Source organism: Rana temporaria, chromosome 12 (assembly GCF_905171775.1).
Source record: "Rana temporaria chromosome 12, aRanTem1.1, whole genome shotgun sequence".
Lineage (NCBI taxonomy): Eukaryota > Metazoa > Chordata > Amphibia > Anura > Ranidae > Rana > Rana temporaria.
This window is the reverse complement of record NC_053500.1, coordinates 105,631,584-105,871,836: the sequence shown is the minus strand read 5'-3', so window position 1 is coordinate 105,871,836 and position 240,253 is coordinate 105,631,584. Positions and strand designations below refer to the sequence as shown.

The following is a 240,253-nucleotide window of genomic DNA, read 5'->3' as shown; positions in this document are numbered from 1 at the left end:
GGCGTTGCTAGGGGGGTGCGGTCCGCACCCGGGTGACACCCGCTAAAGGGGTGACACCATCCCGACCTTAAGGATTTTTAAGAAAAAAAAAATTTTTTTTGATTTTTTTTTTTGCCGACATGCCCAGCGCGTGTGTGTCTTCCTCCACTCCCGTACAGAGCCAATCACCTGCGAGCGGCGAGCCTCAGCAGAGCTCAGCCTGTGCCTGTCACACTGCACTGTGTGATGATGTGACGTCAGTCATATCATCACACAGTACTTTCAGTTTCTCCGCGCGGGCAGCGCGGCTCAACTTCTGCACGTGTGACCTGCTGCCTTGATGCCCACATCAGTCCTCGCTCTGTCTCCAGAATCGGGCGCAGCATAGAAACAGGTACGTGTCCACCGCCGACCGCGGCATAATAACAACCGGTGCGGGGGTGTCCATCGCCGGCCGCGGCAGGCATAATAGGAACAGGTGCGGGGGTGGGGGGTCGCGCGTGGGTATCCACTGTGTGCCACCAGTGAGAAGAATGTCTCACCCCCCATCCCCTCTCTCTCTGTCTCACCCCCTCCCTCTCTGTCACCTCCCTCCTTCTCTGTCACCCCCCCTTCTGTCACACCCCCTCCATCTCTGTCTCACCCCCTTCCTCTGTCACCCCCTCTCTGTCACACCCCACCCCCTCCCTTTCTGTCACACCCCCACCCCTCCATCTCTGTCTTACCCCCACCCCCTCCATCTCTGTCTTACCCCCACCCCCTCCCTTTCTGTCACCCCCCTCTCTGTCTCACCCAACCCCCTCCATCTCTGTCAGACCCCCACCCCCTCCATCTCTGTCTTACCCCCCCTCCCTCTCTGTCACCCCCCTCTCTGTCTCACCCCACCCCCTCCATCTCTGTCACACCCCCACCATCTCTGTCTTACCCCCCCTCCATCTCTGTCACACCCCCACCATCTCTGTCTTACCTCCACCCCCTCCATCTCTGTCTTACCCCCACCCCCTCCCTGTCACCCCACCCCCTCCATCTCTGTCTCACCCCACCCCCTCCATCTCTGTCTCACCCCACCTCCTCCATCTTTGTCTCACCCCACCCCCTCCATCTTTGTCTCACCCCACCCCCTCCATCTCTGTCTCACCCCCACCTCCTCCATCTTTGTCTCACCCCACCCCCTCCATCTCTGTCTCACCCCACCCCCTCACCTGCACTCTGTACCCACCTACAATCTGTACCCACCTGCACCCCCCTGCATCTACCACCCACCTGCACTGTGCACCCATCCCTCTGTACCCCCCTGCATCCCCTTCACCCACCACCCACCTGCATCTTCCACCCACCTGCACTGTGCACCCATCCCTCTGTACCCTCTGCACCCACCATTCACCTGCATCTACCACCCACCTGCACTGTGCACCCATCCCTCTGTACCCCCCTGCACCCTCCTGCACCCACCTGCATTCTTCACCCTGCACTCACTTGCACCCTGAACCCACCACCCACCTGCACTCTTCACCCACCTGCACTCTGTACCCACCTGCACTCTGTACCCACCTACACTCTGTATTCACCTGCACCCACCACCCACCTGCATCTACCACCCACCTGCACTGTGCACCCATCCCTCTGTACCCCCTGCACCCACCTGCATTCTGCACCCTGTACCCACCTGCACCCTGAACCCACCTGAACCCTTCACTCTGTACCCACCTGAACCCACCTGCACTCTGTACCCACCTGCACCCACCTGCACCCTGAACCCACCTGCACTCTGTACCCACCTGCACCCACCACCCACCTGCATCTACCACCCACCTGCACTGTGCACCCATCCCTCTGTACCCCCCTGCACCCACCTGCATTCTTCACCCTGCACCCTCTACCCACCTGCACCCACCCACCTGCACTCTGTACCCATCTGCACTCTGTACCCACCTGCACCCACCACCCACCTGCATCTACCACCCACCTGCACTGTGCACCCAACCCTCTGTACCCCCCTGCACCCACCTGCATTCTTCACCCTGCACCCTGAACCCACCTGCACTCTGTACCCACCTGCACCCACTTGCACCCTGAACCCACCACCCACCTGCACTCTGTACCCACCTGCACTCTGTACCCACCTGCACCCACCACCCACCTGCATCTACCACCCACCTGCACTGTGCACCCATCCCTCTGTACCCCCTGCACCCACCTGCATTCTTCACCCTGCACCCTCTACCCACCTGCACCCTGAACCCACCTGCACCCTGCACTCTGTACCCACCTGCACCCACCTGCACTCTGTACCCACCTGCACCCACCACCCACCTGCATCTACCACCCACCTGCACTGTGCACCTATCCCTCTGTACCCCCCTGCACCCACCACCCACCTGCATCTACCACCCACTTGCACTGTGCACCCATCCCTCTGTACCCCCCTGCACATTCTTCACCCTGTACCCACCTGCACCCTGAACCCACCACCCACCTGCACTCTGTACCTACCTGAACTCTGTACCCACCTGCACTCTGTACCCACCTACACTCTGTACCCACCTGCACCCCCCTGCACCCACCACCCACCTGCATCTACCACCCACCTGCACTGTGCACCCTTCCCTCTGTACCCGCCTCCACCCACCTACATCAACCACCCACCTGCAATGTGCACCCATCCCTCTGTACCCTCATGCACCCACCTGCACCCACCACCCACCTGAATCTACCACCCACCTGCACTGTGCACCCATCCCTCTGCACCCACCTGCATTCTTCACCCTGCACCCTGTACCCACCTGCACCCTGCACTCTCTACCCACTTGCACCCTCTACCCACCACCTACCTGCACTCTGTACCCACCTGCAATCTGCACCCTGCACTCACCTGAACCCTGCCCTCTGTACCACACCTGCAACCTGCACCCTGCCCTCTGTACCCCCCTGCACCCGGCACTCTGTACCCACCTGCACCCTGCACTCTGTACCCTGCACCCACCTGAACTCTGCACTCTGTATGTAGCACCCTCATGGCATTTAATGACCCTTTAGGACCCTCCCACACCCAGTTGCTGTGGCACGCCCCCCCCCCCCCCCACCCCCTACTTTGGGGGAAGGTGTGGTGCAAGGTTGAATTCCTGCACCTTTTCCCTGAGAAGAATGCCCTGGGTGAGACTATCAATTAGCACTGCGGCAGGCTGGGGGACGACGGCATGAGAGGCGCATAATGCCCTACTGCCTATCCTGCTGGGGGGGGGGGGGGTGACACCATGTTTCACCGCACCGGGTGACACCAACCCTAGTGACGCCACTGGGCCAGGACACAACCCCAACTGCCCGGGCTGCGACCATCCCAATGCTACCTTTTACCATCTCCTCTGGACATGCCCTTGCGTGCAGGGATTCTAGACTGGTGGTCCAGTTCCTCCATGACCGCATGGGATCCCCACTGTCTCTGTGCCCCCGTCAATGTTTGCTGGGACTCCTTTCACTGTCTGAGGCCGAAAAGTACCTGAATATATTTTTACAAGAAACACTATTCCTTGCCAGGCTTCAGATAGCTAAGACGTGGATGAGGCCCCCCCCCCCCCCCCACGTTGCAGCAATGGATTAGAGCTGTCAATATTACTCTGCCCTTCAAAAAGCTACTCTATGTACACAGGGGATGCCCCGACAAATACCACAAGGTTTGGGACAGATGGCTGGGGGAGGCCTCCTCCTGTGATGCTCCTGATTAGTTGCGCTCCCCCGTGCACACCCCGGGTGTTCCTCTTTGCTGACCCGTACTACCCTGCCTTTTTCCATGCCATTTTTTGTATGCACATGTAATGTTTCTTTTTGTCATGTCTGTATGTACGACAATGTGATGTATCCGAAATTGTAGTGCCTGTTGCACTAGCTATCCGATTGTCTGTAATCCTTCTCCTTATGCTCAATAAATGTTGTTTTGATTTAAAAAAAAAAAAATCAGCAGCTACAAAAAGTGTAGTTGCTGACTTTTAATAAACAGACACTTACCTGCTCCACGGTCCAGCGACGTGGCTGCTCCTCTCCCCCCCCTCTCTGGCCGGCGCCTCCATTCATAGTGTGGGCACTGGACAGGCGATCTCCTAAGACCTGTGACGTGTCCCTGGAGATCGCCTAAAGGGAGTGGTGGTCCCTGGGAGGAAGTGGGACAGAAAGTCCCACTTCTACCGAAGCCCCCACTCCCCCCCCCAAAAAAAATGAAATGCCAAATGTGGCATGTAAGGGGGTGAGGAGTGCTTAATGCGGAGTGCTTAATGCAGTAGCTCCGTAATTTGCGCGGGCGCTTCGTAAAACTGGCCGGCGTAAGCGCGCGTAATTTAAATGATCCTGTAGGGGGCGTGGATCATTTAAATTAGGCGCGTTTCGGTGCCGAACGTAGTGTGCATGCTCCGTCGGGAAACTTTCCCGACGTGCATTGCGGTAAATGACGTCGCAAGGACGTAATTTGCTTCAACGTGAACGTAAATGGCGTCCAGTGCCATTCACGATTCACTTACGCAAACTACGTCATTTTCAAAAATCGCGACGCGGGAACGATGGGTATACTTAGCATTGGCTGCGCCTGCTAATAGCAGGAGCAGCCTTACGCAGAAACCGACGAACACAAACGACGTAAAATTCGAACGCCGGGCGCGTGTACGGTTGTGAATCGGCGTGAGTATGCAATTTGCATACTCTACGCTGACCACTACGGGAACGCCACCTAGCGGCCAGCGTAAGAATGCAGCCTACGATACGACGGCATAAGAGCCTTATGCCAGTCATATCTTAGGCTACAGTTGGCGTATCGGCGCAAATGAGCAATTACGCTGCGTATCTATGGATACGCAGGCGTAATTGCTACCTGAATCTACCCCATTGTTTTCAAGTTGAAATACACTAAGGATATCTTACAATCTCTAGCCTGCATACAACATAGTGTGATATATTGCAATGTGCAGTGTGTATATATGGAAATCTATCCCCTCCCCCAGTGATCATAGGATACTCTCATACTTTGTATTATTTTCTAGTAAAGTGAAGTTTGTAGATCCATTTACCGGAGTGTGATGTGTGAGGTGTCATGATGAGGGGAGGATGATGGGTGGATGGGGTTGGGGTCTTCTCATTACTACACTGGGCTAGATTCAGGTAGATGTGCGCATCCTTATTCCTGCGTAGCGTATCTCATATGCGCTACGCCGGCGTAATAGTGTGAGGTTATCACAGTATTCAGCAGGCATTTTTGCGTAACTTTGCGCCGGCGTACCGGAAATTTGAAGGCGCAAGCCGGCACAAGTGAAAGTGGGTGTGCCCCTATGCAAATGATGGGCTGACCGTTCAGCAGTGGCTTACGCCCGGCGTATCCTCGACGGAGCATGCGCAGACCGATCGCTTCCATGTGCGCATGCGCACAACTATGCCCGTCCTACTTCCTGGGATACGCCGGCCCACCTGCTTGCGCTGAGCACATAAATAGGGGCAGACATGCGCCCGTCCTGCGCAAAATTACATCCGGCTTTTTTCACCCCCCTGAGCAAGGTAATTTTGTTCAAAAATTGTCATGGCACCTCCTCAGAAGGAGAAAAAGCGGAAACGCAACTTTAATGGAGCGGAGATGGAGGTCATGTTGGCGGCACTGACCAAATATGACGCCACCTTGCATGGTGCCCAGCGAAAGAACACAAGCACGGCACAGAGGAGGGCAATATATGAGACCATCACCCTGGATATCAATGCCATTGGCAATGAACAGCGGACCTCCAAAAGAAACTTAATGTTATGCGGCGTCGGGTCCAGGACAAATTGGTCCTTATCAGAAAACATGCCAGGGGCACGGGAGAAGGACCAGCCTGCCCATTGCGCTTAACTCCGGAGGAGGAGATAATTGCGCAGTGTTTGTCGCTGGAGCAGGTGGAGGGCGTCCCAGGATACGACTCCACTGTTGGGGACTTGGGGACAGGTAAGTGTGTTTTATCTCCTATTTGGTGTGTATCATGGGAGGGGGTAGAAGGGAACATGTGACAAGTGTGGGGCTCCACCAACATGTGTTTTTTTGTGTCATCCACAGATGTTGAGGATGAAGCTGGGCCGTCGTTGGCTGCAGGGCGACCCACGCCACCCCCACAACATCATGTGGTCCGGTCGGCCCCCATGGAAATACTGGGCATGTTGGTGGAGGAGAGCGCCCATAGGACATCTATGGAGCTTGTTGTGGAGGAGTCCATTGACCTCCACCATGAGGACTCAATCTATCTTGAGGAGGATCCCACCATCCCTGAACTCCCCACCACCTCCCCGACCATCACATCAACCCCCTCCAGGGCAGGCTCCTCCAGTGTCGCCCCCTCCAGTCTCGCCCCCTCCAGGGCAGCCCCCTCCCTGTCTTCTCCATCAGTACAGGCCCCAGCCTCTCCTCCCAGGAAGGCTCTTTCTAAGACGAGGGGTGTACCTGGAGGCCTCCAAGAAGGGCTGCAGGAGGAGCAGGGCCGGCAGACCCGCTATATCGGGGCTATGGTGGGAGACTTGAGGCGGGTGGCGGACAGCCTGGCCTCCTCTGCCAAGTCACAGGCTGCATGCGCAGCGTCAGTGCAGCAGGCCCTCACCCTGCATGCGGAGCTGGGCACCAAAAATACTGCGAGCCTGCAGGAAGTCAGCTCCAATACTGTGGCGATGGTCACCTGCATGTTGGAGCAGCAGGCCACCACAGCAGTGCTCACAGCAGAGGTGAGCAGGTTGGCAGGGGTGGTAGAGGCCAACACTGCTGCTGTGCGTGAGGAGGAGAGACAAACCCAGCGGCACCAGCAGCAGAACACCACCCGGCAGCTTCGGATGCTGGCGCAGACGAACTCTGTGCTCACCCGCCTGGCCAACGCAATGGAGGGCAGGCAGGCACCACCTGCCAGGAGTGAGCAAGTAGGGGATGATGCTCCCCCCCCTCCATCCCCACCCCAGGCTCCATCACGCCAACTGAGGAGCCAGAGCCGGGGCACCCGTGGCACCAGCCTGGGCAAAAGAAAAAGATGATGATTTTTTTTTGCTCAGAATATGATTTTTTTGGTTATATATATGCTCTAAATATGAGCTTTTTTTTTGGTTATATTTATGCTCTGGATATGATTTTTTTTTTTTTTTTTATATATATTTATGCTCTGAATATGAGCCTTTTTTTTTATATTTATGCTCTGAATATGAGCTTTATTTTTTTATATTTATGCTCTGAATATGAGCTTTATTTTTTTATATTTATGCTCTGAATATGAGTTTTTTTTTTTTAGATTGATGCTCAAAGTTTGAGTTTTCTGGTTTATTTTGTAGTCCCTACACACGGTGAGGAGTGTAAACTACAGTGTGACTGGTGTGTGAATGGGGGGGGGTGTCACTCCTGCTGGCAAAGGGGTGTCACCCTCTGCCGTGTGAAAGGTGTATGAATGTACAGCGACATAATTGGAGCCTTGGCGTGGCGTTGCTGCTCCCTAGTACCGCGCGGTGTACTTAGGTCTAATCCAATTTGATGAGGATGTGCTGTGTGTGTGCTAGGGACCACAGTGGTGTGCATGCATGCATTCTCCTTGTGACATGATGAATGTGTGTGTTTAACGTGCAAAGAGGCGTTCCACGAGACAACTCCTTACTGCTCTTCCCTCAGTAGACCGGGTAGAGTTGGTTAGGGGGGGATTGCGTGGTTCGGGGGTCAGGTCATCACGTATGTCAATCTCCAGGCCCTTTCTCATGGCAAAGTTGTGCAGAATGCAACATGCCCCGATGATCTGGCACACAAAGTTTGGGGAATGCAACAGTACAACAGGGTACCCCCAGACTTATCCAGGCATCGGAAACGGGACTTAAGGAGGCCAAAGGTGCGTTTCACCACTGCACGGGTACGTGCGTGTGCTTCATTGTATCTTTCCTCTCCTGGGGTTTGGGGATTCCGGAATGGAGTCATGAGATGGGGTCCAAGTGCATATGCCGCGTCACCTGAAAGGGAAAAGACAGGAGGATGTTAGTCATGCATGTGCCCCTCGTGATGTCTGCATCATGGGGGGGGCAGTCATGCATGACACCCATGTCACTCACCAACCAGCCAGCTGTCCCCATACACGTTCTGTTCAAATTCTGTGGAGATGGGGCTTTGACGGTATATGAAGCTGTCGTGGCTGGACCCTGGGTGCTTGGCACGGACGTGCCATATGAGGCCTTGGGCATCGACTATCACCTGTACATTGATTAAATGCCAGTGCTTCCAATTGCAGTATATGTGCTCCATGTCACGGGGGGGGGTCGTAGTGCCACATGTGTGCAATCAATGGCCCCCACAGTGCGTGGGAATCTGGCAATTTGATAAAAATCTGTCACTGCCTTCTGCCGCAGATGCTCCTGGGTGGGTTTGATGAAGTGGTGGGAGATGCGTCTGAGGATTGCGGGGACAACCTGGTGCACACATCTGCTAATGGAGGATTGTGACATCCCAGCCACAGTTCCACTTGTTCTTTGAAAAGATCCACTTGCAAGGAAATGCAGTGTTGCCAGTACCTTGACCAGTGGCTCCACTGCATGTCCACGATGTGTCTTGCTGGTGATGTCATCATGCAGGATTGTGGCGATTTCCTGGATGACTTCAGGGCTGAATCTGAAGATGGGAAACACCTCCGAATCTCCTATGCCAAAGATGTTCATGCGCGCTCGGTATATCCTCTCCCGTGCCCTCCTACGAGTCGGTTCACTCAGTAGTATTGCTAGAACCATGGCTGCCCCTGGCATGTTGGCACACAGATGTGTTGTCCTGCAAGTGTGGGTGCTCTGCTTGCTCACCTCGTCCGTATTGGTGCTGCTGTAGCTGCTCTCCAGCTGACCTGTGGACGTCTGTTGCTAAGTTGCCCCTGCTTTTATGAGGAGCAAGTTTGCGCTGGCCGTACAACCTGCGCGCTCTGCGCGCAGACTGCGGCTGACAAGCGCATGTTTGTGAATCACCGTATCTCCCTCATTTGCATATTTGCAGAGGAAAACAATGGGAGCGCAAGATGCGCACAGCGTAAAAATGCGCATTTAATACGCCGGCGGAGAGAAATTGCGTCCGTAGGAAGAAGCCTAATTTCAGGCGTAGCTCTTTTTCTGGGTCATCCGCATAGTTGCGGGGGCGCTAATTCTTACGCGGCGCATATCGAGATACGTCGGCGCAAGTCCTACCTGAATCTAGCCCAATGTGTTTAGGCTTCTCATGCACTGATTGCACATAGACAGCCAGTTGTGTATAATAAAGTCCTCCTGGCGCTCAGCCTTATGCCGCATACACACCATCACTTTATGTGATGAAAAAAAACGACGTTTTTAAAAACGTCAATTAAAATGACCGTGTGGGGAAAACGTTGTTTTATGTCTTGTGAATAACGACAAAAAAAAAATTAAAGCATGCTTCAATTTTTTGTGTCGTTTTTCAAAACGTCGTTTTTGTTTCACAAAAATTTACCGTGTGTAGCAAAAACGACGTTTAAGGCCCCGTACACACGGACGGATAATCCGCTGAAAACGGTCCGCCGGACCGTTTTCAGCGGACATGTCCGCCCGGAGATTTCTGTCTGATGGTTGTACACACCATCAGACAGAAATCCGCGCGTAAACAATAAGCGGGGCATGGCCGCGCCGTCGCAGCGACAATGACGCGGCGACGTGGGCGGCCTTGAAGTTCAAAGCTTCCACGCATGCGTCGAATCAGTACGACGCATGCGAGGGATGGCGGTCGGTCGGACGTGTCCGGTGAGTCTGTACAGATGACCGAACACGTCCGACGGACAGGTTTCCAGCGGATAGATTTCTTAGCATGCTAAGAAATTTTGATCCGCTGGAAACTGGCCGATCCGCCGGACGGGCCTACACACGACCAGACCAGTTTCAGCGGATCGATCCGGTCGTGTGTACGGGGCCTAAAACGACGTTTTTAAACCTGCGCATGCCCAGAAGCTAGTTATGAAGCGAGCTTCAATGGAAAAAAGTGCTGAACGTAACCTCCCTTTGCTAGAGCATTGTGAAAAAACGATGGTGTGTAGGCAACGTCGTTTTTGAAAATTGAAGTTTCAAAAACGTTTTTTACTTCACAAAAAATTTCGTTTTTTTTTCATCACATAAAGTGATGGTGTGTACGCGGCATAAGTTGGCTTCTCTCCTCTACTCAGCAGCACTTTAGTGGAGGAGGAAGTATGAACGTGTATGGGTAGCACTCCTCTCCATACCATCCAGGATACCTCTACCCCGCACAAGACACTCTACAATGATAACTTCAACCTGTATCCTCCGCAGAGCCTCTACCAGCCTCACAAGCCTGAATTCCACACGCCGGCATATGATGGCGTCCGCACGGCAGGAGATTCAGTTTGCTGTTCCTGGCCGGACTGAAAGGAAGTGAGCACTCAGTGTGTGCACTTCCTGTCAGTCCGGCCGGGAACAGGAAACTGAATCTCCTGTACCACACGGTTACGGTACCAGGCCGGCCGGACTGCAGGAGGAAGCGGCGGCACATTAAGGGCCCACCCTGCTGGGGCCCCAGGCCAGCTCGGTGGGCCCCAAGCAGTTGTTTGTTTTGCCTCTCTTGTTCCGACGGGCCTGGATGCACCTATACTCCCATGGCAAATGTTTGTGAGTGGTCTGCCGACACGGTTCTCTTATTACATTTAGGCTGGGTTCACACCTATGCGAATTGAATGCGCGTTTCCCCGCATTGAATTCGCATAGCAGGAGAATGCAACTGGCTCTCTGTGGAGCCTGTTCACATATCTCCGCAGTGGGTCCAGTGCGGAGTGCCAGAAAAACATGTGCCTTTTTTTGGTGTGTTTCAGGTTCGATTTTAGCCCAAAATTCGGGCTGAAATCGGACCTGAAACAGTGAACCAGCACGCACCGGACCCATGCTGTGAGCCGCATGCAGCGACGGTGTGAACCGAGCCTCAATATAGCCACAACGTGATTTCAGACTGTTGTACGTGAAACTTTGAATGTTGCTGTAAGTACAGACAGTTCCTATGAAAGTTATAAGATACAAATTTATAAACAATAGGTAGAGTCTTCAATCACTTTAACGTCAGGTTCCACCTATATTAACATAAGATATGGGGGGTGCATTGTATTCAGCTGACTCATTGACTTGCTTTTTAAAAGTAAAGCAAACAATTGAAACAATTGATTGAGATCATAAAGGAGGAAACAGCCTGCACTATTAGCTAGATTCACATAGGGTGTCCTAACTTTGCGGCGGCGTAGCTTAGCGTGTTTAGGCTACGCCGCCGTAAGTTAGCGAGGCAAGTACTTGATTCTCAAAGTACTTGCCTGCTAAGTTACGGCGGGGTAGCCTAAAGCGGGCGGGGGTAAGGGCGCCTAATTCAAATTTGACCAACAGGCACAAAGATCAGGCATGGATGGCAATCCAAGGGGGATTGCTGCTCAGGACATTCTTGCATGCCAGACACCTGGGCAGATACACGCACTGCCCCTTTTGCATCATCCAGGAGGAAACATCTCATCATGTTTTCTGGGAGTGCCCCTTTGCACAGGGCCTGTTGACGGCCTTGGAACCTGAACTTAAAGACTTTGTACCACAGACTGCTATAACACATTGGTGTGTTAAACGGACTCTTCTGTGGAACTCATTCACAGGAGGACATTGACAGTGCCTGGCGGGTGCTGTGTTGCTTTAAAGACGCTTTATGGTACGCCAGGAACCGCCGCGTACACCACCGGCAGAGGATGTCCATTGAGGACTGTCGCAGACTGACCCTCAGTCTGCTGAGAGACTATACCTTGAGGGACTTTAAGGAGGAAGAGGACATCTGAAGATTTCCCCTTCCCCCTGACATTGACATTTCTTGACACGCTTTTTTGAACTACTGTTTTCAGGGTAATGCGGCGTCATGCACGATGTGATGTTTCGGGGTTTTCACAACTCTGCGCAACACATCAGGCATCATACCGCAGAATGGGTTGAATGAATGTAATTTAATTGTATGCTTGCAACTGTATTGATATGTAGTGTATTTATGCGCTGCATCGCAGTACAGAGAATGTACCCTGTCAAAAGTATTTGATTTTTGTATATTTGCTTTGCAAAATAAACTTAAATATTGCCTAATTCAAATTTGTCTGAGGGGGCGTGTTTTATGATAATGAGGCTTGACCCGACGTGATTGACGTTTTTTTTTAACTGCGCATGCGCCGGGCGCCTACATTTCCCAGTGTGCATTGCGGCTAAGTCCGTTGCACGGGCCTATTGATTTCGATGTGGACGTAAACGACGTAAATCCCTATTCACGGACGACTTACGCAAACAACGTCAAATTTTTGAATTTCGAAGCGGGAACGGCGGCCATACTTTAACATTACTATTCCATCTATAACATGGAATAACTTTAGGCCTGATAAAGCGTTACGTAAACGGCGTATCTGTACTGCGTCGGCCGGGCGTACGTTCGTGAATAGGCGTATCTAGTGATTTACATATTCTACGCCGACTGCAATGGAAGCGCCACCTAGCGGCCAGCCTAAATATTGCACCCTAATATAGGACGGCGCAAGCCGTCGTATCTTAGATAGGTTTAAGTGTATCTCTGTTTGAGAATACACTTAAACTTAGGTCGGCGCAGATTCAGAGTTAGGTCGGCGTATCTACTGATACGCAGACCTAACTCTACCTGAATCTAGCTATATGTGTGAAATATGAGCAATATGGCCGCCACCATTTACATACAAAGGGCTAGATTCACATAGATTAGCAGATCTTTAGATCCGCGTAATCTATGTGATTTACGATCCGCCAGTGCAATTTAGCGAGGCTAGTGCAGTATTCACAAAGCACTTATCTCGAAAATTGCACCGTCGTATCGTAACTCCCCCGGCGGAATTCAAATTCCGCAGCTAGGGGGAGTGTACAATTTAAATCAGGCGTGTTCCCGCGCCGATTTAACTGCGCATGCGGCGCCGGCGAAATTTCCCAGTGCGCATGCTCCAAATGACGTCGCTAGGACGTCATTGTTTTCGGCGGCAACGTCAATTGCAGCCATCCGTATTCCAGACCGACTTACGCAAACGACGTAAAAATTTGAAACTCGGCGCGGGAACGACGGCCATACTTAACATTAGCTACCCCTCATATAGCAGGGGTAACTATCCGCCGGAAAAAGCCGAACGCAAACGACGTAAAAAAAAAGCGACGGGCGGGCGTTTCTGAATCGGTGGTTCTCCTCATTTGCATATCCGACGCGTAAAAGACCGAGGCGACACCTAGCGGCCGGCGGGAGATTGCAGCCTAAGATCCGACGGTGTAAGTCACTTACACCAGTCGGATCTAAGGGAGATCTATGCGGAACTGATTCTTATGAATCAGTCGCATAGATCCGACCGACGGAACTCAGAGATACCACGGCGGATCAGGAGATCCGCCGTCGTATCTCTTTGTGAATCTGGCCCACTATTGCAAAATATATGTAGCGAAGTTAAAACAAAGGGTTTCTTTTTTTTCTACATCAATGTAATCTGCTTTACGGGTATAGTATATCTAAATGAATGAATATACTACATTGTCCCTTTAATCGGTTCGCTTCACCAATGTGTATTTGTATCTGTTTGTTGAGACCCCACACTCACTCACTGCAGAATGCAGATGTAAATAGTTGGGCTTCCAGGATGTGTTGACATGGCATTGAGGATCACAACAGACACTGGGGCTTAGGTTTGAAGAACAGTTGGAGATGTCACTCAGAGACACTGACAACCCTTCCAGAAAATATACAGCAGAGTGTGAAAACACAGTAAACACACCACGAGTCCGCTTCATCCAAAACTCATATTTCAGTTTACAATGGTTCCTAGCAAGCTAAATCAAATGCAAGGGTGTTCCCGTGGTGAACTCTTCCCAGAACTCTTGCCATTACAATAATGTAGAATAAACATTGCAATTTGGGAGTCCCCATATAACGTATATATAAACCCCAATAAAGTAACACAATGCAGCTTACCAGTTCTTAGATGAGGTGGTTGCTGAAAGCGGTACTAAAACCAAAAAGGTAATAAACATTATTTCAGTTTAGCAATCAACAGATGTAGTGGCTGCCTTCGTTTTCTTTTTTCATGCTTTGATTCATACTTGTTTCACCTCTTGATCTGGCCATTAATACACCTCTTAAATTAAGCTGGGTTCACAATGCAGCACGGAGCAGCTCTTACAGCAGGGGTCCGGTGCATCCCCAATTCAAGTCTGATTTTGGTCTGAATTCAGATCTGAAACGGACCAGAAGATGCACAGGATTCCTCTGCCATTCGCTCCGGAAGTTGTGTGAACCGGCTCCATTGAGAGCCGGTCACAATCTTCTGACCTGCAAATTGGATGCGGAGAAAAGTACATCCAATTCACAATAGTGTGAACCCAGCCTTACAGTGACCCCACTCTGGATGAAGAAGCACAGGGGAACCTTTCGGATAGTAACATTGTCAGTTTGTCAGTCTGGGGGAGGGAATGTTAGATGTACTAGCAAATTTAAATACACTAAAAAATTTAAGCCAAACTCCAGCTAATACTTTACGGGCCAGATTCACGTACGACTTACGCCGACGTATCTTCTGATACGCCGCGTAAGTTTTAGGATGCGCCGTCGTATCTATGCGCCTTATTCTTGAAGACGCCTGAATTTTGGCTTGATCCGACCGACGTAAGTCTCCTACGCCGTTGTATCTTGGGTGCATATTTACGCTGGCCACTAGGGGCGATTCCATTGATTTACGCGTGGAATATGTAAATGACCTAGATACGCCGATTCACGAACATACTTGCACCCATCGCAGTAAGCTACGCCGTTTACGTAAGGTGTACGTCCGGCGTTAAGTTATCCCACCTAAAGCAGGGGTAAGTCATGTTAGGGTATGGACGTCGGAACAGCCGTCGTATTTTATGTTGTTTACGTAAGTCGTACGTGAATGGGGCTGGGTGTAGGTTACGTTCACGCCGTACGCATTGAGCCGTCGTATCTTAGGGAGTATATGCAACGTGATTCTGAGCATGCGCGCGCATGCGCTGTTCGTTCGGCCATTCATTTACATGGGGTCACGGTTAATTTTAATACAACACGCCCACTACCTTCCTAATTTGAATTAGGCGGGCTTACGCCGGCCCATTTACGCTACACCGCCGTAACTTAGGGAGCAAGTGCTTTGTGAATACTGGTCTTGCCTCTCTATGTTACGTCGGCGTAGCGCATATGAGATGCGCTACGCCCGCTCAAAGATACGCCGCTCTATGTGAATCTGGCCCTACAAGTGTAGCCATGCCCCTGTAAGGGTTGCTGAATGTTGTGGTTCACCTATCACCCTGCCCAGCCTGGTATCCATCTCTTTGGCACTCAGAGGCAGAGACCAGTCCATAAGCTTTGTTTTTGTTTTTTATTGAGGGGATTGAATTTGGATGGGAATGGGAAATTATGGGATGATCAGAAAGGTTCTGTGCAACTTGCTTGGAATTACTATATACACTCCTGTATATACACTCCAGTCTTCTCATCACGAATCACGGTAAATGGCTGCTGGTAGCGGGCGTTTACCATGTGATCACTCAAATGACGGATCGATCACTTGTAAACAAACCGGCATAATGCCGCCGGTTCCTCTCTCCCCTCTCTGTACCGATGGGTACAGTGTGAGAGGAGAGGGGGAGAGATCGGTGGCAGCAGCAATGTGGGCTGGATCTGTAGTGCCCACAGCACTGCTCTGTGAGAACCGCAGCCTCAGCCATCCCTCCATGCTCAGCCATACTCTGCAATACCCAGTCATACTCTGCAATACCCAGCCATACTCTGCAATACCCTGCCATACTCTGCAATACCCTGCCATACTCGGCGATACCCAGCCGTACCCAGCCATACTCTGGGATACCCAGACGTACCCAGCCATACTCGGCCATTCTCGGCCATGCTCTATCATGTTCTGCCATGCTCAGTCAGCCATATTCGGCTGTACAAGGCCTCTGTATGTTGCCAGCCTGTGGAAGTCTCACACATGTGGTATCGCCATACTCAAGAGGAGTAGGAGAATCAATTTTGGGTTGTTATTTTTGGTATGTACATGCTATGTGTTAGAAATATTGTAGAAATGGATAACTTTGTGTTAAAGAAAAAAGTTTTAACCACTTCCTGCCTGCCGGCCGTCATATCCGCTTTTTCAGCGATTCCCTACACCATAAGAACGATCATAGCGGCTATTCTGCCGCTTGATCGTTCTTACGAGAGGCGCCCCTCACTCCGCCCTCCAGTGCTTCTACCGACTCACCGCTACGATCGAAGCCAGGAACGTTTTTTTTGTTTGTTTTTTTATTTCAGACTTCCCAGCGTAGAGATGAGATGTGGGGTCTTATTGACCCCAGATCTCACTGTAAAGAAGACCTGTCATTCCATATCCCTATTACAAGGGATGTTTACATTCATTGTAATAGGAATAAAAGTAATCAAAAAAAATTTTTGGGGGGAAAAAAGTGTCAAACTAAAATAAATAAAGTAAAATGAACATTAAAAAAAAATATATTTTTCTAAAGAGCCCCTGTCCCCGTGTGTTCGCATGCAGAAGCGAACGCATACATAAGTCCCACCCACATAGGAAAATGGTGTTCAAACCACACATATGAGGTATCGCTGCGAACGTTAGAGCGAGAGCAATCATTTTGGCCCTAGACCTCCTCTGTAACGCAAAATTTTTTAAAGCGTCGCCTATGGGATTTTTAAGTTGCGAAGTTTGGCGCTAATCCGCGAGTGTATGCAATTTTGAAGGGTGACATGTTAGGTATCTATTTACTCAGTGTACCCTCATCTTTCACATTATGCAAATATTTTGGGCTAACTTTACTGTTTTGTTTTTTTAAAGCACAAAACATTTTTTTCCCCAAAAAAACATATTAGAAAAATTCATACGCAAATACTGTGCGAGATAAAAAGACCACCATTGCAACGACCGCCATTGTATTCTCTAGGGTCTTTGCTAAAAAAGCATATATAACGTTTTGGGGTTCTATGTAATTTTCTAGCAAATAAATGATGATTTTTACATGTAGGAGAGAAATGTCAGAATTGGCCTGGGTGCTCCAGAACTCCTGAAGGTGCTCCCTGCATGTTGGGTCGTTGTATGAGACCACGCTGTGTAAAAGTCTCACACATGTGGTATCGTCATACTCAGGAGTAATAGCAGAATGTGTTTTGGGGTGTAATTTGTGGTATGCATATGCTGTGTGTGAGCAAAGGTGGCTCTAGGCTTTGTGAGGCCTTAGGCAAAACTTGACATGGGGCCCTACTCTTCCCCACAACCCTGGCCAGTGGTTGTGGGACTGCGGCCAGGGGGCTTATCGGAATATGGAAGCCCCCCATATCCTGCTCTTTAATAACTAAGGGGCGGGGGCCACCCGTGATGTCACCTGGTGAACCCACCCCCTTGTGATATCATTGACTGAGGGTATGCTGGGTCATTGACGTCACAAGGGGTGGTGTCACCGATATTCACTGGTTTTCAGGGGCGCTTGTTGCCCCCGCTCCTGAGTCAGAGCTCTTAAAGGGGTTGTAAAGGTAAATGTTTTTTCACCTTAATGCATCCTATGCATTAAGGTGAAAAAACATCAGACGGTACTGCCCCCCCCCCCCCGAACCCCCATTTTACTAACCTCACCCCTCGAAAGTCCCACGCGCGTCCACGTGATCTTCTTCGGTTCCCAGCCTGGCCGTTGATTGGCTAGGCTGGACGGATTGATAGCAGCGCAGCCATTGGCTGGCGCTGCTGTCAATCACAGCGGACGACGCGGCGCGCCGGGGGGCGGAGCCGAGTGATACAGTCGGCGGCTATGCCCGGCGCTGTGTCACGGGAGCGCTAGACAGCCGCTGAGGGACCCCAGAAGACAGGGTTGGGGGACACTCTGTGCAAAACGAGCTGCACAGCGGAGGTAAGTAAAACATGTTTGTTATTAAAAAAAAAATTTTTTGCCTTTAGTGTTCCTTTAAAGCTGCCTGAGCACAGCAGCATTAAGGTCCCCTGTTCCTCAAAACTGGGGTACTACATTGGGTAAGTTAGGTGGCTGTGAGGCCCCTGTGAGTGCGAGGCCTTGGCGACCGCCTAATTGGCCTAATTAAAGAGCCGCCTCTGTGTGTGAGAAATAGCCTGCTGAAATGACAATTTTGTGGGGAAAAAAATCTTGATTTTGCAAAGCATTGTGGGAAAAAATTACAACTTCAAAAACTCACCATGCCTCTTTGTAAATACCTTGGAATGTCTTCTTTCCAAAAAGGGGTCATTGGGGGGTATTTGTACTTTTCTGGCATGTTGGGGTCTCAAGAAATTAGATAGGCCGTCAGTACTTCAGGTGTGATCAATTTTCAGAGATTGGCACTATAGCTTGTGGACTCTATAACTTTCACAAAGACCAAATAATATACACCAATTTGTACTTATTTTTACCAAAGATATGTAGCAGTATAAATTTTGGCCAAAATTTATGAAGAAAAATTACTAATTTGCTAAATTTTATAACAAAAACGAAGAAAAATTCATTTTTTTACAGAATTTTCAGTCTTTTTTCTTTTATAGTGCAAAAAATAAAAAACCCAATGGTGATTAAATACCACCAAAATAAAGCTCTATATGTGTGAAAAAAAAGGACCAACATTTGGGTACAGTGTTGTATGACTGAGTAATTGTCATTCAAAATGTGAGAGCACCGAAAGCTGAAAATTGGTCTGGTTAGGAAGGGGGTTTAAGTGCCCTTTGGTCAAGTGGTTAAGACCTCTTTGCTTTTACTCCACCAGCACTTCACTTGCTGCAGACTGTTACTCCTCCAGCACTTCACTTGCTGCAGACTGTTACTCCTTAAAGGAAAATATGGGGAAAAAAATATTCCCATAATCATACTTACCTAGGTGGATGCAGCATCGGTCCGATGCTCCATCTTTCCCCCGCCACCTCTGCACTAAAAACTGAGTGATCCAACACCGCCAATGGATCAGTTTTCACAGCTCACCGAGCCGAGAGCTGCTGACTGTCAGTCAGCAGCTCTCCTCCTCTGCTCCTCCATGCTCATTGAAGCGCTGAGCTGTGGAGAGACGGGGACGGCCATCTCAGCGGCTCAATGAGACTGCCATCAGTCTAGGCACCTGGCGGATCCAGACTCTCAGAGTCAGGATGACACAGTGCCTGGACTGATCTGTGTGAAGTCAGCAGAGAGCAGACTTCAGACCGCTCTCTCTCTCTCGGGTCACAGGGTCTCCCTTGTGACCCTTAGGAGAATCTCAGCCAAACAAGCTCAGGCTGAACTTTTCCTTTAAGCATACACCCATGCAGGAGCCATGTTTGCCCATGCAGGGATGCACAAGTATTTTGTGCATCTGTGTGCAGGCAGTTCATTTGATGTCAATTGAGATGCAGTGGCTGCACATACACAGCCGCTACTGCCAACTTGACAGCAGTATGCGTGCGGGTCCTTGAACACAGACAGCATGCCTTTGGGGACATGTACGACTGTCGATTTGGGACCAGCGACTGTCTCCATGCAACTACTGCGTGCCAATTGACACGAATGGAGCTGCCTGCATGGAGAGCGCCTGTGCTTCCCGTGTGGGCAAAGATGGCCCTTCGCACTGGTGTACGAATAGGTACGCCCATGTGAATGAGGCATAAATGTACTTGTGTTTACATATGGTTAGACATATTTGGAGTATCCAGCCTGTGGATGCACAGGATATACGCAGCCAAACTTAACGCACCCGAAGGCAGGTAAATGCCTGATTATACCATTTTAAATAATTATACGTATTTACATGTGTTTAGAAAGGTCCTATACATGTATGTACAGGTGAAATAAAAAAAAATTTAATATCGTGCCAAAGTTCATTTATTTCACGAAACTTAAAAGGTGAAACTAAGGCCTTGTACACACGACCGAACATGTCTGCTGAAACTGGTCCGCAGACCAGTTTCAGCGGAAAGATCCGATCCGACCTAGCAGACAGGTTTCCTGCAGACAAAAGTTTTAAAGCATGCTTTAAAACTTGTCTGCTGGAAACCCGTCCGTCCGACATGTCCGCTGGTTAGTACACCTAACCAGCGGACAGAAATCTCCCGCATGCGTCGAATGGATTTGACGCATGCGTGGAAGTATTTTACTTCCTGGTTTGGTGACGTAGCGGCGTCAACGTCACCGCCACGTCACCGCGCTGTCTGTCCGCGGGGATTTCGGTTCGATGATGTGTACAGCCATCAGACCAAAATCTCCCAGCGGACATGTTCTATCGTGTGTACAGGGCCTAATATATGAGATAAACTCATTACATGCAAAGCAAGACAGTTCAAGCCGTGATTTGTCATAATTGTGATGATTATGGCTTACAGCTAATGAAAACCCCAAATCCACAATCTCAGAAAATTTGAATATTGTGAAAAGGTGCAATATTCTAGGCTTAAAATGTCCCACTCTAATCAGCTAATTAAGCCATACTACCTTCAAAGGGTTCCTAAGCCTTTAAATGGTCTCTCAGTCTGGTTCAGTAGGAATCACAATTATAGGAAAGACTGCTGACCTGACAGTTGTGCAGAAAACCCTCATTGACACCCTCCATAAAGGAGGGAAAGCCTCAAAAGGCAATTGCAAATGAAGTTGGATGTTCCCAAAGGGCTGTATCAAAGCACATTAATAGAAAGTTATGTGGAAGGGAAAAGTGTGGAGGAAAAAGGTGCACAAGCAGCAGGGATGACCGCAGCCTGGAGAGGATTGTCAGGAAAAGGCAATTCACAAGGAGTCAGTGCATCAAGAGCCACCACACACAGACGGATCCTGGACATGGGCTTCAAATGTCGTATTCCTCTTGTCAAGCCACTCCTGAAAAACAAACAACACAAAACAGATCTGGTCTGTTCCTCAGTGGTCCAAAGTCCTATTTTCTGACGAGAGCAAATTTTGCATCTCATTTGGAAACCAAGGAGCCGGAGTATAGGGGAAGAATGGAGAGGCACACACTGCAAGATGCTTGAAGTCCAGTGTGAAGTTTCCACAGTCTATGTTGATTTGGGGAGCCACGTCATCTGCTGGTGTTGATCCACTGTGCTTCATTAAGTCCAGGGTCAGGTCCGGATCCCGTCCGCTGTTACCGAGGGCACCGGAGCACGGCGGGAGGGGGGGGCCCTCTCCCGCCACCGATAAAAGTGATCTTGCAGTGAATCCGCCTCAGAGACCACTTTTATATGATTGAGAACCGCCGGCTCTTGAAGAGGATACTGGGATTATGGGGCTGCTACAATAACAAGGATCTTCAAAGACAGGACGTATATAGTCATCCTGCGGGAACGAAGCAGTTAATTAAAATGAATTTATTATTTGTCATCTCCCTGCTTGGCCCCTTTCACACGGGCTGTCTGATCAGGTTCGCCTGTCAGTTTTTCAGGCGGACCTGATCGGACCCTTAGCGGGGATATGGCGGTCTTGTGTCCCTGCAAGGCAGGAAATAAAAGCAGTCACATTCGTTCTAGTTGTCTTTCTGTGTAAATTTAAGATTGGTTAATTTTTATATTGAAAAAAAAGCTTTATCGGTCATTAAAATAAAAAACTGACTCCTAACTTTTTTAGCTGGCTCTTAGATTCCAAGCAAATTTGTCAAACCCTGGATTAATGTCTTACCCTTCCAACATGTCATCATTGTTGACTTTTTGTCAGAGCCATTTTGTACTCTTTTGTATTACATTATAATGTTTTACTGTAATTCAGAAAATTGAATAAAAAGATTGAAACAGAGAAAGACAATGAGGAGCCTCCATGTTTTTTTACCCTTCCACTGTCAGGAGGTGCCTCAGGGCCTGTGTCCTTGGACTTTTGTTTTCCTTAGAACTTCTTTAATTTCATACGGGTTTATGGGGATGCAAAAGCAGCTGAAGCAGGTCAACTGCTGTTTAGAAGGAGGGCAAGTGTGGTGGGTCACATGGAGGGCAGCTACAGGTCAGCAGGGCAAGTGTGGGTCACATGATGGGCAACCATGGGTCACATAAAGGGCAGCTATGGTCAGGAGTATAGCTACGGGTCTGGATGGTAGCTACAGGTCAGGAGGGCAAGTGCGAGTCACATGGAGGGCAGATACGGGTCAGGAGGGCAAGTGCGGGTCACATGAAGGGCAACTATGGGTCAGGCGGGAAAGTGTGGGTCACATGAAGGGCAGCTATGGTCAGGAGTATAGCTACGGGTCTGGAGGGTAGCTACAGGTCAGGGGGGCAAGTGCAAGTCACATGGAGGGCAGATATGGGTCAGGAGGGCAAGTGCGGGTCACATGAAGGGCAACTACGGGTCAGGCAGGTAAGTGTGGGTCACATGAAGGGCAGCTACGGGTCAGGAGGGAAAGTGTGAGTGACACGGAGGGCAGCTATGGGTCAGGAGGGCAAGTGCGGGTCTCATGAAGGGCAGCTACGGGTCAGGAGGGCAAGTGCGGGTCACATGAAGGGCAACTACGGGTCAGGCGGGCAAGTGTGGGTCACATGAAGGGCAGCTACGGGTCAGGAGGGAAAGTGTGAGTGACACGGAGGGCAGCTATGGGTCAGGAGGGCAAGTGCGGGTCGCATGAAGGGCAGCTACGGGTCAGGAGGGCAAGTGCAGGTCACATGAAGGGCAACTACGGGTCAGGCGGGCAAGTGTGGGTCACATGAAGGGCAGCTACGGGTCAGGAGGGAAAGTGTGAGTGACACGGAGGGCAGCTATGGGTCAGGAGGGCAAGTGCGGGTCACATGAAGGGCAGCTACTAGTCAGGAGGGAAAGTGCGAGGTCACACAGGGGGAAGCTATGGGTCAGGAGGGCAAGTGCAGGTCGCATGAAGGGAAGCTACGGGTCAGGAGGGCAAGTGCGAGGTCACACAGGGGGAAGCTATGGGTCAGGAGGGCAAGTGCAGGTCGCATGAAGGGAAGCTACGGGTCAGGAGGGCAAGTGTGGGTCACACAGGGGGAAGTAAAGGGTCAGAATTGCTGCAGGTCACATGGAGGGCAGGGGTCAACTGCATTTCAATGCACTGTGCAGGATTTCACGACTCCCCGCCATGGCATACCTTTGCTCTGTCATGAAATATTTTGTTTTGTGAGGTAAATGTTTTCATTTATACCATTGTCTTTTATATTTCAGACTGTAGAGAAGCAGCACAAACTCTAATAGGTCATGTTCCTGGAATTAGCATACCTCCATGACTGTGTCTATTCACAGGAAGCTCAGCTGGCACCACAGCACTAGCCATGTTTATCAGCACAGCACAGCACGGCTGCTTTCTTTAGAATTTTAATTAGAGGATGAGGCGCTGAACTGGCAGTGCTGTTATTACGACGCTGCCCCTGTCACCGATTGCGTATGCGCAGTCCAGGCCGGGCGCTATCTGATAGGGGACTCATAATGATAGGAGACCTGTGACCCCCGAGGCACGGCCACGCCTCCCTGACTGTCTAGCGACAAGGTCCCTCCCCTATCTCTCTGGCTGCTCTGAGGGAGGTCACGTGTCTTTCTTGCCCGGTGTTCCATCAGTTGTCGTCCATGTGTGAAGGTCCTGTTCCCCCCTCAGAGATGGCCGCTTGAGCTTCGGCGTCAACCACGGCGCATGCGTCGGAGCAGCTGAGTCACGCGCGTAACTCCCCTCACGTGAGCGCGCTGCAGGGCTGAGAGAAGTTTGCAGGGCTCGAGACGTTCAGGATAAACAAGGCGGACTCGCGCTCCAGACTCCGGTAGGTAGAAAGCTTCGCTCCCGCTGTCCCGCCCCCCTGGGACCTCAGAGGAGTCCCCCTGTCACCCACTGCCTTCCCAGCATTGTCCTCCTACCCGGATATTACCACAGGGCTCCCTTCTGCCCGTTCTTCCCCTGACTGGGTGACTCACTGCTCCTATCCTGGCTCCTCATTGGACGTCTTCTCCTGGGGCCCCTGTGTGGTGGTGTTCAGTCACTGACATTCTCTTTTGTTTGTATACACATATCTATGTCTGCATGTATCTGTTTTCATGTCGTTAACTCACCTCTCCTCCTCGTAGCATCTCGTATACAGTATGATTTTATCCTATTGCTATCGACAGCACTTCCTTTAGGAGGGTGACAACACTTGCAGCCCTGATTGCAATGCAGTAGCGGCGTTGTCACCTTTTGTGTAAGCGCTCTCCAATCAGGACTACAGGCACAACCTGTAATTCTACACAGCCAGGGCATGCCATCTGATAGACTAGGAGAGAGCTTTACCATCAGTCTCTGCACGCAGACGTTTCCACCAATCGTAGCCTCCGTGCACGCAGACGTTTCCACCAATCGTAGCCTCCGTGCACGCAGACGTTTCCACCAATCGTAGCCTCCGTGCACGCAGACGTTTCCACCAATCGTAGCCTCCGTGCACGCAGACGTTTCCACCAATCGTAGCCTCCGTGCACGCAGACGTTTCCACCAATCGTAGCCTCCGTGCACGCAGACGTTTCCACCAATCGTAGCCTCCGTGCACGCAGGCGTATGGTGATACGTCCCCATCCATCCACGGCGGAGATCTGATGAAAACGGACATCTCTCCAAAGGAAAACAATATTCCAAAAACAAACATATATGAAATAACAATGAAATCGAAACAAAATAATAAACTATTTAAATGCATAAATAAGTGAACGTGGTAAACCACTGTAAATAATAAAAAAGTCCCAATAATCCACAACTGAATGTGCATAAGCCAAGGGAATTCTTCCTATATCTGAACTGTGTGGTAAAGCCAAAAAATACACACTCCTTCCACCAGGGGGGGGACACCAAAGTGCTGTTGTTGCAGTCTCCTTACCAGAAGCTGTGACCACAATCACAGTAATCAGTATGTGCCTGGGGTGTTTAACGTCTCCCTGAAGACTCGTGGTTAAAACTGGACGTATGCAGACGATCGGATCAATAGTATCTCAGAGAAATAAGTAAAAGAAGATCCATAGTGTATACTGCGCTAAAATGGGTTTAATGAAAAAAGATCGTATTGCACTTACAAGTAGGGAATGCGCGGTGTATATGGGTACAAATACAACGTTTCTCGGCGTCTCCTCCGCTAAGTTCATCGGCCATTTCACAGGATCTCCGTGTGGAGAGGCGTAATGTCGCCGGGGATGCAGCCGACCCTACGCGTTTCGTCACAAGCGGACGTCGTCTGGGATTGGCTGCCAATCCCAGACGACGTCCGCTTGTGACGAAACGCGGAGATCCTGTGAAACGGCCGGCGAACTAAGCGGAGGAGACGCCGAGAAACGTTGTATTTGTACCCATATACACCGCGCATTCCCTACTTGCTCTTGTAAGTGCAATACGATCTTTTTCATTAAACCCATTTTATCGCAGTATACACTATGGATCTTCTTTTTCTTATTTCTCTGAGATGCTATTGATCCGATCGTCTGCATACGTCCAGTTTTAACCACGAGTCTTCAGGGAGACGTTAAACACCCCAGGCACATACTGACCACTGTGATTGTGGTCACAGCTTCTGGTAAGGAGACTGCAACAACAGCACTTTGGTGTCCCCCCCTGGTGGAAGGAGTGTGTATTTTTTGGCTTTACCACACAGTTCATTTATAGGAAGAATTCCCTTGGCTTTTGCACATTTAGTTGTGGATTATTGGGATTGTTTACAGTGGTTTACCACGTTCACTTACTGTATTTATCTGCGTATACCGCGCACTATTTTGCCCTGAAAATCAGGGCAAAATCGTGGGTGCGCGATATATGCCGATACCCGCTTTCCCGCCACGAGTTTGAATACTGCGCCGGGCAGTCTCGGAGCCTCTCACGCTGACGTCCTGAGTGTACAGGACGTCATTGCGAGTGTTGCGGAGCCTGCCCAACGATACACGAGTGTACTGCGCTCGGTATATGTCGGCGCAGTATTCAAACTCGGCGCGGGAAACGAGCGGGGAGGTCACCAGACCCGACGAAGAGGACACCCGAAGCCGCAGACGGACCCCGCACTCGACGAAGAGGACACCCGAAGCCGCAGACGGACCCGACGAGGCCGCCGCGCAATACACCAAAACTGTAGGTACAAAAAAAAAAATTACACAGGATTCACGGCAACTTTAGGGGTGCGCGGTATACGCAGGAGCACGTTATACAGCGATAAATACGGTATTTATGCATTTAAATGGTTCATTATTTAGTTTCGATTTCATTGTTGTTTCATATATGTTTGTTTTTGGAATATTGTTTTTCATTCACGTATTTTGCACATAAATGTTGTACATTTTCCCAATTTTTTTCATAAGAAATTTTGGGTATCATCAATATAAATCTTTTAGCGCTGTACCTCATATTTAAACACTTTTCCAATTTTGTATCCACAATTTTTTGGTACCGGCAGCATTTTTCTCAATCACTTGATTTAGTTCAGCGCAGTATTTTTTCTAATTCTTTGGTTTGTTTTTCTATCTCTCCAAAGGAGACAGCGGCGCTGCACAAGCCCCTCCCCGCTCAGTGAGCAGAGAGGGACTTGTCATCCGCCAGCTCTGCGGAGAGATCTCCCGCTGAGCTGGCAGGCTCTGCTGAGACGGAGTACGCCTAGTGTGAAAGGAGCCTAACTTGTAGGTACAAGTTCAAAATTAGAATTTATTACCACGTTAACAGAATTGATCAGTGTTTTTCCACACTGGAAAAACATATGGACACAAAAAAATAACCATTTTCTATGTGTGCTGTTCACACTGCAGTGCAGGCCTGAGCTGCAATAAAATGCAGACATGCTGCATTTTATCGCAGCGTACAGGACAGAATCGCATGTCACTGTGCAGTGACATGAATGAATTGTTGCTTTGTACCCTTCAAATAAAGTTGAGTCCAAAATAATAAAAGAAGAGAGAAGGTGGTGTGATGTGCTGAAATGCACATTACACTGCCCCCTGCTGGCAGAACAGACTGCTGCTGTACACTAAACCGCTGTGCCCTTAGGGTTCATTCATACCGTAACATGTGCGTTGAGCGCATGTTAATGCACTGGCTTGCTGCATTGTATTTTAGCATGCGCCTTTCTCCTTACATCTTGGAAAATGCAAATGGTCTGAAGTATGACAGCGGAGCCAAACTTGTGCTGGCCTGCCGTTTTGCCTGTGCGTTGCGCTGAAATCAATGCAAAGTGCCTGTGTGGACTTCTCCCATTCCCTTTTTTTTTTCACAGATCCAAGTGTTGGCATTCTATGAAAAAAAAAAAGTGGCAATGCCTTTGGTGCGGGTAGACCCTTAGTGGAATGTAGTTTTAGTACAGTTCTCTGCATCACAGCAGTGTTGTGATGTAGTGGTTAGCATCACAACCCGTCACGCTGCAAAAAAAATTGTGCATACAGTACTTTTTTTTAATTATTATATATTTATCATGTGAACTGACACAATAGAAATGAAGGGTTTTTGCCTTGTCAATGTGTTGGGGTTGCGCTAGAAATAGCTGCCAGAGCATCTGGTGTGAACGGACCCTTGAATCCTAACTGAGCAACTAAAAAAAATGACTCTTGACAATGGGGATGTGCGCGCACTGCCAGAGTCAATTGCATGTCCTTATCTAGGGGTACGAAAAAAAAAATATTAACTAACCCGATCCATAACTCCTCCCCTCCCTTGCAGTTTGTTCCCCCCCTGGTCTAGGGTCCTAATGTCATCAAGACAGAAGCAGGGTCCATAGCCCCGCACTGGACGTGATGACAGCGAGGGACAGTCCACCACTAGAGTGTGGGGTAGCAGAAGATTAGGTAAGTGAAACGGTTTCTTCCTTGCAGTGAAGAGGCAGCACCGCCGTCAATGGATCATTTTACATTTGCCCAGAGCTGGGTTTGCACTGCATAGATTTGCATGTTGCTGTAACTGCTTTACCTGTAGGCCAGGGATATGCAATTAGCGGACCTCCAGCTGTTGCCAAACTACAAGTCCCATGAGGCATAGCGAGACTCTGACAGCATCAAGCTTGACACCCAGAGGCAGAGGCATGATGGGATTTGTAGTTTGGCAACAGCTGGAGGTCCGCTAATTGCATATCCCTGCTGTAGGCTGTTTGGGACTCCTATAAAGCCTGGCTGAAAAACTCTCATATTGTTAGCATTGCTTATCCTGCCTAATTGCAGTACGCCGAGGGCTGGCATCACAGAAGAGGGCGCTCTTCCTGTTTCAGAAGTTGTGCATGTGTGCTGTCTCGCCACCTGCCGCACCAATCGCATGAGGGGGGAAAGAGAGCACTGTGTGACTTTTGAATAAGGATGAGCTCAGGCATGTTCGCGCAACTCCTTGTGCCTGCCAGGAAGCTAACACTCCACAGCGCTAATTGCAGGCATTATAACTGTAATTATCAGCGCTGTCGTCAGGGAAGATGATGATCAAGCCCAGTCTGTGCTTGATGAGCTTCAGTGGGTCACCTGCACTATGCTATCATGTAGGGGACTTATCACCCCTTGATAAACTTTTGTCACTTAATTTTATTGTTATCAAATGAAATGTACACTAAATACCGGTAATCATTTTTATTTTTTAAAGCCCCCCCATGTACGAACTGCTTGCAGAAAGCATCAGCTATAGACAATTTTAGGTACTTTAGGTACGCATACAGTTTTTAAGATTGACATATTTGGTATCTATTTACTATTGACATATTTGGTATCTATTTACTATTCACAATCTCATCTCTTTTATATCGGGTCATTTTGTGCACTAAAATTTTGTTTAGTGTATTTTTTTACTGGAAATATAGGTTTGATGAGCTGTTGTGCTAATATTGCATGACATAAAAAGTTGCAGCATCCACAATTTTTGTCTCCTGTATCTCTGCTCTCAGAAAATATATAATGCTTAGCGGGCTTTACAAAATTTCAGGCTTAAAATGTGTACTTTAACTTGAGAGCAAAGAATGCAAAAAACAGCCATGGCATCGACATGGTTAAAAGGCAATTAGTAAGGTCCCTTTTCACACCGGGGCGGGAGGTGCGGTGGCAGTAAAAATAGCGGCGCTATACCGTCGAAATTGGGGCAGTATTCGGCCGCTAGCGGTGCGGATTTAACCCCCCCCCCTTGCTAGTGGCCGAAAAAGGGCTAATACCGCGGTTTCCCATTGCTTTCAATGGGGAGGAGCGGTAAAGACACCGCTCCAAAGATGCGGCTAGCAGGACTTTTGGAGCGGTCCTGCTGGCGCCACCACTCCTGTGTGAAAGCCCTTGGGCTTTCACACTGAGACTGCAGGGCAGGAGTTTTTCAGGTGGTATTTAGGCACTATTTTTAGCGCTAAAACGCCTGAAAAACTCCTCGGTGTGAAAGGGGTCTAAGGTTTGGTGTACATCCAAGTTTTGTGACAATGTGCATGTTACTGTAATACACACTACATGCATTGTGGTGCCATTCGTTTTGAATACCACCCTAACACATGCACTGCAAAACACCTTAGAGCGCTGCAGGAAAAAAATTGTGACATGTCTGATTTTTTTGTTGCACTGTTCTAATGCAGTGTATATTACTGCATGACTTGGCACATGGGCGTTAACAAACGTGCTACGCAAATGTACTTTAAAAAAAGTTTTAGTTTTATGTCAATTTTCTTTAGGCTGCATTTATGCTTGAACTGAGCGACCTTGGTTGTTTGTCCAGATGTGTTTGAGAGTTTTTGTGGGTGTCTGAGGTTTGAGTTTTTTTTTTTTTTTTTTAAAGCGGGGGTTCACCCTAAAAAAAAAAATTCAAACATTACAATGAGCTGACCTGTGACACGGACAATATGCTGGTCGTCTTTTTTTTTTTTCATACATACCGTTTTATCTGTATTTTCTCCCCGGATTCCCCGCGGGAGTGGACATTCCTATTCACAGGGTAAGTGATTGACTTTCTTCCGACAGGCGCATACAGCGCGTCATGAGTTGCCGAATGTCGGTGCGCAGGCACCGTATAGAGCCGACCCGACGTTCGGTTTCTTTCGGCAACTTGTGATGCGCTGTATGCGCCGGTCGGAAGAACGTCAATAACTTACCCCGTCTGGGGGATCGGATGAAAACACAGGCGGTCTGTTTTCACTTGATTTCCCCATAGAGAAGGGCAGGTCCGTGTCTGCACAGCAAAGCAGAAAGGACCTGTCATCCGCATGCTCTGCAGGGATTAGCGTATTGATCCCTCACTGAGCAAGCGAAATCCACAAGACGGAGGCGCCTGTGTGAAGAGGCCTTGGGCTCTTTTATAGTAGTCTATTGCCGCCTATCGGAGCTCAAAAGATTTGTTCCCCCTAAAGTGATTGTAAAGTCTTGTTTAACCACTTTAATACCGGTCCTTCTCACCCCCTTCCTGCCCAGGCCAATATTCAGCTTTCAGCGCTGTCACTCTTTGAATGACAATTGCTTGCTGATTGGCTGACTATGACAGCAGCAGGAGCTAATGGCACCGTTGTTGTGTCTCAGCCAATCAGGAGGCAGAGTCCTGAACAGCCGAGGAACTCGTGGACATCGCTGGATAGAGATGAGGCTCAGGTAAGTATTAGGGGGGGCTGAAGGATGCTGCTGCACACAGAAGACTTTTTATTTGAATGCAGAGAATGCATTGATAAAAACCCTTCTGACTTTACAACCCCTTTAAATCTGTGCATCCATAATATTGTCTGATTGTACAGTGTTTTTTTTTTTTTCCTAAGATTTATTTGGAAAGGCTCAGGGACTTTATATGCAAAATGGTGCTTTTTTTTTGTTGGTTTAATTGACTTCTGTGGAGATGCTGCAGAAAAGCATTTATTGCATTTTTGCTGTGATTTTGCTGCAATTTTTTAACTATTGTAACTGCCCAACAACAAATTGGCCAAAAAAAGCATTAAATCTGCAAAACCCAACAAAAATGCACCGCAAAAAAACACTGCAGAAACATATCAAAAGCAAACTGCAGAGTTCTTGTTAAATCTGCAGTAGAACATGCAATCAGATTATAATGCACATGGTCAGCTTTAGATAAGGTAGCAGCTTAACTAGTTGCCGCCCGCCAACCGTCAAATGGTTCTCTATCTGGGACGCCGTCATATGATCTCTGGGACGTGGCTGTTTAACCATGTGATCGGCTGTATCCAATCACAGCCTGTCACATGTAAACACGGAGATTATGGTAATCGGCTCTCCTTGCCTCAAGCTGACAGTGTGTGGCGAGGAGAGCGATCAGCGGCATCTCCACGCAGGGGGACATCTAGGAATGTAATCGGGGCACTGATCATCAGTGCTTTAATTACAGTATAGCAATATAGTGCCACCAATCAGTGCCCATTAGCGATGCCAGTCAGTGCTAGTTATCAGTGCCTATCACTGCTGTCGATCAATGCCCACCAGGGCCGCCTATCAGTGCCCAAAAGTGCGGCATATTAGTGCCTCCTCATCAGTGCCACCTCATCAATGCCCACAAGGGCTGCCTATCAGTGCCCAAAAGTGCGGCATATTAGTGCCACCTCATCAATGCCCACCAGGGCCGCCTATCGGTGCCGCCTCATCAGCGAAGGCAAAAAATTACTTGGTTACAAAATTTACTGACAGAAACTAGGTAAACTTTTTTTTTTTTTTGGTCCTTATTTAAAAATAAAAATAAAACGGCACTGATTAAATACCACCAAAAGAAAGCTCTATTTGTGTGAAGAAAATGATAAAAAATTTGGTCGGGTACGGTGTAGTACAACTGCGCAATTGTCATTCAAAGTGCGACAGCGCCGAAAGCTGAAAAATGGCTTGGGCAGGAAGTGGTTGTAAGTGCCCTGTAGGCAAGTGGTTAATGATGGTGGTTCCATATGTTTCTCTCATGAAGAATGATTGTACCCCAATTGTTATGTAATGACTTTAGGCAGAATAAAGAGGACCAAGTATGAGATGTAGTCTTTTCAGCCTCATGCACACTGGGTGCTTTGGCCATCTCTCCTAGACACCTTATCACCTGGCAGCAGCATTTTGTCAGAAAAAAAAAGCTTGATACTTTTAAACGAGTGAACCGCGTTTAGATGCGTCAATTAATAATTTATTATAGACATTGAAATTAATTAATGCTCAAGCGTTAAATGAATCTAGCGCTCATACATGTTTAGATGCATTTACGCGTGCCAATCTTTTTTTTTTTTTTTTTCAAAACACTGCTGCTCCTGAATATGCTGGCATTGTTTCTTTTTTTTTGGTTGGTGTTTTCTCTCTGCCTCTTAAAAAAACAAAAACAAAGAGCAGTGTTAAGTTGTGTGTGTTTGGCCTTCATGTTAAAGTAGAGCACGCTGAGTAATGTGTAGGTGTAACACAGGTATTTATTACCTCTCAGATATCACAGTGCTTCCGCTGACAACACCTTCATCTACAAAAGGTCACAGCTAACTTGGTTTCATGCATCATCCAGGGTCGGCAACCACGTTTTGTACTGAAATGCTTGCTCTGATGTAGTGTAGTGTGATCCTGATGTCTGTGCAGGCCTTGGCTGTGTTCACAAACTTCTGAACAGACCAGCACCTGCTGACTTATTAAAAAGTTGCAACCTAAATGTCTCTGTGGGAGGGAAGACGGAGGAAAAGAATCCTCCAGCTGCAGACTGGACATCAGCTCAATCTAGGCCAGTGGTTCTCAACCTGGGGGTCGAATGATGATTTTTGCCAGTAGTCACCAAATCCTGGGCTGTTCCTGAAGCCCAGCCTTTGTGGTTGCCCAGCTGGGCTGTTCCTGGAGGCCGCCCACTCAGGCTCTTCACAACCACCCATTCAGTTCACAGCATGGCTGGGGGGCAGAGACTAGAGGTCAGCTGACTGGTGGGGCTAATGTGAAGTAGCAAGGGCTGAAGGAGACCCTATCTCCTGATTTCGGCATAGGTGTCACTGCTGCAAGACGCCACACAGCTGAAGACACAGTGAGTAACACTACCTGTGATTATAGTTGCCATTAAAAGTTCCCGTTGCAGTTCTCAGATTAGCAGATGAACTTGATCAAGAGCACCTAAGTTGGGACACCAATTTGAAAACGCGGGGGACGAGAGGATGACGTGGTGCACGTGAAGCACGCACGTCTGAGGGAGGGCTTCCCCATGCTACGGGCCTGAGCCGAGAGGAGGAGACGGAAGGAGGAAGATCCGACGGCGTCTCAGCGGCAGCAGCTACGATGCAGAGCGGGAGCCTGCGGAGCTGCTAGAGACTGAGTACGCCGGTCACCTGACACGCTGCTCCACGCTGCTCTCCAGGAACCCAGCCTCCCCCAATCCACTGCCCCCCCCGAGGAGAAGGTAGGCACGGTACAGTGCAGAGGAAGGCATGGACGCCTCCATCGGCTGGTTAACATAGCAGCCGCCCTCCACCCCCTCTGCCTGCCGTGATATCTACTATTTTAAATCTCCAAGTTGTGTAAGGGGAAAAAAAAAAAAAATCGCCTTCCAGGTAATGTCAGCCCTCTGTTTGTTCCTTCCCTATGGAGATGATGTGGGACTGGGGAGGTAGATCTGTGTGTTCGACCCAGGATTGTACCTGGACAGAAGAGTGATGTGGTAGGATGGTCAAACATACCACTGCACTGTAGGCTCATTCCATATGCAATACATGCTATTTTGCCAGAGAAATTAGCCATGGTAATTGTTTGAATCAACCTGCGCAATACTGTTTTAAGCACCATATGACACCTAGCTGTTTAGTCTCCATTAAGATACATTAAGACATAACCCGTAACCATCATACAGTCTGTCTCTGAATGCTTTGAATGAAGTAAATATTCACGGGCGATCAATTTGTATCTCAAAAATACCCCATAAATACTGAGGTCATTGGTAAGGGGGTGCGGTTGAAAGGGCCCCGGCTGCCGAGAGACATTGTATCCCCCTCGGCTCCAAATACCGTCAAACCACAGCGGGTAGGACCTAAAAGCACGGGCGGAAATATTGGAGCCATTTATTCACCTATTCATTTTTGTCAGCTTTCTGTTTCTCCTTCCCATCCCCACCATTTGACCGTGGGTCCACTGTATGAGTATGGTCTGGTTTGTCATATTGGCTTAGTGGGGGGTAAAACATCCCCAAAATAGTGCGTGGGGGACCTCCCTTGCCCATAGCTCGAGCAACGGGAGACGACCCTGTGATCCCCTAGAACACCAGTGCAAAATCCTCAGAAAGTGAGGTTAAGGCTGTTCGGATTACCCTCCCTTCCCAAACAAATAAAAACCACTGCCTAATAAAAAAAAAAAAAAAAAAGGGGGAGGCAACCATCTGCTGTCCAAACTGGGGAAACGTATTAGAGGGACAAAGAAATATAACATGAATAAATCTACAAGGGGGGCCGCCCCTAAAATCCCCAAAGATAACCCCCCCACCAGTACGATCAGACACTACATGACATCTGAGGGGAGTTCTAAGAGCCCAGGCCTGTCAAAAAAAACAGAAAAAACTAGCACAACTAAAAAGGGTGTAGGGGGGGCAGCTACCCCAATCACGGACACCTCAATAGAAAGTGAACATGAGGTTAGTCAAAAGGTCGACTCCAGACTGGACACTCATATCCCCACAAGGGGGGAAATGGATGGGATGTTAAGGAGAGTGGAAACTGCGATAAGAGAAGAAATTAGCGCATTAAGAAAGGATTTATACCATATGTTGGAACGGGTTGAGGAAGCGGAAAAAAAAATGGAAAAACAGGACTTAGAATTAACCGAACTAAAAATTCAACATCAGACGATGAAACAAAACCAGAGGTGGTTACAATACCGACTTGAGGACCAAGAGAACCGTAACAGAAGACAAAATTTAAGGGTGCGATCTATAAAGGAGGAGAAAGGGGAAGACCTGAGAAAAATTCTTAATGACCTATTCCTCCCCCTCTTAGACAATGGCGCGGAGGGCCCCCTCAAAATGGAACGTGTACATCGTGTAGGAAAGATGAGAGAGGGAGAAGGTAGTTGGCCCAGGGACATTATTGTGAGGTTCAGATATTTTGAGGACAAAGATGAGATCTGGACAAAACTCAGGAGAAAGGCCCCCCTACGCTATGACGGGACTGATATTCAGATTTTCACGGACTTGGCCTGGGAGACTCTGGCCAGGAGAAGGTCCCTCAAACCACTCCTGGAACAAATGCGCCAGCTTAATATTAAGTATCAATGGGGTTTTCCGGCATGTCTGATTGGCCGCAAAGAGGGGATCTCGGCAAAGTTGATATTCCCCGAGGACCTGGTAGGGTTCTGTCGCAAACTGGACATGCCGGTTTTGGAGATCCCAGGTTGGGATGAATAGTTCATTTTGATACAGATAGCCTCCTCAAGCGGTTTAACGAGGGTTGAGCTAGGATGATCAAGGGGGACGGGGGGGGTAAGGGGGAGGGAGGGGGGGGATCGAGAAGGGGAGCAAGGAGGCTAGGTCCGTACCCTACCCATGTAAGATCAACCCCCAGGAGAATATCTCGGGGGGGAAAATGGGAGGGCGGGACGGTTGGAGGCCTACCTCATCCATGAGAACCGACGGGTAGGGGAGATCGAGGATCCCTACGGTTCAGAGGCGATGGATAGGCCTAGGTGGGGGGGGGGACGTGGGTGTTTTTGGGGGGGGAGACGCGGGAGGGGGGGGGAGGGATGGAGGAGGGTGGGGGATGGGGAAGGGAAAAGGGAACTTGGCTCCCATGGAATCTCATGGACAGTTCATTAAGAAATGATCCAGCCATAGAATAATGACTGAAGTAAAATTTCTATCATACAATGTTAAGGGTTTGAATTCAGCCGTTAAAAGACTCAAGGTCCTCGCAGAGATCGAACAACTTAAAGCGGAAGTCGTGTTTATTCAGGAATCTCACTTAACCATAGAGGCGAATATTAAACTTTTTTCACCAGCATATCCCACTTGGTTTTATGGGGATTCTATCTCGAAACGCGCTAGGGGCGTGGCAATTGGGTTCTCAAGGGGGTTTGGATTTACCCTAGAAGCAAGGAAGACAGACCCAGAAGGGAGATTTATATTCCTTAGGGTAAGGATTGACAACATTGTCTATACCTTAGCAAATATCTACGCCCCAAATGTACATCAAACCCAATATTTAGGGAAAATTCTGGGAAAGTTAAAAGACTTCGCCGAGGGATATACGATCCTGATGGGGGACTTTAATTTTGTCCTGGACCCGAAAGAGGATAGTACGTTCCGTGGGAGGGTGACAAAAAATGGGCTTCTACAAAGAATTAAACAAAAGATTCATGACCACCAATTAGTCGATGCCTGGCGGATTTTTCATCCCAAGGAACATGACTACACGTTTTACTCCCCCCCCCCACGGAACGTACTCCAGAATCGACTACATCTTGGCGGACCACAGGCTTCTGGACTCTATAACGGAAACGGACATAGGAATAATGACGGTGTCAGATCACGCTCCAATTTCTATGAAAATTAAACTGTCCATACAAAAGAGACAGAGGCCGGTGTGGCGCCTGGATGATAGCCTGATACGCAATGAAGGCGGGGCAAGCAGGGTGGAGGAGGAATTAAAACAATTCTTCCTCATCAACGATACAGAAGGGATAACCAGCGCAACCCTTTGGGAGACACATAAAGCCTACATCAGAGGAATTTTAATTGCGGAGGGCGTAAAAAAAAAAAAAAAGTTGAAAAGTAAAGCAAACACCCTGATTAAAGAGATAGAGACCTTAGAACGCGAACATAAAGCGCAGGGATCAAAAGAAACATATCTTAACCTAACAATAAAGAGAGACGCCCTCAAGGAGACCATGGAACAGGAAGCGAGAAATAAACTTAACTATCTCTAAAGAGAGATACGTATGGGGTAATAAACCAAGCAAGCAACTAGCTAAAATGGCTCAAAAAAAGAAAGCTAGAAACTATATCGATAAAATAAAAAGGAAAGACGGGAACATGGTTTACGCAAATAGAGAAATAGCGGATACTTTTAAAAATTACTACGAGGAACTTTATACTCTAAAAAATCCAGGGTGGCAGGCAGGGGAAAGGGAGGTGAAGATCCGAGAATTTCTAGACAGGGCAGGACTTCCTAGTTTAGAGGAGATGGAAAGTTTAAATATGGACCGCCCCATAACTGAAGAAGAAATAAAAGAAGCTCTAAATTCCACCGCGGGGGGTAAAAGCCCGGGGCCAGATGGGTTTACCCCCCAGTACTATAAGAGATTCAGCAACATTTTGATCCCAAAGATGTGCAAATACTTCAACGGGCTAGGGTCTGAATTTGAAATCAGCAGGGAAGCTACTGAGGCCACGGTGGCAATAATTTTAAAGGAAGGGAAAGATAGCTCTCTCTGTTCGGCGTACAGACCCATCTCTCTGTTAAATACAGACACTAAGCTCTTTGCCAAGATTTTGGCGGGGCGATTAAAAGGGGCTATACACGTTTTGATTCACCCCGACCAGGTAGGATTTGTGCCCAACAGAGAGGGCAAAGACAACAGCCTCAGGGCCATCCTCCTGCTTCAGACCATAAGGCAGAATGGGCCCCCAGGTCTATTCCTGTCAGTTGATGCTGAAAAAGCTTTTGACAGGGTAGACTGGGGGCTCATGATGGAGACTCTCAATGCTATGGGAATAGGAAAAAGGATGTTTCGCTGGATTAAAACACTCTACCATCACCCTTCAGCAAAAATAAAAATCAATGGGATACTATCGGACCCCTTCGAGATGAAAAATGGGACAAGGCAGGGATGCCCCCTGTCCCCCCTTCTTTTTATTCTTTCTTTAGAGCCTCTGTTATCTACCATTCGTAACGACCCCGACATTAATGGAGTCAGAGTAGAAGGGGAGGAACATAAATTATCGGCGTTTGCCGATGATATTTTGTTCTATCTAACCAATCCGGCCAAATCTATCCCAAAGCTCTCCAAAGTGTTGCAACAATATGGTGCCATTTCTAATTTTAAAATTAACGAAACTAAATCTGAAATTCTGAACATTAATTTAAACAAAAAGGAGGTGGGTCGGGTCAAGGAGATCTGTGTGTTCCCCTGGACTAAAGAATTAAAGTATCTAGGAGTTAAACTGGCCAATACAACCCAGAAGATGTATAAAATAAATTATATTCCCTTATTAAACGAGATCAAGAGTGAATTAAAAAGAACGATTAATAAACCCATTTCATGGATCGGACGCATTAATATGCTAAAGATGGTTGTAGTCCCGAAAATTCTTTATAAATTTTTACTACTCCCAATAGCACTCCCTCAGCAATTTTTGAGAATTCTTAATTCCTTGTTACTAAACTATGTTTGGAAAAATAAGAAGCATAGAATATCCCTCTCTATCCTAAAACAGGGTAAGCCATTCGGCGGTCTGGCAGTTCCGGATATTAAAAGTTATTATAAGGCGGCGGTTTTAGCACGTGCGGTAGAATGGGCACGGGATAGGAAGGACAAAAGGTGGGTGCAAATTGAGAAAGCACTAACTAGTAAACATTTGAATAATATTATTTGGATTCCTGCACAACACAGAGTACTAGATCACAAAACACATGATTTAACACGGGACACTTTAAGAATGTGGGACAAGACCCTGACACAAATAGAGGGTAAATTTAATTCCCCATTAATGAACCTCAAAGAAAATCCTTATTTTGCACCAGGGGAAAATAAAATTGGAGGGAATTGGATTAAGGTAGACACGGTATATTTAGGGGATATTATTAAAGAGGGAGAGATAATGACCTATGAAGATCTGAGATCCAAAACGGATTTTTGGAACTTGGATAGGTGGCATTACTCCCAATTGCATCACTTTGTGAGGCACCTCCCCCGTCCATTACGGACAGAGGCGGAGCTAACTCCACTCGAGAAGATTTGTAAATTTAAGAATACAAAGGGCACTATCACAAAATTATATGGATTATTGGTAAAGATAGGTTCACGGAACGAAGCACCCTTCATAGGTAAATGGGAAAGAGAATTAGGAACCACAAGAGGGACAAACAGTCATAAGAGGATTATGCATCTTACCCATTCATCCGCAATTGACGTACGAACCGCCGAAACAAACTACAAGTGTATCTCAGGGTGGTATATTACACCAGATAAAGCAAATAAATATAAAGCAGATCAGACCGCAGAGTGTTGGCGGGGCTGCTCTGAAAGAGGCACGATGGCCCACCTTTGGTGGTCATGCCCAAAAATACAAACTTACTGGGACATAATTTTGAGTCAAATTAAAGTTATTACGGGCAAAGACTTAAAGAAAGACCCCTGGGTCGTGCTCTTTCATTGTAGCCAAGAGGGGAAAAAAAAATATAAGCAGTCTTTGATTCCTCATCTCCTAAACGCCGCAAAGAAACTTATACCCAAAAAGTGGCAGGAGATGGAAAGTCCACACGTTTGGAATTGGATAGATGAAGTGGAGGAAACGTACAGGCTGGAAGAGTTAAAGGATAGGCACCTGGAGACGAGCGGCGGACACGGGGAAAAATGGGAAAAATGGCGGGAATATAAAAAAACATGGAGTTATGCAGAAAGAGTTAGGGTATGCTACTAACATGCCATATGTCATAAACATTTCCTAGGCTAGAGTCCTTCCCTAGAGTGAGTCACATATGATTCATGATCAATGAACGTTGGAGATTGTTTTAGCTTGCGAAGGAAAAGTTAGGAGATTCCGGGGAGCCAAGAGGGGGGGGCGGGGGGGTGTAAATCAATATAGAGCCATAATGGTAAGCTATTGTTACAATCCATTACCATCATTATTATAGTGTTGGCCTATATTTACTGAAAAAAAAAAAAAAAAAAAAAACAAGGAGCATAGTAAATATACCACACATGATGCAAACCACAAAACGAGACGTAAGACGCATCAAACCATGAGCCGGTCTCAAAGATTTGGTAAAAGCTGAGGTGGTAGTAAAAAAAAAAAAAAAAAAAAGAGCACCTAAGTTGGCTGATCAGAACCTCCTCCAGCACTGCCACTGATCCCAACTCCCCGCCAGTACTGCCACTCCCCCCACCCCCCTACCAAGGTACTAGAGAAGGAAAATAGAGAATACATGGAAGGGAGAGGAAAAAAGGGGAAGCAACAAAGAAAAATGGAGAGAAAGAACAAGAAAAGATGGCTAGAGAGAGGGATGGGGGGAAAAAATAAGAACTTAGGATAAAAAGGGAAAGAAAGGAGAACAAAGAGAAAGTGTGGTAAATGTACCATAAGGGGTTTTAATATTGTATGCGTGGAAGGGACTCAGGAAGCGCTAAATGTCCATAGGTTAGGGGCGCAAATAACTTGTCTTGCCTTGGGTGCTGACAACCCATGGTACGGAAATAATTTTACTGTTGGGGGTCCCCACAATTTGTGAAATTTTATCAAGGGGTCGCTGCACTAGAGGATGAGAACCACTGGCCTAGGCAGATGCACTTCACTTGAGCTCAAGGACTTATTTTATTTTATTTTTTATATATATATAATTGGTGTGTACTGTGAAATGTCAGGAATATAATGGTAGGGACACTATAAAAGTCGTACGCACGAACGTCTGGTTTTTCTTGATGTTTTACAGCAGGTAGGACCCGTGGAAGGAAATAATGAATGAAAATTCTCATATGAGGAAGGCTTTTTATTTTGTTTTCTGATCATGCACATGCCTTTCGCATCTGATTTTTCGCGTACGAAAACAGTACACATTAAACAAAAATCGTTGGTTCTGCTCACGTATGAGGATTTGTTCCTTGAGAAATTTTTGTTTGGAATGTCTGAATCAGATGTCGAATACTTGTGTACACACTATACATTTTCTTCTGATCTTTATCGGTGTACCCAGGTTTACTGAGAAGTTGGCAACTCATTATAAGCTAGTCAGCAGCTCCACGCCCTATAATTCTATACCTTGAGGAATAAATAATTATTCACCTACCTCTTTGCTGGTTTGGAAATCCTGTTTTTGCATCTACGTTGAAATTTATAAAATTTTACTGGAAGAATAGACTTTGGTAGTACTGCATCACAGTGATTTGAATAGCGAATTAGAATTCCAACTTCCACTAGGGCGTGCACTGGTGCTATATATTAAAAGGGGTTGTAAAGGTTAAAAAAAAATTCCCTAAACAGCTTCCTTTACCTCAGTGCAGTCCTCCTTCACTTACCTCATCCTTCGATTTTGCTTTTAAATGTCCTTATTTCTTCTGAGAAATCCTCACTTCCTGTTCTTCTGTCTGTAACTCCACACCGTAATGCGAGGCTTTCTCCCTGGTGTGGAGAAAGCCTCTTCAGAACCGGTTCACACTGGGGCGACTCGTCGGGCGACTCAGCCGCCTGACAAGTCGCGTCCCATTCTATTCAATAGAACCGTACTAATAGGAACGACGCAAGTCGCTCCGACTTAGAAAAAGGTTCTTGTACGACTTCGGGGGCGACTTGCATTGACTTCTATACAGAAGTCATTTTGCAAGTCTCCTCTGAAGTCGTCTTCAGGACGCTTTGCGCAGTCTCCCCCGAAGTCGTGCCGCCCCAGTGTGAACTGGCTCTGAGGGGGAGGGGGGCTAGCAGGAGGGTCAGGACGCTCTCTACTTTACAGATAAAAGAGTTGTGTGTTAGTGGGCGTCCTGACACTCCTGCTCGCCCCCTCCCCCCTCAAGAGGCTTTCTCCACAACAGGGGAAAAGCCTTGCATTACTGTGTGTTGCAGACAGAAGAACAGGAAGTGAGGATTTCTCAGAAGAAATAAGGACATTTAAAAGCAAAATCTAAGGATGAGGTAAGTGAAGGAGGACTGCACTAAGGTAAAGGAAGCTATTTAGGGATTTTTTTTTTTACCTTTTACAACCCCTTTAAGGAATACATTTTGGAGGGGTGCAGAGTTGTGCGCATTGTTGGAAGTAAATTGCACACCCCTGCCATAGCAAGTTTCTCCTCGCTGACAAATTGGAGCTCCACAGTCAAAATGAGGACATGGTTTTTGAGATCAATGCATCTTCTGAGTTTCATTGACTGGTCATGGAGACCGGAGATATCCAGCTCCTGCCCTTTGTTGTTTGGTGTCTTGTTATCTCAGAGTTTACCATCTGTCCCACCGTGTAACCACTACAGTGCAGGCCAATTCCATCCCTGCCAGGCCCCCCTCATGGTTCATTGGTGATCGGCTCATGCAAGTGAGTATCAGCCTTCCATGCCTATTTTTCACACTTGCATTGATGTTCTATTCCATGCAATAGGTTGATCAATGTTAAAATTGTACTATTAGACTAATGTTTAAATATGTTCACTTTATAGACGTATGTATGCTTTAGATGACATTCAGCCTCTAAAGACGACCTAGGGGTCTGAAACATGTCAGGTGTCCTCTACAGCTACGTGCCACCTTCACACCAGAGGGCATTTATTTTCATGCCTGTATTTTTGTACTGCTTTAAAAAAAAATTCTACTGTATAGATTATCAAATGTTTCTAATAAACAATACTTTTTAAATACTCACCTGTTTTTTTCCTGAGGGGTTATGCTGTGCCTATGAGCACTTGGTTTGTCCTTTGAAATGCATGAACCGCAAGATTTGCTCGTATCTAGTCCTGGCTATGACAGCAGAGAAAAAAAGAACACAAACGTTTTATGTGTATATCACACGCTCACATTATTTCAATTAGCATTCATCACTTGTAATTGCTTGGGAATTGCGCACCTATTCTTTGTATGTATGACAGCAGAGAACATGGACATATGGTGAATTGGGTCAGTGGACCAAATATGACTGCAACCTTTTTTTTTTTGTATTCCCCATTAGGAGGGATAGACCCAGAAAGGTCTTAAATTCGGGAACCGTTCTAGGTTTCCAGCCAAATTCTTTGAGAATGGTCAAATTTGTATTTGCGGTGGGAAATTTACCAGCGTATAATTTGCTTTGGTCCACAATTGATCTGTACAGATCTTCCATTAAAAATGGCTTATAATGGGGAAGTAACATTTGCTGTTTCCACCCGAGTTCCTGGGTTGGCCAGTGAATGGGGAAAGTATGGGCACTGCAGAAGTGGTGGGCTAACAATCGGGCTTTGCAAGCACATCAGGAAGGGCACTATGGGCTCTACGTGCCTGTCTTTAAATTCTTGGTGGCTGCGGGACACTACTTGTGCTAGCCACCACACCAGCTTGAACTACACTTATGGGACTCGCCACGTCACCAAATGATACTGCAGTGCTGGTTTGTCTAAGCCTACGACCAGGATGTACTAGGCCGCTGGTGCTTGCCAGTTCACCATAAGGTTGAACAGCACTAGTACTGTCTCTCTGCTGCATACGAGAACCATGCGGTTGTTGCACCTCAGCAACAGAAGAACTGCGTCGGGTACGCCTGACCTTAGCAGGGACCACTACTTCATCGGTGCCATCTTTCGGGGTGCAGCTTCTCTCTACGTGACAGTGAGGCTTCCCCTTCGCTCTCATCTGTCATGCTCAGCATTGTGTAGGCTTCTTTACTAGTGTACCTCTGTTTGGACATTTTGGCCCCTAAATGTATAGGTACCTAGTGTGAAAGCACCTGGTTGTCGGACTGATTGAATCACAAACAAAAATAAACGGTTAGTGCTAGCGGGAATCAGTTGTGACTCTAACGCTGCAAATTTGTGTACTGTGTTTTGGAAGTGACAGTGATCCTGCTGCACTTGGGTGGGCTGGGCGGAGGGGCTCAATGCAGGTGTCTTGGCTGATCCTGCTAACACCGCATTTTTGGGAACACTGTACTCTTGGACGCTAGTATAGTTCTGATCAGATCAAAGATATTGATCCGTTCAAACTCTATTCTAGTAAGGGAGGTGTATGGTGTGTTCGTTGGTGCTATTGGCAAACAAAGGGTTAAAATCTGACACTGTCTGCGATAACTTTCTCTCACTGACGTGAACTAGCATCACCTGTGATACTAATACAGTGATCAGAAAAATATCTGTACACTATACTAATGCCACTGTGACAGGGAGTGAAGGGGTTAACTGGGGGTGATCAAGGCGTTAAACCTTTTATAGGGGACTATATGGTGAGTACCCTAAACCTATCTGGGACCAACGCTAACTGCCCTAATGCTGTTTAGTGACCCCAATACAGTGATCAGTAAAATAGAAAAAATGCACTTGGTGACAGGGCGTCGAAGGGTAACTGGCAGGGCACGATCAGGGGGCTAAGCGTGCCTACATGTACTGGTGTCAGTGTAGTGTTGGTGTACTCACTGTAGATGTCGTCTCCTCTCTCTCTGGAACTGAAAAGGGCTCCACGAGGGGAGATGACATCACTTCCTCTGCCTGTGTTCACATTGCACAGGCAGAGAAGGTGCTGTCATTCGCCAGAACCGATCAGCAAGTCCAGGCCAGAAATCATTGGCCTGGACCTGTAGACTGATCGGTTCTGAAACGAATCCAATCGCCGCGAATGACTTACTCCTACGTCAATTTGCGCAGACGAGCACGTGGCCACCTTGCCACAGTATAACTAAAAGGCAAAGCTTTTTATTTTATTTTCGATAGTGGAGATGGGTTAGAACTAGGGATCGGCCGATCCGATATTAATATTTAGGCCACCTCTCAGGCCAATAGCCGATATTGTGTGCCGATATTCTGTACATTTTAATGTTTTTACACCCAAACCCCTCCTCTACACTTGAAAGTATTCAAAACCTCAAGATCGGCGTTTTTGAATACTTTATATTTTTAAAACTGTGGCCTTTTAAGATGTCAGTAATGGAGGAAGTTATGTCATTGAGGGAACCGAACGAAGCATCGCCTTTTTTCGGGTCTTCACCCAGACGGCAGAAGTGGCGGCTGATCGCTCAGGCCTCCCGGTCGGACAGGTGGGGGGAGGGACTACCCCCTCCCACTGCTTGTAATAACAGCCGAGCGGCTCATATTGCTTCTACTTGGCTTGAGCGGGAGACTTTTTAAGGTTGAGCGCGTATTAAACACCTCAATAATAGCATGTTTCTTATTTCTACAAAAAGTTGTGGCAAAGGTGAGATCCTTTTGGAGTGCCTACTCCCCCTTTTCTTTTCTTCACACAAAATTAATGAAGGCATTAACATGGACGCACAAATCGCCATTAAAAACCTTGGGCTTTTAGAAGCCGTTTTAAACCAGCATCCGAGGTTTATACTTTGTACTTTATTGCCCATCTCCAGAAGCTAAACACAGACCTGAATTCTGCTGGTTTGTGGCTGTACATTCTTCTGCCCTTTAGTCTATACATTGATTGCAAAAAATGTTTAACAATGATTGCTAATCAAATTGTCACCAACAGCTTGCATAGCGCTTTACAATGTACAATCCTAATACAAGAGAAATGGATAAGCCCTGCTTGTTAGAGTTTACAATCTAAAAGGGAGAGGCCTGTGACACCTAAGATAACTGAGATGTGAGCTAATGACAAAAGTAGAAGTGCAGTTTATAGGTTGGAGGCATGATTGACTGCCATTGAGAGTCATCAGGGATTGGGTCTTACCTTGTCTCGGTGTTACTTCTCCTCTTTTCCTTCCTCATGTTTTTATCTTTTTGTGTTCCACCTTCGTGTGTGTGTGTGTGTGTGTGTGTGTGTGTGATATATCATTTTTTAATTTTTTCTGAGTTTAGATGTTTTATTATATTATTGTTAAGATTTATTTTTTAAGGTTAGGGGTAAATTGTTTTGTATTACACATTTGATTTAAAAACAAATGTGCAAATAGTCCAGAACTTTTTTGCACTTCAGACGTTTTGCCTTCAGGTGGTTTGGAGTGTAGATGTGAACCATCTCTATCTATATGAGAATAAACTTTTTTTATTTTTTTTCCTCCTCCATCGTTTTGGCGGTTCAAGCTACACATACCGTTGGATTTGCCGCGGGATTCGGCCGATAGCGGTGCGGTATTAACCCCCTGCTAGCGGCCGATAAAGGGTTAATACCGCCCGCAATGCGCCTCTGCATATGTGAAGGAGCGGTATACACGCCGCTCCTCTCACCGCTCCAAAGATGCTGCTGGCAGGAGATTTTTTTTTCTCCCACCAGCGCATCGCCTCAGTGTGAAAGCCCTCGTGCAGGAGTTTTTCAGGCGGTATAGCAGCGCTATCTTTAGCGCTGTACCGCCTGAAAAACTCTTCAGTGTGAAAGGGGTCTTAGTGTTTTAGATAAAGTGAAGAGGGATTACAACACCTGTCAGGTTTTTATTGCAAGTTCCAAAAACCCTCACCACTCCACCAGTCCTATGCCATTTTACCGCTGCTCCTGCCAGTTGCTGTAATGAGCCACATACTCTTGAAACTTTACTACCCAGCCCCGGTGGCTGTGTAGCATTAAAATGCAGGCAGTGGTGATGGCCAGTACAGCCATATGACCATGCTGACCAGTGGGAATCTTCATTAAGCCTTATTTTTAAGGGGTGGTGAGAAATATATGGGAGCCTAGAAGTTGTAAAGCTATTGTCGTCGGAACAGTTTTTCATGAAAGATTTTATTCAAGGCTTTCCATTATTTGCTGACACTGATGGTGGCCACCAGGAGAGGGCGAGTCTCCAGGCAAAGACATCAATAACAAACCTGCCAGGGACTCGACTACCTGCATCGGCTGGTGTTTGTTCTGTATATCCGTGTTTTATGTTTATTTGTTTAAATTGGACCTGAAACCCATTTCTTGAAACTTTTTATTTTATTTATTTTTTTATGTCACATGGACATTTATATGCTTCTGAATCATGACGTGTGACATGTCTGGTGATGTTCTGCCTCTGGGGTGCAGCTCCTAATGCATGTGAATAGCTGTATTCAGCAGATCCGGAAAAATGTGTATATCCAGGGCGCTCCAAGCATTTGAATCCTGACAGATAAAGCCGGTGTTGGAGAGGGTAGCAAATCTTCACACACTTTAGGCAGCACTCAGGGAGACAAGCAATCTCTAATGGAAACAGAAAAACAAGGCGCCTCTAAGTGCAGAACAATAGTACTGGAACACTCACAGCACAAGTCGCTGTTATCTTGTGGACTTCCCTGGAAGCTTTATCATCAGACTGGGACTGCCCTGCCACTGGAACATCTTCTGGACACACTTGCCTGATACATGCCTGTTTCATCCACCATCTTGTGTATCAGGGGATATTAAAAGTTTTATACTTCTGCACTTAGAGGCGCCTTGTTTGTTTAGCTGTATTCAACAGGCTGCTTATAAGGCTTCTGCTTCATCTTCATCTTTTATCCACATATGTCATGTTCTTCTTGCCACTTTGTTGTATTTTCAGGAATGCAGCAAAAGTACATGCGCAGGTAGAAGCCATCGATATTGACAAGCAGCCGGCATACATACGTTCACATTTATTGGCGGATGTACATGGTACCGTGGCTCCCCAGGCAAGCATATAAATGTCTGTCAGGGTTTGACAAATTTGCTTGGAATCTAGGAGCCAGCTCAAAAAGTTAGGAGCCAGAAAACGCACCCCGTCGCGACGAGCTTGCGCGCAGAAGCGAACACATACATGAGCAGCGCCCGCATATGTAAACGGTGTTCAAACCACACATGTGAGGTATCGCCGCGATTGGTAGAGCGAGAGCAATAATTCTAGCCCTAGACCTCCTCTGTAACTCAAAACATGCAACCTGTAGATTTTTTTTAAACGTCGCCTATGGAGATTTTAAAGGGTAAAAGTTTGTCGGCATTCCACGAGTGGACGTAATTTTGAAGCGTGACATGTTGGGTATGAGTTTACTTGGCGTAACATTATCTTTCACAATATTAAAAAAAAAATGGGGATAACTTTACTGTTTTATTTTTTAATTAAAAAAAGTGTTATTTTTTTCCCCAAAAAAGTGCGCTTGTAAGACCGCTGCGCAAATACGGCGTGACAGAAAGTATTGCAACGATCGCCATTTTATTCTCTAGGGTGTTAGGATAAAAAATATATATGTTTGGGGGTTCTAATTAGAGGGAAGAAGATGGCAGTGAAAATAGTGAAAAATTACATTAGAATTGCTGTTTAACTTGTAATGCTTAACTTGTAATACCAACGGCCACCACCAGATGGTGCCAGCTCACACGAGGAAGAGCTGGGGACTTCACAAGGCCGCAAAGCCGCGGCCTCAATTACCGGACATCACGGGCCCCCCACGATCGAGCTGCGGGGGAGGTGGCGGCCTTTTCCCAGGATCGCGGCGGGGAGGATGTTTTAGGTGAGGCCGCGGCTTCGGCCTAGTCCGCGGAGCGCCGGTCCTATGGAACAAATTTTTTGCCCACCTTCCAAGCCAATACCCCACTCCACAGGATGCTATTTCTAGTCGCCATGACGACCTGGCGACCAGGATTTGTCGAGCCCTGGTCTATGTGCATGAGAACGAAGGGAAACCATTGGCAGTTCTATTTGTCAAAAAGATATATAATGCAAGCAGTTTGATGCAGCGAAACACCAGGTTAAACGCACATTAGTGCATAAAAATGCGCGAAGCCATAATGTGCTTTAAACCACACAAAAGTTCATGCGTTTTTACAGTTCAGAGTTGAGATTCTATGGCATTTACCGGTAACTTGCTGGCTTTTACACTTTAGATTATCTGCCTTCTACTTGTGTGTCCAATCCATCTCCATGAATGTCAGTAAACAGTATTTGATGTCATTTGTTTTTTCTTTTATCTCTTTTGGACCTTAGCTCTGTCCTTTTTGTGTACCTAGCTCAGACGGCTTCAATTCTACATTGTTGGCTTTGTACTCTGAAAACACTACACTGCATTTTCAAATATTAGAGGTGCTTACTAGTCCATGGTCAGGACATCTTTAACTGAGGGAATAACAAAAACAGAGGTCAGCTGTACCACAGAAAGATGTCAATGTAAATTGCAAAACAAACATTTGTAAAGCTTTCTGTTGCCTCTCCCAACACCTGATACCTGAAAATGTAGGCCTCTTGGATCAGATGTGTACCTTCAGCAACTTGCAGGCAGATGCTTTGGATTTGTTTACAATGGCAGTACTGCGCCTGCCTGCTGTGTCTGCGCACTGTCAGTATGTTAGTCCCTGACCTAAGTTGCATGTCTGATAAGTTTTGTGTGTTTGGTTATTGTAGTTACTGGGGCTCCACAGACTTTAGAAATTCCTTTTTTTTTTTTTTTTACTGTGCTATGTAAAATTTCCATTTGACGGTGCTGCAGCCAATAGGCTGTGTATTCTGACAGCGGGGAGGCAGGAGAGCCTGCCCGCTGTTGAATACAATGACACAGTGGGGAGGATTCCCACATCCAGACTGAATGTATGGATGGCGGAATTTGTTGATGGGCAACTTTTTATTTCCTCAGATGTGCTCAAAATGGCCTCCCAGAGATCTAACAACACACCCCCCCTCCCCCCACCCCCAAATTGATCTTCTGCAGCAGGCACTGTCTTTTTGTATTCATTTCATGTACACTGTGATTATCTGTTTGTTTGTTTGTTTGTTTTAATCACAGATATCAGTTCTTTTTATTTACGCATAACTCTTTGAATGAAACATTTAAAGTGAACCAGAGCTTGCCATGCAGGAAAAAGTAAGTGTTTCGACCCCCCCTGACTGCCTATATTTACCTTTTTACTGTAAACTGTTATCAATTTTAACTTCTGCTGGGAAGAAAAGGCCCATATGAGAAACGCAGCCTGACGCCATGAGCCTAGGTTCACGATGATGCGGGAACTAGTGCGATTAAAGTGCTGGTTCCCGCATGTGTTCTTACATAATGATAATAATTTGTCATTATACAAGCCAAGTGTTAAATTACGTGTTCGCACATAAGTCTGTGATCTGCGTTTTACCACACTGGATGAACACGGGTCACCGCTAGGAGACGCAGGAATAAAACATTTTTTTATGTGTCTTATGTTCACTAATATGCACCCCGGTGGTGGTTCATTTTATTGCAGGACACCTCATGGGATTACATGTCACAGCAGGGCAACACACCACGCAGCTGTATAGTGACCTCAATGATGTGTCACTTTTGTGCACTTCAAATAAGTTTGTTTTAAAAAAAAAAAAAAAATGTGTTACACCACCACCTAACGCAAGCTTGGTCTGTTTGGGTTGCCTTTCAATTTACCCATTTCCCAAAATGATTACATTCAAGGCATGCCATAAATGAAGACCGTTAAAGTTGCTTGTGCTCTCAACTGAACTGTCAAGACATTTAAAGTGATTGTAAAAGTTTTTTTTTTTAAATAACAAACATGTCATACTTGCCTGCTTTGTGCAATGTTTTTTGCACAGAGTGGCCCGATCCTCCTTTTTTCTGGGGTCCCCCAACAACGCTCCTGGCCCCTCTTCGGCGAGTGCCCCCACGGAGAGCCGGTTTCCATAGGGGCACCCCTCCCAATTCCCGCTGCTGTTCATTTGACACAGACAGCAGGACTTGGCCCCACCCCCCCATGTCTCTGGATTTGACAGCAGCGGGAGCCAATGGCGGCTGCCGGCCCTTTAGCCGAGGATCCCTGTTGCGCATGCGCCGCCGCAGTCAGCGGCGCATTGCGGGGGGAATATCTCCTAAACCTGTAAGGTTTAGGAGATATTCTTTATAGAGGTATGCCTCTGTAGTTACAGAGTTTACTACCACTTTAAGGTAAAACAAATGCAGTCAGCACAGCTACAATTTGGTATTACATTTTTTGTATTGGGATATACTTTTTTTTTTTTTTATAATGGTAGTACATGTATTACACCTAAGCTCTGTCTTACAAAGATGGCCATAGACATCTTGGGCTTGTTTGGTCTTCTGATTGTATTGCTTTTGAGAATCTCTTTTTGTTCAACTTTTTTTTTTTTCTCCAGCTATTTTTCTGATGGCATGTAGCGATCATAAGTCTAGGTGGGACAGAAAGTTTGGGGTTGTGACACTTTATATGGGAGCATTTCACAGAATCTGCAGGTGACTACAATTGGGCTTCATTTAGACATGCAGGTGGCAGAAATGCGTGGTTGAGCCACATTATTTGCCGTAAGCTGCAGGCAGTGTACAGGGGTGTTAACTAGGGCCGAAACAACTAATCGATTAATCGACAACTAATCGATTATGAAATTAATCGATTACAATTTTCATAATCGATTAATCGGCCAGTAACATAATGGGGTTAAAAAAACAAAAATTAGCCCTTTATAGTACAAAAAAGCAAATCGCTACTGTAAATATTACTTTCACTGTCCCACAGTTAAAAAATGAACCCCTTACAGTAGCGATTATTTGCTCTTTTTGTACTTATTTTAGTTTTTTTTTTTAACTCCATTATGTTAATAAACATCTCAGGCCTGGGTCACACCTCTGTTTTTTGGTGCTTTTTGCAGAAACACACTACAGTTCAGTTACATGTTTTCCTATGGGACACGATCACATCCATGATTTTTTTCAGCTGCTGCGTATCTGGAAAGGGCAAGGAGTTTTTAACGCAAAACGGTGCTATTTTGTTTTTTTTGGTTCAATATACAAAAATGGAGAAGCTGCAGAAAATCATGTAATGTGTTTTTGCGGCAATTTGTTTTTTGTAATATGCCCAACAACAAATTGGCCCAAAAAAATAAAAAAATGCCAATTTTTTTTTATTTTTTTTTTAGGCTATTATCGGATTAATCAAAACAATAATCGGCCAACTAATCGATTATGAAAATAATCGTTAGTTGCAGCCCTAGTGTTAACATGCCGCTGGCGTGATGCTTTGCATCCATGACATAGTTTACCTGACATGCAGTAGTTGTCAAATGCTACACACTGAAACAAATAGGGAAGCGGTGCAAACCCCTTTCAACAGTGTGCAGTGCATGCAGTTGTGGTGCGTCTTTTGGGAAAAAATGGTGTTAAAGGCGGTGAGGAGACGTTTCCTCGCTTCCTTGCCGCCTGTTGGTAGCGTCTGGAGCGTGATTCAGGCTTTGGAGATGAGAGAGATGGACGCATGTCTAAATCTACTCTTGGAGTTTGGTGCATGATAAGAAGCCAAACAGAAGGGTTAAAGCAAAATTGTTTGTTTTACTTGGTGTAAGTTCACCTTTATAGAAAATCTGTAAGGTGACCTCACACTGCACACCCCCTTGTCCCATCCCACTGTACCAGATGGCCACAATCCCCCGCTGTCAGACACCAAAAAGCCACTTCACCTGTCTGGGAATTTGAAACACCTACAGCCTAATTTTCTGTCCTTACTGCTTAGCCGTTATGGACTACAGCGAGTCTAATTGGTCAGCACCGTCACATGACTGGCGCTGACCAATCGGAAGCCATCTAGCCCGTACAATTAGCACTGTGAGGAGAGAAAGCTGCTAGGATTTTAAGTCTCTGGACCACTAAAACAGCTTTTCAGTGTCTGCCACGATCCCTCGCTGTCAATCTGGTACAGTGGGACGGGTCCAGTGTAAGGTCACTTTACAGATTTTCCCGTAAAGGTGAACTTGCACTTTAAGGATTCTTATAAACCTAAAAGTATTTAGAGAACTACTTAAACCGGAGATGAATAGTTTGTGTGATATTCCTTTTTGTGTGTGTGTGTTGTTGTTTTTTTTTTTTTGTGTGTTAAGTGTGTGTTTTCACTGATATTCATGCTATCCAGAAACTGAGTGATTTTTTTTTTTTTTTTTTTAATATATGGTGCAAACCCCGCCGTCCCCCCCCCCCCCCCCGTCACTCGGCGGTCATAACATTGACACATACTCAATGTAGGTAAATTGCAACTAAACTGTAAAATACTGTGTGCCTAGAATGCACATGTGCTCAAGACTGTAAGCAGGCAAGTAAGTGCGGTGAAGAGACATAGCATGTTTCTTCTGCAATAAAGTGCAGGTTTTGAATTCTAGATTTAGTTTGGCTAATACAGCAGAAGTGATTATTGATTGGTCCCCAATGTGGCAACTGACGTTTCTCACACACAAGCAGTAAAATATCTCATAATGCACCCAGGACTTGCTGTAGTGTAGTAGGTACATCTCCTCCATATTACAGTGTGTTTGTATGTTTTTGTGCTGTGTTTTTTGTTGATCAAGCAGCTGTCTTAGTGTATTTCAGGTGTCCCCATTATGCCAAGACGGATGTTAGTGCCTCACAAGTCTGTTTTCTCTTACTCCCGGGCTCCAAAGTGGCTGAATGTTACCTGTACGATGAACTCAGCCGGAAGTGGTTACCGCGTGTTCTCCGCGAATTCCAGTGCTGCCTGCATTGAACTTGCCAAGAGGATTACAGAGTGAGTGGAGAACTTTTATGTAAAAACTCTAACCAATATATAGCTGTGTGATACGATCAAAAGGATTGGTAATTGAATAGGGGTAACTTCCTTTGCAATTGAGAGAGACTCAATATAGATGAGAATTGATCAAACTTGAGTTGATCAGCTAGGATGGAAAATATTTCATTTAAAAATGTAGATACAATTGATTACCTGTCATATCTTCCAACTATTAATCAAAACATCCCTATATGTGTTGCGTCAATTCAGCAGGTTGACAATTAAATATTGATTCTTATTGGGGGATATCTCCTAAAGCGTGCCATAGATTACCTGTATAGTAAAATTCCATGGCCTTAACCACTTCCTTACCGGGCCTATTTTGGCACTTCTCTCCTACATGCATAAATCATAATTTTTTGGTAAGAAAATTACTCAGAACCCCCAAACACTATATATGTTTTTTTTTAGCAGACACCCTAGGGAATAAAATGCCGGCCATTGCAACTTTTTATCTCGCACAGTATTTGCGCAATCATTTTTCAAACGCCTTTTTTTTGGGGAAAAAAGCGGTTTTGTGAATTAAAAAATAACAAAACAGTAAAGTTAGCCCAATTTTTTTGTATAATGTGAAATATGAAGTTACGCCGAGTAAATAGATACCTAATATGTTAAGCTTTAAAATTGCGCACACTCATGGAATGGCGCCAAACGTCAGTACTTAAAAATCTCCATAGGCGTCGCTTATTTTTTTTTTTTTTACAAGTTACAAATTTAGAGTTACAGAGGAGGTCTAGTGCTAGAATTGTTGCTGGCGCTCTAACGCACGCGGCATAACCTCACATGTGTGGTTTGAACGGCGTTTACATATGTGGGCGGGACTTACATGTGTGTTCGCTTCTGAGCGCAAGCTACCGGGATAGGGGCGTTTAAATATTTTTTTTTTTATTATTATTTTTTTTTTTACTCAATTTCTTTTATTTTTACCCTTCTTCTTTTTTTTTTTTTTTTATCACTTTTATTCCTTTTACAAGTAATGTAAACAACCCTTGTAATAGGAATGGTTCGTGACGGGTACTCTTTATGGAGAGATGCAGGGTCAATAAGACCCCACATCTCTCCTCCAGGCTGGAAAGCATTAGATCGTGAAAAAAAAATTCACCGATCTAATGCTTTCAGCCGCGATTGCAGCTGTGTTTACATTCCAGGACCCGGGCGTGACGTCATAACATCGCGCCCGGGCCTCCGACGATCATAGAGATGACTGGTGACCATCTACTCTACTGGTCACCAGTCTACTCTATAGTTTCCATCGGATGCCGGCGGATCGTTTCTCCGGGTCTCTGATGGCAAAGGAGAGCCCGGAGAAGCACCGGATGCCGCCTATAAGAACGATCAATCAGTGGAACCGCCGCTATGATTGTTCTTATGGTGCAGGGATTCGCCGGCTGAAGAGATGGATATCTGAATGATGCCTGTGGCTGCAGGCATCATTCAGATATCCCCACTGAAAGTCCAGGACGTCATATGATGTCCTTGGGCTGGGAGTGGTTAAAGTTTTAGATAGGCCTCCTACATCTGCTCCTAGGAGGGTGTGGTATTTTTTCCCCCTGCCTTCCTGCACGTCAGCCTATGTATGTATCCATGCGCACAAACTTTTAGGCCTCTTTCACACGGGCGGACCGTATGTCCGCTTTTTCATCCATCCGTTTACAGATTAAAAAGGGACAGCGCTTTGTGTGTGGAGTAGTTTTAGAAATTTTAAATTAATTTTGTTACACTGGGAACATGAAATGCAGAGTAGATAAAAGTATTATGCTTGAAATAAAAGTACGGCTTATTCTTTAAAAATGTAATTTTCTAATACAAATGGAATAGCAAAGACTGTATTGTGTATTTTTGGGAGGCCGTGGTTTGTAACGCCTTCTTACTTGAACATGCTGCTGGTGAAGAAACACTTTAATGATCCAGAAGCAGCAGAAAAAGTTTCTGGAATGAAAACTCGGGAGGGAAATGCTCCTTGCACTTTCATTATGGTCATCGTGATTTCATTCAATAAAGTATTTTATATTATATTGTGTTTAGTATTAGTATTTACTGACCAGACTATAGGTAAACATTATGTTGTGATGGTGGAGAACATTAATAGGAATCCGTTTAACCGCTTGCCGACTGCCTAACGCAGATATACATTGGCAGAATGGCATGGGCAGGCAAAGCAACGTGTGTGTGTGTGTATATATATATATATATATGTATGTGTATATATATATATATATATATATATATATATATATATATATATATATATATATATATATATATATATATTTATATATATATATATATATATTGCTTTGAATCCTGCCCACTGTGGTCTCCATGGGGCGGGAACCCACGGACCATGTCCACCAGTGTGCCGTGATCGGGTCGCAGAACGGGGTGGATGCCTTTGAAAACAAGGCATCTCCCTGTTCTGCCTAGTGACATGTCATTGATCGTCTGCTTCCTCTCATTGGAAGCAGCGATCAGTGATGTGTCACATGTAGCCACGCCCCTCAACAGTTAGAATCCCTCCCTAGGACACACTTGACCCCTTCCTGCCACCTAGTGGTTAACCCCTTCACTGCCAGTCACATTTATACAGTAATTGGTGCATTATTTCCTGATCGCTGTATAAATGTGAATGGTCCCAAAATAGTGTCAAGTGTCCGATGTGTCTGCCATATTGTCAGTCATGAAAAAAATCGCAGATCACCGCCATAAGTAAAAAAAAAAAATGCCATAAAACTACCCCCTATTTTGTAGACGATATAACTTTTGCGCAAACCAATCGATATACGTTTTATTGCGAGATTTTTTTTTTTCTTTTTTTACCAAAAATATGTAGAAGAATGCGTATAGGCCTAAACTGAGAAATGTGCTTTTTAAAAATAAAAAAAATTAATTAGGGAGATTTATTATAGCAAAAAGTACAAAATATATATATTTTTTTCAAATTTGTCGCTTTGTCTGATTTGCAAATTCACAAATTCCTATTGGTAACAGCTTGCCGAAGGCAATATTACATTTATTTTTTTCTTTTTCTTTTTGTGTTGAGATCACAGTACATCCAAACTAACTGGATGACATTTATTTTAACCTGTGCACTGTGAATCGCAGACAATTGCCGCCATCTTTCCCCCATAAAATATTGTTTTTGTACTTTTTGTTTCATCCTTTGTACCTCTTGGTGCTACTGATCTCCACATCTTCTTTTCAGCTGCTTCTTGTCTACATGTGAGCTCTAGCATCAGCTTCATATCATTGCTCTTGACTGGCTTCCTGAGGTTGATAACGGTGGTCTGTGTCTGTGCATTTATTAAGATGACAGTGTAGGAGCACAATTGGGAAACAGTTGTCACACTATAACCAGAACAAGAATCCTCTTGGCAGGATCACACGGTATTTGATTAAACCTGCAGGTTTATACAGTTTGAAAACATTTAAAGCGGTGGTTCCCCCTTAAAAACAACTTTTTTTTATTCCACTGCCCCCCCACATTCCATCACGATTAAGGCACATTTTTTTTTTTTTCCTGCTGTACATACCTTACTACAGCATATTCACCCGTGCATCCGGGTTGCGAGTCCCGCGGGAGTGGGCGTTCCTCACATGCTGTTGATTGACGTTTTGCCCAAAAACGAGCTCTCCCCCCCGTCGCGTAAGCCGCGTCACGGTTGGCGAAAGGAGCCGAACGGCGAGTCGGCGCTATACTGCGCATGCGCATTGCCGTTCGGCTCCTTTCGCCAACCGTGACGCGGCTTACGCGACGGGGGGAGAGCTCGTTTTTGGGCAAAACGTCAATCAACAGCATGTGAGGAACGCCCACTCCCGCGGGACTCGCAACCCGGATGCACGGGTGAATATGCTGTAGTAAGGTATGTACAGCAGGAAAAAAAAAATATGTGCCTTAATCGTGATGGAATGTGGGGGGGCAGTGGAATAAAAAAAAGTTGTTTTTAAGGGGGAACCACCGCTTTAAGTGCATGTTAACCTCTTGACCGCCCCATGTCCAAAAGACGTCCTGTTTTTAAAGATGGATATCTCGGTAACGGCAGCAGCTGCTGCCACAACCGAGGTATCCATCTTTTCAGTGGGCGGTGGTGTACACGATAACGGCGGTCTCCGGCGGATTCGCCGCAAGATCGCCGTTATCAGTGGTGGGAGAGGGCGCCCTCCACCACTTACCGGAGCCGTCGGTAGCGGCGGATGCGATCGGGACTGTTCGGCAAGTGACTGGGGATGCGAGTGAAGGAAAAATTTCCTTCACCCGTCCCCATAGCTCTGCTGGGCGGAAGTGACGACAAAACGTCAGTCCCGCCCAGCGTAAAGCAACATTTATTTTTTTTGTCATTTGAAAAAATGACAGTTTCAATTTATTTTTTATTTTTTTGCATTTAAGTCTAAATATAAGATCTGAGGTCTTTTTGACCCCAGATGTTATATTTAAGAGGACCTGTCATGCTTTTTTCTATTACAAGGGATGTTTACATTCCTTGTAATAGGAATAAAAGGGATCAATTTTTTTATTTTTCCCAAAAAAAGTGCGCTTGTAAGACCGCTGTGCAAATACGGTGTGACAAAAAGTATTGCAATGACTGCCATTTTATTCTCTAGGGTGTTAGAAAAAAATATATAATGTTTGGGGGTTTTAAGTAATTTTCTAGCAAAAAAAACTGTTTTAGTCTCGTAAACACCGAATCTGAAAAATAAGCCCGGTGGTAAAGAGGTTAAAACTTATGTAGCATTTTAGTGATTGGTATAAGTTCGCTTTATAAATAACAAAATGTTAGATTAGAGTACTTGTTCAGTTATTTAAATATATTCATAGACTTCTTTTGTCTTTCAGGCGATTGGGGGTAGAATTGGGCAAGGCAGTGGTCTACCAAGAAACCAATGGAGGTAAGAGTTGTCTGTTCAGCATGTTATGTTCGTGTTATAATCATCAGACCTTTTTAGCTAACTGTGCTTCTGTGTCTGCAGAAACCAGAGTGGAAATCCAGGAATCTGTCCGTGGACAGGATGTATTTATTATACAGACCATCCCAAGGTGAAAATCTCATGTATATCCATGTTGGAACAGAATAGTAACTTTGTCATGTAATTTCAAGGGCGCCTGACATGTTTAAGTAAACCTGTAGTAAAAGATTATAAAGACTGGACCGTCCACATGCAGCAGTCTGACTTTACAATTCTGCTTGCATGCTTTGAGTGAGTGTTTCAGTGTACTAAAGCAGGACATTTCCAGTCATCTATTAGGCTTCATGTACACTAGCGGCTCCGAAACTTGAGTTTAGGAGCTTTTGCCTTTTTTTTTTTGTCAATGTATACATAGGCCTTTAGCAGATCTTAGGAGCTGCTGTGGTAAGGTGTGAGGTTCAACCTCCCTCTTCTGAACGAGAAAGAATCCCATTCAGGATAGGAAATTTTGACCAATAGCTTGGGGAAAATGACGTCCAAGTGTACAATGAAACCTTAGGTTAAAAAAAAAATCAAAAACCTGAGTGCAGCTTGCTATGGTGGGCATTTGGTGAAGGGGAGAAGCCAGGAGCGCCAGGGAGGACCCAAGAATTGGGGGATCAGGGCTGCTCTGTTCAGAACTATTGCACAGATCAAGAAAGTATGGCATGTTTTTGTTAGAAAAAAAAGTGTACAATTGCTTTTAAGGACCTTTTCAAGCCTGTCACAATGGCCTGTTTTTTGCCTGAATGTGCAGGCTTTTTAAAGCTTGTGTTCCAGTTTTTATGTAACACAAGTTATGGCACCTAGTGCATCCGTGAGCTTTTTTTGACTCTTCTGACTAAGGCTGGGTTCACACTACGGTTTTCCCGTCCGTCAGCCGCATACGATTTATATGAAAAACCGTATGCGGCTGAAACGGACGGGAACGTATGGAACCGCACATATGTGCGTTTTCCATTGACATTAATGTTAAAGGAAAACGTATGCGGTTGCCATACTGTTTTAAAAACGACCGCAAAACCGTGGTTGAACACGGTTTTGCGTACGTTTAAAAAACGTTTTGCCAGCAAATCGTACGCACCCGGATGCATCTGAGTGCATACGATTTGCAATGCATTGTCTATCTATACGCTTTCCCGTCCGTGCCCGTCCGTTTTCAATACTGAAATCGTATGCGGCTGACGGACGGGAAAACCGTAGTGTGAACCCAGCCTAACCATGTGCAGTGCATGTCCTTGGCAGTCCACAGATTAAAGCTCAACTCCAAATAAAACTTTAGAATACCTGAACATTGGCTGCATCTTATAGCCAACAGATTTCTGTCCAGCTCCCTGATTTTTCAGTTGAACGATGTTTAGGGAGGGGGGTTGGTGTATGAACTTGCTGAAATGTTATTCTGTCCATGTCTTTCTGTCCCAGGAGAGGACCTGGTCTTTTTATTTAAAAATTAAAAAAAAAATTCCCAGCAGGTTCCTGCATCGTACCCGACTCTCAGGCAGTTCACACTGCCATATGCAAACCGCTGGGAGTGTCCATACAAAGTTAATGACCACCAGATTGGTTCACATATCACAGTGCGAACTGTCAATTTTGACAGGAAATGGATCACATGGGTGTGAACACCCATGCAGTGCAATTCTGGTGCGGACTAAAAAAAAGGGTCCAGTGTGACTTTGGTTCGAATGCAGTGAAAATTCAGCCATACAATCTGTATGGCTGAATTTGCATCGCACAAACATCGCATGTGATTTGCACACATTTTTCTCCGCTGAATTCAAAACGATCTGAGAATTGTCTTGAGTTGTTATGTAACTGGATGTTTTTCTGTTGAGCCAATGGCCGTTTACCAATGAGCTATTGAACAACTGCTTAGTGGTATTCCAGAAATGTAAAGTCAATTGTCTATAGGAAGGAATATATTGAAAACACATGACACTCCAACCTAAGCCTGATTTCTTTCCCTTCTACAGCTGTTGGTGAACAGGGATTAGAGCTAGCTTCTTATTATCTCGGCTCAGTGCATGCTTCATATAATTTAGCGTTCAAGGTCACAGTATTTTTGTAGCAGGTGTGCAGCTATCATACATTCCACTATTAGAGATTATTGGAGTGTCTGTGTTGGGGGATGTGTGTGTGTGTATAAAATATATATGAGTACTTTTCAACTTCTAAATAAAGTATATTTTAACTGTCCTTCTAGAGATGTGAACACAGCAGTCATGGAGCTATTGATCATGACTTACGCACTGAAGACATCATGCGCCAAGAACATCATTGGGGTTATTCCCTATTTTCCATACAGCAAACAGTGCAAAATGCGCAAGAGGGGGTCCATTGTTTGCAAACTACTGGCTTCCATGCTGTCCAATGCTGGTATGATGCTATGGGTCATGTATGAAATATAGTTTACACTCAGTTGTATATATTAATTTTTAGTTCTGTTTCCTGTCTGAACAAATCCAGAGATTGTCTCCCTAGCACAATGTCTACATAGCACTCTTTGGGAAAATATCTGAGTGACAGCTGGTTGTACCTCCAATTGTACGTCTAAAATTCTCAGTCATCAAGGTTTCAGTGATTGACATTTTTGTTTTTGCTGGTTGCTTCTGTATTAAAAACCTGCACAGTTATCGCCTACTAGCTGCAAGCGAGACGTGCATACAAAAGATGGGCACAGATAAGAACATGAACAAGTACTAAACCTGTGTGACTGGACATGGTGATAGTTTCTCATTAAAGCGGGGGTTCACCCTGTTAAAAAAAAAAAAAATGTTTTTTTTTATTAGACCATTACATTCAGCATCGTAGCGCGAGCTACGGTATGCCGGTCTTACATTTTTTATCCCCGTACTCGCTGTGCTATGGCTCATTGAAGATTCCGGGGAATGGGCGTTCCTATGGTGAGAGAAGGTGATTGACGGCCGGCCCTGGCACGTCACGCTTCTCCGGAAATAGCAGAAATAGGCTTGGCTATTCACGGCGCCTGCACATAGCCTGTGCGCAGGCGCCGTGAAGAGCCGAGACCTACTCCGGCTGTCTTCGGGGAGCGTGACGTGCCAGAGCCGGCCGTCAATCATCCTCCCTCTCCATAGGCACGCCCATTCCCCGCGGGAGTCGGATTCTTCAATCATCGATAGCACAGTGAGTACGGGGATTAAAAATTTAAGACCGGCATACCGTAGCTCGCGCTACGATGCCGAATGTAATGGTCTAATGATGTGAAGGAGGGTGAACCACCGCTTTAAAGAAGTATTGGCTCCCGAAGCTGCAAAGGGATCATAGAGATTTCGCAAACTGTCACTCTATATCATTATTCAAGTGGATATAACAATTTTGACTTTTCACACATGCATGCAAGCCTCAAATAAAACTTGGCCCATTATTGCTATTATTTCACCTGTCCACTAAAAATATATATGTTTGGGGGTTTCAAATAATTTTCTAGCAACAAATACTGATTTGAACTTGTAAGCAACAACTGTCGAAATAGGCTTGGCCTTGAAGTGGCAAGTTACAAAGTTAGTATGGTTGGAAAAAGGCACATCCAACCAATAAAAAAAAAAAATGCAATCCCATAAAATTAATTCCTGATTTTACCCCCCCAAAGATGCAATCGGATATTTCCTGGATCAACTATATCTTTAAATATCGGTACCCTATTATATTTTATACATTCAGGAAAGAAGTGTGGAGACTGACATCTTGTTAGAGATCATTTTGTTTCCTCATGTCAGAACCTCCTAGGTGGAAAGCAAGCAGGTTTTTATTATTTTTTTCCTTGAGCCGAGGCAGTGGTGCCTTAAATCTCACACTAGATCTATAGGTATGAATTTTAGGTACACACATACCAGCAAATATACTAATTTGTGTCAGACATTCCTCAGGGTAACACCGAGGCACACCTAACCTTTCTAAATTGTCTCTAACACAACAAATCAAAACAGTTTGTGTTCAGTTACACTTTATTAGTTTGTGTATAACTATGTTAACATTAACACATTTTGGAGAATTTATAGACTAAGTATTTGTTTTTTTGTTTTTTTTTAGTTTGTGGAGTATGTCATTCGGTTTTTATTCTTTTACTGTCCAGGGTTGACTCACATCATCACAATGGACCTGCATCAAAAAGAGATCCAAGGGTTCTTTAATTTTCCTGTGGACAACCTCCGAGCTTCTCCGTTTCTGCTACAATACATACAAGAAGAGGTGGGCAACCACAACAATCCAGTCACTTTTAAATTGTCCTCTATAATCCTGCTAGTGTTGATAACATTTTCAGTCATGCAACCACTTACTCATTTCTACTGTTCTATTACTTTTTCAGATTCCGGATTACAGAAATGCAGTAATAGTTGCAAAGTCTCCTGATGCAGCAAAGAGGTAAATTATTTACACAAATAAATACTAGCACTGCATACTAGAACATTATGACACTTATCTGTAAAAGTTATCCCTCCAGTTGTGCAGTGACAGGGCTTCCATATTCAACCGGTCTTCCTTTGTGGTTTGTGGGCTCCCACCATTTGAGTGGCTGAGCCGTGATGTCATTACCATGTATGTGCACGGGAGTCACAATCGCAGCACTCTGGATTGACTGCACACTCGGTGTGCACTCACCAGAGCGTTTGCGCTGATAATGTCACCAGCTAATGAAATTGTGAATATCTCCTAAACGGTGCTTGTTAAAGAGTTATTCATTGTACGTACAGGTAAGCTTTATTTTAAGCTTAGCTGTAGTGACCAAGCCTTGTTTACAACCCCTAAGGATGCACTAAATGCAAATATAACAGAGGTATGAATTGACATGCTATATAGGCTGTAAACATTGTTTTTAATAAATGCTGTCTCATGTGCAGTGGTGCTAAAGGACCTGTGTTTTTCCAGAAGGATAAATTTAAAAAAATGGGCATTTTTTTTCCCCACTCTGCAATCTGTAAGGTTTTGCACCTGCGATCCTGGATACTGCAGACTGAATGACAGGGAGGACTAATGGGCTATGAGAGCACTCACCAGCGCCCTCACAGTTCATTGAGAACTGCAAGCCGTCATCCACGGTTGCCGACGGTAGATGTAGTTCATTCGCAGAGCTCTGTGAATAAGTAATGCAACCAATTGCGCAGTCGTGAGACGCTGTACCCAATTTGATGTGTCCCCTCCCTGCAAATAGAGCTTTCTTTTGGTGGCATTTCATAACCTCTGCGGTTTTTATTTTTTGCGCTGTAAACACAAAGACTGACTGTTTTGAAAAAAATATATATTTTTTGCTTTCTGCTATAAAACATACCAAACAAAACATTTTTAAATCAAATTTCTTCATCAATTTAGGTCAATATGTATTCTGCTACATATTTTTGGTAAAACCCCAAAAAACGTATATTGATTGGTTTACGCAAAAGTGTTAGCGTCTACAAACTATGGAAAATTTTTAAGTAATTTTTTTACTAGTAATGCTGACGATGAGCAATTTTTTGCGTGATTGCGGTGGACAAATCCGACACCTAACTGACACTTTTTGGGGACCTGTGACATTATTACAGAAACCAGTGCTAAAAACCATGCACTGTTACTGTACTAATGACACTGGCAGGGAAGGGGTTAACATCAGGGGCGATCAAAATCTTAAGTGTCTCCCTAGGGGGTGCTTTCTAACTGGCGGATGTGCTTTCACTAAAGGAAAACCGAGATCTGTGTTTCTGCTTGGTAGAAACAAAATATCTAAATTTTCCCCTCTCGCAGAGCGGCGACCTGCCTTGTTTACATATGCAGACCGCCGTTCTGTCTCTTCTCAGAATGATCGGCGGTACTCGCTGATTGGCTCCTGCTGTGTCCAATCACAGAGGGCGCAGGGCTTCAGCGGCGTGAGCCCTGGGCCCGAAAGAAAAAAAAAAACACATAGAGGTATGTGATTTTGTGCTGAAGGGCCGCTCTGCTGCATTATAATGTATGTGGGGCCATCCTTAAGCGGTTAAGAAAGTCACTTGGCGCTTTCATTAAGTAGGTCTGGGTCTCCCTCTTTGCATACCTTTTTAAGGCAGAGGCCTCCCTTGGTATTTTTAGCCTGGCAGAGATCTAGTACCAGGCTGCCTGCATCCATGAAATGTCCCATCTAATTGAATAGCATGTTGCTGCTGCGATATGGTTTTTGTCCCATTTAAGTTTATGGGCTGTTGCCTAAACTAGAGGCTGCAACATGTAAGATAAGCAAGTGTGTTTTTCTGCTGGGTGACTTTCTTGGAACCTATCCATGTACTACCAGCATAAGGGGAGGGGAGCGGGGGGAGTAGGTTTATATGAGACTTGAAAATTAGTCGGTTGACTGAAAATTAATGATTCTTATCCTTGTTTAACCACTTCCTGCCCGGCCTATAGGCAAAATGGCCAGGCGGCGGTTTCGTTATCCTGACTGGACATCATATGACGTCTTTCAGGATAACAGCCGGCCGGGGGGCATGGTGATCGGTGGTGCGGCGTGTCAGTCTGACACACCAATCTCAGTAAAGGGTCTCTGATGGAGACTCTTTTCCACATGATCAGCTGTGTTTAATCACAGCCGATTGCAGTGTAAACGGGAAGAACCGTGTATCGGCTTTTATTCACACACATCTGACAAAGGAGAGCCAATCGGCTGCTCTCCTGACGCGGGGTCTATGCTGATTATAATCAGTGCAGCCCCCCACCCAGGACCACCGGGGATGCCACCACTGATGATCACCAGGTATGCCAATCTGTGCCAAAAAAGGCAATCAGTGCCCATCAGTAATGCCTGCCAATGCCTCCTTTACAGTTGTGCCAATTGGTGAAGGAGAAAACATACTCGTTTACAAAATCTTATAACGGAAACAAAGAACATTTTATTTTTTATTTTAGCAAAAAATAAAGACCCCAGAAGTGCTTGAATACCACCAAAATAAAGTTCTATTTATGGGAACAAAATTATAAAAATGTAGTTTGGGTACAGTATTGCATGACTACATTGTCATTTAAAAAGCGTTGGCGCTGAAAATTGACTTGGGCAGGAAAGGGGAAAGTGCCTGGTATTTGAAGTGGTTAAAAGCTTAAAGCAGAGCTTCCCCCAAAAGGGGAAGTTTCACTCCCATACACCCCCCCAAGACATATTGTGTTGTGTTGTGTTGTGTTGTGTTGTGTTGTGTGTGTGTGTGTGTGTGTGTGTGTGTGTGTGTTTGTTTGTTTGTTTTTTTTTCCTTTTAATTAACCACTTGGGATCCGCGCTATGGACGAAAGACGTCTACAGCGTGGCTCTCAAGTGCCGAGTGGACGTCCTCTTGTTGACATTCCCCGTGCGCGCCGCTGGGGGCGTGCAGCGGGGAAACAACGTCCCCTGCGCAACGCTGGGAAGCCGATGCGTGTGCCTGGCGGCCGCGATGTCCGCCAGGTACCCGCGATCGGCGGTGACAGCAGGGACGTGGAGCTCTGTGTGTAAACACAGAGCTCCACGTCCTGTCAGGGAGAGAGGAGACCGATCTGTGTCCCTTGTACATAGAGACACAGCATCGGTCACCTCCCCCAGTCAGTCCCCTCCCCTCACACAGTTAGAACACACCCAGGATACACATTTAACCCCTTCCTCACCCCCTAGTGTTAACCCCTTCACTGCCAGTCACATTTATACAGTAATTGGTGCATTTTTATAGCACTGATCGCTGTATAAATGTGAATGGTCCCAAAATTGTGTCAAAAGTGTTCGATACGTCCGCTGCAATATTGCAGGTCTGACAAAAAAATCACAGATCGCCGCCATAACTAGTAAAAAAAAAACATAAAACTATCCCCTATTTTATAGGCGCTATAACTTTTGCGCAAACCAATCAATATACGCTTATTGCGATTTTGTTTTTTAACAAAAATATGTAGAAGAATACGTATCGGCCTAAACCGAGGGAAATTTTTATAATTTTTTTTTTTTTTAAAAATGGGATATTATTATAACAAAAAGTAAAAAATATATTGTGTTTTTTTTCAAAATGTTCTGTCTTTTTATGTTTATAGCGCAAAAAATAAAAATCGCAGAGATGATCAAATACCACCAAAAAGAAAGCTCTCTTTGTGGGGGAAAAAATGATAAAAATATCATTTGGGTACAGTGTTGTATGACCGCGCAATTGTCATTCAAAATGCGTCACAGCTGAAAATTGGGCTGGGCACGAAGGGGGTTTAAGTGCCCAGTAATGAAGTGGTTAAGAGTCGACCGCTGTAGTATTTGACCTTTTTACAAACTGAAGCTCCTTTTTAATAAATATAAGCATATTGCATGAAATGTTCTCTATTCTTTGACACCTTCTTTCTTTCAATTGCTTTGTTTACTATGGCAGGGCACAGTCTTATGCAGAACGGCTGCGTCTTGGACTTGCAGTGATACACGGTGAGGCGCAGTTTGCAGAAGTTGACATGGCAGATGGACGTCACTCTCCACCCACTGTAAAGAACTCTCCTCTCCACCTAGGACTAGAGATCCCTTGTAAGTTCTCCCAGTTTTCTCAAGCTATAATAAAGCCAAGTGCCTTACTTTTAGTACTGTCTGGAACCCTGGCTGTGAGATCTACCACACCTCTGCCATGTCTGTGAGGGAAGAAGCGTGACTTTTTAGCATACGTTTAGGCTGGGTTCACATATATGCAACTGTGGTTTCAGAGCGAAAATCCTGGTGCGGTTTTGTTCACTGGTTCAGGTGCGAATGTTTACCTGAAAAACGCTCAGGACTCATATTCCCATAACAGGCTGTAGATATTGGAAATGGTTATGGATATGGTTTGAAGTCGTTCAGGAGGAGGGCAACTGCAGTTCACTTGAACATGTCCGTTAATTCTGATCTCTCAGGCATTTTAAACTGATGTCATCAACACAAGCCCAAAGTCTATCACACTTACTGTGTGCTTGAGTTAGGCCCCTTTCACATTGGGACGTTTTTCATGCGGTACAGCGCTAAAAATAGCGCTGCTATACCGCATGAAAAATCATGCCCTGTACTCTTCAATGTGAAAGCCCGAAGGCTTTCACATTGAAGCGATGCGCTAGCAGGAACGCTATAATATATATATATATATTATAATCTCTATATCTATATCTCTCGCTAATATTCAAGAAAATGTGTGAACCATTTGAAATTGTTTTCTCCCATAAAATATGATCTGATCCTCCTCGCAACAAAAAAGACACACGAAATTATAATTGTGTGTGATCGGCTTAACCACTTAAGGACCGCCTTCTGCACATTTCCGTCGGCAGAAATGCACGGCTGGGAACGTACAGGTACGTCCTGTGCTAGTACCCAGCCGTGGGTCGCGGGCGCGCGCCCCGGTCCGAAGCACCGGGACCCAATCGCCGCTGGAGTCCCGCGGTCGGTCCCGGAGCTGAAGAACGGGGAGAGCTGTGTGTAAACACGGCTTCCACGTTCTTCACTGTGGCGGCGGCATCGATCGTGTGATGCCGTTTATAGGGAGACACAATCGATGACGTCACACCTACAGCCACACCCCCCTACAGTTGTAAACACACATGAGGTCACACATAACCCCATCAGCGCCCCCTGTGGTTAACACCCAAACTGCAACTGTCATTTTCACAGTAAGCAATGCATTTTAAATGCATTTTTTGCTGTGAAAATGACAATGGTCCCAAAAATGTGTAAAAATTGTCCGAAGTGTCCGCCATAATGTTGCAGTCACGAAAAAAAACGCTGATCGCCGACATTAGTAGTAAAAAACATTTTTTTTATAAAAATGCAATAAAACTATCCCTTATTTTGCAACGCTATAAATTTTGCGCAAACCAACCGATAAACGCTTATTGCGATTTTTTTTTTATACCAAAAATAGGTAGAAGAATACGTATCGGCCTAAACTGAGGAAAACATTATTTTTTTTATATATTTTTGGGGGATATTTTATTATAGCAAAAAGTAAAAAATATTGAATTTTTTTTCAAAATTGTCTCTATTTTTGTTTATAGTGCAAAAACTAAAAACCGCAGAGGTGATCAAATACCACCAAAAGAAATCTCTATTTGTGGGGAAAAAACAACGCCAATTTTGTTTGGGAGCCACGTCGCACGACCGCGCAATTTTCTGTTAAAGCGACGCAGTGCCGAATCGCAAAACCTGGCTGGGTCCTTTAGCTGCATTTTGGTCCGGGTCTTAAGTGGTTAAAGGGGTTGTAAAGTACATTTTTATATTTTTTTTCCCCTAAATGGCTTCCTTTACCTTAGTGCAGTCCTCCACTTACCTCATCCTTCGATTTTGCTTTTAAATGTCCTTATTTATTCTGAGACTAGAAGGAAAAAGTATTTTATGATGGAGGACCCTTTTACGTTACCAACACCCCTGGTTAGACTAGGAAAGAGGAGAGGTTCCCCCAGGGTGGGGCTTTAGCGGTAACAATGATACAAAGTATAAGGTATAGTAAAATTTATTATGATTATCATTCCTTCATAATAAATTTTACTATACCTTATACTTTGTATCATTGTTATCGCTAAAGCCCCACCCTGGGGGAACCTCTCCTCTTTCCTTATTTATTCTGAGAAATCCTCACTTCCTGTTCTTCTGTCTAACTCCACACAGTAATGCAAGGCTTTCTCCCTGGTGTGGGGGAAGGGGGTGAGCAGGCAAGTCAGGACACTCTCTACTTTGCAGATAAAGGAGCTGTGTGTTAGTGGGCGTCCTGACACTCCTGCTCGCCCCCTCAAGAGGCTTTCTTCACACCAGGAAGAAAGCCTCGCATTACGGTGTGTAGTTACAGACAGAAGAACAGGAAGTGAGAATTTCTCAGAAGAAATAAGGACATTTTAAAAGCAAAATCGAAGCCCTAGACCTCCTCTGTAACTCAAAACATGCAACCTGTAGAATTTTTTGAACGTCGCCTATGGACATTTTAAAGGGTAAAAGTTTGTCGCCATTCCACGAGCGGACGCAATTTTGAAGCGTGACATGTTGGGTATCAATTTACTCGGCGTAACATTACAGTATAAAAAAAATTGGGCTAACTTTATTGTCTTATTTTTTTATTTGAAAAAGGTGTATTTTTTCCCAAAAAAGTGCGCTTGTAAGATCGCTGCGCAAATACGTTGTGACAGAAAGTATTGCAACGACCGCCATTTTATTCTCTAGGGTGTTAGAATAAAAAAATATTTATAAAAAAGAGGTGAAAAAGGCCAAGCAGGGAGATGACAAATAATATCATTTTCATTCAGAAAAAAAAAATATATATATATTTCACAATATAAAAAAAAATTGGGCTAACTTTACTGTTGCCTTTTATTTTTTTTATTAAAAAAGTGTATTTTTTTCCCCAAAAAAAAGTGCGCTTGTAAGACTGCTGTGCAAATACTGTGTGACAGAGTATTGCAACGACCACGATTTTATTCTTTAGGGTGTTAGAATAAAAAATATAATGTTTGGGGGTTCTAATTAGAGAGAAGGAGATGAAAATCACAGAACTGCCGTTTTGCTTCTTGTAATGCCAACGGCCACCACAAGATGGCGCCAGATCACAGAAAGAAGGTTAGGCCTGCAGAAGGCCGCAAAGCCGCGGCCTCAATTGCCGGTAATTGAGACCGGGGCTTTGCGGCCTGCAGGCCTAAGCTTCCTTCTGTGAAGGCCGCGGCCTCAATTACAGCGATAGCGCGGAGCGATCACGGCGGGCCCGCACCGGCCGGTAATAGAGGCAGCGGCCTTCTGCAGGCCTAAGCTTCCCCCGGGCGCCAGGTCACAATTTCTTGTCGCAATTGCGACCGGGCGCCCGAATTTTGTCGAGCCCTGTGTTATTATTTTTCCAGATTTCCACCCTGTGCATCGCATTGCCGGCATATACATGTCTTCATTTTTTTTTTTCAGTAGTGGTGCTAGATTTTCTCGCATTACTGCTTTATTCATTCTGTCAATACAGGTAGAGTTTATTTATTTAATTTTTTTTGGGTTTCTACATTTATTCTTGTTTTGTTTTAGGATTGGTTTAATTGAAATTTTCATAACTTTAAAGGATAAGTTCAACTTTAAAAAAATAAATGCACATTATTTTTTTTTGCAGGTAAAAAAATGTGCATTTTTTTTTTTCATAGGAGCCTGAAATGCATTGGGTAAAATCTCCTGGCTCCTGTAGGCTTTTGTCTTATGTGGTCTGCTCGTACCTCTTACGGGCAGGCAGTTGCGCAATGACAGGAAGAAACAATGAAGCAGGCACTGGCTGCAAGAATGGCAACATGTTGCATATTCCACCCTAAAAATGGGTGGAGCGTGTAACATGTTCCCAAAGGTGAACTTCTCCTTTAATCGTACAGGACACAGGCAAAGTATTAATAGACCCTGAGTTATAGGCTCATACATTCAGTAATTCGACACTTTGAGGACACACCCACTGGGTGGCTCAACTGTACTCCATGTTTTTTCTTGGTTCGTTCCTAGTGTCCGAAGGTGGTGGACCTCTTTTCCTTCATGGAGAAATCGCTTAGCTAGGCATGCTTTCCTTTATTTTGTCTTTTGAATTCTTCGATCAACTCCTCACTGTGTTCTCTTGCCTCAGACAGAAACCGCGCATTCAGAACAGCCCAACCTTTGTAAAACCTAGGGAGCCGTGCCCTCACTGTGGACGCCCTGTAGTGTTTCTTATGGACACTTGATCCTGCATGGGTGCGCTCCTCACCACTTGGTGCAACGTGTGTAGTCAGAACATTAGGGCAATATTTGAATTAAAATGTCGTTTTACTGTGTAAACTTTTCAAATTCATACACATTGCTCGGTCACAGGCGGGTGATCAAGTGTGACATCACATTATTGATCACACATTTTTACTGCCACGTCCACCTAGACGTCTTTTTATAAGGTCTTCAGGCGTATCCTTTCATCAGGAGGATTCGCTACAAGACAGTCTACATCTGGATTGTTGCGTTCTCCTTCCAGAAATGCTTGGTCTATATGCCATATTTTACTACAGGAGTACCTCACAGAGAGACCAGGCGGAAGGGAGCCATTGCTAAACCACAGGCAAACATTCTGTCTGCCAAAGACCTGCACAGCACTAAGGGGCACAATGCATCCCTTGCACTGGATGAGCAGCTAGCTTTAACACCGGTCTCTACTTGTCATTCCAACTTTATTTTAGGTACTCAACTGTGTACCTCTTTATGGCCAAATGGGAGGAAGACGTAGATTTACATGACATGACATCAGGGCTTGTCCTGTGGAAAAGATTCATAGATGACGTTCTATGTATATGGGATGGTGATATTGAGTCTGCCGACACCTTCCCGTCCTTCATAAATGGTAATGATAGGGGTATCGTATTAACTCACAAAATTAGCCCTACCCAAATCCATTTTTTGGATTTGAACATTTTGATTGTAAAAAAGTATTACCACATCCACCTACTTCAAGCCGACAAACATGAATGGGTATATCCTGTTGGATACTTGTCACCACCATTCCTGGTTATCGGCAGTCCCTAAATGCCAATTTTTGTGCCTACGGCGTAATTGCACCGATTTGGAGGAATTTCATAGGGAGGCTTTGATTCTTAAATCCAGATTTGTAAGCAAGGGCTATGACGATTTGGCCATGGACTCTCTCATTACTGAGATAGGGGCCATAGACCGCCAAACACTTCTGGATGACAAACCCCCCCTGCAGTAGAGAACGGAGAGGATTTTGGACTAGCTTTTTTTTAACTACCTATTCCAGTCAGCACTGGGCCATAAAACTAATCATCAAAAGACATTGGTCAGTGATAAAAAAATTACCGTGTCCTAGGACCACTACTGTCAGGTAACCCTCTAGTGCTCTTTAGAGGTGCCTCTAATCTCAGGCACTCTATAGCACCAAATGTCCCAGATCCACACACAATAAATGCGCTCCAAGGGAGAAGATTTACTGGGTTCACATCTACTGGTACAGGTATTACATACCCGATCAAATCTTTTATCGCATGCACTACTAAGTGCGTAGTGTACCTTTTTTTTTTTTTTTTTTTTTTTTAAGGTGTCCATGTGGGTTGGAATATGTGGGGCGGACTAATCGAAAGCTACAAGTGAGGTTGGGGGAACATATCACAAACTTAAAGAGTGGTTTCGATGAACATAATGTTTCCAAGCACTACGATCTGAAACATAATTGAGATCCTAAAGGCCCCATCTTCATGGCCCTGGAAAAGTATACACCACACTGGCAGAGGTGGTAATGGCAGGAGAAGTATATCCAGATCTGAGACCAGCTGGATATACAAGCTTAGATGTCATGTCCCTGGTGGTTTGAACGTTGAATGGGACGTCAATTGTTTTAATAACGGCTGATGTCCCTTTCAACTGTGTGGAGCACCTATGAGTTATGGCAATTGCTCTCACAAGCTGTAGTTGATGGCTTGGTGTATTACATTGTAAGACTGGACTTGACCCTTATGTCCTTGGGTTCCAGCTTTATGTTATTAATTGGATGTTCCCCTACCTCCTGGGAACACTGAACCTGATCGCTATATTTCAGGCTTTGTTGTATGTCATAAATTGGTGGTCCTCCTCTTTACTACCGTAGTGAAATGGTTACACCAATGTTTAGATCTATGTATCGTCATTTTTATCAGGACTCTAATCATTTAGTGATTTGTTTGGTGTGTGTTTGCGTGAAACGCGTAGGCCCTACTATCTTCTCTGCTTGTGAATCCCACACCCTGAATTTGAAACTTCTAAACGGTAACATGGTTTTATTTCATGTTTTGATTTTGTGGTATTGCTGCCCTTTGGCAGAAAAATTTAAATTGTTTGTTTTTTCTATAATAGTATTTCTATATTTATTTACTCCTCCAAGGCACATACAAAGTCACACCTCATTCAACCTTTTCTTGAAACATAGTCGCATGGACTCATGCATAGTGCCGTATCAGCCTCAGGAAAGAAGGGGGGGGTCTGGGGGGCAGCTGCAGCACAAGTTTTTTTTTTTAACTTTTGTGCATAAAATGCATGAAGGTGAAAAACCTTGAGACTTTACAACCACTTTAATGTTTTAGGTTTTCACCCCTGACAATGTCATATCCAATCCCTGTTGCCCTGCAATAAACTACCAAAATTTTTAATTTTTTCACCTGAAGTGTTATCTATGCTGCTCCAAAAAATAGAAAATGGGGGAAGTCAAACGTAATGCTCATTTAACACTACACTGCATTAGCAATGACTACAAGCTCATACATATTTGCAAAGGGGATAAACACAAAGTAATGGTATACATCATAATACCAAATGGATTTAGATTTACCTTGTTTAACTATGTAGTGCAAGGGCCTGCCTGATTGCATACACATTTTAAAGTGTTTAGGTTTGCCCTCATTTTATATGGTATTGGTAAAGCTAAAAGAAAATTGTATCATATACAGTGCCTTGCGAAAGTATTCGGCCCCCTTGAACTTTGCAACCTTTTGCCACATTTCAGGCTTCAAACATAAAGATATAAAACTGTAATTTTTTTTGAAGAATCAACAACAAGTGGGACACAATCATGAAGTGGAACAAAATGTATTGGATATTTCAAACTTTTTTAACAAATGAAAAATTGGGCGTGCAAAATTATTCAGCCCCTTTACTTTCAGTGCAGCAAACTCTCTCCAGAAGTTCAGTGAGGATCTCTGAATGATCCAATGTTGACCTAGATGACTAATGATGATAAATAGAATCCACCTGTGTGTAATCAAGTCTCCGTATAATTGCATCTGCACTGTGATAGTCTCAGAGGTCCGTTTAAAGCGCAGAGAGCATCATGAAGAACAAGGAACACACCAGGCAGGTCCGAGATACTGTTGTGGAGAAGTTTAAAGCCGGATTTGGATACAAAAAGATTTCTCAAGCTTTAAACATCCCAAGGAGCACTGTGCAAGCGATAATATTGAAATGGAAGGAGTATCAGACCACTGCAAATCTAAGAAGTCCTGGCCGTCCCTCTAAACTTTCAGCTCATACAAGGAGAAGACTGATCAGAGATGCAGCCAAGAGGCCCATGATCACTCTGGATGAACTGCAGAGATCTACAGTTGAGCTGGGAGACTCTGTCCATAGGACAACAATCAGTCCCTGTATACTGCACAAATCTGGCCTTTATGGAAGAGTGGCAAGAAGAAAGCCATTTCTTAAAGATATCCATAAAAAGTGTCGTTTTAGGCTTCATTTCCATGGACGTTTTTACAGCCATTTTTCTGAGCATTTTTTGCAGCTTAAAAGCAGCTCTCCATGTTAGTCTATGGCCTCATGCCCACCATGACGTTTTTGAGCTGTAGATGGCTGAGCCATTTTTAAGCTGCAAAAAAAAAAACAGGACCAGTGCGTTCTGAAGCTCCAGAGTAGAGCTGTAAAAATGCCAGACGTTAAACGCTCAAACGCGCAAAAACGCTCAAACGCTACCGCAGCGTTTTTGAGCTCCAGCTCAAAAAAAAAATAAAAAATAACATGGACAGGCGTTTTTAAGCTGTAAAAAAGGCTAAAGAAAGTGGCTGTAAGAACGTCCATGGAAATGAAGCCTAAAGTTTGCCACAAGCCACCTGGGGGAGACACCAAACATGTGAAAGAAGGTGCTCTGGTCAGATGAAACCAAAATCAAACTTTTTGGAAACAATGCAAAATGTTATATTTGGCGTAAAAGCAACACAGCTCATCACCCTGAACACACCATCCCCACTGTCAAACATGGTAGTGGCAGCATCATGGTTTGGGCCTGCTTTTCTTCAGCAGGGACAGGGAAGATGGTTAAAATTGATGGGAAGATGGATGGAGCCAAATACAGCACCATTCTGGAAGAAAACCTGATGGAGTCTGCAAAAGACCTGAGACTGGGACGGAGATTTGTCTTCCAACAAGACAATGATCCAAAACATAAAGCAAAATCTACAATGGAATGGTTCACAAATAAACATATCCAGGTGTTAGAATGGCCAAGTAAAAGTCCAGACCTGAATCCAATCGAGAATCTGTGGAAAGAACTGAAAACTGCTGTTCACAAACGCTCTCCATCCAACCTCACTGAGCTTGGGCGGTTTTGCAAGGAGGAATGGGCAAAAATTTCAGTCTCTCGATGTGCAAAACTGATAGAGACATACCCCAAGCGACTTACAGCTGTAATCGCAGCAAAAGGTGGCGCTACAAAGTATTAACTTAAGGGGGCTGAATAATTTTGCACGCCCAATTTTTCAGTTTTTTATTTGTTAAAGTTTGAAATATCCAATACATTTCTTTCCACTTCATGATTGTGTCCCACTTGTTGTTGATTCTTCAAAAAAAATTCGTTTTATATCTTTATGTTTGAAGCCTGAAATGTGGCAAAAGGTCGCAAAGTTCAAGGGGGCCGAATACTTTCGCAAGGCACTGTATGGCGAGTCTTGGTGCAGACTTCTGGGAAAGTCAGTGAGCTACTTGCAGAAGCAGGAAATTACATTTCTGGGTAGAATTCTGTACCCCATCTGTGTACAGAATGCCTCCTGGCTGCAATATTGCATTGCTTTTTCCTGAAAATTACAGCACCGAAGATTGAAAAGAAAAAGGTACTTTTTAATGACCTTAAACTACAATTTGACTTGTGTGTTGCAGTTGTACGTGCTAGATTACTTTTATTCCCTATGAAATTGGAGTTGCCCTTTAAGGAAATTGAAAGGGCAGATCTTGACCTTGTTTATTCTGTTTCAAGACCTTCTGACTTCCCTTTTCTTTGTCGATAACCTAGATATTCTATCTTGCGAAATTGCCTTTTTTGGTCTCTAAAATCTGTTGGACATGTTGCGTTGGCAGCTCTCTTGTAGAGAGCCGTTCCACGTTCTTTACAATGACGAGGTAGTCTTGCGTCCCAGATGATCCTTTTTCTTTTTAAAGTGGTATCGCTTTTCTACCTCAGTGAAGACCTAGTCTTGCCATCCTTATGCCCTGTTCCAAAACTTCAAAAGGAAATTGCCTGGACAATGGAGCCTTTAGAGTCTATCTCAAAGGACAGATTCCATCAGGAAAACTGATTGCCTATTTGTCCCCTTCCCAGGGCCTTCCAATGGGAGCCCTGCTTCAAAGTCTACCATCACTCGATAGATAGGATTGACGAGGGACAAATCTCCTGTGCGCTTACATGCTCATTCCACCAGATTGGTGGGAGTTTCTTGGGCTTTCACCAGATCTCTGTAGCCCAGCTTTGTAAGGCCGACATCTTTTCCTATGTGCATCTTTTGGCTTGAAGGTTCTTGCAGCTGCTCTCTGAAGTTGGATCTGTTGACCCTTGTTGGTGCAGTTCTAGTCTCCTCGAACAGCCGCCAAGAATACTTTGCCTGTGTCCTGTACTACACTTTTTTAGCAATATGTGTCCTGGGGGGGGCAATTTTTGACTTTATGTGCAAATATAAGGGATAAGAGGAGAGAAGTTACTTAAGGCCAAGGCAGTTGTATGATAAATGGACTGTAAAATTATGAGAATGTGAATTCTTTGGGTCTGTCAATAAGTAAAGGAAATATCTGTTTTTCGAATGATGGAATGTGGGTGGATCAACTCAAAGGGCAGAAGCTATTTATTTTGTAGAGCGCTTTGATGGATGAATTTAGATTGTGTCAAAGTGACAAATGTTTTGTTGCTTAGCCAATTTGAAAAGCACTTTTATATTATAATGTAGCTGTACAATGATTCATGCTGTAATCCCCTGTGTATATTGAAGGATGTTAATAACTAGATTAACGTGGAGGGCTTACTTTCAAAGAGAGGGGTTAACCTGTCTGTATAAAGCTACTGCTTACATGCTTACTGTGCTTTTGATATCAGGCAAACGTCAGCCCCTGTATCCAGACATTGAGCTTCCAAGTATGGAAAATGTTGTGCTTTTTGCTGTGTGTCTGCTAGGAATGCATTAAAAATGTTTTGGAGTGCTGCATTCAATTCTGTGTGCTCTAATCCAACTCACGTCCTAGTGTTATAAATATTCAGTATTAAACACTGAACTGCTGTAACTACATTAATGCAAGTAGTATACAGGTGAAACTCGAAAAATTTGAATATCGTGCAAAAGTTAATTTATTTCACTAATGCAACTTCTTTTTTTTTTTTTTTTGCAACAAAACGAATGCAACTTAAAAGGTGAAACTAATATATGAGACTCCTTGCATGCAAAGCAAGATCGTTCAAGCCGTGATTTGTCGTAACTGTGGCGATTTGATTATGGCTTAGAGCTCATGAAAACCCCAAATCCACAATCTCGGAAAATTTGAATATTGCATGCAATCAATAAGACAAGGATTGTACATAGAACAATATCCGACCTCTGAAAAGTATAAACTCAGTAGTTGGATTGGGCCCCTTTTGCAGCAATTACTGCCTCAATGTGGCATGGCATTGAAGCTATCAGTCTGTGGCACTGCCAAGGTGTTATGGAAGACCAGGATGCTTCAATAGCAGCCTTCAGCTCTTCTGCACTGTTCAGTGTTATCTTTCTCTTGACAATGTCCCATAGATTCTCTATTCAGGTCAGGCGAGTTTGCTGGCCAATCAAGCACAGTAATCCCACGGTCATTGAACCAGGTTTTGGTGCTTTTGGCAGTGTGGGCAGGTGCCAAGTCCTGCTAGAAAATGAAGTCGGCATCCCCATATTACTCACCTGCGGAAGGAAGCATGAAGTGCTCCAAAATCTCCTGGTAGACAGCTGCGTTGACCCCGGACTTATTGAAACACAGTGGACCAACACCAGCAGATGACGTGGCTCCCCAAATCAACACAGATTGTGGAAACTTCACACTGGAAACTTCACACAAGCATCTTGCAGTGTGTGCCTCTCCATTCTTCCTCCATACTCCGGGTCCTTGGTTTCCAAATGAGATGCAAAATTTGCTCATCAGAAAAGAGGACTTTGGACCACTGAGCAACAGACCAGGTGTTTTTTGTTTAGCTCAGGTAAGACACTTCTGACGTTGTTTGTTGTTCAGGAGGCTTGACGAGAGGAATACGACATTTGAAGCCCATGTCCAGGATCCGTCTGTGTGTGGTGGCTCTTGATGCACTGACTCCAGCCTCAGTCTACTCCTTGTGAAGTCCACAACACTTTTGAATGGCCTTTTCCTGACAATCCTCTCCAGGCTGCGCTCATCCCTGCTGCTTGTGCACCTTTTTCTTCCACACTTTTCCCTTCCACATAACTTTCTATTAATGTGCTTTTGATACAGCACTTTGGGAACGTCCAATGCAATTACCTTTTTGAGGCTTTCCCTCCTTATTGAGGGGGTCAGTGATGGGTTTTCTGCACAACTGTCAGGTCAGCAGTCTTTCCCACGATTGTCATTCCTACTGAACCAGACTTGGAGACCATTTAAAGGCTCAGGAACCCTTTGCAGGTGTTATGGCTTAATTAGCTGATTAGAGTGGGACACTTTGAGCCTAGAATAGTGTACCTTTTCACAATATTCTAATTTTCTGAGATTGTGAATTTGGGGTTTTCATGAGCTGTAAGCCATAATCATCACAATTATGACAAATCACGGCTTGAACTATCTTGCTTTGCATGTACTGATGTCTATCTCATATATTTCACCTTTTAAGTTGCATTAGTGAAATAAATGAACTTTTGCACGATATTTAAATTCTTTGTTTCACCTGTAGACCTATTCTATTACAGTAATAATTGCTTTTTTTTTTCTTTTACCAGTTTCTACCCCTGACTGTGCTCACAAATATCCTTACAAGTCATGCAGTCAAGCAATTGAGGAAATGTTAGTGACTTGCAACAAACCTAGTACCATTTATGTGCATCTATAAACACATTTAGGACAGTCCAAGCTTTTTTTGACTTTTCTGTGTCTTTGCATAAATGGCTCCTAAAATATAATTTATTACCCAAGTCATAGAGTCAAAGACTGTCTTTTATCAAGAAACCAGAAATAGATTTTTTTTTTTTTTTTTTTTAATTTGCAACATTTTTAAATGGTTTTATTGACCAATGTGAACTTAGAGAAATTAATATGTGACCTATGCAGGGGTAAAGACAGTGGTTGTCGTATAATGGGTAGCATTGCATACACTGATAAAAACAGTGACTTGCGTCATGTAATAGATGGTCAGACTAGGGACAGGCTACATGAGATAAAATGCCAAACATGCTACAGGTATGGTTGGAGAGTAGGGGTATCCTGTAGAGCAGGCATATTAGCGGACCTCCAGCTGTTGCAGAACTACAATTCCCATGAGGCATAGCAAGACTCTGACAGCCACAAGCATGACACCCAGAGGCAGAGGCATGATGGGACTTGTAGTTTTGCAACAGCTGGAGGTCCGCTAATTGCATATCCCTGCTGTAGAGGCTGTCAGAGACTGAAGACTCCTTGCAAGAGGCGGCTAAAGATCACTGCTATCACAGCCCCTTTACTGGCTTGTGCCCTAAAATAAGAAAGATGGCACCATTATGTTTCTCTCAGCAAGAATTGTTCTAAAATGATAGAGGGGGGAAAAATACACAAGAGGGGGAAAAGATTGACAACACATGAAAGACAGACCGAAAAAAGACAATCGTCAGTTTTTATTATTATTATTATTTTTTTTTTTTTTTAGGCCATGGATTGCATGTCGCTACCTTTTAAGTGATTGGGCACTGGCAAAAGCTTTGCTCGGACTGCCCCCCAGAGTATCCATATAGCCCAGCCGGATTACATCAGACTGCATATTTTGACCTTTTTGATGTTACATTACATTAATAGATGAGCATATATGCAATGGAGTGTTGTTGGCGGTTCATTGTTTTACTGTGATTTGTACAGCGCCATCTGCTGCACTCACTGAGTGCCCATCTATTGCCAAGGTCAGAAGCTTGTGTCTCCTCTCCATATATTTGCAGAGGTCCCACTAACTCAAATACTGGCTTTCTTCATAACATTTATTATTAACGGTTTATTTTATATTTAAAATTGAGCAACTTTTATCAAGGATGTCACAGGGGCCTCAGCAAAAGGCTTTATTAAACCTCAGTTGAAAGTTTTCCACCTTCTGAAGCTGGAAAGCTGTCAACTAGACCCAAGTTGAAGCCTGGAAATTGGTATTGGACTGCAAAAGCTTCCTAGTCTGCAAATAAGTTTTCCTTGCAATAATGGGGGTTCCTCCACTCCAAGTGTGTCTGGAAAGGGGGGGGGGGGAGAGGAGAGAGGTCCTGAGGCTACAACTTGGAATTTGAAGCTTTACCTTCACCCTTCATTTTGTGAAGCCTGAAAAAATCCCTGCAAGGTTTAGCAGATCCATAGGTTGGTAAGGCACAGCAACTCTCTCGGAGAATAATTGTTGCTGTTCTAGAACAAAGGTTTCTACTTTAACCTATTCACTTAAAAGGGGGCATTTGCCCTAATATGGACCTAAAGGTTCTTAATGTCTTGTAATGAAGCAGTGCTACATAGAATGTATCTGGTCATTCATTGCTATCTCTATCCAGGGGACCTTCTGGCATCTGTGTATATGAAGGATGCCTACTTTCACAGCCCTGTCTGTCCAGTACATTGATGCTACCTGCTATTTGCTATGGGTATGCTACACTACTAATTTGTTGGCTTTCCCTTTTGGTCTGCTCACTGCACTTCGGGTCTTCACCAAGGTGCTAGCTCCTACACTTGCTTTGCTTTGTGGATGGGGTATGCCCATAGAGGGATACCTGGAACAGTAAGCACAGGCCATGTCTGCCAATGCCCATCAAGCTGTTCATACTCTGCATATGGTTTTATTGTCCTGAACCCTCTAACCCTCTAAAAAAAACATTTAGAAGGGAAATCGAAGGAAAGGGTAAGAGAACCAACAATGCTTAAAGGAACCTATTTAGAACATAAACCTTTACAACCCCTTTTAAGGCAATCTTCATGTCTCACTTCTGAGCATGTGTTTTGCAAAGGAAAAGAAATGCTGATTTTCAAGATTTCAGTTGTCACGGTACAGGAGTCCTATGTAATGTGGACACCACCTAGCATGTAATGTGAATTTCCTCCAGCATGCTTGTATGGAAGATGTTGCTGTGACAGATTTGTTGGCTGACGCAGCTTTGGCTTTCATTTAACTTTGCAAGTGATTTTGTGCATTCAATGGGCCAAATTGTGAAGAGACTAACATTTTATCTTTCTATTTTTTCCCTCAAGTGATGATGGCCAAGGAAAAGCCACCTATTAGCGTGGTAGGAGACGTTGGGGGACGTATTGCTATCATAGTGGTAAGAAGTTTGACCTGATTTTTAATTTTTTTTATGTCCTGTGGATACAACAGGAAGCGAGAATATCCCTAGACAGTTGTTACTAGAATTGGTGCCTTGATTTATTTTTTATTTTTTGGTTTCCCGTAGACTGTTAAAGTTTTTGTATTTTTCATTGCTTTCAGTCCCAGTAGCAATGGTTCTAAGAACATAGCAAGCTGCCGAATCTCCTAAGGTGGGGGAGGGGGTTCTAACCCCTTTCCCACTCTATCAAAAACTAAAATAAGAGTTTGACTGTATGTACACTTTTTAATCTTTTTTTATTTTTATTTATTTTTATCCAACAGGATGACATCATTGATGAGGTAGAAAGCTTTGTTGCTGCAGCAGAAATTCTTAAGGAGCGTGGAGCTTACAAGATTTATGTAATGGCCACACATGGTATTTTGTCTGCAGATGCTCCTAATCTCATTGAGGATTCTTCTATTTTTGAGGTTAGTTAAAATTAGCCTATGTCAACTTGTGCACAATTGCTAAATGTGAAACTGTCTAAAAATATCCATTTAGCCACTAAAGTGTTTGTTAACCTTTAAATAAAGAGAACGGAGATCTGTCATTGTTAACAGACAGCTCTCCATTCGGTCAGAAGAGAGGAGACAGATCTGCTATTCATACTGGTTATGAACAGCGATCTGTCTCCTCCAGGCAGTCCCGTCCTCCCACAGAAACACTATATATATATATATATATATATATATATATATATATATATATATATATATATATATATATATATATATATATATATATATATATATATATATATATATATATATATATATGTATGTATATATGTATGTATATATGTGTATGTATGTATATATATGTATATATATGTATATATATATATGTATGTATATATATATCCTATTCCCTTAAAGCATGTTATCTAGCACAGTGTTTGTGCTGTGTAATTTGGCCCTCTGTAACACCTAAATAACCTGGCTGATCCTGCCTATGTCCTCCCCTCTGTAAACTGACCACAATGTATCATGGCTGCTGAGCCCCGACACCATGGTCAGTTTACATGCCTCCATAATCCACAGCTCTACTGTCTTCCTCTCCCTCCCTCCCTGCCTGTCTGCTCCTGTGCCAGTGCCTAAACATTTAACAGTCAGGATGTTATTAAAGCGGGAGTTCACCCATTTATTTATTTTTTTACCTTTTCCTCTTAGATTCCTGCTCGTTTTGTCTAGGGGAATCGGCTAGTTGTTTTAAAATATGAGCTGTACTTACCGTTTTCGAGATGCATCTTCTCCGTCGCTTCCGGGTATGGGTCTTCGGGAGCGGGCGTTCCTTCTTGATTGACAGTCTTCCGAGAGGCTTCCGACGGTCGCATCCATCGCGTCACTCGTAGCTGAAAGAAGCCGAACATCGGTGCGGCTCTATACTGCGCCTGTGCACCGACGTTCGGCTTCTTTCGGAAAATCGTGACGCGATGGATGCGACCGTCGGAAGCCTCTCGGAAGACTGTCAATCAAGAAGGAACGCCCAGTCCCGCAGCCCATACCCGGAAGCGGCGGAGAAGATGCATCTCGTAAACGGTAAGTACAGGTCATATTTTAAAACAACTAGCCGATTCCCCTAGACAAAACGAGCATTCATCTAAGGGGAAAATGTGTTCTCTATGGGTGAACCTCCGCTTTAAGTGGCTTAACAACCACTTTAAGTCGAGTTCATCTTGGGAGGATTTCTCTACAGTCCTGTAGGTCTTAATGGGCCAGATAGCATATTTGATTGCTAAATCTGACCCCAGAGGTCATAAGGCTGATTCGTGACCTTTTACTGCATTTGAACCTCTGTCCTGCTGTGCTGTCAGGGAATTCCTATTTTGGGATGCCTTTGCAATCTCCCACTGAGCGAACAGTTGGCACAGTTTTTTTTTTTCTTTTTTTTTTCTTTTCATGGCTTTTTTTGGGTGGCTTTAGTTAAGATTCCTTGCTTGAGCTGGTCTCTATATAGCAGCTGTTTGGATCAGTAACCTTTGAGCCTATATTTTGAAGTAGCACCCAAACTCCACTAGACTTGGAGAGCTGCCCTGGAATGTGACCTTTTGAGAATGGGCAGTCCTGAGTGGTACTTTGTTAGCTGCAAAGTGCGTTCCAGTTCTGGAGCCATAGCTCTGTGACAGATGCCGCATCAGCCCTCCTTCACCAACATTACTCAAACTCTCACCACACTGTCACCGATACACACTCTCAGGCTTACCCCGCACAAAGATTTTCTTGACCTGCCCATGCTCCTTTCCAGCCAAGCAAAGAATTCACTTGCTTGGTGGATCTCCAGCCCAGAATTAACAATGGTGGTACTTCCTTCCTCATCACTGAAAATCAGCAGCAGGAATCTGTCTTTAAGGCGGGGGTGAAGTGTTCCAGTCTATCATGGTCTAGTGAACATCTTTTCTTAGGTGGTATGAGTCTCGCTTCAATTAAGATACAGTCCTTCAATCTTTGTGCTCTGTTCCAAGCACATGAAAAGTGGAAATCATTTTTATTGTCTGGACATGGAGCCATCAGAGTCTGCTTCAAAGCAGCTGCTTCCTATTCCCAGGACCTCGTCAGGGACATCCTGCTCCCAAGTCCTTTACACCCTAAAAAGAAAAAATGCTGCAATTTTATGCGCCCACTCCTCCAGATTAATGGATGTTTCCTGGGCATTCCAGCACAAAGTCTCGGGGGTTCGGCTTTGTAAGGTGCCTGTTCATACCTTTTTCAAAATTTTACCAGGTTGGCGTTTTTATCTTCAGCAGATGCAGCTTTTGAACGCAAGGTTCTTGCGGGCCAGTCTGACTTTGACACTGGTGACTCTTGCTACTGTTGGGCCTGCTGGCACCGTTCTGATTTTCCTAATTGTTGCCCACCCTTCTTATTCATTGTTGAGGAACATCCCCGGGTCTGTGAATGCTTGGCCTGTGTCCAGTACTATACTCCAACATATAGGATTTACAGGCAAGTCAAATTCCGTCTTTTGGTACTTCTCAGAAGATCTTTTTCTTGAAATTAATTCCAAACCTTGTGTTATTTGCTATTGCCATTGGAACTGATTTTCTACAAAACAAAAGCTGGCCATACACCATACAATTTTCTTATTCAATTTTCTTTAGATTTACCTTCAACTATGTAGTGCAAGGGCCTGCCAGACTGCATACAAATTAAATGTGTTTAAGTTTGATCTCATATTATATGGTTTTGGTAAATCTAAAGGAAAGTTGTACAAGAAAATTGTATAATGTATGGCCAGCCGCAGGCATGCTGGGTGGAGGAGGGTTTATACAAGGGCTAGCTTACACTTCTCGTTGCCACTGTCCAAACCACCTCTAGGTGGCAGTATACCTCATCCTTTATGTGAATTTTTGTGTCCCTCATAGACTTCCAAGACACACATTTTATAGTAAGTATTTTCATTTTATCATCTGGTACCTTAAATGGCCCTGTAATGGATCTTAATTGATTTTGCTGTCGCACTAATTATTTTTTCTCTTTTGCATACAAGGTTGTAGTGACAAACACTGTCCCTCACGAGGTACAAAAATTGCAGTGCGCAAAGATCAAAACAGTGGACATCAGCCTTATTCTCTCAGAGGCCATTCGCCGAATCCACAATGGGGAGTCCATGTCTTACCTCTTCCGCAATATTGCAATGGATGACTGAAGGATCTTCCTGTTGATGCTGACGAAATGGACATGTAGCAAAGCTTACATAATGGATTCGCATGTGCGAAAAAGGGTAGAAGTGGATTTGGGGCATCCCGTCTTTTGTTGCGGGCACTGCCAGTTGGTGGTTTACGTATTAGAGACTTTTTTCATTGTTAATGACTGTGTGACCATGAGAACGGGTCACACATGGTTGATGGCAGGAATGAGGTTTAGGAAAGGTCATACATCAAACTTATTTCTTTTTATATCCATCAAGAATTTGCATGGCTGACTTTGCATCAGACAAGGTTTGTATGACCCTTTCAGGAACCGCTTTCCCATTCTGTGTTCTCTACTGCAGCAGGAGCCAGAAAGGATTACTGAGCAATACTAATCTTCAACTCCTATAATTACTACATGTATATAGACAATGACACAGTATATGGCAATACTGTGCATCAACTCATACTTATAGGAGTACATATAGAAGTTGCAGCATTTTAACGTGTATGTAAGCATGCACTACAGATATGCATATTTTTACATGAACACATGCAGGTTTATATATACATATGGTATATAAAATAATTTGGAAACTTTGCAGTTGGTATTGTACACATGCAAAAAACGACATGGGATAACTGAAAGAATATGTAAATATAGAAGTGACTTTGTATTGGGGTTGAAAAGGGAAATCTGTGTTGGCTGGTTAAAAATTAGATGCGTAGTGTCAGATTATTAAACTGTAACCCCTCTGCTCGTATGTTTTGCACTTTTGGTCCTCCAGTTCTGTTCTAAAGTTTGAGTTTAAATGGAAAGGACCAGGTGTGTAGACAAGTAGACTTGGCAGTTACTTTGTAATATATGTATATATGTGTATATACAGACATATACTCTGTGTGTGTATATATATTACACCCCCCCCCCCAACCTACATAAAAATATATGTATATAATTTCACCCTTTTCTGTGTGTGTGTGTGTGTGTATGTGTATGTGTATGTGTATGTGTATATGTGTGTGTATGTATATATATATATATATATATATATATATATATATATATATATATATATATATATATATATACATACATACATACATACATACATACATACATACATACACACACACACACACACACACACACACACACACACACACACACACACACACACACACACACACACCATTTAAACCCCTTTCGAGTCAGTCCTGTCATGCTCTGAGCTGTTGGTGTTTGCAGACAGACTGAGGGTCCTGTTACCGTCCTAATCCCATTTACACTCCTTCCTTTACGTATGATACTACAGATTCAGGCAGTAATTTACAGGGCTATGCTATTGTGACATTTAAACTTTTTTTTTTAACAAGGCCTTAACAATGACTTTCTTTTTTGCAAATTAAAACATTCAGAGCTGGAAGTGGATCATTATCTTGTGGCTTGCTTGTGTTTTGGTTTCAGGCAATCTTCTATCCCATTTTTTTTTAATCACTCTCCTCATCCCCCAAATGGTCATAAAAGTGAATGGCCTGCAGTAGCAGACATGCCCTGTATGTGATGCAAATGCTAATATAAAGCATTATTAAAGGGGTTGTAAAGTTTTGTGTTTTTCACCTTTAAAGCAGGGGTTCACCCTAAAAAAAAATTCTAACATTACATCCAGCTCACTACATTGTCAGTATGCCGATTTTTTTTTTTTTTTTTTTTGCGGTACATACCTTGTAAAGCTATTTTCTTAGCCGGCTTCCGGGTAGTGCCTCCCACGGGAGTGGGCGTTCCTATGCAGCAGTTAGTGATTGACATGATGACAAACACTAGCCCCGCCGGCTAAGAAAATAGCTTTACAAGGTATGTACAGCATACTGGATGTAATGTTAGAAATTAGTTTTTAGGGTGAACCCCCGCTTTAATGTATCCTATGCATTAAGATGAAAAAACACCTGCCAATGACAGCCCCCCCCCCCCCCCCCCGTTTTACTTACCGGTGCCTATTCACCTGCAGTGCGCTTGTCTGGCATCCTATTCTCCACAAAGTCTGGCCGTTGATTGGCTAGATTGGATGTATTGATGGCAGCGCAGCCATTGGCTCGCGCTGCTGTTAATCACATCCAATGACGCAGGAGCGAGTGATAGTCGGCGGCTGTATCATGGGAGGGCGCCTGCAAGCTAACTTCCCTGAAAGAGCGCTTCCCATTAAGGGGAGGAGCTGAGACAGCCGCAGAGGGACCCCAGAAGACCAGCATCGGGGCCACTCTGTGCAAAACGAACTGCACAGTGAAGGTAAGTACAACTTGTTTGTTTAAAAAAAAAAAAAACACCTTGCAACCCCTTTTAAACCCAAAACTGAAAATGTTATGTCATTTAAATGTGGGTGTATTAATTTTCTTTAGGCTTTTCCCCTTCTATTTTCACCTGGTGATCTGGCCAGTAACACACCACCTGTATATTATACAGGCATTACTCTGGATGAATGAGAACAGGAGGCAGATTTAGCCAGAAGCATCGTCAGTCTGGTGGGGGGTAGTGTTAGCTGTACTAGCAGATTTAAATACAATAACACATTTTTCCCTTCTGGGATAAAGGTTTTGGATAAATAAAAGCTGATCACTTTCAGCACCCCTGCCAGTGTTAAATGGTCTCTTATTCATGTAACTGAAGGAAAGCTTGGTCATCATATGAAAAAAAGCCTAAAAAAGGAAACGAATACAGCCATCACATCTAAGAATTGGTAAACTGCAATATGTTTTTTGTGTTTAAAACTGCATTAAGCATTGTGTGATGAGCTATAATGCTTTATAATTCATCCTTTTTTTTTATAGCCGTATTTCCCATCCATTTTTTTCCCTTGCTTACTCCTAGGCAGCCCATTTTCTGAAGTGGCAGGTGAAGCGAAAAGTGACAAACCCCATTTCATACGCTGAAGGATGCAGACATCTGTACTGCAAACCACAAGTTGTGAACCACTGCTTTATAGAGGTTAGGGATGTGCTTGGTGGGTACTGTGAATACAAACAGATTCATTTATTTGAGGTGTTTTCACTGGAGCTTCACTCTTTCTTTTTGGCTAGCTTAATTGAAGGAAAGAGTTTGAACCTCTGTAGGGTCTTTATCTTCTGTGTCCCCCATTAGTGAGATTTCCTCTTACTTCCTGATACCCAACACAAATTTGTGTTCACAGTGCCCACTATGCACACTCCTAACATTGTGCTTAAAGGATGTATTGCCAAACACATGGTTCAACAGACTTGCATTACACTGACTGAAATAACTCAAAAGAAACCGATCATTTATAATGAACCTGTAGGTATGCCTCGCTTGCTCAGAATTTTTCTTCACCATATGGTGAAATCTTCCTGCTATTTAGAGAATGCCATGCTGTCTAGAAAGGCCCCTTTCATACTGGTGAAGTCTGCCAGCAGATCCGCCTGCTCAGCAGAGGATATCTCTGCTGATCCCTGCTGAGCAGGTAGATGACAAGTCTGTGCCAGTTCCGCTGATGCAGAGAGAACATGAAAGCGGACTGTCTGTACGTTTTTATCCGATTCCCATCTGCCGTTCTATATAGAGAGCAACGTATGGTCCCGTCTGTGTGAAAGGGGCCTTTATATTGGTACTACAAAGTATAGCAAAGATAAGACCATACCGGACCTACTGATGCGGCTGCTTTCATATATGAGATCATCAGAATGGTTCACATGTTTACTCAGCCGTTATTTTCTTTGGGGCCAGACAAATACTGTTCTTTATTGCTGTTTTTTTTTTTTTTTTTATATATACAAGCTTTATTTTTATTTTTTGTGCTATGTTTTGCTATATTTTTTTTCAACTGTTTAGGCAGAATAAGTTCTAATGTAATGGGTATCGGAGTTTATCCAGTAGAGTTTTTATTTATTCCCCCCCCCCCACCCCCAGGCGGCTTCATTAACCATTTTATAACAGCAGTATTTTGTGACAACATTAATTGTGGTCTGAAGACTTGTAATGTTAAAACAATGGTTTCCTTTAATGGGAAATGCTTGTAGCGTCTATGATCCTTGCAGAGATATGCTATTCTTGTTTGTATGATTGTTTCACCTAAAGGCCAAGTACAGCTAAGTAGCCTTAACAGTTGGATGGATATTGATAGATTGACTTGATCACTAGCTACTTGGTGGTTTAGTGATTAAATTACTGTATTCGAGTTGGTCGTCTACCTGCTGTGGTCACGAGAGATGTCCTACTGCTGCTGGTTTTCTCACTCATTTTTCTTCACATAACAGATAAAGCAGTGGCTGGAGTGAGACATTCTTGCTTTGCTTAGTATTGACCCTGACTCCATTGAGTAGATCTGGCCGCTGGAGTCCCCAGGAGTTAGGCCCCTTTCACACTGGGGCAGGAGCCGCGGTGGCGGTATAGTGCCGCTAAAAAAAGCGGCGCTATACCGTCGGATTTGCCGTGGGAATCGGCCGCTAGCGGTGCGGTATTAACCCCCGCTAGTGGCCGATAAAGGGTTAATACCGCCTGCAATGCGCCTGCAGAAGCGCATTGCGGGCGGTATTGCCGCGGTTTCCCATTATTTTAAATGGGAAGGAGCGGTATACACGCCGCTCCTCTCACCGCTCCAAAGATGCTGCTGGCAGGAAATGTTTTTCTCTTCTGCCAGCACATCGCCTCAGTGTGAAAGCCCTCCGGCTTTCACATTGAGTATGCAGTGCAGGAGTTTTTCAGGCGGTATAGCTAGCAGCGCTATTTTTAGCGCTGTACCGCCTGAAAAACTCCTCAGTGTGAAAGGGGTCTTGGAGTAATTCAATCCAGTGTCCTCTAATACTTTAACCTTTAAGGTAGTTCAATGGTACTGAACTGGTTCTGTTTTAATATATTGGTGGTATTTAGAGTTTGATCCTTAACTAAACGTTTGCATTGTGTTTCTACTGCAGATTGCAATTTTGTTGTGTTTGCACACCCATGGCCTCCTGGTGTAGAACACCCCCCCCCCCCCCCCGTGCTTTTCTTTTTAACTGCCCATTTGACATTGTTCTTGGAACATTGCAATATAAGGGGTTTACTTTTTTTTTCTCAATGGAAACTTTTTTCCCCCAAAAATTCACGGAATTTCTGTGGCCATGTCAACATCAGAAGCGTTTGCTTTCACTTTCTAGGGGTACCCTCCCTGAACAAAGCCTTGTTTTTTTCCCTCAAGCACCACACAGGATTATCAGATCAGTATGGATCCAGTCTTGGCAAGAACTCATCAAAACCTTTTCTGGTGAAATGTGTACACTTTCCTAGCTTCGGTATCGGCTTTGTATTTTCCAGTGCTGTGGAATTTGTTTACTAATGTTTATGCAATACTGTAATTTGTCTTGGCAGATCTAACCTGGCCATGTTCAAGCAGTTTTGATAACCTACAATACAGCCACTGAATGATTCTGTACGACTAGGATACAGATTATATTCTGCATATTGCACTGGGGGATATGCATTGTGTATCTGTAACGATAGATCAGTGATGATGAACCTTGGCACCCCAGATGTTTTGGAACTACATTTCCCATGATGCTTATGCACTCTGCAGTGTAGATGAGCATCATGGGAAATGTAGTTTCAAAGCATCTGGGGGTGCCAAGGTGCGCCATCACTGCAATAGACTTTCTCCCTGATAACATTTTGTAATGTAAAAGCAGCCAAACATTTCTAGCCCAGCTCATAAGATCTTCAAGGGTGTTAAAAAGCGAATATATTTGCTGCTGCTTGTTTGGCCATTTATAGGGTATAATCCACTAACTCGGAGTGTTGCGATAGCTATGCTGTTCTATTGGTTTTAAATCCTGCACTGGATACTTCTCAGACCCGTCCTGTTTACAATGCTGACCACACCCACCCCTTCATTGAGCACTGCAGAGGTGAACTTCTGTAGGCTATGCCCAGATTCAATGTCCGCTATGAGAGTGATTGGTCAGGCCCTCCTGCCCTCTTCTTCTTGTATATCAGTATCTGTAAATCCCTGTTTTTTAAATTTGAAATGATTACCTAGTAATTTAATTTGGGGGGAGTTAAAGAATGTAAAAATATTTGTTAATAAAAAAAGGTATTACAATTCAAATTGGGTGAACCGTTTTACGAGTTTTATTTTGCTCTTAACCATTTGTAACACTATTCTTTTGATGGTGTTGGTGTTCATTTGTTTTTTGCAATCTATAGTAGATGATTAGAGATGCCTTTTTATTGATACAAGTCATTGTTTTCCAAGCTTTAGCCAGGTTTTATATTGCTGTCAAATAATTTTCATGTTCTAATGATCCCCAATATAAACTGTTTACAGTTCAATATGGGAGGATTGTGTGCTACAGGCATAAGCTACATTGTGGCAGCTAGGCTTTAGTTTTATGCCTCTGGATTATGTCTTAAATCTTGTGTGTCCAATACCACAAAATGTACACATTCCTTCCTTAGTGATCCAGACTCTTAATTGTTCTCCAAAAAAAAAACGAATTCACATGATCAGAATTTTTTTTGCTACTTTATTCCTAGTGGCTGGATTTCAAACAAATTTTGACAGAAAGCATCTTGTTTTGTGAGCATCAACAGGTACTGTATATAAACCAAGGCTTGAAAATGTTCTGGTCTCAAATGTGTATGTGATCCCCTTTTATAGATGCCAACCCCTCAGTGAAAGTATGTACCATCATACATATCCTAGGAGTTGGAGAACAGTGATACGTGTCACAAGTAGGCTATAAGGAGATGCTGCACAACTTTAAAGAAAAATCTGTTAACCAAACCCTTCAACCTGCTACATGTTGGAGAGGTTTGCACATTGCTCTATACAATATTGCAGCATTGACAAATGTGAAACTTGCAGGATGTAAGCTGTATACAGATGTCACCATCTTGTCCATTACAATACAATTTAACTATTCAGTTAAATTAGAGCACTAACTGGGTCCTAGTGATTTGAACAGCCACATTCGATACCTTGGCAGGATTGCTGCCTACTCAGCTTAAGTAGTAAGGTTGAACCCAGATTGATGGCTGTGAAATACTACGCACATTTTGTCTTCTTTCTTCAACATTTTCAAATGTTTACGTAATGCTTATACCATTAAGAATGTTCAGAGTATTAATCTGATAAAGCTAAGCAAATTGTAGTTGTTGCAGGTAAACTTGTATGCTCCTTTTTATTTTCCATCCAAACAAATGACAATGTGAAATTTATTTTAATAAATAAACGGTTGTGTGACTAGCTAGTGCGTTTTGTGGCATCATTGATATGACTTATTTTTATGATACAAAGAAAATTGAAGGAAGAGATGTGGATCGGTGTTCCCAAAATTAATTTCCCGGAAGAACTTGAATATACATTGCAGAACATTTAAAGTGGAAGTAAAAATATTTTACTTGTACCTACAGGTAAGCCTATAAAAAGGCTTACCTGTAGGTACAGTGAATATATCCCAAACCTGTGCTGTTTAGGAGATATTCACACTGCAGCTGGTGACGTCACTGCTGCATGCGCTCTGAAGGGGCGGTATACCCCATGCGTCTCTTCATGGCTCCATGCCACAGTCCTTGACTAACGCGCACATTTGTGGGTGTGATGTCATCGCGGGCGGCCAATGAGATGCCCATTATGCCTTTACCTTGCAGGGTTTAAAAGGAAAGAAAATATAGGTATGGTTTACTATTAACCACTCGCCTGTCCGTGATGTCCGCGATCGGCAGTCACAGAGCCAGGGACGTGGATCTCTGTGTGTAAACACAGAGATCCACATCCTGTCGGGGAGAGGAGACCGATGGTGTGTCCCTTGTACATAGGGACAACCATCGGTCCCCTCCCCCCACAGTAAGAATCACTCCCAGGGAACACATTAACCCCTTGATCGCCACCTAGTGTTAACCCCTTCCCTGCCAGTCACATTTATACAGTAATCGGTGCATATTTATAGCACTAATCGCTGTATAAATGTGAATGGTCCCAAAAATGTGTCAAAAGTGTCCCCTGTAATATCGCAGCCCTGATAATCACAGATAACAGCCATTACTAGTAAAAAAAAATCATAATTATATCCCCTATTTCGTAGGCGCTATAAATTTTGAGTTTTTTTTTTTTTTTTTTAAATATGTAGAATACATATCGGCCTAAACCGAGAAAAATAGTTAAAAAAATAAATAAAACATTGGGATATTTATTATAGCAAAAAGTTAAAAAATATATATAGGTGAGACTCGAGTCATGTTGCTGGTCTGGGGGGGGGGGGGAGGAAGCAGCCAGCTAGTAAACAAGCAGTTTGAGTTAAGCAGTCTAGTGGTCAGTATAGGAATAATGTAGGTAGGAGGACAGTGTAGTGGTCAGTATAGGATAGTGTAGTGTAATGGACAGTAGTGGGCTGGGTAGTGTTGTGGACCGTGTAATGTATAGGGTAGTGTAGTGGTCAGGTAGGTTATATCAAAGCAAATTTTACCATAAGAAATAATAGTAACTTGCATGATTCACTCCACAACCATTTATTCATAGGTCCTTCAGTTTATAGTCCATATAAAGAGATTATAGCAATGTAACCAGGTTGTGTAACAATATGTCCATCCACAAATGGAAGCCTCCACAAGGATTAGAAGCAAAAATCCAGCAGGAACTACAGAGTATAAAATAGAAGAGAGGCCCCTCTAAGTGTATCAATATGTTGCTAAATGTTGTACCTTCATGAAATGTAACCATATTGCTACACTTAGGCCCCGTGCACACGACCGAACATGTCTGCTGAAACTGGTCCGCGGACCAGTTTCAGCAGACATGTTCAGTAGTGTGTAGGCCCAAGCGGACAGGATTCCAGCGTACATTTGCCCGCCGGGCCTTTTTCCAGCGGGCAAATATTTCTGAACATGTTTTAAAACATGCCCGCTGGAATCCTGCCCGTCGGACATGTTCGGTCGTCTGTACAGACCTACCGTACATGTCCGAGCGGCCGCCATCCCTCGCATGCGTCGAATGACTTAGACGCATGCGTGGAAGCATTGAACTGGCAGGGCCGCGCACGTCATCGTCGCGGCCGCGTATCGAGTACGCGCGGATTTCTGTATGATGGGGAGTACAGCCATCATACAGAAATCCCCGGGCAGACATGTACGCTGAAAACGGTCCGGCGGACCGTTTTCATCGTACATGTTTGCCCGTCTGTACAAGGCCTTAGAGGCGCCTCTCTTATCCTCATTTGTGACATGACGCTACTCTTATATCAAGACATCGCTTGTATATCAAGTCAAAATGTATTAAAAAATGTTGCCTGTCTTGCAACCTCTGTTAAAGTAACATGTATTTAAATATCTAACATGTCCTGCCTAGTCCTCTCCTATGAACAGGAACATAACCCATATGTCAAGACTTTGAAGGCTGTGTCCATCCATGGACGATGAGAAACCATAATTTTTTGCTAGAAAATTACTCAGAACCCCCACATTTTTTGTCTGAACCTCTCTGCCAAATCCAGATGGATGGTGACTCTGTTTTCCATCCGTCTGACAGATCTGACAGGCAGTACGTTTTCATCGGACCTCCCCATAGGGAAGAGCAGGACTCGGACAGGTCCGTCTCAGCACAGTGAGCGGAGACTGACCTGTCATCTGCCTGCTTGGGGGATCAGTGGACAGAAAAGACCCTATTAAGCCCTCTATGTGATAGCATTGGGCAGGTGACGGGTCCTCTGTATGGAGACATTAGGGGATGATTAGACTACCAGATGTCTTCACTGCAGCTAATCAAGCACATATTGTGCTTGTTTAGCTGCTTTAGTTTATACAGCAGCTGTGGAATGATAGCTCTGAAAATGGAAGTGACAAAATCTTCAGGTTCGTTTTTATAGCACAAATCAAGGAACGGTGGCATACTGAAGCGGTTTTATTGCAGATAACCCCTTGACTACTAGGACATTTAAGATAGTACCTTGGTAAACCCGGGGTAAATAATGAAGGGATTAACCACTTCCAGCCCCACTCATTGACTTTGAGTGGGGATATCTGAATGATGCCTGCAGCATCGGGCATCATTCAGATATCTCTTACAGCTGGTGATTCTGTACACCGTAACAACAATCATAGTTCAGCCACTTGATCATTCTTACAGGCGGCGGGAGGGGACATGACATCATTCATCCCCCTTCCTGCCGCGCTCCGGCGCTTCTCTGGGCTCGCCCGTGCGATCGGTGACCCAGGGAAAGAATCCGCTGCCGCTGGACATTGATCATGGAGATTTCCCAGTCATCTCTATGACCTTCGGAGGCCCATGTGCAACTTTATGTCATATCCGGCCGGCGGAAATAAACCAAGCCGAGAACTTGGCTGGAAAGAAAAAGATTGTTAATTTAAAAAAAAATAATGTATCTCGAACTTTCCAGCCTGGAGGACCTGTTACGTACTATTCCTATTACAAGGGATGTTTACATTCCTTGTAATAGGAATAAAAGTGATACATTTTTTTTTAAAGAGAAAATGTGTAAAAAAAAAAAAAAAAGTAAAAGAAACAAATATTCTTTTAAGCGACCCCATGTGTTCATGCACAGAAGTAAATGCATACGCATATGTAAACTGCATTCAAACCACACTTGTGAGGTATCAACGCATGCTTTAGAGCGGGAGTAACAATTGTAGCACTAGACCTGCTGTAACGCTAAACTGGTAACCTGCAAAAAAAAAAATTGTGTCGCCTATGGAGATTTTTTAAATACCAAAGTTTTGCGCCATTGCATAAGTGTGGGCAATTTTTTTTTTTATCAATAACAATTTTATTGGTCAATGGTTCAAGTGTACATAACATACAGCCATACAGAGCCCTAGGCCCGCATGAGGAACGTAAAGAATAAACATCTTAACAGTGGCCTAGGGTGTATACATTATCTCTGCCCAGCTTGCCTATTAAAACCAGTGACGCCAACGTGGCGAAGTGCAAGCTGGCCATTGTCCTTCCGGACTAACCACATGTTATGGCTAAACTGAGCAGTAGACTTAACTTCTAAGTATCGAAGCAACCGTAGACACTAGGGGTCTCCCAAGAGAAAAAGGAAAGAAAAGAGGGGAAAAGAAAGAGAGAGTAATGGAAAGAGGGAGTGTCGTCATTTCGGCCCGTGTACCTTCTCAGGGTGGATCCTCCCGGCGGTGCCACAGTTCCCAGACCTTGTCGTGAGCCTCCTGCCGATCCTGCAACCTGGCAGTAATCCCCTCCATGATCTCCACGTCTTTAATCCTGGCGTATAGGGCTTCAGGGGGAGGGGAGACCGGCGCTTCCAGTGTGGGCAATTTTAAAGCGCGTGTTGGGTATATCTTTACTTGGCGTAACATCTTTTATATTATACAAAAAAATGTGGGGGTTCTGAGTAATTTTCTAGCAAAAAATTATGATTTCTCATCGTCCATGGACGGACACAGCCTTCAAAGTCTTGACATATGGGTTATGTTCCTGTTCATAGGAGAGGACTAGGCAGGACATGTTGGATATTTAAATACATGTTACTTTAAAGCGGAGGTTCACCCTAAAAACATGTATATACCATTACATTCAGAATACTTCCGACATGTACAGTATGCTGTTTGTTTTTTTCGCTGTACATACCATATTATTTTCCACTCGGCTTTCGGGTTCTCACTCCCGCGGGAGTAGGCGTTCCTATGCAGCGGCGCAATGTCACCTGGGACTTAGCCCAGGTGATTGACGTGCTTGATAAAAACTTCCCCCCCGGCGGATAAGGCGCGGCACGAGTTTCCCGAAAATAGCCGAACTGGGAGTCTGCTCTATACGGCGCCTGTGCAGTCAGCTCTACACGGCTCCTAGTCTGTGTGCAGGCGCCGTATAGAGCCGACTCCCAGTTCGGCTATTTTCGGAGACTCGTGATGCGCCTTATCCGCCGGGGGGAAGATTTTATCAAGCACGTCAATACTGTACATGTCGGAAGTATGCTGAATGTAATATACACTGGCTTTCTGAACGGAGCACAGCTCACAGATTTCCCCTCACACACATGCTGTGTATACAAGGAAGGCGGGGTAACCCCCCCCCCCCCCCGGTCGGTGCAGCAAGGAGGGTGGACTTAAGTGTTTTTCACTTAGTCTTGAGGGCTGTGAAGGACTAAGTGGGTGATAATGGAGTCAGTATCTGGCCTTTCTTCCCCCTACATTGCCAGAGGCCGCAAACGGTGCCCCTGCGGTTCCCATGGATACACTGTCGGCAGTCCTAGAATCATTTGTTGCCAGGTTAGAAGCGGCGTGTGGGTGTAAGGGGGTTAAAAAGCGCCCCCTCCCCCGCCATCTTCTGGGGAATGCTCTGACTCGATTCGGGCCTGGCTGCGGCTCAGGACCCCGGTTCTGGTATGTCAGAGAATGCGGACCAGAACCTCCCTGGTGAGGATGGAGGACCCCTCGTCCGGGTCAGTGCAAGACAGGGCACTTGTGAGTGCACTTATTGATGCTGTGAGGGACTCTCTCAAGCTGGAAGATGCAGCTGGGACTTTAAAAGAGGGGTCTGTCTCCTTTGGGTCACATAAATCTAACCGCTTAGTGAAAGTTTTTCCTTATGTTACTTTCTTTGATAAGTTCATAGATAAGGAATGGCCGCAGAAGTCCTTTTGTGGTCCCTCAGCGCCTGGCGGTCCGTTACCTTTTTGGGGACCGCCTTTTGAAAAAATGGGCTTTTCCTCTGATGGTTGATCCCCCCCCCCGGTTGCTCGGTGAAACAAGGTAACCACTCTCCCTATAGAAGGGACCCCTGCTTTCAAGGACCATACTGATAGGAGGTCCGAGGCGGTGACCCGCTCCATGTTTACCATGCTAGGGTCTGCATTGCGGCCTATTTTGTCTGCAACCTTGGTGTCTCAGACACTCAATGAATGGGCAAAGGCTTTGAATCAGACTGTGGAGGAGCATCGGCTCCCTCCTGATTATGTTAGACTGGCCGACCAGTTGGTACAGGGCCTTGTATATGTCTGTGATGCGACCCTGGATGCAGCTCCCTTGATATCCAGAGCCTCTGTTTCTGCGGTAGTGTTACGCCGCCCGATTTGGCTGAAATACTGGTCTGCTGTCCAAGCATCCAAAAAAGCCCTGGCAGATTTGCCATTTAAAGGTGGGAGACTTTTTGGTACCTCGCTGGACAACATTATTAAGGATGTCACTGGAGGTAAGAGCACTCTCTTCCCTCAGTCCACCAAGGGGAAGGTGCCGCGCCGTAAGCCATGTCCTTTTCCCACCCAGAAGCAGAATTTTTGTCAGTCAGGGCCTGCGGGTAGACCCTCCCAGGCTGACAAAGGCTCTGCTGGACCGAAACGTCCCTGGGTGCGTAAGCCGAACAAACCGGCATCCAAACCCACCACCGCATGAAGTTTTGCCCCCGCCCGACTCATGGGTGGGGGGGTGGCTTTGCAGGTTCACAGCTCGGTGGACCTCCCTGTTCTCTGACCAGTGGGTCTGTGAGGTGGTCTTTTTGGGGTACAAGATAGTTTCTTTCCTGTCCGCCAAACAGATTCTTTCCCTCAAATCTCCCTCTCCTTCCGGCTCGTCGGTCTGCCCTATTGTGGGCAGTGCAAGACTTACTGAGTTGCGGGGTAATTTTACCTGTTCCGCAGGACGAGAGGTTTCAGGGATTTTATTCAAATCCGTTTTTGGTCCCCAAGGAGGACGGGGTCCGTCCAATCTTGGACCTTAAAAGCCCTAAATGCCTTTGTAAAAGTATGGAAGTTCCGCATAGAATCCATTCATTTGGTGGTGGTTGCGCTCCATCCGAGGGACTTTCTGGCGTCCTTGGACATCAAGGACGCATACTTGCATGTCCCAATTTGCGCAGGACACCAGAGGTTTCTGCGCTTTGCAATAGAAGACTACTATCAGTTTGTGGTTCTTCCCTTTGGCCTTGCGTCAGCACCAAGAGTTTTCACCAAGGTGCTCGCACCGATTCTAGCTTTGCTGAGACGGCGAGGCATTGCCGTCATGGGCTACTTCGACGATCTTCTTCTGATTAGAATTCAAGGTGGATGTGACTATTGCCAGCCAGACCCTCCGAGAATTTGGGTGGGTGTTACACATCCAGAAGTCGGTCCTGGTACCGACTCAGCGTTTTGGAATACCTGAGGTTGATTCTGGACTCCGTGGAGGCGAGAGTCTTTCTTCCCCTAGAAAAATTGCAGACTCTTCAGTCTGTGGTGAAGCTGGTCGTCACTCCGTTTTTGCATGCGAGTCCTGGGTCTGATGGTAGCCTCCTTCGAGGCAGTACCGTATGCCCAGTTCCACACTCGAGTATTGCAGAAGGAGATCCTGTCCAAATGGAACAAATCTCCATTGTCTCTGGATCGCCAGATTCAGGTAAGCCACCTAGTCAGTCTCTCTGAATTGGTGGCTGAGATCCCCGGCTCTCTGGTCCGGGAAGCCATTCCTTCCCTTCCAGTGGACGATGATTACGACGGATGCCAGTCTCACAGGTTGGTGGGTCCAATCGTCCCAGGGTCGCTGGACTTTACAGGAATCCCTCCTGCCGATCAATGTCCTGGAACTTCGGGCGATTAGGCTATGCCTCTCCTTGTGGTCGAGGCGGTTGCAAGGTAGTCTAATCGGGATTCAGTCGGACAATGCCACGGCGGTGGCTTATGTCAACCATCAGGGGTGAACACGGAGCTCGGCTGCAGCGTCTGAGGTCGCTCACATCCTGCGTTGGGCGGAAAGAAGCATGCCTGCTCTATCGGCCGTCTACATTCTGGGCATAGAAAACTTGCAGGTGGACTACCGGAGTTGCCAGATGCTGGACCAGGGGGAATGGTCATTGCATCTGAAGTTTCAACTCCTTTGCAGGAGGTGGGGCACACTGGACGTGGATCTCCTGGCCTCTCGCCTCAACCGCAAAGTGTCGAGGTTCGTGGCCAGGTCCAGAGATCCCTGGGCAGACGTGTTAGTGACCCCGTGGGGTCAGTATCCGCTAATTTATGCCTTTCCCCATTGACGTTGCTTCCACGGCTGCTCCGCAGAGTGGAGGCTGAATGGATCAGATGATTCTAATCGCTCCAGATTGGCCCAGGCGTCATTGGTACGCTGATTTGAGGTTGTAAACCCATACACACCACTTGCACCTACAGGTAAGCCTTAATCTAGGCTTACCTGTAGGTGCAACAAATATCTCCGAAACCTACACGGTTTAGGGGGTATTTGCAGAAAAGACTGCACCGTGTGCATGTGTGTCGTACTGAGCATGCCGTTAGTGAGGGCGATGCGCAAGAGTGACGTGTTTGCTGCTCCGGCCAATCACAGCGCCGGAGTCGCGATACCCGGAAGTAACTCTGGTATCAATGGCGGAGGTGAGGAACGAGAGTTGCTTCCGGGGCTTCGATCTCAGGTAAGTAATTCATAATGAGATAGTATGCCATGCATACTAGCTCATTATGCCTTTCTCTTGCAGTGGTTTGTTTTTAAAGAAAGGCTTTAGAGGGGTTTACTTCCTCTTTAAGAGTTTCAATTTGTATGCAATCAGGCAGGCCCTTGCACTACATGATTTTGGTAAATCTGAAGAAAATCTAATGGTATGTATTGTATGGGGTCTAGTGCCAGCACCTGAGATGTAATGTGATGGAGCCTGATCTCACCTGCAGCAAAATGTGAAATATTTGACAATGCTGACATGTATAACAAAAAAAATGGAGTAGCGCTGAAAAAAATGAAGTGAAGGCCTTCAAAGGACAGAAGGCTGTATAAACACAATGTCTATCAAGGTGGTGTGATATCCAAAAGTGAGGAAAATCATTAATGAAAGTCCATGTGAAGAGCAAATTCGGAGCGTGACACCCCAATGTGATTCAGGTTACGTGGAGTCTGATTCCAATAAAAAGATACGACTTGCTGACCCTTACCGCAAAGAAAGATCCTAACGGACCAAGTCAAGCTGGATTCACTGGGTATGCTGGAGAGGATCCTCTCTATAAGTACAATCCCTCCAGGGGTCACCAATCGATCAGTGAACGACCAAATAAAAAGGAAAAAACTCTTATAGTGTAAATCCGTGTATGATGATCATAAACATGTATCCCCAGTGACTGGTAATAGACAGTGTGAACATAAACAAACCACCACCAGTACACACACTGACCCTTACCAGAACCACTGATCCATCAGGATCAGTCAGAGCATAGGGGATAAAACACAGTAGGCAGCGATGGGACGTCTCAGCCAATGTTGGAACAGGAGATGCAGCAGGTAGAATATGTGAGAGGAGGAAGAAAGACTCACATAGCGTAATACCGTAGCGATATTTAATAAAATAAAATAGTAACACTTACAATTGGGTATAAAAATAACAGCAGGGTATGAGAAAAGCCGGCCGGCGTGTCAGAACGGATCCTCAGATTGCGGTGACGTCAGCACGTCGCCTCCCAACGTTTCGTCTGCTCTAGACGTGGTCACGGGAATGAGGAGACGTTCTGCGTCACCGCATATAAACGTAAAGTGGGCGGAGAGTCAACTGGACAGCAGTCTCTGAAGATCGTCCGTCCACCATCTTGCTTGAGGGCAAAAATCAGGGAAACAAACGTGATTGCAACATATGCTCCCAGACTGATAACAAATTATGTATAACCAACAACAGGAACCTAAAACGATCCTATCGAAGGAACCATAGAGAACAAAATTTGTATTGAACAAGGTTCAAAAGACATGTCTGATGAATAAAGAAAAGAAATTAAAAAAAATTTATTATATATCATCTGAGACTGGTGTCCAATTGGCTGACCCAAAAACAACATCACATTCGAAAATAATCAAAAAATATATAAATTAAAATAGAGATTAAAATTAAAGAGGATATCATACACATCAGGTTATTACAGAAAAAGACATATATATATCCTCTAAACTGATGCCCACTCAGCAAACCGAATCGCACCAACACAATTGATTATGGTCATTAGTAATTATCACAAAAATAGTGTCATATATGCAGCCACAAAACAGACATGACACAAGCAAACGTGTGGGGATCAAAAGTTTGCGAATAATGACCTAATTAAAAGACTGCACAAATTATGCTGTATTGATAAAGGGCAAAACAAACGCATAATTGTGTTATTGAAAATTCTTAAAAAATTCTTAAAAAAATTTATCAAATTAAAAACACCTAAAACAATTATCAATAAAGGAAGACATCATGCACCTAAGCGTTATCAATAAAACAATTGACATCTACCTCTATGTTCATACCGTGAGGTTCATAACATTTTAATTGGTGAATCCACATCATCTCTGACTGTGAGATGCTCCTCACAAGGTCACTCCCTCTCCAGTGTGCCTGAAACTTTTCAATTCCCAAAAAAATTGTGCCCGTGGGATCCTTATTATGAGTCAACAAATAGTGTTTGGACACAGAATGATTTGGGAAACCGTTACAAATGTTTGTGAGATGTTCATTCAACCTTATATGGAGGGGACGTTTGGTCCTTCCCACATACTGGAGTCCACATGGACATTGGAGTAGATACACCACTCCCACAGTAGAGCAGGTAATGAATGTTTCGATAGGAAACCTTTTGTTTGTATGTCTAGATCCAAAGCTGATCGTTTTCTTAGAGATTTGGCGATTGACAGCACAAACATTACATTTGCCACATTTAAAAAAACCCACCAGGCCCGATAAAAACATAGAAGGGATCCTGGGTGGGTCCAAAACATTGGGTGCCAACTTATCCTTCAAGGATGTCGAACCCCTGAAGATGACCCGGGGTCTATCAGGTAGTATGGCACCCAAGATTTTGTCACTCTTAAGTACATGCCAGTGTTTACTGATGATGTGTTTTAACACTGGCATGTTGGCAACAATAATCGGTGACAAAAGGGGTTCTATAATTACCCCCTTGATCGTCTCGGGGTTTAACACAAAGTAAATCCTCGCGGTTGGTTTTGGTCACCAGATCCAATGTGTCAATCAAAGAATTTCGATCATAACCCTTTTCAACAAAGCGTTCTGTTAGAACCCCAGCCTGATCAAGAAAAACACTATGTTTACTGCAGTTCCTTTTCAAACGGAGGAATTGTCCTTTAGGCACAGCTTTAAGCCAAGTGGCATGATGACAACTGTCACTTGGAATGAAGGCATTCCTGTCCGTGCTTTTAAAATAGGTGGCAGTGGTGAAACCATCTTGATCTGCAGAAATAGTTAGATCCAAGAAATTAATTCTATCCTTACTGGCCTCATATTTGAGTATGATCCCCCTATTGTTGGTATTGAGGAATGTCATAAAGGTAGATAGTTCATCCTCAGACCCTGTCCAAAGGAGGAGGATGTCGTCTATGTACCGCGCCCATAACCGAATATGGGGCCTAGTACTGACACCGACGACATCCTCCTCCCATTTGGCCATAAATAGATTGGCCAAACTCGGGGCATATTTGGCCCCCATCGCCACTCCCTTATCCTGCCTATAAAATTGGCCATCATGCCAAAAGAAGTTGTGGGATGCGGCATATTGCAATAACTCCATGATGAAGGAGATTTGAACCGTTGGAAGTCCTGAGTCCCTTTCAAGAAAAAAAGAGACGGCTTCCAATCCCAGATCGTGTGGGATCACGGTATACAAGGAAGTGACGTCAGCCGTCACTAACCACAAATCTGGTGTAGGCTGTATATCTGACAACAAATTTATGACCTGTCTGGTGTCTTTTAAGTAAGAAGGCATATTCCTCACCAGAGGCTGAAGAAAAAAGTCAATATATTTGCCCACCCGGGACGTCACCGAGTCGATGCCACTGACAATAGGGCGTCCCGGGGGGCAAATAGGGTCTTTATGTATCTTTGGAAGATAATACATTATAGGCACCCGAGGTGCCTTAGGGACCAAGAATGCTTTCTCTTTTTTATTTAAAATGTTGAGGCGAAAGCCTTTATTTACAATCTTGACAAGGGCTTTCTTGTACCTGTCTCCCGGATTGAGGGGGAGGCGGGTATAAGTGTCACCATCGTCAAGGATACGTCTCATTTCCAATAAATAATCGTTTTTATTTAAGACTACAATGCCTCCCCCCTTATCCGCGGGGCGGATAACGAGATTCTTGTTGGCACATAAAGACTTAATACCCTCCTCTAAACTTAATTTACATCTCACTTTCTTAATGTTAAGATTATCAAGATCTTTAAGAGTCAGGTCTCTAAATACCTTAAGGGACGCCGGAAGTTGACCAGGGGGGTTGTACGTGGAGGCATTGGACAAACCTGAATGAACATAGTTTGAGGTCATGGTGGTAGAGGGATCAAAAGGGTTGGAGGATACATAACGCTGGATATTTAATTTACGTATAAATTTATGAACATCCATATAGGCTCTAAATTTATTAATGTTTCTTGGAGGGGCATATTTCAATCCCTTATCAAGGACATATAATTCCGAACTTGACAAAGTGTGGGAACTGAGGTTAAAAATACCGGCCCCTGTCACGTTTTCGGCCTTTTTGGGCTTGTTGTGTTTGCCCCCTCTGCTCCCTCTTTTAGTTCGGCCAATCTTTTTGTTCCCTGGCCTGCCTTGGGAAAACCCCAATTGGATTGGGTCGAATTAGGATGACTGGGGTACCCTAGTTCGTAAGTGGCTGGGGGTACAATTTGACTAGTGGAGGAGTCCGAGAAAAAATTCTGACTCTCTATATTCTCCATATTTCCTAACGGAAGAAAGCTATTATGGGTAAGTACATTATAATCTGGCTCGAAAGTCCCAGCATAATGTACTATCTCATTATCCGTATATCTCTGTGTCACATTTGGGTGAAGACCTAGAGTATACGGATTGGTAGATCTCAAATCCTGAGGGGTTGGTTGTCCACCAGCAAAGTTCAGTGGATAGCCTGGGGGTGGACCATTGAAGGAACCACGGCCTCGAGAATCCACAACATTAGGTCTCCCCAATGCACCTTGTCCCCACGGTTGACCATAGTATAATGGTGGTGGGCCAAATTGTCCGCGTTGGTTGCCCCTCCCTCTCCCCAAATTAGGGGCATAGGGTACTGACTGTTTCTTGGTCCTCTGATGGCCCTTAGGGGTGTTGTTAGAATTAGTGCGACTTGTGCCACCTCGACCCTGAGACATATTGGAACCACTAATGGTGTTACTAGTTGGTCCAGAATATGAAGGAGCAACTTCCATTGCTGGATTCAAGGATGCGGTGGCTTCAGCCAATAGTTTCTTTTGCCACTCAAAGACGATGTTATTGTGATAATCTCCAAAGTCTCTGTTGAATTTCTTCTTTTTTTTAATTTTTTGCTCCCTTTCTTCTTTCTCAAGAATTTTTAGGAGGCTTTGGGATTTAACAGTATATTCCTCACTGGACATGAAAGGGGTTAACTTCTCTTTAATGAGAATAATCTCATCATCCAATCTTTTGAGTTTAATGGTTTTACGGTCGCCCAAAAACTTAAGTAAATTAAGTCCAGAATCATTAAAATGTTTGAACCACCCCTCCAAGTCGGTGTCACCCTTTTGTGGGGCTATGTCCCACCTCAAACTCCTGGGAACCATCTCCTGCTTGATATAGGTATCTAGAAATACAACGTCCCACTGAGTATGGAGCTCTGCAATAGTTAAATTTTTGAGTCTCATAAAGAGGCCGCCCAAATCGTTATCTCCCTCTTTGAAGGTCTCAAATACCCCCTCTGAGTTAACCACCCGGGTGGCTCTAAAGGTAAAGATATCCATAAGGGCTATAGTATAGGTGCTTATTGCAAACACTAAGTAGCTGCACTAAATGTGTATACAAACAATAGATATAAAAAGGGAAAAAAAGTGCGCTTACTAATACAAACAAATCGTGAACAAGCTGCTGACTCAAAAATGTTATACTAACATAAAATCTGATACAAAAAAAATGGAGTAGCGCTGAAAAAAATGAAGTGAAGGCCTTCAAAGGACAGAAGGCTGTATAAACACAATGTCTATCAAGGTGGTGTGATATCCAAAAGTGAGGAAAATCATTAATGAAAGTCCATGTGAAGAGCAAATTCGGAGCGTGACACCCCAATGTGATTCAGGTTACGTGGAGTCTGATTCCAATAAAAAGATACGACTTGCTGACCCTTACCGCAAAGAAAGATCCTAATGGACCAAGTCAAGCTGGATTCACTGGGTATGCTGGAGAGGATCCTCTCTATAAGTACAATCCCTCCAGGGGTCACCAATCGATCAGTGAACGACCAAATAAAAAGGAAAAAACTCTTATAGTGTAAATCCGTGTATGATGATCATAAACATGTATCCCCAGTGACTGGTAATAGACAGTGTGAACATAAACAAACCACCACCAGTACACACACTGACCCTTACCAGAACCACTGATCCATCAGGATCAGTCAGAGCATAGGGGATAAAACACAGTAGGCAGCGATGGGACGTCTCAGCCAATGTTGGAACAGGAGATGCAGCAGGTAGAATATGTGAGAGGAGGAAGAAAGACTCACATAGCGTAATACCGTAGCGATATTTAATAAAATAAAATAGTAACACTTACAATTGGGTATAAAAATAACAGCAGGGTATGAGAAAAGCCGGCCGGCGTGTCAGAACGGATCCTCAGATTGCGGTGACGTCAGCACGTCGCCTCCCAACGTTTCGTCTGCTCTAGACGTGGTCACGGGAATGAGGAGACGTTCTGCGTCACCGCATATAAACGTAAAGTGGGCGGAGAGTCAACTGGACAGCAGTCTCTGAAGATCGTCCGTCCACCATCTTGCTTGAGGGCAAAAATCAGGGAAACAAACGTGATTGCAACATATGCTCCCAGACTGATAACAAATTATGTATAACCAACAACAGGAACCTAAAACGATCCTATCGAAGGAACCATAGAGAACAAAATTTGTATTGAACAAGGTTCAAAAGACATGTCTGATGAATAAAGAAAAGAAATTAAAAAAAATTTATTATATATCATCTGAGACTGGTGTCCAATTGGCTGACCCAAAAACAACATCACATTCGAAAATAATCAAAAAATATATAAATTAAAATAGAGATTAAAATTAAAGAGGATATCATACACATCAGGTTATTACAGAAAAAGACATATATATATCCTCTAAACTGATGCCCACTCAGCAAACCGAATCGCACCAACACAATTGATTATGGTCATTAGTAATTATCACAAAAATAGTGTCATATATGCAGCCACAAAACAGACATGACACAAGCAAACGTGTGGGGATCAAAAGTTTGCGAATAATGACCTAATTAAAAGACTGCACAAATTATGCTGTATTGATAAAGGGCAAAACAAACGCATAATTGTGTTATTGAAAATTCTTAAAAAATTCTTAAAAAAATTTATCAAATTAAAAACACCTAAAACAATTATCAATAAAGGAAGACATCATGCACCTAAGCGTTATCAATAAAACAATTGACATCTACCTCTATGTTCATACCGTGAGGTTCATAACATTTTAATTGGTGAATCCACATCATCTCTGACTGTGAGATGCTCCTCACAAGGTCACTCCCTCTCCAGTGTGCCTGAAACTTTTCAATTCCCATTCGCAAACTTTTGATCCCCACACGTTTGCTTGTGTCATGTCTGTTTTGTGGCTGCATATATGACACTATTTTTGTGATAATTACTAATGACCATAATCAATTGTGTTGGTGCGATTCGGTTTGCTGAGTGGGCATCAGTTTAGAGGATATATATATGTCTTTTTCTGTAATAACCTGATGTGTATGATATCCTCTTTAATTTTAATCTCTATTTTAATTTATATATTTTTTGATTATTTTCGAATGTGATGTTGTTTTTGGGTCAGCCAATTGGACACCAGTCTCAGATGATATATAATAAATTTTTTTTAATTTCTTTTCTTTATTCATCAGACATGTCTTTTGAACCTTGTTCAATACAAATTTTGTTCTCTATGGTTCCTTCGATAGGATCGTTTTAGGTTCCTGTTGTTGGTTATACATAATTTGTTATCAGTCTGGGAGCATATGTTGCAATCACGTTTGTTTCCCTGATTTTTGCCCTCAAGCAAGATGGTGGACGGACGATCTTCAGAGACTGCTGTCCAGTTGACTCTCCGCCCACTTTACGTTTATATGCGGTGACGCAGAACGTCTCCTCATTCCCGTGACCACGTCTAGAGCAGACGAAACGTTGGGAGGCGACGTGCTGACGTCACCGCAATCTGAGGATCCGTTCTGACACGCCGGCCGGCTTTTCTCATACCCTGCTGTTATTTTTATACCCAATTGTAAGTGTTACTATTTTATTTTATTAAATATCGCTACGGTATTACGCTATGTGAGTCTTTCTTCCTCCTCTCACATATTCTACCTGCTGCATCTCCTGTTCCAACATTGGCTGAGACGTCCCATCGCTGCCTACTGTGTTTTATCCCCTATGCTCTGACTGATCCTGATGGATCAGTGGTTCTGGTAAGGGTCAGTGTGTGTACTGGTGGTGGTTTGTTTATGTTCACACTGTCTATTACCAGTCACTGGGGATACATGTTTATGATCATCATACACGGATTTACACTATAAGAGTTTTTTCCTTTTTATTTGGTCGTTCACTGATCGATTGGTGACCCCTGGAGGGATTGTACTTATAGAGAGGATCCTCTCCAGCATACCCAGTGAATCCAGCTTGACTTGGTCCGTTAGGATCTTTCTTTGCGGTAAGGGTCAGCAAGTCGTATCTTTTTATTGGAATCAGACTCCACGTAACCTGAATCACATTGGGGTGTCACGCTCCGAATTTGCTCTTCACATGGACTTTCATTAATGATTTTCCTCACTTTTGGATATCACACCACCTTGATAGACATTGTGTTTATACAGCCTTCTGTCCTTTGAAGGCCTTCACTTCATTTTTTTCAGCGCTACTCCATTTTTTTTGTATCAGATTTTATGTTAGTATAACATTTTTGAGTCAGCAGCTTGTTCACGATTTGTTTGTATTAGTAAGCGCACTTTTTTTCCCTTTTTAATGCTGACATGTATACCTCCCAGTAATCAGCAGTAAAGATTAGCATATTGATGCTTTTAATTTAATAAAATGAACAGCTTCATTTAATAATTACCCTGTGCTTTAGCAATAATCCTGTTCCTGACAGGTGGGCAAACAAGTAAGTCGCCTCGCCTAATTTCTGCTATAAACTTTTTTTTTTGTGGCTGATTTCACTTTAAAAAGAAAGGGAAAGCAAATTGGACTTGTTGATATGTAGCACAGGACGGTGCTACACGATCATGTCTTGTGAAAATTGTACCGTGCGTTTCTTAGCAACAGGCAAAGCCAGTGTACAGCTGCTTATTATGTGAACAATAGGAGTGTCTAGGTTCCTCTCATAGCCTATTGGCTTCAAACTGGTGAACCCGATAGGACAGACTGTAGGATGTCGGAGTCAGCAGGGCATGGTCTTTGCACAGACTGTGTAGAGTGAAGCAGGTATGAGATAACAAGATCTGATCCCAAACTACAGCGCTCACTAGAGCTGGCAGAGCCTTGGCTGCTCACTCTTCAGAATTTAAGGGCATCTCTTTTGATCACCACTACTCGTGTTTCAGAGGAGCTCTGGTTTCTGGCTTACAAAAACTGTGATTTCAACCAGCGAATGAGTTATGGCAACAGTCATCAGCCTTTCCGATCTGGTAAATGTATCCATTGGCACACCTGAAGTTGGGGCAGTTAATTTTAATGCCCTGCACACTCTTCTTCATGCCATAATAAAGAATTTAAACATCCAAGATATAAAAGCAGAGATCCCAGAGGAAGAGAACGGCCCATACAATCCCCCTAAAGGGCTGGTGAAGGCAGCAGGTGAAGAGGGGCAGAATGACTGGGTGCCCAATGGCAACCATCGGGTGGAGAAAAAGATTTTGAAATTAGAGCAGCAGTTGCAGGCACTGAATAGTTTGCCCACTGGACTGGACCTGATGGGAAGAGCAAAAACACAGCAGGATGGCAGTACACCAGTAGAAGATATGTGGAATATGATCCAGATGAAGAAGAGACTTGAGGCTAATGAAGATGGAGTATGCCAGGTAAATAAAAATATTTCAGATCGTACACCTTTTAGGCCTTGGTCACACCTATGCATTTTTTTTTGTGTGTGTTTTCAGTTTTGCAGAAACACACTACAGTCCATTTAACATGTTTTCCTATGGATGTAGTTCACATCTGTGCATTTTAAGGAAAGGGCCAGGGACTTGTTTTTGGTTCCATAGACTTTAAAGGGGGAGTTCCAGGCTTTTTTTTTTTACTGTTTATTAAAAGTCAGCAGCTACAAAAAGTGTAGCTGCTGGCTTTTAATAAACAGACACTTACCTGCTTCACGGTCCAGCGATGGGCCGTGTCTCCCCCCCCCCCCCCTCCGGCCGGCATCTTCATTCTTAGTGTGGGCACCCGGCCGTGACAGCTTCGGGCTTCACAGCCGGGCACTCGCTGCACATGCGTGAGCGGCGCTGCTGCGCACTGTGATTGGTCAGGCGATCGCCTGGGACCTGTCACGTGTCTCAGGCAATCGCCTATACGGAGGGGCCGCTGTAGGCGATATGACGTATCGCCTAAGCGGTCCCTGGGTGGAAGGAGGAAGTGGGAGAGGAAGTCCCACTCCTGAAGCCCCCCCTCGCCCCAAAAAAATGACATGCCAAATGTGACATGTAAGGGGGCAAGGAGTGGATTAAGCGGAAGTTACACTCTTGGGTGAAACTCTGCTTTAATGGATCAAAAGCATGTATTGAAAATTGAATAATGCAAAATGCAAGCTGCTACCTGCATAGGTGTGAATCGGGTCTTATGGTTCTTTCACATGGGCAGCTGTGGGGCAGTTAAAATAGGCAGCTGAGCCATGGTTTTACCGCCCCCTGTCCTTCCAGCCAAATGTAGACATTGACAGGGTTTTGTACATAATGATTTACGGTTATGTCATTTATCTTATACTGCAGAGTCAAACTCACTACGATGGGGCTGCACTAAACCACAAACACTTGCCTCCCAGTTGTGGTGCGGTTGCCCAATGTAACACTCCCATGTGACAGTTTTAAAAAAAAAAAAGCACAAAAAACAGGAGGCAGCAGTGACACCTCCTAAATACATTGTAGTGGCTACCATCATCCTCTGACAAGTGATCCACCAAAGACCACCTTTAAGAGGGCGGTAAGCACTCACACCTGTCAGAAAGAGCACTTAGATATCCAGGTTTTTAATTGTAGCAACAGCATGAGTTACCTGAGACTAATAACGATATAAAAAATAATATATATATATATATATATATATAAACTTTGAAGCATATATAGCATTCCTGAATTTAAGATGGGATATGCGACATGTACATCCCAGGAGGCAGCGAGGTGGGCGCCTAGACGAGAAAGAACACCAAAACTGATTCTAATAGAGGGAGGGGGAGGAGCCAGATGGAACACATTTTTAATTGGGTGTAGGTCCACTTTACCGTTTCGTTTAATTTCTGTATGTTTTTCCACTGGGGAGATTTTTCCTCACTTCCTCTCTGATGCAATGAGGCTCTCAGTTAGTACTAGGAAACAACATTTTTTTTCAAAGGTTCTAAACCTCTGTGCAATAATTTTTTAGAGAGATTTCTCAGCATTTCCTGTTCAGATGTAAACGACAGAGACTCTAACCATTCCCTGCTCTACCTAAAGCTAAATAAAACATCTTGACTGGAGTTGGGCGTTTAATATTTAAAGCAAATTAGTCAGAGGGTCCAAAAAGTTACAAAGGCAGTAACCTTAAAAGAAATCCGTATAATATCCTACTGTCTGTGGGCCCATTGGTAAATCTTCACTCTGTAGCAGAGCTCCTGGTGCCAATCCAATTCCACTACTCTGGGTGATCAAATAACGTGTCCCCCGGTGGGCTTTGTGGTTCCTCCCACAGACACCTGGTTACTGCAAGACACAATAGTGATGTTGGGTTTATCAGGAGGAACCAGAGCGACAAGTGGGGGGCACACTGTACTTTACAACTGGAAGTATGAAATCGGATCAGATGCAAGAGCTCTGCAAGAGAAAATTTCAGCAAACGGCCTTAAGACCGTAATCTGTATAATATTGCTTTGTTCATAGGTTAGTGCCTTTGCTAGTTTTCAACCCCCTGATGGGGTCACTTAAAATGTGTACCACTTCCCTGAGCTAAAAGATGTGAATCGGCATTGAATAACAAAGTAAGCAGTGTCATTTTACTACTACTCCGAGTGGAGGCCCTTGTGGTTGAATCTAGTAGGTATGAGGAACTTGTACCACGGTGGCTTTGTACTGCCCAATTAGTCCACCATTGTTTCTTCAGCAATTTTCTCGAAGGGTTTTAAAATAGAATATGCGGTAGCTGCCAGATTGTCTATTCTCAATATGGTGCTTAAGTCATATTTATTACACTGTGGGGTGGCAGGATAATTCCAGCCTTTAGACCACCTCTTGGCACTGCAGATAGACAGGGTAATAAATGAGTAATGTCATGGTTCTGCTCTGGAGTGACGCAACCAATGGAGACCAATGTAACCTCCTTTTCTGTTATGTGGTTTTATGTTGCTTGAAAACCAGGCAGAAGAGAGAATTTTGACCCCCCACACACAAAAGAATGTAGTGTAAAGGGTATTTAAACCATATGGAACATTGATGATTTACGAACCTTGGCCAGAAACAATCTTAGAAACAATCCTGGCCCCAGGAGAGCACCATATACAGAATGCCATTCACCAACTCCCTTCCAATTTCTTTTTTTTCCCCTTTTTAGTTTTCTTTTCTGTTTTAATTAAATAGTATTTAAAACCAAACCAACCTATCATGTTTTTATGTATTGTGTCCCTGCTAGAGATTTACTCTTTCTCCTGGACCGAACACGTTTACACATTTTTAGGCTTCATTTCCATGGACGTTTTTACAGCCACTTTTCTGAGCGTTTTTTGCAGCTTAAAAACAGCTCTCCATGTTAGTCTATGGCCTCATGCCCACCATGATGTTTTTGAGCTGTAGATGGCTGAGCCGTTTTTAAGCTGCAAAAAAAAACCAGGACCAGTGCGTTCTGAAGCTCCAGAGTAGAGCTGTAAAAACGCCAGACGTTAAACGCTCAAAAACGCTACCGCTGCGTTTTTGAGCTCTAGCTCAAAAAAAAAAAATGGATAGGCGTTTTTAAGCTGTAAAAAAGGCTAAAGAAAGTGGCTGTAAAAACGTCCATGGAAATGAAGCCTTAATGTTTATTTAACCACTTCCCACCGACATGGCGTATATATGCGGCCTCTCGGCAGGTGGACTATAACACCAAGAGGCCACTTATATGCAGCCCTATGTGGACATTTTTGCGCGCTCCCAGCACAGTCATCGGCGAGGATGGGAAACCTCCCGATGCATACTTTATAATCTCTGTATACTGTATATCTCTATCATATTTTCTCCTATAACAGTTTGCATTTAAAAATGCAAGATTTATATAGGGTCAAAATGTGTCCAGTAGCAGTTATGCAAGTGGTACTGTCCCTCATGCACATGGCTGTACAAGATTTTCCGCAGGATCCTCCTGGCTGTACTGCATCAGAACTACCATATTTATCGGCGTATACCGTACACTTTTTTGCCCTGAAAATCAGGGCAAAATCGTGGGTGCGCGATATACGCCGATACCCGCTTCCCGCGCTGTGTTTGAATGCCTGCGCCGAGGTATACCGAGTGCAGTACACTCGGCTACATTCGGCCAGGCTCGGCTTCGCTCGTGCTCACGCATAAACGTCACAGAGCGTGAGCACGAGCGAAGGCGAGCCTGGCCGAATGTAGACGAGTGTACTGCACTCGATATACGTCGGCGGAGGCGTTCAAACTGAGCGCAGGAAGCGGCGATTCGACGGGGAGACAGCACGGGAGAAGCCGGGAGGACACCACCGAAGCCGCAGACGGACGCCGGACCCGACGAAGCCACCTCGCAGGACACCAAAACTGTAAGTACTAAAAAATTTTTTTTTTTACAGGAATTGCGGGTCCACATTAGGGGTGCGCGCTATACGCCGGAGCGCGCAATACCCCGATAAATACGGTATATGGCAATTCAGTCTGAATAACTTAGATGGGCAGGTTGTATAAATACTTCTTCCTTTGTTGTTTAGTGAATGATTAATATGAGGCAGCCACTCAGGGCCTCCATCAGGGGGGTACAGGCAGTACACCTGTAAAGAGCCCGGTTGGTCCCCAGGGGCCTAGATGGCATCCCCCTTTTTTTTTCCGTCAGCACCCAAAGCCCCCCGACCTCTAAGGGGCCGAGTGGTCCCCAGGGCCCCAGATGCAGTAGTAGCCAATAGGGTCCATGTAAACTGTACACATGTAAATGTTAGCACAAACATTTACATACAAAGCGTATAAAAAAAATACCAAACGCATGACCATGATCACAGGTTTTTCTAGTTTTAGTTTACATAGCTAAACATTATGGACCAAAATGGACCAGTGTTTCCTCCTAGAATAAAATACTGGGGCATTACTGGAAGCATACTACTGTATTTTTCAGAATGGCATGTATTACCATTTTATGGCTTAAATTATTGTCTATAAAGCATTTGAAAAAAATAAATAAAAATGCTGGAGCATTCAGATCTGTATAAGCTATTGGTCTGAATGCATCAAAATCAGAAAATATGTAAATAGTAAAAGCAAGAATAAAGGAAAAATAGTGGTTGGTTTAAATCAATTGCTTTTTCATATCAGCTCTTTCGTGGTCCATGTAACTAGAGGTGTGTCCTATCTCTACATACTTCGTGCTGAAAGGTCTTTCCCATCTCAGAAAGTCGGAGGTAGGGCGAGAGTGTCAGAAATATGTGGTCTTGGTTGGCTGCCTTATTAGCCTCTCAATGTGACCAGGATAGATTTTGATAGCAATAGGGTTGATGTTTGGGCTTACTGCTGCCACTGATTCATGATGAATCCACGAGGTTCACAAAGCACAAACTTCTGCAAAACTTTGTAGGGTAACCATCCAAAATGAGGAAGAAAAAGATGGGAATAGTGCGTTTATTCATTAATGTGCCATAAAGTAATATACTCAAAGAAAAAATATGATGAGTATCCAAACATACAAATAAATACATAAATGTCAATAAAGTCCAACTAAAGCCCAATGGTAGGAGTTAGTTCATATAAAGGCAAAAATCTCACAGAGAGAACTTGATAGAAGAAAAAACAGATACAAAATCAATCCAAACATAGACTGTTAAATTTATGAATTGGCCGCTCATCTCCAACAATGACCCAAGGGTCAAACAAGGCTCATCAGATAGTCGGTTGATCCCTACCGAAATCATGTGACCAGTGACGCAACGCGTCGGGTAGAGCCTTGTGACGTCAGTTCGGTGGTGTTTTAACTAGACATGTGCAGGATGAAAAAATTTGTTTTGTTTCGATTCGTTATTTAATTAAATTTGTTTAGTTAAGTTTGTTGCATTCATTACATTCGTTTTTGGGACTCATTTCGTATTCGAAAAAAATTCTACCGCATTCGAAATAATTCTAACGCATTCGAAAACAAATCTACTGAATTCGAAAAAAATTATGAAATTCAAAATAATACTACCACATTTAAACAAAACTATATATAACCATTTTCTTGAAATTCGAAATTCGTATAGAATGAAATCGAAGTTGAATAGAAAAGATTAAAATAGAATCAAATACTAGAAAAGAATAGTATAGAAAAACAATAGCACAGAACAGAATTTTTTTTTTTCGTATAGAATGAAATCGAATTCCAATAGAAAAGATTAGAATAGAATAGAAAATAATAGAAAAGAAAAGGATAGAAAAACAATAGCACAGAATAGAAAAAAAATATAATATAGTCTATTCTAATCTTTTCTATTCCAATTCGATTTCATTCTATATGAAATTCGAGTTTTGGAAAATGGTTATATGTAATAAAAATGTGGATTTGGTCGTTTTTTCTAATTTAGTCGATTTTTTTCAAATGTGGTAGAATTTTTTTCGAATGCAGTAGATTTTTTCTAATCTAATTACATTTTTCAAATTTGATCGACTTTTTAGGAATTTGGTCAAAATTTTTTCAAATTCTAATATGAAACTAATCTTTTATAATCTTTTCTATTTAAATTCGATTTCATTCAATAAGAAATTCAAATTTTGTATAAATGAATTTAAATTCGAATAGAAAAGAAAAACAAGAGAATAGAATAAAATATAATATATATTATAATTGATTCTATTCTGTTCTATTGTTTTTCTAGCTTATGAAACTTGTATATTATTTTCTATTCTATTCTAATCTTTTCTATTCCAGTTCGATTTCATTCTATATGAAATTCTAATTTTGGAAAATGGTTATATGTAAAAAAAAATCGAATGTGGTAGTTTTTTAAAATTTAGTAGATTTTTTTCAAATGTGGTATTTTTTTCTAATGCGGTAGATTTTTTTCAAATGCGGTAGAATTTTTTCGAATGCAGTAGATTTTTTCTAATCTAATACATTTTTTCAAATTTGATCGACTTTTTAGGAATTCGGTAAAAAATGTTTCAAATTCTAATATGAAACTAATCTTTTATAATCTTTTCTCTTCAAATTCGATTTCATTCAATAAGAAATTCGAATTTCGTATAAAATAAATTCAAATTCGAAAAGAAAAGAATAGAATAGAAAAAAACAAGAGAATAGAATAAAATATAATATATATTATAATTGATTCTATTCTGTTCTATTGTTTTTCTATTCTTTTATATTTTAGTTTCCATACATTTTAATTATTTTCCAATCTATTCTAGAATTAAAATTTATACTATTCGAATTTCGGAAGACTGTCATGTTCTATTTTATTACATTCTATTAACTTCTATTCTATTATTTTTGATTTTATTGCTTTATTGTTTTATATTCTATTTTATTGTAGTTTTTAGAAAAACGATTTCTATTTTTTCAAATTCGATTCAAATTTGTTTTCGAATTCGATTCGAATTCCGTTCACGTTTTTTCGAATTTGTTTAAATTCGTTCATTTTGTAATAAGGACATTCGGATGCATCCGAATTGCCGAATAATGAAAAATTTGTTCGAATTCGTAACGAAACGAAATGCACATGTCTAGTTTTAACAGAAGTATGGTGAGGAGGCCTGTGTGTCTCTACTCCCATTGCTTTTTACTGCGTTTTTTATCCTTACTTGATGTAAGCATTTTTTTTTACTAAATTCATTTACTTTTCATTTGGCAATATTGCACTATGGCTGTTCTTTGTTTCCATTTGAGCGCCATTTATACAAGAAGTGCCATTCCTTTGAGTGAGCAGTTTCCTCAATATGTGGAATTACCCAAGATGTTTTGATGCCAAGTTTTGGATGTAGTTCTTCTTCTGGAACCTGGATGCCTTTACAGATCCATCAGCAGAATTCCTTATCTGACTATCTGATGAGGCTTGTTTGACCCTTGGGTCATTGTTGGAGGTGAGCGGCCAATTCATAAATTTAACAGTCTATGTTTGGATGATGTTTTATAAGTTATCTCTGAGATTTTTGCCTTTTATATGAACTGACTCCTACCATTGGGCTTTAGTTGGACTTTATTCACATTTATTTATTTGTATGTTTGGATACTCATATTTTTTCTTTGAGTATATTACTTTATGGCACATTATTGAATAAGCGCACTATTCCTATCTTTTTTTCTTTTACATTTATTACGCAGTGTCTTTTGAGTACACTACTAAGTGGTTGCAGCTAATTCACGGTCACTATAAATGTACTATATACATTTTTTTTTTATGAGTTTATTTTCACTATATTCACTGGAGGTGGATGGTTTATATTTACTTAAAAATTAGAACATAGTAGCGTGCAAGTTGTTCCCTTATAGCACATCCAAAATGAGGAACAACCTATAATGCAATGCATAGCCTATGCCCAAAAGCCAATCAATAAAAAATATGGATAACCCATATTGTCAGTGTGTTTTAGAGCTGTTAGAAAAAGCTAACAATTCTGTTTAGGGGGAGATAGTTTTTTTTTGGAATTTTGGCATTAATACATGTACCCCATGGCAGTGTCTGGCTCTTCCTTGATTCCTTTTTAGCGCTACAATTGGCCATAATTGAATGACAAGATTTACCCACATAGACTTCAGTGGAGTTTGCCGCAAATTCACAAACTTAAATTTTTTAGCAAAATTCATGACTGTTGGTGAGCAGAACCGAAGCAGAATCATTGGATACCAATTGATCAGATACTGTATTTCAGATCTTAAATGTATATGTACAGACCAATCTGAAAAAGATCCGCTCGCCTTACCAGTGACTTGAACATTTGGATCCATGATTGTATGGAAAACTTAAAACATATACATGGTCCGCTCGGACCATCAGTCATTTTTGCAACTTTCCATCTATTAAATGTTCTGCCCTTGTTTTAACTTTCAATAGTAAAACATTTTTTTTTCTAAAAGGTAAATACCTTATACAGCTCACTTCCTTATCTTGTCTGGTCATTAGCCTAGGCTTATGACATCATGCACAGCTCTCTCTCGGACTCATGAGCGTTTGCCAGGAAGGGAGGGGGTGAGTCGTAAGAGGGCCAGTGGAAGCTGCAGAGCTGGAGGAGTGCCTCTGTGTGAATTCAGGAAGTGAACAGGCAGCAGCTTCAGCTGCCCACAGTTAAAATGGTTGCAGCCAGACTCAGTGGAGGGAGATTTCTGCAGCATATATGGCAAGTACGGAATCGCAGTATATATAAAATAATATGCAAAGTGGTTGGAGGGAATCTTCCGAAAGGCAAAGATGTTTTTATTACAAATTATGTGAGCAGACAGCAGTTCCTCTTTAATCATCCTCTCTCCTGTACAAAATGCAGTCACTTCTATAGTTGAATTATTTAGCATGACACCCTCGGGTCTCATTACAGATAATAACCTGCCACCAACATCAACAAACAGCTCATCATTGTGTTACTAAGACGGGTAATTACTGCAATGCGAGATGGAATGTCTGTTACTGTGTGTTAACTGTTTATGGAGACAGCTAGAAATCACAGCCTGTATGTTCATTAGGGATTTCCCATACTGCATATTCTCTGAGTAATCACATTCACTTTACATTCTTCCACACACTCAATTACATTTCAATGCCACCAGAATATAGAAAAGGTTACCGGTGTGTGTGTGTGTGTGTGTGTGTGTGTGTTTGTATGTGTGTGTGTGTGTGTGTGTGTGTGTATATATATATATATATATATATATATATATATATATATATATATATATATATACAATTAGGGCTGTGCAAATTAACTTTTAATTAATCGATTAATCTTTAATTTTTTTGGTCGATCAAAATCTTTTTGATCGATTAAAATTCTTTTGATTGGTACTCGCCTCTCCGCCGGCTTCTGGGCCTTCAGGGAGTTCCATCGGGGATCCAGTAACATCACAGAACACCGGCGGGGCTTGCCGTGTCCATCTGAAGGGCTCCTTTGCTGTGCCTTCATATCTGCATGCCAGCGGGACCTTACTATCTGCCACACGCAAGGGCTGTTACACTTCCCACTATCACTTCCCTCTATCAACCTGGGATTCTACAGCCATCCACTGGGAGTTGTGATAGTTCCCTTCATGGGACATCTACATGCCGACGGACTGATGTTAACCTCTCCTCATCTGGATTCAGCAGTGGTATCATTGTACACATTTTTATACCAGTATCATACTTGGCTACATGTTTTTATGACTGCTTTTGGTACCGTTTGGTATTACTCGCACCATTTTTACAGTTTATGTAGCTACATCGATTTTATCTCCAGTGCAATATTTATTTGGTTACCTACTTGAAGACTATAAAAGTTTTAATGCTATTCCCATCGAGCGCTGCCTTTGTATGTTTTTTGTATCCTGCTATCCATTTTTCCAGTGGTTGGTAGCTGCACTGGGAATCAGCCTGCAAGGAGATCAGCTAAAATTATTTGGATCTGTATGTGCGTTATAATTAATCGAAATTAGTCGATTAATCGATTAAAAAAAACAAACGATTAATCGAACAGAAAAATTTTGATCAGTAACAGCCCTAATATATATATATATATATATATATATATGTATGTATGTATGTATGTATGTATGTATGTATTAGGGCTGGGGAAATTAAAGATTAATTCCTCGATTAAGCTTTAATTTTTTTGATCGATCAAAATTCTTGAAGTTACCAGACAGCCTGGACAGTGAGACTTACTCTGCTGGATGCGAGTAAACTGCACCCATTGGATTGAGGTAGCTTTGCATCTGTGGAGCAGGAGGATGCATCGGGCTCCATCAGGGTAAGGGGGCAAAAATAACCATCGTTTTCCTGTCCTAAGCTGTTTTGTGCAGACAATTCTTTGTGTATCGGCAACATTTGTTCCGTGCGAAAGACTGTTCAGTTCTTCAGGGTATATTGTCAATAAAATGCGATCATGTCTGCTTCCAGAAAATGTAAACACTCTGGTATGTCTGTGTGACTGGCTAAAATGATGCCTACTTGCCTACTGTAAAGTGACTGACGGTCAATATACTAGATACGTTTTATAAATTGAGATTTTCCTAGCTTGTGACGGAAAATATTAGTTATATGAAGACAGGAGGCGAGTATCTTATGCATTATCTTCCTTTAATAATGCGCACAGCAGAAATACAACTTTCAGTGAATTTCAATAATAAAATAACTTTTTATAAACAAACTACAAGTCCCAGCAGTCCTCTGGGTATGCCGGCCAATCACGTGGCAGACCAGGTAGTATATAAGGGACTGTCTCTTTAAACACCTCCTCTTTCTTGGAGCGAAACTGGTAAGGACTTGAAACCCAAAACTTCAACTGCAACTAGTCTTCCGTCCGTCAGGAATCGGATCCGGCGAGTCGAGCAGGTAGACGTCCCAACGGGGAACAACAACGGAGAACACTCCGGAAACTTCTCAGCCCGTGGCTCGTATATTTCGTTCATCAATAGCCTGGAACAACATGAGATAAAACCGTGATAGGGTTGGGTCGGGTGGGAAGATACTCGCCTCCTGTCTTCATATAACTAATATTTTCCGTCACAAGCTAGGAAAATCTCAATTTATATATCAGACAGGAGGCTCATATCTTATGCAAGTTCAAAGTCATACATGGATATACATACAGTGTTAAAATTGACTAATCAAAATAATAACAGAATCACAGAACTGCCATAGATACGTGGTCCTCCGGTCTATAGTAAAATTTGCGAATGGTGGTCTCGGAAGACCAGTCTGCCGCCATCAGAAGATCCGAAAGTGAACCACCCGAGGTGATTACCTTGGTAGCCATGGCACCCCTGGAAGAATGGGCACCGAACAGAGTAACATCAATCCCAGCCATGTCCATGGTGAACCTCACCCACCGGGCCAGCGTGGCCGAGGAAACCGGAAGATGTGGGCGTACGTAGGAAATGAGAAGTTGTGACAACGACGGAGACCGTAGCGAAGCTGTTTGTAACTCATAAGCCTGCAAGCAGCGAACCACACATAAGCGTGGGTGTGATGGAAAAGACGGATAGAAGACCGATTGTATTCTTGTTTTTGTACGACGTACAACCGAGAACTGAACGCCCCGGGGTGAAAATTGGCGCCTAGAAATGTCTAAGGCTTTGACATCAGATACTCGTTTGATGGAGATTAAGCATAAAAGAACAGTAAGTTTAAAGGACAGTAGTTTTAGCGGGAGAGCGTCATTGTCCTCCCATGTAGAAAACATGTTCAATACCAATGCCACGTCCCAAGTGGTCTGATATCTGGGATGTGGTGGACGTTGGAATCTAACACCTCGTAAGAGGCGGCACACCAAGGGATGTCTACCAACCGGAAGGGAATCTACCGGACAATGGTAAGCCGAAATAGCTGATCGATACACGTTGATGGAGCTATATGATCTCCCGGATTCAAATGAATCCGCCAGATAATTAGCTACCACTGGTACAGGTGCGTGAACGGGATCAATTTGCCGTTGATCACACCAACGTACCCAGGTTCCCCAGGCTGATCGGTACGCCGATCTAGTCCCGGGGGCCCAGGCCAGGGCGAGGAGGTCCCTAGCTGTTCGTGAAAGGTCGCTACTCGAGCCCGGCACCCCGAGACCAACCAAGCGAGGAGATGAAGGTCGTGACCCACTACCAGGGGATGGGGTTCCCCTGTTGGATTGGATAGGAGATGTGGAACCCGGGGAAGCAGCCTGGGGAGATCGACAGTCATTCCCAGGAGAAGGGGAAACCACGGTTGTGCTGGCCATCAAGGAGTGATCAGCACGACTGAGGCCCCCAGGTTTGCCACATGTAGGAGAACCCTGAGGATCATTGAGAAGGGTGGAAACGCATAGTGCGTCCCTTGTGGCCAGGTCTGGCGAAGGGCGTCTATCGCCTGGGCCTCAGGATCCGGTCTCCAGCTGAAAAAGTGCGGGAGTTGCCGATTGAGGCGGGAGGCGAAAAGGTCCATGGAAAAAGGACCCCACAGTCGAAGCAGGGAGAGGAATACCAAACGGTCCAGTCGCTGGAGTCGGTGAGGTACCGAGAATTCCAGTCCGCAACCAAGTTCGAGGTGCCTGGGATGTATTCTGCCAAGGGAACGATGTTGCGTTCCAGACAGAAGTGCCAAAACTCCTTTGCTAGAATTGCCAGGATTCTGGATCTGGAGCCTCCTAGGCGATTGACATATTGGACTGCGGTCACATTGTCCATGCGTAGTAATACACAGCAATTGGATGCGTTCGGCAGAAGACTCCTGAGGGCGAAAAAGGCCGCCGTGAGTTCCAACGCATTGATGTGTAGCAGAGACTCCTCTGCGGACCAGGTCCCTCCTGTGGTGGAGGGTCCGCAGCGAGCACCCCAGCCGTGTCGGCTCGCATCCGATTCTATAATGTAATCCGGATTGGAGCTGAAAATGGTTTTCCCATTCCAATCGATGGCGTGTTTTAACCACCAGCGTAACTCTACCACAGCTTCCGCATCCAGTGGTACCTCGTCTGAGTAGCGAAGACCCTGGCGTAGGTGAAGCGCCTTGAGCCTCTGAAGGGCTCGATAATGAAGGGGTGCCGGAAAGATGGCCTGTACCGAGGCCGATAAAAGTCCCACTAGTCGTGCCAAGCCGCGTAGGGACACTCGCCGTTTGTACAATACGGAACGAATCTCCTTGCGGATAATAGCCAGTTTGGTCTTGGGTAAGCGAAGGACAGCGCGATTGGTGTCCACTAAGAATCCCAAAAATTCCATCTCTTGAGATGGAATCAGGATGGACTTTTCGTGGTTTATGACAAAGCCTAGTTCCTGGAGTAAGTTGACAGTCCAGGAGGCATGTATGTTTGCCAGGTAGGAGGAACGAGCCATAATGAGCAGGTCGTCCAGGTAGATAATTAATCGTACGCCTCTGCTCCGTAGGGCCGCCACCACAGGTTTCAGCAACTTGGTGAAGCACCATGGGGCGGAGGATAGCCTGAAGGGAAGGCAGGTGAATTGCCATATCTTGTCTCTCCAAATGAAGCGTAGAAGGTGTTGGGAGGAAGGGTGAATGGGGACTGTGAGGTAGGCGTCCTTCAAGTCCACCTTTACCAACCAGTCCCCGGGACGCAGGAGGTCCCTCAGATGATGAATCCCTTCCATCTTGAAGTGTCGATAAACGACGTGCTGATTGAGGATTTTTAGATTTATAACGGGGCGGAATCCGCCATCCTTTTTTCTGACCAGAAAGAGGTTGCTGAGAAACCCTGGGGAGAGAGGGTCCACCTCTATGACGGCCTGTTTGGAGAGGAGAGCTTGGAGCTCTTGGTCTATAAGTATCGAGTTTTGGTTTGAGAACCGGATGGGGTGAGGTACCACATTCAGTTCTGGTAAGGAATACAGTTCTATCTGATATCCCGTAACCGTGTTGAGTATCCAGGCGTCTGCCGAAATCGCAGACCAGGCGTGGATAAAATGTCTCAATCTTCCCCCTAGGAGAGTGTGAAAAGAATACTGGCGTGTGGCACTCACCGGTAGAAGGTCTTGAACGGGGATAGCCTCTTCCTCCGCGTCCCCTCCAGGGACGTCCGCGTGGTGGGAAGAATGGTGCTGGTTGAGCCACCGGGATTGGGTATGACTGCGGAGCCTGGCTGTACTGAGCGGGAGCTCTATAGTATTGCCTGTTTGCAGAGTAGCGACCGGCAGAACGGCCCCTGTTTCTGCCGGCCCTAGGAAAAATTTTGGCGGTCCCTGATTTCTTCAGTGACGATTGGGCCTTGTCTAGACTCGTGTACAGTCCGACCATTTTATTAATATCCTTGATAAGGGAATCGCCAAAGAGCATGCCTTCGGCTGACGGGCCAGGTTCTGAGTCTGCGAGATTGGGATAGCTGAGGATCCAATCTCATCAAAATGGAGCGGCGACGCTCCGTGGAGCAAATGGTATTTGCGCTGCCTAACAGGCAAACTGTTCTTTGGGCCCAGCCTCTGAGCTGATCCAAGTCCACCGGATTGTCCGAGGAGGAAGCTTGCTCAGCGATATTCAAAATTTTTGTGACAGGGCCAAACAGGTCGAGGATACGATCCTGGATGGAACGAAAGGATCGTTCGATACCCTTTTTTGAATACTTGCCCTGCTTAGTAAGGTACCTGAGAAGTACCGGGTCCACCTCGGGGGTGAAAACCGCCTTCTTCGGGATACATGGGCGAGGACACTCCGCTCTCAATTTGTTGCGGTTGTTTTTATCCACGGACCTGCGGGTCCAGTATTGGATATATTGGGCAACCTCCGGAAGAGGGGCCCATTCTCCAGAGCGGGGGTGAGAAATCCCTTCTGGATCGAAGAAGGGTTCTCCCCTAGCGTCTAGAATTGTTTCGCCCTGGGTTACAGGGGTGGCGTTGTCAGTGGGCGCCATATGCCCACTACCCTCATAATCAATATCATCAACATCATCATCATCAGACTCGTAGGCGTCTGCCGCCTCAGATTCCGCGGACGAATCAGACGTGTCCACAAAGGAATCAGGTTTGGACCGTCTAGCGGACCTTTGCCTCTGCGTTTGCTGCTCCCCGAGGCTCAGGGGTCGGTGAGAGTCTGGGAGGGTAGTGGGTCGGCAGACCGGGTTGGGTGCTGCCTGGGGCACATTATTTACTTCCCCTGCCGGGGAGTCGCATGTTGTGGGAACGTGTTTGCGCTTATGAGTCGCCTTGCCCTTTTTTGTGGGCGGTTCACCACAGCCTGGGGGACCAGGCATGACAGGAGCAGCCAAGTGTGTCACAGGGGCCGAAGCCATGGCTACTTGTACCGAATGGTTAATGAGTTCCTGGATCTGGGCAGCAGTCAGGAATATGGGGCTATGAAGGGTGTGGTCACCTCCATTTGGGGTGACAGGGGTTTCAGTATACTCCTCATCAGCCATGGTAATTACAAGCTGAGGGGTATAATCTTGTTAAAGGCAATTAGGGCAAGAGGGGAAAGCAGGTGGGAAGACTTTCCACACTCTGATTCCACTAATCACAGTTTAACTGGGGCTCCCCAGGTTATCTATACCCTCAGTAAGGTTTAAAAAGACAAGGGGTAAACCTATCTCTTATTTGTGGATAATTAAGTACTTATCGTTGTAAAACCAGGGGGGGGCCCTCAGGGACTTCCTACCCGTACAGCCGACTACTCCACACTGGAGCAGCGGCGAACGGTAGGCGTGTGTCCGTTCAGGAGAGCGTAATCTCGCGAGATTGCGCTTCCTGAGTCGTGATAGGACGGCGCTGAGGTCCGCCGAGCCTGCCCCCCGCAGCGTGCGATGCGCTGATTGGAGGAGCGCGGGGATGATTCGATACGCCCCCTCAGAGACGGGACGCTCTGAGGGGGAGCGCGCGGTGTCTGAGGAACTGACAGGAAGGCGCCAAGATGTGTAAAATGGCGCCGACCTGCAACGAGAGATCTACCTCAGAGGAAAGAAAAAAACGAAAACTTCTTGTAGAAAACGCTAGCGCTTAAAGCGACAGCTAAAGACAACAGAATATTTTTTGACAACAAAATTATATAATACAATTACATAATACAAATAGTTATTACATATAAAGTAATGTTAATGTCACTACATAATTGATTAAAGATGTAATGGGAAATGTAATGGGAACAAGTCCCAAATGAAGTCCCATTAAATATGAAAAAATTTTCAAACAGTAAAATTATATTTGAAGAATAATATACTCATCTGATTTCATGCTGTGAGCAGAAAGAAAGAGGAGGTGTTTAAAGAGACAGTCCCTTATATACTACCTGGTCTGCCACGTGATTGGCCGGCATACCCAGAGGACTGCTGGGACTTGTAGTTTTGTTTATAAAAAGTTATTTTATTATTGAAATTCACTGAAAGTTGTATTTCTGCTGTGCGCATTATTAATTTGCTATGTTTTTCTTAGTTTAATAAGAAAAAATTACTTATGTCAGTGCTACAGTTTGAAATTAAAATGTATTTGTGTGAACTGTGAAGTTAAGTCATGGATTGTGGAAACTAACTAGTGCCGGGTGATTGTATATAGTGTATACCACATTTACCACCGACTAATGCAGAGTTGCAATGCAAGGAGATCAGCTAAAACTAGTAGGATCTGTATGTGCGTTATAATTAATCGAAATTTAGTCGATTAATCGATTAAAAAAAAAATCGATTAATCGAACAAGAAAATTTTAATCAGTAACAGCCCTAATATGTATATACAGTACAGACCAAAAGTTTGGACACACCTTCTCATTCAAAGAGTTTTCTTTATTTTCATGACTATGAAAATTGTAGATTCACACTGAAAGCTTCAAAACTATGAATTAACACATGTGGAATTATACATAACAAAATAGTGTGAAACAACTGAAAATATATTTCATATTCTAGGTTCTTCAAAGTAGCCACCTTTTGCTTTGATTACTGCTTGGCACACTCTTGGCATTCTCTTGATGAGCTTCAAGAGGTAGTCACCTGGCGCAGCACCCCATCACTCTCCTTCTTGGTCAAATAGCCCTTACACAGCCTGGAGGTGTGTTTGGGGTCATTGTCCTGTTGAAAAATAAATGATGGTCCAACTAAACGCAAACCGGATGGAATAGCATGCCGCTGCAAGATGCTGTGGTAGCCATGCTGGTTCAGTATGCCTTCAATTTTGATTAAATCCCCAACAGTGTCACCAGCAAAGCACCCCCACACCATCACACCTCCTTCTCCATGCTTCACGGTGGGAACCAGGCATGTAGAGTCCATCCGTTCACCTTTTCTGCGTCGCACAAAGACACAGGGGTTGGAACCAAAGATCTCAAGTTTGGACTCATCAGACCAAAGCACAGATTTCCACTGGTCTAATGTCCATTCCTTGTGTTCTTTAGCCCAAACAAGTCTCTTCTGCTTGTTGCCTTTCTTTAGCAGTGGTTTCCTAGCAGATATTCTACCATGAAGGCCTGATTCACACAGTCTCCTCTTAACAGTTCTAGAGATGTGTCTGCTGCAAAAGGTGGCTACTTTGAAGAACCTAGAATATGAAATACATTTTCAGTTGTTTTACACTTTTTTGTTATGTATAATTCCACATGTGTGAATTCATAGTTTTGATGCCTTCAGTGTGAATCTACAATTTTCATAGTGATGAAAATAAAGAAAACTCTTTGAATGAGAAGGTGTGTCCAAACTTTTGGTCTGTACTGTATATATACAGTAAAACCTTAGTTTAAGATTAGCTTGGTTTGAGAGCGTTTTGCAGAACAAGCTAATTATTTTAATACATTTTGACTTGATATACAAGCGATGTCTTGATATACAAGTAGAGTCATGCCCCAATTGAGTAGACAAGAGAAGAGAGGCGCCTCTAAGTGTAGCAATACAGTTATATTTCATGAAGGTACAACATTTTTAGCAACTCACGTGGTTGATGATTTAAACAGGAAGTAAACCCGTTTTTTTTTTTTCCCTGCAAGAGAAAGGCATAATGAGCTAGTATGCACAGCATACTAGCATATTATGTGGCACTTACCTGAGATTGAAGTGCTCCTCGTTCCCCTCCGCCGCCATGTTGCCTACGAGTCTCTTCCGTGTATCGCCGCCCTGGCGCTGTGACTGGCCGGAGCGGCGATGACGTCACTCCCATGCGGGACCGGCACAAACCCACAGCGCAATGCGCGCAGGACCAGCATGATCCCATTCAAGACTCGGCCCGCTCAGTGCGCCTGCGCCGTTGACATTGGTGCAGTTTTATCTGCAAATATCTCCTTAACCGTATAGGTTAAGGAGATATTTCTTGCACCTACAGGTAAGCCTTAATCTAGGCTTACCTGAAGGTGCAAGTTGTCAGAGTGGGTTTACAACCACTTTAAAGAGGCACATCTAAGTATGCAGGCATCCAGGGTAAAGCTGTCCACATAGACCGTCCTTTACACCGCCATCAGAGTCATCCCTTTCACGCTGCTTCAAGCCTCGCTTTTAGGGTAATCTTCCCGCTCAGAAGTGCAGACTGATAGCGGTGAGAGGCGGCAGTGCAGAGGACGGTCTATGTGAACAGTTTTAACCCGGATGCTTGCATACTTAGATGTGCCTGTTTTAATCATCAACCATGTGAGTTGCTAAATGTTGTAACTTCATTAAATGTAACCATGTTGCTACACTTAGGGCCCTTTCACACGGACGTGTCCATGTGCGGGCTCAGCGGGGATCGCTCCGTCGATCTCTGCTGAGCAGGCAGATGACAGGTCTGTCTCTGCACACTCTGAAGGGGACTGACCTGTCAGAGCGCCGCACTCCCCTATGGAGGATCGGATGACGACGGGCCGTAGAGTCCATTGTCATCCAACCTGCAGATGGAAAAATAGGGTTTTCCTCCGTCACACTTTGGCGGTTCGGAGCGGGTCGGATGTCAGCGGGCACGTCACCGCTGACATCCGTGGCTCCAAAGAGGTGCCCATTCAGGTCCGCCTAAAAAACTGACAGGCCGCCTGTGTCAGAGGTATTTCAATTCTCTTTTATACTCTGTAGCTCCTGCTGGATTTTGCTTCTAATCCCCTTGTGGAGGCTTCCATTTATGGATGGGCATGTTATGGTTACACAACCTATCACATTGCTATAATCTTTTTATATGGACCAGTTTTTTTGGTAGTGAAGAAGGTCCCAGTAATATATGACGTGCTAGCTAAGGAAACAGCACGTGCAAAATTTAGATTGTTGCTTAATGATAATTAGTAATATAGTGATTCCCTTTCCTTGTCACCAGACATTTAGAATGCATTCATGTAGCTAAATCTGGAAAGATGAGATGTTTGATTGCATCAGTGGGTCACAAGTTAATGATTAGGTACGTGAGACATGGCATGTAAGATGTAATAGATAACCAGAAAAGAGGAATACGCACTACAAACATTCTCAATGTGAGGGACATGAAAGAACAAGATGTTTGAAGAATTCGTACCTAAAAGTGCCCATCAGGGGAGGACTGGAAACTTTTAGACTAGGGATGTCCCGATACCGATACTAGTATCGATACCAAGCATTTCCCCGAATACTTGTACTCGGGGGAAATGCTCCGATGCCTCAGCTGATACCTGGGCAGGCAGGGGAGTTGCAAGTCTTCTCCCCCCGTGCTGTCTTTCCCCCGTGCTTTGCTGTCTTTCCCCCGTTCCGTGCTCTTTCCCCCCGTGTTCCGTGCTGTGCTCTTTCCCCCCGTGTTCCGTGCTGTGCTCTTTCCCCCCGTGTTCCGTGCTGTGCTGTTCTGTGTTCTTTCCCCCGTGCTTTGCTGTCTTTCCCCCGTTCCGTGCTCTTTCCCCCCGTGTTCCGTGCTGTGCTCTTTCCCCCCGTGTTCCGTGCTGTGCTCTTTCCCCCCGTGTTCCGTGCTGTGCTCTTTCCCCCCGTGTTCCGTGCTGTGCTCTTTCCCCCCCGTGTTCCGTGCTGTGCTCTTTCCCCCCGTGTTCCGTGCTGTGCTCTTTCCCCCCGTGTTCCGTGCTGTGCTCTTTCCCCCCGTGTTCCGTGCTGTGCTCTTTCCCCCCGTGTTCCGTGCTGTGCTCTTTCCCCCCGTGTTCCGTGCTGTGCTCTTTCCCCCCGTGTTCCGTGCTGTGCTCTTTCCCCCCGTGTTCCGTGCTGTGCTCTTTCCCCCCGTGTTCCGTGCTGTGCTCTTTCCCCCGTGTTCCGTGCTGTGCTCTTTCCCCCCGTGTTCCGTGATGTGCTCTTTCCCCCCGTGTTCCGTGCTGTGCTCTTTCCCCCTGTGTTCCGTGCTGTGCTCTTTCCCCCTGTGTTCCGTGCTGTGCTCTTTCCCCCTGTGTTCCCCCTGTGTTCCGTGCTGTGCTCTTTCCCCCTGTGTTCCGTGCTGTGCTCTTTCCCCCTGTGTTCCGTGCTGTGCTCTTTCCCCCTGTGTTCCCCCTGTGTTCCGTGCTGTGCTCTTTCCCCCTGTGTTCCGTGCTGTGCTCTTTCCCCCTGTGTTCCCCCTGTGTTCCGTGCTGTGCTCTTTCCCCCTGTGTTCCGTGCTGTGCTCTTTCCCCCTGTGTTCCGTGCTGTGCTCTTTCCCCCCGTGTTCCGTGCTCTTTCCCCCGTGTTCCGTGCTCTGCTCTTTCCCCCCCGTGTTCCGTGCTGTGCTCTTTCCCCCCCGTGTTCCGTGCTGTGCTCTTTCCCCCCCGTGTTCCGTGCTGTGCTCTTCCCCCGTGTTCCGTGCTGTCCTCTCTTCCCCCTCAATCTGTCAGGATGGAGAGCGGAGGTAGGAGCGTTTTCAGAATGAACAATCGGTATCGGTGAGTACTTGAAAAAAAGTATCGGTACTCGGTCTCAAAAAAGTGGTATCGGGACAACCCTATTTTAGACTGTGGGAAAACACAACTAACTGACCTTTTAAAAGTATGGTCAGATTTATATGAGTTAAAGATAGTGTACCATGCAAAGTCTGCCTCAGTGATTGGTGGCTATTGTGAAAAGTAGTGGTGAGATTTCCGAACCACAAAGGAAGCCAGTGAGTCACTACTGGAACAGTTTCCTGTGGTAGATTGTGTGATTTCAGGTCTAAACTGTGTGCCTGACTATGGGTCCCACTTTCCGACTAAAGTCTGAATGGTGTTGTTTTTTCAACTTAGGGTCATCAGCTCAATATACTGTATATTAGCAGTACTGGCCCAGTGGGTTAAATGTCCCCTCTGCTGCACAATCCTCCCTAAGTGGATTTAGCCGTGCAATAACTTATCCGCAGCAGGTGGAAACTTTTCAAGAAAATCTGAACAAATTAATGGGGTGGGCAACTACATGGCAAATGAGGTTTCATGTAGAAAAATTTAAAATAATGCATTTGGGTGGTAAAATATGAATGCAATCTATACACTAGTGGGAGAACCTCTCGGGGAATCTAGGATAGAAATGGACCTGGGGGTCCTAGTAGATTATAGGCTCAGCAATGGCATGCAATGCCAAGCTGCTGCAAGCAAGGCAAACAGAATATTGGCATGCATTATAAAGGGGATTAACTCCAGAGATAAAACAATAATTCTCCCACTCTACAAGACTCTGGTCCGGCTGCACCTGGAGTATGCTGTCCAGTTCTGGGCACCAGTCCTCAGGAAGGATGTACTGGAAATGGAGCGAGTACAAAGAATGGCAACAAAGCTAATAAAGGGACTGGAGGATCTTAGTTATGAGGAAAGATTATGAGCACTGAACTTATTCTCTCTAGAGAAGAGACGCTTGAGAGGGGATATGAGTTTGTGTACAAATACACAAAGACACGCGGCCATTCACTAAATTAGAAGAAAAGCGATTTAACCTCAAACTCTTTGTGGGACAGCACATGACAGCCCCAAGCAAGCGTTCTTGTGGAAAAAAAACATGGATGATTATATATCTTGCCCGATCATTGTTTTTCTCAGTTCTGTTTTTCTCCTCCATTATCCCAAATGGCCGGAATAACACGTCCATGAGGCATCTTAATATAGTGAATGCATTTCTGACCAATCTCTAATGATTATGGTCGGCTTCAAGGACATCTGTACTGAGTGAAAAATGAAGGCTGTACTAATTCTGAAAATGCTAGTTGCCTGTTTTTGGCTTCAGTGCTTTGAGATGTTGTCCTGAAACATGTAAACAGACCAGGTAGGTTAGACTGACCTCAGAGCTTTTAATCTGCATACTTGTGTAGCGCTACCCCCTCAGGAGCCGCTGGTTAGATTTGGGATCGGCGTAATTATGTTACCTCTGTGATGCGTCTAGGGATGAGGATGATGAGAGTAGTGATGGAATGTGCAGACAACGGGGTGACGTTTTCAATGCTTTTATTTGCGGCCCAACACGACCAACAATCAACTTGAGGTAGATAGGATGAGGGGCGTGGCCAGTGCGGCATGTGAGCAGACGCTTCTTCACAGAGCTCCCGCATTGATCCTCCATTGATCCGGTTTCCGGCAAGCTAAACGGCCCGTTTTTTCGCCATCCTGCTCTGGGAACGTTCCCTCACCATCCGGCTGACGTTCCGCTGCTTCCAGGGGGCATGATGACCCGAGGACAGAAGGGAGAGACCGTGCGGCAGGATTCCCAACATGGAGCCGCTCCGCCGTCAGCACAGAAGGCGCGAACGGGAGACAAGGCTAAGGAGGGGGTGAGTAAACAACTCAAGTGCCCTGAAAAACACTCCGGAGAGCCCCCTAAAGACATGAGGTACTATGCCCTGAAACTGACAGGGAAGTCGGGCATGGGAGAGACGCAGCCCCTGGATGACTGTGCTGCGCCTGGAGATAGTGGCATTGAGGAGGGGGAGAGTGTGCAGGGAGCCCGCGCCATGCTTGTGCAGAATCAGAGCAGCCCAGACTTGCAGGAGGAGGATGATGATCCTGAACCTGAGGGGGGAGAGCAACCCACGCTAGCTGCCATACTGAAAGCTGTAAACAAGTGTACAGCGTCTGTGAACACCCTCCAGGCACGCTTTGGGAGCCTGGAGGAGGAGGTCGGCCTGATTAGACAGGACATCCAGAAAATAAGGGAGAGAACTACTGCAGCTGAGAGCAGGATCAGTGACATGGAGGATAAGCTTCCCCCGCTTATCAGAGATGCCCAATCCGCAGCACGGCTGGCTAGGGCCGTGGACGCGAGAGCGGAAGATTTTGAAAACCGCTTTAGGCGCAATAATGTGCGTATAGTGGGGTTGCCAGAAAAAGTGGAGGGCCGCGACCCCACGCAGTTCGTGGAACAATGGATGGCAGACGTGTTTGGTAAAGATGCTTTCACACACCTATATGCAGTTGAGAGGGCCCACAGAGTACCGACTAGGCCTCTCCCACCTGGGAATCCCCCCCGCCTGATACTAGCCCGACTGCTGAACTATAGAGACCGGGAAATTACACTGAGGCTGGCCAGGGAAAAGAGGAATATTCAGTTTAATGGCACAAGGGTTTCGTTTTATCCAGACTTCTCTGCTGCAGTCCAGAAGAGTCGGGTACGCTTCACTGAAATCAAAAAACGCCTGCAGAAACTACAGGCGCCATATGCAATGCTATACCCGGCGAAACTCAGAATCATATTGAGGGGGCAAGCCCACTTTTTTGAACATCCTGCTGAAGCCTCGGATTGGCTGGATGCTAATGCGGGCGCGCTGCGCCAGACCCGGAGACCTCCTGAGCTTGAACATGGAATCATCTGAGGTATACTAGTTGTGCTGCCTTGATTTTTTTCCTCGGATGAGGAACCTGCCGGAAACCGACAATGATTCTTTACACAAAATGTGAGTTCGGAAATGTAATTATTGCTGCCAATGCTTCTAATGCAGTTGACCAGTGACTATGTTGCCACATCAGATGGCCCAGTTGAAGGTTCGTGGGACCGGATGTCCCAGTCATGTTGGGATTGCCCGTTGGCTCCCGTGAGTTTGAAACGACGACAGGTGTCCATACAGATGGATGCCCAGCCTGCACAGGTGGCTAGTCCACTTCGGCTGAGTTCCACATGCTCAGTCAGCGCACCGTTGTGCGATTCAAGTTATTGCTATGCGATGGACTGCTCCAGAGCGGATTTTTCTTCTTACCTGCTGGGTGGACACCCAGCTCCCTTTACTACCCAGTTGACTGTTTTATGCCAGTTCACACCCCAGTCTGCCAACGCATCCTCTACCACTTGGAGGGAGGCGGGTGGGTATGTGGGTGGCGGTTTTTCACCTGATGGCTATGTGTTTGTCCCCCCTTGATGGCAGCGGTCACGATACTTTAGTGGAATGTTAGGGGGTTGCAAGACCCTCTGAAACGCACTATGGTGTCAACCCTGATGAGGAAAAGGCTCCCGGCCATTTGTGCCCTGCAAGAGACCCATCTCACTGCTGACTCTGAGTCCTGTTTGAACTATCGGTGGGTGGGTCGGGGTTACCACTCCACTCACACTTCATATTCTAGGGGTGTGAGTGTGCTGATTCATAGCTCTATAGAGTATGAGGAGCTTAGCTCTGAGGTTGATGCGGATGGTAGATATGTGTTTCTGCTATGTAGGTTGTTTAATTTTAAGTGTATTCTTGCTTTTGTCTACATACCACCCCCATATAACAACCAGGTACTGAGGGCATTGGTGGAGTTTCAGGTGCGGTTCCCGGAGGTGCCATTGTACGCCTTCGGGGACTTCAACTGTTGCACGGACCCCCTGCTCGACAAACACCCACCGGGGGGAGGAGGGAGGGGGGTGTGTCGCACTGCCCTGAGAAAATTCATGGAGGAGGTGGGGTGGGGGGACCCGTGGAGAGCTAGGAACCCGGATGTGAAGCAGTTTTCCTGTTTCTCCAAGAGTTACTCCTCACTGTCTAGGATTGAGGTAGATAGGACAGATTGGTGAAAGGAGAGAACTTTGCAGATTCAGGCCTATAGATAAATGGAAGCAGTCCTGCTTCTAGTAGACTTTGTCGCCACTTCAGCTGGAGTGGGTGTAGTGCCCCTGGACAGATCCCTCTCACAGGCCTGGCAGCCGGAGTGTCACTAGAACTTCTGGGAAGTAACAAGTCTCTGCCACCGACTTGGCTCTAGTAAAATTTAGATTTGTAGTGAGACCTCCCAGTAACACAATTTCGCCTGAATCTCACTCAGGTAGACTTGATAGCTAGGGGTCACTGACTGACAGTTTGCAGCATACAACCTGTCAGTGTCTGGTCACCCAGATCCCCGATGGTTTTGTCTGAGTCCTATTGGATCACCTGCCTCCCGGCCCACCTCAGACCGACTCCCCATCGAACAGCACAACTCGCTTGGGATCTTCTTAATAAGAGATGGGGGACCCAGTAAGTCACTGAGGCCCCTCTGCAGCATCAGTTGCTCTGAACCATGAGGGCCCAGAGTCAGGAACTCCGCATAGCACGTGCGCCCCGGCCTGGTAGGCCATATCGCCGGGGCCCATGATGTGCGCACACCCTAAAGGTGGGTGCCGCACCTGGAACCAGGAACCCGTGAAGAACCCCACAAAATGGCGTCCGCCCCAGAAATACCCTCCCCCCAGCATGCCCCGCGAGGGAAACACTCCTCTGATTGGCTGCTGGAGAAAGGGCGCCTCCGGCGTCTATTGCCGGCCGTCTCTTTGCGAAATAGACTAGTAGCTAGACAATAATTGGTGTATTTGAAAATTTAGCAAATCCCAAAATGTAATTCTGGATAAGTCACTGTCAACCGTATGTAGCACTACCCCCGAAGGAGCTGCTGGTTTGTTTTGGGTGGCATGTTACCTCATGGCTCCTCCGCCGTCTAAGGGTATATGGTGAATGTAGCATTAACGGAATGTCCACGACAGGTGTCTTTTTCTGTGCTCTTTATTACCCAGCCGGGTAAAAACAATAAGGCCGAGTACTCACGAGCAGACATGTCCGATGAAACCGGTCCGCGGACCGTTTTCATCAGACATGTCTGCCCGGGGACTTCTGTTCGATGGCTGTACACACCATCCAACAGAGGTCCGCGCGTAAACAATACGCGGGGCGTGTCCGCGGTGTCGCCGCGTCGATGACGCGGTGTCGCCGCGACAATGACGCGGCGACGTGGGCGGCCTGCCTTTAAAATGCTTCCACGCATGCGTCGAAGTCATTCGACGCATGCGAGGGATGGCGGGCGGCAGGACATGTACGGTAGGTCTGTACAGACGACCGTACATGTCCGGGCGGACAGGTTTCCAGCGGACTGTTTTAAAGCAAGTCCAGGAAACAGTTGTCCGCTGGAAACCTGTCCGATCCACCCGAAAATGGTCCGCTCGGGCCTACACACGGGCAAACATGTCTGCTGAAACTGGTCCGCGGACCAGTTTCAGCAGACATGTTTGGTCGTGAGTACGGGGCCTAAAACTTTGTGGTGATGGGAGAGTTGAAGTAAAAGGAGAAATAGCAGATTCAGGCGTAGCAATAGGGAAACAGTCCTGCTTCCAACAACACTTCTTCGCCACTCCCGCCGGAGTGGGTAATAGCGTACCTGGACAGGCCTCTCTCAGTGACCTGGCAGCCAGAGTATCACTCGTAACTTAGAGGAAAAGTCTCTGCCACAGACCCTCCCTAGCAGTGATGGACTGGCCATAGGGACTACAGGGAGTTTCCCGGTGGGCCGATGGCTCAGTGGGCCGTTTTTTAAAACAGAAATGCTGCTTGGAGGACTTTTTAACGCCCTGGCAGCACACCAGTGTGAAAGCACTCAGGCTTTCACACTGGGACTGCAGCGGAAGCGCTTTTCAGTCACTTTACAGGCGCCCAAAAGCGCCTAAAAAACGCCTCAGTGTAAAAAGGGGTCTTACACTCACCCCCCTCTCACCCCCTTTCCCTCAACCCTCCCTCTCTCTCATTCCCCTCTCTCTCACCCTCTCATGATATACAATAATGGATGTAGGGGCCTTTTGGTGGGCGTGATTTTTATTGAATTAAAGTGGGCCGGTCAGGAATGAAGTCCAGGGCCAAATTTTTGTCCCAGTCCAGCCCTGCTCCCTAGGATTGAGGTAACAGAGGTAATCCTCCTTTATAGACTTTGGCCTGGATCTCATTCAGGTAGTTTGCAGGTTACCGACTGACAGGTGACCAACGTCCAACCTTTCAGTAATCGGTTCCCTTGATCCACGGTGGATTATCGAGACCCTATTGGATTGCCAGCCTCTCTTGGCTCTCCTCAGATGGGCTCCCCACCGAACAGCTTCCTCTCACTGGGAACACGCTTGGGATCTTCTCAGAATTGACTGGGTCCCCGCTACACATAAATTTAGGTTTAAATTAGGGCTGGGGAAATTAAAGATTAATTCCTCGATTAATCCACCTGCTGTCTTGGGTCCTCATTGGATTGATTGATAGCAGCGGGAACCTGCTGTCTGTTTCAATGGGCGCAGCAGAAAGACTCGGGAGCGCACCTGCACGAGTGCCCCCTTGGAAAGCAGATCTCCAAGGGGGGGGCACTTGAGAAATGGATGAGCCAGGGGGGGGAACCCCAGAAAAGGGGGATCGGGGCCACACTTTCCTACCACTGACAACAATGAGGCATTTTTTCCTACCACTGACACCAATCATGGGTATACAATTAGGAGTGTATTCCTCCCACTGACACCAACAACGGAACAAATTAATCGCATGCTGCTAGAACAAAATTTGCCTAACCCAGAAATTGCAGCCACACCGATTACATTAGGACAAGTTAAAGTTACAGCTCCATTGAACACAGTGAGTCAGAACTAAACTTATTTAACCACTTCAGCCCCGGACCATTTGGTTTGGCCAAAGACCAGGCCACTTTTTGCGATTCGGCACTGCGTCGCTTTAACTGACAATTGCGCGGGCTTACGATTTGGCTCCCAAACAAAATTGATGTCCCTTTTTTCTCACAAATAGAGCTTTTTTTTGGTGGTATTTGATCACCTCTGTGGTTTTTATTTTTTGCACTATGAACAAAAATAGAGCGTCAATTTTGAAAAAAAAAAGCAATATTTTTAACTTTTTGCTATAACAAATATCCCCCCCCCCCCAAAAAAAAAATAATATATATATATATATATAAATTTCCTCCGTCTACATATTTTTGATTAAAAAATCGCAATAAGCGTTTATTGATTGGTTTGCGCAAAAGTTATAGCGTCTACAAAATAGGGGAAAGTTTTATGGCATTTTTATAAAAAAAAATGTTTACTAGTAATGGCGGCGATCAGCAATTTTTATCGTAACTGCAACATTTTGGCGGACACATCGGACACTTTTGGAGCTATTTTGGGACCATTCACTTTTATAAAGGCGATCAATGCTATAAAAATGCACTGATTACTGTGTAAATGTGATTGTCAGTGAAGGGGTTAACCTGTAGGGGGTGCTGAAGGGGTTAAGTGTGACGTAGGGATGTGTTCTTACTGTGTAGGGGTGGGGCTACCTGTGACACGACACTGATCACAGGGAGCTGTGATCAGTGTCCTGTCACTAGGCAGAACGGGGAAATGCTTGTTTACATTAGCATTTCCCCGTTCTTCCTCTCCGTGTGACGATCGCAGGACTCCCAGCGGACATTGAGTCCACGGGGACCTGCGGTCAGACTCATGGAGCTCGATGCAACCCTGGGCCAGCCGTGCCATTCTGCCGACGTATATAGTCGTGTAGTGGTCGGCAAGGGGTTAAAGGGGTTGTAAACCCTCAGGGTTTTTCAAATTAATGCATTCTATGCATTAAGGGGAAAAACCTTTTAGGCTGCAGCAGCCCTCCAGACCCCCCTTTTTCTTACCTGAGCCTGATCATTCCAGCGCCGGTGCCGAGCACAGCAGCTCCACCTGCTGTCTTGGGTTCTTATTGGATTGATAGCAGCGGGAACCTGCTGTCTGTTTCAATGGGCACAGCAGAAGGACTCGGGAGCGTGCCTGCTTTCCAAGGGGGGGCACTTGAGAAATGGATGAGCCAGGGGGGACCCCAGAAAAGGGGGATTGGGGCCACACTGTGCAAAACCCTTGCACAGAGGAGGTAAGTATGACATGTTTGTTATTTAAAAAAATAAAAACCTTTACAATCACTTTAATTCTAGCACTTATCTAAGAGGGAGCTACATTATGATGGGGCACTATTCCTTCCACTGACATAAATAACGAAGCACTGTTCCTCCCACTGATGGCAGAACATTTTCTAGTCCCATTGGCCACACTCCGGTGCCCCTAAAGTCTGAAGAACAGTTAACTCGGTCCTATGTTTTGAGACCCCTGCGTTACGTGGCTGATTAATAAATAAAGTTATAACTAAGTACCTACTTACCTTACCAGTGCTACTAGGCAGCCATCTTGGTCCCTGGAGTGATGAGGATCATTTTCATTAGTGCATGTTTCACAACACTTAGCAACTCTGAAACAAATAAACATAAACCACTCCCAAAACAAGGCCCATGACTGTAATCAGTATATTCTTTAATACAGGGTAATGTGATCACTTTTGAAGGCTTATTTTTTCAGGGCAGGGAAGTCTCCCAGGTAGAGATACGCCGTCTCATTAGCAATCAGTGTAATTGGATGGTAGGGCGTCTCAGGACAAAAACTGTGTTTCGTAACTCCTCTCCCAGGGGATTAGGATCCCTATTCATCTAGAATTAGTGCATACATATATTTATAATTAAGGATCCTTTATGTTCATGTAAAGTTAGACTTTTGGAAGCAATGTAAACCAACTTCTTTGTTTGGATTGGGGTAATTGGAGTACCCGTAAAGCGGTATTAAAGCCAGCCCTTAAAGTGGAGGTTCACCCAAAAAATCTATTTTTAACATTAGATTGAGGCTAATTGTGCGAAGCACAATCGGATGTTTTTTTTTTTAAAATCAATGCAGTACTTACCGTTTTAGAGATAGATGTTCTCCGCAGCTTCCGGGTATGGGCTGCGGGACTGGCCGTTCCTATTTGATTGACAGCCTTCCGACGGTCGCATACAGCGCGTCACGAGTTCCCGAAAGTAGCCGAACGTCGGTGCGCAGGTGCCGTATAGAGCCGCACCGATGTTCGGCAACACGTGACGCGCTGTATGCGACTGTCGGAAGGCTGTCAATCAAATAGGAATGCCCAGTCCCGAAGATCATACCCGGAAGCCACGGAGAACATCTATCTCTAAAACGGTAAGTACTGCATTAATTAAAAAAAAAAAAAACACCCGATTGTGCTTCCCACAATTGGCCTCAATCTATTGTTAAAACATTTTTTTCGGGTGAACCCCCGCTTTAAATATTGTGGCTGAATTTATTTTATTTTTAAACTAATATGCAATTAGCAATATGATTTAAGGTAGATAATAATGCCGCGTACACACGACCATTTTTCACGATGTGAATTTTTTTTTTTTTTTTTTATGTCATTAAAAACGACCGTGTGTAGGCTCCAGAGCATTTTTAGCGACGTTAAAAATGGCCATTAAAAATGTAGAACATGCTCTAAATTTTTGCGTCGTTTTTAACGTCATAAAAAATGGTCATGTGTAGGCTTTAACGACGTGAAAAAAACGTGCATACTCAGAAGCAAGTTATGAGATGGGAGCGCTCGTTCTGGTAAAACTAGCGTTCATAATGGAGATAGCACATTCATCACGCTGTAACAGACAGAAAAGCGCGAATCGTCTCTCACCAAACTTTTACCAACACAAAATCGGCAAAAGCAGCCCCAAGGGTGACGCCATCCGAATGGAACTTCCCCTTTATAGTGCCGTTGTACGTCACTGCGCTTTGCTCGAGCATTTTTTTTTTCACGATTGTGTGTATGCAAGGCAGGCTTGACAAGAATCAGGTTGAAAAAAACGTAGTCTTTTCTAGACCATTAAAAATGGTCGTGTGTATGCGGCATAAGGCAAAAAACATATTTTGGATTTTATTTTTGATATAGTAAGTAAGTAGCTCGGGGACAAGAGACAAGAGGGCAAGAAATTAGAATGGGCACACATAAAATTGACATGTCCCCTCCTGAGTCAGTGACGGTCTCTCTCCAAACCCAGTGGTCCCTCCAGTCCACTCCAGTCTAAACAGCACTGACGGTCCCAGTCCCAGCCTTCCTTGCTCCCATACCGCAGACCCACAGACGAGGCTCTGGTCGCTCTGCTTGGCTCCATTGCACATCACACGACATGCTCAGGCGCTGCCTCTGCCAGAGCCACCCGATCACACTGTAGCAGGCACTCGGATGGTCCCAGCCAGCTCTGGACCAAGCCGAGCGTCACGGCCATATTTTTTACTGGCAACCTTTTACTTTTACTGGCAGGAGAAAATTGCCTGTTTTTTACTGGCTGCCAGTAAAAATACTGAAGGTTGGCAGCACTGGGCCCAGCTGTACCCCTTATCAGTGGCCTTGGGGGGGAATCACTGCTTTTCCTTTATACCAATGTCTGAATAAACATAACACAAACTACTTGCCTACTTGGGCAATTTAAGAAAAACATTGCACATGTGGTAAAATGTGCTTTTTTTTTGCTAGCACATTAATAAGAACCCCTAAACATTATATATGGTATTTTATGAAAGCAGAGGCCCTGGAGAATATAATGGTAGTTGTCGCAATTTTTTATGTTTCACAGTATTTGCGCAGCCGTTTCTCAAACACAAATTTTCAGGAAAAAATACACTTAAAAGAATTTAATGCACACAAACACGATATCATACCCAATTTTTTGGTAAAATATAAAAGATGTGGCCTTAAAGGGCCACTAAAGGATCTTTTTTTTTTTTTTGCTAAATAGCTTCCTTTACCTTACTGCAGTCCTGGTTTCATGTCCTCATTGTTCGTTTTTGCTCTGATGTTGCTGTAATTCTGCTCTGTTCTGGACACTTCCTGGTTGTCTGTTTCCTGAGGACCACAGTACTGGGAGATTCTAGTTTCATTTTCCAAACCATCACTGCTCTATGGCTCTGTACATGCACAGAGGCAGGATAACATGCAAAAACAAAACTGAAACTACAGGTACATTATATGACTGATTTTTATCTATTTTTAATCGTTTTTAAAACGTTTTAAAGTTAACTATTATGTCTCTATACCCTGTAAACAATCATTTGAGCAAAAAAAAAAAAATTTTTCCTTTACAACTCCTTTAACCAGTTAAGCCCCGGACCAATATGCAGCCTAAAGACCCAAGGTGTTTTTACAGTTCGGGACTGCGTCGCTTTAACAGACAATTGCGCGGTCGTGCGACGTGGCTCCCAAACAAAATTGGCGTCCTTTTTCCCCCCACAAATAGAGCTTTCTTTTGGTGGTATTTGATCACATCTGCGGTTTTTAGTTTTTGCGCTATAAACAAAAATAGAGCGACAATTTTGAAAAAAATGCAATATTTTTTACTTTTTGCTGTAATAAATATCCCCCAAAAACATATATAAAAACATTTTTTTTCCTCAGTTTAGGCCGATACGTATTCTTCTACCTATTTTTAGTAAAAAAAATCGCAATAAGCGTTTATCGATTGGTTTGCGCAAAATTTATAGCGTTTACAAAATAGGGGATAGTTTTATTGCATTTTTATTAATTTTTTTTTTTTTACTACTAATGGCGGCGATCAGCAATTTTTTTCGTGACTGCGACATTATGGCGGACACTTCGGACAATTTTGACACATTTTTGGGACCATTGTCATTTTCACAGCAAAAAATGCATTTAACCACTTAAGCCCCGGACCAATATGCAGCCTAAAGACCCAAGGTGTTTTTACAGTTCGGGACTGCGTCGCTTTAACAGACAATTGCGCGGTCGTGCGACGTGGCTCCCAAACAAAATTGGCGTCCTTTTTTCCCCACAAATAGAGCTTTCTTTTGGTGGTATTTGATCACATCTGCGGTTTTTAGTTTTTGCGCTATAAACAAAAATAGAGCGACAATTTTGAAAAAAATGCAATATTTTTTACTTTTTGCTGTAATAAATATCCCCCAAAAACATATATAAAAACATTTTTTTTCCTCAGTTTAGGCCGATACGTATTCTTCTACCTATTTTTAGTAAAAAAAATCGCAATAAGCGTTTATCGATTGGTTTGCGCAAAATTTATAGTGTTTACAAAATAGGGGATAGTTTTATTGCATTTTTATACATTTTTTATTTTTTACTACTAATGGCGGCGATCAGCAATTTTTTTCGTGACTGCGACATTATGGCGGACACTTCGGACAATTTTGACACATTTTTGGGACCATTGTCATTTTCACAGCAAAAAATGCATTTAAATTGCATTGTTTATTGTGAAAATGACAGTTGCAGTTTGGGAGTTAACCACAGGGGGCGCTGTAGGAGTTAGGGTGCACCTAGTATGTGTTTACAACTGTAGGGGGGTGTGGCTGTAGGAATGACGTCATCGATCGTGTCTTCCCTATAAAGGGAATGACGCGATCGATGCGCCGCCATAGTGAAGGACGGGGAAGCCGTGTTTACATACGGCTCTCCCCGTTCTTCAGCTCCGGGGAGCGATCGCGACGGAGCGGCTATAAACAAATAGCCGCGCCGTGGTCCCGGATCGCTCCCCGAGCGGACCCGACCTCCGCATGTAGCGGGGGGGGGTCCCGATCGGACCCCCCACCCGCTAATAGGCGAGGACGTACGTGTACGCCCATGTGCCTGTACGTGCCATATTGTGGACGTATATGTACATGCGGGGGTCGGGAACTGGTTAAATTGCATTCTTTATTGTGAAAATGACAGTTGCAGTTTGGGAGTTAACCACAGGTGGCGCTGTAGGAGTTAGGGTGCACCTAGTATGTGTTTACAACTGTAGGGGGTAGGGTGACCACATTTCCAAACTGCCATTCAGGGACACCCCCCCCCCCTCCATTTTTTTGCAGATTTTTGGGGCAGGGGCGTATGAAATCAGCGGGCCCATGTGCGAGATCAAAAGTGGGCCCTAGGCATCAAGAAAAACAACTGAGTGGTCGGGGCACAGAGTAGTCAGAGGGGCAGTGGGATGGATAGAGGCACACCTCCCAACTTTCTGAGATGGAAATGAAGGACACCTATTAGCAAAAATATGTAGGAGAATTATAAACAAAGAAAAACTGGTTAAACCCACAGGTGCTTTTTTACCACTACTATTCTTTTATATTGGCTCCTTGAGGGACAAACAAGGAGGAAAGAGGAACAGAGGGGTAGAGGGACAATGCTCTAAATGAGGGACAGTTCCTCCAAATCAGGAACAGCACAGGAGGGGGGGGGGGGGTGAAGAACAGCACAGGTGGGACCAGAGGACAGCACAGGAGGGGGGGACTGATGAACTGCACCGGGTGGGGGACTGGAGAACAGCACAGGTGGGGGACTGGAGAACAGCACAGGTGGGGGACTGGAGAACAGCACAGGTGGGGGACTGGGGAACAGCACAGGTGGGGGACTGGAGAACAGCACAGGTGGGGGACTGAAGAACAGCACAGGTGGGGGACTGGAGAACAGCACAGGTGGGGGACTGGAGAACAGCACGGGTGGGGGACTGGAGAACAGCACAGGTGGGGGACTGGAGAACAGCACAGGTGGGGGACTGGAGAACAGCACAGGTGGGGGACTGGAGAACAGCACAGGTGGGGGACTGGAGAACAGCACAGGTGGGGGACTGGAGAACAGCACAGGTGGGACCAGAGGACAGCACAGGAGGGGGGGACTGATGAACTGCACGGGGTGGGGGACTGGAGAACAGCACAGGTGGGGGACTGGAGAACAGCACAGGTGGGAGACTGGAGAACAGCACAGGTGGGGGACTGGAGGACTGCACAGGTGGGACCAGAGGACTGCACAGGTGGGACCAGAGGACAGCACAGGAGGAGGGACTGAAGAACAGCACAGGGTGGGACTGAAGAACAGCACAGGGTGGGACTGAAGAACAGCACAGGGTGGGAGCAGAGGACAGCACAGGAGGGGGGACTGAAGAACAGCACAGGGTGGGAGCAGAGGACAGCACAGGAGGGGGGACTGAAGAACAGCACAGGGTGGGAGCAGAGGACAGCACAGGAGGGGGGGGGGGACTGAAGAACAGCACAGGGTGGGACCAGAGGACAGCACAGGAGGGGGGGACTGACGAACAGCACAGGGTGGGACCAGAGGACAGCACAGGAGGGGGGGACTGAAGAACAGCACAGGGTGGGACCAGAGGACAGCACAGGAGGGGGGACTGAAGAACAGCACAGGTGGGACTAGAGGACAGCACAGGAGGGGGGACTGAAGAACAGCACAGGGTGGGACCAGAGGACAGCACAGGAGGGGGGACTGAAGAACAGCACAGGGTGGGACCAGAGGACAGCACAGGAGGGGGGACTGAAGAACAGCACAGGTGGGACTAGAGGACAGCACAGGAGGGGGGACTGAAGAACAGCACAGGGTGGGACCAGTGGACAGCACAGGAGGGGGGACTGAAGAACAGCACAGGTGGGACCAGAGGACAGCACAGGAGGGAGGGACTGAAGAACAGCACAGGTGGGACCAGAGGACAGCACAGGAGGGGGGACTGAAGAACAGCACAGGTGGGACCAGAGGACAGCACAGGAGGGGGGGGGGGACTAAAGAACAGCACAGGTGGGACCAGAGGACAGCAGGGGGTTGGTGAATGGGGGGTGAGGTGGGAGAGAGCAGAGAAGTTACTGGGGAAGATCAGCCAGGAGAGTGTTGAGGGACCTGTGGGCAGCAGAAGGAAACTGGATAGGAGGGGTGGCATATAGAGAAACTGATGCCCCCATGTTCTTCTTGCAGCCACTGAATGCCCGCTTTTCCTCCTTTACCTCCTGCAGGCATTCAGTGGCTGCAAGAAGAACATGGAGGGCATCAGTTCCTCTATATGCCACCCCTCCTATCCAGGTTTAGAGGGAAGCTGCATGGACCATCCTGGAGTATGAGGCTGGGTTGCAATGGCGCCCCCTGTAGTTACACCGCTGCAGTGGAGTAACTAAAACATTTCTGGCAGTTTGAAGGAGCAATGAATGGAATGCTGGCAGGATTCTGAGGTTCTGATAGTCGCTGATGAGCCACTACTGAGAGAATTGCTTGGTATACAGAGGGGGTAACAAGACTAGTGGGTGAAGAGGTGGCAGAACATGAAAGGCTGAGGGTGAAGGAGGAGGGGGGGGGGCTGCTGCAGTGAGAGGCAAACAAGTAGTGGGAGAGAAGAGACATGGAGCAGCTGGACAGGACTGGGTGTGAGGAGTTATCATGTGTGCAGGAAACATCTTCAGCTCTGAGGAGTTCATGCTGGGATCTGTAGTTCTTCACTTTTTTTGGGGGGGGGGGGGTCACATCCCCAAAAGTGAAGGATTACAAGTCCCAGCATGAACCCTGCCCTGATATCTAAGGATGTTTCCTCCTTCCTTCCAGGGTGTCATGTGTAATCTGTCCTCTCCTGCCGACCCTTATCTGCCTTATCTTACTCAGCCTGGAGCAAGCCTCTGCGTGTCCTGTGCAGACACACACTCCAGCTTCTTATAAGTGTGACTGCTGAGGGAGAGCCGACAGGATTATAACACGGATGGATCTGCTGGTCAGTGCTTTGCAATGTTACTTGCCTTAGTTTGTACCATCTCTCATCTGTACCCTGCAGTCTGTCTCACAGTCCGATGTTTCTTCTGGCTGCCGGCTGGACTCCAGAACATACAGAAGGAGGTGGGTGGAGCTGAACAGAAGGCGCGGAGGAGGAAGTTAAACTCTCCTCCGCTGTGATAGGTCTCTGCCTCTCTTCTGCTCTGACGTCACTGGTTGCTACACGCCAAGCGGGAGGCAGCCAGGTAGCAACCAGTTTGGGCACTGAGCCAGGGGCGGTGAATAAAGAAAAAGGGGATCACTCTCTGTCAGCTAGGGGTCCACCACAGGCTGAGACAGAGATGATGTATACAAAGGCTATTTTAGGGGGCATTAGATCTGCCCAGGCCAATTCCGGGACTCTGTATTGTCCCGTAATGAGTGTGTCCGGGACACGGGACACAAGCATTAATTAAGGGACAGTCCCGGGCAATCCGGGACACGTGGTCACCCTAGTAGGGGGGTGTGGCTGTAGGAATGACGTCATCGATCGTGTCTTCCCTATAAAGGGAATGACGCGATCGATGCGCCGACACAGTGAAGCACGGGGAAGCCGTGTTTACACACGGCTCTCCCCGTTCTTCAGCTCCGGGGAGCGATCGCGACGGAGCGGCTATAAACAAATAGCCGCGCCGTGGTCCCGGATCGCTCCCCGAGCGGACCCGACCTCCGCATGTAGCGGGGGGGGTCCCGATCGGACCCCCCACCCGCTAATAGGCGAGGACGTACATGTACGCCCGTGTGCCTGTACGTGCCATATTGTGGACGTATATGTACATGCGGGGGTCGGGAACTGGTTAAGTAAATAGATACCAAACATGTCAATTATTAAAATTGCACATGCCTGACAAACGATGGTAGCTAAAATTTCCCACAGGGGACGCTTTAAGCGCCTTTACCACGTTATTAGTTTAGAGTTAAATGTGAGGTATGGTGCTAAAATGTTTGCTCTCACTCTGACGTTTGTGACGATACCTCACATGTGTGATGAAATTAGGGCCGAAACAACTAATTGATTATGAAATTAATCGATTACAGTTTTCATAATCGATTAATCGGCCAGTAACATAATAGGGTTAAAAAAACTAAAATTAGCGTTACAAAAAGCAAATAAAGTAGCGATTATTTGCTATTTTTTTACATTTTTGTTTTTTTAACGCCATTTTGTTCTCAGGCCCGGGGTCACACCTCTGTTTTTTGGTCCTTTTTGCAGAAACACACTACAGTTCATTTACATTACTTTTTAAACGCAAAACGGTGCTATTTTTATTTTATTTTATGGTTCAATATACTTCAATAGAGAAGCTGCAGAAAAGCATGTAATGTGTTTTTGCGGCAATTTGTGTTTTGTAATCTGCCCAACAACAAATTGGCCCAGAAAAATATAAAAATGCAATTTTTTTTTTTTTTAAAGGCTATTATCCGATTAATCGAAACCATAATCGGCCAACTAATCGATTATGAAAATAATCATTAGTTGCAGCCCTAGATGAAATCACTGTTTACATATGCATGCTGGACCTACAGTATCTGTGCATTTGCATTTCCGTGAGAACATGGGAAGGGAAGAGAGAAGGTTCAGGGGTGCTTTTATTTATTTATGTTTTTATTTTTTTTGTAATACATTTTTTTTCATTAAACTTTAATGTTATCACAAGGGGGTGAACAATCTTCCTTTTGATAGCTTTGGGAAGTGAAAGAAGGATTCTTTATTGAGACATCTAATCCAACACAGATCAGCTCCTTCTCTGTCTGTGGCAAGGGAATGAAAATAGTGAAACCAGAAGTGGCGTCAATTGCTTCTGGTGTCAATTGTCACAGGAGAGATTTGGGAATAGATGTTCCTCCATCTTCTCTGTGGGCAGCTGAATCGACCTCTTACAGTCGAACTGTAGAGCTTGAGATCGGCAGTGGGGTTGTGGGGGGAGTCCTTTCTGAGACCTGTAAAAGTGACTGAGGCCCCGTACACACGACCAAACATGTATGCTGAAACTGGTCCGCGGGCCAGTTTCAGCATACATGTTCGGTCGTGTGTAGGCGCAAGCGGGCAGAATTCCAGCAAACATTTGCCCGCCGGGCCTTTTCCCAACGGGCATATATTTCTGGACTTGTTTTAAAACCGTCCGCTGGAATCCTGCCCGCTCGGACATGTTCGGTCGTCTGTACAGACCTACCGTACATGTCCGAGCGCCCGCCATCCCTCGCATGCGTCGAATGCTTCGACGCATGCGTGGAAGCATTTAAAAGGCAGGCCCGCCCACGTCGCCGCGTCGTCGGACACGCCCCGCGTATTGTTTACACGCAGACTTCTGTACGATGGTTAGTACAGCCATCGTACAGAAGTCCCCGGGCAGACATGTACGGTGAAAACGGTCCGACGGACCGGTTTCATCGTACATGTTTGCCCGTGTGTACCCGGCCTTACATTTACAGGAAAGCCAATAGCTGGATGTAAGAAAATGATATCAAGATGATGGCTGTGGTTATGCTTGCTGTCCAAGCCATATATATACAGTAGAACCTTGGATTGCGAGTTACGCGATTTATGGGCTTTTTGCAATACAAGCTATTTTTTTATTTAATCCTGACTCACTTTGCGAGTGTTAACTCACAAGACGAGCAGGATTCAAGCTGCTTGGGGTGTGCAGTACCGCATAAGCCCAGAGGTGCGGGGGCACCGGTGACACTCGGAGACACTCCTGAGTGTCTCTGAGCGGTTCTGAGTGTCTCCGTCACCCCCGCACCTCTGGCCACATGCGGTACTGCATAGACCAGCAGTGGCTGTGGAACGCATTATCTAAGTTTCCATTATCTCCTATGGGTAAACTCGTTTTGATATACGAATGCTTTGGATTACAAGCATGCTTCTGGAAAGGATTATGCTCCTAATCCAAGGTACTACTGTACATACACCCGGCAGCAAGCAGTTAAAGCAGTCCTAAGAACAAAATTACAAGGTCTGCCTATTCAGTGTCCCCCACTCCTTTAGATCAGAGTTTCCCCCCTCACTGTTACTACTATGTTGGTCACCATTCTTCTTGTTGGAGGCTCTGATATAAGGAAGCAAAGTTCTGCCTCTACCAAGATGGCCACCTCCAGACAGAGACAATGCAGAAAAGGGCATGGTAAGTCAGGGACAAAGACAAAACTAATAACTAGTTCTTTGTCCTCCATCTGCCTTTTTTAAAACATCCTCCAGAATTCAGGTCTTTTTAAAGTGTCTGTTATACAATTTTTTTTAGAATACCTCTTTTTAAACTTGTGTTTTTGGGCTCTGTTCTCAGGCCATGAAAGTGTTACAAGATCTTCTTCATGAGATAAATGCTCTTAAGGATTCTCAACAAGAAGTGGAAAATCAGCTACAGAAAGTCATGGAGAGCATACAGCAGGTAAGTGACACATCAGTTTGTTTAAATCTTAACTCTGCAAAAAAGTTGTTGTTTTATAGCTGGATTCAGGTACGGCGGCGTATTAGTGAGTCGGCGTAGCGTATTTACGCTACACCGCCGTAAGTCAGAGAGGCAAGTGCTGTATTCACAAAGCACTTGCCTCCTAAGTTACGGCGGCGTAGCGTAAATGGGCCGGCCTAAGCGCGCCTAATTCAAATGTGGAACAAGGGGGCGTGTTTTATGTTAATGACTGGTGACCCGACGTGATTAACGTTTTTAACGAACGGCGCATGCGCCGTCCGTGAACATATCCCAGTGTGCATTGCTCCAAAGTACGCCGCAAGGACATATTGGTTTTGACGTGAACGTAAATTACGTCCAGCCCCATTCACGGACGACTTACGCAAACGACTAACTTTATGCCGGAAAAAGCCTTACGCAAACGACGTAAAAAAATGCGCCGGGCGCACGTACGTTTCTTAATCGCGTATCTAGCTCATTTGCATATTCTACGTGACCTAGAGGCCAGCGTAAATATGCACCCTAAGATACGACGGAGTAGGAGACTTACGCCGCTCGTATCTTAGCCTAATTTAAGCGTATCTGGTTTCCAGAATACGCTTAAATTTACAACGGCGTAGATTCAGAGTTACGACGGCGTATCTACTGATACACCAGCGTAACTGTCTCTGAATCCAGCTATTAGGCCCCATACACACGATAGAATCCATCCGCTGAAAAATCCCAGCAAATGGGTTTCAGCGGATAGATCCTATGGTGTGTACACGCCAGCGGATCTGTTTCCGCGGATATTTATCCCCTGGGATGGATTTCCAGCAGATAAATATTTGATGACATGCTATCAAATCTATCCGCTGGAATCCATCCCAACGGATGGATCCGCTGGTCTGTATAGACTCACCGGATCCATCCGTCCGAAGGGATCCCCCGCATGCGTCGTAATGATTCGACGCATGCGTGGAATTCCTTATATGACAGCGTCGCGCACGTCGCCGCGTCATAATCGCGGCGACGGCGCGACACGTCATCGCCAGAGGATTTCGGCGCGGATTTCAATGCGATGGTGAGTACACTCCATCGCATGGAAATCCGCACAAATCCTCGAGAGGATTTATCCGCGGAAACGGTCCGGTGGACCGTATTCGCGGATAAATCCTCTCGTGTGTATGGGGCCTTAGGCTTGGATAGTGTTAGTCTGTTGGGAAAAGGTTGGTCAGGTGTCCTGTTGAGATTTTTGCTGTAAGATTTAAAATTCTGGCTGTGTTCACTTATTTTTCTTCACTTCTTGATCTCCCTGACACGTCCGCTATAACATTTGTCTATCTGAATGTTGGTATGATAGTAGTGATCCACATAGTTAGTCAGGTTGAAAAAAGACACAAGGCTTTCTAGCTCAACCAAAAAAATAATCGTACAATCCCATATACACAATCCTTCACCCACAGTTGATCCAGACTAAGGCTGCTTTTACACTGAGGCACTTTACGGGCAATATAGCGCTAAAAATAGCACCTGTAAAGCGCCTCTCCTCCTCATTCCAATGAAAAAACGTGAGGGCGCTGGCAGGACGCAAAAAAAAGTCCTGCTAGCCGCATCTTTGAGGTGCTGTAGGAGCGGTGTATACTTTTAGCAATCATACTTTTCCGGTCGAATGTTCCGCCTACAAGCTATAGTAGAATTCTAATGTTGTATGACTAGTAATTATATTTATTAATTATTATTACTAGTCAACCAACAATAGAATTTTTCTATTGCCTATGGGCCGAGCATTTGACCGGAAATGTATGATTGCGGCGTCGTACAGTCAACAGACACCATAAGCCTTCAATTACAGATTCGACGTTTGTATGTTTTTCGATGCTTTGTCGAATCTTCGTCGGTCATGTTGAAATGTCAAGTTAGTTCTAGCAATTTTACTGCTCCTCCTCTTTGGTTACAATCAGCCAATAACATTCATCATCATCATTATTTTTATTTTACTTCCCCCACCCAATTCCAGCAGCGATCTTTTCTCTCTATAATGTCGAATCTTTTCTCTCTATAAAAATTAAAATAAAAAATGTATTTGATTGGATATGTTTTATAACAGAAAGTAACATTTTTTTTTTTAGAAAATGTTCAGTCTTTTTTTGTTTGTATAATAAAAAATTTAAAAAAGTATTGGTCAAATACCACCAAGATATGATTTATTTGTGTGAAAAGAAATTATATAAATTTTGGTTGGGTACAGCATATTATATGGGTACCATTATGAGGGCAGAAAGGTGCTAACTGAGCCCGGGTTCACACTGTTGCGGTGACACCGCATTTAGGCCCAGATTCTCAAAGGGCTTACGACGGCGCAACGCCATTTGCGCCGTCGTAAGTCCTAATCTGGGCCGTCGTATCTATGCGACTGATTCTTAGAATCAGTTACGCATAGATATCCCTTAGATCTGACAGGCGTAATGCCGCATACACACCATCACTTTATGTGATGAAAAAAAACGACACTTTCTGTGAAGTAAAAAATGACGTTTTTGAAACTTCAATTTTCAAAGACGAAGTTGCCTACACACCATCGTTTTCTCACAATGATCTTGCAAAGTGAGGTTACGTACCACCACGTTTTACCATTGAAGCTTGCTTCATAAGTAGCTTCTGGGCATGCGTGGATGAAAAAACGTCTTAGAAAACGACGTTTTTTGCTACACACGGTCAATTTCTGTGAAGTAAAAAGTGCACTTTTGAAAAACGACACATAAAATTGAAGCATGCTTCAATTTTTTTTGGTCGTTTTTTACAAGACATAAAACGACGTTTTCCCCCACACACAGTCAATTAAAGTGACGTTTTTAAAAACGTCATTTTTTTTCATCACATAAAGTGATGGTGTGTACGCGGCATAAGGCTCTTACGCTGTCAGATCTTAAATGCAATTTTTTTTCCCGCCGCTAGGTGTCGCCTCGTCGTTTTCCCCGTCGTCTATGCAAATTAGCTATTTACGCGAGATTCCCGAACGTACGGGCGGACGACGCAGTGAATTTACGACGTTTCCGTAAGCGTAAACTTGCCCCTGCTATATGAGGGGCAAGTTTACGAAGGTCCGTCGTATGCCATGTTAAGTATGGCGTCGGGTAAGCGCCGGCTTTTTCCGTTGTTTCCGTCATTTTCCTAAGTCGTCCGCGAATACGACTTTACGCCAATGACGCTCACGTCGGTGTCATTGACGTTTTCCGTCGTGAGCTGGAGCATGCGCACTGGGCTATTTTTCCGCCCGGCGCATGCGCAGTTCGATCGTCGCGGGGCGCGCTTAATTTGAATACAAGCCGCCCCCTTTGAATTACGCGGCCATACGCCGGGCCATTTACACTACGCCGCCGCAAATTACGGAGCAAGTGCTTGGAGAATACGGCACTTGCTCCAGTAATTTGCGGCGGCGTAGTGTAAATGGCTTACGCTACGCTGCCACGGATTCTACAAGAATCTGGCCCTTAATTTTCACAGGAATCGCAGCACATTACTGTGTGATCTACATGGGGTGTCTCTGGGGCATGGATCTCCAAACTATGGCCCTCCAGTTGTTCAGAAACTACAATTCCCATCATGCCTAGTCATGTCTATGAATGTCAGAGTTTTACAATGCCTCATGGGATGTGTAGTTCCGCAACAGCTGGAGGACCGTAGTTTGAGGATCCCTGCTCTAGCGTATGATTTGAGCCATGGATTTGTATAGCTCAAATTGCACTGTATTCATACCAAACTGGTCCAGGACCCTTTTTTTGTCACACCAATGCGATTCAATTCTGCACATCGCTCTGCATTTTGCAAACCGATAGCGGGGTGTCGTTACCATACACTCCGCCATTGCTTTGCATGGACGGGTTGCGATTTAGATGCGGTGTGAAATCCGCAGCAAATTCGCACTGCATCTGGTGTGAATCGAGCTGTGTAACCTAAGCTGTCCTTTTTATTCTAAACTCAGGATAATGTGCGGGAGCTGGAACAGCGACTGGCCCTCATGGAGATAAAGACAGCTACAAAAGGAGAAGTGGACAATTTACAGATAGAACATCAATCTGTCCAAAATAAATTGGTAAGTAAAATAATTTCCCAGAATTATACACTCCAAGAAAGCGAACTTGCATTGTTGCATTCCAAACAACATACATAAATTCCAGCAAATCCCCGGAAAAACAGATCTTAAAAACATTTTATCATTGTTAAAGGTTATGTTTAAAGTGGAACTATGGGCAAACCAAAAAAAAAAATATGATGCAGCCTTTCTCCAGCATAGAACAGAAGTTTTTGTTCTGTGCCCCCCCCCCCCCCCCCCCCCCCGTTACATAGTTGTATCACCTATTGATCCTGCCAGTAGATGTTTTTCATTTTCTGTAATAGGGTGAAAATGCTATTAGTTCACTGGTGAAATCGTGCAGCAGCCTTGTCACCGTGTCCGATACAATAGTTTTTGGTGTGAGCTTTGAGAGTTAACCATCACATAACTTCTGTAAGGTTTTTTCTTTCTCGTACATCACGGGACACAGAGCGGCATATTCATTACTATGTGGGTTATATGGAGTACCTTCAGGTGATGGACACTGGCAATCTCAAACAGGAAGTGCCCCTCCCTATATAACCCCCTCCCATAGGAGGAGTACCTCAGTTTTTTCGCCAGTGTCTTAGGTGTTGGTCATGGTTTAGCTTTGCCTCCACATCCTTGGGATCAAGGCAGGCTAACCGGATCTGTCCAACGGCCTCAGTGCTAAAGTGGACAGTATCCGGACCCCAAAGCCATGGGGTTTGCCCATAACGCTTCTCTTTTTAGAGAGCTGGACCCTGGGCCCAGGACTTAGAACCTTGGGCATCTAAAGCTCCTGTTTGCCAGGGTGCTATATGGGCCCAGGACAGTGGCTCCTTCATAGGAACCCAGGGCCTGAAGGTCTAGACGCCACCCACGGAGATGGGGGAAGATTGGACCTCTTGCTGTGCAAAAGTCCTGCGGCATGGAGCAGGTAAGTATTGGGGAGCCTGCGGAAGTTGGTTCTTAGCAGATTCCCTGGAGGGAGGTGCACAGGGGGTCATGCCTGGGTATGCTCTGCATTGGCAAGGAATCACTATGTCTATGGTCAGAGACAGGATGATTCAAATCTTTTTCCCCCAGTGATAGGTGTCCTCCCTGGTAAGTGTTGTTTAGTTGGGTCTGCTGCGCTAGGTGTGGGATCTCTGTGAAATACAGGAGCCGTGTTTCCCATGCTAAGAGGAGGTCTGTGACCTACCTGAGGGCTTACCTGCCTGGGTGCTGCGCCGCTCCGTCCTCCTCCATGTGCGATGGCCCCCGCCGACGGGCGCACGCGCGCGCCCGAGATATGAACGTTTTTTCGCGCCATTGGCTGGGGTGGGGGCGCATCCCTGTGGGCGGCGATTTACATATAGGAAGGGGATGCCCTTCCAGTAGCTGCCAAAAGCTCAGTGTCTTCCTGAGTTACAGAGGAGGAGGACGCAGAGCGGAGCTCGCTGAGGACACCCAGTGGCGGAAGGAAAGATTACAGTCTTTTTCTAAAGAATAGACTGTCAAACCTACAGATAGGTTTCCTTTTCCTTTTTTTCAGCAGATGGCTATTGGCAATACTTAGGAGACAGAGTATTTTTCTTTTCCTCTTCAAAAAAAAAAAAAAGATATATAAAAAAAAAGAAAGAGGAAAAAGGGAAAGTACTTCTGATCTCCCTTCTCAGTTTGGGCGTTAGTCTCTATCGTTCCCAAACCGGCAGATCCCCTTAGCTACGTCTGTGGCTGGGTGATAGCAGGTGTACCTCGGTATTGTACCATGGCTTCTGGGTCAGAGGGTACAAAGGGTGGGGATTCCCCCGCAAAATCCGAGGGCTCAGACACGGCTAGGCCGCTGCTCTCCCCACAGGACATATCGGGGCACGCCCTGATGGGACCTGGGGGATCTGGGGCTGGTCCAGTTCAGTCCAACCCCGGCTTTGTCACTGAGAGGGTGCTTGCTGTTTCTTTAGGAGAACTAGAGAAAAGAATGGCAAAAAGAATAGCTAAGGCTATATCGGGTAGAAAGCGGACTAGGTCTCCGTCACCCGAGCAGGAACCCTCAGACTCAGAGATCCTTTCCCTAGGGGAATTGGATAATCCTGACGTTTTGGACCAGGGTGGTTCAGAGATCGAGGAACCCGGATACCGAGGAGTCTAGTTCAACCTCCCAAGGGGAAGGTTTGTGGGTTCAAGCTTTAACGGACATGGTCCATGAGGCATTTAAGTTACCCATACCAGAACCTCAAGTATCGGCGGTTTCAGCTTTAGGCTCATTAAGAGCGTCTCAAAGCAACAAAGTTTTTCCGGTCCATCCTCTACTCGAGGATGTCATATTTCAGGATTGGATCAAGCCAGATAGAGTCTTTTTACCACCTAAAAAATTCTCGGTTTTATATCCTATGGAGGAGAAATTCTCCAAAAGGTGGGCGCCCCCGGCGGTGGACGCAGCCATCTCCTGTGTGAACAGATCTTTAACTTGCCCTGTAGAAAACTTACAGGTGTTTAAGGATCCGGTTGATAAACGCTTGGAAACATTACTTAAGGCCTCCTTTACTTCAGCAGGGGCGATAGTTCAGCCCGCTGTGGCTGCTATTGGAGTTGCCCAAGCATTATCAGATAAGACTAAGCAAATGCTTAAACTGATCCCTGCCCAACAGGCAGAGGAATTTTCGGATATACCCAGGGCTATACGCTTTACGGTGGATGCTATCAAGGACTCCATCCAGCAGGCGTCACGTTTATCCTTATTTCTAATCCATATGAGAAGGCTCTTATGGTTGAAGAATTGGGAGGCTGAGCCCCCGTGCAAAAAACTCCTGGTAGGGTTTCCCTTCCATGGAGGACGTCTCTTCGGAGAAGATCTGGATAGATATATTCAGACTATATCAAGCGGCAAAAGCACTCTCTTGCCAGTCAAGAAGAAGGCCCGAGGGCCCGCATTTAAGCGCCAGCCCTCCCTGGGGCAGGGGCCCTCTAATACCAAACAGTATCGACGGCCTCCTGCAAGATCAGGATTTAACAATAAGCCGCAGGGCCAAGCCACGGGGGGCAAGAAACAGTGGTACCGCAAGCCTGCAAAGCCAGCCCCCAAGTCGGCTTTATGAAGGGGCGCCCCCACCCACGATGGTGGGGGGAAGGCTGCGTCTCTTTGCAGAGGTTTGGGAGGCCAGCATTCCCGACTGCTGGGTACGGTCTTCCGTGACCACGGGCTACAAACTAGAATTTCTAAAGTTCCCTCCTCCTCATTACCAGGAGTCAAGAGTACCAGGCGACCCTGTGAAAAGAGCCGCATTGATGGCGGCATTGAATCATCTGTTATGCCAGAAGGTGATAGTAGAAGTACCAGTCCGGGAACAGGGATTGGGGTTCTACTCCAACCTGTTTATCATCCCAAAGCCTAACGGCGATGTCAGGCCAATCTTGGACTTAAAGGGAGTAAATGCGTACCTAAAGGTCCGCTCATTCCAGATGGAAACTATTCGGTCAGCTGTCGCCGTGCTCCAGAAGGACGACTTCATGGCGTCCATAGACATAAAGGATGCTTACCTTCATGTGCCAATTTTTCAGCCACATCAAGTATTTCTACGCTTCGCGGTGGCTCAGCGTCATTTCCAATTTGTGGTGCTCCCCTTCGGGTTGGCTACGCCCCCCGGGTATTCACGAAGGTCCTAGCCCCAATCCTAGCCAATCTAAGGACCCAAGGGGTCACGGTCCTGGCTTACCTGGACGACCTCTTGGTCGTAGACCACTCGTCTCCTGGCCTGGAACGAGCAGTGGCCCTCACGGTTCAGTACCTCGAGAGGTTCGGCTGGGTCCTAAATCGAGACAAGTCAGCATTCCTGCCCACAAGGCAGCTGGAATATCTCGGCATGAGATTGGATACAGAACAACAAAAGGTGTTCCTACCCCTATTAAAGGTCAAGGCCATCAAGGAGCTAATACAAATAGTTCTAAGAAAGAAAAGGCCAACTGTTCGCCTATGTATGCGACTACTAGGCAAGATGGTGGCCACATTCGAGGCGGTTCCGTACGCTCAGAGCCACACTCGCATCCTGCAGGCAGCCATCCTGTCAGCATGGAGCAAGAGGCCTCAGGCCTTAGAAATTCCTTTGCCACTCTCACCAAGAGTGCGGCAAAGTCTATCTTGGTGGTTAAACCCTCAGAATCTCCTGAAGGGAAAGACTTTCAGTCCTGTGACCTGGAAGATAGTAACCACAGACGCCAGCCTGATGGGCTGGGGAGCAATTTTGGATGGTTGCACTCGCCAGGGCACTTGGGCAGCGGCAGAGAAGCAGTTGCCCATCAATATCTTGGAGCTCAGAGCTGCTCGACTAGCCCTCAGGGCTAGGACGTCCAAACTACAGGGGTTCCCGGTGAGAATACAATCGGACAATGCCACGGCGGTGGCATATATAAATCACCAAGGGGGAACCAAGAGTCAAGCCGCTCAGAAAGAAGTGAGCTTGATTTTCTTGTGGGCAGAAGCCCATGTGCCCTGCATATCGGCTATATTCATTCCCGGAGTGGACAACCTACAGGCGGACTTCTTAAGTCGCCAGACTCTGTTGCCGGGGGAGTGGTCTCTGCATCCACAGGTCTTTCAGACACTCTGCCAGAAATGGGGAGTGCCGGACGTGGATATCATGGCATCGAGACTGAACAAGAAGCTAGACAGGTTCATGTCCCGCACAAGGGATCCCAGGGCCTGCGGAACCGATGCGTTAGTTTGCCCTTGGCATCAGTTCAAACTTCTTTATGCATTTCCCCCGCTCCAGTTACTACCCCGCCTGCTGCGCAGGATCAGGGTGGAGCACATACCAGTTATCCTGGTAGCTCCAGCATGGCCCAGAAGGGCATGGTATTCACTAATCCTGAAGATGGTAGTGGGAGACCCTTGGACTCTTCCTCTACGGCCAGACCTGCTATCGCAAGGTCCGATCCTCCACCCTGCCTTACGGCATCTAAATTTGACGGCCTGGAAGCTGAATCCCTGATTCTCAGGGGTAGAGGTCTGTCTCGGAAAGTAATCTCTACCCTAATCAGAGCCAGGAAACCGGTCTCTAGGGTGATTTATTACAGGGTCTGGAAGGCCTATGTAGGCTGGTGTGAGTCCAAGCGATGGCTTTCTCGCAAATTTACCATCAATAGAGTATTAAGTTTTCTCCAGCTAGGAGTGGATAAAGGACTGGCATTAAGCACAATCAAGGGACAGATTTCAGCTTTGTCAGTGTGGTTTCAGCGGCCGCTGGCCACCCACTCGCTAGTTAAGACCTTCATTCAAGGGGTCTTACGTATTAATCCTCCAGTTAAATCCCCACTTTGTCCGTGGGATTTAAATCTTGTTCTGTCAAGTTTACAGAAACAACCTTTTGAGCCGTTGGCTGAAATTCCTTTGGTTTTACTGACAAGGAAGTTAGTATTTTTGGTTGCCATGGTTTCCGCCAGAAGAGTATCGGAACTGGCAGCCTTATCCTGTAAGGAACCATATCTTATTTTACATAAGGACAAGGTCGTTCTCCGCCCTCATCCTTCCTTCCTACCAAAGATTATATCCAGTTTTCATCTAAACCAGGATTTGGTATTACCATCCTTCTTTCCTAAACCTACTTCCAGAAAGGAAGGGTTGCTGCATACCTTGGATATTGTCAGGGCCATGAAGGCCTATCTTAAAGCTACAGAGAAGATCCGGAAAACAGATGTGTTGTTCATTTTACCGGATGGGCCCAAAAAGGGGCAGGCAGCTGCAAAATCCACCATCTCGAGGTGGATTAAACAGTTAATCACTCAGGCCTACGGCTTGAAGGGGTTGCCTCCTCCGTTAGCATTAAAGGCTCATTCTACTAGGGCCATGGGCGCCTTCTGGGCAGCACACCACCAGATCTCTATGGCTCAAGTTTGCAAGGCGGCAACCTGGTCTTCGGTCCACACGTTTACAAAGTTTTACCAGTTGGACATAAGAAGGAATACTGAGACAGCCTTTGGGCAGGCAGTGCTGCGGGCTGCAGTTTGAGACCCTCGGATTCCGGGGGCTCCCCTTTGAGTAAAATTTTAAATTATTTTTTTCTCAACTAAGTTGGATTTATTATGATTTAAGTATATCTCTAAATTAAATCCTTTTGTCTTGGGAAGATGTCTCCCTCCCCTCATTGTAAGCATTGCTTTGGGACATCCCACATAGTAATGAATATGCCGCTCTGTGTCCCGTGATGTACGAGAAAGAAAAAGGGATTTTTAATACAGCTTACCTGTAAAATCCTTTTCTTGGAGTACATCACGGGACACAGAGCTCCCACCCCTCTTATGGGGACCATTTTGGGAGGCATACTGCTTGCTACAAAACTGAGGTACTCCTCCTATGGGAGGGGGTTATATAGGGAGGGGCACTTCCTGTTTGAGATTGCCAGTGTCCATCACCTGAAGGTACTCCATATAACCCACATAGTAATGAATATGCCGCTCTGTGTCCCGTGATGTACTCCAAGAAAAGGATTTTACAGGTAAGCTGTATTAAAAATCCCTTTTTTGTTCTGTGAAAACAGTGAGACATCAGCACAGTTTCACCCATAGCAGCCGCCTTTCACCTAAGGTTACTAGGCCTATGGGTGCTAGGATGCCACCAGGACTTAAAGCGGGAGTTCACCCGAATTTTTATTTTTAACATTAGATTGATGCTCATTTTGTCAAGGGGAATTGGGTAGTTTTTTTTAAATCGAAGCAGTACTTACCGTTTTAGAGAGCGATCTTCTCCGCCGCTTCCGGGTATGGTTTTCGGGACTGGGCGTTCCTATTTGATTGACAGGCTTCCGACGGTCGCATACATCGCGTCACGAGTAGCCGAAAGAAGCCGAACGTCGGTGCAGCTCTATATGGCGCCTGCGCACCGACGTTCGGCTACTTTCGGAAAATCGTGACGCTATGTATGCGACCGTCGGAAGCCTGTCAATCAAATAGGAACGCCCAGTCCCGCAGCCCATACCCGGAAGCGGCGTAGAAGATCGCTCTCTAAAACGGTAAGTACTGCTTCGATTTTAAAAAAACTACCCGGTTCCCCTTGACAAAATGCCTCAATCTAATGTTAAAAATGAACTTTTCGGGTGAACCTCCACTTTAAGCCACAGTGCAATATTCACAAAACAGATGCTCCTTAGCAACCCAAAAGAAAGAGAGTTCATAATGAGATTCAGATGGCTTCAGGATGCAGAGTGATTCAAGGTAGATGCAGCATGTAGTATGCAGGAGTGACCAGGATTGGTAACTGGCTATATCCTTGGGGTCATGGCAGGCAGCAAGTAATGACAGTTTTTGTTAACCAAGCAGGGTTCAGGACAAGCAGCAATCGGTAATGCAATCCATATCCAAACAAGATTCAGGGCAGGTGGCAGTCAGTAACATAATCCATATCCTGGCAAGGATTAGGACAGGCGGTAATCAGTGTAATCCATATCAAGGCAAGGGTCAGGGCAGGTGGCAATCAGCATAATCCAGATCCAGGCAAGGACTAGAGTATATGGCAATCACTAGCATGTTTCATTATCCAGGCAAAGGGTCAATGGACAATTTAGAAGTAAGGCACAGGAGCCAGAACCCTAAGGCCCCTTTCACACTGGGGCGGGAGGTGTAGTGGCGGTATAGCGCCGCTATTTTTAGCAGTGCTATACCGTCTGAATTGCGGCGGTATTCGGCCGCTAGCGGTGTGGTTTTAACCCCCGCTAGAAGCCGAAAAAGGGTTAATTCCACCGGCAATGCGCCTCTGCAGAGGCGCATTGCCGGCGGTATAGCCGCGGTGTCCCATTGTGTAAACACACCGAGGGAAGCACCTCCGCCATGAGTCAAATATTGTGTTGCATTGCGTTTTTGCAAAAAAAATGTTTGGAACTCACAGTTCCACTTGTCTGTGCCCTGTGCCTTCCTTATTGACACTGCCCATTGTGGTGAAGTGGGCCAGAGCTGGACCATGGAAACTGTAGTTGATACTTTTATAATAGCCAAGGTTTTTTGGGATCCCAGAATGATCTTAGACACGTGAAAGTAACTTCTGTTGACTCTTGGTCACTTTTTTCAGGTAAGGAAAGCCCACGGGTTTACATTAGGATGTTATGATCTGTATATGTAGGGGAGAAGTGGGTGTTTCACTCTGTTCTCATCAAAGAAGCTCCTAAAAGTATAAATTTGAAGAAAAGAGGTTTAACCATAAACTACATAGTTTTTTTAAACCATCGATGCTCCCCGCTGAGTCCACCGCCTGTGGAAGGGAATTCCACACCCTGGCCGGTCTTACAGTAAAGAACTGTAGGAGTGGCCAGGATGTGGAATTCCCTTCCACAGGCGGTGGACTCAGCGGGGAGCATCGATAGTTTCAAAAAACTATTAGATAAGCACCTGAACGACCACAACATACAGGGATATACAATGTAATGCTGACATAAAATCACACACATAGGTTGGACTTGATGGACTTTTGTCTTTTTTTCGCCCTCACCTAATATGTAATTATGTAAAAGGAAAGCACTTCTTGGATAGACCTTACACTGATTTTCTATGAAATACTCATACATTAAATTTATATTTACCTTATAAATGAATTCTTTTTTTCATAATAGGGGGCTGCAAAAAAAAATAAGAAAATGTAATTTAAAGCACTGTAGGCCCCACTTCAGTAAATATTTAAAGGGGCTGTAAAGGTTTGATATTTATTTTCTAAATAGGTTCCTTTAAGCTAGCGCAGTGTTAGTTCACTTACCTTTTCCCTTTATTTTCCTTCTAAATGTTTTTTTCTTTGTTTTATTTGTCTGAATTTCTCACTTCCTGTTCCTCCTCAGTAAGCTGTTTAGTAAGCTGTTCTGGCTGACAAACACCACTCGGATGATGGTGTGAAGTTTACTGAGGAGGAACAGGAAGTGAGAAATTCAGACAAAGAAAAAAAACATTTAGGGCCAGATCCACAGAGCAAGTACGCCGGCGTATCTACTGATACGCCGGCGTACTTTCAAATTTCCTGCGTCGTATCTTTAGTTTGAATCCTCAAACCAAGATACGACGGCATTTGGGTAAGATCCGACAGGCGTACGGCTTTCGTACGCCTTCGGATCTTAGATGCAATACTTCGGCGCCCGCTGGGTGGAGTTTGCGTCGTTTTCCATGTCGGGTATGCAAATTAGTGATTTACGGCGTTCGTACGCGTGGCTGTCGCATTTTCTAACGTCGTCTGTAGTCGGCTTTTTCCGGCGTATAGTGAAAGCTGGTATTTTGCGGCGTATAGATAGACTTGCCATGTTAAGTGTGGCCATCTTTCCCGCGTTGAAATTTGAATTTTTTTTTTTTGCGTAAGTTGTCCGTGAATAGGGATGGACGTAACTCACGTCTAAGTTAAAAAAATTACGTCATTTCGCGCAAAGCACGGCGGGAAATTTCAAAACGGAGCATGCGCAGTTCAATCGGTGCGGGGACGCGCTTCATTTAAATGAAACCCGCCCCCAACCTGCCCAATTTGAAATCCGCCGCCAGAAATACACTACGCCGCCGTAACTTACGGCGCAAACTCGCTGAGGATTCGAATATACGCCAGGTAAGGTACGGCACGGCGGCGTAGTGTATCTCTGATACGCTGCGCCGATCTAAATGTTTGTGGATCTGGCCCTTAGAGGGGAAATTGAAGGAAAAGGTAAGTTAACCAACAATGCACTAGCTTAAAGGAACCTATTTATAAAATAAAAAATTTACATTTACAACCCCTTTAAAGTCTATTTAAACCCACCAAAAAAAATGTATGTAATGCAGATTACTCGAAGTAGAAATATAGGCAGATTTTTATTTTCATTTTGGATAAATAAAGAGAGAGTCATAACCCTTGTTGGTTTATTTTTTGTCATCTTGTCCCATTGGGGAAATTTCCCTTCACTTCCTGTCCCATAGCCAAACATGAAGCGAGAGGAAATCCCTGCAAATTAAGGGAATACCTTGGGGACCCCCCAGGCCATCAGAAACATAGATGATCTGCATTTGTTTTTTCCATGGTAAATGTAATGAACCAGAAGTGACAAACAAAAGAAGTTAATTGTGAGCAATAATACACTTTAACATTGCTGATCGTATTGTGTTGTTTTGAATAGAAATCTCTGGAGGACAAGCTGGCAGAGTTTCCCACTCCAGATGTGCTGAGCAATATGGTACAGTGGGAAACATTGCATGAGACTTTGGTGAGACGACCAGTGAATGTGGTAAGTAAAATAGACGGTAATGTTTTTATTGTAGCGGGATCATATCCGTCTGGATTCAACCATCTCCCTATTGTCACCAACTGAGTTGCAAGATAATATTTATATCGGTCTGGAAATGCTAACCCCCCCCGGTACCACTGGGCGAATGAGTGTTTTTAATTTTTATTCTAGCTATTTTATTTTGCCATATAAAGGAGGATAAATTACCTTGCAGCTGTGTAAAAAAACTTTTTGGTAACCATTGTGGTGAATTTCTAAACAAATATAGCAACCTGGGAAGGATCTTAGGGCCAGATCCACAAAAGGGATACGCCGTCGTATCCCTGTTTCTATTTTTGGAACTGATCCACAGAATCAGTTTCCAAGAGATAGACAGAAGATCCGACATGTGTAAGGGACTTACACTGCCGGATCTTAGGATGCAGTACCGCATCCGCCGCTGGGGGCATTTCGCGTCGAAATGCCGCTTCGGGTATGCAAATTAGCACTTACGGAGATCCACGAAGCTTTTCAGCTTCGTTTTTTCTCCGTGAGTATTAAGTTGCATGTGTAAAATTAGGGCTGCTTTTACAAAGTGTAAACTGTTTACACCTTGTAAAAGTAGACCCTTCTTACCCGCAACGCTGTTATTTTTTTTTTTTCCCGCCGTATCTTTTTTTTTTCATGACGCAACTTTTTTGACCCGGCGCGATTCACGAAGCTCGGCGTAACGTAATTTCGCGCTATGCACGTCGGGAAAATTACGTCACGAGCATGCGCAGTACGTCCGGCACGGGAGCGTGCCTAATTTAAATGGGACTCGCCCCCATTTGAATAGGAACGCCTTGCGCAGGCGGAATTTAATTTACACACCCGAAAATTTCTAGGTAAGTGCTTTGTGGATCGGGCGCTTAGGTAGAAATTTTCCGGCAGTGTAACTTAAATGGCAAAAGATAAGTTACGGCGGCTGGCTGTGGATCTGGCCCTTAATTTTTATTAAATGTATACGTCCCAAAAGAGACAAAGGAAGCGTCTCCCATATCTTTAGTTTTTTCTTATATTCCTGCAGCACTGGGTCTAAATTCCATTTTTTAAATTCCTCAGCCTGGCGTGATATTATTATGCCCAAATATTTAAATTCTGTTACCCATCTCAGTGGAAGGATCATTAAATCAAAATTAAGGTTGTTTGAGTCTTGGCTATATTTTTTCTTACTACACTCCACCTGTATTTGTAACTCCTGTACCTTAACCTTTTGTTTTTTATTTACTGCTGCAATATTTGAAATATATTGCCCTCGTATATATGCCTTGAACGCATCCCAGACCATATCCACTGAGGATGATTCCTCATTATTTTCCCAATATTCATTTATTACAATTACCATCTTTTCTGCTATCTCTGGATATAACATATCCACTGACCATATCCACTAGAGAATGATTCCTCATTATTTTCCCAATATTCATTTATTACAATTACCATCTATTCTGCTATCTCTGGATATAACACCCATCGTGGTGTTATATGCTGCATTTCTGGGGGTGGGAATGCGTATTGACACCAACAAGGGGGCATGGTCCGAAAGGCTACTCGGTAAATATACAGCGTCTATAATGTCTATTAACCACTTAAGCCCCGGACCTTTAGGCAGCTAAATGCCCAGGCCAGGTTTTGCGATTCGGCACTGCGTCGCTTTAACAGACAATTGCGCGGTCGTGCGACGTGGCTCCCAAACAAAATTGGCGTCCTTTTTTCCCCACAAATAGAGTTTTCTTTTGGTGGTATTTGATCACCTCTGCGGTTTTTATTTTTTGCGCTATAAACAAAAATAGAGCGACAATTTTGAAAAAAATTCAATATTTTTTACTTTTTGCTATAATAAATATCCCCCAAAAACATATATACATTTTTTTTTTCCTCAGTTTAGGGCGATACGTATTCTTCTACCTATTTTTGGTAAAAAAATTGCAATAAGCGTTTATCGATTGGTTTGCGCAAAATTTATAGCGTTTACAAAATAGGGGATAGTTTTATTGCATTTTTATTATTTTTTTTTTTTTTACTACTAATGGCGGCGATCAGCGATTTTTTTCGTGACTGCGACATTATGGCGGACACTTCGGACAATTTTGACACATTTTTGGGACCATTGTCATTTTCACAGCAAAAAATGCATTTAAATTGCATTGTTTATTGTGAAAATGACAGTTGCAGTTTGGGAGTTTGGCGCTGTAGGAGTTAGTGTTCACTTAGTGTGTGTTTACAACTGTAGGGGGGTGTGGCTGTAGGACTGACATCATCGATCGAGTCTCCCTATAAAAGGGATGACTCGATCGATCCAGCCGCCACAGTGAAGCACGGGGAAGCCCTGTTTACATACGGCTCTCCCCGTTCTTCAGCTCCAGGGAGCGATCGCGACGGAGCGGCTATAAACGAATAGCCGCGACGTCATCCCGGATTGCTCCCCGCGGGTATCTGACCGCCGCATGTAGCGGGGGGGGGGGGGTCCCGATCGGACCCCCGACCCGCAGAAAGGCGGGGACGTACCTGTACGCCCATCTGCCTGTACGTGCCATTCTGTGGACGTACATATACATGCGGCGGTCGGGAAGTGGTTAACAATGTTGAATCTACAAAAGCTAAATCTATCCTAGATGCTGTTTTATAGGATGTAGAATAGCAGGAGTACATTCTTTTTTCTGGATTTCTCCATCTCCATATTTCTGTCACCCCTGTCACTTGTGCCCAATTATATAAATTGGCAGACTGATACTTAGGAGGTCCTGGTCTATCCAGCTTAGAAGATAATATCGAATTAAAATCTCCAATGAGCATTAATTTTGCTGGAAGAAATTGGATAATTCTTTCCATTATCTTGTTCAGGATTCCAACAGAAAATGGAGGTGGAATATATACTGCCACTACAATACATTTTTGTTGTTCAATCATATACCGCAAGATCACATATTTCCCTTGTGAATCTATATAGGCTTCCTCTACCTTCCCTGGGAAAGTTTTACTGACTAGGACTGATACCCCTCTGGCATAGGATGAATAAGTGGCATGATATTCTTTTTGTATCCAGGCTTTTTGTAGTGTTGCTAATTTTTTTCCTATTAAATGTGTCTCCTGAAGTATGATCAATTGGGGACTATATTTTTTTATATATTGAAACATGAGAGCTCTTTTAAACTTAGAGTTTAATCCTCTGACATTCCATGATATCATTGAATAGCTATTGTTATCCTTACCTAACATTATATTTAAAGCCCATGTAACTACCTCCTATCCCTTCCGGTTTGGGGGGGGGGGGGGACTTCTTATGGTAGACCTACACCTCTGAATCTTTACATACCTCATTCTTACTACAACCCCCCCTCCCCCCTCCCTATCCCTCCCCTCCCTATCCCTCCCCACCTCCTCTTTTAATCTAAAACTCCATCCATACCCAGATGAAGGTGGAGAGGCACTTCAGCTAACCCCTTTTTCACTGACCATAGTATCCATTCCATAGTCAGTACCCATCATATCTCCAACTCTTCAATTCCATTGTGTAACGGGCTCTCTGCTATATATCTTATATACATCCTATCTTAATCGTTTTACTCTCTTTCCTGCAATCTCTGGCTTCCCCAGTTTACTAAAGACGAATAAATTCCATATAACCCTTTTTCCCTCTCCCCTCCCCTCTCCTCTCCCCTCCCTCCCCCTCCCTTACCATCTATCATTCCAATATTTTATTTGGGGTCTTCCCTAAAAACAAAAAACAAAAAAAAAAACCTTTAACCCCCCCCGGAAAAAGGGGGTTGTTATCTAGTATCTAGCCACTCTGCCACTGCAGCTGGCGTTTAAAAAAATCATATTTGTGTCTCATCGTTCACCCTTATGTAGCGCCCCCTTACTTTCAGTATGGGCACTACGCTAAAGTTAGTGGGGAATGGGAGAGTTAGTTTGCTCCCATTCACAATTTACTAAATTGGGACTTTCTGTCATTCCAGAAATGTCCACTGGGTCAGCCTGTACTTCAGGGATGCAGTGCCATCCCTGGCCAGCAGTTGGCACCAGAGGGGTTCTGGCAGAGCAAGTTTTCCCCAGCAGCCAATTAGAGGAGTTTTCCCTCACGGGGCATGCTGGGGGAGAGAATATCTGTGACAGGGGTGATGTGCTAAAAAATCTTCGCCTTCAGGGTGCGCGCATCCATGGACCCCGCCAGCGCGGCCCACCTGGCCGAAATTGCAAGCTACACAGAACCTCATTCGGAGGTAAAAGAGGACTCCAGTGACTTACTGGATCCCCAGTTCTATTGAGAGGATCCCAGGCTGGGTGCCGTTCGATTGGGGGGTCGGCTTGAGGAGAACCCGGAGGCAGGTTGTCCAACAGGGCTTGAACGAACCAATCGGGGATCTGGTGACCGGAATGCTGACAGGTACGTTTTGCTGTCATCCAGTGACCTTTGTTGAAATCTACTGGGAGGATTCGCTCCTTTCATCAAGTCAGCTCACTTAAAATAATAGGCCTGTGGCAGAGGCCCTAGAGACAGGCCTGTGAGAGAGACCTGTTCCTCCCAGTAATCTAAAGTGACACCTCGGCTGCCAGGCTTACGATAGGGGTCTGTCCGGGGGCACTTCACCCATTCTGGCTAGAGTGGCGACGAACAATAATTTGATACTACTGCGAGCAGGATTCCTCGGTTCATATCCAGGCCTGATACTGCAAAGTTTTTCTCCCTCTCTTCATCAACCTTTCTCTTCCCATTGAAGTTGATTTTGGCCTGGAAATAAAGCATTAAAAAACCTCTATTCACTGTCTGGACCTTCGCTCACTACTTTGTTCTCCAACTACACCCCTAGACCACACCAAGGTACCTTAATATGCCGATCCCAACAACAAATCAGCGTCTCCTTCAGGGGTAGCGCTACACTTAGTTTACTGGGGTATAAAAGACTATATTTCAGCCCCCTCTCTCTAAGCCTTTTTTCGAACTTCCGTGTAGGCTCTTCTTCGTTCCTGTATTTCCGGAGGATAATCTGGAAAAAACAGCAGCCTCACATTTTCAAATTGTATGTCCCCTTTTATCCTGGTTGCTGATAGAATTTAATCTTTGTCTCTCTAAAATTTTGTAAACCCCACTGGATTATCCCCTTCTATTCGCTCCAGTAGTCCTAAAATCCGCACGTTGTTCCTTCTTAAACGACTTTCTGTGTCAATTGCCCTTTCTTGGAGTGTTTTAATTTATTTTTTCATTGTATGCCATTCTCCTTTGTCCGTTTTTTGTTTTTCTTCTATTTTTAAGACCCGGGTTTCCATCGCTGCAGTTCTTTGCTTTACTTTATCAAACTCGTGTCTCATTATATTAATGTCCACTGCTAAGGCATCTATATTTAATGTAAGAGCCTTACTGCTTTTTTTAATTGCTTCCATGATATCTTTAACAAAGGAGGGTTGCTCTACTTCTTTTTCCATTATGTTTTGAGTTTCCACCGGTTTTCCAGTGACTTGAATAGATTTTTCAATTAAAGGTAACTTTGCTGATGTTTTTTCTGCTTCTTTTGCTGTTTTTGATAAGGGGGAGGAGCAAGGGGTAACTGTCTGTGTTTTACCCCTAGTTTTGCTGGGAGCTATTCAGGCTCCACTCCGCTTCCTGATTTTAATAGGATTTTTATTAAGGAGTATAATCTATAATTTTCTCTTCTCCTGCCTCCTTTTAGAAAAAATGTCCTCCTTCTTAGGGCAATTTAAAACTTTACGTAATTTACCCACATAAATGTTCACATAAATGTTCTTGTTCTATTTTTCACTCCACCGAAACCCCCATTCTCCTAATGCTTATTCAGCAAGGAAGTGACACAAAATATATATTAAAGTAAGCAAGTAGCAAAGCCAAAACCTACTTTCTTGCTGTCTTCCTTCTTTCCTCCTCGCATATGTCAGCTAGAAGAGTGCTCAAAAAAGTTCAGGAGAGCCACAGATCTGGGGTGCCAGGGATGCTGGAATTCAGTTTTAATAGCAGGATTCAGTGCTGCGCTGCGCCGTACCACTCTCCACAAATCTGAGCCTGGAGGATCTCATCCGGAGGTATGCAGGTGGGCAATGTTTAAAAAATTCTATAGGTTGCATCTTTTGAGTTACAGAGAAGGTCTAGGGCTAGAATTATTGCTCTTGCTCGAACGATCGCAGTGATACCTCACTTGTGTAGTTTGAATACTGTTTTCATATGCGTTCGCTTCTGCTCGCGAGCTCGTCGGGACAGGGCGCTTTAAAAAATAAATACATTTTGTTTTCTTATTTATTTGTATTTATTTTATACATTTTTACACTAAATAAAAAAGAAAAAAAATGGGTCACTTGTATCCCTTTTACAAGGGATGTAAACATCCCTTGTAATAGAAAAAAGCATGACAGGTCCTCTTAAATATGAGATCGGGGTCAAAAAGACCTTAGATCTCATATTTAGACTAAAATGCAAAAAATAAATAAAAAAATGACAACAAGAAAATATGCCTTTAAGAAGCATGGGTGGAGGGTGACGTTTTGACGTCGCTTCCACTCTGCTATGCTATGGAGACGGGTGGGGGCCATCTTGCCCTCACTCATATCCCAGCCAAGCAGGACACAGGACGCGATCTCCTCCGCCGCTGCCGACAGTTCCGGTAAGCGGCAGAGGTTGTGGGAGAGCGGCAGGAGGGGGGCCCATCTCCCGCCGCCGATAACTGTGATCTTGCGGCGAATCCGCTGCGGAGACCACCGTTATCGTTAACAGGACCGCTCACAGGAAAGATGGATATCTCGGTTGTGGCAGCGGCTGCTGCCGTTACCGAGATATCCATCTTTAAAATGCCCACGTGTATATATACGTGAGCGAGTCCCTTAAGTGGTTAATGTCTAAACCACTGGCAAAAAAGTAAGTACACCCCCAAGTAAAAATGTCCAAATTGGGCCCAAAGTGTCAATATTTTGTGTGGCCATCATTATTTTCCAACACTGCCTTAATTCTCTTGGGCATGGAGTTCACCAGAGATTCACAGATTGCCACTGGAGTCCTCTTCCACTCCTCCATGACGACATCATGGAGCTGGTGAATGTTAGAGATCTTGCGCTCCTCCACCTTCCATTTAAGGATGTCCCACAGATGCTCAAAAAGGTTTAGGTCTGGAGACATGCTTGGCCAGTCCATCACCTTTACCCTCACCTTTTTTAAGCAAGGCAGTGGTCGTCTTGGAGGTGTGTTTGGGGTCTTTATCATGTTTGAATACTGCCCTACGGCCAAGTCTTCGAAGGGAGGGGATCATGGTCTGCTTCAGTATGTCACAGTGTACTGTGACATTCATGGTTCCCTCAATGAACTGTAGCTTCCCAGTGCCGGCAGCACTCATGCACCCCAAGACCATGACACTCCCACCACTAGGGATGAGCCGAACACCCCCCCGTTCCGTTCGCACCAGAACCTTCGAACAGACCGAACGTTCGCGTGAACATTTAGAACCCCATTGACGTCTATGGGACTCGAACGTTCGAATTCAAAAGTGCAAATTTTAAAGCCTAATATGCAAGTTATTGTCGTAAAACGTCTTTAAGAACCCGGGTCTTGCCCCAGGGAACATGTATCAATGGAAAAAAGTTTTAAAAACAGTTGTTTTTTCAGGAGCAGTGATTTTAATGATGCTTAAATAAAAAAAGAAAAAATGAAAAATTCCTTTAAATATTGTACCTGCTGGGTGTCTATAGTATGCCTGTGAAAACGTCTTTGAGAACCCGGGTCTTGCCCCAGGGAACATGTATCAATGGGAAAAAAAGTTTTAAAAACGGTCGTTTTTTTCAGGACTCCTGAAAAAACAACCGTTTTTAAAACTTTTTTTCCATTGATACATGTTCCCTCGGGCAAGACCCGGGTTCTCAAAGACGTTTTCACAGGCATACTATAGACACCCAGCAGGTACAATATTTAAAGGAATTTTTAATTATTTTTATTTTTTTATTTAAGCATCATTAAAATCACTGCTCCTGAATCTTTAGGTGCAAACTACAGAGCACACGGCCAGTACACACCAAGTAGCTTTAGGTGCAAACTACAGAGCACACGGCCAGTACACACCAAGTAGCTTTAGGTGCAAACTACAGAGGACACAGGCAATAAACCACGTAAGAATACTGCAGCTAGCACAATCACCTGCCTGGCAGTAAATTAGGAAGAACTGATCTAGCTAAACTATACAGTGTACAGATATATGTACAACACCTGGGATGTATATATATCCTCTACACACTGTAACATTAACTGACTAGCCTGCCTGCCTGCTCTATCTACCTGCAAAAAATGACACTCTCTCTGTCCTCTCTTAACCACCGCAACACACTACACAAGGCCGACCTGCAGGCGGTTTTTTATAGTGTGGGGCGTGTACTAAACCCCCTGAGCCATAATTGGCCAAAGCCACCCTGGCTTTGGCCAATTATGGCTCTCCGTTTTTTGCAAGCTGTGATTGGCCAAGCATGCGGGTCATAGTGCATGCTTGGCCAATCATCAGCCAGCGATGCCGCAGTGAATTATGGTCTGTGAAACGTAACTTGAATTTGGCGCGAACGACCCGTTTGGTTCGTATTTTGACGAACGATCGAACATATGATGTTCGAGTCGAACATGAGTTTGACTCGAATACGAAGCTCATCCCTACCCACCACCATGCTTGACTTTAGGTAAGACACACTTGTCTTTGTACTCCTCACCTGGTTGCCGCCACAAACGCTTGACCCACATCTGAACCAAATAAGTTTATCTTGGTCTCATAAGACCACAGGTCATGGTTCCACTAATCCATGCCCTTTGTCTGCGGGTCTTCAGCAAACTGTTTGCATGCTTTCTTGTGCATCATCTTTAGAAGAGGCATCCTTTTGGGACGACCACTGCCTTGCTAAAGAAGCTGAGGGTAAAGGTGATGGACTTTGTAAATTGTGAGGGTAGGGGGCGTTAGTGAGCTAATATGTGAAAATATATGTGAAAAAATATATTAATTATACATATAACATGAAATAAACAATATCGTGCATCAATAATAATTTTCAAACAAGAAAGAGAAAACGTCCATGCATAATTATAAATATGAGTATAATCAGTGCAAAATGTGCCAAAAAAATCCAGTGATAAGGAAAGTCTTTGATGATATAATAAATAGTTGCTTGATGGAAAAAGATGATCAAAGTGAAGCCTTCACCAAACAACAAATAATCTACCCGACGTGATTTGAAAAAGGATGGCTCCTTACCAACAATATTTGACCCTTTAACTAAAAAGAGGTCATAAACGCTTGTTTTTACACAGGGTAAAAAATCCTTGCAGACCCGGAGGGATCCAATCACCCGATCATAAGCCAAACGATCATATTCCAAGCAGATGCCAAGTACCGCAGAATATAAAAGAAAGGGCCGCAATAGTGTAACACTGATTTATTAAAACAAATGTAAAAACAATAACAGCCGATTGGCTCCTTACTGTGTCCGGTGCCCAAGTCCCGGCACTGAGGCTGCTGAGCGTTATCAGATATGAGAGCCGGTCTCCGTCTCCATCAGAATAAGGTGAACGGTGTAGGAATTACAACGGTTTGTATATGTGCCTCCCACTTTTTAAGGGACCAAAAGTAATGGGACAATTGGCTGCTCAGCTGTTCCATGGCCAGGTATGTGTTATTCCCTCATTATCCCTCATTATCCCATTTACAAGGATCAGATAAAAGATTAGGCTGAAAAAAACAAAACAAACCCATCAAAGAGATAGCAAAAACATTAGGTGTGGCCAAATCAACTGTTTGGAACATCCTTAAAAGAAAGAAAGCCCCGTTGAGCTCAGCAACACCAAAAGACCCGGAAGACCACGGAAAACAACTGTGGTGGATGACCAAAGAATTCTTTCCCTGGTGAAGAAAACACCCTTCACAACAGTTGGCCAGGAGGTAGGTGTATGTGTGTCAAAGTCAACAATCAAGAGAAGACTTCGCCAGAGTGTTCACCACAAGATGTAAACTATTGGTGAGCCTCAAAAACAGGAAGGCCAGATTAGAGTTTGCCAAAAAAAGCCTTCACAGTTCTGGAACAATATTCTATGGACAGATGAGACCAAGATCAACTTGTACCAGAGTGATGGGAAGAGAAGAGTATGGAGAAGGAAACAAACTGCTCATGATCCAAAGCATACCACCTCATCAGTGAAGCTTGGTGGTGGTAGTGTGATGGTGTGGGCATGTATGGCTGCCAATGGAACTAGTTCTCTTGTATTTATTGATGTGACTGCTAAAAAAAGCAGCAGGATGAATTCTGAAGTGTTTTGGGCAATATTATCTGCTCATCTTCAGCCAAATGTTTCAGAACTGATTGGACAGCGCTTCATAGTGCAGATGGACAATGACCCGAAGCATACTGCGAAAGCAACCAAAGAGTTTTTTAAGGGAAAGAAGTGGAATGTTATGCAATGCAAGAACAAGCAGGAACTCAAGACAGTTGCAGTAGAGGCTTGGCAGAGCATCACCAGGGATGAAACCCAGCGTCTGGTGATGTCTATGCGTTCCAGACTTCAGGCTGTAATTGACCGCAAAGGATTTGCAACCAAGTATTAAAAAGTGAAAGTTTGATTTATGATTGTTAATCTGTCCCATTACTTTTGAGCCCTTAAAAAGTGGGAGGCCCATATACAAACTGTTGTAATTCCTACACCGTTCACCTGATTTGGATGTAAATACCCTCAAATTAAAGGTGAAAGTCTGCAGTTAAAGTACACATTTCATTTAAAATTCATTTGTGGTGATGTATAGAGCCAAAAAGATTAGAATTGTGTTGATGTCCCAATATTTATGGACCTGACTGTATGTGTGTGTATATATATATATATATATATATATATATATATATATATACATACACACAGTATGTAATTAATGAACTTACTCAGTATTGCCTTACAGACACAAAAAAATATTGTATGTTGTTAGAGCAATGGTCTCCAAACTGCGGCCGAGTGCGGTCCTTTGCTTGCCTTTATCTGACCCGTGGGGCACTATCCCTCCCACTGATACAAGACACTATTCTGCCATCTGACACCGACAATGGAGCATCATTTCTCCCACTGACACAACTAATAGAGCACTGTTACTCCCTATGATACCAGCAATGGGGCACTATTCCTCCCCCTAATACCAGATGTTCACTAACAATGATGCCAGGAAAATTTCTACTTCCGCTGGTCAAAGTCCGGCCCTCCAAGAGTCTGAAGGACAATAAACCGGCTGTTTGTTTAGAATGTTTGGAGACCCCTGTGTTAAAGCTAAAATTGATATTGCACTGAGAGCAGGGGCCAAGTCCCGGGGAAAAAAGTGTGGGAACTCCCACCCAAGATCCACTCCCCCACCAAAAAAAAAAAAAATTATACGTATGCATAATTACTAAACCGCATGTTTTTTTAAGCAAGTTCTTTCTAAATCCTGCGATAACTCGCGGCAGACCTCCGGAATGTCTCCTGGGAACAATGACAAAAGCTCCAGGGAGACATTGCGGCATCGAGGAAGTGACGGAATACCTGCACACTACCCGATGAATTCATATACAGGAAGCGGCCAGTAACAAAGGATTACTAAGGTTCGCCTGCCCCTGACAGTGATTCGAGCTGGGCATCGCCGCTTAGTGAAGGATTGGCTCGGGCGGCTCAGCTACTCTAGTCCTGCAAAGGGAACTGCGTTCCTGCTGTGAAAAAAGTGCAGGAACTCCGTTCCCACGCGTTCCCGCAGGACTAGAGCCCTGACTGAGAGATATTTTGATAGTTCACGTGTAAATATTGTACAATATTGTCTTTTTCTCTTCTTTTTCCAGGATGCACAACCTTCACATATTCTACCCATTGGTGAGGACACTACACCCTCCAAAACATCTTTGCTTGGAAAAATGATGTTACAGGTGCCAACCAGTTCAGCATCCATGTTTCAGGCTCAGGTTGAAGCTAATCAAATCGATGAGGTCCCTAAAAATGAAGGACCTAAACACAATACTGTCCAAACTAAAATAAATCTGGCACAAGAACCCACTGGAAAGTCCTCTCTCTCTGCTTCTGAAACTCACAAAGAACTTATTCAAGTGAATGGTGAGGAAGGCGCATCCATATCATATCAAGCAAATGTGGCAAGCCAGAAACCTGAAGATAAATCCCATGCCCACCCTGGGGGTCCTGCTTCTGAGCAAGCTTTGGCTACCCTTCCTTTTGTAAACCAGGAGCATGTACACCCTCCAGGCTCTTCTGGAGATGATTTTTCTTCCCCCAATAATATTAATATTGATGGAACAACTCGAATTCCTGGTCTACACACAACAGCACCGCTAAGGGTCCTAGATGATGGCAATCGTTCTTCACCAGCTCCTTTTAGCTATCCTGGTACTCCAAATAAAGCAACACCCCCACATACACCATCATCCTCCCAAGGCAGCACCGTATCACATCGCTATGCAGATACGGTGGAAGCACTTCGTAACATTGGTGCTTTGTCTGAGGAACATGCATTGCTTCAAGCAAGGGTGGAGACACTGGAGAGAATCAAAGCAGACAGAGCAGAACTCAGCATGCTGCAAAGATCTACAGGTACCTGCTTCTTCTGGGTTTGGGGGAACCAAGGTTGCCAACCGCCAGTAAATTTACTGACAGTTTGTAAAAATCAGTGGTTTTTTTTTTACAACTGCCAGTAAATATCAGGGGCTGATAATTTGATGCTGTGTTTTTTTAACTGTAAATCAAGCAAATGACTTTGTTATATGTATTGTCAGTGTTTTCATATCATGTTTATACTGTTCAAATATTCACTGTGTTGGTTTTCAATAGGACTTCTGTAATTTTTCAGGTTGCCAGTAAAAAAATGTACTATGCCAGTAAATTTCCCATATTTTGTCAGTAAAAAATGCTGCGGGAGGTTGGCAACCCTGGTGGGAACATAGGGCACTCTCCCGTTCTCTTTTCAGTCCAGCCTCAGTAAACAGTCGCTGAGCCCAAATGGTGTCAGGGGGTGGTGTGGAGTGGACTGTGCATAGTCTTGGCCAAATTTGAACTTGAACCGCTATTTGAGGTGGCCTGGACAGGGCCGGCCCTACCATGGGACCTGATGGTACCATTGTACCAGGCAGCACTTTCAGGGGGGCAGCAAATTTCCTTCCTGCACGCCATCCCATTCCTCCCGTTCCACTCTCCGCTCCACTGTGGGGTTAATTGCATGAATAGAGCCATAACAGGTCCTTTTTATACTCCTATATACATGTATAGAGCCATGATAGGTCCACTTTAGTTATCATGATATAAAATAATGGATGTGGGGGCATTTTGGTGGGCGTAATTTTTTTTTGGGGGTGGCAGCATTTCATTCTTGGTACCAGGCAGCACAATGTCTTGGGCCGGCACTGGGCCTGGAAGAGGATCAGGGAGATGGGGAAGTGCAGACAAGTTTATGTTTAATCGGAGCATGTTGCATTCATATTCATTTCATATAAAAAAAATATCTATAATCTATTCTATAGTCTGATCATTTGTATCCATCAATTACCCACCTTTCAGCTGAACATCTCAGAAACATGTCTGACTTGCAGGAAAAGTTGAACTCCCTTTATAGAGACATGCAAGAATTGAAGAGTAATAGGGAAAAGGTGAGGCTGCTCTTTGTTAATGTAACTCCATTGAAATCTTGTACAAAATTTGGAGGTGGCATTTAGCCTGGTCATTTTAAAATTGTTTTTGTTTTTAGGTTCCATTATATAGCCTTATGTCTGCCATACCACGACCCCCTTTGTCTTAATTTGTGGGTGCTGCTAGCAATTCTCAGATAAATAGGCTGCCTGCACTAAGGCTGGATTCACACCTATGCATTTTTTGTGCTTTTTGCATTTTGCAGATTTGCACTAAAGAACATGTTCCATAGGAAACCATGTAAATGGACTGTAGAGCAAATCTGAAAAAGCACTAAAACTGCATTGGTGCGAATCCAGCCTTAGGGGTATGAAGTGACATCATCCACTGCACTGTGTGCAGGTGAAGCATGGGACAGGCAAACATTCTGTGTGGGCAGCAGGTGGAAGCCTTGAGACACGGGGAGTGTTTTTGACTAAGTCCCAAACAGTATATATACTGTATTTCTAGTACCATCAGTACGGTACTGATTCTATCTCTATAGATACAGTATATTTCTGGCATTGTCAGTACTGTGAGTATGGTACCAATTGTGTGTCTGAAGACATACCGTGTATACTCGAGTATAAGCCGAGTTTTTCAGCACATTTTTTTTGTGCTGAAGATGCCCCCCTCGGTTATACTTGAGTCACCTTTTTGCGCCTGATCTCTCGAATTTGGGGACCCGGTACTGGCCCTGGACCCTAAACTTGGCACACATGTAGCCCCACTCCTCCGCTACAAGTGTGCAAAGTTTGTTGTCCAGGGGACCTATGTCCGGGAAGCACCAATTTTTCAAAGCCAGGCACCCCTTCCATAGACTCCTATGTTAAACAGTAATTTCTCTGGTGACTTTGGGGACCCGGTACCAGCCAGTCGTAGGTCTCCTGGACCCAGAACTTGGCACACATGTGTTTCTCCTCTACTAGTGTGCAAAGTTTGTTGCCTGGGGGACCTACAGCTGTGGAGCACCAATTTTCAAAGCCGGGCACCCCTTCCATAGACTACGATGTTAAACGTCAGTCTAGTCATGGGCACAGTGAGGCATGGACATCCGCTCCATAGGGCAAGGGGGGTCGTTTGCCCCCCCGGAATCACCAGGGAGAGCCAGGAGCAGGGCTGAACTGGCCCTGGGGCCGCTTTAAGCCGCGACTGCAGCGCTCCCCTCCTTCTGTCCTCCAGGGCTCGTATCGTATGTCATGGAGCTAGGTCTGTGTGCAAGGTCCCGCCTTATAGGCGTAGGCATAGTTTATAGTTGTCCCTTATTTAGAGTGCCTGTCCCTCTTCTGGAATCAAATCCATTTGTCCCTCATTCCAAAAGGTTCCTCTTTTAGACCTGAAATAAATATACTGTTAATATAGTGTAGTGTTTCAGTCAAGGGAAAGGGGTGCTGTGTAATGTAAAGGGGTCAAGAGCTGTGAGGTGCTGTGTAATGTAAAGGGGTCCAGAGCTGTGAGGTGCTGTGTAATGTAAAGGGGTCCAGAGGTGCAGTTTTGGAGAGGGGGCACAGTGGGGGCACAGTGGGGTGTTTTAACATTTTAACGTGGGGGGGGCGCTTTTAACCCCCGCTAGCGGTCGAAGAAAGGGTAAAATGCGACTGTATATCATCACTGCCGAAGCGCCCCCCCTAAAAAAAATTCAGCGGACGCCCATGGGCATGGGCACAGTAAGGCATGCAAATGGACACAGTGAGGCATGCAAATGGACACCCTAGGCTTATACTCGAGTCAATATGTTTTCCCAGTTTTTTGTGGTAAAATTAGGTGTCTCGGCTTATATTCGGGTCGGCTTATACTCGAGTATGTACGGTAATTCTGGTACTGATTGGGTCACTGAAGACATATTTGTGGTACCGATTGTGTCTCTAAAGACATATTTTTGGTACTGCCGATACGGTACTGATTGTGTCTCTGCAGACATACATACAATACTTTGCAAAAATTTTAGGCTGATTTTAAAAAATGCTGTAAATTAAGAATACTTCCAGAAATAGAAGTGTTAATAGTTTATTCTTATCAATTACAAAATGGAAAGTAAATGAACAGAAGTGAAATCCCAATCAAGTCAATATTTGGTGTGAACCCTTTGCCTTAAAAACAGCATTGATTCTTCTAGGTACACTTGCACACAGTTTTTGGAGGAACTTGACAGGTAGGTTGTTCCAAACATCATGGAGAACTGACCACAGATCCTCTGTGGATGTAGGCTGCCTGAGATCCTTCTGTCTCTTCATGTAAACCCAGACAGACTGGATGATGTTGAGATCAGAGGTATGTGGGGGTCAAACCATCACTTCCAGGACTCCTTGTTCTTTTTTACTCTGAAAAAAGTTATGACATTGGCTGCATGTTTGGCGTCATCGTCCTTCTGCATAATAAATTTGGGGCCAAACATACACCTCCCTGATGGTATAAGATGATGGATAATTACAGTTGCAAGAAAAAGTATGTGAACCCTTTTGGAATGATATGGATTTCTGCACAAATTGGTCATAAAATGTGATCTGATCTTCATCTAAGTCACAACAATAGACAATCACAGTCTGCTTAAACTAATAACACACAAATAATTAAATGTTACCATGTTTTTATTGAACACACCATGTAAACATTCACAGTGCATGTGGAAAAAGTATGTGAACCCATTGGATTTAAAAACTGGTTGAACCTCATTTGGCAGCAATAACTTCAACCAAATGTTTCCTGTAGTTGCAGATCAGACATGCACAAAGGTCAGGAGTAATTCTTGACCATTCCTCTTTACAGAACTGCTTCAGTTCAGCAATATTCTTGGGATGTCTTGTGTGAATCGCTTTCTTGAGGTCATACCACAGCATCTGAATCGGGTTGAGGTCAGGACTCTGACTGGGCCACTCTAGAAGGCGTATTTTCTTTTGTTTAGGCCATTCTGTTGATTTACTTCTATGCTTTGGGTCGTTATCCTGTTGCCACACCCATCTTCTGTTGAGCTTCAGATGGTGGGCAGATGGCCTTAAGTTCTCCCAAGAATATTGCTGAACTGAAACAGTTCTGTAAAGAGGAATGGTCAAGAATTACTCCTGACCGTTGTGCCCGTCTGATCTGCAACTACAGGAAACGTTTGGTTGAAGTTATTGCTGACAAAGGAGGTTCAACCAGTTATTAAATCCAAGGGTTCACATACTTTTCCACCTGCACTGTGAATGTTTACATGGTGTGTTCAATAAAAACATGGTAACATTTAATTATGTGTGTGTTATTAGTTTAAGCAGACTGTGATTGTCTATTGTTGTGACTTAGATGAAGATCAGATCACATTTTATGACCAATTTGTGCAGAAATCCATATCATTCCAAAATGGTTCACATACTTTTTCTTGCAACTGTATGGCCTCGTACACACGACAGAGTTTCTCGGCAGAATTTGCCGAGAAACTCGGTCAAAACCCGGATTCTGCCGAGAATCTCTGTCGTGTGTACACTTTTGGCTCGATGGAGCCGCCGAGGAACTCGACGAGAAAATAGAGAACATGTTCTCTATTTTCTCGTTGTCCTCGTTCTTCTATGGGAGAAGCCGGCCCGCCGAGCTCCTCGGCGGCTTCATCCCAAAACTCGACGAGGAACTCGACGTGCCAAGCACGTCGAGTTCCTCTGTCGTGTGTACGAGGCCTAACTCTCAGCATTGAGGATACCATTGATCCTGACCAAATCTCCAACTCCATTTGCCGACACTAGGGGGACACTAGGGGGCCCCCCCCACCCGAATGAGTAGGGGAGGGGAGCCCATCCCCCAGGCCGAGCAGACCCGTCGGTCAAAGCCAACAGCAAACCATTCTAATAATACTTACTAGATTATAAGGTAAGAAAAGGAGTAGGTGGACAGGCAAGAAACAAAGGAAAGTCAAGAAGAAGATGATAGAATACCCGAGAGAAAGGGAGTGGGGAATGGGGGGGGGGGGGGGTCTCGGTCCTGCACCCGTAAGACTGACTAGGGATATACTAAGGTGTGATCCTGTTAGGCTCATTAGTAAGGTACGAAATCCATGGGTCCCACACTTTATTAAATAGTTCCATCTTGTCTTGCAACAACGCTGATAACCGTTCATTTAGCATCAACCAGGTAAGTTTTCGTTTGAACTGGTCAAATGGGAGGGCTGCAGTCTTCCAATTCCTAGCTATTGTTATCCTTGCAGAAATAAATATGAAACAAATAAGTTGTCTAGTGGATTTCGAGACATCCGCAACTCTGCCCCCCATTAATGCTTGTTTTTCCATTTTCCGCAAGTAAAGAAAGTTATAGATCCTAATCCAGAACCGTTTAACCTTTGAGCACGTCCACCAAATATGATGGGCAGTGCCTCTCTGGCCACATCCCCTAAAGCACAGGGGGGATGCACCCGATACAAAAGTAGCCAGCCTAGTAGGCACCATATACCAACGGAAGAGGACCTTATAATTTGCCTCTATTATGGAGGTATTGATGAGAGATCGAGATGCCGTTGTGGCAATTGAGTGCCATTCTGCTAGGTCCAGGTCCATCTGCAGATCCGTTTCCCATTGGGTCATATAGGCCAGCTTTCCAAATATTGATTTTATTTAGATTTTTCTTCTGTTCACTCACAATTAAAATATATATATATTTTCAATGCATTGTTACTTGTACAGCATTTCTTCACACCTGCCTAAAAGTTTTGCACACTACTGTATTTCTGGTGCTGTCAGTACAGTACTGATTGTGTCTCTGAAGACATATTTCTAGTATTGTCAGTACTAGGGTTGTCCCGATACTAGTATCGGTATTGGCACCGATACCGAGCATTTGCCCAAGTACTTGTACTCGGGCAAATGCTCCCGATGCTTCACCCAATACCTGGACAGTCAGCGGTGATCGGTGCGTGGGGGAGTTACAAGTTTCTCCCCCGCGGCTTTCAGCTGCTTTAGTGGAATCTATACAGCGTTGATCGGTGCTTGTAACTCCCCCAAACACGATCACCGCTGACTGTCCCTGCATCCTCCTCCAGTCCCCCTCCATGCCCCCTCTGTTCTTTCTTCGCGTCCCCCTCCGTTATGCTGTGCCCCTCCGTTCTTCCTCCGTGTCCCCCTTTATTCTGCTGCTGTCCCCCTCCGTTCTTCCTTCGTGTCCCCCTTTGTTCTGCTGTCCCCCTCTGTTCTGCTGCTGCCCCCCTCCGTTCTGCTGCTGCCCCCCTCCGTTCTGCTGTCCCCCTCTATTCTTCCTCCATGTCCCCCTTTGTTCTGCTGTCCCCCTCTATTCTTCCTCCATGTCCTCCTTTGTTCTGCTGTCCCCCTCCGTTCTTCCTCCGTGTCCCCCTTTGTTCTGCTGTCCCCTTCTGTTCTGCTGCTGCCCCCCTCCTTTCTGCTGTCCCCCTCCGTTCTTCCTCCGGAAAAAACACTGTCACGTGACATTAAAAAAAAGAATCGGTATTGATGAGTATGTGAAAAAAAGTATCGGTACTTGTACTCGGTCCTAAACAAGTGGTATCGGGACATCCCTAGTCAGTACAATACTGATGATGTCTCCAGAGACATATTTATGGTGCTGTCATTATGGTACTGATTGTGCCTCTGCGAACATATTTCTGATTTGTGTTTGTACAGTTCTGATTGAGATTGATCAAAACTAAATTTTACATTTACTTTAATGATTCTGCGTTCACCTCTCAGGACAAGGAACTTCTCCAGGATAAAGTGCTGCAGCTGCAAGAAGCGTTGGAGCATCTGGACAAGACCTCAGGTTCCATATTCCAGGACCAGCAGGAGCAGCAGAGACACATTGATGTGAGAGGAGAACATATCTCTCACCATCTTGGTTTCTGTCACCTCCTTTACTTATGGCCATCCTCATCCTTGGTGTCTCTACATACTATAACAGTTCTTTTTTTTATTCTCCTAAAAAAATATCAATCATTTCTAGTAGCTAGATTCAGAGAGACTTAGGCTGGCGTATCAGTAGATACGCCAGCCTAAGTCAGAATTTGCGTCGGCGCTAATTTAAGCGTATTCTGGTAACCAGATACACTTAAATTAGGCTCAGATACGAGCGGCGTAAGTGTCTTACACCCTCGTATCCTAAAGTGTAATTTTTAGGCTGACCGCTAGGTGGCGCTTCCATTGCGGTCGGCGTAGAATATGTAAATCACTAGATACGCCTATTCACGAACGTACGCCCGGCCGACGCAGTACAGGTACGCCGTTTACGTGTAACGCATTAGCAGGCCTAAAGTTATTCCATCAAATAGCTGGAATAGTAATGTTAAGTATTGCCACCGTTCCCGCGTCGAAATTTGAAAATTTTACGTCGTTTGCGTAAGTCGTCCGTGAATAGGGTTTTACGTCATTTACGTCCACGTCGAAATCAATAGGACCAGGGAGCTGCGGTGGCTCAACGCGATTGGCACAGCGCTGTCAAGCCATTCACCTCTGCAGCTAGGGGTTCGGATCCCGGTCTCGGCTACATGTGAATTGAGTTTGGTGGTCTCAGCCCGGCTCCCGGTGGGTGTGCTATGCGAGGTAAGCCTGCGCTTAGTACGCCCACCCCCCTCCCACAAAAACCACCACACTTACACGCACTCGAAATTGGGTTAACATGCACGCACTTTGACCACGCGGTCTCTAAAAAGACAGGCGAAGTACTAACGGGGCTGGTTGAGCGGGCTAGATCCTCTCACTCCCTTATAGGGAGTCCCTCTGCCCCGTTGGGCTTCAAAGCGGAGCAGGTAGGGCGGGCTGTGTGGGAGGACCCCCTCACACACCCGCCATTGCCACCCGGGGCATGGAGAAAGGTGGCAGATTACCTCTGGGGGAGGCCTGCCTACTCCCAACTCCTGCAGTCCGGCTCCTCTCTCGAGTGCACGCACAAAATACACTTTAAAAAAAAAAAAGAAAAAAAAAAAAGAAATCAATAGGACCGTGCGGCGTACTTGGCTGCAATGCACACTGGAATATGTAGGCGGACGGCGCATGCGCCGTTCGTAAAATACGTCAATCACGTCAGGTCAAGCACCATTAACATAAAACACGCCCCCTCAGCCGAATTTTAATTAGCCGCCCTTACGCCCACCCGATTTATGCTACGCCGCCGTAACTTAGCAGGCAAGTACTTTGTGAATCATGTACTTGCCTCGCTAAATTACGGCGGCGTAGTGTAAATGCCATATGCTACGCCGCCGCAACTATGCGCTTGCCATCCTGAATCTAGCTATATGTTTGTACTTATTGTCTTTTAATACTGATGGTTATAAAAAAAAAAATTTAAATGTCCTCTCCTGCTAGTAGCCTGGTTTATAGTTTTCTTATTCCAGGTCAGCAATTCAGCAAATTTGCTCCAAAAGGCTAGCATTTTAACCACTTGCCGACCGCCTCCTGTACATTTACGTTGGCAGAATGGCACGGCTGCGCAACGCAACGTACCTGCCGCAAGCTTCGTGACCACGCCCGTGGAAACCGCGGACTCGATGTCCGCCAGTGTTCCACGGTGGTGTCACGGAGCTGCAGAACAGGGAGATGCCTATGTAAACAAGGCATTTCCCTGTTCTGCCTAGTGACAGGACACTGATCTACTGTGCTCTGTCATCGGGAGCAGTGATCACTGTCATGTCACTGGTAGCCCAGCCCCCCACAGTAAAAATCACTCACTTAATCCCTTCCTCGTCCCCTAGTGGTCAGTGCATTTTTATAGCACTGATCGCTGTATAAATGACAATGCTCCCAAAATAGCGTCAAAAGTGTCCGATGTGTCCGCCATGATGTCGCAGTCACGATAAAAGTTGAAGATTGCCGCCATTACTAGTAAAAAAAATGCCATAAATCCTCTCTCCCCTATTTTATTTTATAGACGCTATAAATCGCTTATTGTGATCTTTTTTACCAAAATTATGTAGAAGAATACATATCGGCCTAAACTGAGAAAGAAATTATTATTTTTGATACATTTTTGGGGATATTTATTATAGCGAAAAGTAAAAAATATTGCTTTTTTTCAAAATGGTCACTCTTTTTTTGTTTATAGCGCAAAAAATAAAAACTGTAGAGGTGATCAAATACCACCAAAAGAAAGCTTTGTTTCTGGGAAAAAAGGACGTAAATTTTGTTTGGGTACAGCACGACCGCGCAATTGTTAGTTAAAGGGATGCAGTGCCAAATCGCAAAAAAATGGCCCGGTCATTGGGCAGCCAAATCCTCCGGGGCTGAAGTGGTTAAGAAGGCCAGCAATAGTAGTCTTGGTATTCTATCAGCAGAAGCTTTCTTTAATCACACATTTTCATATCTGACAGATCATTTATCAGACTCTGGAGAAGCTGGAGGAGCAGAAGGCAGACAAGGACAATACTGAGCTGAAGGTAGAGTTGGATTGAATGTTCTCATTGGAAAAGGGTAGTTTTTTTATCAACATATTGTACATTTCCTCCCATTCTCAGAAAAAGCTTCATAAATAGTTTGTCTTCTAGTTGTGGGGTGAATAACGATTCCAATAGGTAGTGTTGCATTATCTTTTATTGCACTGGCAGTTTTTGGCACAGAGCTTTAAAAAAAAAACGGGACATACTAAACTGCATATTGGGATAATGGAATGATTGGCTGCAATACTGAGAACGCTCACTAGATGTCAGTGCACTGTATACACACATATATATATAGTAATGATTCTGTTGTTTCTCAAAATATGTTATTCTTTCCTGCAGTGCTTGATACAATGTTGCAGTTTAGTACGTCCCAAAAAAAAAATGCATGTTGACAGATGCGAATGTAAACTGATGTAAATGGATGATCATCCGTTTATATCTGTGTAGCGCTACCCCCTCAGGAGCCGCTGGTTAGATTGGGACGGCATGATTATGTTACCTCTGTGATGTGTCTAGGGATGATGATGATGATGAGATGCAATAATGGAATGTCCAAACAGCAGGGTGACGTTTTCTGTGCTTTTATTTCTTGCCCAACATGGCAAACGGTTAAAGCGGGGGTTCACCCTATAAACCCCCAAAAAAAAAAAAAAAATTCTTCTACCATAAAATCAGGCATTGTAGCGCGAGCTACAGTATGCCTGTCCCGATTTTTTTATCCCCGTACTCACCGTGTACTCGTACATCGACGATACCGACTCCCCTCGGGGAATGGGCGTGCCTATGGAGACGGAGGATGATTGACGGCCGGCTCTGGCGCGTCACGCTTCTCCGGAAATAGCCGAAATAGGCTTGGCTCTTCACGGCGCCTGCGCATAGCCTGTGTGCAGGCGCCGTGAAGAGCCGAGACCTACTCCGGCTGTCTTCGGGGAGAGTGACGTGCCAGGGCCGGCCGTCAATCATCCTCCCTCTCCATAGGCACGCCCATTCCCCGCGGGAGCCGAAATCTATAATGTACGAGTACGTAGTGAGTACGGGGGTAAAAAAATCGGGACAGGCATACTGTAGCTCGCGCTACAATGCCTGTCTCGATGGTAAAATCGTGTCACTGAGGGTGAACTACCGCTTTAACTTGAGGTAGATAGAAATAGGTTGGTGAAAGGAAAATTTGCAGATTCAGGCCTATGGATAAACGGAAGCAGTCCTGCCTCTAATGGGACTTTAACTCATGTCGCCACTCCAGCCGGAGTGGGTAAAGTGTACCTGGACAGGTCCCTCTCACACCGACCCGGCAGCCAGAGTATCACTTAGAACTTCTGGGAAGGAACAAGTCTCTGCCACCGACTTGGCTCTAGTAGAAGTTGGATTAGTAGTGGGACCTCTGCCACAGGCCCAGTCAGGGCCGGCCTTTGCGGTGTGCGGGTTGTGCGACCGCACAGAGCGCCATGACAACAGGGGCGCTGTGCGGCCGTCACAGCTCGCAATCATTTTAAATAAATAAATGATGTGTGCGGGGAGGCCGCCGTCCGGGTCCCTGCTCAGCAGGCAGCCAGCACGGCACCAGGGGGGGGGAGGCGCCGACGCGCCCGAAGTGTCTGACAAGACACTAACACTGGTCCCCTCGGCTGGCTGGCACGCCCTCCCTTCCTCCCTCCTCCTCCTCCTCTCCTCCGCGTCTTGTTTCGGGTCAGGTGGTACTGTCCTGGGTAGCGCGGCGCCGCTGCGTGCATGCGTAATGCATGCAGTTCAAAGTCTAACGGCGGGACCAGAACAGGACGGGACTGAAGAAAAGTAATGGTAAGGCCACCCGTCCCCTCCACCTTATCTAGAAGGCTGACAGGTGTCATCCCTCCTCCCACCTCACCTGTTTCCCAGGCACCAGATGTGAGGCAGTTTATAAAAAAAACTTAAAAAAAAAATGGATGTTATATAGCAAAAATTATATTTTTTTTTGTCAAAATTGGTCTTTTGTTGAAAAAAAAAATAAAAAAAAAAATAAAACACAGAGGTGATCAAAAACCACCCCGCAGTTGTCAGCTTAAGTTATGCAGTGCACATATACAAAATGGCCTGTCATGAAGGGGGGGGGGGGGGTAAATCACTGATTAACCACGTGACCTCTGGAAGATTTACCCCCCCCCTCATGACAGGCCATTTTTTGCAATGTGCACTGCGTAACTTAAGCTGACAACCGCACGGTCATGCGACGCTGTACACAAATAACATTTGTATTTTTTTTTTTCTTGTGGTATTTGATCACCTCTGCGTTTATTTTTTCCTTGTTTTTTTATTTTTTTTTAAGACCAAATTTGAAAAAAAAAAAGAAAATGTTACTTTCTGCTATATAACTTAGGGCCCTTTCACACGGGGCGGATCAGTAATGATCCGCCTCCGTGTGTCCGTACAGCTCAGCGGGGATCCTCCGTAAAATCCCCGCTGAGCTGGCAGCTGACAGGGCGGTCCCCGCACACTGTGCAGGGACCGCCCTGCCTTTCCTCCGCTCTCCCCTATGGGGAATCGGATGAACACGGACCGTATGTCGTGCTCATCCGATCCGGCAGACGGAAGAAAAATAGGATTTCTTCCGTCCGATTTTGCGGATCTTTGCGGAGGCGGGCAAATTACGGGTGTCGCTGACACCCGTAATCACATAGGGACCCATGTATGTCCCGTTTTCATCCGCGACGGATGAAAATGCGGACATACGGTCCGCACGTGTGAAAGGGGCCTTATCCAATTTTTTTTTCGTTATGTTTTTTTTTCATAAATTTAGGCCATGTGTCTCCAAACTTTCTTTTTTTTTTTTCAATCAAGTTTAATTTTATTATGAAAAGTAGATGGTACATCAGATGTTATACATTAGATAAATATCAATACATTGTGATATAGAAATTCATATATTAATAGTACATTACATTCTAACAATACTTAGGTTCCAATGAAGGGATTACTCTATAGTCAGAGGTATAAAAAAGTCTCCAAACTTTCTAAACAAAGGGCCGGTTTTCTGTGCTTCAGGAGCGCCATTTGGAGTACAAAAGGTCCTGATGTCAGTGGGGAAAAAACAATGCTCCATCTTTGGTGTCAATGGGAGAAATTGTGCCCCATAATTGGTGTCATTAAGAGATATTGTGTCCCATCATTGATGTCAATGGGAGTAATGGTTGCCCTATAATCGGTGTTGTCATGAGAAATTGTGTCCCATCATTAGTGTCATTGAGAGAAATTGTGTCACATCATTGGAGTCATTGGGAGAAATTGTGCCCCATTATCGGTGTCATTGGATGAATTGTGCCCTATCATTGGTGGTAGTAGGAGGAATTGTACCCAAGGGCTGAAATAAAAGCAAGCAAAGGCCACATCTGGCCCCCGGGCTGCATTTTGGAGACCACTGATTTAGGCCAATGTTTTTGGTACAAAATATCCTAATAAGTGTCTACAAACTATTGGATATATTTATGGAATTTCTTTTTTTTTTCTAGTAATGGAGGAGATCAGTGACTTATAGCGGGGCTGCGATATTGCGACTGACAATCTGACACTTTGTGTGAACCAGTGACGCATTAAACAATGCCACATTTTTTGGTGTCAGTGAGAGGAGTAATAACCCATCGTTGGTGTAATTGGGAGGAACTGTGCCCCTTTGTTGGTGTTATTAGAAGGAAATTGTTCCTCATTGTTGGTGTCATTAGGAGGAATTGTGCCCCATTGTTGGTGTCATTAGGAGGAATTGTGCCCCATTGTTGGTGTCATTAGGAGGAATTGTGCCCCCATGTTGGTGTCATTAGGAGGAATTGTGCCCCCATGTTGGTGTCATTAGGAGGAATTGTGCCCCCATGTTGGTGTCATTAGGAGGAATTGTGCCCCATTTTTTATGTCAGAAGATGAAATGTTGCCCCAAGGGCCAGATAAAAGCAAGTAAAGGGCCACATCTGGCCCCCATGCCGCAGATTTGAGACCCCTGATCTAGGGCAATTAAAGGCTTAACTGTGTCGCCTAACAAGTGCTTTATGTGTTTTTGTAGTGCCTCAGTGTGAAAGGGGCCTAAGGCATTTTTACAGAGAGGGACGTTTTTGGAGCGTTTTTTTCAGCGCCCAAAAGCTGCTCCAAAGATGTTGCTTGCAGGACTCGGTGTGAAAGGGTCCATAGAGATGCATGGATTGTTTGCACATGCACTAAAATTATTTGTCCTCTTTGTGTATGTTTAGGTGACGAGGGGGTGAAGATGGGGGGGGGGGCGCCACGGGATTAGCTCGCACAGGGCGCCTGAACACCTAAGGCCGGCCCTGGGCCCAGTACTCAGGAACATGGATGGTAGAGCGAATCCTCCCAGTAAATACAATTTGCCTGAATCTCCCTCAGGTAGGCTTCTTAGTTTTGGGTCACCGACTGATAAGTTAGAGCATATAACTTCTCAGTGTCCAGTCACCCAGATCCCCAATGGATTGCCTAAGCCCTGTTGGATCACCTGCCTCCGGGCTCACCTCAGACCGACTCCCCACCGAACAGCATAACTCGCTTGGGATCTTCCTCATGAAGTGTAGGGACCCAGTAAGTCACTGAGGCCCCTTTGGCAGCATCAGTTGCTCCGGGCCATGAGGTCCCAGAGTCAGGAACTCCACTTAGCACGTGCGCCCCGGCCTGGTAGGCCATATCGCCGGGGCCCGTGATTGTGCGCACACCCTAAAGGTGGGTGCCGCACCAGGAACGAGCGAAGAACCCCACAAAATGGCGTCTGCCACAGAAATACCCTCCCCCAGCATGCCCCGGGAGGGAAACACTCCTCTGATTGGCTGCTGGAGAAAGGCGCCTCCGCCTGGACCCCTCTGGCGCCACCTGCTATCAAAAGATGGAACAGTATCTTTGGAACACATAATGAAACTGCAGGAAACCCAGCATGGCAGAAGCCCAATTTAAATGAATCAACATGGATGAGAGCAACATAACTCTCTCATCCCCCAACTAAATTTGACATAGCACCTGTACTGAAAGTACACAGGCGCTACATCCATCTTTCCATAGAGGTGCATTGATGTCCGTTTTCCATCCATCAACAGATGGAAGAAAAACTCACAATTGGTCCGCATGTGTGAAAGGGGCCTATCCCTAACACTAGCCCTTCCCTGTAACCTAAGCTTTGTATGTAACCTAGTGCTAACCCTCCCTCTACTGATAACACCAACCCTGTAATCCTAGTTCCCTGCATAACCCTAACATTACCTTCACTGTATTCTTATCACCAACTATCCCTATAACCCAAACACTGGGGTAGATTCAAAGAGCAATTGCGCCTGCGTAACCATAGTTACGCAGCGCAATTGCTTACTTGCACCGGCGTTACGAATGCTCCTGATTCAGGAACCTCGTTACGCCGACGGAAGCCTAAGATATGACTAGCATAAGGCTCTTATGCCAGTCATATCGTAGGCTGCATTCTTACGTTGGCCGCTAGGGGGCGTTCCTGTTGTGGTCAGCGTATAGTATGCAAATTGCATACTAACGCCGATTCACAACCCTACGCGAGCCCTGCGTACGCAGTTTACGTCGTTTGGGTTCGTCGGGTTTCGCGTAGGGCTGCTCCTGCTAATAGCAGGGGCAGCCAATGTTACGTATACCCGAAGTTTGAATTTTACGTCGTTTGCGTAAGTGAATCGTGAATGGCGCTGGACGCCATTCACGTTCACTTTGAAGCAAATGACGTCCTTGCGACGTCATTTGCCGCAATGCACGTCGGGAAAGTTTCCCGACGGAGCATGCGCACTACGTTCGGCGCGGGGCAGCGCCTAATTTAAATGATCCACGCCCCCTACGGGATCATTTAAATTACGCGCCCTTACACCGGGCAGTTTTCCGGAGCGCACACGCAATTTACGGAGCTACTGCTCCGTGAATCGCGCATGAAATTTACGGAGGCGCAGCGGCAAAACGGTGCGCTGCGCCTCCGTAAAAAAAGGGGCAAAGCTACCTGAATCTACCCCACTATCCCTAACTGTAACCTTAACACTAATACTTTCTGAAACCCTAAAACTAACCCTCACTGTAACCCTAAGGCCCCGTACACACGACCAAACATGTATGCTGAAACTGGTCCGCGGGCCAGTTTCAGCATACATGTTCGGTCGTGTGTAGGCGCGAGCGGGCCGAATTCCAGCAAACATTTGCCCGCCGGGCCTTTTCCCAGCAGACAAATATTCCTGGACGTGTTTTAAAACTGTCCGCTGGAATCCTGCCCGCTCGGACATGTACGGTCGTCAGTACAGACCTACCGTACATGTCCGAGCGCCCGCCGTCCCTCGCATGCGTCGAATGACTTTGACGCATGCGTGGAAGCCTTTAAATGGCAGGCCCGCCCACGTTGCCGCATCGTCGCGGTGACGACGCGGACACGCCCCGCGTATTGTTTACGCGCAGACTTCTGTACGATGGTTAGTACAGCCATCGTACAGAAGCCCTCTGGCAGGCATGTACGGTGAAAACGGTCCGACGGACCGCTTTCATCGCACATGTTTGCCCGTGTGTACCGGGCCTTATACTAATCTTTCATGTAATCCTGTCACTAGCTCTTACTTATGTATACATAACCCCTTCTTTGCCTACTCAGCACTCCTGTACCAGCCTAACCCTAATGCCCTGTACACACGATCGGTTCTTCTCTGGGCCCCATCGTTTTTTTTCCCATCGGTGAAAAAAAAATAGAACCTGTTTTAAATGTTTCTTATTGTTAAAAAAACCATAGAAAAAAATGATCGTCTGTGGGGAAATCCATCGGTCAAAAATCCACGCATGCTCAGAATCATTGAACTTTATTTTTCTCAGCACGTTGTAGTGTTTTGCGTGTTTTACGTCACCGTGTTGGACACGATCGGATTTTTAACCGATGGTGTGTAGGCAAGACTGATGAAAGTCAGCTTCATCGGATATCCGATGAAAAAATCCATCGGTCCGTTTTCAGCGGATGAACCGATCGTGTGTACAGGGCATAACCCTTCTTCTAAAACAAACCCTAAGGCCCCTTTCACACTGGGGCAGAATGTGCGGTGGCGGTATAAGTGCCCCACAGCATGCCTCTTGCTATGGGGCACTCATATGGGCTCGATCCCAAGCTGGGCTCTGTAAGTCAAGGGACACACACAGTAAAGCCCATCTAAACTGATTAGTCCATCCAACACTAACCTCCCCACAGACTGAAAGGGGTTGATTTACTAAAGGCAAATAGACTGTGCTCTTTGCAAAGTGCAGTTGCACTCAGCAAGAGTCGTTGTTACAGAGCTTAGTAAGTGAGCGGAAGCTCTGCTGACTTCCATCATGCAATCACATGCAAGCAAAAATGCTGTTTTTTTTCCCCTTGTACATGACTGGGTATTCTTTGCCAAATGAAGCTTTACCTTATTTACTAAAGTCTGGAGCAACTGCACTTGTGGAGTGCAAAGTGCACAGTGTATTTGCCTTTTCCAGTTTTGGGTGAGATGCACTTAAACCCCTTCTTTGCATACGCGGCTCTTTTACACTAGCATTTTTTTTTAAAACTGATTTACATCCTTAATGTTTATGTAGAATTTTACAAATAATCATTTAAAGTGGAGGTTCCATCAAAAAAAACAATTTTGCTTTAAACTGTAGCTTACACCTAGAAAATAAAAAAATAAAAAAATGTTTTTTTACTTATCTGGAAATGCCTGTTGCTATGCGGTCCCACAAAATCTGCCTTTGAAACCACCTAGGATTCTGACATCATCTCCCTCTAATGCTCCTGGGAAATGTGTGTCATCATTTCCCAGGATGCAGTGCGCTGTCCAATTATCACTCCCCATCCAAGACTTCCAGGAAGTAAGTGCTTGTAGGCTTCACAATGCCCACAAGCAAAATGACAACGGTGTAGACATAGTTTTATAAACTATCTTTTTTGAATATCTATGCGGATCGGCGGAGGATTGTAAAATAGTAAGTAACCGGATTTATATTATAAAAACGCAGGATGAAAGGACATCCATTGAAAAAATGCTAATTGTGGTTGGAACTCCGCTTTAATACACAGGGTTGAGCCTCTGCATGTATGACAAGTAGGGACTGTGCTACATTTATCCACCTTTTAAATAAATAAATAAATAAATATATATATATATATATATATATATATATATATATATATATATATATATATATATATATATATATATACATACACACACACACATACATAAATATACATACCTCCCAACATTTTAAAATGGGAATGAGGGATGCGTACTAACAAACGTATGTAGCATAGGACACGCCCCCTGCCACACCCCCTTAAAGGAGAATTAACCCCAAAAAAGGTTAATTAAATCCACAAGGACTTTTTTTTACCACTACTATTCATTTATATTGGCTTTTAAAAGTTTAGCACTGAGAAACACCTTTTCAAAGATAAAAAGTGCATTTCATATACAACTATATAGATCAGACCAAAATGAGGGACAAATGAGGGGGAAAAAAGGACAGAGGGACGTTGCTGAAAATCAGGGACAGTCCCTTGAAATGAGGGACAGTTGGGATCTATATGTGTGTATATATATATATATGAATGAGAGTATATCAGGTTATAGGATGTTGCCTGCACACACCCCAGTCCTAATTTCTGCATTGGCAGCCAGATACGTATTACACATGTTACTGCGAATGTTTGTGTGATTGTGCAGCGTAAAGACTTTTGCGTCTCTACTCCCAAGTTTGTCTCACCTCCATTTCTCTCTTGTTGTATTTGATCCGTATAGCAATCAGACATGAGCATGAGTGCCTTAGAAGGTAAAGTGAGTCGCTCTCAGTTTGATGCCACCACTGAGCAGCTAAACAGCATGATGCAGGAGCTGCTGGGCAAAGTAAGTGGGCAGGAGCAGGACTGGCAGAGAGTGCTGGAAAAGATCAACTTAGAAATGCAGAGCAAAGTGAGTATATGTCTGTGCACACATTGTTTTGTTTGTTTTGTAGATAGAGTGTGGACAGGTTAGAACCTCTGTCAGGTTTTCATACCTGTGTGGGTCCCTGTTGGGGAGATTTATCTTCTCTATTTGTCCTGTTGGCCATTTTCACCAATACACAAATTTTCATTTTTCAGTGCGCATGTCCCCATGACGTTGGCACATGCTGATACAGGGGATGTATCCTAAACCGTGCAGGTTTAGGAGATATCCAGGGTAGCTACAGGTGAGCCTTATTATAAGCTTACCTGTAGAAAAAAGTGGTTGTAAAGGGTTTACAACTAGGTTAGCATATAAAAAGTTCAATGAATAAATGTGACACACATTGTATGATCGTTGGCGCCATCTAGTGGCCATAATGTGGTGTTTGTTTTTAAAGGATCAGAAAAAAAATGAATTTTGGCCAATTGGAGATGCTTATTAGATAGTTCTATAACACAGAATATAACCAATTTCATTGGAGCAAACCTTTCATACATAGACCTCTTTGCATTGTGGCACACTTCCTCTAAATATCTATTTTATTTGTATAGTTCTCTGTTTCTCAGCAAATCTTTTATATCACACAGGCATAATGGTGCCTTTTCCGCTCTGTTGTTCTATGTCTTGCACCCTGGGAGTAGTTACATATGCATAATGTCATGATACAACCAAATTAGTTTTAAAGTTTACCCGTCATTAGATGTGGCTTAGTGATTTCCACTCCTACCCCACTACACTGGGGTGCTTGGTTCAAAAACCCAGTCAGGGTGCTACCTTCATGGAGTTTGCATGCTCTCCCTGTGCTTGCATGTGTTTTCTCTAGGTACTTCAGTTTCCTTCTACACTCCAAAGACATGCTGGTTTGTAATTGGCTTCTGTCTGGCTGGGCAAACCGGGCATTTGCCCGGTGGGCCGGGACCGCGTGGGCCAGGGCCGCCTGCTCTGTGGCCTGTTGATGTCCTGGCCGCACAGCGGGAGGTGAGCAGCAACCGCGCCTGGACAGGGTTAACGCAGGCCACGGCCACCACTCACCTACTGCTATGCGGCCATACCTGTGTCTGGCTTCTCAGTCCGTTATCGGCAGAGCTGTGTGTCTCTCTTACACACAGCTCAGCTCAGTTCCGCTCTCTGCTCCCTGCTCAGACGGAATGTTCCTCCTCCTCCTAGCCATCTACTCTGTGTCTGCCCTGCCCACACACTTGGGGAGATGTGATGGAAGCCTGAGCCTATATCATGGGGTGAGTAAGATCACCCTCTCTCTCTCATTCATGTAAAATTAATTTAAGGGGTGCTCTGTGTACTCTGATGCAAGAGGGGGCTTTGATGACCAGAGACCCCTTACATCGGCGTTCCCGTTTGTATCAGAGTCCACAGCATTCCCCCTTCTCAGAATACCACTTTACATCTGATTCCCCCTTAAATAAGGGTTCCCCTTTACATTAGTGTCCACAGAGCTCCCCCTTACAGTAAGTGGAAATTCCACAGATTCTAAGGGGGGTTTGTGCGGACTCTGATGTAATGGGGGTCTGTGCAGACTCTGATGTGATGGGGGTCTGTGCAGACTCTGATGTGAGGGGGGTCTGTGCAGACTCTGATGTGAGGGGGGTCTGTGCAGACTCTGATGTGAGGGGGGTCTGTGCAGACTCTGATGTAAGGGGGCTCTGTGCGGACTCTGATGTGAGGGGGGTCTGTGCGGACTCTGATGTGAGGGGGGGTCTGTGCGGACTCTGATGTAAGGGGGCTCTGTGCGGACTCTGATGTAAGGGGGCTCTGTGTGGACTCTGATGTGAGGGGGCTCTGTGCGGACACTGATGTAAGAAGGGTCTGTGCGGACTCTGATGTAAGAAGGGTCTGTGCGGACTCTGATGTAAGGGAGGTCTGTGCAGACTCTGATGTGAGGGGGGTCTGTGCGGACTCCGATGTGAGGAGGGTTTGTGTGGACTCTGATGTGAGGGGGCTCTGTGCGGACTCTGATGTAATGGGGGTCTGTGCAGACTCTGATGTAATAGTGCTGTTTCCCTGAACTTCCAGTCTTTTACAGGAAAGAGTTAAAGTGGTTGTAAACCCACTTCACTAAAAGAAAAAAAACCCTGCAAGGCAAAGGCATAATGAGCTAGTGTGCATAGCATTCTAGCTCATTATGAAATACTCACCTTAGATCGAAGCCCCCCCCCAGCGGTCCCCATACACTGGTCTGGCCTTCAACATCGCTCCCGGAGTTATTTCCGGGTATTGCGGGCTCCAGCGCTGTAATTGGCCGGAGCCGCGATGACGTCACTTCCGCGCATGCGCGTGGGAGCCGCTGGTGACGGCACATCAGCTGAAGCACTAGCAAGAATGAGCCGTTGCTTCGATGACGTCGGCACATGCAGATACAGGGTGTATCTCCTAAACCGTGCAGGTTTTGGAGCTATCCAGGGTAGCTACAGGTAAGCCTTAATATCGGCTTACCTGTAGTAAAAAGTGGATTGTGAAGGTTTACAACCACTCTAACAGTGGAGTGCAGGTCTCCAGTTAGTCTGTTAGCTTGTAGAAGAGAGAGGGAGAAGCAGGTTAGCGATATGTGTGTTCTTACCCAGCTCTATTTTATAGCTGGATCGCATGGAACTGGATCCTCTAAAAAAAAAATTGGAGGAACGCTGGAAGGAAATCCGCCGACAGCTGCAGGAGAAACCACCCCAGTACGACTCTGATGACGCAGCTGGTATTCGCAAGTAAGGTCCTTTTCCCACCAATGTACAGTATTTTAATGTGCGCATTTCAATACATGTCATGGCATGTAGACAGGCTAGCAGGGCTGGGTGTAGACTGTCTAATGTAGGGATACAGTAGTAAAATGTCAAGGGGGTAGAGGATGGAAGGCCAGCAGGGCACAGGATAGGGTCAGGAGTTTGTAGGGCAGTGTACAGGGGTCAGCAGGGGGGCGGAAAGGGTCAGTCAGATTTTGTCTGACAGTGGGAGGAGCATAAAGAGGGATGATTAACCACTTCAGCCCCGGAAGGTTTTACCCCCTTCATGGCTAGGCCATTTTTTGTGATACTCACTGCATTATTTTAACCATGTAAGCCCCGGACCAATATGCAGCTAAATGCCCAGAGGTGTTTTTACAATTTGGCACTGCGCTGCTTTAACTGGTAATTGCGCGGTCATGCAATGTTGTACCGAAACTAAATTTGCGTCCTTTTCTTCCCACAAATAGAGCTTTCTTTTGGTGGTATTTGATCACCTCTGCGGTTTTTTATTTTTTGTGCTATAAACAAAAATAGAGCGACAATTTTGAAAAAAATGCTATTTTTTTTAATTTTTTCTATAATAAATATCCCCCAAAAATATATAAAAAAACATTGTTTTCCTCAGTTTAGGCTGATACGTATTCTTCTACATATTTTTGGTAAAAAAAAATCGCAATAAGCATTTATTGGTTGGTTTGCGCAAAATTTATAGCGTTTACAAAATAGGGGATAGTTTTATTGCATTTTTATTATTTTTATTTTTTTTACTACTAATGGCGGCGATCAGCGATTTTTTTCGTGACTGCGACATTATGGCGGACACTTCGGAGAATTTTGACACATTTTTGGGACTATTGTCATTTTCACAGCAAAAAATGCATTTAAATTGCATTGTTTATTGTGAAAATGACAGTTGCAGTTTGGGAGTTAACCACAAGGGGGCGCTGAAGTAGTTATGTTTCACCTAGTGTGTGTTTACAACTGTAGGGGGGTGTGGCTGTAGGTCTGACGCCATCGATTGTGTCTCCCTATAAAAGGGATCACTCGATCGATGCAGCCGCCACAGTGAAGCACGGGGAAGCTGTGTTTACATACGGCTCTCCCCGTTCTTCAGCTCCGGGGAGCGATCGCGACGGGGCGGCTAGAAACGAATAGCCGCGCCCTCATCCCGGATCGCTCCCACACAATTAACGACCGCCGTATGTACCGGGGGGGTCCCGATCGGACCCCCGACCCACGTCTAGGCAGCGACGTACGGGCACGTCGTTCTGCCTGTCCGTGCCATTTTGCCGATGTATATGTACATGCAGTGGTCGTTAAGCGGTTAACTGAAAATTGCGCGGTTGAGCGACGCTGTACCCAAATAAAATTGATGTCCTTTTTTCCCCACAAATAGAGCTCTCTTTTGGTGTGGTTTTAATTTTTTTGGGCTATAAACAAACAAAACAGCAATATTTTGAAAATATAAAAAACAATATTATTTACTTTTAAAATCGAAAATCGAATTTCTTTATCAATTTAGGCAAATATGTATTCTGCTACATATTTTTGGGTAAAACAAAACCCCAATAAGTGTATATTGATTGGTTTGTGCAAAAGTTATAGCATCTACAAATGATGGGATATTTTTATGGATTTTTTTTTTTTTTTTACTAGTAATGGCGGACTGTGATATTGCGGCGGACACCTAACTGACCTTTAACACCAGGGGCGATCAAAGGGTTCAGTGTGTCCCTAGGGGGTGCTTACTCACTGTGTGGGGGTTGCTCTGACTGGGAGAACACAGAGATCCGTGTTCCTGCTCAGCATGAACACAAGGGGCCGGATTCAGATAGGAGATACAACGGCCTATCTCCTGATACGCCATCGTATCTCTAAGGCCGGCCGGTCATAGAATCAGGTTACGCATAGATATCCCTAAGATCCGACAGGTCTAAGTGACTTACACCGTCGGATCTTAGGCTGCAATTCCAGGCCAGCCGCTAGCTGGCGCTTCCGTGTCTTTTACGCGTCGGATATGCAAATGAGCATTTCCGCCGATTCAAAAACGAACGACCGCCCGGCGCTTTTTTTTTACGTCGTTTGTGTTCGGCTTTTTCCGGCGGAAAGTTACCCCAGCTATAGCAGGGGTAAGTGCGGCGTATCCTATGTTAAGTATGGCCGTCGTTCCCGCGCCGAGTTTTGAATTTTTTACGTTGTTTGCGTAAGTTGTTCGCGAATACGGCCGGATGTAATTTACGTCGTTACCGTCGAAACCAATGACGTCCTTGCCACGTCATTTGGAGCAATGCACGCCGGGTAAATTTGCGGACGGCGCATGCGCTGTTCGATCGGCGCGGGAACGCGCCTGATTTAAATACTATACGCCCCCTAGCCACGGAATTTGAATTCCGCCGGGGGAATTACGATACGCCGCCGCAAGTTTTGAGGTAAGTGCTTTCTGAATTTAGCACTTGCCTCAAAAAATAGCGGCGGCGGATCGTAAATCAGATAGGTTACGCGGATTTAAAGATCCGCTAACCTATCTGAATCTAGCCCCAGATCTCTATGTTGTTCCCTGTCAAAACGGCGATCTGCCTTGTTTACATAGGTAGATTGCCGTTCCGTCTCTCTAGGGAGGCGGGTGGCTGGCAAACATTGCGCGTGCCGGACCCGCTGATTGGCTCCCACTCCCCCCAGAGGCTACTGAACAAAGCCACGTACAGGTATGTCGTTTTGCGCAGCCGGACCGACTTGCCGCAATAAATGTGCGGAAGGCGGTCCGGAAGTGGTTAAACAGAATCTGTTCCTAGTTGATGTATACTTTGCACACATATAGCACAGTCCTTGCACCCACAAAATACTCCAATGTACTCCGATTGACAGTCTCACAGATACACATAAACAAAGGATCGTTTTTAAAAATGTGAATGCTTTTTTGCACACAAAAAGTAATCACTTTGTCTGACTGAGTCTATGTTAACCACTTCCGGACCGCCCACTGTATGTGTATATATATATTTCTTTATCGTTACATCACGGGACACAGAGCGGCATTCATTACTATATGGGTTATATGGAGTACCTTCAGGTGATGGACACTGGCAATCTCAAACAGGAAATGCCCCTCCCTATATAACCCCCTCCCATAGGAGGAGTACCTCAGTTTTTACGCCAGTGTCTTAGGTGTTGGTCATGGTTTAGCTTGCCTCCGCATCCTTGGGATTAGGTGAGCTAACCGGTTCTGTCCAAAGGCCTCAGCGCTAAAGTGGTCAGTAACCGGGCCCCAAACCCTTGGGGTATAGCCCATAATGCTTTTCTTTTTAGAGAGCTGGACCCTGGGCCCAGAACTTAGAAACCTTTGGGGGCCTAATGTTTCTGTTGCCAGGGTGCTATATGGGCCCAGGACAGTGGATCCTTCATAGGAACCCAGGGCCTGAAGGTCTAGACATCCCCACGGAGATGGGGGAAGATTGGGCCTCTTGCTTGGCAAAGTCCTGCGGCATGGAGCAGGTAAGTGAGGGGAAAACTTGCGGAACTTGGTTCTTAGCAGGTTTTTTCTGGGGGGTCACAGGGGACATGCCTAAAGTTATGCGCTGCATCTGGCAAACTAGTCACATATCTTAATGATAGGATGGCTCTATGTGTATTATTCCCCATAAGAAGTGACCTCCCTTGTAGTGTTGGAAAAGCATTGAGTGGGGCCTGTGTGATATAATGTGTATGTGTGTGTCAGAGAGCTGTGCTTACCTGCAAGCCTCCAGGCGATGCTCCATCAGTCTTCCTCCTCTGAGCCTGCAAAGCAGGCAAAACGCTGACCTCCTCGTGGTTCCAGCTGGAGCAGAGAGGCTCCCTTCCCCCCAACCCCCCCCCTATCGGCGGGCGCGCGCGCGCGTTCACGTGTTATAGGCGCAATTCGCGCCGTTTAGCTGAGGGGGGAAGGGCGGGTCAGTGGCTTAAGGAAGGGGCGGCCCTTCCTTTTTCGTTCCAAACAGCTCATTCGATACATTGGAACTGGGGAGGAAAGACCAGAGCGGCAGCACGGGGCGCCGAGGACACACAGTGGCCAAAAAGGATATTGCAGTCTTCAGAAGACTGTTTTCAAGCCTAGAAATAGGCTGTTTCTTTTCCATCTCATAGTTTTTTCTTTGCAATACTACTCAGGGGGACAGAATGCTTTTTCTTTCCTGGGTTTGAAACAAAAACAAAAAAAACAAAAAAAAAGAGAAAAAGATTGAAAAAAAAAAAAAGTCATCTAGGGGAGAGGAAGCATTTTTTATCCCCCAAACAGGTGTTTGGGCAATTAACTATTTATAGTTCCAAGTACCAATAAGCCAGCAGGTGTACCTCGGTATTGTACCATGGCATCCGGGTCAGAGGGTACAAGAGGTGGGGATTCCCCCAGAGAGTCTGAGGTCTCGGACAAAGTTATGCCGCTGCTTTCCCCACAGGGAGCCTTGGGGCCATCGGGATCTGGGGCTGGAGCTGGCGCGGGTCAGTCCAACCCTAAGATAGTCACGGACGAGGTATTACTCACCTCTTTAAAGGAGATGGAGAAAAGAATGGGAAAAATGATAGCCACAGCTATGCGGGGCAGTAAACGGATTAGATCTCCGTCGCCCGAGCGCGGACCCTCAGAAGAGGAGGTCCTTTCCTCAGGGGAATTGGACGACCTCTTGGACAAGGACCAAGTAGGTTCAGGGATCGACGATCCGGATACAGAGGAGTCTGGAGCAGTCTCCCAAGGGGAGAGCTGGTGGATTCAAGCCTTAACGGACTTGGTCCATAATGCATTCAACTTGCCAGTACCAGATCTCCAGGTATCGACGGTTTCAGCTTTGGGCTCACTGAGGGCGCCTCAAAGCAATGCAGTGTTTCCGATCCACCCTCTACTAGAGGGAGTTTTGTTCCAAGATTGGAACAAGCCAGATAAAATCTTCTTACCTACTCCTGCAGTGGACGCAGCCATCTCATGTATTAACAAATCATTAACATGCCCTGTAGAAAACATACAGGTATTCAAGGATCCAGTTGATAAACGCTTGGAAGCACTACTTAAGAACTCCTTCACTACTGCAGGGGCAGTAGTACAGCCAGCTGTGGCTGCGATTGGGGTTGCTCAAGCATTATCGGATCAAGTTAAGCAGATGCTTAAACTTATTCCTGCCCAGCAGGCAGAAGAATTTTCGGATGTCCCTAAGGCCATATGTTTTACGGTAGACGCAATTAAGGATTCTATCCAGCAAGCGTCACGTTTATCGTTATCCCTTATCCATATGAGAAGACTCTTATGGTTAAAAAGCTGGGAGGCCGAGCCCCCATGCAAGAAGCTCCTGGTAGGGTTCCCCTTCCATGGAGGACGACTCTTCGGAGAAGACCTAGATAAATACATTCAGACCATTTCAAACGGCAAAAGTACTCTCTTGCCAACTAAGAAGAAATTTCAGGGGCCTGCGTTTAAACGACAGTACTCCCCTGGGCAGGGGCCCTCTAATGCCAAACAGTATCGACGGCCTCCTGCGAAAGCAAACTTCGGCTTCAACAGCAAGTCACAAGGACAGGCTGCTAGAGGCAGAAAGCAGTGGTTTCGCAAACCAGCAAGACCAGCCCCCAAGCCGACCTTATGAAGGGGCGCCCCCACCCACGAAGGTGGGGGGAAGGCTGCGACTCTTTTCAGAGGTCTGGGAAGCCAGCATTCCCGACGAGTGGGTACGGTCTTCCGTGGCCACGGGCTACAAATTAGATTTCCTAAAGTTTCCTCCTCCTCATTTTCAGGCGTCGAGGATTCCAAACGATCCGGAAAAGGGAGCCGCATTAATGTCGGCATTAAATCATCTACTTTCCCAGGAAGTAATAGTAGAGGTACCAGTCCTGAAACAGGGGCTGGGTTTCTACTCCAACCTATTCATCATCCCAAAGTCCAATGGAGATGTCAGGCCAATTTTGGACCTAAAGATGGTAAACGCATACCTAAAGGTCCGCTCATTTCGGATGGAATCCGTGCGGTCAGCAGCTGCCACACTCCAAAAGGACGACTTCATGGCGTCCATAGACATAAAGGATGCCTACCTTCATGTTCCAATTTATCAGCCACATCAAAGATATCTACGCTTCATGGTGGCTTCACGTCATTTCCAATTCGTGGCGCTTCCCTTCGGGTTGGCTACGGCCCCCCGGGTGTTCACGAAGGTCCTAGCTCCAATCCTAGCCAAGCTAAGGATCCAAGGGGTCACGATCCTAGCATACCTGGACGACCTCCTAGTCATAGATCACTCGTCTCCCGGCTTGGAGCGAGCAGTGGCCCTCACGGTCCAATACCTCGAGAAGTTCGGCTGGGTCCTAAATCGAGAAAAGTCAGCTTTCCTGCCCACAAGGCAGTTGGAATATCTCGGCATGAGATTAGACACAGAACAACAAAGAGTGTTTCTACCTCTGAGGAAGGTCAAAGCCATCAAGGAATTAATCCTACTGGTTCTAAGCAAGAAAGAACCGACTATTCGCCTACCGTGTTTCCCCGAAAATAAGACCTACCCCGAAAATAAGACCTACCCCGATTTTCAGAAAAACCTGCAATATAAGCCCTACCCCGAAAGTAAGACCTAGTTTAAAGTGCTGGTGAAATACTAGTGTTATACTACAGTGTTATATAGTGTAGACTGCGTGTGTGTGTGTGTGTTTATATGATCTAGTTGTGCCAAATACCTTCGGTATATCGCTGACCTCCCGCTCCTCTCAGCTGATCTTACGCGGCTCTCCTCTTCTCCTCTCCTCTCAGCTGTCAGGGGGGATCTCGGGCCCCCCTCCCTCTGTATTCTTTAGAGCTGGGAAGAGACCTCCGGCGGGCCATGGAAGCGCCGAGCGAGCGGCGCTCAGCTGATGTCACGCTGCTCTGCTCTCTGCAAGCTGTCAGTGGGGAATTTGGGCCCCCCTCCCTCTGCATTCCTTAGAGCAGGGAAGAGACCTCCGGCGGGCCATGGAAGCGCTGAGCGAGCGGCGCTCAGCTGATGTCACGCTGCTCTGCTCTCTGCAAGCTGTCAGTGGGGAATTTGGGCCCCCCTCCCTCTGCATTCCTTAGAGCTGGGAAGAGTCCTCCGTGGGCCATGGAAGCGCCGAGCAGGGTTCAGCTGATGTCATGCTGCTCTGCTCTTCTGCATGCTGTCAGCAGTGCTCGAAGAGGGAAAGAGAGCTCCAGGGGGTTACAGATGCACCCAGCACTTGAAGAAGGTATGTGGCACAATTGAATTGCAGACATACACATTTTGCAATATGTGGTGCTGTGAATTTTAGGAATTTACAAGCTTTTTTACACAGTTCCACAGGGGATTTCTGACAGGCAGAAGGGAGAGAAGACAGCCCCCGGCATGATAAGACCTACCCCGAAAATAAGCCCTAGTGTCTTTTTGGTTGCCCAAATTAATATAAGACCCGGGCTTATTTTCGGGGAAACACGGTATGTATGAGGTACTAGGCAAGATGGTGGCCACATTCGAGGCGGTACCATATGCCCAGAGCCACACTCGCATCCTGCAGACAGCCATCCTGTCAGCATGGAGCAGAAGGCCACAGGCCTTGGATATCCCGTTGCCGCTCTCATCAAGAGTCCGACAAGGTCTGTGTTGGTGGTTAGACCCTCAGAATCTACTGAAGGGGAAGTCTTTCAGCCCAGTGGCTTGGAAGATAGTGACCACAGACGCCAGCCTGACGGGCTGGGGAGCAATTTTGGATGGTTGCACTCGCCAAGGTACTTGGGCAACGCCAGAGAAGCAGTTGCCCATCAACATCTTGGAGCTCAGAGCTGCTCGACTAGCCCTCAGGGCTTGGACGTCAAAATTGCAGGGGTTCCCGGTGAGAATTCAATCAGACAATGCCACGGCCGTGGCATACATAAATCACCAAGGGGGAACCAGGAGTCAAGCCGCTCAGAGAGAGGTGAGCTTGATTCTCCTATGGGCAGAGGCTCATGTGCCCTGCATATCGGCAATATTCATTCCAGGAGTGGACAACTTTCAGGCGGACTTCTTAAGCCGCCAGACTCTATTGCCGGGGGAATGGTCTCTGCATCCACAAATCTTTCAAGCACTCTGCCAAAGATGGGGAGTGCCGGACGTGGATATCATGGCATCGAGACTCAACAAGAAGCTAGACAGGTTCATGTCCCGCTCAAGGGATCCGATGGCCTGCGGAACCGATGCGTTGGTTTGCCCTTGGCATCAGTTCAAACTTCTTTATGCGTTTCCCCCGCTCCAGTTACTACCCCGCCTGCTGCGCAGGATCCGGGTGGAGCACATACCAGTCATCCTGGTAGCTCCAGCATGGCCCAGAAGGGCATGGTACTCACTAATCTTAAGGATGGTAGTGGGAGACCCTTGGACTCTTCCTCTACGGCCAGACCTGCTATCGCAAGGTCCGATCCTCCACCCTGCCTTACGGCATCTAAATTTGACGGCCTGGAAGCTGAATCCCTGATTCTCAGGGGTAGAGGTCTGTCTCAGAGAGTAATCTCTACCCTAATCAGAGCCAGGAAACCGGTCTCTAGGGTGATTTATTACAGGGTCTGGAAGGCCTATGTAGGCTGGTGTGAGTCCAAGCGATGGCTTTCTCGCAAGTTTACCATCGATAGAGTTTTAAGTTTTCTCCAGCTAGGAGTGGATAAAGGATTGGCATTAAGCACAATCAAAGGACAGATTTCGGCTCTGTCAGTGTGGTTTCAGCGGCCGCTGGCCACCCACTCGCTGGTTAAGACCTTCCTTCAAGGGGTCTTACGTATTAAACTTCCAGTTAAATCCCCGCTTTGTCCGTGGGATTTAAATCTTGTTCTGTCAAGTTTACAGAAACAACCGTTTGAGCCGTTGGCTGAAATTCCTTTGGTTTTACTGACAAGGAAGTAGTATTTTTGGTCGCCATAGTTTCCGCAAGAAGAGTATCGGAACTGGCGGCCTTATCCTGTAAGGAACCATATCTTATTTTTCATAAGGACAGGGTCGTTCTCCGCCCTCATCCTTCCTTCCTACCGAAGGTTATATCCAGTTTTCATTTGAACCAGGATTTGGTATTACCATCCTTCTTCCCTAAACCTACTTCCAGAAAGGAAGGGTTGCTGCATACCTTGGATATTGTCAGGGCCATGAAGGCCTATCTTAAAGCTACAAAGAAGATCCGGAAAACAGATGTGCTGTTCATTTTACCGGATGGGCCCAAGAAGGGGCAGGCAGCTGCAAAGTCCACCATTTCTAGGTGGATTAAGCAATTAATCACTCAGGCCTACGGCTTGAAAGGGTTGCCTCCTCCAGTATCATTAAGGGCTCATTCTACTAGGGCCATGGGCGCCTCCTGGGCAGCACACCACCAGATCTCTATGGCTCAAGTTTGCAAGGCGGCAACCTGGTCTTCTGTCCACACGTTTACAAAATTCTACCAGTTGGACGTAAGAAGGAATACTGATACAGCCTTTGGGCAGGCAGTGCTGCAGGCTGCAGTTTGAGACCCTCGGATTCCGGGGGCTCCTCTTTTTTGAGTTAAATTTAAAATTTAAGATTATTTTTCTCAACTAAGTTGGATTTATTATGATTTGAGTATATCTCTAAATTAAATCCTTTTGTCTTGGAGATGTTCTCCCTCCCCTCATTGTAAGCATTGCTTTGGGACATCCCATATAGTAATGAATGCCGCTCTGTGTCCCGTGATGTAACGATAAAGAAAAAGAGATTTTTAATACAGCTTACCTGTAAAATCTTTTTCTTGGAGTACATCACGGGACACAGAGCTCCCACCCCTCTTTTGGGGGACCATTTTGGGAGGCATACTGCTTGCTACAAAACTGAGGTACTCCTCCTATGGGAGGGGGTTATATAGGGAGGGGCATTTCCTGTTTGAGATTGCCAGTGTCCATCACCTGAAGGTACTCCATATAACCCATATAGTAATGAATGCCGCTCTGTGTCCCGTGATGTACTCCAAGAAAAAGATTTTACAGGTAAGCTGTATTAAAAATCTCTTTATTGTTTCTTATAAAATATTATATAAGCCATAATGTGTCGTATGTTCACAAGTTTCACCTGATTATCTCCCTAGTATGTAGATAACACATCAGTAATTAAAATAATTAACAATTTCATACCTAAATCTGTACATTAAACTGTTACTTTTCAGGCAACTATTCCACTGCCTGTCATGTGACCGCCCTATAGACATGATGGTTCCTGGACCGTAAGTTTATTAATATTATTTGTTATTTTATTACAATCACGATCATCATAACCATCATCACCACATAAGAGGAATTGTTTTTCCTTATTTCCCACACAGACCAATACTAACAATCCCCAACATTCCAGGACTACCATCTCATCGCTCCTATCGGCCTTTCACAGTTTACGAACTGGATCAAATTCGGCAGTGGAACCGCAAGTGAGTAGATAGAAGGTAGTGTAGAACAGATAGTAAAAGTGCTGTCTTTCCAGTCTTGACACTAAGGGTGCATTCACACCACGATTTTATCATCCTACTTGTTCTCACGATTCTTAGGTTTGAAATCGTACAAATCTGTATGGCAAAACGTATCCATTCACTTCCATTCATTAATGTAGGTCCCCAAGTGCATCCGATTTGATCCGCATCAGATTTGATACGATTTAAAATCGCATCAAAAATCGTGTTTGAACACGATTTTTGGTCCTGATTTGAAATCGTATTAAAATCGTGTCCAATTTTCGTATTAAAATCGTGTCCGATTTTTTTTATATCGTGGTCAATCTAAATCGTAATAAATCGGATGACTGTGCGTTTTTATCCGATTACATACGATTTTGTCATATACGATTCCTTTCGATTTAACGGTCCGATTATCGGATGTAAAAATCGTGATGTGAACCTAGCCTAAGGGGTTGATTTACTAAAGACAAAAAAATAGACTGTGAAAAAAGGGAAGTTGCATTCTGCAAGCGCAGTTGCTCCAGAACTTGGTAGATGAGGGAGAGTCCTGCTAACTTCCATCATCCAATCATGTGCAAGCAAACATTATTATTATTATAATTTTTTTTCCTTGCATGCAATTGGGTATTATTTGCAAAGTAAACCTTGACCTCATTTACTAAGCACTGGAGCAACTGCACTTTGCAAGGTGCACAGTCTGTTTGTCTTCAGTAAATCAACCCCTTAGGGGTTGATTTACTAAAGGCAAATGGGCTGTGCACTTTACAAAGTATTACAAAGCAGGTTATTTACGAAAGGCAAATCCACTTTGCACTACAAGTGCAAAGTGCACTTGAAATTGCACTGAAAGTGCACTTGGAAATACAGTCGCTGTAGATCCGAGGGGGACATGGAAGGAAAATAAAAAACAGCATTTTAGCTTGCACATGATTGGATGATAAAATCAGCAGAGCGTCCCCTCATTTCAGATCTACCCCTCAGATTTACAGCGACTGCACTTCCAAGTGCAATTTCAGTGCAATTTCAATTGCACTTTGCACTCGTAGTTTGCACTTGTAGTGCAAAGTGGATTTGCCTTCAGTAAATAACCCTCAAAGTGTCCCTATGCAAAAAAGATTTTTTTAAAGATTACCTACACTACCACCCACTTGCTTTAAAATAAACATCTTTTTTTGCAGCTTAAAAAACGTCTCTCCATGTTGGTCTATGGCCTCATGCCCACCATGACGTTTTTGAGCTGTAGATGGCTGAGCCGTTTTTAAGCTGCAAAAAAAAACAGGACCAGTGCGTTCTGAAGCTCCAGCCTTAGAGCTGTAAAAACGCCAGACGTTTAAAAATGCTCAAAAACGCAAAAAAACGCTACCGCTGCGTTTTTGAGCTCCAGCTCAAAAAAAAAAACATGGACAGGCGTTTTTAAGCTGTAAAAAAGGCAAAAAAAAGTGGCTGTAAAAACGTCCATGGAAATGAAGCCTAAGGCTCTATGCACACTGAAGCTGATAAAAGCTATAAAAAAACGCCTAATCAGTGTTTTTCAGTGTAGCTTTTTTTTTTTTCAATGGATTAAAAACGCAAAAAAACGCTGGCACCGGCGCTTTTGAGCGTTTTTCTGCGTTTTTCTGATTTTTTTTCGCCAAAAAACGGCACTTTGAACGCAAATTTTGGGCGTTCAGAAAAAAGCCAATAAACTCCAAAGCTCATTAACAATAAAAAAATGCCCAGGTGTGCATGGGCACATAGGCTAACATAGAGTTCAGTTTATGGGCTTTAAAAAAAAAGCCAAAACGCCAATAAACTGCAGTGTGCATGGAGCCTAAAGCTGTAATGCCGCATATAAAAAGTTAATTTTTCAGCATGAAAAAAAACTTTGCTTTTCAGCACGTCTAAAAAACAAAATTTTCCCAAATCATCATTAAAACGATGTTGCCTACACACCATCGTTTTAAAAAAATTATCTAGCAAAGCGCGGTGATGTACAACACGTACAACGGCACTTTAAAGGGGAAGTTCCATTCGGATGACGCCACCCTTTGGGCAGCTTTAGCTGATTCCGTGTTAGTAAAAGACGATTCGCACTTTTTTGTCTGTTACAGCGTGATGAATGCGCTTACTCCATTATAAACTGTAGTTTTACCAGAACGAGCGCTCCCGTCTCATAACTTGCTTCTGAGCATGCGCTGTTTTTTTTCGTCGTTTTAGCCCACACACGATAATTTTTTACAACCCGAAAAACGACATTGTTTAAAACAACGTTAAAAAGTGCAGCATGTTTGAATTTTTTTTTTGTCGTTTTTCAGAACCTGAAAAATGATGTGAAGCCCACACACGATCATTTTAAATGACGTTTTTGAAAAGCGACGTTTTTTTCATGCTGAAAAATGATCGTGTGTATGCGGCATTAGGCATACCTCCGAACTGTCCCTGATTTCGAGGGACTGTCCCTGATTTGGAGCAATGTCCCTCTGTCCCTCATCCTCCTCATTTGTCCCTCATTTTGATCTGATCTATACAGATGTATATAAATGCACTTTTTATCTATCAAAAAGTGTTTCCCAGTGCTAAACCCTTCATCTGATTTCTAGATTGCTGCATTTGTAAATTCCAAAAGCCAATATAAAGAAATAGTAGTGGTAAAAAAAGAACTTGTGGGTTTAACCAATCTTATTTTTTTTGTACAATTCTCCTTTAAGGGGGCGTGGCAAGGGGTGTGTCCTATGCCTACATACTTTTGCTGATAGGTGTCCCTCATTCCCATCTCAGAAAGTTGGGAGGTATGCATTAGGGTCACCTTGCACTTTACTGTCTGACTTTGAACACGAGCCCTTGCACTGTAGTAGTAGTTGGTAGATCTTTAGGAGTTTTTTTTAATCAGTTTGTAACAATTGAAATGAGCTTAAAAGAGAAGAGCTGCATTAAAAAAAAAAAATCATACGCGTCTAGGTGGATGAGGCATCAGTTTGATGCTGCACCTGTCCTCCACTGCCTTTAAGACAGAGAACTGACAGCACTGATCGCTCAATTCTTGGCCTTGCGTGAGCAGAGAGTGGTGACCGTCAGTCACTGCTCTCTGCTCTGCCCCTCCAGCGCTCACTGAAGCACTGGGCTGTTGAGGGGACGGGAGAGGTTGGATCAGGCCCCCAGCACGTGATGAGAAGCTTTGCGAGATGCTATTCAGGCATCAGGGTGGATGTTGAAATTAGAGTAGAAATCCCTCCAGAGTTTGAACCAGCTAAGAGACATCAGCAGACTTTAGCCTACATTTTCGTTGAGGAAACTGTCGAGAAACTCGACGAGCCAAAAAGAGAGCATGTTCTCTATTTCCTTGACGGGAATGGAGAAAATTGGCTTGTCGAGTTCCTTGACAGCCTAACAAGGAACTCGACGAGGAAAACTATGTGTTTTTCGCCCGTCGAGTTCCTCGGTCGTGTGTACGAGGCTTCACAGGAGTGAACTCCTGGGAACCACAGGAGAAGTAGGGCCAAATAAGCTTTGACCCTACTTCTCCTTTTGGTGTCCCAACTTTTGTCATTTTGAATGAAAGCAAGGGTGCAGCCGTATTGACACTACCATTGTTAGATGCTTGTATGTGAAATCTTGATAACCTTCTTAACCTTCTATTTATCTTAGTGATCGCATTCCTGACATCACTGATCTTGGATATACACCCAATAACCGAAGCTGTGGGGGGAGCCACACACTGACTTTCCCAAATCGGCGTTATGCCAGGATGCAGGGTATCGCCCCATGTTCTTTTCAAGAAGAAGATCTGATAGCAGTTGGTATAAAGGTAAAGATCCTTTAGTGTTTAGCATTGACCATATACTGTACATATGAATATATTGACATATACATACATTGGTTTCCAACTATAGTCACCACACACTGCACTGAGAGGATAACTGTTTTTTCCCCCACAATTCAGTGCGCAAAAGCAGAACACCAGAGTGAACCAAAAACAGTGCACGTGCACACACACAACAAAGTGCACTTGGGGTGTGTCAGATTGTCCTCTCCCGAAGTGGAAGGCCCAAAGCCCCCCTCCACGCACACTCAGTTCAAATTAGCCCCTCCCCGCATGATCAGCAGCAGAAGCTGACCATCAAGTACTAGTTGAAGGGCTCTCCCGAAGAGAGAATCCCCCTAGGCTAGGGTGACCACGTGTCCCGGATTGCCCGGGACAGTCCCGCATTCTGCAGGTCTGTCCGGGGCACCTTCACTCTGGGACAATACAGTGTCCTGGAATGAAACTGACACAGGTCCCAGCATTAACCCCTCAGAGCTTAAGATGTGACACCCCCCCCCCCAAATAGTGAAGAGCTACAGGTCCCAGCATAGATCTGTGAAATCTATGGGATCACACCCTTAGATCTCACGGGTTAATGCTGGGAGTTTCAAATTTGGGGTGGGGGTCACATCTTTAGATATCAGGGGTTCATGCTGGTACTGGTAGTCCTTTACTTTGGGGGGGTGTGACCTCCCCAAAGTTAAGGACTACAGGTCCCAGCATGACCCCCCCCCCCCAGAGCTGAAGATTTGAGACCCCCCCGCCCCCCAAATAGTGAAGAACTACAGGTCCCAAACATAAACCTGTGAAATCTATGGAATCATACCCTTAGATCTCAGGGTTTCATGCTGGGTGTTGTAGTCCTTCAAATTTGGGGGTCACATCTTTAGATATTAGGAGTTCATGCTGAGACTTGTAGTCCTTCACTTTTGGGGGGATGTGACCCCCAAAACTGAAGGACTACAGGTCCCACCATGAACCCCTCAGAGATGAAGATGTGACACCCCCCCCCCAAAACCAGTGAAGAACTACAGGTCCCAGGATAAACCAGTGAAATCTATGGGGTGTCAGAAAAGGAAGGGGGGGATGGGTGTCCCTGAATGGCAGTTTGGAAATGTGGTTACCCTACCCAAGGCATGCAACCCAAGAGACACATACCCTTCCCCTAGACCCAAAGACCCACCACCTACCATCTTGAGTGAAAAATATACACAAAAAATCAATGCAGTGACATACAGTAAGAAAACTAAATAAAAGTGCCAGTGTGTAGGACAATGGCTAGGCCTTGAGGCCTGGTAAAAACAATTGTCCCGGTTTTGGCTTAAAGGCCTAGCCCATGATATGTAGTGTACAAAAAAGCTGTGGGATCATGTCCTAGCGCTCGTTCTCACAGTGGGGTCCAAAACCCATAGTGAATCTAAGAGCACCCCTGGGTTGCCAGTCCCAGGGAACGCTGGTACTGAGGGCCCTCTTCCTTCCCAGCCCTTGGCCAGACAAGTACAGCCCCATTCCTGTGCTTTTAGTAAAGCCACATTTTTTGGGGGGGATAGAGTAGGGAAGGTCTGCGTCCCATCATAGACAATTCAGGCTTTGTCTTGATTCACTGTATACTTTTTTGTATGGTAACACACATTTTTTTTTGTTTTAAGCTAACAGAGATCAAATTAGGTAAAAGTAGGTAAAAGTATGTTTATGTTTTTTACATGTTTTTGTCTATAGATTGCATAGAAAATAAAGTTTTTTGAAATACAGTATCACCAAACAAAAGCCTTGTTTGTCCTTGTTATGTTAAAGTAATTGTAAATGCTAATTTTCTTTTATTAAAATATCAATCATGTCATACTTACATGCTCTGTGCAATAGTTTTGCACATAGCCTCCCCGATCCTCCTTTTCTCGGATCCCCCACTGGTGCTCCAGGCTCCTCCCCCCGCCAAGCGGCTTGCTATGTGGGCACTGCCAAAGCCCTGCCTTGGCACATGGCTCGGTCCCGCCCCCTCCTCAATGGCTGTGTCTGAGCTAATGAGGAGAAAGAGAGCCACTACTCTTGTGCACATTGTTGGATCGCGATCAGGCCATAAGAGGTATACAGGTACGAGAGCTAAAGGCATTAAAGGGTAAGATCACCTGTTCCTACAAAAAAAAACTATGCATTCCAGGATCCTCAGTACATTACATACCGTGACTCAACCTGGTAAAATAATGTTCTGTTTTTTTGTGTAGGCCATGAGCGGCCCGCCAGCATAAACTCCTCGATGCCTACCTCCTCCGTCTTGCTGTTGGAAGTGCGCCCCCGGTGGCTGATCCTGTAAATTTAAACTGTGCGCATCTACCTCTGGCCACGCGTGCCTTTTCTTTGGTCATAGAAAGGTGATGGAGGAGAGAGCACAGCCCACAGCTCTGATCTTGGGGGGATCAGGAAAGCCCCCCTCGCTGGAGCAAATTGGATCATGCTTTATTTTATTTTTTTGCCTTCCGTTGGATCAACTGTGGGTATAGGATTGTGTATATGTTATGGTTTTAAATTTGTGTATGTTTTGTGTGTTTTTTTTTTCTGTGATTTTAGATTAGATGGACTTGTGTCTTTTTTCAAACAGATTACCTATGTAAGGCCCCTTTCACACGGGCGGACCGTGTGATACTTCGCCATCCGTCCTGGCGGATCGGATCGGGTGATATCTGATGAAAACGGACATGCTGTCCGTTTTTGTCCTATTTCTCCATAGACAAGCAGTGGCGTGCGACAAGCCCCTCCCCGCTCAGTGAGCAGAGAGTGACCTGTCATCTGCCGGCTCAGTGGAGATCAACAAAGAGATCTCCCGCTGAGCTGGCTGATGCCGCTGATGGATCCGCACAGTGTGAATGAGGCCTAATTATCTCCATAGTGATAGCTCTCTGCTGCGGCCCACAGTGTACTGACATCTTACAGAAAAGGCCAAATCTGCATCATAAAAAGGGGGGTTCCCATAAATCCTTTGCCTTTTACTAAAGATTTTTTGAAAAAAAAAAAAGGGGGTTCCCAGCTATGCACATTAAAGTGTACCTATAGTAAGGTGACCAGATTTTTTTAATGAAATCTGGGGACATATATATATTTTTTTACTAGTAATGGTGGCAATCAGCGACTCTCTGCCCATTGCCGCCCACCTCACAGCCTGTCAAGTCTCACTCTCTGGGCCAGGCTACTAATGGGTGGGGACCGGAGGAATATCACGCCGCCAGGGAAGACAAGGAAATAAGCAGGCAGGCAGGTGGCTGGCCGGGACTTGAGCCAAGGCAGAAGAACATGTGTGTGGAGCTAAATGGGCATGCACACAAAACTGAAGAAATATTCCCTCCGCTCCGACCAGCACATAATCATCAGAAAGGGGCACAGACAATGAAAGAAAATACACCCCCCTAAGCAAGTAGGAGCGATGGAGCGGGGCTGTGTAATTCAGATTTTTTTTTAAATCTGCACTGACTATATTTGAAATTGTCCCAAGCTCCTGTTCAAATCCAATCCGGGGACAAAACCAGGGACAGACTTGGTCCGGGGACTGTGTCCTCAATCCGGGGACTGTCCCCAGAAACTGGGGATGTCTGGTCACCCAACCCTTTAGTCATTTTTGTGTAGAATACGGAAGGGAATATTTTGCTGAAAGAGAGGAAATCAGTAGATTTTCCCATGCACGCTGTAGCGGAGTACAATATTAAAATCCACGATCTCCGCTGGTAACCAGGGTAAATCCACAGTCAGCGTTGAAAAGTAAGGCAATGTCCCAAATCCCCCCCCCCAGTAACCGGACGAAACACAGCTCTGGGAGTCAACTGACTTTTTATTCACAGGCTTCCATATTTATATAATTCCCCATGCAAGGGGTTTCCAAACAGCCAAACAGATTTAGCAGGGGTAATACAGTGAGGACCACATGGGGAACTTAACATTTTGGATAATTCTCCCATCAGGCATTGCTGCACGAGGGAACGGTCGGTTGATAGCTGGGGTCTGGGGTTATGTGTTGTGAGAGTTCGGTTTAAAACTGCCGAACACCGATGGGCAACATAAAACAAAGTACTTGAATGCTAGTGGCTTACGGCTGCTAGCATACGAATTACCATGCCCACATAAGACCCAGCAGAATACATAGCATATAATACAGACAACCCTTTGACATGTAACGTCCAGCGTTCCAGAAGTGGCTAGGTTTGCCACAATGCTCCCCCAGAACCAAGCCGGCATACACAGTCTGATCCCAACGGATCGGCTTGGGGATGTCCGGGGAAGTACTCACAGATCACTTTTCAAGTTCAGTTTGTCTAGATAACCCGTTGGCGTTAGCGTTTTGCTTCCCTGGCCGGTAGTGGATTGTAAAGTCAAACGGCTGCAGCGCCAAACTCCAGCGCAGCAGCCGGGCATTGTCTCCCGCCACACGGTTTAGCCACACCAACGGGTTGTGATCTGTGAGTAGCGAAAAAGGCTGTCCATACAAATATGGCTGCAACTTTTTGAGGGCCCACACCACGGCCAGGCATTCCTTCTCAATGGCGGCGTAGCTTACTTCTCGTGGCAATAACTTTCGGCTCAGGTAAGCTACGGGGTGTTCTCCGCCATCGGCTCCCACTTGGCTCAGCACTGCTCCCAATCCAAACATTGAAGCGTCTGTGTGGACAAGAAATCTTTTAGTTGGATCAGGAGCAGCAAGTACAGGGGCATTAGTTAGAGCAGTCTTTAGTTGTTGGAATGCCTGATCACACTCTGGGGCCCAGACAACCTGTCGGGGCAGGTTCTTGCGTGTCAAGTCAGTTAAGGGTTTGGCCAGGGCACTATAATTGGGTACGAATTTTCTATAGTACCCCGCGGTACCTAGAAACGCTAGCACTTGGGTTTTCGTCCTGGGGGTGGGCCATTTAGCTACGGCTTCAACTTTAGCTGGTTCGGGTTTCTGTTGCCCGATCCCCACCCGGTGGCCCAAGTACTGCACTTCGGCCATCCCTATATGACACTTGCTGGGTTTCAGTGTTAACCCTGCCTCTCCAATACGATCTAGAATGGCCCCTATGTGTTGTAGGTGCTCTGCCCAGGTCTGGCTAAATATGGCGATGTCGTCTAAATAGGCACATGTGTATTCCTGGAATCCGTCCAATAACCGATCGACCATCCGCTGAAAAGTTGTCGGTGCGTTCTTCATCCCGAATGGCATGACCCGAAATTGATACAGGCCAAACGGGGTGACAAACGCCGACTTGGGGATGGCCTCCTCGGCCAGTGGAATCTGCCAGTATCCCTTACATAAGTCTATGGTAGTGAGATACTGGCCCCGTGCCATCTTATACAGCAGCTCGTCTATCCGGGGCATCGGATAGGCATCAGACACCGTTTTGTCATTTAGCCTCCGGTAGTCGACACAGAAACGTGTCGTGCCGTCCTTCTTTGGTACCAGCACTACCGGTGACCGGAAGTTTTGATAACCCCTAGCTGCAACATCTCGTCAATCTCAGTCTTCATATGCGTCCTGACTGCTTCAGGGACACGATATGGGGTTTGCCGCATAGGTAGCTGTCCCGGGGTCTCGACTCGGTGAGTGGCCAGCAGAGTGTACCCAGGTAAATTGGAGAAGGTAGCCCCTTTAGCTACAATCAGCTCTTGTACCTGGGCACGCTCCTGAGGGCTTAGCCGCTCCCCCAGCTGAACCCCCTTGGAGGGCTCCGTCTGTCCCTCCTGTTCTAAGAGGTCAGGTAGTGGCAGATTCTCCTGATCCTCCGAGGCGGAAGCGCATATGGTGGCCACGTCCTCTATCCTCTCATGGTATGGTTTGAGCATATTCACATGGAGCATGCGTCTCTCCCCTACCCCTGAGCAGGGGCCAATCACATAGGTGGTGTCACATCTCTGTTCCACCACCTGGTATGGGCCTTGCCAGATGGCCTGCAGCTTGTCTGTGCGGACCGGTTTTAAAATCAAAACCTTTTGTCCCACCTGAAAGCTGCAGTCTCTGGCTCCCCTATCGTACCAGCGGCGCTGACGTTGTTGGGCCGCCCGGAGGTTGGTGCGCAAAGCCTGGGTTAGCGCCTCCAGACGGTCCCTGAACTCCAGTACGTAGGATACAATAGGGGTTCCGTCTGGGCTACTCTCCCCCTCCCAATGCTCTCTAATTAGGTCTAGTGGCCCTCGCACCCTTCTCCCAAACAGTAATTCAAAAGGGGAAAACCCTGTTGACTCTTGGGGTACCTCTCTATAGGCGAAGAGCAGATGGGGTAGAAAGCGCTCCCAGTCTTTATGAGCCTCTCCAAATGTACGGAGCATCTGCTTCAGCGTACCATTAAACCTTTTGCATAGACCATTGGACTGGGGGTGGTACGCCAAATTTACTATTGGCTTAATGCCACATATCTTCCATAGTTGTTGGGTTACCTCGGCGGTGAACTGGGTGCCCCTATCGGATATGATTTCTTGGGGAAACCCCACCCTGGATAATATTTTCATTAAGGCCTCTGCCACAGTTTCGGCATGAATGTTGGTGAGGGCTATAGCCTCGGGGTACCGGGTGGCATAGTCCACTACAGTTAAAATATATCTTTTCCCGGAGGGACTGGGTTTTGGTAAGGGCCCCAGTATATCTACGGCCACCCTACTGAAGGGTTCTTCAATAATGGGAAGAGGACATAACTTGGCTTTGTGGCGGTCATCTCGCTTGCCTACTCGCTGGCAAATGTCACAGGAGGTGCAGTATTGCCTCACATCCTTAGAGATCCCTGGCCAGAAGAAAGCGTGGGTCAACCTGTATCGGGTACGTGTCATCCTTAGATGCCCAAACAGGGGAATGTCGTGGGCAATCCGAAGCAGTTCTTGCCTATACTTCTGGGGAACCACTAACTGTTTAGTCGTTACTGTGGCCGACCCTCCCACTCCTCTTTCAGAAATGCGGTAAAGTAGCCCTTTCTCCCAGGTGTACCGCTCCCCCTCTAGCCCAGCCTGGTCAGCGTGTACCCTGTCCCTGTATACCTGTAGCGTGGGGTCTGACCTCACCTCGGCCTCAAACTTAGTCGGGGTATCCCAGGACATACGTGTCGTGTGGGGGTCATGGTCTCTTACCGGAGCCTCAGAGTGTGTCGGTGGAACCGTGGTGCGAGCCTGTTGCCGTGTGGTCACTGGATGGGCTTCCTGGTATGGAGCCTGGGGTACAAAAACAGAGGTCATCTGGCCCAAGTCATTTCCCAACACAACATCTGCTGGTAAATTTTGCATGAGGCCCACTTCTACCGTCCCCTCTCCCACACCCCAATCCAAATGTACTTTGGCAGTGGGTAGTCGGTACACTGCTCCCCCTGCCACTCGTACTGCTACGGATCCGCCAGTGTGTGCCGAGTCAGGGACCAAATGGGGTGCTAGCAAGGTTAAAGTAGCTCCTGAATCCCGAAGCCCCTGGACTTCTTTCCCCTCCAAGGTCACCAGCTGTCGATGATGCTGCCGGTTATCTGTGGCTCGGAATGTCATCACCTCATGCAAGATTCCCAGGGGTTCTTCCGCTGGAATGCTCAACATCTCTTAAACGGCCGGCTGTTGGGGTGGTAGAGTACTGGGTGGTCCAGCGGGTCGAGGATAACTCTTGGTTAGGGGCCCATGATGTCTCCTCGCATCAAAATGCTGATCCGCTAATCGAGCCGCTTCGGTTAGGGTGAGAGGTTTCCTGTCTCGCACCCATTCTTGTGCCTCTGTTGAAGAATTGCTCCAACAGCATTAACTGTTGCAATTCTTCCATAGTAGTGGCTTGGCTGGCTTGTATCCACCTTTGGGAAGCTTGGTCCAGCTTGTGTGCCCATTCAGCATGTGAATCTTTCTCTGGTTTGCGCAGGTTTCTAAACTTGCACCGGTATGCATCTGGAGTAATGGCGTATCTCTCTAATATCGCTCGCTTCACTTTATCATAATCCTTGCTGTCCTCACTGGGTACAGCACGATATGCTTCTGCTGCCCGACCTGCCAGCTTGCCTGCTAGCAATGGGACCCATACCGTCCGTTCCAAGTCATGTAAATCACACAGTCTCTCAAAATCCTGTAAATACCCATCAATCTCATCCTTCTCCTCGCAAAACATTTTAAAGGCATGATAGGGAATTTGGGGTTTTACCTGGTTGTAGAGTGACCCAGTAGTGGATTCTGCTTGAGACGGTGTATGCTGCGGACTGTGTGCCATCACGTACTCCTGCACATTCGCCATTACCATGTGCAGCATGGCATCTGATATAGGCTGTGGCAAAAATTCCAGCCTGGTCCTCATTTCTCTCTGGTAGAGGGTTTCTCCCATGGCGGCTGGTGGTATAGCGCTGCGGGCTCTGTCTCCCTCCATCAGCTCGGCAGTTAGTACAGCTTTGGATTTGTTGCTGGCTACCTTACCCCTGGCTTCTAGCAGTTCCTTTAATGTCTCCCACTTTAGCGTAGAATAATCCGTCTCCATTTACTTCGGTAGTTCACATTGCACAAATTGCGCTTTTCGGCTGTAAGGTTGGATCCCGCCGCTTGCCACCTATTGTAGCGGAGTACAATATTAAAATCCACGATCTCCGCTGGTAACCAGGGTAAATCCACAGTCAGCGCTGAAAATTAAGGCAATGTCCCAAATTCCCCCCAGTAGCCGGACGAAACACAGCTCTGGGAGTCAACTGACTTTTTATTCACAGGCTTCCATATTTATATAATTCCCCATGCAAGGGGTTTCCAAACAGCCAAACAGATTTAGCAGGGGTAATACAGTGAGGACCACATGGGGAACTTAACATTTTGCATAATTCTCCCATCACGCATTGCTGCACGAGGGAACGGTCGGTTGATAGCTGGGGTCTGGGGTTATGTGTTGTGGGAGTTCGGTTTAAAACTGCCGAACACCGATGGGCAACATAAAACGAAGTACTTGAATGCTAGTGGCTTACGGCTGCTAGCATACGAATTACTATGCCCACATAAGACCCAGCAGAATACATAGCATATAATACAGACAACCCTATGACATGTAACGTCCAGCGTTCCAGAAGTGGCTAGGTTTGCCACACACGCTAAACAGTATGGATGGAGGAAACTGCACTGCTGGCTATTGTATTCAGCACCTACGACTAGGGATTGCTTATAATAGGATACACTCACTGTTTGGTTGATCATTTTCCACCCACCACAACCCATTTGTGCCACCTCAAGACAGAAGCTGGAATGAGGACAACTAGGCCTCTCTTCCACATCCTTTTTATGGTAGAGCAATGTGGAATTGAAAAAGAAACACACCGGGTCTTTTTAGCATTTTGTTTTCTACTGAGGTAAAATATTCAAATGGCAGTGATTCCTAAAGCAGATTTTCCTGGTGTAGCGCCCCCTTACTTTCAGTATGGGCACTACGCTAAAGTTAGTGGGGAATGGGAGAGTTACCTTGCTCCCATTCACAATTTGTTAACATTTTGGGACTTCTGTCATTCCAGAAATGTCCACTGGGTCAGTCTGTGGTCCAGGGATGCAATGCCATCTTTGGCCAGCAGTTGGTGCCAGAGGGGTTCTGGCGGAGTAAGTTTCTCCAGCAGCCAATCAGAGGAGCTTTTTCCCTCGCGGGGCGTGCTGGAGAGGAGTATATCTGTGACAGGTGTCATGTGTTCTAAAATCTTCGTGGCGTCCCTGTTCCAGGTGCGGCATCCACCTTCAGGGTGCGCGCATTCATGGATCGACCCCGCCTGTGCGGCCCACCTGGCCGAAATTGCAGACTACTTGGAACCTCATCCGGAGGTACAAGGGGACCCCAGTGACTTGCTGGGTTCCCGATTCTATTGAAGGGATCCCAGGCTGGGTGCCGTTCGATTGGGGAGTCGGTTTGAGGAGGACCCGGAGGCAGGTCGTCCAACAGAGCCTGAACGAACCAATTGGGGATCTGGTGACCAGGGTACTGACAGGTATGTTTGCTGTCATCTGGTGACCAATGCAGAAATCTACTGGGAGGATACGCTCCATTTATTCATCCAGCTCAGTTATTGTTATTGGCCTGTGGCAGAGGCCCTAGAGCCGGGCCTGTAATAGAGGCCTGTTCCTCCCAGAAATCCTAAGTGACATCTCGGCTGCCAGGCTTATAGAAATGGGTCTGTCCGGGGGCACTTTACCCACTCAAGTGGAGTGGCGACAAGTTACAAATTGGTACTATACAGAGCAGTACTGACTGCTCCATTTAATATCCAGGCCTGATACTGCAAGGTTCTCTCTTTCTCTCTTCATCAACCTTGTCCTTCCCAATTTACGTTGATGTTGGCCGTGTTGGCCAGGAGAATAAAGTATTGGAAAAAAACGTTATTCACTGTCTGGACCTTCGCTCACTGTTTTGTCTCTGCAACCACACCCCTGGGCCACATTTAGGTAACTCAATATGCCGATCCCAAAAACAAACCAGCGGCTCCTGCGGGGGTAGCGCTACACTGGGCTCCTTAGGGCATATGTCAGTTTCATTCCAGGACACTGTATTGTCCTGGAATGAAGGTGCCCGGGACAGACCTGCAAAATTAAGGGCAATCCGGGACATGTGGTCACCCTACCTGTACTATGTCTGCAGTCTCTGATCGTCTCCTGTACTATGTCTGTGGTCTCTGGCCATCCCCTATATCATGTCTGCAGTCTCTGACCATCTCCTGTACTATGTCTGCAGTCTCTGATCGTCTCCTGTACTATGTCTGCAGTCTCTGATCATCTCCTGTACTGTGTCTGCAGTCTCTGACCATCTCCTGTACTATGTCTGCGGTCTCTGGCCGTCTCCTATATCATGTCTGCAGTCTCTGACTGACTGTCTCCTGTACTATGTCTGCAGTCTCTGGTCATCTCCTGTACTATGTCTGCAGTCTCTAAACCATCTCATGTATTATGTCTGCAGTCTCTGACTATCTCCTGTATTATATCTGTAGTATGTCTGGGGGCTCGTTACAACAGACTCTAACAGAAGCCATCTCTCTGTCCATCAGAGAGGCCCCCCTCCAGGTCCCAATAAAGTACTCTGCTTCTCTTCCTGTATTTTGTTTATTGTTAATAGATCATGTAAGGATCCCAGGTTAAAGGAATTCTCCAAGCTAAAACTTTTAACCCCCGCTGTGCCCGGGCTGTAAAACTATACAAAATAAACTTTCACTTACCTGCCTACGATCCCCCGTTGTTCCGATATCGCCGTCCCGTTCTCCGGTCCCGGTCTGTTCCACTTCCTGCGGGTCGGTGACTCACAGTGCGCTCAGCCTATCAGCGGCCGCAGCAATGTCCCGTCGCGGCCGCTGATAGGCTGAGCGCACTGTGAGTCACCGACCCGCAGGAAGTGGAACAGACCGGGACCGGAGAACGGGATGGCGATATCGGAACAACGGGGGATCGTAGGCAGGTAAGTGAAAGTTTATTTTGTATGGTTTTACAGCACGGGCACAGCGGGGGTTAAAAGTTTTAGCTTGGAGAACTCCTTTAATGAAGACTTTGTGGGGAAGCATGTCTGTGGTTGAGTCATTGCCATCGAAACATTTGTAAAGGGGGTGCCAGAAATATTTCTTGACCCAGGTGCCTGTGAAATCCCTCATATATGAGGCAAGCAGCAGGCTGGCTGTTGGGAGGAATTAAGCAAATATCCAAATGCCTTGACAGGTGGATGCCAGTCAGGGACAGTGAAATCCAATTAATTAATTGGGCAGACCAGGGACAGTCAGGCTGGGTAAGAAAGAGCTAAATAATGCTGGACATTTAGCGAATGAGGCAGGCTCTAAGTTGAACTCCAGCCAAAAGCTTTTTTTCCACTTTTTATTGCTATAAGAAGTCTATTTATAAAACATTTGTTGGCCAAATGTCAGAAGCACGGATGTAAACCCGATTCATGAAATGTGACCTAAGCAAATATATCTGCAGTGTTTTCTTATCTCTCTTCAAAGTACTAAGTCCCATAGCTTTCTTCTGCTCTGTTCTTCTGTTATCAACAAGTTCTCTGACACATGTGATAAAATCAGGCTGAATTTTGTGTCAGGGTGGGTCTATAAATAGATTAGCAGAAAGCTGCTCTACTCACAGGACAGCTCTGAAAGTCTCTGCCTATCTGGAGGGGGTGGGTGCCTTTCCTCCAATCAGCTTTCTCCCAGTGTAATCCAAGACCTCTCTCACAGTGCAGAATGAGGGAGTGAAAATTCTAACATGAAGTGAACTTTCTAAACAATATATAAAGCTAAAGACGGCAGATATACATGTAAAACGTATGTAGGGAGATTTGTTTCATCTCTGTGTATCATCGGAGGCTGTTCACTTCACTGGGTATATGTGAGGGTTTAAATCTCCCCATATTTTTTCTAATAGATACATTTCTATATCGTTGGCTTCATCTAGTGGCCAAAAGGCAATACAGCTTTCTGAAATACCTCAGTGAAAAAAATATACAGTGGAACCTTGGATTACGAGCATAATCTGTTCCAGGAGAATGCTTGTAATCCAAAGCACTCGCATATCAAAGCGAGTTTCCCCATAGAAGTCAATTGAAAAGAAAATAATTTGTTCATAGCGCATGTGGCCAGAGGTGGGCCTCGGAAATACTCGGGGACAGCTCGGCTGATGTTGGAAACCCTTGGAAAGGCTCTGAAACACCCGGGAACGGAGTATTTACGAGTGATTCCGAGTATTTGCCAATGGCTTCGAACCATTCCATTAGCTTGAATTCTGCTAGTTTTGCGAGACAACACTCGCAAACCGAGTCAGAAGAAAAAAAAAAAAGTTGCTTGTCTTTCAAAATGCTCGTTAACCGCATTACTTGTAAACCAAGGTTCCACTGTACTGCATTTTAACCACTGGATTGAGCTGACAATATAGGAATTAATCTATTAGTAAAACAAAAAACAGGGAAAAACATTCAGCCAGCTTGCACAAATATATCTGAAAAGTGGTTTTGGAATGTTTTAGAAATAGAACTCTTAAGTGTCTTACATCGGTTTTCAACATCCATGTTTTACATGTTAATATTTCATGTCTCCCTCATTGTTTGCATACACTTTCACTTGCAGGACGAGACTGATGTTATGGGATCTGATGGGCAAGTTTATCATGGGAGGATGGACACCAGCTTACCAGCTATACATGCCAAAGATGGTAAGAAAGTTGCACCTGATTACACTAAAGTCCTGTACACACGATCGGATATCTGATGGAATCTAATCCGATGGATTTTTTCGTCGGCTATCCGATGAAGCAGACTTTCATCAGTCTTGCCTACACACCATCAGTCAAAAATCCAACAGTGGCAAAACTGCAGCTGCTGACTTTTAAAAAATGGACACTTACCCGTCCAGCGCGCCCGCGATGTCAGCAGCTGAGGCTGAGCAATCGCTCACCCCTTGGCTGCTTCCGCCGCCATCCTCGGTGAGTGAATCAGGAAGTGAAGCCTTGCAGCTTCACTGCCCGATTCCCTACTGCGCATGCGCGAGGATCGCGGCACGCCATCACTGGTCCCCGCTCTCTCCTGGGAACAGTGTTTTCCAGAAGACAGCGGGGGGGGGGGGGGGGAGACGTGAAGGGGCTGGATTCCCCGCGGGAGTCAGAACCCGGAAGTGGTGCAAATACCTGTCTCAGACAGGTATCTGCAACCCCCCTCTCCCCTGAAAGGTGCCAAATGTGACACTGGAAGGGGGGGAGGGATCCAAAAAGCGGAGGTTCACTTTTTGTGTGAACCTCCGCTTTAATGACATCCCAGGACACTTTTCTAAAGTGCATTAGAAAACGCATTCCATAATGAATAGTAAAAAAGCACCACGCATTTGGTTTTGTGCAGTTTAACCACTTCAGCCCCGGACCATTTTGCAGCTAAAGGACCAGGCCCCTTTTTGCGATTCGGCATTGTGTCGCTTTAACTGACAATTGCGTGGTCGTGCGACGTTTTTTTGTGTGCTATAAACAAAAATAGAGCGACAATTTTTAAAAAAACAACAATATTTTTTACTTTTTTGCTATAATAAATTTCCCCAAAAAATATATATATAAAAAAAAAATTATTTTATAAAAAGTTTTTCCTCAGTTTTCTTCTACATGTTTTTGGTAAAAAAATCGCAATAAGCGGTTATTGATCAGTTTGCGCAAAAGTTATAGCGTCTACAAAATAGCGGATAGTTTTATGGCATTTTTATTAATATATATTTTCTTACACCTATTTAGGTTAAGTTTTCATTGTTTAAAGCGGTGGTTCACCCATAAAAACGACTTCCCCCCTATTACACTGCCCCCCCGCATTACAATACGAATATGCCATTAATTTTTTTTTGCCTGCTGTACATACCTGGGTACAGCTATTCACCCGTGTCCTCCGGGTTGCGAGTCCCGCGGGAGTGGGCGTTCCTACCATGGTGGTGATTGACGTTTTGACTAAAAAATGAGCTCCCCCCGTCGCGTAAGCCGCGTCACGACTGGCGAAAGGAGCCGAACTGCGATGCGCAGGCGCAGTATAGCGCCGACTCGCCGTTCGGCTCCTTCCGCCAATCGTGACGCTGCTTACGCGACGGGGGGAGCTCGTTTTTTAGTCAAAACGTCAATCACCGCCATGGTAGGAACGCCCACTCCCGCGGGACTCGCAACCCGGAGGACACGGGTGAATAGCTGTACCCAGGTATGTACAGCAGGCAAAAAAAAATTAATGGCATATTCGTATTGTAATGCGGGGGGGCAGTGTAATAGGGGGAAGTCGTTTTTATGGGTGAACCACCGCTTTAAATATTCATTCACTAAGCAGCAGCTGTAGTTTACTTCATATTTTTTAATTGGCGCAGTGGTGATAGAGGTTACCCAGGGCGTTTGTATCCTATATCAATCATATATTGTCAGGAAATAAATCGTATCAAATGTTCAATTCTTATAAAAAGTCCCACAATTGTGAAAAAAGTACTCGTGCTTCAATTAAAATTGGTGCGCCACTGTTCAGTATTCAGACAACGTGGCTCACATGGATGTGCACTCACCCTGGATGTTGACCACCTATCGCTAGAGTGGTCACTTGAGCTTTGTGGGGAAAAAACCCTAGGTGGTATCTTTCAAGGTCAGATGCACTGTGATGGATGGGGAATAAAAATGACAGGGAGGGGAATCCATAGCTTAAAACCTTTTTTTTTTAATTAAACAATTCCAGTAAAAGAAAAGGTAGATGCACTCGCATGTTAAAGTGCCTAAGCCTGGGACCCCGGTGTGTTCAGCATGTGTTTTTATGGGGGATTATCCGGCCAGTCTCTGTTAGACGCCGCCCTATCACGGTGAGCCTCGGCCCCCTGTGATAGTTTTTCGGGCAGATATGGTGTCGCGATGACGCGATCAAGCCTTAAAGCGGGGGTTCACCCAAAAAAAAAAATTTAACATTACATTCAGCCGAGTTGTCAGAATGACAATCGCCTGTTTTTTTTTATTTTATCCCCGTACATACCGTATTTTCACCGCCGCTTCCGGGTTTGTCTTCTGTGGGACTGGGCATTCCTAATTGATTGACAGGCTTCCGACCGTCGCATACTGCGCGTCACGAGTTGCCGAAAGAAGCCGAACGTCGGTGCGCAGGCGCCGAAAAGAGCCGACTCGCAGTCCGGCTTCTTTCGGCAAGAAAAACAAGCATGCGCTAGATCTAAGTGCAGTATGTAACGTTTTAATGAGTAAAATAAAGACACACAGCCAAATGGCTACTCACAAGTGCTTAGAGATAATAGGCATGTACATAGACTAAGGTCCGGGGTCACTGTTGTTCGATGTATTCAGGTTGTCAGCATGAGATGGAAGAGCTGTGGATGGAATATGACAGCAAACTGGGCAACTAAGCGGGGAGACAGCAAACAGTGCTGAACGCCGTACGAGGCGGCGTGCGTCTCAGGGTGAACCGCAGACAAGGGACCGTCGCACCGGAAGTGATGTGGCGTGGCTTACAAACGAGGACCAATAGGATAACGCCTTTCACAGCTCCGCTGTTTCTTCAGATCCATGGCGTCCAATCAAGGAGGACGTCTTATATACGAGGGGCGATTCAGTTGAACGGTCAACCAAAACGAATACACAGTAAAACATGACATTTGCACAATGCGATCAATGAAAATGGTTAGCATAGATATTCAAAACCAGTAGTAAAAAGATTAAATATAAAAAAAAAAACACGATAATAATGAATGGATAATGTTGATAGAGGAAAGAAATTATTCTTTCGGCAACTCGTGACCCGCTGTATGCGACGGTCAGAAGCCTGTCAATTAGGAACACCCAGTCCCGCAGAAGACATACCCGGAAGCGGCGGTGAAAATACGGTATGTACGGGGATACAATTTAAAAAAACAGCCGATTGTCATTCTGACAACTCGGCTGAATGTAATGTTAAAACATTTTTTTTGGGTGAACCCCCGCTTTAATCAATCAAGCCTCGAGGCTTGATCGCGTCATCGCGACACCATATCCTCCTTCTCTAACCCTGTTACATCATCCCATAAGCTATGGAATGATTTACCGTTGCTCCTAAAAAACACCACCAATTTGCTAAGCTTTAGGAAGAGTTTGAAGACCTTGCTCTTCCAGAAGTGTTATGGGGGCTTATAGGTCACTGCATCCTGGCCAGTAAGGGAGCTAGATTAAGATCAGAATCTCCCTGCTCATTATAGTCATACGCATCGAGGCCCATGGGTAAGACTGCGTTTATACACATTTTTTAATAATATATATTTTTTAAATAATCACTGTGCTCTAACGGAGTTCCTTTTAGTGGAGGCATGTGAGAAGGGTTGAACAGCCTGTGGGAAGAGTCGGACAGCTTTTAGAGTGCCTGATTGGTGTAGATGATATTATGCTACGGAGGCAATTATTGGCAACGGCAAAGGCTGTGACAGAGGAGCAGAGAACTTCCGTCATTGCTGCAGCAACCTGGACTGGCAACAATGAACTATAACAGAAAGGGGACTAAACTTTGCAGGGGAGATTTCTATTCTTCCCTGCAGGGAGTTGTTAGTGTCCTGTGTTGCTAAGCAACAGCCAGCAACACAGCCCTTTTCTTCCCTGCAAGGCAGTCATGCTTACCCCAAATGCAGGTGGTTGGACACTATAGCTAGCTACTGTATTCTTCACCTATAGCAGCTCCCTTTCCCATAAGGCAAGCACGCCTAACGGTACTCAGTTGCCCTCAACCAGAATGTTGGAATGAGGAGCAGGAGTGCTAGATGCTCCTGACAGGCAAATATGAGCTTAGTGAGGAGATTTGTTAAGTGGCAGGCCGCGTACACACGATCGGTTAAACCGATGAGAATGGTCTGATCGACCGTTTTCATTGGTCCAAACCGATCGTGTGTGGGCGCCATCGGTTATATAACCTTCGGTTAAAAAAAAGCCAACTTGTTTTAAATTTAACCAATGGGAAAAAAACGATCGTTAGTAGGCACAGCCATCGGTTAAAAATCCACGCATGCTCATAATCAAGTCGACGCATGCTTGGAAGCATTGAACTTCGTTTTTTTTAGCACATCGTTGTGTTTTACGTCACCGCGTTCTGACACGATCGTTTTTTTAACCGATGTTGTGTAGGCACGACTGACCATCAGTCAGCTTCATCGGTTAACCGATGAAAACGGTCCATCGGCCCGTTCTCATCGGATGGACCGATTGTGTGTACGTGGCAGCAGGGGAGGCAAAGTTTTGTATACTGTGTACATCCATCCACCAGACGATCGCAGGTATCCCCGCGGACATCGAGTCCGCGGGACCCGCAATCACACTTACGGAGCTTGTGGCGGGCGTGCGCATGCCCATAATGCCGCGTCTTAAAGGCGACGTCTAAATACGTCGAACTGCCCAGCCGTGCCATTCTGCCGACGTATATTGGCAAGCGGTCAGTGTCAGATTTCACCGCCAGCACCCAATCTGGTCTGCTCAAAACAGACAGATGGGGATACTTCCCCATCCGTCTAGCAGATTGGATGGAAACAGACATGCAGTATGTTTCCATCCAACCACCCCATAGAGAGCAGCCGGCTGTGTCCTTGTCTGCTCTGCATAGAGGAGCAGACACAAACCTGTCATCCGCCTGCTCAGGGGAGAGATCACCTGCTGAGCAGGCAGATCCACTTGAATGGATTCTGTCACGTGTGAAAGGGGCCTAAAACTGTTTAAGCAAACAGCTCAATACACAGTTTAAATACAAATGTTTGAACTAGCCATATAGCTTGGGCAAGGTGTGAATGGGTGGTGAAGATGCAGCTGCACTAATAAGGTATCCTCTGATTGGCTAGCAGTGCTGACTTTTCTCTGCAAGTTTAAATTCTAATGTGCAGGGAAATACTGAAGGCTGATTTAGGTGCTATTAAAAATAAGTTTAAGTATCTTTTTAATGAACATGTTGGATTACAATAGGGGTCTTGTATAGCAATCAGTACTTACACTACAAGAGCTTCTGTCAATTGATCCATCACTGCTATTTAGTCTTGGGTTTGTCTATTACCATGGTGAGAAATGGCTAATAGTAATAAAATCACACATACAAAATAAAAGTGGAGAAGATCACTTTTGCTGATGCTGCGTTTCCCGGACAGAGCAGGCATTAAAACTAGACCAGTTGGTTGATATATCCAAAATATAATCTCTAGTTCTCTAAAGTTGGCCATTGATATGAATGAGAACCCAATCAGGGTGATATCTATCTATGCTATCCATCTATTGATGGGCAGCCCATAGAGGATTATGTTGCAGGCTGCAGCCCTGCACCCAGCTGACCCAAGAAAAATATAATAAATAGAGCGGGTGTGCTGGGGGTCTACTGAATGCACCATGGATATTGCTAATCCCAGAGCGGACGACGCAGTAAAGTTACAATGTTTATGTTAGGCTTTTCCCGGCGTAAAGTTGCCGCGTAAAGTTGCCCCTGCTATATGAGGCGCAGCCAATGTTAAGTATGGCCGTCGTTCCCGCGTTGAAAATTTATAAAATTACGTCGTTTGCGCAAGTCGTCCGTGAATGATGCTGGACGTAATTTACGTCCACGTCAAAACCAATGACGTCCTTGCGACGTCATTTAGAGCAATGCACGCTGGGATATTTTAGGGACGGCGCATGCGCAGTTCGTTCGGCGCAGGGACGCGCTTCATTTAAATGAAACACGCCCCTTACCCGCCGAATTTGAATTCCGCCGGGTGATTTACGATACGCCCCTGCAACTTTACAGGCAAGTGCTTTGTGAATAAAGCACTTGCCTGAAAAACTTGCGGTGGCGTAACGTAAATGAGATAAGTTACGCCCGCACATTTTTGCGCCCATCTACGAGAATCTGGCCCTAAGGCCTCGTACACACGACCGAACATGTCCGCTGAAACTGGTCCGCGGACATGTCCGATCGTGTGTAAGGCCTAGCGGACAGATTGCCAGCCTAGCGGACAGGTTTCCAGCGGACAAAAGTTTCTTAGCATGCTAAGAAACTTGTCCGCTGGAAAGGTGTCCGTCGGACATGTCTGATGGTTAGTATGACTCATCGGACATGTCCGCTGGTTATGACGTATAACCAGCGTCGCGAAATCCCGCGCATGCGTCGAATTGATTCGACGCATGCGTGGAAGCATTGTACTTCCGTGATAGAAAACGTCGGTGTCTTCTACGTCACCGCGTTCTCTGTCCGCGGGGAATTTGGTCTGATGGTGTGTACACACATCAGACCAAAAGCTCCCAGCAGACATGTCCGATGAAAACGGTCCGCGGACCGTTTTCATCGGACATGTCTGATCGTGTGTACAGGGCCTCAGTGTTTGGGTTCAGTTCTACATTAAGCTTCCCCTAACCTATATATACACATGTGCTCAAAAATTTGTATATGTATTTTAAATATAATATTCATAATTTTTTTTTTTTAATACTTCATTTATTTTTTTTTGCATAGGAAAGCCTAAACGTGGGAAACACCTTCAAGGATCACAAAAATCGCTTCTTATGAACGATGTCAGTGTACCACCCACCCGCCCGCAGAGTGCCAAGTCCATTGTTTCATTAAGAAAACTAGTATTAGATGCCCAGATACCTAGCCTCACATGAAACCCAACTTTTTCTAGCCAGCACAGGGTATCACGTTGTTTATAGTAAAGTTAATTTATTGCACAATTAGTCTGTGTTTTGATTGGTGTGTGAGGCTGCCTTATACTACATGGTGAGTTGATAATAACTGGGACAAATCTCCAAGGAAGTTTCGTAGACAAAAATAATTCGTACAAAGTTCAGTTGTGTTAGGAGGCAGAGATGAAACTGCCTAGAGAAATAACTGTTGCTGAACAGGAGTCTTAAAGGCAGTGGTGGCTGGTGCTCAATATTTTGGGGAGGGATGCAAACAAACCTGCCCCGCCCCCGGTGTTCATTTGATCGATCGAAATACAGACCGTTTGGCTTTCACATGAGTGCAATTCGTTCTGCACTCTTGTGACCCATTTTCAGCAGACAGCGGGCTGAAATCTGCTGTCGTCACAAAGCCGGTCCAGACCATATGCCTGGACTGGCACTCGGCTCAGCCTCTCAGCAAGCGACTGAGAGCCTGAGCTTGCCGCTCCCACCCCCTCCACAGCCCAGCGCTCCAGTGAGTGAGGAGGGGGCAGAGCAGAGAGCAGTGACTGACAGCAGCTCTCTGCTCGGGGAACTGTGAGAACTGAGTCATCTGTGGTGTTAGATCACTTGGTTCTCAGACAGATGCATCATTGGACAGATGTAGCGTACACCTAGGTAAGTGTAAATCTGCAAAAACTCAGACCCCATACTTCTTTTTTTTAAAGTCTAATTTCTTACTTCCCTTAAAAGTTAAATTGCCTGGTCATTGCTAAAATAAAAAAGCACATTTGAATGCAATACTCACCTCTTCTTCAGTGCTGTCCCCCTTCAGACTCACACTCTGTAATCCAGTACTAGTAGTCTTCTGGGTTCAGTTGTATAGAATCATTCAACCCACTAAAGCTGGGTACACACTGTTGGAATTTCGGCTGGTTCCTGAGGAACTGGACAAAATTTGCTGATGGGGGCTCTCTTGGCCACCTCCCACCAAACAAACACTCTTTAATTGAAAAATCGAAGGAGCCAGGCAAACATTTTTGGGCTGAACAGTTGCTGCATCTAATAAAAAATGCTGCCCCTGCGGGTGCATCACCAATTCACCCTGGAGTCACAGGAGACTGTTGCAGAGATTGGTATTACATGATACAGTGATCTGTAACAGTCAGGATCTATCCACCACCAGATGGGAGGAAAAGGGTCTGTGTCATCACGCACAAGAATAAAGTAACCTGGAAAAGAGTCACATATAAAGATTTAAAGCGGGAGTTCACCCGAAAAAAAAAATTAACATTAGATTGATGCTCATTTTGTCAAGGGGAATCGGGTGTTTTTTTTTAATCGAAGCAGTACTTACTGTTTTAGAGATAGATCTTCTCCGCCGCTTCCGGGTATGGTCTTCGGGACTGGGCGTTCCTATTTGATTGACAGGCTTCCGACGGTCGCATACATCGCGTCACGAGTAGCCGAAAGAAGCCGAACGTCGGTGCGGCTCTATACGGCGCCTGTGCGCCGACGTTCGGCTACTTTCGGAAAATCGTGACGCGATGTATGCGACCGTCGGAAGCCTGTCAATCAAATAGGAATGCCCAGTCCCGCAGCCCATACACGGAAGCGGCGGAGAAGATCGCTCTATAAAACGGTAAGTACTGCTTCGATTTAAAAAAAACACCCGATTCCCCTTGACAAAATGAGCCTCAATCTAATGTTAAAAATGTACTTTTTGGGTGAACCTCCACTTTAAACAAAAAAGGTGTGAGATGCTCAAAGGGATGAGTAAGGCCAGAATAGTGCCTCCGGGCATTAGATGTCGGTTGTGTATGCGCAGAATCCTTTGTAATGGAAGATCATTCTACAAACATCCAAGTTGGCTCCAGGCAAAATTGTGAAAGACTAAAATGCGGTAGGGGGGGAAATGCTGCATTACCATCTCCCTTGATGGAAACATTTGTGATTGAATGTTAAAATTCATCTCTCCTGATTACATTTCCCATGTCACAGAGGTCCCTAAAAACATCTGAGCAATCCCCAACCTTACTGTTAATTGCTTAATTGTTCTTTAATGTTTGTAGGCACCGTAAACTGGTGCATCAGTCCTTGGATATGTCCCATTCATCAACATCAGCCTGCAGTCCTTGCTGATACAGCCAAATCCTGGACAGTTCTGGTGTAAAGCTCTAGCACAGGGGTGTCAAACTCAATTTTATTGTGGGCCGCATCAGCATTATGATTGCCCTCAAAAGGGTCGGTTGTATCTGTAAGATCAGATGTCCAGCGCATCCCCTCCCCTTACATTAGATGTCAAGAGTCACCCCACCATCAGAATTTAGTTGCCCACCCTCCCTTACATCACAGTGCACCCCCCTTACCATAGTCTGCTGCTGGGAAGAAGATGGATGCATTGCTTGAAAGCAGAAGGTACAGGGTCAGGGGGAGGACCAGAGGAGGGCTGGAGCTCTCCTGCAGCTGCAGCAGAGGTGCGAGGGCCGGATTCGGCCCGCAGGCCTTGTGTTGACACCTGTGCTCTAGCGCTTCCTGGTAGTATCAAAATTTGCTGACTTCCTCTGCCTCCCACACATTTCTAATGGTCCAGCACTATCTATGATGGGGTGCCTGACTAACCAATAAGAATGTACATGAGAAACAATGGGGTGGGGGAAGGTTTAACAGTACCAGGATGTGCTGGAGCTTTACTTGATTGACTGTATTCAGCCGTCACTACAAGAACTTCAGGCTGCTCTCATACTCTTCTAGAGGCCTGCCCTTTTTTACCTATTTTTTCATGACAGAGTTATTTCTGGGTCCTTTAAATATATATAAGATTTGATCACTTAAAAAAATGTTGTACTGTTGTAACTTGGAAATGAAGGCCACAGCTCAAAGAATAGCAAAGTATCCATTGTAGAGCATTAAATACCTCAAAACATTTGTTTAAAACCTTTTAAAGTATGTTAATGGGAAATTACGATAGAGATTTAAGAAAAACGACTTACCTACACCCTCCTTCAGGCTACATCACAAGGCTTAAAGTTTTTTTTTGCAAAAAGGCATTTCACCCTTCAATAAAGTCCACGCTTATTCAGCAGCAAAGAGTGGCCCTTGTTGGTTGGGATGCTCCACAATGGCTCTCTAGCTTTAACTTCTCATTGTTATGCGTGACATACGCTACTTGTGCTCTTGCACACCGAAATGCAAGAACCAAGATGTGAGAGACTGTCAAGGGATCTTTGGCACTTCACCCGCAAAAACAATTCACCTACAATTTACCAGTTATTGCTGTATATCAGTGGTTCTCAACCTTTCTAGTGTCGTGACCCCTTGATAAACTTTCCCAGGTTTTGGGGACCCCTAACAGTATAATTATTTTCGTAGCGTGGGTTGTCAGCACCCAAGGCAAGACAAGTAATTTGCACCCATAACCCATGAAAATTTCAGGCTCCCTGAGTTCCTTTCCACTTGTACAATATTAAAACCCCTTTGTGGTGTCTTGTAGCAGTGACACCTTTGCTGAAATCAGGAGATAGGGTCTCCTCCAGCCCCTCCCACTTCACATTGCTTACCAGTCAGCTGACCTCTATTCTCTGCCCCCCCAGTCATGCCGTGAACTGAATGGGCGGCTGCAAAGAGGCTGAGTGGGCAAAAAGGCTGGGAGGGAGCGGTGCAGGCTTCAGGAACAGCCCAGGATTCGGTGACCCCTGGCAAATCATCATTCGACCCCCAAGGGGGTCCCGACCCCAGGTTGAGAACCACTGCTGTATATGGTTCTACTCTATAACTTAAGTCTAATAACAATCACTTGGGCAGGGGAGAAAAACTGTTTTAAACCACAAGGAGAAAGGGTCAACATGATTTTACACAATAGGGATCTTGGTCAAAACATAGTCATAATTTTCTTATTCTGTCTTGTGCTGAAGATCCATAACAAGCATTAGAGGCGAAAATTAAGCTATTTAAAGACGAAAGAGAAAAGTTCCTAAAGCACTTCAGGGGCCAGATTCACAAAGAGATACGACGGTGTATCTACAGATACACCATCGTATCTCTGACTTACACTGGTCCTATCTATGCGCCTGATTCATAGAATCAGTTACGCATAGATAGGGCTTAGATCCGACAGTGTTACACTGTCGGATCTTATTTTCGATTTAAAAATGGCGCCGGGGGCGTTCCCGCTGATTTACCTTGAATAATATGTAAATCAGCGAGATACGCAAATTCACGAACGTACGCGGACCCGACGCAGTCTTCTTACGACGTTTCCGTAGCGGCTTTCCCGTCGTATACTTGCCCCTGCTTTTATCAGGCGCAGCCAATGTTAAGTATAGCCGGCGTTCCCGCGTCGAATTTGAATTTTCTAACGTCGTTTGCGTACGCCGATTCACAAACACGCGCGTCGCAAGTCACGCTCACGTCGAAACCACTGACGTCCTAGTGACGTCAGTGGGAGCAATGCAACCCGGGAAATTCCCCGGACGGCGCATGCGCATTTAAATCGGCGCGGGAACGCGCCTGATTTAAATAGTACACTCCCCCTAGCCGCGGAATTTGAATTCCGCCGGGGGATTTAGGATCCGCCGCCGCAAGTTTGGAGGTAAGTGGTTTGTGAATTAGCCACTTGCCTCTCAAACTTGCGGGAGCGGATCTTAAATCACGTAGATCGAGCGGATCTATAGATCCGCTGATCTATGTGAATCTGGCCCCAGATCTTTAAATGCAATCCAGAAAATGAGAGATTTAAACAAAATTGAGAACACTCTTATTATAAACCTCTGCTAAAGAAGCAGAGTAAAGGAGAAGATTGTGTTTTAATCCTATATCTCTTTGAAAGCACTCATGATAGTTTTAGAAGATCATATCGTGTTTTACATTTTTTTTTAATGAGCTTCTAGTTTGTTCATGCTGTGCACAGTAACAGGTTCCCTTTAGGCTATGGGGAATAAGCAGTATGTACTTAGCTTCCATTTGCTCCTCCAATCTGCCAGTCAGCCATGTGTTATCACCCAGGCTTGGCATTTTGTGGAGTCAGGTGGCATGTAACGTATTCTCCCACACTTTTAAGTACTTACTGGTCTAGCTAGCTGCTGAATTGAGTAGTGTGGAAAGCAAATACCTGCTGCTTATGCTCCACAGAGTACCGTATTTTCCGGCGTATAAGACGACCCCCTAATTTTCAAGGAAAAAAAATTGGTTTTGGGATATACTCACTGTATAAGACTACCCCCTTCTTGCTAGTCTTTCTGGAAGCTGAGGGGTAGCCAGAACCGCTGACAGGAACAGGCTTTTTCAAATCTCACTGCACTGTGCCATTACATTACATGCCCCCACTGTGCCATCACTTGCCCCTCACTGTACCATCACTTGCCCCTCACTACACTGTGCCATCACTTGCCCCTCACTACACTGTGCCATCACTTGCCCCTCACTACACTGTGCCATCACTTGCCCCCACTGTGCCTGAACTTGCCCCTCAGTGCAATCACTCACTTTTTTTGCAGGCGGTGACAGACTGACAGTCTCGGTACTGCGAGCGCTAGCGTCAATGATTTGAAAGCCGCGCCTTCTCTTCAGAGTGTTCTGTGATAGGCGGAACACAAATTTTCCCAGCAGCGCCTCTGTTCTGTGTTCCGCCTATCACGGACGTCTTCTCATCTCGTCCGAGGAGGAGGAACACAGAACAGAGGCGCTGCTGGGAAGATTTGTGTTCCTCCTATCACAGAACACTCTGAGGAGAAGGAGCGTCTTTTAAATCATTGACGCTCGTGCTCGCCGTATGGAGACTGTCACCGCCGGCAAAAAAAGTGAGCGCAAAGACCGTACCCGGCGTATAAGACGACCCCCGACTTTGGATGCATGTTTTTGCATCCAGAAAGTCGTCTTATACGCCGGAAAATACGGTAATGTGAACCTGTTACTTTGCTCAGAATGTGCAAAGTGCAAATCCAAAAATCCCCAAAAAATTTCAATGCCAGTAGCGAATTTGGTGCTGATCCACCAAGACAAGGGAGTTCTTGCTTGGCTGTATAAAGCATTGAGTAGGTCAAGGGAAACGCCTTGCTTTTTCCATGCTGCGAGAATATTTTGTTGGAGAGTTCTTGAATGAAATTGGGCGAAAGGATAGAGCCTCGAAGGAGGGAATCATTCTCTTGGATCTCCGTTCTCAAGCATAGGTTTTGAGAGAAAGAACCTTCTTTTCTGGAAGGAAGACTTTTGCTTAGGATGTATCCAGGACCAGACCCAAGTATTCCAGAAGGTTGGAGCATGTTTTTTTTAAATTATTCATCCAGCCAAAAGCCTGGAGCAGTTGAATTGTCCAGTGGACATTTTCTGACAACTGGTCCGGAGATAAATTCTTCAGCAAAAGGTCATCTAGATCAGGGGTAGGCAACCTTAAAGAGGTGGAGATCTACCTGAACAACATGGGAGAAGTCAAAGATCACTAGGCACAGCGTTGTCTCCTCAAACCTTATTTTGCGTGCATTACACAGCAGTCATGGGTTTAAAGGAGTTGTAAATGTAAAAAAAAATTCCCCTAAATAGCTTCCTTTACCTTAGTGCAGTCCTCCTTCACTTACCTCATCCTTCCATTTTGCTTTTAAATGTCCTTATTTCTTCTGAGAAATCCTCACTTCCTGTTCTTCTATCTGTAACTACACACCGTAATGCGAGGCTTTCTCCCTGGTGTGGAGAAAACCTCGGGGGGGGATGGGGGCAAGCAGGAGTGTCAGGACGCCCACTAACACACAGCTCCTTTCTCTATCTGCAAAGTAGAGAGTGTCCTGACACTCCTGCAGCACCCTGTTGCATTTGGTGGGTGCTTCTGCCTGTCAATCGCGACCTATTCAAGTAAATAGGGCCACTCTGCAAGTGCCCTGCAACTGCATGCTTCTGTAGGGTCCAAGGGGTTAAAGCAGGTGGTAAGAAAAGCAACACAATGCTGCCTGCTTTAACCCCTATTTTGCTGCACTGCACAAGGTTGCAGACTGGCTTCATTCACTTGAATGGGTCATGCTTGGCAGGTACTACACCCACCAATCATAACAGGGTGTATAACTCCAGCTGCAACATGTATACACCCCTAACCACTGCAGCTAAAGGTAGTGCAGTATAAGTGGGGGTGATAAAAACACATCTTAACTATGGGGTTTTACTACCCCTCAAACTGAAAATGCAAATGAACCCTTCCTGTTCTGAGCTCCCTATAAAGCTGCCTTCACACTGATGTGCTGCGGTTTACCTGCACCGTGGGTGCAGCGAAATGCATATGCAACTTTCATGGATTAGCTGTGCTTTGCCATAGACTTCAATTATATCCTGCAGGCGTGGTGCACTTTCTGAAAAAATGGCTGCATTCAAAAAAGTGCACCAAAGCCACAGGATATAATAGAAGTGTATGGCTAAGCACAGCAAACCCACAGGAAATCTGAAAGCACACTGCAGTGCATTGCAGTGCAACTGTGGTAATTACCAAGGCAGTGAAACTGATCAAATTACCTGTGCAGAATAATAAAAAGCCTGAAAATATGACCCGTTGGGGTGCCTTGAGGACTGGAATTGGAAACACTGCCTTGTACTATTATGCCCAGTGTATTGCTTCACACAGACCTGAAGATCTCCTCTTTCCTGCTTCTGGCACCATTTTGGAGACCGCCAACTGGAATAAGAGGTGGCGTGCAGTTGGTACTCCGCACGGGACAGGAGCCAGCACTACAGAGGAGACATCAGCTTATGCGGTTCTTGCTCAATACTACAGCCCCAACTTTACAAGTAGTGTCTCTGCATTGCACTCTGTTTGATGCTTTGGAATGGCAGGTCAGCAAGCCCAGACTGCACTCTGCCAGTCACCTGTGATCTACAGGTTGATGACCCCCCCCCCATCTGGATAGTCCATAACCTGAATGCCCTGGGTTCTGAGCAGGAACAGCAGAGGTGTTAAAGGGGTTGTAAAGGTAAAACAAACAAAAAAATGCCTAAATAGCTTCCTATACCTTAGTGCAGTCCTCCTTTACTTACCTCATCCTTCGATTTTTCTTTTAAATGTCCTTATTTCTTCTGAGAAATCCTCACTTCCTGTTCTTAACTCCACACAGTAATGCAAGGCTTTCTCCCTGGTGTGGAGTGTCGTGCTTGACCCCTCCCTTGAGGGGGGAGGGGCGAGCAGGAGGGTCAGGACACTCTCTACTTTGCAGATAGAGAAAGGAGCTGTGTGTTAGTGGGCGTCCTGACACTCCTGCTCGCCCCCTCAAGAGGCTTTCTCTACACCAGGGAGAAAGCCTCGCATTACTGTGTGGAGTTACAGACAGAAGAACAGGAAGTGAGGATTTCTCAGAAGAAATAAGGACATTTAAAAGCAAAATCGAAGGATGAGGTAAGTGAAGGAGGACTGCACTAAGGTAAAGGAAGCTATTTAGGGAAAACATTTTTTTTACCTTTACAACCCCTTTAAGACCTTTGTGAATGCTGGGAGCAGAGGACTGGCCAAAAGGCAGTGCAACAAACTTATCTTC

At 45.4% G+C, this 240,253-nt stretch overlaps 2 protein-coding genes across 6 annotated transcripts; both read left to right on the top strand.

Moving 5' to 3' along the window:
- The first annotated feature begins 23,515 nt into the window (after window positions 1-23,515).
- Window positions 23,516-85,612, top strand: PRPSAP1 (phosphoribosyl pyrophosphate synthetase associated protein 1). Of its 5 annotated transcripts, none has more exons than XM_040330087.1 (13): window positions 23,516-23,702; window positions 49,288-49,365; window positions 52,852-53,026; window positions 57,900-57,952; window positions 58,034-58,100; window positions 60,213-60,385; window positions 62,103-62,218; window positions 62,337-62,392; window positions 66,343-66,488; window positions 76,780-76,818; window positions 81,108-81,178; window positions 81,505-81,651; window positions 84,710-85,612. In XM_040330087.1, exons 3-13 carry the CDS (start codon window positions 52,863-52,865, stop codon window positions 84,866-84,868), a joined length of 1,191 nt encoding a protein of 396 aa, XP_040186021.1. In that variant the 5' UTR covers window positions 23,516-23,702; window positions 49,288-49,365; window positions 52,852-52,862; the 3' UTR covers window positions 84,869-85,612. The 5 variants fall into 5 exon arrangements, with proteins under 5 accessions (XP_040186021.1, XP_040186019.1, XP_040186022.1 ...); XM_040330085.1 differs by having other exon boundaries at window positions 52,842-53,026; XM_040330088.1 differs by lacking the exon at window positions 49,288-49,365 and having other exon boundaries at window positions 23,517-23,702.
- A 23,458-nt stretch (window positions 85,613-109,070) lies between these two features.
- QRICH2 (glutamine rich 2) lies at window positions 109,071-231,821 on the top strand. Its single transcript, XM_040330084.1, is given in 15 exon segments — window positions 109,071-109,855; window positions 149,501-149,605; window positions 153,591-153,701; window positions 163,766-163,873; window positions 175,706-176,465; window positions 177,426-177,514; window positions 183,194-183,307; window positions 185,803-185,885; window positions 194,642-194,798; window positions 197,406-197,527; window positions 207,674-207,730; window positions 207,830-207,931; window positions 211,580-211,739; window positions 224,747-224,831; window positions 231,601-231,821. Coding segments are annotated over 15 exon segments (2,628 nt in total). The 5' UTR covers window positions 109,071-109,432; the 3' UTR covers window positions 231,753-231,821.
- The last annotated feature ends 8,432 nt before the right edge of the window (window positions 231,822-240,253 follow it).

Bases quoted from the DNA above. Each gene is read 5' to 3' on its own strand.
- PRPSAP1 (XM_040330085.1), top strand. The intron at 66,489-76,779 runs GTAAGTTCTCCC...TTTTGATATCAG, and splicing joins CCTAGGACTAGAGATCCCTT to GCAAACGTCAGCCCCTGTAT. The intron at 76,819-81,107 runs GTATGGAAAATG...TTTTCCCTCAAG, and splicing joins TCCAGACATTGAGCTTCCAA to TGATGATGGCCAAGGAAAAG.